At 39.9% G+C, this 288,358-nt stretch overlaps 2 protein-coding genes across 7 annotated transcripts; one reads left to right on the top strand and one right to left on the bottom strand.

Moving 5' to 3' along the window:
- Positions 1–85,388: 85,388 nt before the first annotated feature.
- Positions 85,389–182,549, bottom strand: LOC126353752 (uncharacterized aarF domain-containing protein kinase 2-like). The gene is made up of 9 exons (XM_050002806.1): positions 181,851–182,549; positions 173,211–173,440; positions 162,798–162,855; positions 149,302–149,371; positions 129,351–129,468; positions 123,157–123,381; positions 97,759–97,980; positions 96,862–96,987; positions 85,389–85,797 (listed from the first exon to the last, which is right to left on the bottom strand). The coding sequence occupies exons 1-9, from the start codon at positions 182,302–182,304 to the stop codon at positions 85,615–85,617; spliced, it is 1,686 nt and encodes a 561-aa protein (XP_049858763.1). The 5' UTR covers positions 182,305–182,549; the 3' UTR covers positions 85,389–85,614.
- Positions 182,550–192,902: 10,353 nt separating this feature from the next.
- Positions 192,903–217,404, top strand: LOC126353751 (coiled-coil domain-containing protein 115). Of its 6 annotated transcripts, XM_050002802.1 has the most exons (3): positions 192,992–193,396; positions 197,966–198,105; positions 214,001–217,404. In XM_050002802.1, exon 3 carries the CDS (start codon positions 214,007–214,009, stop codon positions 214,577–214,579), a length of 573 nt encoding a protein of 190 aa, XP_049858759.1. In that variant the 5' UTR covers positions 192,992–193,396; positions 197,966–198,105; positions 214,001–214,006; the 3' UTR covers positions 214,580–217,404. The 6 variants fall into 6 exon arrangements, with proteins under 6 accessions (XP_049858756.1, XP_049858759.1, XP_049858758.1 ...); XM_050002799.1 differs by lacking the exon at positions 197,966–198,105 and having other exon boundaries at positions 192,903–193,396; XM_050002801.1 differs by lacking the exon at positions 197,966–198,105 and having other exon boundaries at positions 192,992–193,627.
- Positions 217,405–288,358: the final 70,954 nt, after the last annotated feature.

Below are 288,358 nucleotides of genomic sequence, written 5' to 3'. Positions count from 1 at the left end.
GACTTAGAACTTCTTAAACCTAACTAACCTAAGGACATGACACACATCCATGGCCGAGGCAGGATTCCAAACTGCGACCGTAGCAGCAGCGCGGTTCCGGACTGAAGCGCCTAGAACCGCTCGGCCTCAGCGGCCGGCTTCGTCAGCACATTAAGGTTGTATGCTTCAGTGATGATTTGCCCCTAATGGGTGCAATCCGTTAGCACCACAAGATGAAAGTCCGAAAAACACTCAACATTGCCTTACACTTTTTAGCTGGTAGTGACACCCCATGTTTCCACTGCTTACTTTGCTCGTTTGTGTTGCGATCAAGGTAATACACTTAGTACTTCTAGATGCTGAGTAAGCAGGTAAAGACGTCATGTGAACTGGCTTCACCGAGTTGCAAAATTTCCCCTGTTTCTCGGTTCAACAGGCTTTTGAGTGGGTATGTGCAATCGTGGGATGCAGCAGGTCCTCTGTCACATTGCAAATGCCATGTAAAATGTCGAAAACTGATCCACGACTGATTTTCACTTAGGCCATAATGCCTCAATGTGATACGCAGTTCTTCGAGCAACAGAGCCTCTGTTTCTCTTGCACTTCCCGGTTCTTCACAAAGAGATGGTCTGACGATCCATTTTTTTGCCACTCAGATTTGTGTGACCAAACTGGAAGCGACATGTCCGAAAGAATACACACCGTGCAATCATATAACTGATTCCCCTAGCTGGGCAAAGAATCCACCTTCTTCAGTGAGGATGCACAAGTACATCCGACCTCCTGCGGGAATCTCAGAATAGCGCGCATGGAGGAAATGGACAAGGATTGCGGGCAAATGACGCTCGGTGTGAATATGAGTCAACCGTGAGGAGTGCCGAAGTAGTCCGCGCAGTGACAATGCACACTGTGTTCCAGGTGGCGCAGTGGTTAACGCACCTGCCTAGTAACCACGACACCCTGGGTTCGAATCCCGGTCCCTCACACAATTTCACTCAATTACTGCTTCCACGTAATGTCCCAATGCAACTGAGTCAGTAATCCCTTCCTTTTCCTCCCTTTCCTTACCTTTCTGCCTCCTCCACCTTCGATTTAAATATGATGCGACTATTGTCACCACCGAGGACTAAAAGTCCTTAATCTACTCTCCTGCCAACCAGTATTCACTCTTGCGGAGTTTAATTCCGTTCTGCGGTCTCGGTGCCTTCAGTTGGCTGCCCCAAGTACACAGGGCGTCACCTATGTTAAGCCCCTGCACCACCTGACGCCTCCCCCGACGCAGCATCTCCGTCAGGTAGATTGCAGGGGAGCGTGCGCTCACGTGTATCGTGTGCATTACCAGCAGCGGTAGAACAGTTAATATTGTGGCTAACCGTGAGGAATGAGCTTAATGAAAATAATTGATGGCAGGCAGTTCCGCTAGACAACGGCATTATCCGTTATGAAGACAATGGTGTGGGGACAAACACACACAGACACACACAGACACACACAAACACACACACACACACACACACACACAGAGAGAGAGAGAGAGAGAGAGAGAGAGAGAGAGAGAGAGAGAGAGAGAGAGTCACCCATTCCTCGGCTTTGCAAGGCGATCTGTAACGGCCGCCATTGTACACCGCAGCGCCCGTTACCTCACAAGAGACATCAATTGATTACCGTGTAATGCCACCCCCGGCGCTCGTTCGCGACGTTACCCATTCCACTCTCCTCTGCCCTCCCCAACCCCCTCCTGCTACTAAGTAGATGATAGACGCTAATTGTAGTCTCCAGCAGGACAAGGGGTGGGGCCCTCCAGACAGCGAGGCCCTTGGTTACGCTTTACGGGCGTAAATGGGGCGGCATCTTACAATTTTCATGCAGCACTGCTTCTGCTGCTGAAGACTCCATATCACGCACAACAGTTACTTTCAAGATAAATTTTATTGAATTCCGTGATTTCCTCTCTTAGGGGAAAGTAATATTTACTCTCTTAAACACTCTCTTAAACATCTTACCTACATGCTTTTTGAAGGACTTCTGTGCTTGAGCCAAAATTGGACGTTCTTGAACTACTACATTACGTATATCTTCGTTATCGGTAGACATAAGTGTTGTTGCTCTTCACTGGAAATCACTATAATTGTATATACAACATAAGAAAATGTGCGAATCTTTTCTCAATGTTTTGCAGTGACTGTGGAGCATTTGAGATACCAGCCAAATCGTTTTGCTTGTTTCCGCTTCTCTAAAAATCTGTGAAATACGATGTTTCCATGATATCACGTGATTAACTTCTGCTTTTCCCGTTCCTAAATTTTTATGTATTCTTCTTGCTTCGATTTGTTAACTCAGAGCAACGGACGCTGTGTGTCAAAAATGTGCTAGTGTTTTTCATGTCTACACAAAGACAACAGGTACTATAGATTTATGACGACAAATGCTCCATTTTTAGTTATAATTAAAAGGATATTGTGCAGTGGGTTATTATCTGTTTACACTCGTCATCTCATCTATTACAAAGTTAAAAATACATTTTTCTTGATTTTTGAGCACTGGTACACTGATCGTGGACTGCTGTTCTCTTTTCGATATCCTCAAGTGGTCTTGAATAATATTGCGACATGATAAATGTTCTCTGCATTTTGAATTAATCTTGCATAACGAATTTTGTCAGATATTCACACTGATATAAATACGGAGAATCGAGATCGGGCAAACCTACAGATCAAGGAACTAGAACTTCTCCTTTTATGCACCTGTCATAGCATCTATCGCCCAGTGAGTCTCGGAATAAATTTTCTGTACTCCACTCATGTACATATCACATAATTCTTCGCATTTCCGGACATGCATTCTGCAAATGGTTGGAAGACCGTTCTCAATAAATCCGATATAGAAACAGTTTGTCAGATGTGTTGGAGAATACAGCGAAATAAAATACAGACACTTTTAATTGTTGTCGATAGATCTGAAGTCTTACCTACACCGTATCGCGAGGATTTGTGTGAACCTCACCACGTATGTAGTAAAAATTTAAGAAACATTTTCTGATTTGCGGATGAACTAAGGAACCAAACAATCAAAATGTCCAGCAAACAATGGACAACAATTAATTGAGGGCTGATAAACAAGTGAAAAACTCCAAACATGCTATATACGAAAAAGATTCAGAAGCTCTTCCTTATTTATGACAAGTTCTGTCTGTGTGGTAAATCAAATGGTTCAAATGGCTCTGGGCACTATGGAACTTAACGTCTGAGGTCATCAGTCCCCTAACTAACCTTAGGACATCACACACATCCATGCCCGAGGCAGGATTCGAACCTGCGACCGATGCGGTCGCGCGGTTCCAGACGGTAGCGCCAAGAACCGTTCGGCCACACCGGCCGGCTGTCTGTGTGGTATTATGAGATGTCCACATCTATGAAGATTTAATGTCGATAAATGGATCTTCTTTGATTGCCTGTAGACACGCAGAGGATGAAATTATGTGGGGGAAATGAACAGAAAATTCAGTATGTGAAAGGAAATGGTAATCTACGAATCATAGGAGACTGTGATGCGGCAGTAGCGGAAAGAATAGAAAACATACTTATTAGAGTAGGGACTTGGTAGTAGGAATGAAAGAGGAGAAACACGAATTGAGTTATGCAGTAAATTTCAACTGAGGAAGCGCACTTGAAATAATCCTAGAGATATGGGAAAATTCCAGTTGGACTACATCACGGCCAGACGGAGATTCCAAAATCAGAAACTGGATTGTAAGGCCTACACAGAAGCAGATACAGACTTAGATTACAATTTAGTAGTGATGAATAGGACGCTGAAGTTTAAAGAGTGGGCAGGAAGAATCAGGACACAAAGAAGTGAGATAAAGAAGAATGAAGGGAAGACCAGATACGATGAAGTTATCTAAGGCTATACATACAGCAATAAGGAATAGTTCGATAGGCAGTTCAATTGAAGAGAAGTGGACCCGTCTAAAAAGGCAACAATACACGTTGGGAAGGCACATATACAGGTCCAAGGGACGCAACTGCGAAGAAATCTTTGGTAACAGAAGAAATACTTCAGTTCATGGACGAAAGTAAGAAACATATAAATGTTCAAGTAAATTCGGTAATACAGAAATATAAGTCAGTTGGGTATGCAATAAACAGGGAGTGCAGGGAAGACAAGGCGAAATGGCTGCAGGAAAGATGTGAAGCAATTGCAGAAGAAATAGTCGTCGGAAGAACTGATTCAGAATAAAAAAAAGGCAAAACACCCTTTGGTGAAATTAAAAGGAAGGGCTTCATCATTAAGAGTGCAATGAGACTTCCACTGTTCAGCGCAAGGGAGAGAGGGGATAGTTGGAATGAATACACTTACGGCTCCTACGGCGGAAAGGACTTATCTGTTGACGTGATAGACGAACAAATAGGAGTCGATATGGACGACATAGGGGATCCAGTATTAGAGTCAGAGTTTAATAGGGCTTTGGAAGACATGCATCCAAATACGACAGAAGACGTATATAACATTCTTTCGGAATTCCTGACATGATTGGAGACCTATAAGTGCGAAAACTATAGCACAATCTACCTGGTGATCAAATAGTCAGTATAAATTTGAAAACTGAATAAACCACGGAATAATGTAGATAGAGAGGTACAAACTGACACACATGCTTGGAATGACATGGGGCTTTATTAAAATATATACAAAAGTTCAAATAAATTCCGACAGATGGCGCTTCATCTGATCAGAATAGCAATAATTAGCGTAACAGAATCACCGGTTTAGTTATCCCTGATCCGGTTAGGCGTTTATATTTTCGTACAGACCTACTTCCAGAACAGAACTTAAGCGGCTGCTAGACGGGGACTGTACAACTGGCCTTTACTAGTGTAGCGATCTGGCCAAAAATTTTCTGACAAAATTTCATTTTCTTGGATACACCGAGAAGATAGTACGTAATCTTTCTTACCTGTTATTCTTGTTAGTCGTTTATTTCCACTCTGGTAGTTTGACTCTATGGATTTCGCTAGTAATTATAACAGCGCTAATCATTCGCAAACCCAATCAACAACATAATCAGACAGCGATTGGCGTTCACTCGTTCGGCTTTACTCCGCTGAGCTTGTATAGCCCGGTCCCCTTTTGCCTGCAGGAAAGTTTAGTTCTAGATGCCACGAGGATTCCCCTGGCAGACATCACGTACACTATGCACGCATTAAAAAATCAACCTATGATTCATTCAGAAATCAACGTACAGAGTGTGTTCAGAAACCAACAGGGATGCGTTTCAAAATCATATGAGTAATCACCGAGCGAGGTGGCGCAGTGGTTAGCACACTGGACTCGCATTCGGGAGGACAACGGTTCAATCCCGTCTCCGGCCATCCTGATTTAGGTTTTCCGTGAGTTCCCTAAATCGCTTCAGGCAAATGCCGGGATGGTTCCTTTGAAAGGGCACGGCCGATTTCCTTCCCAATCCTTCCCTTAATTGAGCTTGCGCTCCGTCTCTAATGACCTCGTTGTCGACGGGACGTTAAACACTAACCACCACCACCACCATATGAGTAATCGATAGTCCAACGTGGGCTGGATGCTGGGCGCTTTGTGAAACAAGGTTTTTCATAGCCAACAGCCACATTTCTGTAGCCAGAAGGGGGAGAAGGTACAAGTGTACATAAGCCACTCAACTGCGCATGCGCATAAGCTCGCTCGTAACTGCTAAAACGCATGTAATGTAAACAGTTGTGACGTCACGCTCATCGGAAGCAATTTGTCGTTATGAAAGCCTTTGACACATTTTGCTGTTGGCAAACAGCTTGTATGAGCACTGTGTTTTGTTGTTGTATATGGCACATTTCCTTTGCAATTTATGTTTTATTTTCGTATTTTTTTCTAGTTCTCGTTTTATTGTTGTAGTATTATTCTGCAGTAGCAGGATAGAGTAATAATATCCTTTGTTAGAGTATCGATTCTTACCAGACACAATTACAAAAATTTTACTCAAAAGTAAAACAACGTAAATTCCTGGAATTATAAAAAAATTCCCGGGTTTTCCCCGGTTTTCTCCCGGATGAATAAATTCCCGTATTTTTCCCGCATCTCCCGGTTGTCCCGGGTCGTATACACCCTGTGTGACACTTGACAAAGATCACAGAAGTGGAAAAGAATTAATTTTAGCGTAGTTGTGTCTTACACTGTATTACATTACTAGAAATTTGTACATTTACGAGTGCAGCCACATGGTGACGACAACAAACAGCAGTTGACTTTTTTAGCTTTTTTCATGTTCTGTGAAATATTATTTAAAATAAAGTTCGTCCTCAGGAACTACATATCACTAATTCGTTTATGACGTTTCATAAGCAAACATTGTTTTTTAACTATTTATAGGGATTACGTTGAATACTCGTTTCCATATCCCATAGCGAATGCTAAATAGCTTGCAATGAAATTTCCAGGTACAGCTGGTATGGGTGATACACTCCATAAACAGTTGGTTGTAGTAAGGAATGAAAACATAGTTGACAATATTTTTAACCTGACTTCATTTTACGCATCTGCATTGGGTGTTAGGCATGTTGTTGATGTGTGTGGGTGGGAGGGTGGGGAGGGGGGGGGAGCGGGGTGATGCAAATGTGTTTTTCTTATAAGTGCTCAGAATAGTTTTAGTACAGCCAAGATGGAGCTACAGTGAATTTGGCTATTTCATTTTAATGACGGCTAAAATGCTATCCTCTGATTTGAGGAGAGGCAAGGTGTTTCAAAAAGCAACAGGGCTAGTTCTGACATATTGGATTTTGGGTTGGGGCTTCTTTTTGGTATTACGCTGTGAATGGTTTCATATTTCCCATTAGCAAAGTTGGGCTAGTTCCGCGGCCTTGTATTTTTATTGCCTGTAATGCTCAAAATAATCATTAGGTCTGATAAGATATCTTACATCATGCAGAGAAGAAATTTAATTCCCTCTGTCGAATCATAAATTTATGCCTTCAGAAAATAACACAAAATACTGACGAAAATGTCCTGTAATTTAAGTTTACAATGATGTGAAAAAAGACACGGGACACCTCCGAATATTGTGTTGGATCTCTTTTCGTTCACTGTAGTGTAGCAGCTCGATGTGGCATGGATTCAACAACGCATTGGAAGTGGCCTGCACAAACACTGAGCCATGCTGGTTCTATAGCCATCCATAATTGCGTAAGTTTGCCAGTGCAGGATTTTGTTCACAAACTGACCTCTCGATTATTTCCCATTAATGTTCGATGGTATTCTTGTCAGGCGATTAGGGTGGCCAAATCGTTCGCTTGAAAAATTCCTTTGTTGTTTGGGAACATGAAAGTCAATAAATGGCTGCAAATGGTCTCTCAGTAGCCATTTCCAGTCAGTGATTGATTCAATTCGACCCACACTATTACGGATCCATCACCAGCTTGCACAGTGCTTTGTTGACAGCTAGGGTCCATGGCTTTGTGAGGTCTGCGCCATACTCGAATTCTACCGTCAGCTCTTACGAACTGAAATTGAAATTGGTTGGACCAGTCCACGGTTTAGCAGTCATCTAGGTTCCAACTGATTTGCTCACGAGTCCAGGAAAGGTTGGCAGGCGATGTTGTGCTGTTAGCAAAGGCCCTCACATTGGTCGTCCATTGCCATTGCCCATTAATGCCACATTTCGCCGCACTATCCTAAAAGATACGTTCGTCGTACGTCCCACATTGACTTCTGCAGTTATCTGACGCAGTATTGTCTGTTGGCACTCACGCAAACGCCACTGTCCTAGGTCGTTAAATGAAGAAGTCGGCCACTGCAGTGCCCCTGGTGGGAAGTAACGCCTGAAATTTTATTTTCTTGGCACGCTCTTGTCATTGTGGATCTCGGAATATTGAATTCCATAACGATTTCCAAAATGGGATGTCAGCTAAGTTCCACTTAGAAAGTTGCTAATTTCCGTTATGCAGCCATAATCATGTCGGAAACAGTTTCACATGGATAATCTGAGTACATATGACAGCTCCGCCAATGTGCTGCCCTTTTATAACTTGAGTATACGATACTACTGCCATATCGCTATCCCATGACTTTTGTCACCTCAGTGTATATCAAAAAAGACAAAAAAGCACTGTTTCAGCACCTGTTGCATCAAATGGAAACAGGCCAAGGTATTTCAATACTATGTGCAGTCATTGTGAATGGAGAAACAACGACATATCGCGAGTTTATGAGATTACTGATGAGTCACTGAGAAAAACATTATGCAAATCTTTAGAGGTGCTACCTTTAATGGAGCATGTTCACTATTTACATCATTCTTAAGGAAAATTCAAGTTCATTGTCCATGAAGCACAAGCTTGAACTGAACAAAGATGTGGAATGTTTATCCAATTCAGGATAACTTTACGAATTTGGGAAACCAAAAGTGGCCTAAATCTTGATGGTTGATGGAGGAAATTGGAAATTTGTGGTAAATACAGTGGGACCAAACTGCTGAGGTCATCAGTCCCTAATCTTACATACTACTTAATAAACTAACTTATGCTAAGGACAACACACACACACACACACACACACACACACACACACACACACACACATGCCCGAGGAAGGACTAGAACCTCGGATGGGGGAGGGGGGGGGGGAGGGCGGGAGTTGCGCAATGCGCAAACTGTGAACTTTGACAAGGTGCCTCACACCATGCAGCTACACAGTGCTGCAGTTGATCAAGAATTTGAACCATGCAGCAGGAGGTGGGCAGACAGACAGAGGCGAAGGAGGAGATAGAGATAGGGGTAGAGGAAGGTTGACAGACTGAGGAGGGGGAGCTAGACTGAGAGGTTGTGGCATAGGAGATTGGCAGATACAGTGGGAAAGAGGAGCTGATCAGAGACAGGGAGAGAAAGTTATACACAGAGAAAGAGCAAAGGAATGGACAGAGTGGGGATGAGGAGAAGGTGGACAGGTAGAGAGGGGTTATGAGAAGATGGACAAAGAAGGTAACAGGTGAAGATGGGGAGGAAGGGATGGACAGAGAGAGGGGGCAGGAGGAGGAGATGGAGTGGGGTAGGACGAGAATGGTAGAGATAGGAAAGAAGAGAAGATGGACAGAGGGAAGGCTGGGGAGGAGGTGGACAGAGAGAAGGGTGGAGAAGATGGGCAGAGGCAGGGAGGAGGAGGAGGAGCAGGAAGAGGAGATAGATGGAGGTAGAGGGAGGGGGAGGTTGACAGGGAATGAAGGTGGAGGAGACACAGGGAGTAGATGGAAATGAGGAGGTGGATAAGGAGAGGAGAGTGGGACATTGACAGAGACTGGGAGGAAGAGAAAAAGATGAAAAGAGATAGAGGGAGAAAAAAGTTGATGGAGAGAGAAATAAGAAGGGGTAGAGGGAGGAGGAGAAGATGGAAAGGAGGTGGTGGATAAGCAGGGGAGAGTATGGACAGAGGCCAGAAGGAGGAGAAAGAGATGAACAGAGATAGAGGGAGGAGGAGGTCAATGGACAGATGGTGGAGGAGGAGGAGGAGATAGAAAGAGAGTATCACGACGAGACAGTCGTAGAGCGTATCAGGATGAGACAGTCATAGAGAGGAAGAGATGTGAGAGTCATAGACAAAGGAAGGATGAGAGATAGAGATAGAATTGGACACAGGGGGTAAGGAAGAAGATATAAATAAAGATGATTTAGGGGGAGTGGAGGAGAAGGATCGACCTGTAGAACACGTATTAAAATGGGCCATAGATACATATACTGTACCGACAAAACACCCAAATAATATATACTGCATCAATTACGTTCTTGCATGTGGAATGGTTCCGGATAGCTTTCAGTTGTGAAAAGCTACTAATAACTGGAGAAGATGGTGTATCTGATGGCTTATCTGGCAGTACTCAATGGCTACCCAATTTTTGCACTTCAGTGTCTTGCATTGCAGAGCTCATAGAAGTAGTCTACCCACATACTTAGAAGAATTTTCACACCATTCACTGGTTGCCAGTGAAGACCATTCTTTTGCCCAGCGATAGGGATGTCAACGAAATGAACAGTAAATTACTAGCCATGTTACTAAATGCAGTAACTGAGAACAAGTCTGTTGATACTGTAGTTGATGCCAATAAGGCTGTGCCGTTCCCAGTGGAGTTCTTAATTTGCTTAATCTTCACAGTCTGCTCCGGAATTGCATTTCAATCAAAATGTGGGTAATAATTACTTTACTTTGAAACCTTGATGCATCGAAACTTTACAACTGAACAAATCTAACTGTTACGAAGATATTGAGCAATATGATGGAGACTACCATCTTAACAGAAGACGGAGACAGTGAAACAGTGTACATCCCATGAATATCACTTACTCCAACAATCTTCTCCTTCAGCCTCCAGAAACTGCAATTTCCCATGCAACTTTCATTTTCGATTACGATAAATAAGGCACAAAAGCACTCTATTATATACTGTGCAAATGGATTTGTCATCTCCAAGTTCCTCTGTGGGCATCTATGCATCGTTTGCTTTCAAGTGGACTCACCTAAGTGTCTAGTAGCAAAATAAAAAGAATTTGTGCAACTGATTCCTGAGTTAAATAAATATTACAGTCAACTATGTATATTACATAATTCGTTTCTTAATGTCGATGATGTACCTATGGATGTGGTAATCCATTTGCACAGTTGTTTGTGTAAATAATTCATAATTTATATGCTGCAGCCTCAATTTTGAGGGGATTATATGTTATCAATATGGCACTGCAAAAAATTTTCTTGTTATTTCGCTTATAATTACAGATTGGAATAAATAAACTACATAACTCCTACACAGTAAGATGGGGAAGTAGGAGGTACACAGAGAAAGGGAAGTGGAGATATGCACTATATATGGTTTGAGGAAGTACATAGGCAACGCTGTGGGGAGAAACTAGCGAATATATCGAACAGGAAGCCTGTATGTATGCAAGTGGGTATGTTCGGCATCTCCTCTGAATCCAGTGGATCGATTTCAACCAACTTTGCATCACATACTGCTTGTTGTATGAGAATCAGCACTATTTGGAGTGAAGATACTGGCGACAAAGTGTTTTTCAGTACCTAACAAGTAAACTGCCCTGCATGACAGAATTGTTGTGCGATGTAGTATTGACAACACCTTGCAAGGGCATGGGCACAGCTGAGCGAAAGATGAGGAGAAGGAGCTGGATAGTAAGAGATGGTGGGGAATTAGGTGGTCAGAAAAAGGACAGCAGGAGAAAACAGAGAAAAAAGGGGGGGCGATATGCAGATAGACAGATAAAGAGGGGGGATGAGGAGACAGACAGACAGACAATGAGGGCACAGGAGAGCTCAGACAGAGATGAGAGGTGGAGGAGATAGGTAGCAGGACAAGAATAGATATGAACAGAGATGTGGTGCACATACTAAGTGGACCATGAATACATATGTCATGACAGCACTATACCTTAACAGTCAACACAGAGTACATAAACTCCTCAAAGTAGGGAACGTTAAGGACAGCTTTCAGTTAAGAATAGTTATTGACTACAAATTCAAAACCATATCCACCGACAAGGCACCAACAATATTGAAACATTTCCATATGGAGATATATACAGCACAAGCAACACTGGACGTGTATCTGTAGTGATGTTGACAGCTTTGTCACACCCAACATCATGAGCCAGGTTGTGATGATCAACAGATTACTGTTATCACAAAATCTAGCTGTAAGATCCGAAACAGTATCTCCTCGAACGTCAACTGAGCTAGAACCGACCATGTTTAAGTACTCGGACTGGTAAACCCCGATCCGTCTCCCCTACATTTTCCGTGCCTGTTAGTTTTAAGATAGCAGAAACCTGGAACACACTGTAGGTTTCCTCAATTTGGCTGAATATTACACTTTCACAGGAAACTAATTGCACAAAAACTATAACATTACGGGTGATCAGCCTTTTGCGCAAATCAAACAGATTACCACTGATAAAATATTCTCCTAAACAAACTGAACAACTCGTGGCAGGCTTCTGCCTTCTGCTGGCCACAGTGGCTGAGTTTTTCTAGGCGCTTCAGTGTGGAACCGCGAGACCGTTACGGTCTCAGGTTCGAATCCTGTCTCGGGCATGGATGTGTGTGATGTCCTTAGGTTAGTTAGGTTTAAGTAGTTCTAAGTTCTAGGGGACTGATGACCTCAGGTATTAAGTCCCATACTGCTCAGAGCCATTTGAACCATTTGAACTAAGCTTCTGCCTACTAATGTAATGGCAGATAATGCACAGTGCGCGAACTTCCTCGGCACAGCACAATAATTCACACGAGATTAAATGCAGATATATAAAACATACAAACCCAGGTAAACATTTACAAACTATATAAATAAACATTGGCAGCTAAAAGCAAAAGGAAAAAAACAAAACTGTTTAACTCTTTATATCTCGTTAGTATTGGTATCTATTGTTTATAAAAATGACTGTGTCGGAAATTAATAGGTTTGTCAAATTACTACGATTATCAAAAGAAATAATTCAATGAATTTAACAACTGTTCTGAATGTTACTGAAAATAATGCTGAACAGAATTACAATATGACAGTCACATTTACTTAAAATAAATGACAACGAAGAGTTATTTTGTTCTTAAACACACAGCTTTTAAATTACTGATGTGAACGATGTAGTTCACCATTTCCCTAAGCCAGTGCTCCTTCAGACAGTTTCCACTTAGCTGATGCTGCCGGTGAGTCGTCGATGTCCACGTAGTAATCCTTGAGATTTCAATCCAGTAACTGCTGTTGTCTTGATGATCTCCTTGATCACGAGAGCCTATTGTGTGTTTAACGGTACGCTTGGTGTTGGCAGAATCAATTCCAATCCGCGTATCTCCATGCAACGACGAACATAAAATACGCTTTTTTTCCATTAACGCGTGACATAACCTGACTTCATTATATTTGTTATACATTTTAGCCACAGGTCAGATTTATGCTTTACGAACTCGTTGCGGCACTTTTCACAATTTATCCGCCCACAGTACCAAAGTAAATCGAGTTAATTGTACTGTAAATCATTATTGCACGGTTTAAACCGAATAATGCGTGCCGCGCACGATTGGCCTCCATAAAATCATGCGGCGGTCAACACATCACCACTCATAGGCGACAAGAAAAAGCGTTACCATATTTTATGTTTGATTTCAAAGTCCGTGTTACGCGCTAACCTGTTTGTGCTATCTTCAATCGAAAACCGTATCTTTATGGCCTCCACACAGCTTATCGGACTGCACATCAAAGTTTTATGTTTAACGAGTCAAAACACAGTTCCGACAACTGGGCAATGCAATACGCAAAGTCACTAGTTCTTCAATCGCGGTACATATCGAGAACATACATGTAGCACAGTTCAAAGACTGCCATTTTTCACCGGCCACGAACACAACATGTCAATCACCTCCACTCTGTTCTACTCACTCCACACTCATTGTTGATGCTTTCTCTGTCGACCTATCGATATGACTCTACACTGCCCATACATCTCGATTCACCTAACACTTTCAAAGATTCTGATTACACAGATTTACCGTTTTATGTAGAATCACAATTCCATATTACTCTTTGCATAGAAAATGAATTCAAATAACATGTTCACAAATAAAAAAGCATACAACATCACCATAACTGAAAATGGCATCACGTTCACAAAAACTACATTATGTAAACAGAAACATAATTTTACCAAGAATGAAGTTTCCAGAACTTATTCTGCAATAATATTTTCAATGTATGATGAAAATAAAGCAGGAAATAAGTAAAGTAAAATACACAAAAAAAGAAACAATCTATATCAGTCTGTAATGTTATATTCATAAGTTGCGTGATGCAATGGCGCCCTGCAGACTGCTTCAGTCCATACTCATCTGTTGGCACCATCACAATAGGATCATGTATTAGGAAATAATAAATACATAACTTTCGCTTCTATGTTCCAGCATAGCATTTATGAACCAACAAAAATGTCCTGCGTGCTTGGCAGCTGCGCAAGTTGTACGCATCACTGTACAGCTCGTGCAAGATACAGTGGCTGATGCGCAGTGACCAGTTTTTGCTGGGTGAGTTCATTCGCTCGTTCGGAAGGGGAGGCCGTTAAGCGTTTTTCCACAATGACAAAACCGTGGCACGCACCCCATAACTTTTCTCAAACGACTTAGCAGAAACTATTCTAAAAAAAATCATTTTTGCTTTAATTATTGCTTTATATGTCAGATTCATGATGAAGTGCCCATCATTTCGTTACTGACCATAGTTATTGTGATGTTTACATGAAAAGTACTGCGAGAAATTCTGAAAGGTGTGCAATTAAAAACAGATGTTCCTATGATTTTGCGTTTAGTGCATATTATACAATATGTTGTTGCGTACAAAATGTAGCTAACATGTCTAATTTTGCTTTAGACTTGGATGGACATATCTGTCACGAATCTCGAGAAAATTGACCTGATGTAGCACACTCATTTGCGGTCTCGCCGCGCCAGCGATAAAGACAGAGTGAAATATCCACAACATTCCTTATATTTCATAAACGGTTTCAGATATCGAAATGAGATTTTGGAAAATGATAGCATGCAAGGAGGAGAGAATTTTGCCATGTCGTTATTATGTAAAACCTCATTAGCTACTGTGTTATTAAACAACTACAGGCTTTTTAGGTGAAAGAACGTAATTTTTAAAGGCCATCGGTAGCTGGTGAAACGAGAAATGCTACGGTTTTTTGGAACAGCATATGTGAAGACATTACACGTTTTTACTTTTTCATAAGCCACTGGGTTTACATTTCCTCAGTTCCTCACTTAATAAACTTAATAAACCACTGTTACAGAATTCTCTCACAACTGTGTCTGCACGACATGTTAATGGGGTGAGACAGTGTAAACTCCACTGTTTTTCTTTAGTAAAAGAAGCAAATTTTGATGTAGCAGCCAGGGAAATGTGTAGGTTTTACTGAAAATTCACCACTCATGATGCTTCTCTGAAAGTTACAATTGGTTAACAAGCCAAGCGAAAATAAATCGCTGCATTTTCGGACAATTTCCTTTTAGATACTAATGAAACAGAGGTGACAGTAGATCTTTTTGAATGTTCACTACGCAAGTGTGGGTGTCGAGGGGCCACACTTAATATTTACAAAAAAACGTGATCATAGGCTTCAGTTTAGATTGGCACATCCTCTCCAGTGGGCGGCGATTTTCCTACAATGCTCTGAGTGACCAGCCCCTCTTCCACACTGCCGTTCTCCCCAGCCGAATGCGCATCTAGCGGCCACAGCGTTTTGTGAGCACTATACTGCCACACACGTCACAACATGTACAAAGCACTGGCCATCACTACATTACCAGGCATAAGCGACAGCATACACAAAGCATTGGCCATTGACATAGCTTCAAATACACCAAGGTGTTGACATTGAGAGGTGCACCCCTTCGCATCAAATAACTGGAGGAGCCAGGTATGAGCGGAAGTGGTGCCACACCTACTACACCTCTCTGAAATTACAGCTCGCCATCATGACTACAGGTGTTTGTTGTTGTTGTGGTCTTCAGTCCTGAGACTGGTTTGATGCAGCTCTCCATGCTACTATATCCTGTGCAAGGCAAGATTACAAGACATGAAACAGAGAGCATCAACCTCAAGATACTCAGAGACATCACAACAGCGTGATGCTACGACACAGCAAGCATCAACATCTGGAGACTCAGATACACTGCAGCAGCATGTAGCATAACTATATGCAATGAGATAATGAGCGAAAAGAGGGAGAGGGAGATGACAAGATTAACAGAAAGAGCAGCAAGGTGAAGATGAACGCAGAGGTGGTGAAGGAGAGATGGTCAGAGCTAGGGGGAAGTGGAGTTCGACAGAGAGAGACAGGGGAGGAGGGGGAGATGAAGGAGGCAGAGTAGTAGGCGATGGAAAACAAAGAGGGAAAGGAGGATGTGGATGGACTACAGGTGTAAGTACATGGTAACAACACATAGCTGCCTTCTGCTTACTTTTGTAACTACCCATGTCTTGCGTCTTTACAGACACTCCTCCCATCAAAATGTATAAAAGGAAACGTAAGCCAATCAGCTACGTGTGTACATGATCCAACAAACGTAAACAAGAACGCAAACAAGAGAGCACCCCTGTAATGAACGCAAGACTTGCAACTCGGCGCGCCACAGCTTCCATATGTAAAACCTCAGAGATAGGCCAACAGCTCAGCACCCGCTTACAATGTAAAAGACAGTACACTGCTGCAGCCAAACCCATAGTGCAACAGTATAAGGCATGAAACAGAGAGCATCAACCTCAAGAGACTAGGAGACATCACAACAGCGTGGTGCTACGACACAGCAATCATCAACATCTGGAGACTCAGATACACTGCAGCAGCATGTAGCATAACTATATGCAATGAGACAGTGATCAAAAAGAGGGAGAGGGAGATGACAAGATTGACAGAAAGAGCAGAAAGATGAAGATGAACGCAGAGGTGGTGAAGGAGAGATGGTCAGAGCTAGGGGGAAGTGGAGTTCGACAGAGAGAGACAGGGGAGGAGGGGGAGACGAAGGAGGCAGAGTACTAGGCGATGGAAAACAAAGAGGGAAAGGAGGATGTGGATGGACAAAGGGACAGAGAGGAAGATATTATCAGAGAGAGTGGGCAGAGGAGATGGACAAAGAGAGGGAAATGGTGGAGATGAAGTGACAGAAAGAGTGTGGAGGAGGTTGACAGATAAAGGTTGGAGGATGTGGTGGACAAACAGATAGAGGAAGGAAAATGCAGCTACAGCGGAGGAGAAGGTGGAAGTTTGTGCAATGCATGTGTCAGATGCATACACTAGAACAGTTATGGGGGAAGAAGCTTATCTACATGGATATAAAGCAGTCTGTAAGTATGTAAATATGTATAATCCAGGATCACAACCAAAAGCTCTGTGTCGCTTTCAACCAAATTTGGCACACAAATGGCAAATTTCATATGAGAATTATTCTTGTGAATCAATCACACATTCGAAAACTGCTGCACCACAGGGACATGAACACTGTCCAATGAAACAACCATTTCACAAATGAAGATAAACAAAAAGATAAATTTCCTAGACAGCCGAGTGAGATGGCTCTGTGGGTAGCGCACTGGACTCATATTAGGAAGGACGACGGTTCAAACCCATGTCCAAATTTAGGTTTTCCGTGATTTCCCGAAATCGCCCCTTGATTGTTACATTGAAAGAGCATGGCTGATTTCGTTCCCAATCCTTGACACGATCCGAGCTTGTGCTGCATCTCTAATGACTTCGATGTCAACGGAACGTAAACCCAATCTTCGTTCCCTTCTTTCTTCCTACACGTCCCAGTATAAGACAAAACTCACTAAGTCTTAATACACAGAAAGTTCAAAGCAACCAGCACAAATCATCCACAACAGATTCAACCTCTCCACAATTCAGAAATTGACTGGTTTCAGAGTCGCATTTTATAAAGACAGATGCTAGCAACAGTTGATAATATTCAAACAAATTGCTGGTTCAAGTCTCTAAGAACCAAAGGAAGTAGACAAACTGTAATATCAAACAAAAATACAGCTGAACTATTCACATGCTGTGCGCATACAGTAGAAGAAGAATGGGTAGCTCTGAAGGATGACGTAGTGAAGGCAGCAGAGGATCAAGTAGGTAAAAAGACGAGAGCTAGTAGTAATCCTTGGGTAACAGAAGAAATATTGAATTTAAGTGATGAAAGAAGAAAATACAAAAATGCAGTAAATGAAGCAGGCAAAAAGGAATACAAACGTCTCAAAAATGAGATCGACAGGAAGTGCAAAATGGCTAAGCAGGGATGGCTAGAGGACAAAAGCAACGATGTAGAGGCCTATCTCACTAGGGGTAAATTAGATACAGCCTACAGGAAAATTAAAGAGACCTTTGGAGAAAAGAGAGCCACTTGTATGAATATCAAGAGCTCAGATGGAAACCCAGTTCTATGCAAAGAAGGGAAAGCACAAAGGTGGAAGGAGTATATAGAGGGTCTATACAAGGGCGATATACTTCAGGACAATATTATGGCAATGGAAGAGGATGTAGATGAAGATGAAATGGGAGATACGATACTGCGTGAAGAATTTGACAGAGCACTGGAAGACCTGAGTCGAAACAAGGCCCCGGGAGTAGACAACATTCCATTAGAACTACTGACGGCCTTGGGAGAGCCAGTCCTGACAAAACTCTACCATCTGGTGAGCTATATGTATGAAACAGGCGAAATACCCTCAGACTTCAAGAAGAATATAATAATTCCAATCCCAAAGAAAGCAGGTGTTGACAGATGTGAAAATTACCGAACAGTCAGTTTAATAAGCCACAGCTGCAAAATATTAAGACGAATTCTTTACAGACGAATGGAAAAACTAGTAGAAGCCGACCACGGGGAAGATCAGTTTGGATTCCGTAGAAATGTTGGAACACGTGAGGCAATACTGACCCAACGAATTATCTTGGAAAATAGATTAAGGAAAGGCAAACCTACATTCTAGCATTTATGGACTTAGAGAAAGCTTTTGACAATGTTGACTGGAATACTTTCTTTCAAATTCTAAAGGTGGCAGGGGTAAAATACAGGGAGCGAAAGGCTATTTACAATTTGTACAGAAACCAGATGGCAATTATAAGAGTCGAGGGGCATGAAAGGGAAGCAGTGGTTGGGAAAGGAGTGAGACAGGATTGTAGCCTGTCCCCAATGTTATTCAATCTATATATTGAGCAAGCAGTGAAGGAAACAAAAGAAAAATTCGGAGTAGGTATTGAAATCCATGGAGAAGAAATAAAAACGTTGAGGTTCGCCGATGACATTGTAATTCTGTCAGAGACAGCAAAGGACTTGGAAGAGTACGTGAACGGAATGGATAGGGTCTTGAAAAGAAGGTATAAGATGAACATCAACAAAATCTAAACGAGGATAATGGAATGTAGTCGAATTAAGTCGGGTGATGCTGAGGGAATTAGATTAGGAAATGAGACACTTAATGTAGTAAAGGAGTTTTGCTATTTAGGGAGCAAAATAACTGATGATGGACGAAGTAGAGAGGATATAAAATGTAGACTGGTAATGGCAAGGAAAGCGTTTCTGAAGAAGAGAAATTTGTTAACATCGAGTATAGATTTAAGTGTCAGGAAGTCTTTTCTGAAAGTATATGAATGGAGTGTAGCCATGTATGGAAGTGAAACATGAACGATAAATAGTTTAGACAAGAAGAGAATAGAAGCTTTCGAAATGTGGTGCTACAGAAGAATGCTGAAGATTAGATGGGTAGATCGGGAAAGTCGGGACAAGTCTGGACGGAAGGGGAGGGGACAGGTGAGAATGCACCGCGCGAATTACGCAAATATCTGGAATCGCGGCGTGTGCTGGGCAGGTGAGAAAGCTTCCGTCGGTCCATCAGGACACTGCCACATCCCGCGCAGTCCCCGCATGCCCTGCGGCGGATAACAAGAACAAGGTGCGTCTCCCGCGAGTGTCGGAGGCCGCACGCACCAAACGAATGACAGGCGGTGCACATAACTAATGAGGAGGTATTGTATAGAATTGGGGAGAAGAGGAGCTTGTGGCATAACTTGACAAGAAGAATGGACCGGTTGGTACGACATGTTCTGAGCCATCAAGGGATCACAAATTTAGGATTGGAGGGCAGCGTGGAGGGTAAAAATCGTAGAGGGAGACCAAGAGATGAATACACTAAGCAGATGCAGAAGGATGTAGGTTGTAGTAAGTACTGGGAGATGAAGAATCTTGCACAGAGCTGCATCAAACCAGTCTCAGGACTGAAGACAACAACAACAACAACAACAGCGCATACACACACAAGGATACGAAAACACCACATAACGGTAACAATCACATAACAGAAAACAACAGTGCGATAGAAGATGACACCTAAAATGCTGGAAAACATGGTACACACTGACATTCAATAACAAAGTAACACAGTGGAAAATCGTGAAAAATCAAGGAAAGAAAGAATCTATCAGTTAACAATCAAGACCGGTTTACAAATCGGTGTATATGGGAGACACGTACTGACAAGTGGAGTAGTATGTTACAAGAAGTTGTAAACGGATGATCACAAAAGGTTAATCATTTGGCAAGTAGACGGAATGCGGTGATTTGAGCCACCACGCAGAGGGAAATATATTACGACCTAACTACTCAAGAAAGAGAACAACATAACACTTGCTGAATTACCTAAAACTCTGTAGGATCTATACAATCTGTATTCAAGAGAAGTATAGAAATCGAGTGTAATGACTTGGAACTTGAGGTCAGCAGTTTTTAATTTGAGCCGCTGTGTGACGCACATATTCTGTTTTCACAATGTTTCGAAATTTCTGTACACTGGGCACTTTACAATACTCTGAATTCTCGTTACTGTTTTAAGTCATCTGCGGGCGGACATGACAAATGCGTGGCAGAAGCACAAAACAACGCGTATCCGTAACTGCTGAGACGTTAATGGAAGATAGGTAGTGAATGCTCAGAAGACAGGACTCTTCTGAAAGCTGCTGTATCATTGTATAACACCTGAGTTTGCTTAGTGATGGCAATGATGAAAGACAGTAGCATTAATTGAGGCATCGCCAAAAGTAACTTTTAATGTCGGATCTAATATACTTTTCATTTTTGCTACATTTTCTAATTACAGTTCACTTCAAAGTCTTGTGTCAAGAGAAATGATGAATTATTTGATTACCAGCGAATAGCTGAAGTAAAAACAGACGACCAGATTTGTTGAAACACTAGTTGAACACCCTGAAAACATAGTTATATCGCAAGAAAATAGCCTCAACGTAACTAAGTGTGTAACAGTTTCAAAAGATTCACGAACTGTAGTTGTTGCCCCACAAAATGTAATTGTTGCTCTAATAAAATCATCACAAAGTTATTCGAGGAGAGTCAAGGGTCAATAGCAATTTGTGATACTAACCACTGGCTTTTACCACTGACGTAAAGATAATGGCTACTGTGACGTCATTTCTTTACATCTACGACTACATCTACATCTACATGGATACTCTGCAAATCATATTTAAGTGCCTGGCAGAGGGTTCATCGAACCACCTTCACAGTTCTCTATTATTCCAATCTCCTATAGCGCTCCGAAAGAATGAACAAATATATCTTTCCGTGCGAGCTCTGATTTCCCTTATTTTGTCGTGGTGATCGTTCCGCCATATGTAGGTCGGTGTCAACAAAATATTTTCGCATTCGGAGGAGAAAGTTGGAGATTCGTGAGAAGGTTCCGCCGCAACGAAAAACGCATTTCTTTTAATGATTTCCAGCCCAAATCCTGCATCATTTCTGTGACATTCTCTCCCATATTTCGCGATATTACAAAATGTGATACCTTTCTTTGAACTTTTTCGATGTATTCCGTCAGTCCTGCCTGGTAAGGATCCCACACCGCGCAGCAGTATTCTAAAATAGGACGGACAAGCGTAGTGTAGGCAGTCTCCTTAGTAGGTCTGTTACATTTTCTAAGTGTCCTGCCGATAAAACGCAGCCTCTGGTTAGCCTTCCCCACAACATTTTCTATGTGTTATGTCCAATTTAAGTTGTTCGTAATGGTAGTACCTAGGTATTTAGTTGAATTTACGGCTTTCTGATTAGACTGATTTATCGTGTAACCGAAGTTTAACGACTTCCTCCTAGCAATCTTGCGGATGACCTCACACTTTTCGTTATTTAGGGTCAACTGTCACTTTCCGCACCATTCAGATATTTTTTCTAAATCGTTTTGCAGTTTGTTTTGATCTTCTGATGACTTTCTTAGTCGATAAACGACAGTGTCATCTGCAAACAACCGAAGACGGCTGCTCACATTGTCTCCCAAATCGTTTATATATATAAGGAACAGCGAAGGACCTATAACAGTACCTTGGGGAATGCCACAAATCACTTCTGTTTTACTCGATGACTTTCCGTCAATTACTACGAATTGTGACTTCTCTGAGAGGAACTCGCAAATCCAGTCACATAACTGAGACGATATTCCATAAGCACACAATTTTACTATGAGCCGCTTGTGTGGTACAGTGTCAAAAGCATTCCGGAAATCCAGGAATACGGAATCGATCTGAAATCCCTTATCAATAGCACTCAGCACTTGATGTGAATAAAGACCTAGTTGTATTTCACAGGAACGATATTTTCTAAACCCATGTTGACTGTGTGCCAACAGAACGTTACCTTCGAAGTAATTCATAATGTTCGAACACAATATATGTTCTAAAATCTTGCTGCATATCGACGTTAACGATATGAGCCTGTAATTTAGTGGATTACTCCTACTATCTTTCTTGAATATTGGTGTGACCTGTGCAACTTTCCAGTCTTTGGGTAAGGAACCTTCGTCTAGCGAACGGTTGTATATGATTGTTAAGTATGGAGCTAATGCATCAGCATACTCCGAAAGGAACCTACTTGGTATACAGTCTGGATCAGAAGACTTGCTTTTATTAAGTGATTTGAATTACTTCACTACTCCGAGGATATTTACTTCTATGTTACCCATGTCGGCAGCTTTCTCGATTCGAATTCTGGAATATTTACTTCGCTTCTTTCGTGAAGGCATCTCGGAAGGCTTTGTTTAGTAAATCTGCTTTGGCAGAACTGTCTTCGATAGCATCTCCATTTTTATCGCTCAGAGAAGGCATTGATTGTTTCTTGCCACTAACATACTTAACGTACAAACAGAATCTCTTTGGATTTTCTGCCAGGTTTCGTTGTGGAAACTGTTATAGGCGTCTCGCGTTGAACTCCGCGCTAAATGTCGAGCTTCAGTAAAGGATCGCCAACCTTGGGGATTTTGCGTCTCTCGCGCTGAACACCGCGCTAAACGTGGAGCTTCAGTAAAGGATCGCCAATCTTGGGGACTTTGCGTCTGTTTAAATCTGGCATGTTTGTTTCGTTGTTTCTGCAACAGTGTTCTAACCCGTTTTGTGTACCAACGAGGATCAGCTCCGTCGTTTGTTACTTTATTTGGTATAAACCTCTCAATTGCTGCCGATACTATTTCTTTGAATTCAAGCCACATCTGGTCTACACTTATATTATTAATTTGGAATGAGTAGAGATTGTCTCTTAGGAAGGCGTCAAGTGAATTTGTACCTGATTTTTTGAATAGGTATAGTTTTCGCTTATTTTTCGAGGATTTGGTTCAAATGGTTCAAATGGCTCTGAGCACTATGGGACTCAACATCTGTGGTCATAAGTCCCCTAGAACTTAGAACTACTTAAACCTAACTAACCTAAGGACATCACACATACCCATGCCCGAGGCAGGATTCGAGGATTTGGGGATTACAATATTCAATCTCGCTACGACAACCCTGTGTTCACTAATCCTTATATAGGTTTTGATGCTGGTTATTAACTCAGGATTATGTGTTGCTAAGAGGTCAAGTGTGTTTTCACCACCGTTTACTATTAGCGTGGGCTCGTGAACTAACTGCTCGAAATAATTTTCAGAGAATGCATTTAGCACAATTTCGGATGATATTTTATGCGTACCTCCAGAATTAATCACGTATTTTCGCCAACATATGATCGTTTTCAGTTATATTTCTTTATAGCGATATTTATTGTCATATTCTTGTTGGTTGCGGGAGACATTATAGTTTTAATCTCCGCTGTGTATGAGACATATACTGTTTGCTCTGTAGCCGGCCGGAGTGGCCGTGCGGTTCTAGGAGCTACAGTCTGGAACCCAGCGGCCGCTACGGTCGCAGGTTCGAATCCTGCCTCGGGCATGGATGTGTGTGATGTCCTTAGGTTAGTTAGGTTTAATTAGTTCGAAGTTCTAGGCGACTGATGACCTGAGAAGTTAAGTCACATAGTGCTCAGAGCCATTTGAAGCCATTTTGTTTGCTCTGTTTCGGAGCGAACAATAAAAAATTTTTCTTTATGATAGCATTTTTTTACTGCGGTCCCACTACAGCTACATTGGCCTTTTCTTTTACAATACACAGTTCGTTCTCATTCCGATAAACAGTTAAAGTTCTTTTGATAACTGTTTCGATTTACTACAGATACACAAACATATGTATAACTGTGTTTCAGTCACACTCGGGCTGTATAGCTGAAGCTTAATTTTCGATTCTAGCGTTGATTTCCTGACATAGATATTTTACTTTTAATTTTTATGTGTATCTAGAGCTGTAGTGTCGTTTTTGCGTTATTCAGTTCTTTTTATCCCCCACATACAGTCATAGCTCTTCTTTTGTTGATCATTTCGATTTACCACTGGTAAGTGTAGAAGCTAACTGAAACGAATACACAATGAGACGAACGGCAATGACACTTTCTTCAATCCATGATGGTCCCCTGGACAGGACCTGGTTATTAACCCATTCAATACGAGGAGCACGATGGCACGCTCCTTCATTCCCTAACCAGTGATCGAGGGCATACCGGCGCGCTCCTCGTGTTGAGTGGGTTATTAGTGTGTGTGATCACCATGGAGGGCAATCCATGCAACTGCGATGTGCTCCCATACTAGCGCCCGAGTAGGTGAGAAGTTCTTGTGGTAGGGCTTTCCATACAAATGCTGTTGGCAACTGCTGGGTGGTTGATGATTTAAGTGAACGTGTTGCAATAAATACTTCTCCCCAACACATCCCACATATAGTTAATGGTATTTAAGTGAGAAGAACAGGCAGACAGTCCATTCACAGAATATCCTCTCGTTCCATAAGCTGATCCACATGCGAAGTTCAATGCGGTCGCGCATTGTCATCCATAAAAATGAAATAATGACTGAATGCACCCCTGATAAGACGCATGCGGGTCAGAAGTACCGTTTCAGAATAACGTTGACCGGGGAATGGATTGTGTTCAAAGATTTGGAGGTCAGTACACCTACGCAAAGTTATGCCTCGCCTCACCACAATATCTGGAACGCCAAAACGATCACGTTCAACAATGTTCCTGGGTGCATTCCGTGTTCTCACCTCTTGCCGTATGAGGCTCTGTCCAACACTGTAGAACATGATCCTTTTGGTTGCCCAGATGTAATGGTGTGGCACAATGTTGCTTGGGTGTGCTGACCTCCAAACCTTTGAACGCGGTACACTCATAGGTCAACATTGTTGTGAGTCTGTACTCTTTCCCCATATGTGACATTTCAGGGGGGCATTCGATCATAACTTCATATTTATGTGTGACACTGCGCGACCACATCGAGCAGCGCAGGGACGGAAGCTCTTGGAACGAGAGGATATTCGGCGAATGGGCTGGCCTTCCTCCCCCTACCCACCACCCCAAAATTAAATCCCCTACTGGACATCTAGGATGCGGTTGAGAGATGTGCTGCAGCACACAGTTGTCAACCGTGATGGTGGAGAAATAGTATGCCCTACCACATGAATTCCTGCCAATCTTGTGGTCAGCATGGAACCTCAGGGTAGGGCATGCATTGCCGTCTGTTGTGATCACATGCATGTTAAAAACAATGTCCTGCCTTTTATAATGTGCAAATGTTCAAATGTGTGTGAATTCCGAAGGTCATCGCTCCCTAGACTTACTCCCTGTTAAACTATCTTAAACTAACTTGTGCTAGGAGCAACACACCCACACCCATGCCCGTGGCAGGACCCGAACCTCCGGCGAGAGGGACAGCGCAGTCCGTGACATGCCACCTCTAAACACACGGCCACTGCCCGCGGTTTCTAATATGCAGGGGACAATAATAAATCGCGGTGGCTTCAGTAGAAGTATTGTGTTTAAACAAAAGTATCGCTTTTGTTCGACTCACTGCGTATTTGTTTCAGTTATCTTCTGTACTATAATGTAGCAGTTCTTTCTACGTGCGAACCAGGATTCATCGACATTGTTACCTGGCAGTGTCACATCATGCAAAAGCTACTTTAGTCCTTACGTTTTTCACACGAGCGTAGCTTCAATTTATATATAACTTTTTTAGTCCGTATTGTGAGGTGGTACTCACTATGTAGAACCGTTTTTACGATGCTCAGTTCAGCTTTTCCCGGCAAACAGATAAAGTTCTTCTTGTGCAAACATTTTCGATTTACTACTGAAAAGAACATATATTGTAAACTGTGTGTTGCAGCCTCCACTTGAGCTATATAGCGCAAGAGTGCTCGTCGATACCAGCGTTGATTTCTTTACGATACGGTTTTAGCTTGTATCGTGTATCGAGGCCGCCATTACAGCTCTAGAACTGTTTTTACAATAGTTTATTCGTTCTCTTTCCGATAAGAGTCCTTCTTGTGATAATAATCTCGATTTACTAATGACAAGCACTTATATTTGGAACTGTCTATAAGAGTATTCACTTCGCTTATATAGCTATAGTATATTTTCCTACATTATTTACGATTCATATAGGACACATTTTAACTCATACTCTGTGTCGTAATGTCCATGACAACTGCAGAACTTGTTTTACGATACTTTACTTGTTTTCTTTCCAAAAACGTTTTTCTTACTATATGTGATTCTACATAACAGTTATAATTCGAACTATTTTTTCCGTTGTAGTGAATTCCCGTTATAGAAATTACCTGTGTTGTTTACGTTCCAAATTATCGCCAGTCATATGACGCTATGGTCGCCATGCTGTTTACGTCGTTTGGAACACGTTCACTACGTTACGGGTCAAAGCTGGCATCTTACTGCAATTTCCTCTTTATCCCTACAACCATATTAGACAGTATCACTTCTCAAATAAAACATTAAAAAAAGGAACTTAACAAAGAAGCACTTATGTATGTGTTTAACAATGTTGTTGCTGTTGTTGTGGTCTTCAGCCCGCCTGAAGATTGGTTTGCTGCAGATCTCTATGCTACTCTATCCTATGCAAGCCTCTTCATCTCTGAGTAACTGCTACAGCACATATTCTTCTGAATCTGCTTCCTGTATTCATCTCTTGGTCTCAATCTACGATTATTACCCTCTACTCTTTCCTCTAGTACTAAATTGGTGATCTCTTGATATCTCAGGAAGTGTCCTATCAACTGATCTCTTCTTCTAGTTAGGTTGTACAAAAAATTTCTTTGCTCCACAGTTCTATTCAGTTCCTCACCATTAGTTACGTGGTCTACCCATCTTGTCTTCAGCATTCCTCTGTAGCATTTCAAAAGCTTCATTTCTCTTCTTGTCTAAACTGTTTATCGTCCACGTTTCACTTCCGTACATGGCTACACTCCACACATATACTCTCAGAAAAGATTTCCTGATACTTAAATCTATTCTCAATATTAACAAATATCTCTTCTTCAACAATGTTTTTATTGCCATTGCCAGTCTACATTTTATATCCACTCTACTTCGGTCTTCATCACATATTTTGCTGCTCAAATATCAAAACTCATCTACTACTTTAAATGCCTCATTTCTTAATCTAATTCTCACAGCATCACCTGCTTTAATTCTACTACATTCCATTACCCTCGCTTTGCTTTGATTGATTTTCATTTGACAATCTTCTTCCAAGACGCTATCCATCCCGTTCAGCTGCTCTTCCAAGTCCTTTGCTATCTTACAATGTCATTTGCAAACCTCAAAGTTTTTATTTCTTTTCTTTAGTTTCCCTTACTGCTTACAGTGTACAGATTTAATAATATCGGGGACAGGTTACAACCCTGTCTCCCTCTCTTATCAAATACTGCTTCCCTTTCAGACCCCTCGACTCTTATGAGTGCCATCCTGTTTCTGTACAAGCTGTAAATAGCCTTTCATTCCCTGTATTTTACCCGTACTACCCTATGAACTTCAAAGAGCCCAGTCAACGTTATCGAGAGCATTCGCTCAGTCTACAAATGCTATAAAAGTAGGCTTGTATTTCCTTAACCTATCTTCTATGAGAAGTAGTAGTATTGAGTTGCATGTTTGCACATTTTTCTGAAACCCAAACTGATCTTCCCATAGTCAGTTTCTACCAGTTTTTCCATTCTTCTGTGGAGAATTCATGTTAGTATTTTGCAACCATCACTTATTAAACGGATAATTAGGTAATGTTCACACTTGTCAGTACCTGTTTTCTTTAGAATTGGAATTATTATAGCCTTCTTGAAGTCTGAGGCACTTCTCCTGTCTCATACATCCTGCTCACCAGGTGCAAGAGTTTTGTCTTCGCTGAATCTCCCATGGCAATCAGTAGTTCTAACGGAATTCTGTCTACTCTCAGCGCCTTGTTTCGACTTAGGGCTATCAGTGCTCTGTCAAATTCTTCACACAGTGTCATGTCTCCCATTTCATCTCTATCTACGTCCTATTCCACTTCTATAATATTGACCTCAAGTACATCTCCCATATACAGAACGCCTATGTACACCTTTCAGCATTCCCTTCTGTTCTTAGGAGTTTTCCATCTCAGCTCCTGATATTCATGCAGATGGTTCGATTTTCTCCAAAGGTCTCTTTAATTTTCCTGTAAGCAGTGTCTATCTTTCCCCTAGCGAACTATGCTTATAAATTCTTACATTTGTCCTCTAGGCATCTCTTCTTAGCCGTTCTGTACGTCTTGTTAATCTCATTTTTTAGACTTTTGTATTCCGTTTCGTCTGCTTCATTTACTGCATTTCTACATTTTCTCCTTTCATCACCGAAATTCAATATCTCTTGTGTTACCCAGGGATTTCTACTCGCTTTCATATTCTTACCTACTTGATCCACTGCTGCCTTCAATATTTCATCTCTCAAAGCTATCCATTCTACGTCTGCTGTATTCCTTTCCCTAGTCTTGTCAAATGGCTCTGAGCACTATGGGACTTAACTTCTGAGGTCATCAGTCCCCTAGAACTCAGAACTACTTAAACCTAACTAACCTAATGACATCACACATCCATGCCTGAGGCAGGATTGGAACCTGCGACCGTAGCGGTCGCGCGGTTCCAGACTGTAGCGCCTAGAACCGCTCGGCCACCACTGCCGGCTCCTGGTATTGTCAATCATTCCCTAATGCTCTCTCTGAAACTCCTTAAATACCCACATTTTTGCAATTTATTCAGTTTTAACCTACAGTTTATAACTAATAAATTGTGGTCAGAGTACACACTTGTGCCTGGAAACGTCTTACAATTTAAAATATGGTTCTGAAATCTATGTCTTGCTATTATATAATCAGTCTGAAACCTTCCATTGTCTCCAGGTCTCTTCCACTTATACAGCCTTCCTTCATGATTCTTAAGCCAAGTGTTAGCAATGATTATATTATGGTCTGTGCAAAATTCACCAGGCGGCTTTCTCTTTCATTCCTTTCCACCGGCCCATATTCACCTACTAATTTTACTTCTCTTCCTTTTCCTATTATCGAATTCCAGTCCCCCCATGAGTATTAAATTTTCGTCTCCCTTAAGGGAACACCCCTTGAACAGGCTCCGTTTTTAGCATTATCTTCACCCTCGTAGTGCAACTGATCTATAAATGAGAGATAGCTCAAAATTCTTACACACAATTAGGGTCATTAGTCAAAGCATTTTCCAAAAAATCATTGAGATATTTATTATATTTTGCTACTGACAGCAATATTTATAATAGTATAAAAAATAGAACACTATTTCACTGTGATACCATTTTCTTTCGAACCACTGACTGTACAGCTTGGAAAAAAAGTCAGAGTACAGAAACATTCACATAAGTGTTTCATGCCTCCAATTTCCTTCCCTGATGCTGATCCGTCAAAAAGACAGTTGATTTATTTTACTACAACAAAAATATTTTAAAATGTATCTCAAATATCACCGACATCATCATCATGTTATAAATTTTTCAGGAAATAATAGACGAGGAGATAGAGGAGGTCATTCTAAACATCTGTACCAATTTTTGTGAGTTTAACTTCAGTCGTTTAGGAGAAAAGTGTGCCTGAATGATGCAAATTAAAGTTTTCGGTCAATCGCAAAAGAAGATTTACAGATTTATTAACTTACCACTATGCTCGTTTAGAACATTCCCTTATCCTCCATACTCTTTATCTTCATTCTTTTCTTTATCCTTCACTCCTTGGTAGCAGCTTCTGCAGCTGTCTCTGCCTCGGTTCCCTGCCGCCTATCAATAGCAGTTAGAGCTGACGCCATATTCCTTCGTATCTGGATGTTCAATTTCTTCATAACATTGATCCTTGAAATTGCACCATCATTGAATGTTACCAATGCATCCATTACACTAATGTACAGCACTATCAGCCCAACAAACACAACTTTGGGTATTCTCTCCCATATACAGCTGCTGAAGCTTTCATTTGCATTCTGAGAGAGAGACCATGCATACACGTAAATTTTTATTTGGCAGATCCCTACATATAGGCCTAATTGCCTCAATTACAGCAAGTAGTAAGGATTGCTTGTAGGTATATTGTATGCCTGTAGAATTACTCAATCAGTACTTGCACCACGAATCTTCCCCTTTTGGACACAAACCATGCTGTGAGGTTTCATCTGTTGACGCTCTGTGAAAGCATGTTGCCAAAACCGATCGTCTCATGTTTTGTAAATCTCCACATTTCTACTTATTGCTGGTCCATAATATTGAGCCAAAAAATCAATTTCACTTTTTGTAAGACGACACCTCTATATTTTCCAAATGACAGTTTTTTTCCACTGAAGTCTTTACATAATTTTCTCGGCCGAGCTCCCATTCCTTTCTGTACATGCCCAACACATTCAAGCTTTTCTATCAGTGAGTGCTCATATAGTCAGTCATTAACAACAGTAGCGTGTCATTTACACTCTCCATTCCCAAGGTAGCCTACATACTTCACACCACGACTGGCCTCTGATCTTCTAAAAATATTTAGAATCTCCTTTCGTTTCCATGTTTCCACTTGGGCCATCAAAGTTCTTTTCACAAAATTGATTGCCAATAAATTTACTTGAACAACCATGGCAGTGCTCTGTTAGACATTCGTAATCTAGTATCTTACCAGTTTCAATAAATGTGACAGTTACAGCCCCATTCAGAGAAGTATGACCTCTCTTCTGCCAAGATCCATCAAATGCAACTACAATGTCTGTATTCTCAGACAAGGCTACTGCTTCTTCTGCTGCTCTATTCATTGAATGTTCACTTACATCACATAAAGCATTGTGTATTAATTTATTGTATCTGTCAAACCTCTGTGGAGGTGGAGGCAAATCCATCACTGCACAAAAAGTCTGAGCAGTTCTCCTTCCCCTTCCAATACATTACATTGCATAAGAAGGCTGAATATTTACACTGTAATGTCGACTATCAGTTACTGGCGATGTCATAGCATCACTGTGCATTTTACGCGAGTTACAGGCAACCATTAACCGACTTGAAAGACCCTTCCTTGCTGAAACGTCCTCAAGAACTTCAATACAATCTTCACAATTACAGTACTTACATTTCACAGCACTCTTCAAAAGTCTTGACAGCATATTTAGGTTCACAGTAACATTTCCTTCGTTATTGCTGCTCACAGTACTACTAGGCCTGTTCCTATTACATTCAGAAAGCGAAACATTACGTCTAGAAGCACTGCCTGTAGACACAATTTTGCAGGCGACTTTTGAAGCAGCTGATGTGTATTGTGTTTGGGACTGGTTTGGGGCTAAATTTCTTTACTCTCAGCATTTACAGCATAGGAAACACACACACACACACACACACACACACACACACACACACACACACAGAACAACACAGAATAACTACAAAACCACACACGTATGAAATTCCGAAATCATGTATTCTCAAATCTTAGTTTACATTCGAACAATAGCCTTCTAGACATGCTTGTACTTTGGTTCTGGGAGTCAGTGCCTTCTAGAAGACAGCTGTGTTAACGGTCCGTAGCTAACGATGGAGAAAACGGAAGAACAAAATAACGCATCATGTATTCTGACCCACTTCAAACTGACAGATGGGCTTGGCCCCTGTGCAACATTACGTTCAACCTCAATTTTAGAATGAACGGAAAATGATAATGCCGATAAACTATACATTTTTTAAATCAGCATGAAATGCTCTTTTCTATAGACCATAAAAAAACTTTCAAATTTTTGGTCATTTTCACAAGCACGTTCCCTTAAAAATTTGAATAATTTCTTCTATCTCATCATACATTTCCTCTATCTTCGTTAATTGTGGAGCTAGTTGGCATACAAATTTATACAAATTTATACTAGTATGGCGGGCATGGTCTTCATGTCTAAATATAATAATGCATTCACTGTGCTCTTCATAGTAGCTTCAAGTAGTTCAAATGGCTCTTAGTACTATGGGACTTAACATCTGAAGTCGTCAGTCCCCAAGACTTAGAACTACTTAAACCTAACTAGCCTAAGGACATCACACACAGCCATGCCCGATGCAGGATTCGATCCTGCGACGGTAGCAGCAGCGCGGTTCTGGACTGAAGTGCCTAGAACCACTAGTCCACAATGGCCAGCTCATAGTAGCTTATTTGTGTTCCTATTTTCTTATTCATTTTTAAGCCTACTCCTGCATTATCCCTTTTTAATTTATATTTATAACCCTACATTCACCTAACCTGAAGTCCTGTTTCTACTGCCACTGAATCCCATTATATCTAACTTTTACACATCTATTTCCCTTTTTGAATTTTCTAACTGACCTGACCGATTAAGGGATCTGTCATTTCACACTCCAATCCATAAAATGACACTTTTGTTTCTCCTGATAACGAAATCCTCCTGTGTAGTCCCTATCCGGAGATCTGAATGGAGGATTATTTTACTTTCACAATATTTTACCCAAGAGCATGCCATCATCATTTAACCTTACAGCAGAATTGCATGCCCTTGGGAAAAATCATGGCTGTAGTTTCCCCTTGCTTTCAGCTATTCGCAGTACCAGCACAGCGAGACCATTTTGGTTGATGTTACAAAATCAGATTAGTCACTTATCCAGACTTTTACCCCTGGAACTACTGCAAAGACTGCTGCCCTCTACGGAAACCACATGTTTGTCTGGCCTCTCAACAGTTACCCCTCCACTGTGACTACACCTATGCTGCGGCTATCTGTTCAGTGAGCCACACAAGCCTCACTACCAACGTCAAAATCCATGTTTAATAGTGACTTATTCATACATCAAAACGAATATTGGTTGTCGTAACAAAAATAAGAAATTATATGCAAATTGAAGGTGGAGGGGGAGAAAGGAAAGGAAAAATGTGAAAATCAAGTTCGACTCCTCGGCACTTAGTTCCAGAACTCAGTGGGAAAACAATCGCTACTCGAAAATGGATCCTCAGAATGGATGTGAAACCTTCTCTGTCACTTTATAAGTAGAGGAAATAACTAGTAAGTTAAAAAAGAACTTAGCTGACAATTCTGAAGTCCCTAGATTTCATGAATCATTCATTCTAGTATCTACCATTGCACTTTTCCGACTGTGGTTGCTTTTATGTTTCACCTGGCACGCTATGTTGTTATGTTTACAATTATTCTAGGCAGCCAGGAAAGAATCAGGATTGAAGTGTCTGACAAACTCCAATTACTTATTATCTTCGGTCTTTGCAGGCTACCATCTCAGTGGAACATAAAGATAAAAAAGTGTATAAGAATTTTGCACGTTCAACTGTGATGCAGGCCTCTGTAATCCAGATGCAGGGCCCTGAAGAAGCAGAAGCGAATGCGCTACATAAAACGTGAGGACAGACTCATAGCAGCTGCGTTTATATGACAGTCTATAAAGAAAAAGGGTTATGCAAAGTAGCAGCAGCTCAATTTGTCTGCCTGCAATAAAATGAAACTGTGTATAACGAATCAGGACTAGAACTCGGACCCTCAACTTTCGCGGGCAATTGTTATGAAATAGATGGTAAAGATCTACCGTGAAAGAGCGAGTAAAGGAGTAGCATAGTAAGTCAGGCTGTCGTGAAACACAGCTGGAGACAATGATAAGAGCGTTTCTCGACTATTGGCTTTTCTCAAGGTTCGAGGAGATAAAATGAATAGTGCTCTCCGCAATGGGATGTCATAATAAAAAGCATGTATTAAGCAGGGCCTACGCCGTTTTCATTTTTTTATAAACATTGTCGTACACAGTGCTTCCTGTCAAAGGCATTACTGTTTCTTTACCTGATGGTAAATGGTCAGGCAATCTGCAGTCAGGAATATCCCAAAAATATTACACTTACTTATTGCTTCTTAATAACAGTGAATGAGAAGTCCTAATGACAATTTAGATTTTAAATTTTAATGTGATGTTCATGTCGCGTAAAATATGGTGGAACAAGCCTGTGCGATACAAAAGTATCTGAAAAATATCATCTGCAATGAGGAAACATTTCTTATGATATGTCAGCCAAGAGAGGGTGCTGTTGTATCATATGGTAGATAATCAAGACATTGTAATGTGGGATTGGTAATTTTGGCTTCTAAGAACCAAGTGGCTATACACTTTTACGTTATGAAGAGTCCTTACTGAAACTACCTAAACTCTCTTCAGTAGCAGAATGTAAGTAAAGCCGATGTCTCACGCATATGCTGTAAAACACAGAAAAAGATTTCCACATGAATATTTACGTAAGTCGTTAATATTTTACGACTTTTGAAGATTTTCTGTATCTTGATATCGATAAAAGACGCTCCCACAAACTTTGACTAGATATGCAGTGTGGTATGTCTTCTACCAACATATGTTTACTAGTTGTTAACCCACAAGAACTCGCACCTTTAAAAGTTACGCCATTGCTCGTGTGTCAAGCATTTTGCTTACACTCAACAAACAGTCTGAAATGTACCTAAAATGTGTAAATTAGTATGTTTTTTGTTATTTTTATAATAAAACACTCCTATTTTAGTACTTAATACATTTATTTGCGCTACACAAAAATGAGTTTATCTATATTGTTGGTAATAATCTTAGAACAATTACAATTGCCAGTCTTCTGAGGCACTTGTACAAAAATTGAAAAACCAAAGGAAACAAGTTTTTTTATTATTTAAATTTCGTGACTTAATTTTCGTCATATATCTGAGCTTTGCACATGGCACATAATATTGCAGCATATTCACTACACAAAAATTTTTGACAATGGATACAAGCCTTTTTTGTCTTTCGATTTTTGCGTCTTGGACAGGCTTGACATATACCACTGTGTTTTTCAGTTTCATTGGTAAATTGTTTTATAGATTGCTGTAGAGGATGAGATAGGTTTTGCATTGTACTTTTACGCACAATTTGTGGCCGTGTTAGCTCTAGAGCCAGCGTATTCAAATACTATCTCCTAGTAATAATCACATTTGTATTCTCTTTATATATTAAATGATTGTTTATGCCAATAGTATTTAAAATCGAAAAAAAAAAACATTTTCAGTGGCCACCTACATGCTACTCGAGCCACAGAATATTCTTCTTTCAGTTGATCTATCACATCGACACCTCCTTTTGTCCGGTTATAATAGATAATGATTTTGGGTTTTGCGTGCTCCCCAGTTGTTGGACCAATCTGATCATTGTCATGAGCTGTACTTATCATAAGCACAGCTTTTTTCTTTCTTTTTCTTTGGTATATAGGAAACCAGAACCTTGTTCTCCTGAAGATCAAAGATATTGCTTGGTCTTGGCCTTATTTTAGTGTCTAGCAACAAAGGAGGGATTTCTCTATTATTCTTCCTGAGAGTACCAACTAAAGTTCTTCGTTTGATCATCAATTCGACAGCCAGTGGAATCGAGGTGAAATAATTATAAGTCTTTATATTTCTGCCAGTATATAATATATCTTGTGATAAACAATCAACGACAGCAGATGCAGTGTTATCGAATTTGTATGGGCCATTTGGTTGGTCGCCTGGGTAAATTTCTACTTACTTGTGTAAAAAGAATTTGAGTCACATAAAGCATACACCTTGATTTCATACTTGGACAGTTTATTTGCTATGTACATTCGGAATTCACAGCGGCCCCGAAATGCTTCTAACATTTCATCAATTGTTACATTTTCTCCTGCATGATAATTCGATCGTCACTTTGCGACAAGCGAATTAAATATTTCACGAATTGGGGGGACATTGTCATACTTATAGCTCTCTGAGCACGTTTGAACATCGACAAACCTTACAGTTTTAATAAGAAAAGGAAATCTAGTGCTGCTCATAACGGCTCATAAAATATCAGGAGCTGGTCGTCTTCGTCCCATATTTCCTGCACATTCCAATGACGCACTTTTTTTTATACCAGCCATGTATAAAATGTCAATAAACGCTTTCAGTTCTATAAGATCAGCCTCTTTACAATTCCTCCCTCTTCAAAATCCAGACTTGATCTTTCTAATATGATTATTCGTATACGTTACTATGTCAGTCACCTCATCTACAACTGATGACAGTTCCGTTTCGGTACAGTGGTCACCGTGTTCACTGTCTAGGTCACTTTCGTTTTATTGGCTGTAACAGACGCTACTGCAACATCTTCTAGTTCGTCTTCTTCCAGCGACACCAAAATTCTTTATTCTAGTCAATCCATCTATAAAAATGCAAAATAATATTTGTTTACTCATTACATGGCTACTTAGCTATCGTGAATAATGAAAAGCACAATAAGCCAAGAACAATGCACATAAAATGACATTTCAAGAAATATGAATAACAAAATATATACTTATATCGACACTCTCTCAATGAGGAAAATGCCGCACATCGATGATCGGACGAACCAAATGATATCTACGAGCGACACCTGTGTACTGGTGCAATGACAACAGTTTGTGCGGGTGGGGGATGTACAAAGCCCAGTAACTGAGCGAATACGAACGCTGAAGGCATTGTTGACAAAATGCCCATTGTTATAAAAATTTTGTGAGCAAAATGCTCATAGCACGAGTGTTCACCGGTTAAGAAATTTTACGGAATGGTTTATTTAGAGAAATATGGCCTCCATGGGCTCGTTACCTGTTGTTTGATATTGATATTCTCAAATCGGGTAATGCCACTGACGATTTTCACACAAAAAAGCAGGCAATAAAGCAGTGATGTAATATATACGGAAGCAGATAACCTGAACAATGCAACATTTCTCAAGCAATACGAGTCTCTTTTTCTTTTATGGCCTTGTTGAACATCAAGTCTGTACTAATATATTTTGAAGTGATCGAAATGAATTCGCCCATCATTTTAACCACTACTGACTTCACTAAGACGAATCATGGGCTGGCTATTACAAACACTATGACGTCACAGTATTGCAAAAGATTCCACCCTAAATTATAGATTAATTGCTCACATTCTGTGAACGTTTTGCCTGTCTTGTATTGAGCGAGGCCTGTCTAAAAGTATCCAACCTCTGGCCAGAAAAAATATTTCAAATACTTGTTGGGGTTGGGAGCCTGATCCCCTTCAAGTAGGCCCCTTGTGGTTGCATCCACTTAGCCCACCAATCCTTCCACTGCCGGAAACATCTCTGGAAGTCTTCTTTTGGAATGGTATTCAGCTCCGTCGTCGTGTTCCGCATTATCTCTTCTCTACTCTCAAAATAGGATCCTTTCAGTGGCGTCTTCAATTTTGGAAATAACCAGAAGTCGCAAGGAGCCATGTCTGCAGAGTAGGGAGGTTGGCAAACGGCTGTAATTCCATGTTTGGCCAAGAAAGTGGGATGAATGCGTAGGGGTGTTGTCGTGATGCAGTTGCCAGTTTTTCGCCGTCCACATGTGTGGTCTTTGGCGCCGAACTGCGTCACAGAGTCGCCAGAGTACATCTTGATAGTTCTCCTTTATCACTGTTTGTCCTTCTGGTGCGTATTCGTGATGCACAATTCTATGGACATCAAAGACGACAGTCAGCATCACCTTGATTTTGCTTTGCTCCAGCCGCACTTTCTTCGGCCTTGAAGACTCGGGATGCTTCCATTGCGACGACTGTCTTTTTGTTTCTGGGTCGTACCTGTACACCCATGATGTCATGTGCAATGGTAAAATAGAGGTCTTTTTGTTCCAGCGACAACTTGGGCACGAATTTCGCTGCCACCTGGTGCATGTTCAAATCATCAAACAAAATTGCATGCGCAGAATCTTTACTGACTCCAACCTCTTGGGCAATCTCCCACACAGTCAAACGACGAGTTTGCACCCTCTCAACAACAGCTGCACTCCAAGCAGTTAGCGGCCTGCCAGAATGCTGGTCAATCTCCGCTGATGTGCGGCCATTTTTGAATCGGTTGAACCACTCCTATTTTTTGTTTCACCCATCACATGTTCTACAAACACATGCTGGATATTACGAATTGTTTCACTTTGAGAACCACCAAGATTTTGACAGTCGTCTTGAGGGAATCGATAATCCAACGAACACATTGTGCAGCATCTCACTCAGCGACTGACAGGCAGCGACTGTCGCTCTGGAAGGCGGGAACAAAATTCACGCATGCGCATAAAGGTCTCTTCCTTTACTGTGCACGTTGGCGCCGCGCTATCGTCTCTATTTTGCGCGGGAAAATTAAAGGTCGAATACCTTTTAGACAGACCTCGTATTTCGCAGAGCCATGCACATGTGCATATCGTCAAAATACATACAGTATATACCTACACCCATGCATACCTTAACACAATAAGAAACAATACCTGACAGTTCAATAAATACTACCAGTACAGGTTTGAAGCCAACCCCAAAGGGTGAACATATAACTTCATTGTTAACAGCGAGTGCCGCATACGAATGGGCCGTTTTCCTTGTAAGCCAACATACACTGAGATGACAAAAGTCATGTGACATCTCCTAATACTGTGTCAAACTTCCTTTTGCCCAGAGTAGTACAGCAATTCGACATGCCATGGATTCAGCAAGTCGTCGGAAATGATGAGCCATGCAGACTCTATAACCATTCACAACTGCAAAGGTGTTGGCGGTGAAGGATTTGGTTCACGAACTGACCTGTCGATTATGTCCCATATGTTGTGTCTAGGAATCCAGCATACTCGGTTTCCTAGACAAACAACTCATATTAATGAGTTTTTTTTACAACAAGACAAGTACAAATACTTAACTTTGATATGAGAATTCTTGCAGTCCTTTGTACATGATCAGCCACAAGCGCAATTATGCAGATGTGCTGCAAGTAAAGGACGATATACAAAATAATCAGTCTTCTTCAGAATAGACAAACACAATTAACACTTCTCGCCCTAGCGACCGCTGCTAACAAACGTCTGTCAACTAAACTACAGTGACTGCTGATCTCTGACTATGCTACGTAGAGATTGCTAATGCAGAGGCTACGATGTGTCAGCTAACGAAGTGGCAAGTGTTGAAGCTGCTATCAAAGTGGGCTGCCACCAGTCGGGAGCGGTGCTCATGTCGTCTTCACCTAGGGGCCGCTGCTATGGCGTTGTCGTCCTAGAGGGAGGTTGGTCAGTGTCAGTTCTCTTCTCTGTTGTTTCCCACTGGCGTACGTGAGCTGACTTTATACCATAACGTTCCTACCCCCCCCCCCCCCCCAAAAAAAAGACGGACCATCTTCATATATGGAGAATAACAACATTGGGGGGGGGGGGGAGGGGGGAAGCAGGAGCGTGGACGCTCTGATGGGAGGGAAGCTGTGGCCACTGGGATGTCAGACTTCCGGTCGTTCCACGCCATCTGGCCTTCGCTCTGGTGGAGTCGTCTCCTGGAAACACCCAGAAACCTACATGTCCACTTCCGAAGGTTCATACCTCTCCATGGGGTCGTCCTGCAGTGTCGTGATGACAACTCCTGATGGCTGCTGTGGCCGCGCTGTCCTTGGGATCCGTGAATCTGACGGAAGAGATATAGGAAGATCTCTGTGCACAAGACAGTGGCGAATTTGATTGCGATGTCGACGCTGCAATTCGTCTGGGCCTGAAAAGTGATGCATACTGGGGTGATCAAAAAGTCAGTATAAATTTGAAAAATGAATAAGTCACGGAATAATGTAGATAGAGAGATACAAATTGACACACATGTTTGGAATGACATGGGGTTTTATTAGAACCAAAAAATCAAAAATGTTCAAAAAATGTCCGACAGATGGCGCTTCATCTGATCAGAATAGCAATAATTAGCATAACAAAGTAAGACAAAGCAAAGATGATGTTCTTTACAGGAAATGCTCAATATGTCCACCATCATTCCTCAACAATAGCTGTAGTCGAGGAATAATGTTGTGAACAGCACTGTAAAGCATGTCCGGAATTATGGTGAGGCACTGGCGTCGGATGTCGTCTTTCAGCATCCCTAGAGATGTCGGTCGATCACGATACACTTGCGACTTCAGGTAACGCCGAAGCCAATAATCGCACGGACTGAGGTCTGAGGACCTGGAAGGCCAAGCATGACGAAAGTGGCGGCTGAGCACACGATCATCACCAAACGACCCGCGCAAGAGATCTTTCACGCGTCTAGCAACACTTTTTTTGGTTCTAATAAAGCCCCATGTCATTCCAAGCATATGTGTCAATTTTTACCTCTCTATCTACATTATTCCGTGGTTTACTAAGTTTTCTAATTTATACTGACGAAGCAATAATTGCGACCTTCCTTCAGTGCCGGATGCTGAGGAGGGTGGAGCAGCGCCCGATGGCGGCGGTCGTAAAGCAATGGTCCATCTCGTGGATGCGAACGATAGGAGGCGTGAAACACTTGCAATGCTTGATCCCTGGTGTGAGCTGTGCTAAGTTTAGCCGTCTGTTGCTTTATGATTCTGACAAAACGTTCCGCTTCGCCGTTTGACTGTGGCTGCTGTATGCCATTGGGTTCAGAGAATGTTTCAAATTCATTTGACGTGAACTGAGTGCCGCTGTCCGGCACTATGACTTCAGGCAAACCTTCGAGGCAAAAAATAGAGAAGAACGCCTGAATGATGCTACGTTGACATTGTCGAGTTCACTGGCACAGGAAAAGGAAACTTGCTATAAGGGTCTGCCACAACCAACCAGCGAATGTTCCAAAAAGGACCCGCATAGTCTATGTGCACACGTTGCCATGGTGATTGCGACTTAGGTCAAGCAGAGAATTTTTGTGGCGGAGCTGACTGATTTTCCACACATGCGTCACACTGTAACGCCATCTGTTTTATTTGGGTGACAATACCCTGCCAAGTGCAGTGTCGACGCGCTGATTGTTTCGTACGAACAATTACCCAGTGTCCTTGGTGAAGTAAACACAACACTTATTTTTGCAAAGCTTTTGGGATGAAATTACTTGACTGTCCACTGTAATTCTGATCAAGAATCACACCTTGCTGTATAGCGAGGCTAAGCCGATGTGCAAAGTATTGACACTCCATAGATTTCTTTATGCTATGGAATGAGCAAGGCCAAGATGTGCGCAAACATTTTAGCAAAATGTTCAAATTTGAATCAGCTTCTGTGGCCTGTGCAACTTTCCTATATTCCAGAGGAAAGGATTGAAGCAATTCAAAATCGTGAACATCAAAGTGACAACAAGATGCGGCATAAGCGTCAAAGTCTGTATCAGGCTAATCGGAAAAAGTGAAAGTACCTCCGTATCACCATGTTGAGCTGTCGTACGATACACAATCTCGTACTGGTACTGAGACAACAACAAAGCTCATCTTTGCAATTTTTGTGCAGTTCATACAGAAAGCGGCGTCATCGAATGAAACAAAGGCTGAAATGGCATGTGATCCGTTACTAAGCAGAATTTTCTGCCATACAAATAGTGGTGCAATTTGGTGGAACCATACACTATAGCCATTATCTGTTTCTTTATTTGTGAATAATTACACTGAGTTTTGGACAACAGTTTTGATGCGAAAGCAATAGGCCTGTCTTTATCACTAAATCTGTGCGAAAGCACTACACCGATTACGTAAGACGAAGTGTTAACTTGCAGCACAACTGGTTTTTTAGGATCAAAGTTAACCAAGCATCGATCACTGAGCAATGCATCTTTAAGTTTTTGAAGACTTCTTGCCTTCCACCTGTCCAAACAAAAGGGACGTTCGTGCGACGCAGCTATGCAATGGAGCTGCGATTTGTGCAGCATTCGGTACGTACCGAACATAATAGTTCATTTTTCCTAGGACTAACTTCAATTCTGTGGCTTTGCGAGGAACTGGCTGATCACGTATGGCTAACAAATGTGACTGCAGAGGTATGTACACCTTGACTGTTTGTGACATGACCATGATACTGCAACACAGGTTTAAAAATATCACACTTGTCCAGTCTACACTTTAGTCCTGCATCAGATAACACACAAGACAAAGCATGCAAATTTGCAATGTGTTCTTTAGGTGTACGACCTGCTACGACAATATCGTCTAAGTAGTTTGACCAGTTTAGTACTTGAACAGTCAGCTATTTTAAATACCGTTGGAAAATGGCGGGTGCGGAAGCACTGCCAAAAGGCAAACCCAAATATTTAAACAACTCTAAATGAGTATTCACAGCACACAAGGTTTGAGATTCTTCATCTAGTGGTATTTGAAGACATGTGTCGCGTAAATTAAATTTTGAAAAATACCGACCAACGCCTAATCTGTCCATGAGATCATCTGGGCGTGGCAAAGTAGAAGTATCGGTCACAGTTTGTGGATTGACGGTAGACTTAAAGTCAACACAGAGGCGAATGCGACCTGAAGATTTGGGGAGAAAAAACAGTGGACTTGCCCGTCGACTAGCTTTTACTGGCGCAATAGCACCGCTGTCTTGCAAGTCTCCAAGTTCAGCAGCCACATTGTCCCATAATGGAATGGAAACAGTTGTGGCCTGCTAAAATTTCAGCTTTCTTAGTAATATGTGCAACAAAATTCTTAGCCTTGCCTAAACCTTCAGGAAAGAGTTCAAGGAATTTTTTCAGCAGTCTTTGGCACTGAATGCAGTCTCTGACAACACATTGCCCTGAATTTGAAAGCTAAACAAATCAATCGAATCAAGACCAAACATGTTCTCACAATCGCGTGACTGTAGCACAGTCAAAGTCACAGGTCGCATATGCGAGTGATACATTCTTGGCAAAGTACATTTTCCGAGAACAGGAATGTCTTGTCCATTATAAGCCATCAGGTGCGTGTTAATTTTAGCACGCCTAACACTTCATATGTGTTACGATTCAGCAATGCAATAGAGGCACCCGTGTACAGCTGAAATTTCACAGTATTTCCACTAAGATGCAAATGAACCAAAAGGTTGTTGGACTGGCGTAGCACTGAAGAAACCGTTTGCGTTCTATTTTTGCTAATGCCTGCAGCAGGCTTTGAATACACTGCATTGATTACATGAGCCTTGCGACTTGATTTTTGTGAGTGGGCACAATTCTTAAGTTTGTTCCGTTGCAAACATACGGATTGTACGTGACTGTTCTTGACACAAGCATAAGATTGTGTTTGACTGAACGTGGAGTCTTGGCCTTTGTGCCGTGAATAGCACCGAGGGCATGACTTAATTCTATTCACTGTTGTAGCCGTCTGATTAGAGAACTTTTTACACAGCTTGACACGCGCATGCTTTTGCTGTCTACTGGGCCGGTCGTGAGCATAGGACGACTCAACCCGACAAATTGGTGGCTGCTCACATTTATTGGCATCTGCAGCACCTGAATCATACTGATGTAGAATTTTCACTACGTCATGAAATGATAGATTTGACTGTTTCAAAATCTGTTCCCTAAGTTTGACATTAGTTACAATGTACACGATCGCATCACGCAACATAACATCTGCATATAAAGCACCACAAGCACATCTGAATTTGCATTTCCTCATCATACCCTGCAAATCTGTTACCCACTCACTATATGTTTGTCCTGACCTTTCCTTGCAACTAAAGAATTGGTACCTAGATACCACCACATTCACTTGTTGGTCATAATAGTTAGAGAACCTACAACCTAATCATAAGGAAGTTCATTCGGAATGGCGTTAGGAAACAATTTCTGAAGGACTGCACCTTCTACCGCTGGCAAAAAGTAATGGAGTTTCACAGTGCCTGATATTTTGTGAGCAATGATGTGGGCTTCGTACTGTTGCAACCACTCGATCCATTCCTCTTCTTTTTCGTTGAACTGGCGAGAAGGCGGCATGGCACATGGGGCTACAGTTGTTGCATGATGGGCGGGTGGTCACACTACGTTTGTTGTTTGGTTAGGCAGTAACTGCTGTACCGTGTTTATAAGGGTTGCAGTCTGCTGCGTCTGAAACTGAAACATCTGTGTTAGCTGCGTCGCATCTATCACTTACAGCTGAGGTGCCGGGGTAAGGAGGTGGGAGAAGTTGGTTGCTCATTTTGGAATAGGCAAATGCAATAAACAGACAATGCAAGCAACATAAATAAGCACACAAGCAAAGAAAATTTCTGCAACGCCCACCTGTAAACGCCAAATAAAATAAAAAAAACACCGTAAGAGACACAGTTAAAACATGGAGACACACCCCTGCAAAGAAAAGACCAGGTAGAATTTAGGCGCCAACAAAACACCAAAGTCCATGACAAAACAAAACAGACACGATCTGCAGCAGCTGGTGACTCTACGTTCGAAACATTAACAGGTTGTTACTATGTTATTTTTCCTATACCATCGGCACCGTGTTATTCGTACATCTCGCTGCCATGTTGTTGTCTCTAGGAATCCTGCATACTCGGTTAGCTAGACAGACAAACCACTCATATTAATAAGTTTATTACAACTAGACAAGTACAAATACCTCGATCTGAAAATTCTTGCAGTCCTTTATAAATGATCATCCACAAGTGCAATTACACAGATGTGTCGCATGCAAAGGGCGACATACAAAACAATCAGTCTTCTTCAGAATAGACAAACGCAAGTAACACTTAAGGTTCTAGTGACCGCTACTAACAAACGTTTGTCAACTAAACTGCAGTGACTGCTAATTTCTATGGCTCTGAGCACTATGGGACTTAACATCTGTGTTTATCAGTCCCCTAGAACTTTGAACTAACCTAAGGACATTACACACACATCCATGCCGGAGGCAGGATTCGAACCTGCGACCGTAGCAGTCGCGCGGTTCCGGACTGAAGCGCCTAGAACCGCTGGGCCACCGCAGCCGGCTGCTAATTTCTAACTGTGATCTGTGATACGTAGAGATTGCTAATGCAGGGGCTACGACGCGTCAGCTAACGATGTGGCTAACGTTGAAGCTGCTATGGAAGTGAGCTGCCACCATTCAGGCGCGATGCTAATGTCGCCCTCGCCTATGGGCCACTGTTGTCGTGTTGTCGTCCTGGAGGGAGGTCAGTCAGCGTGCGATTGGCTTACCTCTTCCCACAACCTTCTCTTCTCTATACAATTATAAATTATAGAGCACAGCAATCAGTCGTCCTTTTTTGCAGGTTTTATACGGCGAATCCAGATTTCGGCTAGTGCCTAGCCATCATCAATGCACTATTTTATAGTCCCTGTATCTCGGGCGTTTTTTGGATACTACTGTATAATCAAGGTAGGCTGTATGAAGAACCCATAGTGCTCTATAATTTATAAATCAGATAACAGTAGCTCCTTGCACCCACGTTCCTAAAGGAAGATAACCTGTTCTCTTTTAGGACGGCTTTACAGTTCTCTACCATTTGGGACGAGTCCAAGAAGTCACAGACTAGTTTTTCACAGAATTTAATTCAGAAACAGGGGATGACAGTCAGTTCTGGGGATGATGTGAAATTTTTGAGCTTCATTGAAACTCTGGACAAGTCTGGTCTTCTCAACTTTCTCTACCTGTTGCTGCAATGATTCAAATATGATCTTACAACCAGGTAACAAGCATTGTTTTTCCAATGGGTGCCACAATTTGCAGTTGGTTATACTCTGTTCCCTCAGTGGCTACCAGAGTAGCCTCTTCAACATGTTGAATGATAAAACAGCCATAGACAGTGAGTGCACCTGATGTTCCTTCCCATCCCTTGATGCCATTTCCATAAGAGGTACGATTATTCTCTTCACATCTCAGCTGCCGACTATTAATAGACCCCTACCCCTTTGTTTTTGTCTCCTCTTGAAACTGGACACAGTACGTTTCCCAACATATGAAGTGAATCACTGACTCAGTTCAGGTTTCAGCAGAAGTCGGCATCTTAATCTTAGTGGTTAGAGGGATGGATTTAAGAACCTGAGTAGTCCCTTGTCCCTGCCTCCCTCGTACAGGGCACAGGGCACCTAGCCCTACCACAGACACTCCACTTGTAATCAAGTAGAGAAGTAATGATAGATTCTATGCTTCCTGAGGAAGAGACAGATTCTATATATAGCAATATAGCACTTGAGGTGCCTTCAGTATATCTTAATTTCTCAGAATAAACACACTGGCTACAGCTTCCAATCTTTTGGCAAGACACAGGGTGATTTTCAGCTACTTACAAATGTCAACTAACTCATCCTGTGTTCAAGAACAGCATTCACAGTGGTGTTGCATCGCATTGCATAGCCTCTCATGCTGTGTTCAAGAACAGCATTCACAGTGGCGTTGCATTGTTGCTGGTGCAATGTTTCACAGAACAGTAAATAAATAGTTGTAATATAAGCGTTCTTATTTTCTTTCGCTTTCTGGAACTGATAAGGTAGACGTATTACTAATTCCCTTTAAGCACTAAAGCAACATTTACAAAAAATTAGATCTATAAAAGGGTAAAAACACAGGATAAGAGTTACTGAGACAAGTTACATATAAAACAAATGATTATAATTTAAGAAAAAATGGATTATTTATTCAAGAGAGAGAATTTCACAAATTGGGCAAGTCAGTAACACGTTGATCCACCTCTTGCTCTTATGCAAGCAGTTATTTGACTTGGCATTTCTTGATACAGTAGTTGGCTGTCCTTTTGATGGATACCATGCCAAATTCTGCCCAGTCGTCACAACAAAGTACTGCTGTTCTGTAAGGATGCTGCAGATGCCAACCGAAGGTATCCTGCTATGAAATGAAATGTCATCCCAGACCATCACTCCTGGTTCGGGATGTATGGCAAGTAATTGTCAGGTTGGTAGACCACTCCTGTCTGGGTCGTCTTCAGATGCAACTTCTGTGATCATCATGGCTTGGTTCAAGCATGACTCATCACTGAAGGTAATTCTACCCCAGTGAATGAGAGTCCATGCTAAATGTGCCCAACACTGGTGCAAACACTTTTGTCTGTGTACAGAGGTTAAGGATAGTCGGCATAGGGAGTGATGGGAGCGTAGTCCCCATTCTTTGAGCCACATATTAGTGGTACTTGTGGTCAATGCAGCACCAGTTGCATGCTGTAGCGATAAAATGATGAATCCAAGGCTGTGATGGGCTCTCTGATGATTGCTCTGTCCTCACATTCTGTCGTCCCTCCAGGATGCCCGCTTCGTTCTTGACACTGTGTTTGGGCATGGTTCACCCACACCTACCAACATCGTTGAACAGTGGCATTGCTCCTATTTCCATGTCAAGCAATTTGCTGACTACTCCATCTGAATACTTTGAGCACAACTGATGTCATATCTCAAATACTGGCATCTATGTATATTGTTCACATGCCTGTCTGCCAGGTACAGCTGCTGTCCAACTGAGTACATGCAATGAAAAAAGTTCACAAAGACTTTATGCCCTGGTATCGACATGTCCACTGTTTACTATCCTTGCCAGCTGTGCAGTAAAGTTGCACATTCATCCATCAGCTGCCAAAGTTTACAATTTTGCATTTTCTGTCAAAGTCTGTGTGAATATAATTATCTGACCAGTTTGCATAAGTCGTTTGTGGTTCCATCTTTTTTCGTATATGTTATGCACAACATTCATAAACTCTTAAAATTTTTAAAAATATACGGTTATTCACGTTGATGTACAATGAAATTCAGGGTAAATGATTGGCAAAACTGTTCTTTTCAGGGATTGGACTTTTAATTTACTTCAACCTGTTTTGAAATATCATAGACAGAGGATTAGTAATTGTCAGTTACAGTTCTTCCAGCTTTAAAATTTTTGAAGAGATCTATATTTCATATTCAGTAAAAATTTAAAATATCATAACAAACTTCTGAATATTTTTATCAAGTTGGTAAATTATAAACATGAATCTCGTTCTTGTCACTCTCACACAATTTTATTGAATGCAAAATGTCATATAAAAACTACAATATAACTGAAATTAGTTTCTGCCTTCTGAAATTAATTATTGTTTTCGTTTAAAATCAACTTGACAATATATGTGCCCTAGAAGACTACTCAGTGTTATGAGTTATAAATACAATTTGATCAGTTTTACTTGGCTGAGTCAGTTCCTTTTCTTGTTGCATATATGTCTTCCTTTTGAAAAGCTACACTCACAGGGCACAGACCAACTTGTGAACAGTGAAAGTGAAGAACTGTAAAACACAAATGTTCAACTGTTGGCTACATCTTTTTAATTAGTCAGTGTTGAACCTCATCCAACAAAGAAATAAAGCAGGTGAATGTCACAAACACATTCTGAAGTTCTTCTTCACATTCAATGAGGACAGCAATATTGTCAGTTAATCTTATCACTGATATCCTTTCAGCATGAATTTGAATCTCACTCTTCAACAATTTTTTTATTTCCACCATTGTTTCTTCAGTATGTAGATTGAACAGTAGGGGAAAAGACTACATCCCTGTCTTACACTCCTTTTATTCTGAGCACTTCATTCTTGGTCTTCCAGTCTCATTGTTCCTTCTTGGTTCTTGACAATATGAATATTAAATATTACTTGTCTTTCCCTATAGCTTACCCCTAGTTTTCTCAGAATTTTCAACATCTTATATCATTTAACATTGTTAAACTCTTTTTTCAGGTTGACAGATCCTATGAATGTCCTGATTTTTCTTCAGTCTTGCTTCCATTCCCAACCACAAAGTCAAAACTGTGTCTCTGGTGCCTTTACCATTCCTAAAGTCAGACTGATCATCATCTAACAGATCTTCAATTTTTTTCATTCTTCTGTATATTGTTCTTGTCAGCAACTTGGATTCATGAGCTGTTAAGGTGATTGTGTGATAATTCTCACACTTGTCAGGTCTTGCTATCTCCTGAATAGGGGTGATGTTTTTCTGAAATTCTGATGGCACATCTCCAGTCTCATACATTCTACACACCAACATGTATAGTTCAAAAAAAAGGTTCAAATGGCTCTGAGCACTATGGGACTCAACTGCTGTGGTCATTAGTCCCCTAGAACTTAGAACTACTTAAACCTAACTAACCTAAGGACATCACACACATCCATGCCCGAGGCAGGATTCGAACCTGCGACCGTAGCAGTCGCACGGTTCCAGACTGCGCGCCTAGAACCGCAAGACCACTGCGGCCGGCATGTATAGTTATTTTGACACCTATTCCTCCACTGGATTTAGACATTCTGGTGGAATGTTATCTGTCCCTTCTACATTATTTGATCTTAAGTTGCCAAAAGCTCTTTTAAATTCTGATTCCAATACTGGATCCCCTCTCTCTTCTCTATCGTCTCCTGTTTCATCTTCTATCACGCCATCAGACAAGTCCTCCCACTCACACAGGCCTTCAGTGTACTCTTTCCACCTATCTGCATTTAAAAGTGGAATTTTCATTGCACTCTTAATGTTACAGCCTTTGCTTTTAATTGCACCAAAGGCTGTTTTAACTTTTCTATATGCTGAGTCACTCCTTCCAATAATTACGTCTTTTTTCAATTTCTTCACATTTTTCATTCATTCATTTGTAACTTATAATTTGAGCAAAGCATATTCATAATTTTTCAAATGTTGTATATATAATGCTACAGTTTTATTTAAGATGATTGGCTTTATAACATCAGCAAATTTATTTAAGCAATCGGTTAGAGGTAAGGGCAAAAAAATCAGGGTCTGGTCAGGAAACAAATGACAGTGACATAATGGATACAGGCTGAGACTCACTTTGACTTTCTCGAAGGAAAACTTCATCTGAAGTGGACGCAGGCATTGGCGAGGACAATTCACAACAGTTTCTCAAATGGCTGCAGAGTAATCATAGTTGATTGTTACCTTGACTGGCTACCTGACCCACACTATTCTAGAGGTACCGTTGGATGCTTGGATTTTAGTTACCTGTTCAGGTTTGATAAGGCGCTAAAAGAATAGGAAGTTATCTCCTGGCAGTAGTGCCTTGTTACATTTTTCCTTATCCAGTTCGGTAAAATGAGACTGTATATCACTTGAAGGTCTTCTAGGTGAAAGCAGTGTGATTAACTTATATCCTCAAGCACTAAAAAATAAGTTGTATGGTAAAATTAAAATACTTACTGCTATGATGCACTTTTTAGACAGTAAAATCTCAAAATGAGAACAAATGTATGCACAGTGTATTCTGTACATCTGCATTTGCTTTTATACTCTGCAAGCTACTATATGGTGCACGACAGAGGGCACCTTGCACCACTACCAGTTACATCTTTTCACATTTCATTCGTAAGTAGAGTGAGAGGAAAACTACCACACTCATGCCTTGGCACAAGCCCTAGTTTTTCTTAACTTCGTGGTTCTTGCACAAAATGTATGATGGTGGCAATAGGACAGATCGACAGTCAGCTTCAAATTGCAGTTCTCTAAATTTTATCAATAATGTTCTGTGAAAAGAAGTCATCTTTACTCCTGGAACACCCGCTTGAGTTCACAAAGGATTTGCATAATACTTGCGTGTTGATTAGACCTACAAGTAACAAATCTATTTTATTCTAGGAAGAAGGTGAAGTATAGCCAGACGTCAATACAGTGAAAAAGCTTGTTAAATGTGGAAGGCATCCTGTACTCAGCCACATTAAGGAAAATTTCACTATTCTAGCACTCCTACTAAATGAAAACTAGGGATTCCTAATTTGGAGTTTAGACATAAGAATACCTGTTCTCCAGTATTTTAAGAAATCAGGAATTGCTTAGAAGTGATTCAGAGACAACACACCAGGTTTGTAATAACGACATCTTGGGTTGCCGGGTGTTCTGCCGGATGTCAGCGTCGTACTTGCACGATATTTCAGTCACATAGCTCATAACCTTCATCTGGTGCGACCTGAGACTGCTCCTGGAGTGGACCTGGTCCAGCATTTATGCCTATGGCCTCCACCCTCCACCAACGGCTGCAGGCGCTTCCTCTGTGGTCCGCGCCCATTCCCTGCGACCTGTTGGAGCGTTGCCACTCCGTTTTTTGACCTCTGCGGCTCTGGATGTTCCCTCTGCGGTCCGCGCCCACCAGTCCCACTTCTGGGTGTTCCATCTTCGGTCTGGTGCGCCTGGCAGTCCGATAAGGGCTCGTTTCCCATCTCCATGTCTGTGGTTCTTCTGTTTGTGTAGTGTTGCAGCTGCTGGCCCCGTTGCTCCCAGGCTCTGCTTAGCTGGTACCCTGTGTCATGGTTCATAAGATCGTCAGCCATTTTTATTTCTATCGATTCTCTTATAACACTGTCCCAAAATCTGGGTGTTTGTGCTAGAATCTTGGTATCCTCATACTCCATGGCATGATCTAGTTCTAGACAGTGTTCAGCTATGGCTGACTTAGTCACCTGTCTTAATCTAGTGTGCCTCTGATGTTCTTTGCACCTGATCTCCACAGTTCTTGTCGTCTGCCCAACGTAGGACATGCCACATTGACAATGTATCTTGTAAATCCTAGGTTTTCGTAACCCCAGGTCGTCTTTGACACTCCCCAGCTGTCCCCCCCCCCCCCCCCATCTTGTTGGATGGACAGAAAACACACTTGATATTGTGTTTACGGAGGATCCTACTGATTCTGGCAGAAATAGAGCCAGGATAGGGCAGATATGCCACCTTCTTTGCTTCATCTTGGTTTTCTTCAGGAACCTTTAGTACAGTGGATGGTTGGAGTGCCCTCTCAATTTGTCTGTCTGTGTATCCATTCTTGGAGAAAACTGTTTTGAGACATTCTATCTCTGTAGGTAGATTCTCATGGTCTGACAGGGCACGTGCTCTGTGGACCAAAGTCTTCAGAACCCCATTCTTCTGTGCAGGGTGGCGAGAGCTGCTGGCCTGCAGATATTAGTCAGTGTGTGTTGGTTTTCGGTACACACTGTGGCCAATTGATCTGTCTGCTTTCCTGTGGACTAGTACATCCAGAAATGGCAGCTGGCCATTCTTCTCCAGTTCCATGGTGAACTTGATATTAGGGTGGCATGAGTTAAGATGTTCAAGAAACTCATTGAGCCTGTCCATCCCATGTGGCCAGATCACGAAGGTGTCATCCACATATCTAAAGAAGCATGTGGGTTTAAATGTGGCTGTCTCCCATGCCCTCTCCTCAAAACTCTCCATAAACATGTTGGCAACCACAGGGGACAGTGGGCTGCCCACTGCTACACCTTCAGTTTGCTCATAATATTGGTTTCTGTACAGGAAATACGTGGATGTCAGTGTATGACTGAACAGGTCCAACAGAGCACCGTCAAATTTCTCTGCAATCAGTTCTAGTGAGTCCTTCAGTGGGACCCTGGTGAACAGCGATACCACATCAAAACTAACCATGATGTCCAAATCTGTGATGTGCAGTTGCTTGAGGCGTTGCAGGAAATCTTCTGAGTTGCGGATGTGGTGAATACATTTCCCCACATATCGAGACAAGAGACCTTTCAAGTACTTGGCTGTTGTGTACGTAGGTGCCCCAATATTACTGACAATTGGATGTAGGGGCACGCCCTCCTTGTGTATTTTAGGCAGACCATACAGTCTAGGTGACACTGGCGCTTTTTTCCCGTAGTTGTCTGATGATCTTATCAGGCATCCCTGATTCCTTCACGAGAACACTAGTCTTCTTGGCCACCTTGTCCATGGGGTCACACTCCAGAATTCTGTATGCACGGTCCTCCAGAAGTTGGCGTACTTTCTCATCATAATCCACCTGCTGTACGATGACAGTGGAGTTCCCTTTGTCTGCTGGCAGTCCCACAATGCCGTTGTCTTCCCAGAGTTTCTTGAGTGGAAGCCTCTCCTCGGTTGTGATGTTCGATTTCGGCGGCCTGGCCCTGGTGAGGGCCCTGCAGGTCTCTCGGCGGACTTCCTCTGCCACATTAGGTGGAAGTGTGGCTGCAACTTGCTCTACTGGACTGACGAAACCTGAAATGGGTATGTTTCTAGGGGTCATAGCAAAGTTCAGACCCTTGCTGAGTACCTTTAAGGTTGTATCATCAAACTTCATGCCACTCAGATTCGTCACAGTGCGTGTCTCTTCCATCTGCTGTGCTTTCTTACTCATGCGGTCAAACTTTGCAGATTGGCAAGATGAGGCATTCGTTCTAGCACACTCCGCTAAAGACCAGGAGGCACGGTCTACCCAATCCCAATCTCCTCTGGTTAAGGAGGCTGCCATGTACAGATGAATGTGTAACAGCTCCCTGGCCACAACATCTAACCTGTGGCGCATATCTCGAATCCTCTCCCTCACCAGTGCCATGCTGGCTCTGCGTTTTATCTTGTTCGCCGCTCTGGAGTTGATGTGATGTTTAATTGGCAAATACTGGTACCACTTCTCCATCTCGACATCTCAGCAAAAAACTGAGAGAACTCAGCATCTTCCCTTTCTTCTGCCGAAGCTTGTCCAGCTTCTTGATATTCTGATACATCTCCTCCCCGTAGAGACTTTTGATGTAACTCTTCAGGCTTTCCCGGCGATCTAATGACATCTTGGGTTGTCGGGTGTTCTGCCGGATATCAGCGTCGTACTTGCAGGTCGCACCTAATGAAGGTTACGAGCTAAGTGACCGAAATATCGTGCAAGTACGACGCTGATATCCGGCAGAACACCCGACAACCCAAGATGTCATTAGATCGCCGGGAAAGCCTGAAGAGTTACAGGTTTGTACGAACTTAATGTGAAATTTACAGAGAATATTCAGAGGTCAAGAGCAACAATGTTATGGGGAACATTACAATAATGGGCTGAAGGAAAACTAGAAGAGTAATGGTGACAGCAGCAGCTGATGATCATGTTGTTACAAAGCCAAACATACGTATTGTGGATGTTCTGAGGCCGCGGGTAGTACCATGCGCCTGGTGCAGCATACAACAGGATTTTGATTGGATGGTTTGATGCGCCTCTGTTTCATGTCTTGTTTTGTATCATCATTATTCCTTACTTCAGGGATAATGGGGGTTCTGAAATGCTAAGGGGGCAATTTGTCAAGTCATATTACATTAGATGTCATTTCAGTGTGTGAGAAGAATGACATACTTCTTCCTCCAAACCTCAACACATTTCTGTCAGCCCCTTCATGATGCCTATTTCATATTACCGAAAAGAGCATGAAGACTCATTGGAAAGCTGAAATCAAGGTGCTCTTCCAAAAACAGGGTTTCAATGACTGTTGAGGATGGATTTTAGCATATAAACTCTACTACTTCACAAAATGTCAATTCTGGTTTTGCATATTGTGCAACTGCTTCTTTCAGCCGTCCACAAGTTCTACGTACATTTGTGTGCGTACTTTGTGTAACACAGAAGATATCTTTAAAGGGACATTTGTAGGACTGGCGTGGAAATATAGCAAAAACGTAGACATAAGTTCAGAATATAAATAAATAATTACATAAGATATTAATTAGTAAAAGTGATTGTAACGATTGTGGCGTGCAACTGATGAAACATTCGAATAATTATGCAGTTCAGTTGTCCTGCCAAGAAGACGGCAGCTTTTCTGTTCTGAAAGCCGTCCTGATCGGACGCGTATCTGCCATCGATGCAGATAATTATTTGGCACACCGCCATTATTATATATACACACTAGGCGTACTTAGTTGCACACATCAACAGAATTAGTGTAAGAGTCTGTGTTATTCAATTTAGTGTAATATTTTGTGAATACAGTCATATTACTCAATCTCGTGTTTCATTTATTTTGGAAGCTATTGTTCCAACTAAACGGCGTCTTGGCTAGAATAAAGGTTCCATGTTACAAATTATATCAAATTCCAGTACGAACCAAAGCTTTTCAATTATTTAATGTACGAAGTCTGATAAAGAATCACACACGGTCAAACTTACAATGAACGTACCGTACACAAGCAGCCATTGTCAAGCGCGTAAAGTTTGTATAAACTGATCACATAATATTATTAATAATTATTATTATTCATCTGTCGTCTGATATTCACAAACCAGACGGGAAAAGCCACAGCCAGAAAAATCAAACTGACGACTTCGTGTTTGGACCTTTTATCGTATTTGCTACATTGTTTTTCTTTGTTGCAAGGATAATGGGATCATATCTGACGAGCCATTGCCATCGAATATTTGTAAAGACCAAACAAAAAGATGAACCATTGAAATTTATGGTGAAACCTGGAGTCTACACTGCATACTTGGATCCAAGGTTAGACATTACATTTTTACATTAGTATGCTAGTCCAAACACTTTCAGTAATTGTAGGTTGCTTCCCAACTTTGTGAAAATTTTCCGTAACCGTAGCAGTCATTTTTGCGCAAGATCGCATATTCTAAATTATTTTTATCATACAATTTCTTAACAACAATTCAGTCATACCATTCCACAAAACGGCCGAATTGTGTCAAGTGCAACGCAAAATGGCAAACAGCCGTGAATGTTAATTTTTCACAATTAATGGTAATTCTTGCTCAGTATGCCAACATTGTTGCTATACGAAATTAATTTCATGAATTCATTCTCAAACAAGTTTAACGATTTTTCTTGGAATATACATTACGTGTAGCATGATGGTAGCGTGTAAACAATTAGCAAAAATGAAACACGACAGACAACAGATGCAAATCGAATCCAATTTGGACATTGGACAGAACACTGACAATGACTCCAGAGGTGAGTACAGTATTAATGATCAATCAGCAGTTAACATGCCCAATGAAGGAAATTTCGTAAATAGATCGACCACTAGTGAAATAGCTAAATCCAGCTCAATTCTTGTCCGTGACGTCATGTCAAACGACGTGGCGGAGGCAGAGCAATTTCAGTTGACAAATATTGCCAGCATGTTTGACACTGTTATCAAGTAAATGACTGAAAAAAAATCGTATGACATCAATACATAATCAAATTACTAAAAACAAGCAAGACACCGAAGTGCGTATGTTGTCAATACATAATCGGATAACTAAAAACAAAAAAAGACATTGACGAAAACATGACAGTTCATTTAATCGCTACATGCGAAGCTGTTACCACTCAAATGAAATCTTATCCGTCAATTCATGACTCAATAAAAACACGCATTGCTGTAATTGAAGGCAAAGTTAACACTATGGATAAAAAACTTGCAGACAAACTGCAATTACACACTGACAACCATTTTGCCAGCATAAATAAAGAATTCCATGACTGGGTTGATCAGAAAAATAAATATTTCGACCAATGTATAAAGGAAAAATTACCGACGGTTGTGCACGACACCGTAGACGAATTTGTTAAAAATAACAAACATGTCATAGCTGAAGCAGCTCAATCCAACGCAGCTCGACAGAAACAACTAAACGATAACGTACGACTGGAGTGTATTAATACTAATGATCAAAGTGCTCGCTTTGGTTATGAAAACAAATATAGGCAAGACACGTATTCTCCGTACACAGCACACACCTCGCAGCAACTGTACACACCTGTACACATGACACCCAACTACAATAGGCATTATTGAACTACCTATCAGACAAAACGAAGCAGTTAGTGGTTTGTGGTGATTTTAATGTAGATTTCTTAAAAGATGCAGACAGAAAAAATGAGCTAAAAACTTTGTTTGGTTGTTTCAATCTAGTATCTGTTGTAAATTTTCCAACTCTTGTGCAGCAGGATTGTAGGTCACTGATCAATTACATTTTCATACACAGTGCTCATGCAGAAACAATTGATGTGTACCCAGTTGTCAATGGGCTATCTGATATGATGCGCATTTAATGGAAATAGCACCTTACAGGCTTCGGGCAGGTTCATACACGGCAGGGATGCTTATTGATGCGAACAGGGTACAGAGTTTTTAGAGCTGCCTAGAAGAGTTGGAATGGGGTGAAGTATACACAGAAAATGATGCCGGTGCCAAATTCAATTTGTTCCACCGTAAATTTGTCTCAATATTTGAGAGTTACTTTCTTGAAACGTTATACAAAAAATCCATTGCAAAGTCACGTAAGCCATGGATTACTAAGGGACTTAAGATATCGTGTAAGAGGAAGAGGGAAATATATGGACAGGCCAGGATAAGTCCGGATCTGACGTTACTTGCTTACCACAAAAGATACTGTAATATTTTAAGGAAAGTCATTATGAAGTAGAGAAACTTATGTGTTCTGACCGAAATTAATAATTCGGATAATAAGATTAAAAATATACAGAATATTGTCAATGGGAGACAGGGCAGCATACCATAGCAATAAAGCTAAATGATGACGTCCTGAGTGATGATTCACAAGTTGCAAGTAATTTTAACAATCAATTTTTTGAATGTAACAGCAAAAATAGGGTTAAAGGGTTCAGTTGAAGAAGCAACAAAATACGTTGAAAATACCATTCCTGAGGACTTTAGGCCTTTAGAAATAGCACCAACATCCTCCACTGAAATTAAGGGAATTATAAATATATTGAAAAACAAGAGCTCATGTGGTGTTGATGAAGTCTCTAACAGAATTTTTAAGTGTTGTTATAATTTAATAAGTGGAGTCCTTAGTGATATATGGAATGCTTTGCGGGCACAGGGAATTTTTCCAGACAGATTGAAATACACAATTGTCAAATCTCTTCATAAGAAAGGGGACAAGAGTGACTTAAATTATTATAAACCAATCTCATTGCTCACTTCATTTTCTAAAATATTCGAAAAAGTTATGTATTCAAGAGTAGTCTCGCATTTAAGTGAAAATAATTTACTCAGCATGTCACAGTTCGGATTCCAGAAGAGTTACTCGACTGAGAATGTTATCTACATATTTACCCATCAAATAGTACAAGCCCTAAATAAGAAATTATCGCCAACTGGTGTTTTGTGATCTTTCCAAGGCATTGACTGCAAGGATCATGTCACACTCTTAGAAAAGCTCATGTTTTATGGAATTGAAAGCTGTACACACAGCTGGTTTGAATCATACTTAACTAACAGAAAGCAAAAAGTGGTGCTGAATAAGACAAATAATGAAACTTCCTGGCAGATTAAAACTGTGTGTCGGACCGAGACTCGAACTCGGGACCTTTGCCTTTCGCGGTCAAGTGCTCTACCAAATGAGCTATCCAAGCACGACTCACGCTCCGTCCTCACAGCTGTACTTCTCCCAGTACCTCGTCTCCTACCTTCCAAACTTTACAGAAGCTCTCCTGTCAAGCTTCCAGAACTAGCACTCCTGAAAGAAAGGATATTGTGGAGACATGCAGTATGCAGTATGCAGCAGACCTCAGTAGCGGTGGCTAGAACAGTTGCAAAGTCGAAGAGGAAGAAGAAGGTTCTGCTGTTAGGTAGTTCTCATGGCAGAGGTGTAGGCCGAGTTGCAGGAAGTGCTGGGGAGTGAGTACCAGGTCACTAGCATTGTGAAGCCTAATGCAGGATTCGCTCAGGTGACTGTTAACATTGGGGGGTTATGTAGGGATTTTACTAAAGAGGATCAGGTAGTGATAATGGGTGGGGCTGGTAATAGTATTGATAGGGATGGGGAGTATGACATAGATGGTGGCCTGGAAAAGGTAGCCACTCAGACTGGCAACACGAATGTGCATTTCGTGGAACTGTTTCAGCGTCACGATCGGCCTTATCTTAATACAGCCGTCAGGCGTAATAACAGGAGACTTGGGGGTGCGCTGATGACAGAAAGCATGGGTCACATTTCAGTGGTGTCGGTGGAGTCTATCAGCAGGACGGGTTTCACTAGACATGGCCTGCATGTCAACAGGTATGGGAAGGGGAGGTTAGCAAAGCTTATAGGTGACAGCATAGGTGGCGTTGGTAGGATCACTCATGGCAAAATTTCTGCAGTAGTGGGAGTTAGAGCTGCACCTTTTTTAGATTGAAGTCAGCTGATAAGTATTCCTGCTTAAGGGAAGTCTCTTTAACAAAGGAACCACTTTTGACAAAGCTTAAGTATCCGAGTAATGAGGGAATTATTATATTTCATCAAAATATACAAGGTATTAGAGATAACGTTAGTGAATTGCTTATAGATGTTGACTCCGAAATTATTGGTGTATCTGAACACTTCTTAAATAAGGAGATAATTCAGAGTCTTCCTTTACCAGGATACTGGTTGGCTGGCAGCTTTTCGAGGAGCTCTTTGGGGTGTGGAGGAGTAGCCATATATGTGAAAAACGGCATCGCATTTGAGTCAATTGGTGTTTCAAAGTACTGCACTGAAAAGGTGTTTGAATGTTGTGCAGGTGTGGTTAAATTTAATGGAGCTAAACTTCTAACTGTGGTTATTTATAGATCCCCAAACTCCGATTTCACAACATTTTTGCTAAAGCTAGAAGAGGTTCTTGGTTCACTTTATAGGAAATACAAAAAGTTAGTTATATGTGGTGACTTCAATATTAATTGTATAAGTGATTGTGCAAGGAAGAGGATGCTGGTAGACCTCCTTAATTCAAATAATCTTATGCAAACCGTATTCTTTCCAACGAGAGTGCAAGGGAACAGTAGAACAACCATAGACAACATTTTTGTTCATTCCTCATTACTAGAAGGGCATTCTGTTAGCAAAAAGGTGAATGGCCTTTCAGATCATGATGCACAAATTTTAACTCTAAAAGATTTTTGCGCTGCAACACGTGTTATATATACTGATCAGCTGTTTAGGAAAGCTGATCCAGTTGCTGTAGAGACCTTTCTAAACCTTATCAAGGAACAAGAGTGGCAAGATGTTTATAGCGCAGATACAGTAGACAATAAATATAATGCTTTTCTTAAGACTTTCCTCGTGCTCTTTGAAAGTTGCTTTCCGTTAGAACGTTTAAAACAGGGTACTAGCACAAACAGGCAGCCTGGGTGGCTGACTAGAGGGATAAGAATATCTTGTAGAACGAAGTGGCAATTATAACAAAATGTTAGAAATAGTCAGAATCTAAATGCAGCAGCCCATTACAAACAGAATTGTAAGGTGCTTAAAACTGTTATTAGGAAGGCAAAAAGTACATGGTATGTAGATAGAATAGTTAAGTCCCAGGAAAAAATTAAAACCATATGGTCAGTCGTAAAGGAAGTGGCTGGTCTGCAGAGACAGGTCGAGGATATAGAATCAATGCGTAATGGGAATGTCTGTGTTACTGATAAGTCGCATATATGTACAGTATTTAATAATCACATTCTGAACTAAAACCTAGTCCCAACAGGGAATCATATAGCGCTCTTAGAAAAAAGTGTTCCGAGACTGTTACCTGAAATGCTCCTCCATGATACTGACAAGAGGGAGATTGAGTTAATAATTAAATCACTAAAGACCAAGAACTCTCATGGATATGACGGGGTATCTAGCAGAATACTGAAGTATTGTTCTATGTATGTTAGCCCAGTACTTAGCCATATCTGTAACTTTTCCTTTAGGAGTGGTCAGTTTCCTGACCGATTAAAGTACTCAGTAGTGAAGCCACTTTATAAAAAGGGAGACAGGGATAATATTGATAATCATAGACCTATTTCTATGCCATCAGTGTTTGCTAAAGTTATCGAGAAGGTTGTATATACAAGGTTACTGGAGCATTTAAATTCACATAATTTGCTGTCAAATGTTCAGTTTGGTTTTAGAAATGGTTTAACAACTGAAAATGCTATATTCTCTTTTCTCTGTGAGGTTTTGGATGGATTAAATAAAAGGTTGCGAACGCTAGGTGTTTTCTTTGATTTAACGAAGGCTTTTGACTGTGTTGATCACAAAATATTACTGCAGAAGTTGGACCATTATGGAGTAAGGGGTGTAGCTTACAATTGGTTACTTTAAGAACAGAAAGCAGAAGGTAATTCTCCGCAATATTGAGAGTGGTAGTGATGTTCAGTCCCAATGGGGCACTGTTAAGTGGGGCGTTCCCCAAGGATCGGTGCTGGGGCCACTGCTGTTTCTTATTTATATAAATGATATGCCTTCTAGTATTACAGGTGATTCAAAAATATTTGTTTGCTGATGACACCAGTTTGGTAGTGAAGGATCTTGTGTGTAATATTGAAACAGTATCAAATAATGTAGTTCATGAAATAAGTTCGTGACTTCTGGAAAATAATTTGATGCTAAATCACAGTAAGACTCAGTTTTTACAGTTTCTAACTCACAATTCAACAAGAACCGATATTTTGATCGGACAGAATGGGCATATTATAAGGGAGACAGAACAGTTCAAGTTCCTAGGCGTTCGGATAGATAGTAAGCTGTTGTGAAAAGCCCATGTCCAGGATCTTGTTCAGAAACTAAATGATGCTTTATTTACCATTAGAACAGTATCTGAAATAAGTGGCACTTCAACACAAAAAGTAGTCTACTTCGCATATTTTCATACGCGTATGTCATATGGTGTTATTTTTTGGAGTAATTCTTCTGATTCAAAAAGGGTATTTTTGGCTCAAAAACGGGCTGTTCGAGCTATTCAATAGTATGGGAATTCTGACATTGCCCTCACAGTATATATTTTCTTTAATGTCGTTTGTTGTTAGCAATATTAGCCTATTCCCAAGAGTTAGCAGCTTTCACTCAGTTAATACTAGGCAGAAATCCAATCTGCATGTGGAATGCACTTGTGCAGAAAGAAGTGCAGTATTCTGCTGCTTCCAATTTCAATAAGCTACCACAAGAACTCAAAAATCTTAGCAGTAGCCCAAACTCTTTTAAGTCTAAACTGAAGAGTTTCCTCATGGCTCACTCCTTCTATTCTGTTGAGGAGCTCCTGGAAGAGCTAAAAAATTAAGCAAATTCCAGTGTTACATTGTTGGTTTTCTTTATTTAAACTTACAACTTGTCACCTGAATATGTTTTTATATATTTCATTTTATCTGTTTCTAATATCGTGTTATAATTTCATGTATTGACTCGTTCCATGACCATGGAGACTTCTCCTTAATTTGGTCCCACAGAACAATAAATAAATAAATAAAATAAATAAACATGACTTAGCCACACCCTTGGGGATGTTTCCAGAATGGTGTTTCATTCTGAACACACATAATGTTGGGAGGGTGGTACATTCTAGTGAATGGGGAGTCATCACAAAGCAAGTCTCACAAGGTTCAATTTTGGGTCCTCTGCTGTTCCTTATTCATGTGAATGACCTCTCACTTAAGTTTCAGCAAGCAGAACTAGTACTTTTTGCAGATGATCTGAGTGTTATAATAAATCCCATTCTAGAAAAAGCAACTGAAGATATTGTTAAGGATGTCTTTCAAAGAATTATTAAGTGGTTCTCAGAAAATGGACTCTCCCTTAATTTAGAAAAAAAATACCTCACTACATCCAGTTCTGTACACCAAATAGAGTCATACCGACAGTTGATGTAGCATATGAACAGGGCTCAGTTAACATAGTAGATTTCTCCAAATTTTTGGGTGTTCACATTGAAGACAACTTGAACTGGAAGAAGCACATTACTGAGCTTCATAAACAATTTAGATTAGTTTCTTTCGCTCTTCATATAGTCGCTAGTCTTGATAATAAATAGATCAGCCTCCTAACGTACTTTGCATATTTCCACTCAATAATGTCTTATGGAATGGTTCTCAGGGGCAACTCACCACTTGGACATAAAGTATTGGTTGTACAAAAGAGAGCAGTGAGAATAATTAGTGGTGTTCACCCAAGGATATTATGTAGGCACCTATTTAACTAGTTAGCTATTTTAACTGTCCCATCAGAGTACATATATTCACTAATGAAATTCGTTATACATAATTCATCTCAATTTGCGAAGAACAGTGAGGTTTATATGTACAACACTAGAGGGGAAAATGACCTTTCCTATCCGTTATTGAAGCTGTCACTTGCTCAAAAAGGAGTAGGGGCCTACATTATTCAGCAACAAAAAATCTTTGATCATTTGCCCAACAACCTAAAGTGTCTGGCAGGTAGCAGATCAAGTTTTGGAGTCATGTGTGTTTATGTATCTTGTAATCTGACTTGTTCCCCATCATATCATAGTGAAAATGATCTATGGAACATGACATAACTAAACGAAACTAGACTAAATCGCGACATTTATGGGCAGTTCATTCCTTTCCATTCACCAGTCAATCACTACAATAATTACAGTGAAAGCATTTGGCATTACAATGCCAAATAAAAAGAAAGTCTGATTAAACATCGGCAATTTCAATCATTCATCCCTGAAAAAAGGACTGTACAGTCTGTAATTTTACTGAAGGGATTTAGAAATGCATTTCCAAGAGCATGGAGTGACCGAAAGAGAATTTCATACGTTGTGGGATACATCCAATGTGACGCAGCTGTCTGGGCATATAATGAAGCCGACAGATGTGTGGCATATGAGGAATTTGAAAGGGCTTTCTTGGCGAAATTTTGGTCGCAGTCGGTACAAGAACGTCTAAGGAAACAGATTATGGAACCAGAGCCTTTCAATACTAAACATGGCAATTTGCGCCGCGTTTTTGCGAAATATTTGAATATGGGCCACTTTCTTTATGAACCCGTAGCTACGCGCTTTATACTCCGCCACTAAGAGCGAGATTGCCTTTTAACCTTAAAGAGAAGTTACTGCAAATTCCAGACAATGATTCAGTATATTTTTTTCTGTCTGTGCATTATTCTGTTGATATGTTACATGAGGATCAACGTTCCGCGCGGCAAAACAGCTCCCACAATGTGTACGTCAGTAGCAATCAAAATGCGCAGGTTAGCCAACTTAATCCTGGCGCGCCGGCCGCTGTCGGCCAGGTTACGTCCGCAAACCAATACAAGTACCAACATCAGCACACTCACCCCATTATGAACAATAATCACAACGATTCATACACAACGAGCAACAACCCACACAAGAGGCGCCGCAACAATAGTAATGGAAATAACAGAAACGGAAACAACTGGAACACAAACAAACAATTATCAACCTGTAAACAGCCTGCAGATTATTTGGCAGATCACCGTTATTATATATATTGAGACGCAATCTCAATAGTACTCATAGTTGCACACAGCAACAAAATTAATGAAAGTGTCTGTTATTCAATTGAGCATAATATTTTATGAACACAGTGATATTATTCAGTTTTGTGTTTCATTTATGTTGCAAGCTATTGTTCCAACTAAATGGCGTCTTGTCAAGGCTAAATGTTCTATTTCACAAATTATATCAAGGTCCAGTACGAACCAATGCTTTGGATTTATTCAGTGTACGAAGTCCAATAAAGAATCACGCATGGTCAAACTTACAATGAACGGACCTTACACAAGCAGCCATTGTCAAGAGCGCAAAGTTTGTATAAACTTATCACTTATTATTATTAATAATTATTATTATTTATGAGTTGTCTGATATTCACAAACCAGACAGGAAAAGCCATGACGAGAAAAAATCAAATATCCAATACAGTAATTGTAAATATTTTTCACATTGGAGTGCTCTTTAGTTTCCATTTTAAAATTCCGCTTGTTAAATCCAGTTTTAGCTCTAATCATGATTTTCAGTTTTATTAACTTTTACAGCGATCTAGTTTGCCTCAGTAGTGGGGTAAAATGATCAGAGAATTATATAAATTACAGCTGATCTCGTTTGACCAAAACGAAGTGATAAAGGAGATCACTATTTCCAAATTGTTTATGGTTACAATTTTGACGCCATAATTTTAATTTTAGATTATAGATCGTGCATGTAGAACACTAAGCCTTTCCAAGTGTTTTCTCTATGGTGTATTATTAAAAGTTGAAAAAAAGTTAAATGGTGATGCACTTTTCCCCATTTTATGGTACGGTACTGAGCCAATATCAACATAAGTTTCACCCCATCCATATCAGTGACTACATGATGATAATTTCATGCAGTCAGTCATGTTTTGTAGATTTATAGTAACGTATGTGAGAAATAAATATCTTGCGTAATGTAACTTCACCAACTGAGTGCAGAAACAAAATCAAATGTGGACAGAAAGGATCGAACTCAGTGACCTAGAATCACTGAAATTACCAGAGCAAGGCAACTAGCACTCATAGTTCTGATAAATGAGGACAAATGCACTCGTACAATTAGAGCCACATCATAAATATAGGCTCAACCCATTAAGTAAAAAGGCTTCCAGAGGTCAAACAAATTCTCTCATGTTGCCATTCTATCCACATCAACAGAATCAGAGAGAAAGATGGTCTATTGAGTTTTTGGTGAAACCACACATGCTGATTGATGATGGCCATCCTGGAAATTGCCTGCTGATGTAGCCAATCTGATGCATACCACAGCTGCCTACTGGGTCATCGCGGATGAGAAAATTGGTGAGCAGCCAGCTCTCTTTCACGAATGGGTAATTGCGGAGGATCTTAAGCTACCCTCTCTGCATGATCTTGTGACATGCATCCTTGCAGCCTCCTGGCTGACTCCTGTGTATATGCTGCAGTCTTGGTCAGCAGTCTCCACCTGAGGACACGACAAACTGTCTTCAAGGACACAGAGGTGGTAGCTGTACTAGGTCGTCACATGCAGGCAATGCCATCCTCACCCCACCACCACTGATGCCAGCACAACTCGTGGCCAGGGCACTGACCTGCAGCAGCCACATCATGACTCACTGACAAACTGTCGGCACTTCATGACACAAGTGCTCATGCAGCCAACTGCAGACTGTGGCTCTGAAGACAGTTATACATTTGCAGACATTGCTGTACCACTGACACCACCAGGCATGCACTTGACCATTCACCCTCACTCTACACTCAACACCCTGATCATAATGTGGCCTCAGCACTCGGACACTGCACACTGCTGCCAAGGAGTGACGGGTTCACCAACAATTCTTGAAGATGAACACGTAAATGTTTATCAAAGAGAAGTAATTCCCGCACAATGATTATCTTGCAGGTTTTGCTTCAACACCAATGCAGACTATGAAAGACACCAGGGCCATGGGCAGGAAGTGGTGATGATGTTTGACTGCATGGACACTCTCCTCCTATAATGAGAATAGACTTGTTGTCAATGAAGAATTCTGAAAATGGTTCTAGACAGCACCAATATGACACCAAATAACTTTCATGAACAGTCAGACAGAAATGCCCCACTGTTCCAACTCCCTGCATTCAGCTGTGTATCGGTGTCAGTGAAAATCATGCTGAGCATACAATGTGACCGTAAATTGCTTATATTATTTTAAATATGTGTTTACTTAGCATTTTTATTTTTCTATTGCTGTTTCTCTTGTGCTACAAGAGCCCTGAAATGAGTCCACAAATAATATACCATACAACAGTATATTGCTGGAATAATACCCATTTGGAAGGTTTCAAGTCAGTGTGATTACTTAACAGATTAATAAACTGTCAATGATTATCGTGTGTGTGTGTGCGCGCACAACAGTGAGGTTATTAGTGCCCTTTCTAAAAGTCTTAGATGAATAAGAGCAAGGCATGTAAAACTAGAAATACATAATAACGGTTATCCTTTAAAATCATATTCACTTTCATTCACATTCACCTATCCAGTCATACACAACCATGTCAGATTTATCACGCTAACTGATTCTTCCTTCGCTTCTTGGTAGAACAACATAATAATAAACGAAAAGTACTATATTGTGTATGTTCTACAGGATTGATTTACTCAACTTACAAGGGTCATCATCAGACATTAACTGACTATTGTGTTCAAAGAAGCTACAATGTTTGTAAATAATATTGGAAAAGATGTTTCACATCTAGACTGATGTACAAACACCCAGTAAGTGTTATCTTCAATAGTGTGGAGGTAATGCATAATAAAAGGTAAAAAGTTGAACAAAAAATAAATATAAATGAAGTAAACCAAGGAAAACATTATCACTAAACTCCTAAATCAGTGCCTATGTAAAAGTTTACTTTAAATTAGCAATCCCAGTGAAACAAAGTTAGTACTTGACAAGACTATTTAAGTGCTATTACATATGGAAAGTGATACAGAAACCAAGTAAAAGAACGAGTTAAGAATTCTGATGACATAACAGAGGAAATCACAATAAAATAAAAATAAATCAGTAAATACTGTAAAATGGAAGAATAGGAAGGAACAGACTGTGTGGGAGCTAATGGACAACTTGGAGGATCACATGTATTGGGAAGTATTAATCTGTGTTTGGTAATTTGAAATTTATTCATGACTATGTACCAATTATTAATCTGTGTTTGGTAATTTGAAATTTATTCATGACTATGTACCAGATGTTTGTTGATTTCCAAAGCTTCCAATAGGTTGAGTTTTTGGCCTTTGTTTGCTAAGTGAAAGACTGGCTTTTGGGTCTGGCTCTTACTCTGTACATGCTCAGCAAATGTGAAATCATAAAATCTATAAAAAGGGTAGAAAACCGGATGCACAAAATTACTGGCCAATTACACTAACATTGATCTGTTGTAGAATCATGGAACATATTTGTGTTCAGACACAATGATATTTCTAGACTCTGAGAAGCTCTTTTGCAGAAAGCAACATGGTTTTGGTCATGCCAGACACAGCTGGTCCACTTTGTGCATGATATAGAATGGGCTCTAGATACCGGTTCCCAGGTTGATGCCATATTTCTTGACTTTCAAAAGGCTTTCGACTCAGTTCTGCACTGTCACTTGCTCCAAAAAGGATGTGCTTACGGTCTATCCGATAACATATGCAACTGGATAGAAAGTTTTGTAACAGACAGGGAGCAGTATGTTGTCCTGAAAGGGGTGACTTCAACAGCAGCAAGCATTACTTCAGGTGTGCTCCAGGGCAGCATAATAGATCTGCTGCTACTTTTTATGATTTACATAAACGATCTGATTGATGGTATTGAGAGCATATTAAAGTTGTGAACAAATCAATGAGGATTTGAAGAAAATTAATGTATGGTGTAATGACTGGCAGTTATCTCTCAATATTTGTAAGTGTAACCTACTGCATATAAAAAGGTGAAAATCCCCATTAATGTACAAGTACAAAATAAATGCCATGTCTTTGGAAGCTGTAACATCCGCCAAGTATCTGGGTGTGACTATTCGAAATGATCTCAAATGGAATGATCAGATTACACATGTAACGGGTAAGGCAAACTGTAGATTGCGGTTTATTGATAGAATCCTGAAGTGATGCAGTCCTTCAAGAAAGGAAACAGCTTACAATATGTTAATTCATCCAGTCTTAGAGCATTGTTCGTCTGTATGGGATCCTTACCAGTTGGGTCTGATTCAAGAAATTGAGAAGGTCCAAAGAAGAGTGGCAAGATTTGTGACTGGTACATTTTAGCCATCACGAGAGTGTTACAGATCTCATAGAAAGTTTGAAGTGGGACACACTTGCAGATAGACATCGCGCTAAACGGAAGGGGCTGGTCGCTAAATTCTGAAATCCGATCATCACCGAGGATGTGGAGCATATATTCTTACCATCAACTTTCAAATCGCGCAATGATCATCATTCAAAGGTAAGGGAAATTAGAGCTTGTACTGAGGCGTTCAGACAGTCGTTTTTCCCTCATGCGATCCGTTGAGCGGAAGGGGGGGGGGGAATATGACTTTGGCGTGAATTGTGCCCTCCTCCAAACACCGCTTGGTGGCTAGTGGAGTATGTATGTAGATGTAAAACAGCTATGTTCGTGTTCAGTCAGCCTAGTTGCTATGTCTCTGCCTGACTGATCAGCATAAAACTTATCACAATCAGGACACACAATTTTGTACATCCCACTGTTGGCTAGAATTGGGTCTTATCTTTGTAATTGAAAATATACTGTGCTGTGGTGGCTTTCACACAGTAGAAAACCCTCTAGTTATAGCATGTTAGTGTTTTTTTCACACTGTGTGGTATCTGTTCTCGGTATAGTATCGTACACCACATCCTCCAACAGCAGAAGGAGCAGTAGAGGGAGGGAGGGGGGGGGTATAATTTTCAATTGTTTTCTGTGCATGATTGGTCAATCAGAACACATTGTAGCCATTGGTTGAGGCAGGAAATCTTCTTTTGTCTAATTCTGCTTTTTACTGTGTCTTTAGTTTTAGTTTTTCTATAAAATTTGAAACAATGTATATGTGTACTTATGTCAGTGGTTATATGTATGTAGCTTATGGATTTGTTGCCAATCTCCATTGTGAGCTGAATATTTTTATGTTGACCATTAAGTTATGGAAAAAGTGTTGATCGGTCGTCTAGTACCAGTCCACATGTAGAGCACACCATCTACGTACCTGGACTAGTATTTAATATTTGCACTCAAAGGTTCCTTATTCAAAAACAAGTTGTTCACTATAGCCCTTGGATATTTCAGCCAAAAGGGGGACCCTATAGCAAGTGGCCAGTCTCAAGTCATTCAAATCCACAGCATTGACATTAGAACATACATCAACTCTGTCAGAAAATCAACACATTCCCATACTGATATGTTGGAAAACAAACTGCAGATGTCAGTGATACTAATTTAGTATTGTGTGAGACAGATAGATCTTTTATCTTATTTTATAAGGTCCACTGATTTTGAAATACTATGCATTGATTTGAATTTAGTTTTGTTTTAATTAAAGTTTCCCATTTACTAGCCAATTCGTATGATGGAGGAGTGAATAATGGTACAACTGGATGGATGTGTACGCCTTGCTCATGTAATTTAGGAAGCCCATACAGCTGTAACATTTCCTCATAGCCTGCTCTCTGAAGGAGAACACCATACTTCTCCTGGGTGGCTAAAAATAAAATAAGTAGTAACATCATGGTCCCAACAGGAGAAGTGATATTTGACAATCCCTATGTAACATTGTACATTAGCAGGGTAGTCAGCCACCACACTTTCTCCACCTGTAACCTACCTGACTTTACCTGCAGTGCAGCAACCTGTGTCTTTCATCAATGTGTGAATTCTACATCTCTACAATATAAGAAGGATAATGTGGGGAAGTGAAGGTTTGCCACTATTAAACAAAATAACAAAGTTATGGGAAAAATTACATGTATTCTTGAAGTGGGTTGACCTCTGTAAAACCTTCTTACAACGTTTTTAAAAGCCCCATCACTTCGAAGCTATGTGACTCAGGATCCACTATGATGGTGGCCATGTAGTTATGCCCTTCTATGTGATGCTTATGCCATTGATGCAACCATCCATACAGTTCGAAGTTGTAATAAATCATGTCACAATTAGACTAATCCCAACTGCACGCTCATGAGCAATATGCTCTTACCACCATGCATGTCTTCCGTTATAACATCACAGGTTAGGCTAGACTTCAAATTTTGCTGGTGACTGCAGGTGTTTTCAATGTATAGGCTCGCAGAAAAGTTTTTTCCTACATCAGAACCGGAAAATCTTTCTTTCGATGGCTTACTGGTGGCCCTTAACAAACACCGCACACAGCGTAAACAACAGCAAAGCAGTGCTCAAATGAGGCTTAGCTGTCCATGTTGCACTATAGCTCTAATGTGTAGCTCTTGTTCTTCATATGAGACTACTATTTATCATTGTAAGAAGCAAGGACACATGCAATTGGTCTGCTAGCAGCTTGAAAAAGACCATCACTCTGCCTTGGAATTGTGATCGCATACTTCCCAGTCTGTACACAGTGTGTCACACAAACTACTAGTGCATGTGACTCAGGACACTTTGCTTCTGTACAGTGCTGGGACAATAAATGGTTTGAGCATGTTAACATTGCTGGGCACAATGTACGATTGCAATTAGATACTGGTTCTTCCTTTTCCTTGTTAAATTGTAGCACATATGACTTGCTAGACAGACCATATTTGCAAAAGTTGATTGATACACTCACAGCTTACAATGGTTATAACATTCCAGTACTTAGTGTTTGCAGTCTTCCTGCCTCTTATTAGGGGGACACCCAAGACAGTGACATTTACCATTCCCCATTCACATGATAGTGCAAACATTTGCAGAATTGATTATTTTGATTCGTTTGGACTTTGCATTCGGAACAATGTGCTTTCTGTTAGTTATTTTGCACCTAATGATAGTGCGAACTAACTCTGTGCAGGCTTCCAATCATTGTTTTCTTACAGACTAGAAAAAATGATGTGCGCCCACCCTTTGGAATGCTCACCCTGTTCCGCATGCGCTTCACAAATAAGTTGCAGAAGAACTTCAAGCATTGCAAGACAATTGCAATGGTTGCTGCCAGCCAATGGGCATCACCCACTGTAATTTTAAAGAAACCTTCTGGCTGACACTGTTTGTGTGCTGATATCAGAAGAACTGATGGACAAGCTGGAGCTGGATGCTTCTTTTCAAAGAACGTCTTGTGTGATGCTTATTTGCAGTTCCCACTTGATCAGCAGTCGCAGCAAGTACTTGTTATCAGCACTCATCTTGACTTGTTTAAGTTTTTGCGTTTGCCGTTTGGCAACAGTACCCTCTTTTCTATCCATCTTGACAATATTGTAATGTCTGGTTGCATGCTGATGAACATTTGCAAACCTTTAGAGCCCTCATCCAGGTGTTGTCTGGCGCAGGGCTCAAGTGTAATATGGACAAATGTATATTCTTTCAGTCTGAACTAAAGTACCTTAGTCGTGTCATCAATTCACAGGATGTTCATCCCCTCCAACAATCACACTTGCAAGTCCCCTTGCATTAGCCCCATCAAAAGTACATTCCTTTTGTTTGGTGGAAGGATTGTCTGGACACCTTTCAAATGTTGAAAGATGTTTTGTTTCACGATCATTGTATTACACATTCTGACGTGATAAAGCATGTTGTTTAGCTGTTGATGCCTCTTTCCCATCCCTTCACTGTCTATCACAACCTCCCTACGCCCCATCATCATTATGGTACTCGAAGGCCCTATGTAGGTTTGGGAGAGGGGGGGGGGGGGGAGGGAGGAAAGAATGTAGTGTCATCATAAGACACCACTCGTGTGCTGGCTGCCAAAAGCCCGCTAGTGTGAATGTCAGTTACCTGCAGACCATGACGGCTAATGCCAGCACGTGCAATATACGTGAATCAGGTACTATACTTCCTCTCTCTGGGAAGACTACACAACACCAGTGTCCTCTCCAGTGCTGGCATAAAGGATGCCGATGACAATGTTCGAGGACCAGTTTGTAAACGCAGATCGTCATCCCAGGTTGTCAGCTCACCTCCAAGGGACAACAGCTGCCAACATCATATATTGAAGCATCAAAGAAACTGTTAAAGGCATGCTTATTCACATAAAGAGAGATAAGAGAGATGTAAACAGGGAGAATACGCCGCTGTGGTCGGCAACGTCTCTATAAGACAACAAGTGTCTGGTGCAGTTGTTTGATTGGTTACTGCTGCTACAATGGCAGGTTATCAAAATTTAAGTGAATCTGAACCTGGTTTTTAGTCGGCGCATGAGTGATGTGATGCAGAATCTCTGAGGTAGCGATGAAGCGGGAATTTTCCCATACAACCATTTCAAGAGTGTACCGTAAGTATCAGGAATCTGGTAAAACATCAAATCTTTGACATTGCTGTGGTCAGAAAAAGATTCTGCAAGAATGGAACCAACAACGACCAAAGAGAATCATTCAATGTGACAGAAGTACAACCCTTCCGCAAATTGCTGCAGATTTCAATACTAGGCCATCAACAAGTGTCAGCGTGCGAACCATTCGATGAAACATCATCGATACAGGCTTTCAGAGCCAAAGGCCCACTCATGTACCCTTGATGACTGAACGACACAAAGCTTTACACCTCGCCTGGGTCCATGAACACCAACATTCGACTGATGATGACTGGAAACATGTTGCCTGGTCAGACAAGTCTTGATCCAAATTGTATTGAGTGGATGGATGTACAAGACTATGGAGACAACCTCATGAATCCATGGACCTTGCATGTCAGAAGGGGCTGTTCAAGCTGGTGGAGGCTCTGAAATGAAGTGGGGCGTGTGCAGTTGGTGTCTAGATACGACTCTGACAGGTGACATGTACTTAAGCATCCTGTCTGATCACCTGCATCCATTCATGTTCATTGTGCATTCCAGCAGACTTGGGCACTTCCAGCAGGACAATGTGACACCTCACAAATCTAGAATTGTTAGGGTGGTTCCAGGAACACTCTTCTGAGTTCAAACACTTCCGCTGGCCACCAAACTCCCCAGACATGAACTTATTGAGCACATCTGGGATCCCTTGCAACATATTATTCAGAAGAGATCTCCATCCCCTCCTCATACTCTTAGGGATTTGTGGACAGCCCTGCAGGATTCATGGTGTCAGTTCCCTCCAGCACTACTTCAGACATTAGTCGAGTCCATGCACATTGTGTTGTGGCACTTCAGTGTGCTCGTGGGGACCCCACATCATATTAGGCAGGTGTAACAGTTTTTTGGCTCTTCAGTGTAGTGAGTTTGGTCTGTGAGAACCTGCACAGCTGGAAAGATAGTTTACTACTGAGTTGGCAAAAGACTTAATTCAGAGGTTGGAAATGCTTGTTATGTTCTACTGACTCCTTCTCAAAGATTATTCAGTTATAGCACTATCTATTGACATTCTGCAGTGTGCTACCCTGGTGTATCTCCGCTTCCTAGTCTATGAGTTCCTGTAGTGATAACCCGAGATACAACACAAATTTTCTTCAAAAGGGACAATAGATGTTTTGTTGTTACACAACATATGACAATAACAACAACTGTTTCATCACTAAAAATAGACAGTTCATCATCTTAAATATGATTTTCTTTCAATTTGTAACATGTAGTTGAGTTTGCCATGAGAAATGACTCTCCATCAAGAATATAAACTTGAAAATATCTTCAAAATGATGTTTGAGGTACAGTTCACACTATTGTCAATTAGATACACATTTCTTTGTATATACACACAGGCTGTGGAGCTGTCTACACAACTGTCCACATATAATGACTGAATGATGCAATGTTTCCCTTCTTCTGCAGTGCTGATTAACTACATAAAACTCGTATAGCACATAAAAAATACTGCAGAAATATTCTTTGCTTATCAAACAACTTCTTGGAGGCATTTTCACATCACTGCTTATAGAACTGAGAGAAAGTCATGCTAACTTTTTAAAATTATTTCCACACAAATTTGCTTTATCAATTCGCAGTACGCTGTGTTCTTCTTGTTCCAGAGTTTAAAGTGATTTTCCTTCCCTTAAATTATTTTTGATTATCCATACCCTGGTGAAGGAATTCCAACAAATTCTGAATTTTTGGTGAACATGCTTCAAAACTCTACATATATTACTGTTCATTTCACATCACTGCAAACACCTAAAATACAGACTGAAGTGCCTCGAGAATTTCGGGGTAAATTCTAGAGACCCTCGTATTTCCACCATCTCAAACATGCGTTATTTTAGAGATGAGTGTGGTAAAGTAGAACTGTGTCTACTGCACCACAATTATGTGTGTGCAGGATGGATGTGGATCAGACAGATGATCGGTGCGGGCAGGTAGTTGCCGAGCCAAGTTACATGTCCAGCACAAGGAGTAACTGAGACAGTGCGATGTCATACATTATTGTGTGAACATTTGAATGCTGTTAAAAAAAAGAGAACAGAATTATTCATTCATTCTCTTACTTTCGAAAGGTATGGACAGTTGTTTTGTTAAACTGGAGATAATTTTGAAACTTTATTTATTGAAAAGGCAGTTGTTTTCTACGTTAAGAAAATGTACGGGAACTTACTAAATGTCAATATTCATGTGTCAAAGGATCGAGAGAATCTCAGTGTGTATAGTTGGTTTGTCCACTTGAAGTGTACAATAGCTGTTGCGTAATTGATAGATTAACTGCTAAAGTAAATTGTCACGTTAAAACCGCCAGAATGTGGTGAGCAAATTGAGCAGGACACGAAAAGGAGGAATTTTTGAAGAAGATTGAGATGAGAGTTGCCACAGTAACATATAATAACAAGACGAAAAGATTGGTCTGCAAGATTCAATTATGATGATTTGGTTGTGGGGAGGAATCAATCCTCCCAAACACAGTAACCTGCTGACACCGACGCATTAACCAGCTGACACAGTCGTAGTAACCCGCCATCGTTACTGATTGCTATTTGAGTTGCTGACTTCGTGCCTGCCGACGCTGTGACCAACATTTGACGCTGCTGGTGCCTGTGTGGTTCACCAGTGCCGTTTCTACACCTCACCAATGCAGCCTATAAACCTATGCCGTGTCAGCTCAAGATAACTATGTGAATGTAAACTGGGGTGGTCATTATTCACAGAGGTGATTTTTTTTAACAGTCACAAGATCAAAAAAATTAGGACTACGGAGAAGGAACAACCACCTGCAGAAACTATAGAAGCAGCCATGGCGATGACAGTGACTAAGGTCATGCCAGACTGGACTGAAGTAGCTAATTTAATTAAAGGACTAAGTCTTTAGTTAAATACCAAATTAGATGCTCAGAATCTTCATTAAGTGAAAAAATAGATGGGCAAAGTGTAGCCGCCACTGCTCAAATTGACTTTTTGAGAAATGAAATAAGTACTACTTTAAGTGAAAAGTTAGAAGCACAGAGTGTAACTTCAATTCCTCAAATTTCCACTTTAAGGAACGAATTAAGTGATCAAAATGTTCCTTTAAATCAAAAACTAGAAGCACAGAGTGAAGCTTTTGAAAAACTAGAAGCACAGGGTGAGGCTTTAAATTCTAATTTTGAAGTGTTAAATGATTAAGTGTTAAATGATAAAGTGTAAAATTTACTAATACATTTAAAAAGTGAATTAAGTAATTCTTTCACTCTACAAATGAATCCAATGTTTACGGACTTTAACAAAAAGCATGATGATCAATTTGAAAAGTTGACCCAGAAATTAGAATTTGATATTGAGGACAAGTGTACCAATATAGAGCCTGAATTTAATGAGAAGTTAGGGTAATTTCAAAGTGTGTGTAATGTCACAATCGATGCAGTGGAACAGAGATTACATACCTTAAAAGATACTATTGAAAGACAAGACACACTGATCCCTATTGTCCAATCGCAAATTGCAGAGGTCAACACTTGTATAGACGCTGTAGAGAGAAATTTTAATGTAAAGCTAACAACCTCAGGCACCATAAATATAAGCAGTCTGGAGGAACAGGTAGAGGAATTAATCATCTGGAAAGTTGCCGAAAGGGTAAACACAGACAACGCTCCACCACATTTAGCGTTGGAACTTGATGATATTAAAAAAGGCATAGGCGATGTGTGGAAGCAATTTTAAATTATTCAGATAGAGAAGGGGGTAGCTTCACAGAATGTAGTGTTGACTAGTAAACTGGTAATTTTTTGTTGAGGGGAGACTTTCAAATGTCATATAGTTTAGTACTTGGGCAAACTCATCTAGGTGTTGCGGACAAGCAGGGTTGATATCAAGGTCATACTGCTTTGTGTGGAGGTAGTAGTAAGTGATCTTGTCAATATACACAGTCTTACTTGTTTTACGGGCGCTGTGATTCCCTGTTGTATATTCACCATGATAAATTGGGTTGTTATATCAAGTCAAGGCTGAAGCATTGGGGTAATATATCATAATATGTGAACTGACAGCATGCTCCGCTCTAGTCTTGATGTAAAGGTGGGCTGACAGTATGCTCCGCTCTAGTCATCAAGGATCTTGAGTCCGATCATGGTTAGGTTTTATTTTTGCCTAAAGTAGTCTTTGAACGCAATCTCTTCACCAGTTTTCCACATGTACCTGTGTGCAGAGGTATTCATGGATGGCAACAGAAAAAAAAATTATACCCGCTGGATCGTCGTCCTCGTTTATTCCAGGACCGCCATTGCTTGTCTTCGTGACTGGTCCTGGGGTCTCGTTTAAAAATAGTGTTGATAGCAGCCGACGCAGTCTCCACGGATTGTTGGGCCATGTTTTTGCCTAACCAGCCCATCTCTCCCACCATTCATGTGTAGTTAGGTCATATTTTTGCCTAGCCAATCAACATATAGTTAGGTCTGATTCGGACCTAAAGTATTGGAGGATATGATATAACATGAATATTTCTATATTTGCAATTATATGCTACCTAGTTATTTTACTTACTACTGAATATTTTATATCCTTTGTCAAAAATGATGTGAATGATACGATACAGGGTAAAAGGAATATTAAGATATTTGTGATAGTATGATACATAGTTTCTGCTTGTCCACAGCTCGTGGTGTCGTGGTAGCATTCTCGCTTCCCGAGCACGGGATCCCGGGTTCAATTCCCGGCGGGGTCAGGGATTTTCACCTGCCTCGAGATGACTGGGTGTTGTTGTGTCGTCTTCATCATCATCGTTCATCCCCATTACAGTCGGAGGAAGGCAATGGCAAACCACCTCCACTAGGGCCTTGCCTAGTACGGCTGTGCGGGTTTCCCGCATCGTTCCCCTATGCTCTGTTAAGGAGTATGGGACTTGATCATCATCATAATCAGGTTCTGCTTAGAATATGATACAAGGTTTCTACTTATGATGAATGATACATAGTTTTCTACTTATTATGTAATGATTTATACCTTTTGTGAAATGTGAGGAAAGGTTTATATAAATTTTGAAAGGGGTGGGTAGTGTAGGTACAAATGTGACTAACACACACACACACACACACACACACACACACACACACACACACACCTTTCAGACGACCCTCGCAGACAATTGTGACTGATTCTTCACCATTGCCGTTCCATAGGAGCTGCTAAGATCTTTCTTCAGGGACTTCAGAGGTGAAGATGAGAATGTCTGTTCTGCAGGAGATGTTTAACATCACACCTTCACCAGCTTCTCACTCAAGTACCGGCAAAGTGGGGATCCTGTGGAATGGGAGTGGGAAGGGTTTTCTGTCTTTCGGGCTACCTTCTTTCTCTTCTTCGATCTTAGGAGTACCATTCTATCTTTTCCTCTGTCCACATGCACACACTTCTATTGCTGAAGTCCTTCTCAATTCCCGTGGGTTTCTATAACGTTCAACTTATTTTCCATAAGCTGGCCAAAGAATCAGACTACAAGACTACCCATATGCATACACACAATGAAACACAAAGACACAAACAGGAAGAGTACAGTTTAAGATAATGTGGAAATCGTTGTGTTGGAGGGAGAAAAGTGTGCACATAGTGATAAGTATGCACACCTGGTTATGTGATGTGACTGTTCCACATCACGTAAAGATATGTACAGGGATAGAGTATTTATGGTTGTTTTGTTGTTGTTGTGGTCTTCAGTCCTGAGACTGGTTTGATGCAGCTCTCCATGCTACTATATCCTGTGCAAGGTTCTTCATCTCCCAGTACCTACTGCAACCTACATCCTTCTGAATCTGATTAGTGTACTCTCTTGTATCCCTCTATGATTTTTACCCTCCAGTACTAAATTGGTGATCCCCTGATGCCTCAGAACATGTCCTACCAACCGATTCCTCCTCCTAGTCAACTTGTGCCACAAACTCCTCTTCTCCCCAATTCTATTCAATACCTCCTCATTAGTTATGTTATCTACCCATCTAATCATCAGCATTCTTCTGTAGCACCACATTTCAAAAGTTTCTATTCTCTTCTTGTCTAAACTATTTATCATCCATGTTTCACTTCCAAACATGGCTACACTCTATACAAATACTTTCAGAAATGACTTCCTGACACTTAAATCAATACTCGATGTTAGCCAATTTCTCTTCTTCAGAAACGCTTTCCTTGCCATTGCCAGTCTACATTTTATATCCTCTCTACTTCAACCATCATCAGTTATTTTGCTCCCCAAATAGCAAAACTCCTTTACTACTTTAAGTGTCTCATTTCCTAATCTAATTCCCTCAGCATCGCCTGATTTAATTCGACTTATTTATGGTTATGATCACGGTATTACATTAGTACATGTATATGAGAGGAGAAGGAACATATTGTGGTTCGTTATGCTACATCGTATACTTAAGTGGACAGAATTGGTTTCAGTCTAACGACTATTCTGACAAACTGTAGGATAATGAGACATCTACATCTATGTGATTATTCTAATATTCACAATAAAGTGCCTGGAAGAGGGTTCAATGAACCACCTTCAAGCTGTCTCTCTACCATTCCACTCTCGTACGGCATGCATGAAAAACAAGCATTTAAATTTTTCTGTGCACGCCCTGATTTCTCTAATTCTATCATGATGATCATTTCTCCCTAAGTAGGTGGGTGCCAACAGAATTTTTCGCAATTGGAGGAGAAAACTGGTGACTGAAATTTCATGAAAAGATCCCATTGCAACGAAAATCGCCTTTGTTTTAATGATTGCCACTCCAATGTGACACTATCTCCCCTACTTTTTGATAATACAAAACGAGCTGCCCTTCTTTGTACTTTTTCGATGTCATCCGTCAGTCCCACCTGAAGCGGACCCTACACCGCACAGCAGTACTCCAGAATAGGGCGGACAAGCGTGATGTAAGTAGTCTATTTAGTAGACCTGTTGCACCTGTGTTCTGCCAGTGAAACACTGTCTTTGGTTTGCTCTACCCGCAATATTATCTATATGATCGTTGACATTTAGGTTATTTGTAATTGTAATCCCTAAGTATTTAATTGAATTTACCGCCTTCAGATTTGTGTGACTTATCGCGTGATAGAAATTTATCTGAGTTCTTTGAGTACTCATGTAAATAACTTTTCCTTATTCAGGGTCAATTGCCACTTTTCGCACCATACGATATCTTATCTAAATCATTTTGCAAGTCATTTTGATCATCTGATGACTTTACAAGACGGTAAATGACAGCGTCTTCTGCAAACAATCTAAGACGGCTACTCAGATTATCTCCTACGTCGTTAATATAGATCAGGAACAATAGAGGGCCTATAATATTTCCTTGGGGAACGCCGGATATTACGTCTGACTTTCCATCTATTACTATGAACTGTGACCTTTCTGACAAGAAATAACAGATCGAAACACAACCGAGGCGATACTCAGTAGGCACACAGTTTGGTTAGAAGACACTTGTGAGGAATGGTGTCGAAAGCCTTCTGGAAATTTAAAAATATGGAATCAATTTGACATCCCCAGTCGATAGCACTTATTACTTCATGAGTATAATGACCTAGTTGTGTTTCACAAGAACAGTATTTTCTGAAACCGTGCTGACTGTGTGTCAATAAATCGTTTTCTTCGAGCTACTTCATAACGTTCGAATACAGTATATGTTCCAAAACCCTACAGCAAACTGACGTTAGTGATATAGGCCTGTAATTCAGCGGATTACTCCTACTTCCCTTTTTGGGTATTGGTGTCACTTGAGCAATTTTCCAGTCTTTAGGACTCTGCTTTAGGGGCACTGTCATCAGTAACTTCACCATTGTTACCACACAGTGAACGTATTGATTGCATCTTGCCACTGGTGTGCTTTATGTATGACCAGAATCTCTTTGGGTTTTCTGACAGATTTCGATACAGAATTTCATTGTGGAAATTATTAAAAGCATCTCCCATTGAAGTACTCGCCACATTTCGAACTTCTGTAAAACTTTGCCAATCTTTGGGATTTTGCGCTCTATTAAATTTGGCATGTTTTTTTCGTTGCTTCTTCAACAAAAATCTGACTCGTTTTGTGTACCATGGGGGACCAGTACCATCACTTATTAATTTATGTGGTATATATCTCTCAATTTCTGTTGATACTATCTCTTTGAAAACATTCCACAACTTTTCTACACTTACATGATCAGATTGGAAGGAGTGAAGACTGTCTCTTAAAAAGGCATTAAGAGCAATTTTATTAGTTTTTTTTAAAAAAACAGATATACTTTGCGTTTCTTTTTGTTGGTTGTAGGTGTTACGGTATTCAGCCTAGCAGTAACTGCCTTGTGGTCACTAATCCCCGTATTCGTCACAATACTCACTGTTTCTTCAGGATAATTTGTTGCTAAAAGATCAAGTATGCTTTCGTAACCATTTACGCTTTTAGTGGGCTCATGAACTAATTGTTCAAAATAATTTTCTGAGAAAGCATTTAGTACAATTTCGCATGACGTTTTATGCCTGCCGCTGGTTTTAAACATATAATTTTTTCAGCATATCAAGGGTAGATTAAAGTCACCACCAACTATAATTGTATGAGTGGGATACGTATTTGAAATGAGACTCAATTTTTCTTTGAACTGTTCACCAACTATATCGTCTGAGTTGGAGGGTCGGTAAAACGATCAAATTAATAGTTTCGTCCGATTGTCAGGTATAACCTCTGCCCATACTATTTCACACGAACTATCTACTTCAATTTCACTACAAGGCAAACTACCTCTGATAGCAATAAATACTCCACCACCAAGTGTATTTAATCTATCCTTTCCGAACTCTGTTAGACCGTTAGAAAAAATTTCAGCTGAACTTATTTCTGGCTTTAGCCAGCTCTCTGCACCTACAACTATTTGAGCTTCAGTGCTTTCTATTAGGGCTTGGAGCTAAGGTTCTTTCCCAACACAGCTATGACAATTTACAATTACAATAACAATCGTTTCTACAACTACCTTATTGTGTTTTACTGCCCACTTTTAGATGGACGTCCCTTCTGTAGTTCCCCCAAGACCCTCTAACCTAAAAAACCACACAGCCCTCACTACCCGTGTAGCCGCTTCCTGTGTGTAGTGGACTCCTGACCTATTAAGCGGAACCTGGAAACCCACCACCCGATGGCGCAGGTCAAGGAATCTGCAGCCTCCACAGTCACAGAACCGTCTGAGCCTCTGATTCAGACCATCCACTCGGCTCTGCACCAAAGGACCACAGTTGGTTCTATCGACGATGCTGCAGATGGTGAGCTCTGCCTTAATCTCGGAAGCAAGACTGGCCATCTTTACCATTTCCACTAGCCACCCGAAATCAGCCAGAGTCTGCTCTGATCCAAATCGACACACGTCATTGGTACTGACATGAGCCACTACCTGCAGTTGGCTGCACCCTGTACTCTTCATGGCATCTGGAAGCAGCCTTTCCACATCTGAGGGTATAAGTAGGAGAGAGAAAGAGAGAGAGAGTGCAAGGAGTGAAGTAGGATGTTAATTTCTCTGAGAGGTATTCGAATTCTAGGGTACATAAAGATGTATGCTAGGATAATGGACTAGGAAAGAGAAGGAGGGTGCACCCAGCATTGATTGGATGGAAAAGGGCTGGTAGGCAGACTCAAGAAAGGCTGACCTATACTGTGCGGGCAGGGGCACCAAGAAGAGGATTGACCTGTACCATAGTATATTAGGAATTGGTTTAAAGGAGCATACCTACCAAACCGGAAGGAAGAAGTGCTTTAATAGTATCAACCCATATGTGAGGTATAGGTACTGCGTCTAAAGGAAAAGGGCAGTATTGTGACAAAAGTCTCACCTTTTGTAGAGATTATTCTGGTAAGTTTGAATTCTCGTTTACACTCACATTGTTATTTTTGTGTGAAGTTACACATGTTGAAAATAACAACGTTATTTTCTCAGAGTTCCTCCAGATTGTAAAAGGTATTGAATAAATCCATACTTAGAGAAAGAAGTACGCGACGTAAGGGCAAATAACAGCATACACTTGGGTAATGCACACTTGGAATTTACGATTGGAAAGAGAACAGAAAGATTCTTGTCCTTACGGAGTTTACATTGATCAAAAGATCCATGATTACAATGGTATTAACATGGAAAAGGAAAGAGAACTATATATGAAGTAACGTAACCGATGGCTAGAAAGATGTTATATAAATTCATGGAACCGTAAAGTAATATTATATGGATACAATATTGATGTAAATAATAAACATGTATAAAATAGCATGTATTCTACCTAACGGGAGGGAATGTACTGCCTCAAGAATTTTGGGGTAAATTCTAGAGACCCTCGTATTTCCACCGTCTCGAAAACGCTATTTTAGAGATGAGTGTGGTAAAGTGGAACTGTGTCTACTGCACCACAATTATGTGTGTGCAGCACATACCTGTATCAGATGGATGATCAGCGCGGGTAGGTAGTCGCCGAGGGCGCCTAAGAAGTTACACATCCAGCACAAGGAGTAACCGAGACGGTGCGATGTCATACATTATTGTGTGAACATTTGAATGTTGTTAAAAGAAGAGAAGAGACAATTACTTATTCATTCATTCTCTTACTTTTGTAAGGTCCGGACAGTTGTCTTGCTTAACTAGGAGAGATTTGTAGACTGTATTAATGGAAAAATGAATGTGGTAGTTTCTGACAGTCCGGAAGGTGTCGAGCTTACGAAAAATGTTTTAGTTGTATAAAACCTGTTATGTGTGATGAAAATACAGTGAGATTAAGTTCAAAGTATTCTCGAGTGTATGGAGTTATTTTAAAAGTATAAAAAATTCCTTCAAAGTAGCATTTTATCTTCCAAGAAGAAGTTTTGCAGGACATCGCAGCCGGCTATCCTGAAAAGAAGACCAGTGAAGCAACTCCAAGTAAGTTCCATAGCCAAGGGGGAGTGTGAGTCTTGCATACCGGTACCACACTTCCACCCTTAATCCCCGGAAACCGCCACAAGAAAATTCAAAATTAATTCACTACCTTTGAATTCCTTAATCTCATTTAATTATATTTTTAAGTTTCTGTCTTTGCAATCTGGCTTCAGTGTCCTTATTACAACAATTATTACTGAACACTCCCATTACAAATATCATTAACTACTCAACATTAAGTTCTTCCGACATTCACTCTGGAGTGACAGATACAGTAAAAGGAAATATAATTGAAAGTCCTTGGCAAAATAGATACAGAAATCATAGAGGAAGCACAATATTTGTGAGAATATGAGAATAGTGAACATTTTATAATAATACTGGTTGCAAACTGTGAAGCCAAAGGATGGAACAGCAGGGTGTATACGCGGACAAGGAGAAAAAATTCCCGGATTTTTCCTGGATAAAAATACATTTTCTCCCGGTGAAAATAATCTTTTGCCATGTTAAGTGACAGTATACTTTCCCTCGGAACTGTAAAACTTATCCTTTGATAGGATATGGTTTTATACAGCAGCGTAAAATTTCCCGGCACTTTAGAAAATGATACTCGGGGAAAAAATACGTTTTGGAAAGATCTTTGATGTGTAGCAACATGTACGCTGCATATTTTCATTTTATGAAAGTATAAATTCGAATTCCACCAACAGGATAAGTTAATGGTTTGAATTAATATACATAGTGTTGCTACAAGAAAAGCAAAGCTTTCGCATATAATAAGATTAAAAAGCTACAAGAGAAGCTAAGTTTCCACTTATAATGTTGATCTGATTAGCGCAAGTTACACTTTAAGATACATCACACAAATACGCCAGCAAAATTTTTAATACCAACATAAATCTCTGATCTTCTGCGCTCGAAATTCTTCTAAATGGCTCATCATCAAAGAGTTGATTTTTGAAAGAGACCAAACACACTGTGATTTAAGTTCATCTTGCGTAAAAGGAAATTTACTTTGAAAATAACACTTTCTGAACAACAATTCGCAATATTTTCCCGTGATCTGTTAGAAATAGATTCATTTCAGTAGTCGTCAGAGAGCGTCAGATAAGAGACGTCACCGCGCTTGCGCATCTACGGTGATGTAGGAAGCCCATATGTTCATACATGTAAAACATTAAAAGATCTTACATTATATCATAAAAGAAACAAGACATTAGAAGATACTCCAAGACCGTCAGAATTTCGTGAACCATACTAAAATGCATAGTTTGCCTTACAGTTCACATTCGTATGTCCAGATTCTCAATGATGTATGCCTCAACCAGATATGAAGCTTTTCAGTGTGGTTTTCAGGACGTAAATTTTCTTGGAGTACCAGTACTGTATTATCTCATGTCTGGTTCTTTATTATGGCATAATGATACAGCTAGAAGATGAAAACATGCACTTGAAATGCAGCGAACAGTTGAAACTAGTCAATAGTGTGGAATAAATTGACTGCCTCAGCAGTTGTGACGTCACACTCATCGAAGGCAGTTTGTTGTTATGAAGCATTGCATAGTCATCCGAAAGCCTTTGACACATTTTGCTGTTGGCAGATGCTTGTACAAGCACTGTGTTATTTTATATGGCACATTTCCTTTGCAATTTAAGTTTTATTTTCACTTTTTTCTCTCGTTCATGTTTTAGTGCTGCAATATTACTCTGCAGTAGCAGGATGCAGTAATATCCTTTGTTAGAGTATCGGTTCTTACCACTCAAAATTACAAAAATTTAATGGAAAACTCAAACAACGAAAAATTCCCGGTTTTCTCCCGGATGAAAAAATTCCCTGTTTTTCCCCAGATCTCCCGGTTGTCCCACGTCGTATACACCCTGGAATAGTCAAAGACTACATCAAAATATTGTGGGCTGTTTCTGGCTAAAATTACTGTGGAAAAATTTGTTACCACAGTAATTGTAGCCATAAACAGCCCACAACATTTTACTATTGCTGGCTCTAGCGCTACGGTTGAATTTTCTTTTTTCATAAATAAACACATTCTGTTTTGTATAAAATTTCTTTACTACTGACTGCACAAATAATTTTTTGTGTACAGCAAAAATATTGTTTTATAGTCCATCATTTCATTCCAGCAACAAATGCATTTGTGTCTTGTGAACTATTAACATGAACAAAAACTGGGCACCTTTGAGTCATGGAATCAAAGTAAGTATCTCTTTGTATCAATCACACTCTGAAATGAATTACAAATCTCATGTTTGGCTCACAATGCTCCAATTAAGAAAGGCTTAGCTTTTTTCACTATATCAGTAGTTGGATCTAGTGATCTTCCAAGTCCTTCTAAAACCATAATTGCAAGGATAACTGATGAAAAACTCCCATCTAGTTTAACTTTATGATTAATCATTGTAGTAAACAAGGCCGTCATAAGTGAAGACACCTGAATCTGTAACATACAGAATCAGAATATCATATCAGACAAATTAATTATGTATCAATAAAAAAGAACTCATTCACTTAATAATCAACTACATAATAAAATTTCAAGAAATGCAGCAGTGTGGCCATGCTATTGTTATTCTGAATTATATTTCTCTCATTTCCGCTGAAACATACATTACATCAAAGTTTTCAAGGCTTTTTTTCTCATTATAATTACGAAAGCTTACTACATAATTCTGACAGTTATAATGACAACTGCATTGATGACAGGAAACAGCAATAATGGCACTTTGTAACAAAGCATATTTCATTGCCTTTGCTGAGGAACTGTCATGATTTGTCCCAGTCCATTTCACAAAATGCATGTGACTGTGCATCACATCTACATATTCCTACAAACTAATTCAAGATTCTGTAACACATCCAAATGGCAACCAGTTTAAAAGAACTGAGAACATGAAAAAGTTGGTTGCACTGGCCAACAAAAGCTCTATTTCTAGCTTTACAATCTTCTTTCAATTAACTCACTGCTAATTTCACAATTTTGATATCACTGCATTGAGTGACTAATTATAATTTTATGATGTTTTATGACATTTCCACAACTGCTGCAGCTTCCAAAATATTCAGAACCTCTACAACACAAACACTAACCCAAAATTGGGTCAAGTCTAGACCATCCATTTTGCGCAAAAAAAAAAAATCTGCAGAAGCACAAAGGCCTACAATAATGAAGGTTTAATCATACTAACTCTATTGTCATTGTGAAAAGTCGTAAATGAACACTGTAGATCTGTGAAGTCAATGCAGTCACAAAAATTGATCTTTTTCAGAGTGTCCCCCCCCCCCCCCTCCCCAAAATGGGCGCTCAAGTGCTTTACACATCAAGAGACTACTATTCAGATGGTTGACTTGTGTGCAGAGTGAACATGAGAATTTTTTAGCTTAGGTGCATTGTCATCCAATACTGGTAATGATACATGTAGCAGACCCCAATATATTTGTGTAGGCCTCAAAGAAATGGCCCCAACAGATGCAATAATTCAAAGCCAAGCAATAACTGCTGCAGCACATGCAACACAATCCCTGTTGAAGCAGTTTGTTAAACTGTGGAGCTCATTTAATATGCCACAGATCACTGCTTATGCTACTTTACAGAAAGGTCAAGCTTCCAACCTCCACATTCCCTGATGATGCGTGGACGTACAACACCTCTCCACCTACTCATCATCATATCATCATTCACCATCCTTCATTGATGCTCACAGCAGCAGCTTGTAAACAGTCAACTTGCTTTGCAATTTTTGAGATGCTTGTTCCCTGACACTGGGCCGTTACTGTCTGCCCTTTGTCAAAGAAACTTTTGGCAGTGGCTTACCTCACTGCTACAAACATCCCCCACTCATCTCTCTGTTCCACTTATCATATCACATGCCTGTAATGCCATCAGATAACATTCAATCTCATGATGTGCCATGCTCATAATGTTTTGGCTCATCAGTGTATAACAACAATGGATAGACCTAACATCTCTGAAGATTCCCGTAATGAAACTGGTATCAGTGTAAAAGACAAATCAAAGGGCTACAGGCTGGTACATGTTGAATGAATTTATTTGGGTGTCAAGACAAAAATGCTTGAAGTCTTGACTGACTGCAGTAGTATCATCTTATCAAAATACCTTCACAAAACTCAAAGAAATTTGTCAGGATAAAGAGTGTCAGCAGCTGTTTTTGTGCCCACACACTTGTGAATAGCACAGTAACTGAAAACAGGTGTAGCAAACACAAAACAAAAATTCTGAAGTCAGTTTTCAAATACTCCTTTATTAGGGAAGATACAGAAGTCCCAAGTGGCACTGATAAACATTAAAAATACTATAATTAAAACAAGCAGAAGATATGCTGAACAAATGCTCAAAGATACAGCATCAAGGATTAAATTTCAAGGCAAAATATCTGAACTGTTCAAAATCAAAGCAGGACTTCAAGAAGGAGACAGACTGTCCCTAATTCTCTTTAATTTGGTTTTAGATAAAATAGTAAAAACATGGGAAAATGCACTAGAAAACAGACACATAAATTGTATAAATATGGAACAAGGAAAGAACAAATTGTAAGTGGATGATACAGCACTGATAACTGAAAACCGAACAGATGCAACTGTTATGCTTGATATACTACATGAGACTACCGAAAAGACTGGGTATGGAAAAACAAGTATATAAAACACAAACAAGAAAGAGTTGATAAATTTAAATACCTCAACGAATGATACAAGCCAACGGACTGGATAACACACAAATAAAGAAAGCATAAAGAAGATATGATGTGCATTCGCATTAACACAAAACTACTACAATAAGAAATCAAAATCCTTCCCAGTAAAGATTAGACATTATATTTCAGTGTTAGGACACAAGCAACATATGGATAAGAGTGCTTAATACTGAATAAGAAAGGCGAACTAAGAGGGCTGGAAAATACTACAAAAAATTCTAGATCCGGAGAAAAACAATGAAAATATATGGATTAAAAGGAGAAATGAATATTTATATAAAAATACAGAAAAAAAATCACAGATACAGTGAGGAAGAGGTGGCTAAAATTGTATGGACATTTAAAGAGAATGGAAGAAACACGGATTACAAAGACAAATTTTAATTACATTATTAAACTAAATAAAAGTGTAGGATCTATAGAAGCAGTGAAAACAGAAGCAATCAAAATAGGTGTTACAGAACAAATAATAAGCAACAGGAATTGCCTCGGGATACTGATAGAAAATGCAACCTATGAAGAAGATAAGACAAAACCTCAACCAAAGAGAGTGGACACTATGTCCCAATGGGACACTTGTTGGATTATATACATAATTTGCAGCTAACTTAACCCTCACTTCAACCATAATATATCATAGATCCCTCGAACAAAAATACTGTTTTCAGTGATTGGAAAGAGGGGCTAGCAAAATAATTCACAAAACTACAATCCAACCTCACTGCTGTCCATTTGATGCAAAATCATTGAACATATTCTGAACCCAAACATAATTAGGTATACTGGACAGAATGACTTCCTCCACATCATCTAGCTTGGAGGTCAATTAGATTGATCAGGCAGACCCAGACTTGAAAAGCATATCCTAGATTTCACATCAACAATTAATCATGAAAGTAAGATTTGGGTTGTCAAACACAATTTGTGACTGGGAAGATTTATTACTAGGGAGGGTGCAGCATGTTATCGTGGATTGAATCAGCAACAGAAGTAGAAGTAACTTAAAGTGTGCCCCAGGGAAGTAAACCCAGTCAAGCCCTGGCAAAAGTTTCCAAGGGGTGGAAAGATTGGCACTATTTTAAATCTTAAGGAATGTACACCTATGTACTTAATAAAATCCAGAAAACCAGTATCCTATGACTATATAAATGAGACATAATTTGAATCAGTCAACTGATACAAACTACCTGTTGTGTAATAATTTGTAGGAGTGTGAAAGGGAATAATCTTATAGGCTTGGCCATTGGTAAGACAGGTAGCAGATTTTCATTCAGTGGCAGAATGCTGGGAAAACACCGACAGTATATGAAGGAGACAGCTTCCAAATCACTTGAGTTGCCCATCTTTGAATACTGCTGAAGTGTGGGCAATCTGCACCAAATAGGACTAACAGGGCATATTGAATGTATACAAAGGAGGACAGCATCAAAGGTCACAGTACTGTTTGACTCATGAAAGACCAATACGAAAAATGTTGGAAAATCTGGACTGGCATTCTCCTGAGGATAGATGCCAGTTATCCAGTGAAACCCTACTTGTAAAGTTTTAAGAATCAATATTAAAAGAAGAATCTAGAAATATTGTTCAGCTCCTTATGTTCCACTCCTGTAGAGATTGTGAAGACAACATTAGACTACTTACAGCATGAGCACAGCAGTCATTCTTGTTACACTCAATACACAAATGTCATGGGAACAGCCCTAAGACGTGGTACCATGCAGAGTACCTACTACTGCACAGTTTGCAGAAAATATATGTGTATGTAGAGGTAGGATCACGCAGATACATGTTTATTGGTTACTATATCAAAATAATCTATTACCTTGCAGAATAGCCAGTGTACCTGCTGTTTTTCCAATGTTTCTTGTTGCTAGAGTTTACTGTATTATTTCCAAATTACCTGATTGTACATCACTGTTGCATGCACAACAAAACAAGCACATGAAAAACCTCACAAAGTCTTTTAAAAAACATTCAGTCTCCTTGAACTTGATTTTTCAGATTGTTTGTGGTGCAACTGATTAATCGTAAGCTTCTTGATATTCAGCTCAGTTGCTGTTTCACAACGATGGATATTCTTTGATGTAATAATATTCATCTACAGTTGACTGACATTAGGCACACAGAAACACACGGCAGTAAATTGTATTTATATCAGTTTTAAGCTGAAATTGTTATTTCCATTTTTTGCACAATACTTTGATGATCAAACCAGTTATCGTCTTCTGGTACTAAGTTGTGCTGTTATGTGCACTCGCTGCTTGGACTTCATCCAGACCGTAAATTATTGTTGGTTCTGCCTATACCCAAGTTCAACTCCTGATGCCCACTACCCTCTTTCATGCTCTTTTGTTTTGACAAACATTCCATGCGAATCTGCATGTCTCACATGGGGCAGACTATTAGAACTACAGCCCATCAGTGACACACCTAACCAAAACAATGAATCAAATCAGCTGCAATTGAATATAATCACAACCTGAAGTGAGAAATGTCCTGCCCACTATCCTTCCTTCCCACCCCTCCTACCATGGTATTCCGCTGTCCACCGAACATACAACCAACAAGCTGTCTGGACGCATGAACGGCCACCGACAAACTATGGCCAAAAACAAGTGGACCACCCTGTAGCTGAAGACGCTGCCAAACATGATATCCCTCATCCCAATGACTGCTTCACAGCCTGTGCCATACGGATCCTTCCCACCAACACCAGCTTTTCTGAATTGCACAGGTGGGAACTTTCCCTGCAATACATCCTACATTCCCGTAATCCTCCTAGCCTCAACCTTCGTTAGTCACTGTCCTCACCCATCCAGCCCCGTCCCTGTTCCCATTCCAGCACTACACGGTCGTCATTTCACCGCCACACCCAGTCTTTTAATTTCTTTTTATTTCTCTCCTTTCCGCTCCTTAGCCCCTCCCCCCTCTGCACCTTCTCTCCTGCCCTACGTCTAAATTGCAACATTTCACTGTCTGCCACTCCCACAATACTATCCCTCCCCCTCCCCGCCCCAGCCTCCTCCTTACCCCCACCCAGTCACCACTCCCATCATGCACTGGTGCTGCTGCGATTTCAGTTCTCTGAGACTGCAGACGTTTGTGCAAGTTGCATTTGCATGAATGTGTGTGCTTGTGTCTATGTGTGTGTCCTGCTGACAAAGGCCTTAATGACCGAAAGCTATAATTGTGTGAATCATTTTGTTTTACCTATCGCGACTCAGCATCTCCGCTATATGGTGAGTGGCAACTTTCCTTCTCTGGTATTATTATAAGTATGTATTTCTGTGTATATTTCTTTAGTTAGTTTGTTGAGTATTGATTCCTTTATTTATTTGAACATGACAATGGTTCATTCTCCATATCCATTCTCCATATTGTGTATTATGTTGAGCTAAGAGAGTGTTTCAATTGAAGATGAGCTGTCTGTTAGAGTCTATCAAAGAACTGTGTTTTTATTTTTATTTAACACCAACACCACTTTCATTAAGCAATGTGATTTTTTTTGTACTGCAAAAAATGTAATGAATCCATTATTACTCTTTAATTCTACGAAATATTGAGAGAAATTTGTACATGTCACACCTGTAACATAATTATGTCACACCCATGACAATAGAAATTACGTTATTACCCTGAAAGTAATGTAAGTTTCTTACTGATATTTTCATGGCTAATGCAGTAAGTTTTCAATATTATACAGTTATTAATGTGTTAACATATGATCATTCAATTCACAGATTTTTCCCTGTAATGGTCAATGTACTACTTTGCACTTCTGAATTTTGTCACACCCGTGACACATGATTTTTGGTTAATAATATGGGTTTCTACCAATTATAAAAAGAAAATCATATTCAGACTTAGTAATGTAATCAATTTCCTTTTAAATAATATATACTGAAAGGGGGAATCTTTAATATGGGACATTTTAAAATTATTATACACAAGGGACAAGGAAAAAAAAGTCCCGGATATCCCATTTAAAAAATATGCTTTTTCCCGGGCGAAAATACACTTTTTCCGTGCTAAGTGACAGTACGTTTCCCGAAGATTTTCCCTTGGAACTGTAAAACTTATCAATCATTTGAATGGTTAACGTTTTATACAATCGCGTAGAACTTCCCGGGAAAAAAAAGAAAAAAGAAAAGACGGGGCAGAGAAGTTTTGGAAAGACCTCTGATTTGCAACAACATATACGCTGCATATTTTCGTATTACAAAAGTATAAATTCGAATTGCACCAAACACAATGCGTTAGTTTCCGGAGCGTTGAAACCGAGGTTGATATGTCCTTTTGTAAGCGAGTCATATCTCAAGCCACAAGATCTCGCACTAGCCGATGACAGCAGCTATTCAGAGCATAGGACACGTGATTTAGTCAGCCAATAATAACATCACTTGTTACATAGCGCGAACACACAAGAGGAAAAGTTAACAGTTTACATTAATGTACACAGTACCGTATATGTACAAGAAAAGCTAAGCATTCACATATAATATTAGTCTTTAAGATTAACACACTACAACAGAAAGCTAAACTTTCACATGTAATATTGATTTTTTTTTGCTTGTGTTAAACTTTAAGATACATCACACAAACGTGCCAGTAAACTTAAAATGACATAAATGTCTCGTGGCTCGAAATTTTTTTAAGTGGCTGGTCCTCAAAATGTTCAGTTTTGAACGCTCTGTGATTTAGATATCCATCCCACTTTCTCACACGTAACATAATTCATCTTTGTTATGGCATAGTGCCATATGTGCTAGATGATGAAAATGGGCAGTTGAAATGCAGAAAACATTTGAAACTAGCCAGTAGTGTGGAATTGTTTCAAATAAACTGACTGCCTTGGCGGAAAAAATTAATAAAAGCCAAATTTCCAAAATAACATCATTTTTCCCCAAGGCGATTAATGCTTGACTGTCAGAAAGGTGGAAATAAAATAAAATCTAAAACTAATAACATATTTTAGCCTTCTGTAATTATTTGAATAAAATTTTAATTCACTTGATGGCTTCCGGTCAAGAAATCCATTTTGTTTTCATTTGATGTGAGAGCAGTAAATGAAGAGGAAACAGAAAAATCACTAAATGTCAATGTGGGTCACATGGAGACTACCCTCCTCCCCACTGCAACTCAAGACTGCTCTGGGCATCAGCCCCAGGTCTACAATATTTCCAAATCGAGGCAGTACCCCCCCCCCCCCCCCCTTGAGTGTTTCTAATAGAACATCAAAAATTTTCAAAAAATCGACTTTCCAAAAATGTTCATTTTGTAGGGCACATCTTTCTGAGGAATCTGGTAAATAAAAAATATATATTTGAGGAAATGCAAGACATGTTATTTAGTATTAAAGTGCCACGCCTCTTCATGCAGCTTCTTCTATCGCACATCACTGTATTTTGCTCTGTGGAATTCAAACGTGTACATTTTGTAATGGATGCCATCAAACTACATTCAGGGCAGTGGAAGTTAAAATGCGTGTGGCACCTCTCCTGCTCTGTCAGCCGGTTTGACATCCTGTCCCTCTTTTTTTTTTTTTTTTTAAAAAAAAAAAAAAAAAAAAAGCCTGCAATTAATACATTCTTTATTTCCTATTTTCTAATAACTTTCTGTTTTGTGTGATATAAAATTAAATATAGGATACATAAAACCAGTGACGACAAAAGACAAGCAAGACAGTACACATTTCTACAATCCTTATGTCCTAGCATTTCTTTTTCTCTAATCTTGCTGCAGATTTACATGGCATGCTTTCCTTTCTGTCTAAGAATCCATAACCTCATCAAAGATCGTCAAACATTTTTCTAGATGAAAAATCGAAATGTTGTTGCCTAATACTGAAAAAGCTGTTAATACAAATAGTACCCAAGACCGGTGTGCTTTCTCGATCTATTTTCTCACTGTCTGTTAGACAAAATGAAAGAGGCCTTTCTAATAGAGCAGCAATTATGACACTCATCAAATACACGAGTATGTTGGGCACAAAAGGTCAGTTTCATAACATGACAGAATACAATTCATGGAGTACCAATATCAAATGCCTATTAGGCACACTACAAGCAAAAAGCTTTATGTCAGGAAATGGTTTCACATTTCATTCACATGCTCCAGTTTCTCATGCATGAGGTCTAACAAACAATCTTCTCACCACTAATTCTGTAACTATTCATGCTAGTGTCAAAACTTATTTTCCAGTTAACATCACTAACCCTGTCACAATCACCAGTTTAGTTATCCCGTGTTTATTCTCTACATAAGCTTTATTATGTGTTCGTACAATGTGTTTTCCATGCTACTCCCAGAACAGAACTTACTCCCAGAACAGAACTTAAGTGGCTGCCAGCCAGGGACTGTACAACTGGCCCTTACTAGTGTAGTGAGCAGGCCAAATTTTTTTTTAAAATTTCGTTTCCTTGGATACACCTAGAAGATAATACATTATCTTTCTTACGTGTTATTCCTGTTAGTCATTTATTTCCACTCTCGTAGTCTCAATCGATGGATTTTGCTAGTAATTATAACAACGCTAATCATTCACTAACCCAGTCAACCACATAAAGAAATAGCATTTGGCATTCACCCGTTCAGTTCCATTCCGCTCAGCTTGTTTACCCCGCCCCCTTTTGCTGCAGGAAAGTTTATTTCTAGATGCTATGGGGGTTGCTGTAGCAGACCTTATGTACACAACACACGCATTCAAAATTCCACTTACCATGCATTCAGAGATCAACTTAGAATGTGTTCAAAAAACAACAGGAATGAGTTTCAAAATCATATGAATAATTGATAGACCAACGTGCGCTGAAAAAAAAAATGACGCTTTGTGAAACAAGGTTCTCTTCCTCAAGAATATGAATTTCGTGCCCCTCTGAAATTGCTGCCCGGAGCAGATACACCAGTTTGCAACCCCCTCCATTCCAGATATGGGCCTGTTGCGCATACACAAACCGGGCAGCTCGAGCGAGATAAGGTACTACTCATACATGACTCAACTGCGCATGTGCACAAGCCCTCTCGCAACTGCTTAAACGAATGTTAACAGTTGTGACGTCACGCTCATCAGAGGCAATTTTTTGTTATGAAGCATTGCATTGTCTTCCTAAAGCCTTGGACATATTTGCTGTTGGGAGACACTTATATGAGCACTTTTGTATATGGCACATTTCCTTTGCAACTTAAGTTTTATTTTAGTTTTTTTTTCTCTCCTTCATGTTTTATACATCCTTTGTTAGAGTATCAGTTCTTACCAGTCAAAATTACAAAAATTTAACTGAAAACTGAAACAATGAAAACTTCCTGGTATACTAAAAAATTCCCAGGTTTTTCCTGATTTTCTAATGGATGAAAAAGTTCCCAGGTTTTTCCCCGGTCATATACACCCTGAGGTTACATAATACGTTGTTGCATATGAAATTTAGCTAACATACTTAATTTTTCTTAATTGGATGGAGGTCTGTAGCTGTCACCAGTCTCGAGAAAATTGATCTGACATAGCACACTCATTTGTGACCGTGCCATGCCAGCGATAAAGCCAGAGTGAAACATCCATAACGTTCCTCATAAACGGTTTCCGATACCGAAATGTTTTGGCAAATGATAGCACCAAGAGGAAAGTATTCTCTCATACTGTTGTTATGTAAAAATTACGTACTATGTTATTCCAATAATTAGAAACTTTTCTGGTGAAAGAATGTAATTTTTAAGGGCCACTGATAGCTGGTGAAATGAGAAATACTATTGATTTTGAAACAACATGTGTGATGACATTACACTTTTTTTATACTGAGGATGTGCTTTTTCATAACAAAAGACTTTACGTTTCCTCAGTTTCTCACTTAATAAACTGCTGTGAGAGAGATAAATATAACAACATAATAAGGGTGAGGAGATAAAGTAATAATTGATCCACAGCACCTATCAAACTTTGTGAATGAGGATTTTTAAAGTATTGCAGAGCAAATGCAACAAAAATTCCCAAAAACAATTGTAGCACCTGTAAATTATTACAATGATATATAAAAGTTGCTACTCACCATATAGCGCAGATGCTCACACACACACACACACACACACACACACACACACACACACACACACACACACACACACACGGTATCTGTCACCGTTGACTTATATCAATGCCTGTATGCAGCTAAGGGTATTCATTTCATTGTAATTTCATTACAATGATGTTACTATCAACGAAAGAAAATGAGATTAGTAAAAAAGTGTGTTGTAAAAAAGTGTGTTGCATCAGTGCGTACAGAACATACAAGCTCCCCTACTAAACACAATAAATGAGTCGTTCACATTAGAGAACTTCAAAGAGTATTTAAAACAAGGAAGAGTTGAGCCTCTGCTAACAAAAGAAAATGTAGAAGCATAGAAAACTACAGGCCCATTTCCCTACATTCAACATTCTCAAAAAAGAATGGATTCAATTAGAAAAGAAAGATTAATGAATTACTCGACTAAAGACAACCTTTTAAGTGAATTACAGTTTGGTTCGAAGTGGCAGAAGTGCAGAATCAGAGCAGGTGATTTCATTTTATGTATGTAGACATATAAGATTTAATAAAATAATTTTTATTTACTTACTAAAAGATGCCTACAGCTTACATTTTACGTTTGCATGTTCATGTATTTTGTTTTTGACAGATAATGAAAGCAAAGTACTGTATATTCTATACTATTAATACTCTCAATGTCGACTTTAAACTCTGGGACTTACTATACCTACAAACATTATTAAAATTAAAACTAGTTTCATCAAAAGCCATTACCTTCGCCAAAGTAACTGTTTTACTTAGTGCCTCCTTCACTATGTTATCCATTGACTGCTTAAAACCTTCTGTGTCGGTGCACCCGTGCTTCGAATGGTTAAGGAAGAGTTCCGCTACTTTTCTTCCCTTTGAATTAAAACAATTTCATCACAAAGAGAACAAAAATATAGAAAATATTAACAAGCTCCCGCATAACAAAATATATCGCAAGAAAAAGATTATATACAAGACATAAACGATACAAAAAGGAAGAACAATAATAGGAGTACTCAAATTCTTATGAACTATATTTGCAGAAAACCTTTTCAGCAATGTGAAACAAGTTAGCGATCTTCTTCTTTCTTTTTTATTTTAGGCACTTCTTAGTCTCTCCAATATGTTTTCTAGGATTTTATTTTTATTCTCCTACATTTTTACTTATGAATTATGAATCAGGCCTAACTCTGTGGCCCCAAATATTGCACTTTCTTGTACCACAATGTGTACTGGAAATATTTTTGCTACAAATTATAAACAAATGCCAAATTTTGTTCTTGCAAGATGCTTATTAAATGTTGTTGTAACCTTAATTAAAACTCAAGTGTAAAATTAATATCAACACAATCTCAGCATCAGCCACCAAGACACGAACAACAAATGGAGCATGTTTGATAAATAAATAAAATTATTAAAACAATTGATATGAAAATTCTGCATATTATATAAATTAAGTAAACAAATTAAAGTAGAAAGTGGTATTAATACCACTGATATTCCATAAACAAACAATTTACAGTGAGAGAGATAAATAAAACCATAGTTTAGAAAATAGTATACCTAGAATTTCAACAGCTAATAGATACAGAAATTCTGAGATTGTAAAAATCAACTGAAAAAATTTGTTAACACCATACTTACATCACCATTCACTACAGCTGTAAAGACATCTCTCAGAGCTTTTTTACCCAGTTCATCTAATGAAGCAACAATTCCACAGTCTAAAATCACAAGTCTAAAAGAAGTAGAAGGGGTTCTCTTGATTAATGAAACAACAGCGTTAGTTTCCTTGGATGATGCCACACTCTGAACCAACATATTTCCAGGATGCAGATCACCATGGGCAAAATTATCATCAAATACCTGGATGAGAAAGAATAACTTATGATTTGAAGTATAATATTTTTCAAATATCAAGCATAACAACTTTCTTTAGATAACTCAAATTTCATAGATTTCTTAGATTCTATCTTGATACTCAACTAATCTCAAGTGAAACTGAATAAAGAACTAAACCAAAACAGATATTTATGCCAATGATGCTAATAACACAGCCCAGTTGCATACTTTTCATGGTCAGTAAGTCTACACACATTTTCATGTTCCTGTAACTTTACAGATACTTGGCAATGTGAAAAGAAAATGATATCTAAATTGAACAAGTGAATCCTAATCAGGCTGAATATGGTAGCTGGCATAGCCAATAATATATATGGTAATTTAGAAGTGAAAGAAACAAATGAAGTTTTTAATAACTGTGTATTACAAACAACTGAATGAATGCAAAAGAAGAGGCACAGTGAAGCCTACAAATGTTTTGTGAAAATCATGAAACAAAATAAAACTATGTCCAATGTAAAGAGAATATTATCAGTCAGTCAGTCTCTCTCTCTCTCTCTCTCTCTCTCTCTCTCTCTCTCTCTCTCTCTCTCGCGCTTCTTTTCCACTCTTCAAAAAACTTGATAATGTAAGATTTTTCCATCATATTCTGATAGTGACCAAAAAGGAAGAAAGTTTTACACTTTGTGACACATAACAATATGAGCTGAATAAGAGATTGTTTCCAAAATAGAGTAAAAGAAAGATGGATGTGGTTGTAACAGAACAAAGTATCTGTTTACAATGAGATAATAGGTAGGTGTTAAATGGTTGCATAAGTCACTTAAACATCTCTGGTCTAAATACAGCCAGAAATGCCAATTCTGCATACATTCTTCCAGGCCATTTACCAGGTAAAACTAAATACACCACTTGTGGATGAAAGATCCTGAAGGGCAGAGTCAGCTACCAAATTGGTCCTTCACACACAATGACACTTTTTGTTAGTGAAGTGTGATAGTTGTGTGTTTAAATGTAGGTGCTACAATAAGTGTGTGTAGTGTGCTGTCACGTTTTTGTAATAATGATGATGATGATGATGATGATGATGATATAAGAAAGGAGAGGGTGGAACCTAGTGCTGGAAAATAGCCTACTTCTCTCAAATAGCATCACTGGGGCCATCAAGCTTAACATCCCCACCCCACAGATAGATCACCATCAACAGTGTCTCATGACCTCACCTCATGAGGCACAGCAGAGAGGTTTGGAATTTAATCCATGGCATTGTTTATACAGCTATACACTATTCACACAAGTAGACAACAGTCTGGTGTTAATAAACATTATGATATGGACCAAGTAACGTTGGAAAATCTGTTTTAAAACTGTGTGAGCAAAATGCAATTTGTGTGTGCACAAAATTTGGAAATTTGCTTTAACAAAATGTAAGTAGAGTCAAAATGGTGAAATTTGTAGATACAGTGCAGCACAGGAGGCACTCATATTTCATGGGACTGCACCACCAATAGTGACAAGATGCAACTAAACAAGGGCACATTCAATGTTGCAGATGACAAATTCGCACCAATGGCTCTGTAGTGGCAACTTCTGCCACCACATGTATAAGGATGACCAAATGAAATGGGAAGAGGTAGAAAAAAACAGTATTAAGACTCCGAGCTTTCCAAGTGATTTATTGTTTCCAACTACAGTGCTCCCATCTCTCTATATCTGTGTCACCGGGTCCCGCAATGCTGAGGGCACCACTTTGGAGTCTGTGAAACGGCTTGGCGCAGAATGGCTCCTTCAGCGACCCATGCACGCACTGCTGTGTGTCAGCCTTGTACGCCAGTGGAGTTGCATTGTCGTCGGGATGCCGGCAGACAACTCAGCGGTCTGCGTCCCTGCCAACTCAGCACCACTTGGTGTGAGCCGCAGGCGGCCAGCTGGTTGCTTCTTGCCAGCGTGGCTGAGATCACAGCGAGAACAAGTGCCCGCGATCCGGCATCCGAATCTGTGGCCCTCACCTCGGAATGCCTCCGGCATGTGTTGGAAGCCAGGACGACTGCCTGTGGTAGTGAGCCGTGGTTTGGCCTGCCACTGACTGGCTATGGATCTTGCATCAGCCTCAGAGGGTCGACCCAGTGACCCACCATGGACTGGAATGCTGGCGCCCCACTGGCTGCTTGCATCTAGCTGGTGATGTGACATGCCCCGCCAGCCAGGAGAGCTGCCACACTTGAATGAATCTCGTTAGAAACCCGCACCTATTTATATGCAGCTGTGCACCTCTGTTTTGCCATACACGCCGTTTCATATCAAGTACTCATAACACGCTATGTTGGCTAGTGGGCCCCTTCTGTCTGTGATTTGTGACATACAAAACTGCCACATATACTCTTTCAGCAATTTGATGGCTCTGTGGCCTCTATTCTACTTCGCAACTGTTGGTATGCATAACTCACTGCAATCCGGCCTGCACCTGGCTGTAACTCGTGATCAGAATATTGCACAAAACTAACTTTCCCTATCCTAAATGGTGGTGCCGCTACAGCTCTAACAGCATTGTCTGTATCACTTTGAATCCAATAGCAATGCTAAAACACCACTGCAACAAATGCCAAAGCAAAGGAAATTAATGGGAGTGCAAACAATAACTATATTCTAGAATGAATTTTCACTTTGCAGCAGATTAAAAGTTCAGGACTGGGACTGAATATAGGAGAGACGTACTGGTGACAGTAAGGTTCTGACAGCAGATTGTAAGTTGTGAGTGGATAGCTCAGTTGGTAGAGTGAAAGGTAAAGGTCCATGTTCAACTTCTGGTCTGGCACACAGTTTTAATCTGCCAGAAAGTACCCTGTTTATTTTTGAAAACCAGAGCAGGTCACAGGAAAATAGAACGAGAGTGAAGGTGCTTAGTACAGACACAGCATAAACATAACAAACAATATGGTGTTCAAATAGTGGAAGTTTATTGTAGGTAGCATCCAAGCACAAATAAGGCTATACAAATATGGTGTTAATACAATGGAAGTTTATCATAGGCAGCATCCAAGCTCAAATAAGGCTATAATACTATCAGGTAGCGGCTTTCTTTGAAGAAGTCTGGATGCTATGTGAATCTATGCACAAGTAAATATAAAGAGTCTGGGCAGTTTGAGAGGCAGGAAGACACTCATCTCCACCCTACGAGAACTGGACCTAGAAGATAATATCACCAGACTAGTCCAGCTCACTCCTCAAACATGGCTTCCAAAGTCAAATTTTGAATTAAACTCTGAGTTTCATCATTCAAACAAGAGTTAGACAATGTGATGGTCTGTTGTGAATGCTCTTCAATTGTGTACTGGAGAAGATTATCAGGGAATAGAATTGCACACTACCATCAGGCACTGGAATGAAGATTGCATACAAGAACAATAACCTCACTTTACACTGCCTAGCCTTTGCAGATGACCTTGTCTTATTAGCCAACAATATAGATGACCTCACCAGCTGCAGAGCCTTTAAAGCATAGCAGCCAAGACCTGTTTGAAGGTCAGTATGCAAAAAATTGAGTTCGCGATAAACATAAAGGGAGTCCCATCCCCAGTTCCATTAAAAGCCACCAACATTCATGACATCCCTACAGTCAAATATGTAGAAGAGTTGATTTCAGCAAATGGCAGGGAGATCTTGGCAGTACACACTAGATGTGCCAAGTTGGACAGAGTCTACCACTCTTGCAAGAGCATTTACATCTCCAAGTACCTTCCCAAGAACCCTAGGCTCGAACGTTAAAACTCAGTAGTAAGGCCCTCCATATTATATGCCTCTGACTGCCTCTTAATGAACTGGAAGTGTCCACTCAGGAAATTAGATTTCAAGGAATGCAAAACCCTAAGAAGCATGCTAGGACCAATAAGAAAAGAGGATGACACCTGAAAAACCAGACAACCAACAGTGAGCTGTACCATCCCCAAGAAGTCAGTTACATCTATGGTGAAAAGGTGACTGGCCTTCTACAGACATTAGACCCGCAGAATCACTGTTGAACAGCATCTTCACCACAAGAGGTAGAGGGAAAGCCTCCAAGAACAAAGGGATAACCAGTGAAATCAGACCTTGAAATTTCACTAAAAACCATACAGGACCAGGCCAAATTCAAGGGGTATTCCCAATGTTCCTTAACCACAAAAAGAGCACCCGGACCAGCAGAGCAAAATGGACAGAGGAGAGAAAGCTTGCTCACAGCCAGAAAATTAATGCTTTCTGGGCTAAGAAGGAAGAGAAGACCCACGTGCAAAGTCAAAAGGAGCACCATGGTCCTAAGTAGGCCCGAAGAAGAAGAAGAAGAAGAAGAAGAAGAAGAAATAGTTCAGGCAATGAACTACAATCACAAGTCACAATTACGTAATTTGTGAATCAATGGGAGTTTTGGAATTAAGCGTTTAATTAACTGATGTGGCAAAATACACATCATCCCCCCAACCTCTAACTCAGATTATCCAATACCACAGGGACCTCACACATGCTGATCAGCTTGCAATGCACAGAAAGAAGAATCACCTGTTATTAAGAGCATTGTCTTTTGTGGTGTGAAAGAACTACAAACGGTAATTAGGGACCCAGAATTACAGTCTCTATTTCTGTTGAAATTAGCACCTTTTTGATAAAATTAGTATCTATTTTTAGTGAAATTTGCAACTAATTCCCCGTTTGCACAAATTAGAACTATAAATTTACAAAGTTGTCATGCAGCTTGCCTAGAGACAAAGCCTTAGTGTGTTAAAATTGACTGTTAAAAAAAGTGGTGTTGGAGAGCTTCTTGACAGGAAAGTTTGCTTTTGCAGAACTTCAACAGATTTTTTAATGGTCTCTTCTTGTTTTCCTTTTCGGCTCTATTTCAACTTCTGACAATTAATTGTTTATGTTGAGAGTCAGCAGCATTTTTCTACACAAGAATAGACTGCTTCTCTGATTTAAGTTGTTTTTCTATATTATTTTTCTTTTCCCACCCAAATTTATAATTACAAAATTGGCAGCCATTGATTTTGACCTTTTGTGGTAATTCACAGTTATGCAAACCATACTTGACAATGCTACAGGCAGAACTGACCAACTACTTTGCACAGAAGCAGAACTGAAAATAACTCGATTTGCACATTAGGGGAGACTTTACACATTATCAAAATATGTTGACAGATTTTGTTTTCCGGTGCTACAATACTGAGTGAGGACACTACAAAACTGGTGGTTGGTCACAAGCATAAACAAACTAGAACTGTGATAATCAGAGGAGATGGTCATGTGGATCACCAATCAATTTTAATTGCAAGCATCATAATCCAACTCCATGGTGGACCAGAATTAATCTTTTCACTCATTTAAAAGTAAGAAAGGAAAACAATTAGCATCGCAACAGAAAACACTCGGTAATGGATGGTTGTGAGCTCAACAAGCCAACTATGGGAGCCAAATATGATATAATGAGATAAGTTATGCTGGAATGGGCATTCTTGAAAATACAGGGTGATTCAAAAAGAATACCACAACTTTAAAAATGTGTATTTAATGAAAGAAACATAATATAACCTTCTGTTATACATCATTACAAAGAGTATTTCAAAAGGTTTTTTTTCACTCAAAAACAAGTTCAGAGATGTTCAATACGGCCCCCTCCAGACACTCGAGCAATATCAACCCCATACTCCAACTCGTTACACACTCTCTGTAGCGTATCAGGCGTAACAGTTTGGATAGCTGCTGTTATTTCTCGTTTCAAATCATCAATGGTGGCTGGGAGAGGTGGCCGAAACACCATATCCTTAACATACCCCCATAAGAAAAAATCGCAGGGGGTAAGATCAGGGCTTCTTGGAGGCCAGTGATGAAGTGCTCTGTCATGGGCTTATCAGCTGCAGACAGTGCTTGAACCAATTTCAGACGATAAGGTTTCATAACTAACCTTTTTCGTAGGACTCTCAATACAGTTGATTGTGGAATTTGCAGCTCTCTGCTAGATCTGCGAGTCGATTTTCCTGGGCTGCGAACAAATGCTTGCTGGATGCGTGCTACATTTTCATCACTCGTTCTCGGCCGCCCAGAACTTTTCCCTTTGCACAAACACCCATTCTCTGTAAACTGTTTATACCAACGTTTAATACACCACCTATGATGAGGTTTAACACCATACTTCGTTTGAAATGCACGCTGAACAACTATCGTCGATTCACTTCTGCCGTACTCAGTAACACAAAAAGCTTTCTGTTGAGCGGTCGTCATATTAGCATCAACTGATGCTGATGCCTAGTCAACAGCGCCTCAAGCGAACAAATGTACAACTAAATGAAACTTTATAGCTCCCTTAATTTGCCGACAGATAGTGCTTAGCTCTGCCTTTTGTCGTTGCAGAGTTTTAAATTCCTAAAGTTGTGGTATTCTTTTTGAATCACCCTGTATTTTAGAGGTGTCTCAGCAATAATGGCTACAGCACAGATCTTGCACAGGTTGGCAGTGTCATAAATGGTGAAGTTCAGGACCAACCTCTACCGGTATCTGATGTCACCTAAAACTGCCACATTAAAGTGTCCAACTTTTGAACTTTAGCTAGCAACGAACCACATGTCTTTCTTTTTTTCTAAGAAGCTACGGTCCATGGCTGAGTCCTACAATGCATTATACAGTGCGTACAGAAACCATTCAATCACCCACAGTTGATGTGGCACTGATACATCTCTGCATTCATGCACTTTCTGTTTTCCAAACACATTCTTATGCATATTATCTTTCCAAATTGGGCTTCCCAAGATGATATGCGATACCAGTAACCAAAAATTAATTTAGTTTTCAATATTTGTATGCGGAAAATAAAACTATTTCAAATATCTCTTATGAAATAGTTCGTCTGGATACAGTTCACTATGAAATAGCATTTATTATGCACTTTTTTGTTTTCATATTTTGAGGCAGAATTCACATCTATGTTCACATTTACAGCAAAATGTGAACTTTTCAGGTTCCCCCTGATAACAAAACAGAGATGTTGGCGAACTTGTAACTTGAAGTGAAACTAAATCAACAGTGAGGATCGTGGCTAAAGTAACTGACAGGCAGAAATAGCCAGTGAACTGAAGACCCGTGAAAAGGCCAGGAACACTGTGAAAGTGACAAACATGGATTCTTGAAAGACAGCGAAATTAATGTAATAGTTGTCTGTGTGCCCAAAAGACCATCTATAATGCCAAATGAAGTATGACAAAATAAGTTAGGTTGAAATGAGTGTTCTAGTGGTCCTCTTGAAAATATTTTAGAGGTATGGCTCGGTGTCTCAGTGGTAAAGTGCCAGGCTATGGAACTAAAGATCTCAGTTTTGATCCCCACTTAGTCCTAAAATTTTAATCTTTTACTTATCATTTCTCTCACCTATGGCAATGTTAGTTAATGTGAAAAACACTGAGTTTTACTAAGGTTCAGGGCCCGCAATCAATTGAAGATCCCCTTGTAACTGTCTGGGTAAGTCAGTTCAAAGTACTGACAAAAGCAACAGCATACACAACCTCCAATAAGTTAATGCCTAGTAAAGTACTACGGTGTTCAGACCCAACTTTGGGTTGAAAACAGTTTAAGTTTACTACATTAACAAAACAGGAAGAGGCACAGAAACAGTGATGTACTTATAGGAACAGAATGAAAAAATCAGAGGAGCTGAAAAAGGATATCCCTCAGGAACTAGAATAATCATCGCACAATAGCGAAGTTCAGCTTTTCTTGTGAGCACAGTAAAGTAACCTCTGAAACAATGGAGAAGCATAATCATTATCATTATCACCACTTAACAGCCTCAGTTCCTGGGTGCAGTGTAAAAGCCTGCTCCCTATCTTGATATGCTCTTCTCAACATTGTTTGCTACATCTTTCATGGCTATATCATCTCCAAAACTTCCAAGGTACGCAAATTTTGCCACATTTTCCATCTTGATGTGGAAGAAAGTATTAACAATAAACAGAAGGTAAGCATAGCAAAATTTTGTGGATAGAGTTCCTGAATTTTTTGACCAGACCTCATATACAGTGCTGTGTCAGGAAACATATTGGATTTAGCAGCTGTAGATGTGTTCGAATTTCTACCATGGACAAAAGGGATGATGTCTTGGTTTGTTAAGTTTTACCCACTAAGATGTAGCACAGGAATGGTTGTTGCAGGTACAGCACATAAAGCCTATATTAAGCAGCCAGGGACATCCAAAAAAGTATTGTTTACTAACAGACTGCAATGTGTGTCTTTGCCAGGAAAAAGAATGCTTAAGGAAAAAGTTTAACTTAATCATAGCTAACATTTGGTTCAAGAATCATAAAAGAAGGTTGTACACATGGAAGAATCCTGGAGATACTAGAAGTTATGAGATAGATTATATAATGGTAAGACAGAGATTTAGGAACCAGGTTTTAAATTGTAAGACATTTCAGGGGCAGATGTGGACTCTGACCACAATCTATTGGTTATGAACTGTAGATTAAAATTGAAGAAACTGCAAAAAGGTGTGAATTTAAGGAGATGGGACCTGGATATACTGACTAAATCAGAGGTTGTACAGAGTTTCAGGGAGAGCATAAGGGAACAATTGACAGGAATGGGGGAAAGAAATACAGTAGAAGAAGAATAGGTAGCTCTGAGGGGTGAAATAGTGAATGCAGCAGAGGATCAAGTAGGTAAAAAGACGAGGGCTAGTATAAGTCCTTGGGTAACAGAAGAAATATTAAATTTAATTCATGAAAGGAGAAAATATAAAAATGCAGTAAATGAAGCAGGCAAAAAGGAATACAAACGTCTCAAAAATGAGAACGACAGGAAGTGCAAAATGGCTAAGCAGAGATGGCTGGAGGACAAATCAGAGGTGCATATCACTAGGGGTAAGTTAGATACTGCCTACAGGAAAATTAAAGTTGGAGAAAAGAGAGCCACTTGTATGAATATCAAGTTCTAAGCAAAGAAGGGAAAGCAGAAAGGTGGAAGGAGTATGTAGAGGGTCTATACAAGGGTGATGTATTTGAGGACAATATTATGGAAATGGAAGTAGATGTAGATGAAGATGAAATATGAGATACGATACTGCGTGAAGAATTTGACAGAGCACTGAAAGACCTGAGTCGAAACAAGGCCCCGGGAGTAGACAACATTCCATTGGAACTACTGACGGCCTTGGGAGAGCTAGTCCTGACAAAACTCTACCATCTGGTGAGCAAGATGTATGAGACAGGCGAAATACCCTCAGACTTCAAGAAGAATATAATAATTCCAATTCCAAAGAAAGCAGGTGTTGACAGATGTGAAAATTACAGAACTATCAGTTTCGTAAGTCAAGCTGCAAAATACTAACGCAAATTCTTTACAGATGAATGGAAAAACTGGTAGAAGCCAACCTCGGGGAAGATCAGTTTAGATTCCGCAGAAATGTTGGAACACGTGAGGCAATACTGACCTTCCGACTTATCTTAGAAGAAAGATTAAGGAAAGGCAAACCTATGTTTCTAGCATTTGTAGACTTAGAGAAAGCTTTTGACAATGTTGACTGGAATACTCTCTTTCAAATTCTAAAGGTAGCAGGGGTAAAATACAGGGAGCAAAAGGCTATTTACAATTTGTACAGAAACCAGATGGCAGTTATAAGAGTCGAGGGGCATGAAAGGGAAGCAGTGGTTGGGAATGGAGTGAGACAGGGTTGTAGCCTCTTCCCGATGGTATTCAATCTGTATATTGAGCAAGCAGTAAAGGAAACAAAAGAAAAATTTGGTGTAGGTATTAAAATCCATGGAGAAGAAATAAAAAATTTGAGGTTCGCCAATGACATTGTAATTGTGTCAGAGACAGAAAAGGACTTGGAAGAGCAGTTGAACGGAATGGACAGTGTCTTGCAAGGAGGATATAAGATGAACATCAACAAAAGCAACGAGGATAATGGACTGTAGTCGAATTAAGTCGGGTGATGCTGAGGGAATTAGATTAGGAATTGACACATTTAATGTAGTAAAGGAGTTATGCTATTTGGGGAGCAAAATAACTAATGATGGTCGAAGTAGAGAGGATATAAAATGTAGACTGGCAATGGCAAGGAAAGCGTTTCTGAAGAAGAGAAATTTGTTAACATAGAGTATAGATTTAAGTGTCAGGAAGTCGTTACTTAAAGTCTACGTATGGAGTGTAGCCATGTATGGAAGTAAAACATGGACGATAAATAGTTTGGACAAGAAGAGAATAGAAGCTTTCAAAATGTGGTGCTACAGAAGAATGCTGAAGATTACATGGGTAGATCACATAACTTGAATAGAATTTGGGAGGAGTTTGTGGCACAACTTGACAAGAAGAAGGGACCAGTTGTTAGGACATGTTCTGAGGCTTCAAGGGATCACAAATTTATCATTTGAGGGCAGCGTGGAGGGTAAAAATCATAGAGGGAGACCAAGAGATGAATACACTAAGCAGATTCAGAAGGATGTAGGTTGCAGTAAGTACTGGGAGATGAAGTAGTTTGTACAAGATAGAGTAGCATGGAGAGCTGCATCAAACCAGTCTAAGGACTGAAGATCACAACAACAACAAGGAAATAGGGATTTGAGTTACCCATGTACCAAAGCACCATCATGCTGATAACCCATTAAATTGAGTAATGCATCTCTGCAGACCACTAACATTGTGAAAATATCTTCACCTGAAATGATGCATACTAGTAAATCAAGAAGCTTAACATCAAAATTGTTGATTTCCTTCCACACCAGGGAACATTTAAGAAGCTCAAGAACTTGTGCTGAAATGCATGGAACGAAAAGAAGAGAAAATAATGAAAAGAACAGCCTAAAAGCTAATGCATTGCAGTTTTAAACATATGACCTTGTATTAGCAAAATGTCACAATCAGTCCCAAAATTGAACACAGAGATCAGATTTATTAAATGATGTATCACCATAGAGAGTGATGTGGATAGTTCACATGAGGGTCCTGGAAACTGCTGGTACAAAAAACCATGTTGAAGCAAACACTGAAGGACTGAACAACACTAATGCCCAGTAATTGCTGAAAAATCCTTACAACCCCACAGTATATCAAAAAATGTACCTAAGAAAGATTTATCAGCATAGTGACAGTGTTTCTAGTTTAAATAGTAGCTCCAGCAGAACACTGTTAAACATCCATAAGAAATTATTAGTGATCAATAGGCATCATATACACAAGTTGCTTACAGAACTAAAACTAAACAAGTCAGTTGACATATGCCAAAACTGTTAGTGGCAGAAGACATACAGTGTGCAAGGAAATGCTTCCCAGAGGCAGAAAGTATGAAGATCAGCTGTGTACATACAGAGCATTACTAATCTGTTTGTCTGCAGGGAAACGTTGGCAACCACAAATGAATGACATTTTATGATGTAAAAAACAAGATAAAGAAAATATAGATTGCTACTCACCGTAAAGAGGATATGTTGAGTTGCGGACAGGGACAAGAAAAGACAGTTACACATAGATTTCGGCCACAGCCTTCTTCTGTAAAAGAAACACACACACACACACACACACACACACACACACACACACACACACACACACACACACACACAACACACACACACACACACACACACACATTCATTCACACAAGCAAGCACACCTCACATACACAGAGCCACCATCTCCAGCAGCTCATACCAGAATGCGTGCATTCACACGTTTTTGGTAAACAGAAGACACCACATTAGAAGTCTGCCACTCATGGTCTAGTGGACAGCATCACTGCGTCTAGATCATAGGGTTGTGGGTTTCATTCCTGGCTGGGTCAGAAATTTTCTTCACTCATGGACTGGGTGTCTGTGTTGTCCTAATTACTTCATCTCATCTTCTTCACAAAAATGCCCAAGTCACTGAAGTGGCAAGACTTGCACCAGGCCACCAAACGACCTCACATGAGGTCTCCCAGTCAATAATGTGACCACTTAATTCACCACATTAGAAACAAAGTGTTTTGGAATTGCCATTGCTGTGTGTCGGCCCCACCAGATGAGCCTGTGCCTGAATGGTATTAACCAATTGTTAAGATCAAATGGGGGCACTCAAAATTGACAATGTTCCCGATGCAAATGACATCTGTCAAACTGATTATATTTGCACAACTGATCCATAGCTCCAAATTCTTTAAAGAACTTAACTTCCACATATAAAACAGCTTCAAACATCTCATTACTTTACAAATGAGTTAATGTGTTAAATATTTGACATTAAACATGTAAAACCTTGAAAACTGAAGATTCAAATCCTTAATAACATTGCTTTAATTAATTTCAGATTATTCATCCATGGACTAATGGAAAGGTCAAAATCAAATATGGTAAATCAAAAAAGTGATAACCCCCATACACAGGCTGGTCTGCAACAATGTGAAAAGCTTATAAGGATGTTGCACAGGGGGTTGTGGTGAGAAATAATCATTAAGAAAAAATTCAATATGTTACATTGTTTCAAGTTATGCAGCATTGAGTTTAGCTTATCAGGTCGTCATGCACGTGCATGCTAAAATGCAGTAGACATCTGTGAGTTACTACTTACTCAAATGTTCATTACCAGTTAAAATATGCCTTTTTCAGGACTGATAAATTTAAGCTATGTGAGCAACAGGTATGTTTGTTCGGTTTAAAGAAATCAAATGAAGAACAAGTTTGGCAGCACTGTCTCCGACAGGCTGCTTGAATTTGGGCATACAATGACTTGATTGGCTAACCTCAATGCAAAATAACTCTGAAATGACACAAAATATAAAATTGTTTTCTTAGCAAATGTCTTCCACGAGTAGTGTGTGTGTTGGGGCGGGACACTACGAACATAGTGTGTGGATATACAAGGTGAGAATGTGAGCCTCGTAGGAGGTGTGCACGAGATAGTCCCTGCAGTCACACTATCGTCAGATGGATAGAGCGTCTGCCATGTAAGCATGTCCGAAAAGAACAGACACCATATCCATATAAATATTTAATACATGACTTTCTGTGTTAAACCTTTTGCAATAAGATATAACTTCCTGTGAGTTGAGGATACACAACATGCAACTGGAACTGGATAACTGTTGTAGCTGCTTAAGAATACATATGGCAGACTGCCATTCATGGTGAGTTCTGCACTTCCAGGATTAATCCTGACATGCTGAGCACTCAAAGTGCTCTTTACTACAGCAATCACTGGTTCAGCTCTTCAACTGAAGCTTTCTTTTTGTGAATTTTCTTTCACACCCAAAACTAGATTATCATGTTTTTCGTTTTGTCCTCCAACAAATGATAATATTTTTGTCCTACCAATTGTGTGTTGGCTACAGATAAGCGGGTAACACATTTTGAGCCAGTAAAATATTCTGATACTACCATCATAACAGTTTCTACAGAGCTCCACCAGCAATGCATTCAATCCATAGCAATCCCCTTCCTTCGTCTCCTAAATTCAATGACCAATCTTCCTCTTACGGGCAGCAGCATTGTGAAACTATAAACCAGAGAGTCTTGGGAAATTGTAGGCTTAGTTATTTGAATAGGCATGGCACTCTGTCAGTTTTGATTGTGAAATCTGTGGTTATTCTAATTAGTTGTATCAGGTGGAGCTTATGGAAGACAGGTATTCCATACCGATGCATTAATATGTTTGAATAAATGCAATTAGTAATAATGGATGAGCCCTTGTGATGAGCACTTAGGCTGTATTGCTGGAGTGCTTATTCTTCTTTAGAAATTGTTGGGATTAAACACTGGCACAAAGTGAAACATGCATGAAAGAAATACAAGTTGACGACAATACAAAAACTGACCCACAAAAAGTACTCTGCAGATTCATGGTAACAGGCAATTCTGCCCAAAATGCATACCTTGTTAACCAATCACATACACTACCTGATCAAAAGTACCCAGACAACCCTAAATAATGCAACGGCAGAATGGATTGATCAGGGAATCTCAGTGACTTTGAACATGGACTACACCTGAGTAACAAATAAATCTGGGACAAAGCAACTCTTCTAAAGTTGCTGTTGGTGATATGACTATGAATGGAAATGATAAGGTACAACACCAGCTAAACCAAGACTATGCAGAGTTTGTGCCAGTACCTAATGGTTACTGCTAGTGTGGATGCTCTTCCCAAACAGCATCTCATCCAAGCAAATCAGTTGCATCTTTACTTGTGGTTACTTGTACTTTAGGTACTTGGGCTAAGCATGGGTCTGTTTAAAAAGAACGGCTCGATGTACTCATAGGGTTGAGAGCTGTGAATGTCTGCGCTTTCATGAATTGCAGCTAACTAGCTGCAATTAATAACCTATGGCTGTGTGATCCTGCAGTCAAATACTTTATGCATTGGCTAGGACTGAGATTTGGATAATTGAATAACAAGGGTTATATTCTAATGTCTATAATTGTTGTAGATGACAGAGAATTATACTGAATAGTGTTTATTAAAGAAAGAACATCTCATATAATTCAGTTAAGATACAGACAGTAAATATTCTTATCAAATGCAGTAAAGTTACGTTAAGAGCATTAAGAGAATGGTAGCAAAATCCCTAAACTATATAGTTATCAAAGACTCGCAAAAACTAAGTCCAAGCAAGTCTGCCTTCTTCCAGCACTCGACAGAGAGTGTCCAGAAAATTTCCCTTGAGAGCTTTACTTCGAAAATCCCCCCAACTCCAGCAGTGTTCTGCCACTGTCCTTCTGCCACTGTCCAACTCTCATTGGCTGAAGGCTATTCCCACCAAAAAATACATCGTCCTTAAGCTCTACAGAAATAATCTAATTTAAGTTGACCACTCTCCCACTCTAAACTAATATATTACAACAACATTCAAATAAAAGAAGTTTTACAAATATTCTGTTACACTCAGATAATTTACAATAAATGTGAGTAATAGTCTGCACATAAATAAATAGGTCAGTATTCTTCCAAAAGTATGCTCACGTTAAATGACAAAGAATTGCCCTTATATTTTGTGAAAGTGATTGGCAAAGTAGTAAACTGTTCATTAAATAACTACGCAAGTATAGCAATATGTTAGGTACTGATATTGAGTTCATTTGTTGTGTGATTATGGAGAATGTGATGTTCTGACTCATTTGCATAATGAAAAAGATATAAAAGATGGTCAATAAATAAAATAGAAACAGATACATAGCTTTCAGGGATGATAGCTATAGTACAATACTGTCACCTGAGATGTCATTTGTTGTAATTACATGAAGTGAAGTGATTAAAAGTTGTTAATTCAGATGTTTACTGATTGAAAATATTAACTTCTTTAGTTTTAAAGATATTGAAATACTGTTGTGTTATTGGATGCTCCTCATTTTTCTGAGACAGCAAATTTATTCAAATTTTCATTAATATTTGATGTGAGTTATTGTCAAATCTCAAAGGACTGTAACATAGCCATCTTCAAGATTCTCTGACACACTGCCATTTCTTGGAGCATCTCCTGCATAAAGCCCATACGAGGAACAGCCATTCAAATTCCCAGCTTCAGGATTTTCCTCATTTGTGGCAACTCTGCTGGTCTTTGTAGCTGGATATGCTCGTACCAGTCACCTAGCCGTAACATCCACGGAATGCCCCGAGACCTGAGCTTGCTAGCGTTCAGCTTCATCTTAGCTTGTACCAGTTCTAGGCAGCCGATTAGCTCACCTAAATATGAGTAATGTTACAAGTACATGTACTTACAGACAGGAACCTTTGTGCATTGTAGAGGGTGGCTGTAAAAATATCATGGTGAGTCAGTGTAAGGAATCACTCACAATTTCTACAGTCCTACCAGCAGTCCATGTAGCATAATAATTGTCTGTAGGGAGTCAAAAAGAATGGGGTACAATGATCGAGCAGCTACTTCTGTAGTCAATACAAAGGGATGTTTGAGCTGTTGTAAAGAGTGATGCCACCGGAGAATGGATGACTTTAAACAAGTGATTTGGAGTGATGAACAACCTATAACTTGTTGCAATCCAACAAATGGATTTATGTTTGGCAAATGCCTGGAGGAAGTTACCTGCCATAATGAGTAGTTTCAACAGTGAAGTATGCAACAGGTGGTGTTACGCTATGGAGTTTTTTCTGTGGTTAGCATATGGACTTATAATTGTGCTTAAAAACATACTAAATACAAAAGGATATGAACACATTTTACAGTGTTGAGTGCTATGTACAGTAGAGGAACAGTCTGGAGACAATTACAGTATCAGCAAGATGATGCACCCTGTCATAAAGCAGCATCTGTGAGGCAATGGTTTCTAGATATTAATATTCCTGAAATGGGTGGCTTGTTCACGGTCCTGATCTGAATCCAATGGAGCACGTTCAAGATGTCTTAGAATGTTGGTGGTGGTCCAAACCTATTGGTGTAAAATACCTGGGCATTTTTAAGTTGGAGCAAATACCCAAAATTCAAAAATGCCCCAGCATTTATGCATTTTATAGTTTAATTGATAAGCATTGCTTACAATTAAATTTTAAGCTGATATTTTCTATTGGAAAAGCTGTGCTTCAACACAGCTTCTTCAGTAATTGGGTGACCAAGTTGAAAAAAACTGCTAGAGTTTTAGGGGAGAGTTACTAGTGGAATAAATTGGACTATAAACATAACTTTTTAGATATATTTTTCGCACATGGAATGTTTCCCTCTATTATAATTTTACATCTTTAATTAGATCAATTGTTTGGGTAGTACACAATAAAAAAAAAGAAAATGACAATCAAGTTTAAAAGTAATTTTTGAAATAAAGTATAGTTTATATTTAGTAGCTAGCCTTTAGCTAGTATTTTTACTTGTACTATACGACTGGGTGGGGGGGGGGACCACATTGCTGTTCCCAATTACTTTACCTAATTCAAGCACTTTTTCCAAATTCTGAGTGAACTTGAAACACTTTTTGATATGCTTTTCCGTTTTGTTGGAATGTGACTATTTGTATTCCTTAAAACAATATTTACAATATACTCCTTTCCCTTTTAAATTTGAAAAGTTCAAAACAGGTCCTTTTTCTTAACCATCTTGCAGCTGTTCAGTAGCCTACTATCCATAATATTTACTTAGAATAACTGGAATTAGAGTAAAGACAGTTATCCATAATGATCTTAGTGATGTGTCACATAATGATTCCAATTCCACAACTCCAAGCATCGTGTATTCTCTTGGAATCGACTCGTATCAGAATTGAATGATTCCAGTGTCTTGGGCATCAATTATTTGTTATTAAATCTTTCTTATGTTAGTGTTCCCATTTCACCTTCACAGTCATGTGAAAGTACATAAAGAAAGTAGCACAATAGAAAACTATAGTGTCTCAAATGACGCTACATCTAACAATAAACTTCTTTTTCCACGGAAACTGTATAACATTTAAGAATGCATTTATCATCAAGAAATACACTCCAGCTGTTTGATACATTCAGTAATAATTTTACTATCAATGACCATTCTTCATTAATATTCAGAGATTTGACAGGGATTATAAAGTGTGTTACATTACAAAGTGACAACCTAAGGACAATGGTTTTTGTACCACCTTACCACTAAACAGCTTTTCAACACTGTGTGTGTGTGTGTGTGTGTGTGTGTGTGTGTGTGTGTGTGTGGGTGGGTGGGTGGGTGGGTGGGTGGGTGGGTGGGTGGGCGCGCGCGTGTGCGCTTGCGCTTGCACTTGTGAATACAACAGAGAGAGGCTGAGAGTGAAGAGGAGAACTGGTAAAAATAAAAAGGACATTATAAATGATAAGCAGCTGTCAGAGCAACACCCATCTTTCCTTCAAATGGCATGCTTTAAAAAAAAAAAAAAAGAGGGAGCAGGGGCTTCTCTCCTTTCCTTTCGTTCTCAGTAATAGATGCATATAAAGAAAGACACTTCTCTCTTCTTTCCTTTGTTCTTACTGATAGATACAATTGTAAACATTTACTAACTTTTAATATCAGGAATATCTTCCCATTCCCCTATTTTAGTTGGTACATTATACATTATAGCAGTAAAAACTTTAAAAAAGTAAAACTTTAAAAAAGTACTTTCTTCATAAATGCCCAGAGTTTGGGCATTTAAAACTACTTTCCAATTCCTGGGCAGATGCTCATTCACAAATGTCCTGCCCATTGGGACTTTGCCCAGCCCACATCACTATCTGGACTCCAGCATCCAACATAACTAATTGTCTGCTTTCAGCTCCTGATGCCATTCCTCCATTGATATTCAGAAACCTCACTGAAACTGTCTCAAACTGGACACACCCCATATTAATATCCACTAATAGATGTCCACATACTTTAGATCAGATGGTATATTTTATATCAGTTCAAGATGCTAAAATGCTTCAAACTGTTAGCACAAATGTGACTATACACGCCAACAGTAGCTCTACAACAAGGTCCAGGAGCTGACCCAAGAAGAGAGAATGAAACTCAACATGAGAGTCAATCTGCGGTGTGGGGAAGAAGGAGAGAGGCAAGGGGGGGGGGGGGGGGGGGGGAAGAGACTTCAAATGCTGTGTAGGGGTGAGCAGAGAGATAAAACAAATGCGTCTAGCGTGAATGACTGACACTAGAACACGAAAACAGAGCATGGCATGAGGCGAAGCCCAGAAATGAGGAAACTAAAATCAACGAACTGATGGGCCAGGACTATCGCCACTGACAGGTAAACACCTGAGCCAATGGCTCTGTCATATGATGCTTTGCGAGCACCCTCCATGACTGTGTTGTCTACTTTTCCACTGCGATAGACACATTAGTTCATCTGCATCCAACTTTATGTCCATTGGTGGGGATACTAAATTCCTCCCCCAAGGAAAGGCCGTTTGGGGCTGAAAAATGCCTGGCCTCGGCCACGACCAGATGCAAAACCCGAGAGTGCATGAGATTCCTCAGCAGAAGACCAACCACCACAAGAGACAATACTGATGCAGATAGCTCTGCCAGAGGGGCAGAAGATTATGATGGATGGGGGAGGAAGGAACCGAGCCAAATTTCAGGGTTGCACATTGGCTAGCTCAGTTGGCACGCCAGCTTGCAATGAGAGGTAGGACAGTGGAAGGCATGCGGTGGGAGAGGCACTCAGCCACAGTGGTGCATACTGCCACAATTGTCCCCCAACGGACCAACACCGTTGCAAAAATCCCCATTGCCTGGTCAGCTTGGAGCGGAGGCTGCAGGAGTCCCACAGGTCAGGCAACAGGAGTCCCACAGGTCACAGGCACAGCTCATTAGAATGACAAGTCAACTCCTCCCAACAAACTTCCATCACAAACATATGCAAATCTTTTGTGGCCCATCACTACATCTGGCAGCCCGCCTTGCTGTCAGCTGGAAGACCAGGCTCACATGGCAGCCCAGTAAGGAAATCAAGGTGGGCTGCAACAGTCTAGGACATGTGACTCAAGGCGCAACAAATCCAAAAGACCCCACAGCAGGCACCCACGCAAATGAACACTTTGCTAGACTGCACACATTAACCAATGTCAGCCAGTGCATGGCAACAAAACTAGATAGTGCATCATCACAGGACAAGGCAGAGACATACTTCTTCACATGAAAACATGAGGACTGCAGCAGTCAACACCGTGGAGAACAATTTGGCAAAATGTAGAAAATGTGACGAAGCAACCACCAACAACTATATGCTACTCAAAAAGTTCCCCCCAAAGTTAATGTGCACCCTGTCCCTAGGGTGCACAGGAACTAGTCACGGGGAAAACTGACACATCAGAGCAGTCTGATTCTGTGCACAGATCCACAGGCATGGACAAGGTGTTCACTATCATGGTTGATTGTCAGCCAGCAGACAAGACGCCACACAAAAGCCTTCATACTAGATGTACCCCTCAGTCCAATGAGTGCGGCAACTGGAATGCGCAAGGATACAATGCTGAAGGGATGATCACTCAACAGCCTGGCTCCTCCATGGCAAGCACGAGGACTCCATGGACAACTTTGAGTTGATCCCACAGAAAAAAAAAGTGTACTCAGGCCATTCCGTTTGGACTGCTCACAGGATTTTCCTGTGTCAGTGACCATGACCTCCCCCGTGCCATCAAAGGAAAATCCTGTGATGTCTGCTGCAAGGCATTGTACAAAGAAAAAACTAGATCCTCAGCCTCCTATTGATTGAAATTTGGGTAGATACTGTCCGATAACTGCAACAGCACATCTGCATTTGCATGATGGGTGCTGGACCGGTAATGAATGTCATAACTATAATTACTGAGAAAAAGAGCATACCTCTACAACCAGTGCACAGTCCAATATGGTAGCTTAGAGCAAGTACCAAATAAGGAAACCAGGAACTTGAGGTCAGTGGTAAGTGCCCTGTAGGGTGATTTTTCCAAACCGTGTGCAAACTCTAGGAATAGATCAGTGATAGGATATAGAACAAAAAAGGTCTAATGAACTTATGTCCAGGAAAGCATGTTTTCCTTGCTAGAGACCATTTATTGAATCATATTTTGTTACAGAGACTGCAGTCTAATACGCACTGTACAGTGTGACCACAGTTACAGTATGCATGGTTTCCTCCTAGAAGGTCGTACGGTTCCTCATAGGTCATGCTCTAGCACCCTCTCCTGCCATAGTTATTTGTAATGTTGTGTCCGATTCACTTCCCTTGCCAACTCACCTTTTAGTGGATGTGACACAGCATTGTACACAATGGTTCTGTGTTCAAATCAAGAGCTTGCTGACATGGTGTTTACTTACAGAAAAGCCAATGGCAACAGGTGGCCTACTGTAAGGTTTTATCAGGAGACCTATCCCTGCTGACAACAACCACAGCACTTAATGTTTGCAACAGAGTTTCACCATTATTCTGAAACAGGGTTGTTTCAGGAAGAAGGAAATCATGAAGGACATACTCAAAATATTTAGACACCAGACTTGAAGGAAAATGTGATTAACACTGTGGAAGGTGACCGCCGTGTCAGTACCAGGCAGTTGGCCCACCAGTACAGAGTAACACAGACGGCCGTGTGGAACATTCTCCATGACAATTGTCACTAGTCTTATCACATACAGCATGTGCAGGGCTTACTAGTGACAGGCTTTCCACGTCAGAAGTAGTTTTGTCATTGGTTTTTTCACCAGGCAACCACGATTCTGGGATTTGTCAATCATCCTATTTACAGATGAGGCCACCTTTACACAGAGTGGTATCTTCAACTTTCATAACAGCTGTGACAGCAAATCATCAGCATCAGTGCAACCAGAATGTGTGGGCCAGGATAATTGGCAACAATACTTTGGGACCAGTCTTCTTTCCATGTCACTTAACAGGCCAGAACCATGGGCATTTCTTGCAGGTGACTTTGGCTCCCCTGCTGGAAGAAGTACCATTGATGATTCAAAGGGTTATGTGGCTGCTACATGATGGTGCTCCAGCACACTTTGACTTTAACATTTAGACACATCTCAGTCATGTCTTCTCTGGTTGATGGGTCAGACGAGGGGGTCCAGTTGCGTGGCCTGCTTGTTCACTGGATCTCGATCCATGCAGTTTCTGGTTATAGAGACATCTTAAAAGTATCATGTATGCAAAGCTCATTCCAGATGTGGAGACACTGGTGCAGTTTATTGATGTCGTCTTTGACACTGTTCAGATGCAGCCCATCCGATATGAACATGTGAGACAGAAAATGCTGTGGCGCCTAAGTGTATGCGTTAAGGCACATGGCAACCATTTTCAACACTTACTGTAACTGTGGCTACATGGTAAAATGCGTATTAGACCACAGTCTCTAACAACGTATGATTGAATAAATGGTCTCTAGTATGGAAACTATGCATTTCCAGACATCAATTCGTTAGACCTTTTTTGTTTCATATCCTCTCATTGATCAATATCTAGACTCCTTTCCCACCTGCGAGTAGTCATGTTGAGCCTTGGAAAGCATGTTGAAACCTAACTGCTTTGTGCCTTCTGCATACCAATGGGATAGAACTGCACCAATATCATATGGAGTGCATTGGCAAACAGGGAGCAGACAACAAACACTGCAGACCACATGTGCCTGATGGCTTTTTGATGAAGCCATTTAAGAAGATGACAAATGTGCACAGCCTGGGGAATAAACTTAGCATAATAGGAAATCTTGCCCACAAAGGACTGGAGCTGCTTCAGGTTCTTGGGTGCTGCCTGGTTGACTATGGCTTTAACATGAGTCAGGGATAAGACCATCTTCGCTAAGCAAGTCCCAAAAAATAAACCTTAAAGGAGAGAAAACTGCATTTGTCCAGTTTGCAACAAAAGTCATTCTCCATCCTGCAGATATAAAAAATGTCCCTCTCATGTAGAACCTGCTACCCAGATGCCACAGCGTTAGTTAACGCAAAGAGCAAAACACTGAATTGAATGCTCCAAATACCGTTAATAGATTAAACCGGTAAAGCTCGAATGTGACATTGAGCACCAATAAATTCTAAGAAGCTGCATCCAGTGACAAGTGCAGGCATGCACTGTGCAAGTCGATACAGGATAAATACTGGCCCCTGGACAATTTTGCCAACACTTCTGCCCATGGAATCAGATACAAATCCACTACATGTCTGTTTAAACCACTGTGCAGCTGCACAGTGCTGCCTAGTTTCTGAGCTACCACTAAAAGTTTGTGGTGGGGTGGGGGGTGTTGACTTGATGAAATAGGAGAAATGACACTGGGGTCCTGCCAGTGCTACAATCTGGCCTTGCCCTTATCACATGCACAGTGAAGGGAATGAGGCAGGAGATGACAAAATTTAGGTATCGTCAATGGCAGGAGGGAGGTACGTGCCTCAGAATTTTCTGCCCGATCCAAAGAATTTTCAAACAGCTGGTTGAACAAGATAGTAAGAAGTCCAATCATGAAAGAGGACTGATTGAGACACTAAATGTACTTTGTTAACTACCTGGAAGCCAAATAACAAAAATGCGTCCAACCAAAACTATTTTCACCAATGGTGAATTTACCACTAACAACATAAGTTACTACTCCACAATATTATAATGTGCAGAGATTGAGAATTGTCCCCTCAAAGGAATGCACTGATTACTGTAGGACACAATCTGACATAGTGGCTTTTGCCATGCAGTGCAGCCCAAGAACCTAAGATAATTACGCTGGCCATCACTCCCATGTCTACCTAAAACTTAATTGCTTAGAGCCTCTACCAACATAAGCAGAGTACAATGGGACATGCTTAGGGGTGTCAGAGACAACTTCCAAGGACAGGAAGAACATTGGTCCTTCGATGACTGGACCACAGTTTACCAGCTGTCACAAAACACTGCCAAATGGCCTATTTTTCAGCATACTCCAAACGTGGTCTTCTCGTGTTGGCTGTCCCATCAAACATGCACAGAATGACATTCACGTCCCAAACGGGAATCATGATGCTTCGACTAATAAGTAATGGTCAACCACAACACGGGCTGCGCTCATCACTGCACTCGGAACTGTCAATAGTGTTAACACACAGGGTCTCATTGGAAAGCGAGGCCACCTAGATCATTCCACGGGGTACCAGGGGCCATTTACCATGCACACCTAACTTCGCAACCTGCCACTCATTAGCATGTATGTCCCTTCCTGCTCCAGTAAGTTCATGTGATTCCACATAGTAACTTCAGCTAAAGACGAGTTGGACACAGTCAATGCCATAGTTTGGACCTTCCGGTCAGGTGTTAACCAGACTGTTTCTCTTCCTGCAGTTGTGAGTTCATATGAGTCCACAATCTAAGCAACTTCAGCTAAAAATGGACTGGACAAGATCAGTGCTGTAGTTTGGACCTCCAGGTCAGGTGTTAGCCAGATTGTAACCCTAATTAGCAAGTCTAAATATGATAAAGCACATTGTATACACTAAAAGCAATATTGTCACAAAGACCTTGCACGTTGATAATACATGCTCCGTATGACTGCCCAGGGCGCTTGTGCTGTTGGTTAAACTGTAACTGTGCTGCCACCAGTTGATTTTTATGACCAAAACACTGAGTGAACAAGTAATAAAAAAAGCATCAAAGGTAGGTTTCTCAGAGTGAATAGAGGGCATGAAATTCTGCACAATCCTGCACTGCTGCACAATAACAACCAGATCAACGATATGCCTTGCCTGGCAGTGCAGAAAGAAATGGTGTAGGTAAATCTCCCTCTTTTACACAAGCTTGTCACAGCTAGTGAATCGTGCTAGAGGTGAGAAAGCTTCTCTGCCAGTGCCTGGCCTGCTATCAGGGTAGCACGAGTAGGGAGCAATTCCACATTCCATGTGAGTAGTTCTTGCAACTGCTCATGCTGTAACTTTTGATGCTGCTCCTGGAGGTGCAACATATGCATACGAGCATTCTCTGATGCCACTTTATATCTGCACATGGCATTGCAACATTACAAACCATCACTGTCAGCACAAATGTAACTATATAAGTTGATAGTGGCTTGACAACAACACCCAGGTGCTGAACCCAGAAGAGGGAATGAAACTTGACATGTGGGTCAATCTACATGGTAGCAGAGTGTCCAAACAGTATGTACAGATGAGCAGCAAGATAAACACAAATGCAACCACAATGAATAACTGACAATAGCACACAAAAACAGTGCACAGCAAGATGCCCAAGTGGGAAGGAGCTGAAATCAACCATAATCTGCCAGGCCGGACCCATCACCAGACAGGTGAACACCTGAATCAGTGGCTCTGCCCATGCCATGCTTTACATGCACCCTATGTGACAGCATTCTATGCTATTTGCTGCAATATCCACACCAGCTCATCTGCTTCCACACTCAGTGTCTATCAACAGGGATACTAAAGTGTATACGTATTTGGAGGAGGGGGGGAGGGGGGTGTAGGATTCTAGTAGGAGTCAAGAAATGTAAATTTTAGATGTAATAAATTGTAGAATTCATAGAATTCATTTGCTTTCCTAATATTTCACAGAGTCAGTCTGTCATTTGTGTGTACCTACAATATAAAAGTAACATACTGGAAATAGAAGCAGCCATAGAAATGTTAGCAGCGTGGAGCAGCTTTGTACAATGGGAGCAAAGTCAAGGACGTGCTATAGAAAGGAGTGTAGTGGAAATGGTAGAATTTCCATTTTGAAACACAAATAATATTAATGTTGGCACTTTATGGCCAACATTTTGTAAGATACAGTATTCTTTTACACAGTTCATGAAAAACATTTACTGACACTGAATTAAAAATAATCAGTTTCTTACCATTTTCAGAATCGTGTTTATCCCAATCTCAGCCAGCAAAGTTTTTATTCCATTTGTATTATCACCTGTAACATAATTCAGTAATGGCTCTCCTTGTTCAAATGTCTCAACTAGAATGTCAGGCTGAGTAAGATTCCATATGGGCAAAGGAAATTTCACTGTTGGCGTAGATGCAAAATTTTTTGCAAATCTTTCCAAATTGTGGGCCTCAACAGTCATATCAACCTAGAAATAACACGACAAATTTATATACTTATGTAGTGATTAATGAAACCTCAATTGAAGAAGAAAGAAGATGAGGAGAAGAAAGAAGATGAGGAGAAGAAGAAGAGGAACTAAAACTCTATGATATCTACCACAGCAACATAGTATACACAAAATATTAAATGAAACATAGAAAATACATTATAGCAATAAATTGCTCTGAATAACTTAACTTTCTTTCAAACAAATTTTGTTGAATAAACTGCTATATGTAAAACTTTTGCCAATGTACATTATGTGTCACAAATTCAGAAACAGAAGAAAAATATTATGCTGAGTTGAAAGTGTACACCTCAGCAGTCATATGACACCTGTTGCTGGATAAAGGAATCCTCCAGATATATCTATGTAGTACAGGGTGAACCAGAACTCCAGTAAAAAACTGTCAGCGGTTGTTCAGGGATACCTTCTAAGTATTTTGGTATGATGGACCCAAGGTCTCCAGCAGCTCATTATAGAGCAAAAATGTAATGATTTTTTCAGTTTGTTTGCCCAGTTACATCCATTTTTGAGAAAATACCTCCATACCACTTAAAAAGCCTGTAATATGCAATCACCAAAACATACAATACAACAAACAGGATTTGGTTTCTCACTCACTATGTACAGCTTATGTGGTTGGCGTCATTGTGAAGACAGCTCAAGTTTATTTCTTTGTGACACACTTCCCATTGCATCCAATGAAACCATACACAAGATGTGTGTTTGCCAACTCTTCAGCTGTAGCTGATGTAGTACTGTGTGTGCGCGGCACACCAGGTGATGGCGATCAGTGACCAAGCTGTCCCAGGCAGCCACGTTAGGTACTTGGGGGGAGCACCATGTGGATGTTGGTGTGCACTACACTTGCTGTAGCGGCCTGACTTACATCTGCTGTAGGTGGTAAATGTAGTAACCAGTGGATTACTACACTCCTCTTTCCTTGCATATTTAAAGGCCATACAAACATAGAATTTCTTCTAAGGAACAGGAGTTGTCAAGGAAAAATTTTTTCAATTTATTTTTAAAGTTTACTGTGCTGTCTGTTAGACATTTTACATCACGGGCCTTTAAATATGTCTGCTTGTGTCTGTGTATGTGCGGATGGATGTGTGTGTGTGTGTGTGTGTGTGTGTGTGTGTGTGTGTGTGTGTGTGCGCGAGTGTACACCTGTCCTTTTTTTCCCACTAAGGGAAGTCTTTCCGCTCCGGGGATTGGAATGACTCGTTACCCTCTCCCTTAAAACCCACATCCTTTCGTCTTTCCCTCTCCTTCCTGAAGAAGCAACCATCGGTTGCGAAAGCTAGTAATTCTGTGTGTGTGTTTGTGTGTTTTGTTCATTGTGCCTGTCTGCCGGTGCTTTCCCGCTTGGTAAGTCTTGGAATCTTTGTTTTTAAAATATATATATCCTTCACACAAAAGGTGTGTATTTAACATCTGTATTTAACATCTGTATTTAACATCTGAGAATTAATGATATTCATCGATATATTGCATAGTTGTTAATCAGAAGGGAACTTCCGAAAGACTGGATACGAACCTGCATTTAATAATCCAAGAGCTCCATTACTTATTCGGAAGGTTAAACTTAATCAAAGCCAAATATCCGCTTGATCTGAGGTTTCCCGACTGATTATACAATGCTCCCAAAATTACGAGGCATTTTATTTGTACAGATTAGCAGACTGCCGCAAAGCACGACCCTGCAGAGAAGAAGAATCATCGCCTGATTTCATTCTAACAGGTAAATTTCTGAATCATTTTGAGTGACTGAGCTATGACTGTGTTTCCTATCATGAATGATTGATTGCTCGAACGAATTGAGAACTACATAGATAGGAGGAAAAATTACAACCTTTTACACATTACAAACATACGAACATAGAATTTCTTCTAAGGAACAGGAGTTGTCAAGGAAAAATTTTTTCAATTTATTTTTAAAGTTTACTGTGCTGTCTGTTAGACATTTTACATCATGGGGTAAGTGGTCAAAAATTTTTGTTGTAGCATTGTGCACCCATTTGTGTGCTAAAGACAACTTTAATGTTGAGTAATGAATGTCATTTTTTCTTCTAATATTGTAATTAAGTACCTCATTGTTCTACTGAACTGTAGTGAATTATTTACAACAGATTTTCATGAGGGAAAAAATAAAATGTGAAGCAGTAGTCAGAATGTCCAACCCCTTAAACAGATGCCTACAAGATGATCGTGGGTGAGCACCACATATTATTCTTACAGCACATTTTTGGGCAATGAAGACCTTCTTTCTTAAAGATGAGTTACCCCACAACATTATTTCATATGACATTACTGAATGAAAATAAGCAAAATATTTCAACTTACTGATTTCTCTCTCCCCAAAATTTGCTATGATTTGAAGTGCAAAAGTGGTTAAACTAAGTTGTTCTAGGAGTTATAAAATGTGTTGTTTTTTTTCCAATTTAAATTCTCATCAATCTGGACCCATAAGGATTTTGAAGTTTCCACCCTATGTATTATTTCATCACCATGCATTCCCCTAGAGGTGCAGAACTGAATGTGATGTATCTTTGTGAAATTCAGGGTGAGACCATTCGCAGAAAACAAGCCAATGGCACTTTTGAGAAAATAGTTCACCTTCCTTCCATTTCTGTATGTATACTGGGAGTGATTACAACACTTGTGTCACCTGCAAAAAGAACTAATTCTGCTTGTTTTACATTAGACAGTGGATCATTTACATATATGAGGAACAATGGTGGACATACGATTGAGCCTTGGGGAACACCATATGTGATTTCTTCCCGGTCAGAATTATGTCCCTGGATTCTGTTGGTTGAATTACTACTAAGAACAACTTTCTGCATTCTTTTGGTTAGATATGACATGATCCAATGCCTGGCTATACCATCAATCCCATAAAACTTCGATTTATCTACAAGTATATTATGATTCACACAATTGAATGCCTTGAATAGGTCACAGAAAATACATACCGGTGCTATTTTGTTATTTAATACTTGTAATATCTGGTGTGTGAACATGTTAATGGCATTATCAGTAGAGCAACCCTTCTGAAACCCAAACTGTGATTTGCTGAGGATATTATTGCCAAATAGAGATACTATTCTAGAATGCATCAGCTTCTCAAAAATTTTGGAAAACAATGTCATCAGTGAAAAAGGTTGGTAGTTACTGACGTCAACAACAGAGTTAAGGCAATATGGAATACAGTGAAGCAAGAGGCAGGACACATAAAGAAGAGATACTGCAAGCTGTGATGAATAACCAGAATTTTGTGAGAAATACGTTCTGTTTGAATCCCAACACTCAGAAAAGGTTTTATACAGAGAGATTTCTGCTATAAAAGCAATAAAATCTCCCTTATTTTATCCTGTAAAAAAGTATTAACAAACTGCACCCCTCTTGTGAATTCTTAACATGGATTATACTTTAGAATATGGAAAATTTTATCAGTATCACATCTTAATACAGTATATTCACAACAGCTGGACACACAATCTCGTAAGGGTGGCAAACTATAATGCACTCATTACCAAGCTGTTTACCAACAAATAAGTGTTGGATAAGTTGTTTCAGGTTATAATACGACCCACACACAAAAATAAATAAACAGAAAGACCATGCGGGAAGAAGTGTCATGACAGTTCCACTTGGGCAGCTGTGGTGAGTGCATGGCAGCTGTTGAGTGCTGTTGTCACAGGCTGAGAAAATCAGAAGTCCAACAGAGTGCATGCCGAGCAAAGTTGTCATGTTGCTGGCCTAGCAAAGTTGTCATGTTGCTGTTTTAACAGTGATAAGCAAAATTGTCATGTCACCACAACAGGCAAGGGCAGATGTGGTGGAAAATCAGGGATGGCTAAATCGGCATGGACCCCTCTGAGGTCCTGCCCATAGAATGAACCAAGCAACCAACCGACAGGTGAACAACCCAAAAATACTTGGCCGAAGAACTGGGCATCTCCTTTGAGGAAAACTTCCATGACTTGTCTTATTCCTGCTACACCCACACAGAAGATAAACCGCAGCAGACAAATGAACCTCTGGTCATTGTGCAAAACACGTGAGACTCTTTCAGACTTGTTGCCCTCAATGAAGATGCCCAGTTCTTCTGCTCACCTATTGTAGCATCAGTCGGCCACTTGGTGCATTCCGTGGCCAGCACCTCAGACAGGTCATGTCAATTTAGCCATCTACAGTCTACACTGGACACAACAGTAAAGATTCAATGGAGTCTACAAGCAAGCATGATGGTATAGCAACACAGGAGTTCAACATTTCATGTCTGGACTACAGCACTTCGATGGATGTGTGAATGGCATTGTATGTCTGGAAGACTCTCAAGACCCACCTCGACAACTACAGTGCACCAAAAAAGCTAGGAAAGAAGACGCAAGAGAAGAAGATACAACAATCAAGGCTCTCCTTAGGGACTGAGCTGAGTGAGTGATAAAGAAAAGGGCTGTTCCTCACAAGGTTTGGAGATGTAGCTGTGAAGCAACTCAACCAGGCCAATAAGAAGAGATCGCTGCTGTTCATCTTCGCTGTAAATAACTGAGAACCATCATCAGGACAAAGAAGCAGATGCAATCTTTGGCTAAATAAGCTGCTGAGCTTCCACGTACAGATGGAGTCTCTTCCTTCAGAACTTGACATGAAGCTAAAGTTCCTGAAGTGTCAACAAGAGAGAGAAATGGCAAAATATTGCCACAAGCAGGAAGTACATGTAGTGTGTGCTGTCAATCAAGTTAGTTGCGCCTGCACTCTGAACAAAGAAGACCAATCACAATGTGACCACCATGGCAGTCAGCATGTCACAAGTTGGCACAGCTGCAAGGCCTTCTCAGACTGTGGCAATGCTAGTGAAACAAATCAACAGGAGAAGACTGTCCAGGTGAACTCAGAAAACATTGATAAAGCCATGAAGTAACGAAAGAGGAGAAAGGGATGCAGCAAGGCCATTGCCTCGCATTCAGAGCAGGTCAGAGTCAAGCCAATAGCAGCCTCACCTCCTGCGCTACCAGCAGGGCTCCTCCCCACCAGTGAGAGTGGTACGGGCGAAGGCCACCTGTGTGGTGCAGAGTGGACACAGTTTGCACTGGCGTGCCTTGAGGAGGAAGACACCATAGTGGCAAAAAACAGTCCAACAGCCAGTCATGTGACACATGACTGGTGCACCTCCGTTATCATCCTGCAGTAAACTGAGAGGCTATACAGGGTGATGCTCCCCGCCGAGATGGAGGCTGCCTGCCTCAAGCTGAGAGGACTACCATTAGCAGCCACAACTGGAGTCTTGAGCAGTGTAAACACTGCGCACGTGAACGTCATGACAGCCACCAACAATGAGGACCCCCCCCCCCCCCCAACCCCCACACCGCACCCCCTCCCCCCCCCCCCCAAAAAAAAAAAATCACTAGGGAATGCAGACGAACAAAGTGGGTGACCAAAATGCATGCCTAGAGACGTCTAGCAAACGACTGAGCCATAAATAAGTGCATCATAAGATACAACAAAGAGTTAGCAAGAAGTAGATACAAAAAAACAAAGAAAAGCCCAGCTTTGTCCAGGTTTTTAGGAGCTCTCTCGGTGCTTAAGGTGAATGCCAGAACTGTCCCCAACACCCTCCATTTTCTCAGCTAGCAGAAAGAAATCCACCCCAAATCCTAGTACATATAAACGATTGGTAGACATGTAAATTGAAAACAAAATTAAATAAAAGACACAAAATGTATAAGAAATTAGCTGAAAACTGCAGAATTGCACTGGAACAGACCACCTTCCTCCATACAAGGAAGGAGAGGAAAAAGCTAAATATAATCTCTGAAGATCATGCTTTGATGAGTATATTTAATTTACATGTCTGCAAAGTCTAATGCAGCACAAATAGAATTAATTCTTAAGTTCAGTTCCAAATAACATTATTTCAAAGATAGTCATAAGTGTCATACCTGTGCACTCATAAGATGTGTGAAATCATTCATACACTCCTCGAGACTGAGCCACTTTAAGCTCGGAAATAACCATGTAATAGAAATGGCTGCAGCTCTTAAAATAGTTAAATCTCTCCTGAAACAAATGCATGCAAAGGATGCAAATAGCATTATTTCAAAGTAAAATGTGAAATGAACTGAAATGAAACTTTTAGTCTGCTGTGTCTGTTCCTGCCATTCTTGTTCTACATGCTTTACAGCTGTCCTTCATGATGGAATTCACAAAATCTGTGAATGAATTGGTTTGTTTCATAATGAACAGCTATCTGATTAAGAAAAATTGTTCTTCTTCCACAAAGACAAGCTGATAGTGTGTCTTATTTTTGGGACATTTCTTTAAATAGTGATTTGGACACTTACACAGCTGAGGGTAAGTCTAAAAGCCATCACTTTAAAATTTATAATAATGTCTGTTAATAGTAAACATGGAGTGTTGTAGTTCTACTAAGTCTGGCAGACACAGCGACTGTAGAAGCATCATTTGTCAGTTCTGTTTTATTAAAAAGTATCAATTGCTCCTTGACACTGTCTTGCAACAAGCAGAACCATTATATTCAAATCTTTGTAGACATTCACTGTATTGACCAATGTTACAAAGTACATTATGGAGATGATAGGATTATGTATTTTTATATTGATATTTTTAGCACTTGATTGGAACTCCTCATAGATGAGTGTGATGATTAGAGTTGGTACCTTCTAGACTCACAGTTTCTTTTTTCTTTCCTTTTCTGAAGTGAACAAAAACAAGAGGAGCAAATGTGAGGTGGTAAGAGCACCAACAGATACACACTAAGAAGATATCTGCTTCAACATTGATGTATTAGAAACAAAGCACAGACCTGGATATAAAAAGATGGGGAAGGGAATCAGTCATACCCCTTTTAAATGAACTGTGAAGGTATTCTGTGTAAGTGACTAAATGAAATCATGGTAAACCTGAATCTGAATAGCAAGAGGGGGATTTGAATGACGCTACTACTGAATGCAAGTCTGAATGTTAATCACTGTGCCACCTAACTCAGTGATTGGTATGTGACCTTAAAGTCATGCCATGAGTGATCCACAAATAACAGAACAAGACACATACTGTAAATTGAGATAGTAAGACAGTAATACTCAAATGACCACACATAAGTAATACTGATCTTGCATGTATCATGCACAGTCAACAAATTGCACAGAAGGGGCTGAAGTGGGTGCCCAGCAGTTAACCATTATTCAGGCAGCAAAATCACTAACATGATACTATAATATAAACATTAAACAGATATGAGGACAGACAATCACTCACCAACAGCTGATTGATGGACAGAACAGAGAAACACATAGCAGCATTTACACCACTCCTTTTCCAGCTACTGCTCTTTTTCTCCTTTAAAGGCTCCCCCTCCCCCCCCCCCCCTCCCCCCCCCCCCCCCCCCCCCCACACACACAAAACAAAACTATTATTAGACTACTGCAGTGCCCATTTATGATCAATAATTATAATCATGTAATTGCTATGTCATATTTTACAAATCCCACTGATAAGACTAATAATCATCTGTAAGGTGAGAGAAATATCTGACACTACATTATAACTGCTGTTATCAGCACACAATTTTGAGGCACCAGTACTGCATTCTGGAAACTTTTTTAAAGCATTCTCCAGGACTGCTCTTCCAAAAGGAAATAGTTGTCAATTGATTTTATTGTGATTCTGCCCGTGTACAACAGGTATCCACTAACAAGCACATTTTTCACAGGAAAGAGGGTGAAATCTTTCAACATCTGCACTTCAAGTATAAGGTCTTTTTTTTCTCCTGTTACTGTAGCCACTGTTGCTGTAGCCACTGTTACTGTAGCCACTGCTTCCACATTCTTCCTTGATTACTTCTCCCAACGGAGTTAATTCTTTACATCTGGAGAGGTAATCTTTCTACACTCATTCTTTCAAGATGTTCATTCTAGTTTCTCCTATTTTCTTGTACTTTACTGAAGACATTAAATATATTCAGTTCTTCCCTAAGTTACAAAATTTGAAATATGTCAGTCACTTCTTGTGCATGCTGTTACTGTATTTGGAAATCTCACTTCTGCTGCTTGTGTGCAACTTACTTTATTTATAAGTCATGTTTCACTTCTGCAAACACTCATTGGGACTGACACTGTCTTACAAAATTTCTGTGATGTTTCTTTTGTTTTATTTTTAACACATTTGTTTATTGTTCCACACATTTTCCATACTTTGCTGTGCTTTCTAAAAGCAAGATAATTGAAGAGTCCAACAAGGGTAAGACTACACAACAGGCCATAACTTACTAATAAAGTTCCATTATATTCTTATGGCAAAAACTTAGTTCCTTTACTAAGATTATCGCTATTAACCTGACTCATTTTGAAAACTACAATAGCATTCACAAATATAACACCAGGGACAAAAATAATCACTCTTCATGACCAATCACCATAAATTTTGCAGCTATAAGAATATTTGAGAACCTCTGCAGTATGTTAAAATTGCTGAAAGATAACAAAAATAACTTGAAGGCTAATGAAACTATGAAATGGACTGCTGATTTCATTACTCAGTGGATATGTGCTCAAAAGCCCTGTGATGTAATAAAGCCTAACATAAGTTATGAACTTTCTGATACCATGGGGTATTGTTTTTTTTACATTTGTGAGTAAAGAAGCTCATATAAAACTGTGTTTTCCAAAATTCCATAGTCACATATTGCCATTGATATTTTGTGTAATTAGGATAATTTTGAAGCTTTAACAAGAAAACATTTAAATTTTTCTTCACTAAATTTTGTTGAATATGTGAATGTAAGATGCAAATAATTAAGTTCTTTGCATATAGATGTAACTTTTGTCCTCTCTCAACTTAGTGGGAAAGGTGTAAGAAGGCATTTAGGTTTTCATTATTGTAAGAAACAGATGAGTTATGTTGTAGATATCATAATGAGTTTATCATCATGAGTTTTGTATACAATTAAAATCTGGAAGTTGATGGATGTAAATTACCTCAATCAATCAAGTGAGATGTTTCAGAATATAGGAATTAAAACTATGAAAACTTTCTCATTTCATAGTTAGTGCCCCAACAGATATTTACAATCCTGGAAAGTTTTTATTTCTTTATACAGAAAATATCTGAGGCTATCATACCCCTGAAAGGAAGACAATGAGGTGAGCAACAGAATTAGCTAAATAAAAAAGTATTACATTCATTAATTTGGGCAAACCTACCAATATTAGTAACAAATAATGAACATTCAGCAAGTGGATACACCATGAGACAGTTATTCTTTATTGAAACGGCATGTTCCAACATGTATACAACTTGTGTTCTATCCAAGACAGATTTCTCCTATCCCATCTGATGGACTGACACATTAAAGCACAAGGCCACTTCAGCATGTGTCCATGGCCACAGTTCTTGATTTCTGAAATGTCACAATATTTGTACATGCCAGAGTAAATTTATGTCTGAATCTCACTTGCCACAAAAGATGCAGTTAACTAATACAATGGGCTTCACAGTTGTCCAGAAACCACATTAAACACTATGATGCCCTATTGATAGGGTGAAGTAGGTTTAGATTAGATAAGGAAAGAGGCAGATGTCATGAGAAATGCAAACTCTATTATGCTTACATATAAAATTTAGCTTTTGTGTCATTATCAAAAGATAAGAAATAAGAAAAAATATATATTAAGTGTTTGCAATATTTGTTTGGTCCTACACAGTTCTGTGTTGCACGTTTCTTTTCTTCTGATCCACATTTTTTCAAGGTAATAGAAAACGAATATGAATGACCACATTAATTTTGAATATACATATGTTTTTCTTTGTTATGACAATATTACAGTGAGAATCATACAGAAATGCATAAAATGGATAAGACACGAACATCCAGTGTTTGTGTTTGTTGACCAGCAAGTTATTTCCTCTGTAAAAATATGGTTCAGATTGTTGTTATTCTGTGTGATTACAACATTCAAATAGCATTTTCGGTCAATATTCTCAGAAAATATCTGTTATTTTCAAGTAACTAAAGCTTAAAAATCATTAAACTTCAGGATTTGGCCACATAAACAAAAATGCTCAGTTATTGGCTGAAGATCTGATGAACATCACACGCTAGACATAATGCGAAGTTATATGTGCAATATAGGAGCTTCAGTCAAACGTACTAGCCTTTTCTGTACAATTTCTGCAAACAGTTTTGCTATTTAGTGATGTAAAATGCATTTAAAACTTTTAAGTAACAACAGAAAGTAATTTTGTGAACACTGATAGTGGAACCCTTCAGACCGGTGATGCATTTATGCTCCATCCAATAAGAGTGGCATCACATGTAAGGACAGACATTCTTTTTCCTGATCTCTGCAACAACATCGAACTTGCTCAAAACTAAGGAACTGTAGAACATTTTGTAAATGGGTCCATATCTTGTATGCAGATTGTCGACTATCAGTTATGAATTATGATCCAAAGCACAACAAAATACTTGGCAAATCTTATTGCTGATTTTCTTGTGTACAAGACAACCCAGCAGAGATAAGGGTGTTGTGAGCTATGGTGCAATGGATAACACATCTGACTACAAAGCAGAAAATTTTAGGTACAAATCCTGGCAGGGTTGAAAAAAAAAAGTAAAACAAAAGACAAAAACAGCACTGATAAGAAATCAGTGAGGCAGTTGTTTTGATGGTAGAATGTATTATATATAGCTTTACATTAAATTTAGTCAGAGAAATGGATAAATGAGCACATAGGTATGTAATTTGCGACACACATTTCACTTTGGAAAGCACTGTTAGTGGCAAATGTATTATCTCATGCCTACAGTACAAGGTGTAGGATGAGGTATTGTTTGCAGAGAGATATAAATCTCTTACACCCTACATGTAACACAAATGTAAGGACTATGATGTTTGTGAGCAGAAATTAATGTCAGAGTCTGCAGCAGGCTTAATTCACCTTTGCATAAGATGACGAAAATTTAAACAATAAGATTCCTAGTTGGCCGTTATAAAGATAGAAAAGGATTGTTTCCAATAAAGTAAAAAGTGTGCGCTCACATTAACTAGGAATCCTCTTGGAAGGTGACATTTGAATGGCGACTGCAAATGTAAGTGCATGTAAATGGCAAGGAAAACTCAACAATACCTGGTTTCTGATCAGTGTGGTGAAGTTTTGTAATTACAATCATTACCACTGCAAGAGGACTGTTGAGTTACAAATGAGTTAAAATATTCCTTTGGGCCCGATTTGAGCCACCATTCTATGGATAGCTACTTATAAACCATTACAAACAACTGACCAACAAAGCTACGAAAGCATTAATGTAAATTTGGTTATAACGACATCCAATTCTTCTAATTTTCACTGTCCTTACTTGCAACAGTGGGAAAGTATGTCTCAGAGGTAAATTAATGTTAAGTTCAAAGTGCAAGACATTTTTAAATAATTTGTGCACTGACATGGTGGCATTTTACCAGTACAGTTCAACTACATTTTACCCATATTTTCGTTTTTTTGGAACACTAAAAAACAACTTCTCAAGTGTTTTTGTAGATGTATTTGTGCAATTTAGTACTACACACTGTTTGTTACCTATTTTCCAAAATGGAAATTCCAAAACAAGGTATCACTGTTAATGTGATTTACAACAGTAAAAGCAGCAAGCTAGCCAGTAATGTCACAAGCATCATCAAATGACTCAAAAGGAGTGTTTAGTGGGTTTTCAATGTAGTTTCATTTCACTTTGATTTTCTCCAAAAATACTGAAATTCAAGAGGATAGAAAGTATGTTATGAGCATAAAATAACACTATTAAGCATTTAAGACAATTTCCACAAAACAGTCAAATGCCCTACTGTGTCTAAACTGGCCTGACTTTAAACGTAAATTATGTTTTTAACAAAACTCTGTGGTCCAAGTTTTCATTTTCTACAATCGTATGTGTTAGTGTTAAGCTCCAGTATACTATCATCAGATTCTCATTAGCAGTATTAACAAAATACAACTTTTAGATCAATTAGATACAGCTGTGAAAGTTGACAGTCAATACTCAACATTTGTAGTTATGGTGGTAACGTAACAAGAGAGGGCTTTAGCTTGTCACTCATTTCAATTTCTTTATTATATGTGGACACTAGGCTCAGTGTTAATAAAAATAATAACCACTGCGTCCAACGACTGAACGATATATATCTGTTTTGGTACAATCAGAAACGTTTTTTTTTTTCCCCCAATTATTTCAGTTATGTACCTATAAAGGATTCAGTCATGAATTACATCATAGCTAGCTCATATTTGTCTTATATTTACATTAATATTTTAGTTCCTACATCAACCACAGAAGTTAAAACTGGTAGACACAACAAGCAGAATGGAACCTCACTCTTGGGAAAACCCTCAGCTATGTGCCCGTGCCTAACAGTTTTCTCTGGCCTGGCACCTAACAAAACTGGTGCCGGTCCAAAATTGTGAGGCTCTTGCGATTCATAGCAGAAGGTGTAAAGGAGAAGCTCTCCTGTCTGTTTTGCTAACGAATAATTGGTATTTGTACAGATGCCAGGAACTGTGCCAGTACACATGTATTAATTAACTGGCTCTTTCATGGCAAGTGGGATCAACACATATATTCACTCTGGTGCAAGGCATGTATTGAGACATTTCAGTAACAGAGAACTTTAGCCATGCACTCTTGCTGGAGTGGCCACTTGCTTTGATGTGCCACTACCTGTTAAACTGGGTAGGAGATATCTGCCTTGAATAGAATCCAAGTCATTCGATTTGATTATACCAGCCAGCCCAAGTGGGGTTTTATATGTGTCCTCATCTTCATTCACATCAACTTTGGGCTGGTTAGTGACTTTTGTTTTAGTTAAATGTTTAATGATTATGAACAACAGAAAAAACTTATCTGGATCTTAGTACAACTATGATAATGACTGTTAAACATGACTTGGTTCGAATATAGACATAGAATTTGGTTAATAACAGTAAAGGATTGTGATCACTGGCTTTGTCTGATCCTCCTCTGAATATATCATTACTGGTAGCTTAGCAACCCATTAAAATTTTACACCTGAATGGAAAGACAACCTCCATGCCAACCAGCATGTTGTTGTTCTGGTCTTCAGTCCTGAGACTGGTTTGATGCAGCTCTCCCTGCTACTATATCCTGTGCAAGGTTCTTCATCTCCCAGTACCTACTGCAACCTACATCCTTCTGAATCTGATTAGTGTACTCTCTTGTATCCCTCTATGATTTTTACCCTCCAGTACTAAATTGGTGATCCCTTGCTGTCTCAGAACATGTCTTACCCACCGATCCCTTCTTCTAGTCAAGTTGTGCCACAAACTCCTCTTCTCCCCAATTCTATTCAATATCTCCTCATTAGTTAAGTGATCTACCCATCTAATCTTCAGCATTCTTCTGTAGCACCACATTTCAAAAGCTTCTATTCTCTTATTGTCTAAACTATTTATTGTCCATCTTTCACTTCCATACATGGCTACACTCCATACATATACTTTCAGAAACGACTTCCTGACACTTAAATCAATACTCGATGTTAACAAATTTCTCTTCTTCAGAAACACTTTCCTTGCCATTGCCATTCTACATTTTATATCCTCTCTACTTCGGCCATCATCAGTGATTTTGCTCCGCAAATAGCAAAATTCATCTGCTACTTTAAGTGTCTCATGTCCTAATCTAATTCCTTCAGCATCACCCGATTTAATTGAATGACATTCAATTATCCTCGTCTTGCTTTTGTTGATGTTTATCTTATATCCTCCTTTCAAGACACTGTCTATTCCATTCAACTGCTCTTCCAAGTCCTTTGCTGTCTCTGACAGAATTACAATGTCATTGGCGAATCTCAAAGTTATTATTTCTTCTCCATGGATTAATACCTACTCCGAACTTTTCTTTTGTTTCCTTTACTGCTTGCTCAATATACAGATTGAATAGCATCGTGGAGAGGCTACAACCCTGTCTCACTCCCTTCCCAACCACTGCTAACCCTTTCATGTCCCATGACTCTTATAACTGCTATCTGGTTTCTGTACGAATTGTAAATAGCCTTTCGCTCCCTGTATTTTACCCCTGCCACCTTCAGAGTTTGAAAGAGAGTATTCCAGTCAACATTGTCAAAAGCTTTCTCTAAGTCTACAAATGCTAGAAACGTAGGTTTGCCTTTCCTTAATCTTTCTTCTAAGATAAGTCGTAGGGTCAGTATTGCCTTCAAACATTTCAACGGAATCCAAAGTGATCTTCCCCGAGATTGGCTTCTACCAGTTTTTTCCATTCGTCTGTAAAGAATTGGCGTTAGTATTTTGCAGATCCCAAAAATACTGATCATCTGAAACTCAATCTCACATAACATACTAAAAGCTTTGCGTCAAGGCAGTTGGTAGATGCAGTATTTCTTGCAAACAGCATACGACTCAGTACCACACCTATGCTTATTGTCAAAAGTTCGATTACATAGGGGAATCAAGTGAAATTTGTACTAGATTGAGGACTTTTTGGTAGGGAGTATGCAGCATGTTATCTTGGATGGAGAGTCATCATCAGATGCAGCATTAACTTTGGTTGTGTCCCAGGGACGTGTCTTGGGTCTCTTGTTGTTCATCTTCAATATTAATGAGATCTTGCGGACAATATTAATAGTAACCTCAGACTGTTTGCAGATGATGCAGTTATCTATAATGAAATGCTGTCTGAAAGAGGCTTCACAAATATCTTGATAAGATTTGACAGTGGTGCAAAGATGGGCAACTTGCTTTTAATGTTCAGTAATATAAAATTGTGCACTCCACAAAACAAAAAATTGTAATATCCTATAACTATAATATCAGTGATTCATAGTTGAAATGACTCAAATCATACAAATACCTGGGTGTAAAACTTTGTAGGGATAGGCTAACCTTTGGGTACAGCAGGTGGTAAACTTCGGTTTATTGATAGAATATTGGGGAAGTGCAATCAGTCTATGTTGTGACAGTGCCACGACATTTAACAGTGCTGTCACGACAATATGCGCAAATGGTGATAGAGGCGCTCCGCAAGTCGACTGAGCACGGGAGCGCCACCTAGCTATGAACGGCGCCGGCCGCATGTCACGGCACGGCAGTCAAATAAGAGATACTGAGTTGTTTTCATGTAACCAGCTATTGTTTCTAAGTGAGTGTGTTTGAATATCCACGCAATTATTGGTGATTAAAGGTTATAACACTTTTTGGCGACGAGGATGGGATATTTTCACTGTTTTGTGGATTTGTGTGTTTGTGACAGGGCAGGCATGGAACAGCTTATGCAAGCACTCATTGAACAACAAACACGGCTGACGGCTGCTATTCAGGCGTTGTCGACGTCGCTTACTCATCATCTGTCTTCCTCTTCTCCGCTTCCATTCCCTCCTTACGACGAGACCGCTGAAGACAGGGAGGATTATGAGAAGCGTTTGTGGCAACACTTCTTGGCTTTCGGCGTTGTCGACACTCCTATGTGTAAGTCGTTATTTCTATCTTGGATTTCCCCACGTATCTATCAGCTGCTATCTCAGTTAGCCCCTCTGCGGGAACCTGCCTCTCTGTCCTTCCAAGAAATGTGTGACTTATTGTCTAACTGTTACCGAAAAAACACCCACGTCGTAGCCGCCCGTGTGGCGTTCTACTGGTGTCGTAAACAGCCCCATCAATCTTACCGGGCTTGGGCGGCGGAACTACAATGTCTGAGTGGGAAATGTCAGTTTGTCACTGACACTCATCATGAGTCTTATGCTGATTCAATGGTTAGGGATGCTATTCTACGGCTTGCTCCTGATAAAGAAGTGTGGCAACGTGCCCTACAACTGCCAAACCCGGCGTTGTCAGAAGTTCTAAGCATCGCTCAATCCTTTGAAGTGCCTCACGCTGCTGGCGCGCAAATAGATGTGTGGTGTGATGTAGGCGCTGTACAGTCAACTTTCGACACGGACAATTTGCCTGTTTCACAGGAGAACAAAGATGTGGTGGCGGTTCACTCGCGTAAACAACGTCGCGTTGGGCCGCAATGTTCGCAGCGAAAACAGCAACCACAGAAGCAGGTTCGTTCCACACTTCCTTCTTGTCCACGTTGTTTCGTACAGCAAGACAGGGCCGCGTGTCCAAAACGTTGGGTCACGTGTAATTCATGTAGGAAAAAAGGCCACATTGCTTCTGTGTGTCAGTCCCCTAAAGTTGCTGTCAACGAGGATGAGGCATCGGACATGGATGTTAACTGTGTGCTTTCTCAAACAAATAAGTTGTTTGTTACTGTTCGTGTTCTGGATAAAGACATTCGCACGCAAGTGGGCACTGGCTCTGCAGTAACTCTCATTAATTCTCGCACTTATTTGGAGTTGGGCTCCTCTCCCTAGTCTCCAGTTACGCGAAATCTGAGAACTTTTAATAAACAGAAAATTCCTATCATTGGCCAGTTTGATGTTTCCACTGCCTACAAGTCTGCTGTTAGGGCCCTCACGTTTTATGTGGTGGATCATGCGGGCATTGAAAACCTGTTCGGTTATGATGCTTTCCAGTTGTTCAGGTTCTCCATTGATGATGGTGTGCACCTCATATCTGAGGATATTCCGTATCAGCAGCTGGATGGATTGTGTTCTAAATTTTCGTCCGTGTTCTCTGCTGGTATGGATCGTGCCAAGGATTTTGAAGCCCACATTACTCTTAAACCTAAAGCTCACCCTAAGTTTTTCCGGGCACGCCCTATTCCGGTGGCGTTGCGTGCACCTGTCAAGGCTGAGATAGACAGGTTAACAGCTTCAGGGATTCTCCTTCCTGTTACCTCCAACGAATGGGCATCGCCAATCGTGGTGGTTTCTAAACCAAACAAGAGTCTGCGATTGTGTGGTGATTTTAAAGCCACTGTCAACGCTCAGAGCCCTCATTGACACTTATCCTTTTCCCTGTCCTGAGGAGTTATTTACCAAGCTCGCTGGGGGCCAGTTCTTTTCCAAACTTGACTTATCGGAGGCATACCATCAGTTGCCATTGGATGCTTCTTCCAAGGAATTTCTCGTCATCACCACTCCTTGTGGGTTGTATCAGTACCAGCAGCGGTTACCATTTGGCGTTGCTAGCGCGCCGGCCATTTTTCAGCAGTTTTTGGAACAGCTCACGGCTTCCGTTCCCGGCGGCATAAACTGGATGACATTGTCGTCATGGGGGCCTCCACTGAGGAGCACCTTCGTAATTTGCGTTCACTGTCTCAGATTTTGCATTCGGCTGGGTTGAGGTGCAATCTGGACAAGTCACAGTTCTTCCAACCCTCCATTGTGTATCTTGGTTTCCACTTGTCCCGTGAGGGTATATGTCCTCTACGTCAGCACGTTGCGGCCATTTATGCTCTACCCCGGCCGTCTACAGTCAAAGAACTTCAGGCGTTTCTAGGCACCATTGCTTATTATCACAAATTCATTCCATCCGCAGCAGCAGTAGCTCATCCTCTGCATCAGCTGTTCCGCAAAAATGTCCCTTTCTGTTGATCCGACGAGTGTGCTCAGGCTATTGTCCACCTGAAGGCTCATTTGCAGTCGGCGTCTTGCCACATTCTGTCCGGGTCAGCACTTGGTTCTGGCAACTGATGTGTCACAGTATGGCCTAGGGGCTGTTCTCGCCCATCGGTATGAGGATGGGTCAGAACGACCCATCGCCTATGCTTCCAAGACCCTCAACGATGCGCAATGGCGTTACTCTCAAATAGATGAGGAAGAACGTTGTGTGGTCGAGGGTTTTCCACTTACAGGTTCGCAGGTCGCATTGGCTACTGCGCAGGACCCGGTCCTGCGTCAGGTGATCGGTTTTCTTCAACGGGGTTGGCCGGACAGGACCAAGGGCCGGGCATCGGATCCCCTTCGCAACTAGCATGCCTTACACCTTTGTCTGTCTCTCCGTGATGGTGTTGTTCTTCTGGCCACAGAAGTAGTCAGTGTGCTCAACAACTGGCTGCACCTCGTACAATGCCCTCTCCATGGCCTGATCCGGCGCAGCCATGGGAACGGGTGCACGCTGACTTTGCCGGCCCCTTCCTCGGTACTTATTGGCTACTATTGATTGACACCTTCTCGAAGTTTCCGTTTGTTGTTCGATGTCCGTCGCCCACCAGTGTGGTGACGACACTGACTTTGTCCAAAATCTTTGCACTAGGAGGTCTTCCATCCATGATCGTCACAGACAATGGCCCTCAGTTCTCTTCACAGGCCTTCCGTGATTTTTATACTGGACAAGGGATTTATCATGTTACAGCACCACCCTTACATCCGCAATCGACTGGGGAGGTCGAGCGCCTCGTCCGCACTTTCAAAAGCCAGATGAAAAAATTCCTTAGTGATTTTTCCACAAATGACGCTCTGCTGCAATTTCTGAGTTCTTATCGCTTCACGCCTCTGGGTGATCGCAGCCCTGCTGACCTCTTGTATGGCCACCAACCGCGCACTCTACTGCACCTTCTTCACCCTGTCAGGCCTTGTGCTGTCCCCCCTAGTGTGGGAAAATACTCGGTGGGCGCTGACGTGTGGGCACGAGGGTATGGATCTCACCCTAAATGGATTCCAGGGCTGGTCAGATTCTTGAAGACAGACCTAAACCATCCTGAGAAAGTCTACTAATAAAGTTTCAAGAACTGGTTTTAAGTGATGATTCCATGAATATACACCAACTGCCTACATTTGCTCATGTAGGGATCATGAGGACAAGATTAGCATAATTACAGCACACACAGAATTCCATGAAATGTAACCATCATCTCATTCCAAAGTGTCAGAAATGTCCAACTAACACATCCACACTGCAGCATGTCAAATTTTATTACTGTCTTTGTTCACCGAATCTATGACACCAATGATGTAGAAAAGAATGTATCAGCCATGAAGAGTTTAAAAAACCAAGAGAAAAATAAAACTACAAAGTAGTTGGTTGGCTATTACTATAGTTGATCTGTCTCGAGCTGAATGCAATATTTAACAAAATAATGTCAAATATGCACAACATCCTATACTGGATTAGATATATGGATGACATCTTCTGTGCCTGATAGAAAAACCAAACAAAAAAATTGACCAGTTATACACAGACACATATTTTGTTCATGATAAGATACATTTTATAATAGAGAAAGAGCAAAATAGACAGTTAAATTCCTTGGACATCACGATAAAGATTCAAAACATCCAACACACATTTGACATATACCAAAAACCAACAACAGACACAATTATACATAAGACACCAGAACACCCCAGTTCTCAAAAGCAGGCACACTTAGATACATAGTCCACAGACTAAACACAGTACCATTAGACACAATCACAAAAAAGAAATGACTACAGTAATACAAATAGCCACAAACAATGGATACAAATAGATCTTAGTAACAAAGCTGAACAAGAAAATCAAGAAACAGAGAAGAACAAACACCCAGCTTTTACCAACACAAGGAAAAAATTACACACAAACCAATACATAAAATACAAGAATAGAAACAATACAAAGTGTGGAAGAGGCAGAAAGCAAAAAGATGGTATACGATGACATACAGCCACAAATACACACAGAGAATATCCAATATTTTCAAAAAACAAGGCCTAAGAATAGCCCACTAAACCAACAACTCAATTCAGAAATGCCTCCCAAAAACGATTGGAAAAACTGATCTATATCAGAAATATAACAACTGAAATGCATTACATCTGATGGAAGGTACATAAATCAAACAAGGAGAACATTTGACACCAGATATAAAGAACATGTAACAGCATGGAAGTATAGGACAAATCATTCAACTTCTGCAGGACACTTACACCAACACCAACAAAGTAACAGCCAGAGACACAGACTAAGAAATCATAAGGCTAAACAACAACAAAAAACACTTCCTCATCTTACAAGAAAACTTCCACATCCAAAAAACCATAACAGAACAGAAACAACTCATAAATGATCAGGCCAAATTAGCACACCACACACTCTTTAAACTGATTGACCACTCAATATAACATTAAATGTACACATAACATTAAATGTACACTACCATCTCCTCCCCAATTCTGCCCTATAATCACCGTCCAGGCCAATCCCGGCTCCACACCCCTCATCCCCTCTAAAAGAAGAGAAATTTCACTAAAACACACACGCACACGCACACACACACACACACACACGCACACACATGCGCGCGCGCGCACACACACACACACACACACACACACACACACACACACACACACAGAGAGAGAGAGAGAGAGAGAGAGAGAGAGAGAGAGAGAGAGAGAGAGAGAGAGAGAGAGAAGAAAAGGAAACAAACAGACATAAACACTGTTGCAGTGCGGAACGAGAAACAGTTTAAGAAAGTGAAGCATAAATAATGCAGTGTAAGAAATACTGCATAATCGCAAAAACTGTCGAGTGCAAATGGGAAACGAAGGCTTTTGACACTAGTCACAGCTATCAAGGAGGGAAGGAACAGAATATGTAAAGAAACACTATAGGTAACTTGCACACCAACTTTAGAAACAAAACTCTGTTTTTAACCTAAAACAATCAAAAATGTTCAAACGCATCCATTTTTAAGAATATCCATAGAAGATGCTTCATAAATAAAAGCAAAACGCATCTGGTGTAATGCTTTATAATTAAACAGCAGTCAGCTCAAGACAGATAACTTATAGTAACACATTTTAACAGCTGCTGCGGAAAATGACCACGCAAACAAACATAGTTGGGAGTCTGTTTATGAAATCCACATAGTGTTTACTTAAAAAAGCATGTATCACAAAGAAAGCTGTTGTTACTGGCTTTGATATTTGATGGTGACTATTTTCCTGACAAGTGTTATGGTGGAAGTAAGACCTATCCGTTAAACTGGTTTTCCTTAAAATCTGATTTTATTTGAATCTCAGCGTTAGTCCAGCTGGCATGCCACTATCTGATTTTTGTAAGATAACCTGGGGCATATTTGAGTTAACAATATGTTGATAGCACTGTGGCTCCTTGCTTGTTGTGTTGTGTAACAAGCAGTAAAGCACTGCAGTTCAGTATAACTAAATGGCAAGATGTCCCGCGAATCCTGCACCCAACTGAACAAGCATTAGTTAATATTTTTAAAGTCAAGTTTGCGTACACTGAGGTGACAAGTCATGGGATACCTCCTAATATTGTGTCAGACCTCCTTGGAGATCAGTGTTAAATGCCCTAGTGACAATGAGGTCATTAGAGATGGAACACAAGTTCAGATTGTGTCAAGGATGGGGTACAAAATTGGTCCTGTCCTTTCAAAGGAACCATCCTGGCATTTGCCTTAAGCGATTTTGAGATAAATCATGGAATAGCTAAATCAGGATGGCCGGACTTGGGTTTGAACTGTCATCCTCCCAAATGCAAGTCCAGTGTGCTAACCACTGTGCCACCTCACTCAGTTGGACCTCCTATTGTCCAGCATAATGCAGCAACTCAGTGTGGCATGGACTCAACAATTTGTTGTACTGTACGTCCCCTGAAGAAATATTGATCCATGCTGCCACTGGAGCCATCCATAGCTGGAAAAGTTTTGCATGTGAATGATTTCTTACATGAACTGACCTTTCAAATATGTCCCATAAATGTTCAGGGGGATTCATGTCAGGCCATGTGGGTGGTCATATCATTTGCTCAGACAGTCCAGAATGTTCTTCAAACCAATTATGAACAACTGTGGACCGGTGACAAGGCACATTGTCACCCATAAAAATTCCATCATTGTCACCCATAAAATTTCCATCATTGTTTGAGAACATGAAGTACATGAAGTACATGAAGTACATGAACGGCTGCAAATGGTCTCCAAGTAGCAGAACATAATCATTTCCAGTCCATGATCAGTTCAGTTGGACCAGAGGACCCTATCCACTTCATGTGAAGCCACCACCGGCTTGCACAGTGCCCTGTTGACAACTTGAGTCTGTGGTTTCGTGGAGTCTCCACAACACTGAAACCCAACCATCAGCTCACATCTATGGTTTTGTGGGGTCTGCACAACACTCAAACCCTACCACATCAGCTCTTAACAACTGAAATCAGGACTCATTTGACCAGGTCATAATTTTCCAGTTATCTACGGTCCTATGAATATGGTCATGAGCCCAGGAGAGCCACTCCTCATGATATCATGTTGTTAGCAAAGGCACTTGCATTGGTTGTCTGCTGCCGTAGCCTGTTAACGCCAAATTCTGTCGGCCATTAAATGAAGGCCATCAGTAGCTGTGTCACCCTGTTGAGAGGCAGTGACTGAAATTTGGTATTCTCGGGCACAATCTTGACACCTGGAATACTGAATTCCCTAATGATTCCTGAAATGGGATGTCCCATGCTAGCTCCAACTAATTCACGTCATGGATCCATAATCACACCAGAAACCTTTTCACATGAATCACCTGAGTACCAACGGCAGCACTGCCAATGCACTGACCTTTTATACCTTGTGTATGCAATACTACTGCCATTAGTATAGGTGCATATTGGTTTCCCATGACTTTAGTCACCTCATGTAAAAAGTCGAAGAGAAGTAATGATTCACCTGAAGATGAACTGTACACATAATGTCATGGTTACAAATCTCTGGATCCCGTTTCTGCTATTCCATCATAATAGAAACACTCACACAAACCAAGACCTAGGTGGTCACTTTGATCATAACATCATTGACTGTTGGTGAATACATAGTTTTAGAGTGTCGCAGATGGAGGAGGAGGGTCTACAGATTGAGAAACAAGGTAGGGGTAGCAAAGTTCTGGAAGGAAAAAAAGTCTAGAGAGCAGGGTCTCAATGACATTGGTAAAACTTTTAATAATATTGGAAACAAATGACACAATACTGAGACAGAAGAGAATTGGAATGGGAAATGAAAACAAAGGATAATTTATGCACTGGGAAGTGGGCATATATGAGGATGAATTTGATTTCAGTCTTTCTCGGTGTATTCCACTTATGAATTCTTCTCGGGTTATCAGCCGAGTGGTGGCATCACCTTATTGCAACATTTCAATGAGTTTCGTACCCATCATCTTCTGGTGAGGATGAAGACTTGTGGAAGAATGACCGAGGGGTTTACTGAATGAAAGGCAGCCTGAGGCACAACTTCCCAGAGTTACATTTCTGAGGAGGAGGAGGAAAGTGTGGTGGTTGTGGTGGTGGTGGTGGTGGTGGTGGTGGGGAGTGAGTGAACTCAAATGGCAATAATATTGTAGCAGCTTCTGCACTCATAACTATTGCAGTGTGTAGCAAGGTAGGCAGTTGGACACTTTGCAAATTGGCATAGTTTGATGATATCCATTCATGTACATAGACAGCTGGTTATTTACCATGCGAAGATAGTGTTGAACAGTGCTTGTATCAAGACTTGTACATGACTGGAGTGCTTTCACACGTGGCCCTGTCTTCAATCACATAAGAAGCATCCGTGAGAGCAGTAGGATGTACTGGCTGAATATACAGAAAAAGTCTTGTACCTGAGTCATCCAGAGGGCAAACCCAAGCACTGTTGGATTAGGAGATGAAATTTCATGGAAAGGGATAGGATAATGCACAGGTTGAGTGAGAGATGGAATATAACTTTGAGAGGAGGCTTGGGGTCAGCCCAGGAATTTGAGCTCAGTATTATTAATTTCATATCACTAGGAGAGGTAACCAAAAACATAATGAAGATCACAGGATTTCTAAAGATCTGAGTATAGGTGACAATTTAGAATTGGCATTTGGGCTACAAGAAAAAATTGATGCTGAGATTTGTTTATGGCTAATCAGGGAGAATGTTGTCTGGCTCTAAAGAAATTTGTAAAGTTATCAGCATGTTGAGATAGACTGGGAGGGAGGGATGTTTTGATATGGAGAAGATAACTGTTGTCAAAATAGAGATAATGTTGGTCATTAACGTGTGTGTGTGTGTGGTTGTGTGTGTGTGTGTGTGTGTGTGTGTGTGGGTGGGTGGGTGGGGGGGGGGGGGGGGGGGGGGATGGTGCACGTGCTACCGAGTGGAAAAGGGGAGTGTTTGTGAGTGTTGAAAAGAGGGAAGCTCAAAATCCAATGAAATTACCTGTTCCTTACACATGCCTATGCATCACCCATCATTAACCTGCTGGTGACCAGTTTCTTGTCATAATTTTTTTGTTTTGTTTTTGTTCAAGTGTTTTGATTATTGCAAATACAGAGTCTGCCAGAAAAATGTATACACATCTTAAGGAACAAAAAGTATTACTTATGCGTTTATTTTACATTTAATAATTGATCACACATGTTGTGCAGCTTTCAGTTTAGCACATGATTACTTTTATTTGTTCAACATTGCCATACACATAACAGAACAATGAGCGTTCATTGCAACTACGTCAATGTTACACTGGAGATCGCTGCACATGTCACTGTAATCTCCTGTCGAAGTTCCTCCAACATGTGTGGCTTACACTGATAGATGTTATCTTTCACAGTTCAGCACAAGTGAAAGTCCATAGATGTTCGATCTGGCGACCATGGAGGGAACTCAATGGGCCCTCTCCATCCAATCCAATGCCCAAGCTCATACGGCTAGGTGGTAGTGTAGTGGCACTCCATTCTGTTGGCAGACGACCACTTCTTCAGCTCCATAAAGCACATGTGTACCTGGCAAAATTAATGTGCGTATCATTTCCAGGTACACTTCTCCAGGAACAGTAGCATCCAAGAAAGAGGGTCCTACTAAGCCTTTAGATGATACTCCACACCACACATGAACCCCTGGTAGATTGACCGCTTTATCCACATAAACATGTGGATTTTCTGGTGTCCAGTACACACTGTTATGCCGATTCATGGGCCCATTAAGTTCAAATTGTGCCTTGTCACTCCACAATACCAAATTGTTCGTCATCAATTACCATTTGCTGATACCATTCACAAAATTGCATTCGCCGATCAGGATTGTCGTCATTAATCACATGCACTAATAATGGAATGTAAATTTTCCACTTTGCAGCTTTCAGAATTCTTTGTACACTTGTACTGCTAACCCCCACTGCACGTGCGCATTTTGGAGCAGACTTCTTTGGAGAATTAACAAACGTTACCAATACAAGAGCCAATGATGCAGGACCTGCAGCTGTACGCTGTTTTCCTGATCTTTCTTTGTGAATATCACAAATCAGTCCATGCAATTCAAACTTGTCAATAATGTGTTTAATTGTTAGGCGGGTTGATGATTCTGTTTCACTCTCCCGTCTCCACTGATGCTGCATTTCAACGGCATTATCAAACTTGAAAAACCACTTCACAATTCATTTTCGTTGCTTGAATGCCAAGCGTGCTCCAGCCATATTATTTTCTCAATACCGAGATGAAAGTACTAACATCTGTTGAGCCAAAGACCTTACTACAACACACTCATAACTCAAATCGAATGACACTATCAATATCTTGATAGAGCCTGACAAAGACTGTATACATTTTTCTGGCAGACTCTGTAGTGTAATGCGCCATCTGCAGCTAAAAAAATTGTATGTAGTTTCTGGAATAATTTCATAATTCTGGAAAACCTCCCCTCACCCCTTTTAATTATTTTTACCTGGCACTACTGTTTCTTTTCATATGTTGAAGATTGTCATGTATACTGCTTCAGACACCATTCAAAACAAAGACCAATCAAGATTGACCAAACAGAACTCATTTCCTTCCTTAGCTCTCAAAACTTCACTAAATTTTATATTAGTAATTAAAAATTGTACCATACCACAAAACTCAATAACAAGGGCAAAGACACCTCCACCTTCTTGTACATTACAAGAACAAAATGAAATTTTTATAGGAGATAAAGTTAGCACAGTGTCAATACATAATTTCAACCATCTGTTGTACCTTAAGAGCTCATTCATGTTCGGATGGACAACCTTCACAGCAACGGGTAGAAGATCATCATCAGGCATACCTAACAAATACAGCAAAATCTACACAAGTAAGTGGTGTGACTAACATCAGTTTAAAGATTTATATATACATATGATTTAAGATACATAATTCAATATGTGAAAACTCCTTACTTCAATGAATTAAGGATCAAGTTTGTACAAATGTAAATAGAGAGCAAATATATAGCTTCAAGTTCAAAAGATGGCAATGATTAACTATGTAACCCGATAACACTCTAAGCTACACACAATATCAGTTTATTTTCAACTGTGGTATTACAGCTACTAGTATTATTTAATAACATCCCTGCATGAAGAACAGTTTAGTTATTGCTCATCAGTAGTCTTCCTAACATTTGAAAATTGGGTTATTGTCATTCAAATGATTTTCTTTTTCTTTGACATTCATCCTCTTACTGAGAGGTGGTCACAGAAAACATTCACAACAACAATTACTGAAGAAAATTGCAGAACTGCTGTTACCTAATTTAATAATCATTGATATCATCCCAATAAAATCACAGGAGCAACTTCTCATACCCCAAAAAAATTCAATAAAAATATAATTTTAGTATTAAAATGTGGAAAACAAAACAACATGTATCACATACAATTTTACTGTATCTTATTAACACAATTTAATAAAATCATCTTGGCTGAAACAGAGACATGCGAACAGAATGCATTACATGACAGTGGATGAAGTAACTTGAACTCATTACTGGTAACATGAATGTGTAAAGACAGTGTCATCAACCATACTGCAGAAAGTAGTTACCAATTTAGAAACACTATGAAGTAATTAGCCAGTGAAGTTTGAACTAATTGCTGTGGCATGGAGACCAAGAAGATTTTATTGGTCACCTTAATCATCCTAAGTGAAAAGAAAATCTGAGTATATTTGATAATAAAACTTTTTCTAATGAAACTAATCACTTCCTTTCAGGACTAATACTTAATGTCCACTATTAAAACACCATGCCTTCATAACTGCTGATCATAACACTGCTTTTCTCTAGATGAATCATTCCTCTAATTTCATTCTTTGTTCAACATTTGTGTGTAACAGTAATTAATTTATAAGCAGTGCTAATATACAATCAAATACTTTATTTTTTCTCTCAAAGGTAAATATGAAAAGTGTGTCTTATCAGACACAATAATCACTCAAACAATACGGTCTTATACAAAACTTTAAACTATTATTACACACCAAAAACTTCAAGGTAAACCTGAAATACTCCAGACAAAGAAATCATTCAAACATATTCAAGGATAAACTGAAAAAAAGAGTGTATGAGGTCACATAAACAATGACTGAAAACTGATAAATGCAAGACAGCTACGAACGATAGTTAAGTGCTTTGATATGAAAGTAGGTATAGTGAACAGTGGAAATTTGATAGAAATTTCTCTTAGCAACAATAAATAAATGGAACAAGCTCATTTCCATAATGAATTGAAATGTCTTAGGAATTAAAAGCTGCATGAAAATCTGATGTCGATTATATGAACTAGAGTACTGCAAAGGGAAATGTGTAGAAATTGGAACTTACATGGGTGAATGCCCCATAGCAGCTTTCAGCCTGGTGGGCATCAAGAGCAATAGTGTAAAAATCTTTTTTTTTTTTTACAAATGCTCATCAGAAGTCTTACAAACATACTAATACATTTTTAAATATGTGGCTCAGTTTTTGGCGAGGAGAAAATTTCACTTGTGTTACAGTTGTAAAAAATGCCTTTGAGGTACATAGTGTAGAATATAAAAATTCTGCAGAAATTGAATTACTGCACCTGTATTTTATCACGATTCTCAGGAATGTCTGATGATAAAATATTGCTCACAAAGTATCATTGTTGAATGCTTTGTGATAAAATGATAGGATGCAGAAAGGAATACGACCCTCCTGCAGGAGTGTAAAAACTCATAAGTCAGCAAATGGCACTGTAGGCTGAGCTGTGCTATCTGTTATTAGAGAAAAATTACACACTAAAAACCTCTTCTTATATATAGCATAAATACATCACCAAATCACAAGGCAACCTCTTCTTACATATAGCATAAATATATCACCAAATCACAAGGCAACCAAAAACGCATATATGCATCTCAGAGTTAGAAGAAATCAAAGAATGGAAAATCCAGGATGGAACAACAACAACATCATAAAAAGCACAGACTGGTACTCACCATATAGAGGAGACACTGAGTCACAGTCATACACAACGAAAGACTGCAATATATTTTCCTCCTTCTAAAGTACAAATACACACATTCACATAAGTGCAACCCACACACACATGACCACTGACTGACTCTGATCTCTGAGGCTGGAGCAGGCAGGATTGGGGGGGCGGGAGGGGGGAGGGTGCATTTGCATGCATGTGGGCACGTGCTTTCTACTTTAGAAGGAGGCCTTTTGTCAAAAAGCTCAAATGTGTTGCAGTCTTTTTGGTGTCCTCTTTGCAACTCAAACATGTCCTCTATATGGTAAGGTAACGTCAACAATGGAAATACATCCCCCACAACCACATAAAGAAGTTAAAAATTCTGAGTCTACTATCGCATTCTTTTACTATGGAAGCTCGAATTTGGGTTTAACTGCAAGTAAACCTATACACCAATCGCAAAATGACTTAAGGTAATATTTTTCTTGTTTTATTCTGCATTAGGTCATATGGAGCAATTTAATTTTAAAATTCAACATATGAATTTCATTTTGGATCATAGTACAGATTGTCCAGTCTTGGGCGTCTTTTTTCAATCACTCAAGAAAAAAGTTTTTACAGTTTTTCTAGAGTAATGTTTTCTCAGCACAGGATAAACATAACAGAGGGCGTGGATTTCTTTTGAAAGTCTCTTTCGTAGTTGTCAGAAGCTGCGACCACTGTGACCATAAAATGGGATATGGATTTTATAAAAGTACCTTATCGACACCAGCATGGTAGCTACATCATATCAAGATGCCTCTGAGACCACCATTGTCAGTGGGTGAACTTGTAATAGTTTTAAGTGCTATTTATTTATTTCCAAGTGAGCGAGAAAAGTAGGTTTCCTGTGTACCAGAAAGTGACACACTGTCTTGAAATATCATTGTCAGTGAGGAGCGTAGCAGCTGCTTCAAAGGATAAGGATGAAAATATGTTACCCAGGTCAAGGAAAAAACATTGTGTTTGTCCAGGGCAAGAACAAATCACATTTTTTTATGTTTACACGGTATTTGTCACAAATTAAAATACCTCCATCTCAAACTGGTAGAAAATATGGTAGACTTTTCTGATATTTCTGTTCTGGCATAATCACAAGTGCCCGAACGAAGATGAAGAATGAAAGACAAGAGAATGCGGTGAAACGTCAGCCAATGGTGTGCCAAATAGGACAGCACCATGACAGGACCGCCCTCAAGCTGAAGTGAATATAAGCACCACTCCTGCCAGCCTCGGCCACTCAGATCGGCTTAGTATACGGACATTAGTGGACAGGATTTGCGGAGCAGAGTGTGCTATGATATCAGACTGTAGTGATCCATATCCATTGACTGTTTGAACGTTGTGTACAGCAAGGACTCAGATTTATATTGCATGTCATCCGTCTGCTTTATTGAAATAAAACTACTAATATTTGCTTGAATTATTGTATAGCACTTCGAGAATGCAGCATCCTTTAGGCATCCTATACGCGACGAGTGGGCAGGACCCAACAACAAAGAATCCTCCGAACCCAGTGCCCGACGGCCATGAACTTTTCGTTTATAATGTGCTGGCGCCTTAGTTCTCTCTTGTCTTTACTTTGCAAGGGTGCTTAATTGCTTTAACAGTTTCTTGTCGTTTTTGATACTCAGTGTTGTCAGGTAGGCATTGCAGAAAATGTTTATACATATTTTTGCCTTTTTGTTGCATTTGTGACTTCCAACATGACACCCCCCCCATATGCCCCAACCACTGCTCAGGCACCACAGCGGCAAGTGTTAGATGCCACACAGCTAATGTAGACGTTTCAGTTTCGGACGCAGCCAATATCTACACTGTTCAACACGGTGCAGCAGCTACTGGCCAACACTGGGCTCCTGACAGAACAAGCACCGTCACTACAGCTGCTATATCACCTTTCTGACAGTTTTTTGAGCAAGACGAGGAATGGCTCAAGTGGTTATCACAATTCGAAGCACATTTACTAGCCTACAATCTTGCAGGTACTGTGAAACTTCCCTATCTATTATCCACGGTAGAAAGTTCAGAGTCCAGATTAATTCAAAAACTCTTTCCTCACACCACTCTGAGTGAACTTGCATATGACAGTGTTATCTCTTCACTGACTGACTGTTACGACCAACAAGTGAATGTGGTAGCAGCTATGTATCAATTCTTTCATTGCAAAAAAACAGTCAGAACAAACTTATCGCATGAGAGGATAACAGATTTGTAAGTTATGACAAGGAAACGTAAATTAAATGTGCATGTGGTGCTTTATATTCAGATATTATGTTGTATCATGTCAAACTGAGAGAACATATTTTGAAACAGTATGATCCATCATTTCAGCAGGTAGTGCAAATGCTAGATCAGTATGATTCCAGTACCTTGTCAGCTCAAGTATTTGAGCAGCCAGCTATTTTCCAGGTTGCGACCCTTGCTTGCGATCGCCCCATTCTGCACCAGCAGCTTGCGCTAACCAAGCCGAGTAAACAACGTTCCATGCTGCATAGGCAGTTTGCTAAACAGGCAGCTACACAGGCTAACAGAATTAAGTCTTGTTGTAGGTGTTATTCGCAGCATAAATGCCAGACTGCCCCTCCCGACAAGCTCATTGTTATGCTTGTGGTAGGAAAGGACATGTGCAATCCGTATGTTTGCAACAGAACGAACATAAGAATTCAGCCCACTCACAAAACTCTCATTACAATGCCCATGTCATTAATGCAGTATATTTCAACTTGACTGCAACTAGCAAGCATCCGTCAGTCAAACAAACTTTCTGTTCATTTCCTTATTTGTGGGAAATGTGGGAAATTTCAGTTGGGCACAGGTGCCTCTGTCACATAGCTCAATCGTCACACATATGAACTGTTAGGCTCACAATGCCTGTCTGAAACTAGCTCGCAACTGAGGCTTATAATGGACAAGACATTACCATTCTGTACTTTGCCTGCCACGTATTGCTCGCATACAGTACTTTTACAGTACTACAATTATGCGTGTGTGAGAACATATTTGATCTTGATTCTTCTGATCTGTTTGGCTTTAACATTCAGGACAATGTGTTGTCAGTGTCTGCATTCAATGCAAAAGGCAGTGTAGCTAGCTTGCTAAAAGAATTCCTGAAACTCTTTTCTGAAGGTTTAGGCAAAGCTAACAATTTTGTTGCACATATTATGCTGAAAGACAATGCTCAGCCAAAATTTTGCTGGGCCAGAACTGTTCCCATTGCATTACAGGACAAAGTCACGGCTGAACTTAAGGAATGGCAAGATAACATAGTTATTGTGCCCATATCAGCTAGTCAATGGACAAGTCCACTGGTTTTGCTCCACAAACCTTCAGGTCACATTTACCTGTGTTTGACTTTGCACTGGACACTACTTTTCAAAAACTGGTTTGCGCGAAGCATATCTTCAAATACTGCTCGATGACGAATCTCAAAAAGTGTGTGTAGTAAATACTCATTTGGGCTTGTTTAAATATTTGCGTTTGCCTTTTGGCAGTGCTTCCACACCAGCCATTTTTCAACAATCTGCCACAAAAATTCTCTGCTTGGCCTTAGTCACAATCACCATGGCAACATGAGCACATAGACTTTGTGGGCCCTTTTTGGAATACTCATTGGTTGATTACGGTTGACTCGTACAGCAAGTTTCCTTTGGCTGTGCCAATGAACTCGACATCATGCAGCACAATTTAGGTGTTGTCATCAATCATCTGCCTAGAAGGTTTACCTGAAATAAAAGTGTCAGACAACAGCCCTCAGTTCACGTTGAATGAAATTGAAACATTCTGTGAACGCAATGGAATACAGCATCTAACTAGTGCACTGTTCGATCCACAGTCAAATGACAAAGCAGAACTTTTTGTCAGAACCTTGAAGCAGCAGATGGCCAAACATCGCTTCACACAGGGATCAAGCACTGCAACTGTTTCTCGCCTCATATCGATCACACCCATGAGATGAACCATTGCCGACGCAATTGCTTCACGGCCGTTGCCATCGGACATTGCTCCACCTGCTCCAACCTCCTCACCATCCGGCACCGAAGGAAGTCTACAAGTATCGCTTTGCACCACATGATATTGTCTTTTACTCAATTTTTAGTGACAGCAGATGGTAGGCACAAGGCAAGATCGTCCATCGGCTTGGCGCTTGTATGTATCTTCTTTCAGGTCCTCATGACTTGCACCTACAGCAGCCAGCAGAGTATGTCATCGCGACACTGTGGGATGACCCCATGGAGACGTAGGTGGAACCTCCTGTGTCTCCTCTCGTCCTACCTATGGGAGCTGGACTCACCCACACCTAAGCAGTCACCACCTTCATCTGGATCATGGCAGGCAGCAGGAGGTGGACGTGTACCCTTCTGGTCGTTTTCCAGCAGGGGACATTTCTGCCGAAGCGCAGGCCATATGGTGTGGTATGGCCGGAAGATTGATGTCTCCTGCAGCCACAGCTTCCAGCCCAACAATACGCCCACACTCCTGCCCCCCCCCCCCCCCCCCCCGCCATGGTTGCACTCCCTACACGGCAACAGTCCGATGCTTTGGGGGGAGGAATGTTCTGGCATAACCACAAATGCCGGAACAAAAATGAAGAATGCAAGACTTGAGAAGGCAGTGAAATGATGTTGGCCAACAGTGCATGGAATAGCACCTCAACATGACAGGACTGCCCTCAAGCCAAAGTGAAAATAAACGCCGCTCCTGCCACCTCACCCACTCAGATCAGCTCAGTACACGGACATTAGTGGACACATTCACAGAGTATTAGCACGGCCTAGCAGAGAGCGCTACGATATCACATTGTAGTGATCCATATGCATTGATTGTTTGAACATTGTGTGCAGCAAGGACTCGGATTTAAGCAGCATGTCGCCCACCGCTTGTGACACCTTTGTACATTAAAGTTAAGTATTATCTCTCTGCTTTATAGAAATAAAACTACTAATGTTTTTTCTTGAACTGTTGTATCGCATTCCAGGAACACAGCACCCTATACACGATGAGTGGGCAGGACCAAACAATTTCATTCTCTACTCTTTTGAAAGGCAGTTAAAAGCTTAAGACTCTGTTTCCAAATACGTAACAGAAAACCAATGCTAATGGAGTCTGTGACAGATGCTGTATCCCAAAATACCTCCTTTAGGAAAATGAGAGAGCTACAAACAAAGGGCTACAAGATCTTTTTTGCAGACGAGACCTGGTGCGGGCAGAATTGGACAATGGAGTATGCATGGCAAGAAAACAGGTTTGATTCTTCAGAAAATAGCTTTTAAAACTATAATCAATACTGAGCATACATTCAACAAATTTACGAATGCAGTGGAGGGTTACAGACACCTTGGGAGCTGGAAAATAGATCATAATTTTCCACATCAGAAATGAAGAGGATTTCTTGATGGCACAGAACTTTGTTTTTATTTGGAAGAAAGGAACCAGAGATTACCACAACAAAATGAAATTGGCCAATTATGAAGAATGGTTCAAGAAAGTCTTCAGTTTATTGCCTTAAAGGTCAGCTGTTGTTATAGATCAAGCACCATATCATATGATGGTCGATTCTTCAACTAAAAACTCAAGCATGTCGAGGCTGAGAGGTGAAATCATACCTTGGGTAGCATCAAATGATATTTCACTACCACCTGAAGTTGATGATTTTAGTAAATTGACTAAGGCAGGGCTGATACTCCCAGAAAGGCCTTATTTTCAAACACCAATAAAGAAACTGGAACAAGAAACAACTTCAACAAGAAGTAAATATTGTTTGATAGCCAGTGGCTCATACTGAGCTTAATCCATTGGAGACCATATGGCCTTATGAAAGGGATTAGTAGCAAGCACAAATACAGCTAACACTTTAGAAAATTGTAGAAGCAAGGATGCACTTAAATTTCATGCTGAGAAGCCATAACTCTGGAAAGCCAGAACTCTGGAAAAAGTGTATAAACATGACAGGAAAATTGAAGACAGCTACTGGGAGAAATATGAACTGTCTGAAAATGTCGTTCAGGTTGAGCCATTCGTAAATGTCCTTCAGGTTGAGCCAGTCATAATCAACATGAATAAGAGTAGCTGGTTCAGGGGAAACTGTGATTTGCAGAAGTAAACTACTGATAGATACAATTAATTTAAAAATGAGCAAATAATGTAAATAGCTCTTGTAAAAATTGTACAGTATGACATTTTTAATTTGGTACAAACCATTTTTTTAATGTGCCATTGGAGGTCTAAAGCCCTCATAAGAAAAGGTGATGGGAAACGGACTTTTTATACGACATAACAGAATAAAGGTCTGAAAGTAAAAATAATTTGGTGTTCCTTCCAATCTGCTACTCTTACACCCAATTGTGAAACGTATCAAGAGGGGCAGCAGCCTTTTCAGTAGTTGCAGGGGCAACAGTCTGGATGATTGACTGATCTGGCCTTGCAACATTAACCAAAACGGCCTTGCTGTGCTGGTACTGCGAACGGCTGAAAGCAAGGGGAAACTACAGCCGTAATTTTTCCCGAGGACATGCAGCTTTACTGTATGATGAAATGATGATGGCATCCTCTTGGGTAAAATATTCCGGAGGTAAAATAGTCCCCCATTCGGATCTCCGGGCGGGGACTACTCAGGAGGATGTCGTTATCAGGAGAAACAAAACTGGCGTTCTACGGATCGGAGCGTGGAATGTCAGATCCCTTAATCGGGCAGGTAGGTTAGAAAATTTAAAAAGGGAAATGGATAGGTTAAAGTTAGATATAGTGGGAATTAGTGAAGTTCGGTGGCAGGAACAACAAGACTTCTGGTCAGGTGACTACAGGGTTATAAACACAAAATCAAATAGGGGTAATGCAGGAGTAGGTTTAATAATGAATAGGAAAATAGGAATGGGGGTAAGCTACTACAAACAGCATAGTGAACGCATTATTGTGGCCAAGATAGATACGAAGCCCACACCTACTACAATAGTACAAGTTTATATGCCAACTAGCTCTGCAGATGATGAAGAAATTGAAGAAATGTACGATGAAATAAAAGAAATTATCCAGATAGTGAAGGGAGACGAAAATTTAATAGTAATGGGTGACTGGAATTCGAGTGTAGGAAAAGGGAGAGAAGGAAACATAATAGGTGAATATGGATTGGGGCTAAGAAATGAAAGAGGATGCCGCCTAGTAGAATTTTGCACAGAGCACAAATTAATCATAGCTAACACTTGGTTTAAGAATCATGAAAGGAGGTTGTATACGTGGAAGAACCCTGGAGATACTAAAAGGTATCAGATAGATTATATAATGGTAAGACAGAGATTTAGGAACCAGGTTTTAAGTTGTAAGACATTTCCAGGGGCAGATGTGGACTCTGACCACAATCTATTGGTTATGACCTGTAGATTAAAACTGAAGAAACTGCAAAAATGTGAGAAATTAAGGAGATGGGACCTGGATAAACTGAAAGAACCAGAGGTTGTACAGAGTTTCAGAGAGAGCATAAGGGAACAATTGACAGGAATAGGGGAAAGAAATACAGTAGAAGAAGAATGGGTAGCTCTGAGGGATGTAGTAGTGAAGGCAGCAGAGGATAAAGTAGGTAAAAAGACGAGGGCTGCTAGAAATCCTTGGGTAACAGAAGAAATATTGAATTTAATTGATGAAAGGAGAAAATATAAAAATGCAGTAAATGAAGCAGGCAAAAAGGAATACAAACGTCTCAAAAATGAGATCGACAGGAAGTGCAAAATGGCTAAACAGGGATGGCTAGAGGACAAATGTAAGGATGTAGAAGCTTATCTCACTAGGGGTAAGATAGATACTGGCTACAGGAAAATTAAAGAGACCTTTGGAGAGAAGAGAACCACGTGTATGAATATCAAGAGCTCAGATGGCAGCCCAGTTCTAAGCAAAGAAGGGAAGGCAGAAAGGTGGAAGGAGTATATAGAAGGTTTATACAAGGGCGATGTACTTGAGGACAATATTATGGAAATAGAAGAGGATGTAGATGAAGACGAAATGGGAGATACGATACTGCGTGAAGAGTTTGACAGAGCACTGAAAGACCTGAGTCGAAACAAGGCCCCCGGAGTAGACAAAATTTCATTAGAACTACTGACGGCCTTGGGAGAGCCAGTCATGACAAAACTCTACCAGCTGGTGAGCAAGATGTATGAGACAGGCGAAATACCCTCAGACTTCAAGAAGAATATAATAATTCCAATCCCAAAGAAAGCAGGTGCTGACAGATGTGAAAATTACCGAACTATCAGTTTAATAAGCCACGGCTGCAAAATACTAACGCGAATTCTTTACAGACGAATGGAAAAACTGGTAGATGCAGACCTCGGGGAGGATCAGTTTGGATTCCGTCGAAATGTTGGAACACGTGAGGCAATACTGACCTTACGACTTATCTTAGAAGAAAGATTAAGAAAAGGCAAACCTACGTTTCTAGCATTTGTAGACTTAGAGAAAGCTTTTGACAATGTTGACTGGAATACTCTTTTTCAAATTCTAAAGGTGGCAGGGGTAAAATACAGGGAGCGAAAGGCTATTTATAATTTGTACAGAAACCAGATGGCAGTAATAAGAGTCGAGGGGCATGAAAGGAAAGCAGTGGTTGGGAAAGGAGTGAGACAGGGTTGTAGCCTCTCCCCGATGTTATTCAATCTGTATATTGAGCAAGCAGTAAAGGAAACAAAAGAAAAATTTGGAGTAGGTATTAAAACTCATGGAGACGAAGTAAAAACTTTGAGGTTCGCCGATGACATTGTAATTCTGTCAGAGACGGCAAAGGACTTGGAAGAGCAGTTGAACGGAATGGACAGTGTCTTGAAAGGAGGATATAAGATGAACATTAACAAAAGCAAAACGAGGATAATGGAATGTAGTCAAATTAAATCGGGTGATGCTGAGGGAATTAGATTAGGAAATGAGACACTTAAAGTAGTAAAGGAGTTTTGCTATTTAGGAAGTAAAATAACTGATGATGGCCGAAGTAGAGAGGATATAAAATGTAGACTGGCAATGGCAAGGAAAGCGTTTCTGAAGAAGAGAAATATGTTAACATCGAATATAGATTTATGTATCAGGAAGTCGTTTCTGAAAGTATTTGTTTGGAGTGTAGCCATGTATGGAAGTGAAACATGGACGATAAATAGTTTGGACAAGAAGAGAATAGAAGCTTTCGAAATGTGGTGCTACAGAAGAATACTGAAGTTAAGGTGGATAGATCACGTAACTAATGAGGAGGTATTGAATAGGATTGGGGAGAAGAGAAGTTTGTGGCACAACTTGACTAGAAGAAGGGATCGGTTGGTAGGACATGTTTTGAGGCATCAAGGGATCACAAATTTAGCATTGGAGGGCAGCGTGGAGGGTAAAAATCGTAGAGGGAGACCGAGAGATGAGTACACTAAGCAGATTCAGAAGGATGTAGGTTGCAGTAGGTACTGGGAGATGAAGCAGCTTGCACAGGATAGAGTAGCATGGAGAGCTGCATCAAACCAGTCTCAGGACTGAAGACAACAACAACAATCACATGATTTCATTTCCAAACCCATTGCTAATCGCACAGTTCACCACGCACACAACCACTCTTCAATATTATTCTTTATGAAATCCATATTACACTGTATCGTCAAAGAGGTTGCAGTTTCTTACAACCACAAAAAGAGGCATACCCACACTTTCTGTTATATGTTTATCCTGGTCTGTGAAAAAGTTACTTTAGAAAAATCATACAAATTTCTTTTGGATGACTGAAAAATTCTGTAACTTGAGATTTCAACTATTAATGTATATGCCTATAATCCATTAAAGTTTCAGTAACATTGGACAAATACACTTCAAGTTACATAGTTTTAAAGTGAACAGTTCCCAGAGAAGATGCCAGAAACTGTACAATCCTTGCCACAATCTAAAGTAAAATTCATATATCGAACTTTAAATCAAATTGCTCCACACAGCCTAATGCAGAATAAAACATGAAAAATATTGGTATAACTCAATTTATGTCCAGTTGGTTCACTTGTAATTAAAGCATAAATTTGAGTCTCCATAGTAAAATGTCCAATAGTAAAACTAAAAAGTACCACTCTATTTTACATAAAACCAAAAACAATATTTTCATCATCCAGGATCTTTATAACACTGAACATGTATTAAACAGACTTAGTTCAGGTTGGCGATTATGACAGTGAAGAAGCTATGTTAGTAGAGTTTGAATATACCAACGTGTCACTTATTCATGATAAAAAGTTATTACCTTCTTTCAGAATTGAGTGATGTCATTGGAACCACAATAAATATTTGCTTTTAAAAGCAATACATTTGTGCCTCAGTTCATTAAAAACCTTAGCAGTACTTCACAAGGTCAGCTACTCAGAGCTGAAACACAACGGAAGGCCGCATGATGAGCAAGTTCAAAATCAAAAAGGCCAGGAGCACAAAGTGTGCTGAATATCTGGATTCCTATTACACAAATATGATAAATCCATGAAGGCCACAAACAAATTTTAGCTTCTCTCACATTACAGAAGCTGGTCCCCACTGAGCCATGCATAATTATTATCCTACAGGAATATCTGAGGCTGTCTACAGAATCCAACAATGGATCCAGGATTCATCATCTCATACAATGCTCAAGCTCTGACTAAAGCCATAAAGGTTTACAGGTAGGTTAAAAATTCAGTTGAAAACTGTGAGGAAAGCTAGAACATTGCTGACAGTAATGAAGACAACAAATAGAAATGCTAGTACATGTTGAATAACCAACTCTGAAGATAAGAAAAGATTAAGGAAGTGAGGATGATAAGAGGAGATAAGAAAAATATATGGTGTCAGATTTCAAGAACCAGGGAAATTTCAGTGACCTACCAACTGGTACAACTGAAGTGATAATTCAAAAGATGCAGACCAGTAGAACATTGTATTACTGGGAAAGCATAGCAGCATTTACCACCTATGATGAAATGTAACTTTGGAAAAATTAAACCCAATGACCACACATTCATTTGACATTATCTCCGCCCACTTAAGAGGCTAGTATTCCACTACTCTGCCATCTCTGTTGGTTCAAAGTGATAATGAATTAAATAAAATAATAAGCTTATCCAGAATAAAAAAACAATGTTATAAAAAGGATAGATTGCTACTTAATGTGAAGAATAGATGCAGGTATGAAGGAAATGACACCAAGACAGTAAACCTTTTTTCCCTTATCAGACTACAACTAATGTATTACAAAATTTAACCTATTACCTCCATCCTGCATCTGGCTGCTGTGAATGAGATTTTGCCTTATGTAAGCTTTGTACACCTGAAATCAAAATACAGGAACAGTTATCAAAATCAATGATAATTATCAAAGGAAAAATGTTGGTTTATATGCCACTTAAATATCTGCTACTAAGTACCCCCCCCCCCCCCCCCTCACACACACACACACACACACACACACACACACACACACACACACCTGGGCAATTCTCTTAGGGGTTGTTCGCAGATGATGCTGTAATTTACCGTCCGGTAAAGTGTGAGGTGATCCACATGAGTTCCAAAAGAAATCCATTGGAATTCGATTACACGATAAATAGTACAATTCTCAAGGCTGTCAATTCAACTAAGTACCTGGGTATAAAAATTACGAACAACTTCAGTTGGAAAGACCACATAGATAATACTGTGGGGAAGGCAAGCCAAAGGTTGGGTTTCATTGACAGGACACTTAGAAGACGCAGCAAGTCCACTAAATAGACAGCTTACACTACACTCATTCGTCCTCTGTTAGAATATTGTTGTGTGGTGTGGGATCCTTACCAGGTGGGATTGACGGAGGACATTGAAAGGGTGCAAAGAAGGGCAGCTCGTTTTGTATTATCAAGTAATAGGGGAGAGAGTGTGACAGATATGATACGAGAGTTGGGATGGAAGTCATTAAAGCAAAGACGTTTTTCGTCGCGGCGAGATCTATTTACGAAATTTCAGTCACCAACTTTCTCTTCCGAATGCGAAAATATTTTGTTGAGCCCAATCTACATAGGTAGGAATGATCATCAAAATAAAATAAGAGAAATCAGAGCTCGAACAGAAAGGTTTAGTTGTTCATTTTTGCCGCGCGCTGTTCGGGAGTGGAATGGTAGGGAGATAGTATGATTGTGGTTCAATGAACCCTCTGCCAATCACTTAAATGTGAATTGCAGAGTAATCATGTAGATATAGATGTAGAATTATGCAGGGCACATTCAGAATTTTTTTTTATTTTTTATTCTTTTTTAGAAAAGGTTGTATTAGAACAAAATACAGAATATTTTTCAATACATTTGTTGACTATTTTTCCACATAATTGCCATGCATGCAGTTCAATGCATGTGATGAACCATGGCACGAGCTTCTTTATGCCCTCCTCACAGAACTACCTCACCAGCTCCTTTCCCCACTTCAGAAACTCTTTCTACACCTGGTCGTTGGTTGAAAATTTAATTCCACTCGTGTGCCTTCAGGAAGGAGAAAAGATTACAATATGAAGACATCAAGTCAGAGGAATGTGGGGGTAGTTCAAAACATTCCAACCAGAGTCCAAGAGTACCTAAGGCTGTGTGAGGATGAGCTACAAGCACACTCCTCTTATCAACATCACCCTTCTTTTGTTTCTGAAAGCTTCTTTTGAGTTTTTTAGAGTCTCACAATATTGTTGAGGGTGCTACTGACCCAGTTTTTCTTGTGCTGCTCTCTCAGTAGTTTTGGGACCCATCTTGCTCACAGTTTCCAGTATCCCAGCATTCTTGTGAGTGTCTTGTATACGAGAGTTCAGAAGAGTGAAAACATTGCAGAAATTTCATCCACTGTTGACTGTCAGTCTTCATGAAAAGCTTCCTCAGTTTTTTGCACCATCTCATAGTCAAAATGGAAGGTCTTCCACTGCTATATTCATTATCAACATATGTTCTGCCTCCCTACACCACTTAAACACATCCATGTTGTTCATAACACCTTTGCTGTTAATCCTTTTCATTCATGAAAAAATTTCAGTCAATGTTATTCCTTCCATGAGTAGGAAGCAGATCACAGCACGTGACTTGCACCTGGGATTTCTTATTGACATCTTCCACGCAACTGGACATTACATCGTGAGTTTTCTCACTGACATGTTCCTGTGATGCTCACTCGAACAAGTGATCCCCCTCTACCACTCTGTGTTGTCAACTGTCAAAGAACAAAAAACCACAGTCCGTTATGGTCACAATACACTTACTTTATGAACATGCCTCATATATGACCATGACCTCATCTGATTAGTCTCTATCAGAACTGCTATTCTTCGTTTCTTTCTTTTTTTCCATCCTTCCTTATCTCCCTGCTTATACTATAAAATGATCTTAATGGTCATGCATTAAATGTTCTTTGGGCGCCACCAGATAACAAACTGAAATGAAGTCAGCATATAGATAAATAATCAAAATCATCACTGAGTTCAGCATGCATATTCCAACTCTCCCACTGATATTCTGCCCATGTATCTTGCAGCCACCCTTGGAGTGAGCCAAGAAGTTAACAAAAAAGTGTCAAAAGTGACTTTATATGCTACATTGTGGTGGTACTGCACATGCAAATTGGAACCACAGATACTGCTCAGCAGCAAAAACTTATATTTTGCAGATGCACCCCCCCCCCCCCCCCCCCATTGGCAGGTGCAGATAGACCCAATGGTCATTTCCAACATGATGCTGTGGAGGTAATAGACATACAAAAATTTAGATTAGATGACCATGATGATGAGCCACATTAAACTACAAAATTGACCACCAAAATTAACATGGATGCTGGGAGCATCCATGAAGAAAAAACATGTAGGGGTGATTTCTGAAGGCTTCATCAGATAATGTCCAGGTGAGGTGTTTGATGTCACTATCACTGTCCAACAGGCATGATGGCTGACCATGCACTTCATTCTAGCAGTACCACATTGTCCTGCATGTAGAAGGGCCAGGACCTTATGGTACAACACTTGCAGCATGGAGAGAGCACCTGTGACAGTATGGAGTTTGATCAACTTGTAGAAGGTACAATAATTATGTGCTGACAATAATAATATGGCCACCTCTGCAGATATAGTGCCATCTCAACCAGCTACAATGATCAGGGAATTAACAAGTCTGGCAATGGTTTATGGTCCATCACCAGGTGAAATTGCACTTCATAGAGGTACATGAGAAGCTTTCTCACCAGAAAGACTATAGAGAATAGTTTCTGCCTTGATCTGTGAGTAGTTCTGCTGGATGGAATTTACAGTTTTCAAGATAAGGGCTATGGGGTGTTCAGTCCTGCCTTCCTCTTCGTGTGGAAACACTGCCCCCAACTCCATACTGGGACCCAACAGAACTAGTATGAATTTTTTACAAAGGGTATGGAACCAAACAAGGGGCTGCTAAAAATGATTTTTTAAACTGATGAAAAGCTTGCTTGCAACCCGAACATTAGAAATTTTGCTCCCTTTTTTCTTGGTGTATTTAAGTGGGTGCAAGACCTGGGCATCATTACCAATAAACTGACAGAAGTAATTTAGCTTCCTCATGAAGGATTGCAGCCCTTTTAAAATTTTCAGTGGCAGCATTTGGTCAATTGTTTGTACATATTTGTATACTGGAAGGTTAACACATTTATTGTTAATAAAGCTGATTTCTAGAACTGGCATTTATGCAAATTGAATTTTAAGCCATTTTTCTGGAGAAATCAGAATAACAATAACTGAGTTTGAAGGTCCTTTTGTAAGTTGGCACCTGTAATAATTATGTCGTCTAAGTAATGTCACTTCTTGAAGTTTACTCAGTCAGCTGCTGAAAGTAGTGTTGGAAGATGGCAGATGCACTTGAAATGCCAAAAGGTGACTGTTGGTACTTGTACAGTAATTTGGGCAGACTCTTGCAAATATTGGCACAGGAGAAGGTGACATGAGAATTATAAGCCTGTATCTTATTTGCATATCTTAATCCCATAGTGAACCTGAAAAATTTTTCATAAACTTCCATTTTCTCTGCAACCTATTTATATTCAACATCCATGTTAATTTTTCCACTTATAAGGTCAAATTTAGCCACTAAAAGCTGTTATATGGTTATTGTACAGGTAATAGGCTGGTGAACTAAGAACCAAACAAATTTTCCTCCAATAAATGAGAACTCTGATGTGACCATATCTACTTACAAAGTTAGTTTTCACTAAACTCTGCAAACCTACCAGTAATTTCTGAGATTTACCAATCTTAGGATTCCATAGGAACAATACTGCATGCTCTGAGTCATTTGTAAAATTTTGCTTTTACTGTGTTTCAGGCATGAAGCGCACAAAGACTGAGATCGATCACTTTTATAACAAAAGAGACAAACCTAATTTTTATAAATGTAACAATATTTTTCATGTTTCACAAAACAATCTGCACAGGGCAGTACAATTGCTTAGAGTTCGAGAGGATGCTAAGTCTGATTTTTTTTACTCCGCTAACAACATTGTACATGATGAAGGCGAGCCTTGTAGGTTGATCTTTGTTCCTATTATTGTCTGACATTGGCACAGTGTCATAAGAAGTGGATCAATAATTCTTCATTTCACAGGAAAACTCAAAACTTCGCACAATGTGTAAGATGTTGTTTAACCATGGATCTGAAAGATGCAATACCTTTGAGGCTACTTCCTTGGTGAAAGTACAATATGTGACAAAGGCCCCCTATAATACAATGAGCACTGGAACATCCGCACTGATCATCCAAACATGCAAAATGACACTGCCCACTTAACCCTTTTATCTTGGTGAGTCATTCATGATAAGATTCGATTTCCTGTTTCATGTACCTGTAAAATTCAAGGTTAGAGAGAAGAACTCAAGTTTTACTGTCCTAACATGACACCACTTACTAGACTTGGTTAGAAGATAATTTATCAGGATCCTCTAGCACACACAACTAATGGAGTAGATCAAATCCATTCTGTAGGCAATAGAATAATAGTACAGAATTTCATGAATATCTAGATTTAATACAATAAGTTCTGTAAGGTGGTGATGGAGGTAACACTAACATAGTTTCTGTCTGTCTTTCATTTTCAGAAAAGGATTGAAACACAGGAATAGTCATGTAGATTATGTTACATTCTCTGATGTTATTAGTTGCTGTAGAATGTATACTTGCTGCTGTTCTTGCTGTAATCAATGCTGGTTCTACCCAGACATATGTTTGGAACTTCTCTTTGTCGTTGCTATATTGCTGGTGCAAGTTTTACTTCAATGGTCTGCACTGTTTTCGTATCAACACCATTGTATTGTGGATGCAACACAATTTATTTGCGCAACACCCGCAAACATAAGATACTAAGTTACCAGTGTGAAATAATAACCAACTGAATGGTAATGTGGAAGATGTAATTCAGTCAACCAAGTTCAACATAACCAGAGTTTTTGCTGCTGACGGAACTAGACCTAGTATTCACTACTTCTGTTTTCTTCATATGTATTATCAACTCACCTATCTCGGGACATAGTGTAAGGTTATAGTCTACTTAGTCGATATCAAAGGCTGCCTTTCACTAGTTTCATTTTTTTCATGCATGCATGTTTGTTTTTCTCCTGTTTCTTATTGACCTTTTAACTATGTTCTTCAGTTGTGATGAACATGCACATCAAAGATTTACTTTTGCTAATAGAATAAGAACCCTTAAATGTACAAGATGAGTTGCAGCTGCATATATTGACACAGTAATATTTTTCTATTTTTCATGTAGTAAGAGTATCCTTGCAGTACTGCAAAGAACCCACCAGTACAATGTCCTGACACCAGAGCTTATGCATGTAACACAGGCAGGCAACAGCTGTGATGTTTAAAAGGGGTGTCACCAAAAATTTCATCAACAGGGTGGCTTCTTCAAAACAGTAAAAAAGATGAGTCTATGAGAATTCCAGGTAAGATGAGGACGATGGTATTATTAGAAAATTCCTGATAAAATAATGGTTAGAAGGAGGGGATGGGAGGAGGAGTGGCACATGGCAATAATGTCTTTTCTTTTCTCTCAATTGAGATATATGCACTAGTCATATGCAGTAGTTTAAGTACAGTTTATAAACATCGATATGTTACATGGAATAATATTCATATAATTAACGCACTAAGGGATATTTAGTATTTCAAACTTTGTGACTTATAAAACTCAATAAAACTAAGTTTCAATTCTCTGAGATTTTATGATATTCCTATAGATTTCCCTGATTTTTCCAGGTAAAATATAATGCCCTGAGAATTCCAGGTTTTCCGGAAGAATCATCACTCTGATCAATATCTGTAATTGACAACTAATTAAGCTTTTCCCAAAACCATCTGTGTAATTTTGTTTAACATTAGACATTCCACTCCCTTTAGCCTGTAAGCTTCTGTTAGGGTAAGACACATCTGTTAAGACTATATTAATGTAAACTATATTGTGGGGTCCTGCCCACTCATCGCTTATAGGGTGCCTAAGGGATGCTGTGTTCTCAGGATGCTATACAACAATTGAAGCAAACAACATTAATAGTTTTATTTCAATAAAGCAGAGTGACAATGGTGTCACAAGCAATGGGCAACATGAAAACAACCAGTGCCCTTTGCTGTATACAAGGTCCATGAAAAATTGATACGGATCACATGTCTCTGCTATCATAGTGTTCTCCTAGTATGGTGTGAATACTGTCCAGCTGAGGCTGGCAGGAGCGGCACTTATATTATCTTCGACTAGAGGCCGCTCCTGTCATGGTGTGGTCCTTATCAGCAAGCTACTGGCTGACGTCGTCTCACCGCCTTCTTTGCTCTTGCGATCTTCGTCTTTGTGCTGGTGCTTGTCGATACACCAGAACAATATTTTTAACTGAGCTTAAGCTATATAAGACTGTATAAAATGGTACTGTAAGAGAAAAAAAGAGTCACGAATTATTTGAAAACTATTTTTTTTATAATGAGAAATTTCATTACAGTTAACAGATTGCAATTCAAAAAAATATTTTCGTTCTTACTTGGGGTACAAATTCATTCATTCTTTGAAATCATTAACCCTGTTTCAATTAGTCTCTGGTGAATTACCTCATCCTGAAGTGACAGCTTTACGTTGTAGTTTCAACTGAGATACTGACAGACAAAAGGGAAGGTTCAAAGATTCTTCCATGCAAAACATACTTTACCCAAGGCTGGTCAGTTGGAGTGTTTTATTTAATTAGTATAGGTAATTCTAAAAACAAAAACTGAGATGGCAAAACATAGCCTCGAGACAAGAAGCAAGCTCAGACTTTTTTTAACAAACTATAAATGTCTGCCCAAGAAACAATGAAATGTTTTAAGCATATCAGATGCTTTGTCTGCATGGTTATCTGGAGATTTGCTATTTTTTTTTCTTTTTTCCAAATTAACTGTCACATAATGTTGGCACATTAGCAAGTTGTTTGCCATGGCAATGAGAGTTAATGAAGATAGCTCTGTTAATCACCTCATACTATTAGGCACATTACCTTAGGACAGCAAGTCATTAAATGAATTAATTATATTGTAAACTGAATAATAATTTTTATAACACGCCAAAGATTCTGGCACCTGCAATAGCTGTGTATGAGCTGTGAATTCTGCAGTCTAGTGGAGACTGTCGTAATTTTGAAAATACCACAATATAATGTAATTCCCCAGTATAGAGTTCAGACATTCAACTGAAGCATATACAAAAATACACTGTAAGATTTTTGTTGGAACAAGTACCACTGTGTATATACGTTCTACAGGATACAGTGCATCTGCAAATATGTGGACAACAATGTGATAACACCAGGCAAGCGCTGAACAGTGTTTACAAGCAATGGAAAAGACTGGCACCCTATCTGGAATGACAGGATGACTGTGGCTGTAAAACAAGAGGTGTTGTACTGAAAATGTGAGCTGAAGCTATTCGCAGGACAAAATGAGATAACTATCATTGGCGTTTGAGGGAAATAAGTGTATCTTAGTGCATGTGTGGACTGGTAAACGTAGATATTGTATTGAGTCTTCAGATGTCAGTTGAAACTATTTAAGTAACTAAAGAGTTAACTGTGATGGTGATAGAGACATTTGTTTCAGACCACATTCAAAACTATAAAGCAGCAACTGTAGCTATATTATTCTATGAGTGGAAGTCAAATGAAAGCCAAACTCCAGCGACAACAAGGCTACAAAATGGTTCCATTCAAAAGTAATTGCCATACACGTTGATACATTTGCCCCATTGGAAGATGACACGATCAATTCCTGTTTTGTAGAATGCACCCCCTCTTGCACTTCCTTATCTGACTGACACATGTCTTTTTCTGAGTTGCCAATGATATGAAAGTCGCATGGTGAAAGATCAAGGCTCTATAAAGGATGTTGCATAATTCCCCAACCCAATCGCTGATGTGTAGCTTTCATTTGATTGGCAGTGTGGGGTTAGGCATTATCGTGCAACAGGATGATTCCATCCAACAGCATTCTAACAGGCTGAAAGCAAACTGAAGCCAACAGTGAAAACATCCAATATTTCACCCATCAAAGAAATCAAAAGCTCTACACACAAGTTCTGGTAAGGCAATGATGATCTCCTCCACTGACTGCAGGGGCCCTCTGCACATTGAGTTATTCCAGTGTGGAACCACAGTCAACGCACAGCACTATGAAGACACTTTGCAGAAACTGCGACACACCATAAAGTCAAAATACCCAGGAATGTTGTCGGACGGAATAATCCTATTGCACAATAATGCCTACCCCCACACTGCCAATCGGATGAAGGCTTCTCTTCGGTGATTTGACTGGAAAATGCTGCAATATCCTCCGTACATATGGCTCTTTCACCGTGCGATTTTCAGGAGGCCTGAAGAAAGACATGCATGGATGCCAGTTTCAGTCGGGCAAGAAAAGGCAAGAGTGGGTGTAGTTTTGATCCACAAGAAGCCAATCGAATTCTACACATCAAAAATGCATCATCTTGTCTCCTAGTGGGATAGATGTCTTAACATTTGTGGTGATTCCTTTTGAATGGAACCATTCCACAGTCCCATTGTGGTGGGTGTTTGGATTTCTATTTGACTGCCTATATTAATCAATGAAAAGTCCAGAATGGAATAATAACAATACTGTGAAGGGAAAAAAAAAAAAACAGAGTGCCGCTCACCATATAGACGGGATGTGAGGTCATAGACAGGCACGATGAAAAGACAATGGTTGGAAACAGTTATCGTGCACATAGAGAGAGAGAGAGAGAGAGAGAGAGAGAGAGAGAGAGAGAGAGAGAGAGAGAGAGAGGTGTGTGTGTGTGTGTGTGTGTGTGTGTGTGTGTGTGTGTGTGTGTGTGTGTGTGTGCGCGTGCGTGGGCGCGCGCGCGCTGCCTTTGACTTAATGTCTCCTCTATATGGTCAGAAGCAGTCCATCCTTTTCATAATATATTGTAGCCAGTATTAACTGGATTTTATAAAATCAGAGGAAGTTAAAAAGAAAGTTAAATCCAATTTTAAGGTAAATAAGAGACCAGGATTAGAGGGAACAGTAAGCAATGAATCTAAGAGAAAAAGGAGAGAGGATTTGGAGTACTGCAAGCAGCAGTTATCTGCTTTTTAAAGAAGATGTTGGAGAGAATATTACATAATAAATTAATGGCAATACAGGAGAACCTCAGAAAACTTAGAAGGCAGAGTTAAAAACTCTGTTGTGTCCAAATTGGTATGTGAAAGTGAGGCAATTAAAATGGAAAATCTACAGGTAAAGAAATAACTAGAATCTTTAGATAAGAAACTGGAAAAAGAAATAGCAGATGTTCAAACACTGTTTTTGAGGAAATTGTGTGTATATGAACTGGCTGTAGAAAACGTGTCATATTTTAGGTGTAAGGGTTAATGTAAAGAAAAAATGCACAGCATACAATTGTGCATCAGAAGACACCACCACCCTTTAAGGAGCATGATAAGGAGAGCAGAACAACAGGACATGTAAAGAATTCCATGGGACATTAGTCAATATGTGGCATGACAAGAAATGAGTTTGTTTCACTGCATCACTTAGAGGGAAATGCACTCCAGTGGGCATTACTTAATGCAGATTCGTTTTTGACAACAGCCAATCTGAGAGAGACTTAAAATGAAGATATTGCACAAGTGGGGCACAGCAAAGGCTAAGGTTATGGCTTTTTAGGACTAGGACTGTATAATGATTCACAGAGAGGACTATATATTTAGATCAACCAACTAGTGAAATGAATTTGGTGGAAGTACTTATCAATAGATTGCCTCCAGCAGTAAAGGAAAAACTAATTTTCCACATGTGGAAGAGATGTCAACAACCGTTGGATTGCTAGAGCAATTTGATTATTTAAATAAATATTGGAAATACGGTTACGTTAGATGGGAGCAGAGTTATGGAACTTAACAGAGATCAAAATCAGAACAGAATTAGGGTAACCATTGTATAGTGTAAATTGTGGTCGAGTGGTTTGAAACTGTCACAGAGATTCTAATTTTTTATGGTAAGTATTACCGAAATACGGATTATGAAAATCAAAATGTTTGGAGAAAAAAGCTAAACTGTTGGCTCTCTTAAATAGAAAAAGTAAGCATTTCAACCACAGAGAAAAAAAAAATGCATTCTATCGCTAGTACACTACCTGAGCACAACATCCTGAACCAATCGGCTCGGTATTTATCTTCAGGATCACTTGGTTCCAAGCTGGTCCATATGCTTTCTGAAGAGTTTTTTCTGTGTGATGCCAAGAGTGTGGTCTTGTCCTCCTTTGTAATTTTGACATGTGGAAACAAAATTCTTCAGAAAAAAGATCTCGCCTTGTCGATGCCCATTGCCCTAATTTCACCATCACTGGTCCAGAAATTTCAATACCTGAATCAGAAAAAAATGAAGTCACTCTAAAATGAAAATGCTTGGTTATAAATTTTATACCAAAATGTACAAGAGACAAGAGTGTACACAGGACCAGAACTGGAGAAGGGGGAAAGGAGGAGTTGTATTCATGGTAGATTGGCAGTGAACGATGAAACAATTTTGTGATTTCTTGAAGCATGGCTCTGGGCACTCCTGCTAATTGTCAGTGTCCATTACATGATCTGCCTATCCGGCTGGGCAGGATGGGACTTCAACTTGCAATTCCCCCCCAGGAGGGAGTTTAGCAGCCCTCTGCCACTCCTCACAAGGTACACCCTTGAAAATGTATACAAGTACTGAACATACTGCATATAAAATGTTATATATATTTGTACAGCAGGACAAACTTCCCAACTGCATGCAATTTAATCGAGTAAAATGATCTTACATTAGGAAAATGGTATTCCCTCAACAAGTATGACATGACTTTATAGCCTTATTAAAGCACATTTTTTATACATGCCCTAGTATTCTACCTCTTTCACAGTTACTAGACAAAATCTGGATCTGCTTTAATAAAGGTAGAAAGGAAACACTGACTGATTGCTGCGATCTATCATTCTGAAGGATTTAATAAAGTATATTAAAGCAATCATGCTCATTTTCTAGTTCTGTGTGAAATTAAGGTATTCCCTGAGAACAGCACATTCCAGAATGAAATTTTGACTTTGAAGGAGAATGTTGATTGTTTTGTAAACTCCCTGGCACATTAAAATTAGGTGCTGGATTGAGACTGAACCCAGAACCTTACATTTAACTGGCAATGCTCTTACCACATGAGCTATCCATAAGACTTATCACCCCAGTTCTATTTCTGCCAGAACCTCTCTTGTACATTCCAAATTTCAAAGCTACATTCTCCTGCAAAACTAACAGTAACAGTGCTCCTGAAAGAATGGATAGTGCAGAGAAATAGAGTAGCCACAACGTGGAAATTGCGTCTAGGAAGACAGCAAGGTTCCAATATGAAGTCCCAGTTGGGTACAGTTTTAAACTGCAAGGCAGTTTCAACTACTGTGCACGCACAAACACACACACACACACTCTATAGCGGATTCAGAAATTCGCTCTGGTAACAATTCCCTATGCTATGGCTAAGCCATTTCTCTGTAGTGTCCCTTCTTCCAGAACTGCTAGTGCAATAAGGTACGCAGGAGAACTTCCACGGAGTTTGGAAGTTAAAATTTATATGCCTGTATACAGGTGGAAGTAGACTGGGGAGAGCAGGTAATGATTGGAGCCTGGAAAGCTGTCAGAAAGAACATTGCCTGTGAAAGGCAAGGTTCCAGGTTAAGGTCCCAATCCAGCACACAATTTTAATCATCCGGTAAGGTTCCACAGCATATTAATTACAATAGTTTATTATACACATAATCAATGAAACACATGAGTAGTGAAACAATTTACACTCAACACCCATATGCACTTGTGTGTGCCTGCACTGAAAAAATGTGAAGTTCATTCAAATAATTTACCAAAATAAACTGAAATTGATGAAGGAAGCAAGATTATGGTGTAACATCCCATCAATGTCATCATAGATGGAGCGCAAGCTCAGAATGTCTCAGGGATGGGGAAGGAAATCAGCCGTGCCTTTTCAATGGAACTACCCCAGCATTTGCCTGGAGTGATTTAGGTGTAATGGAAAACTTGAATCTGAATAGATTTGAAACATCTACCTCCCATACACTCCTGAGTGCTAAACACTGTATCAGAAATTGTTGACATGAGAGAATACCATGTTGAGGTATACTCTGACACTGACCATGGATTTGAGGCAATGCAGGAACACCATTTCTTTGAAAGAGTGAAGCAGCTACCAACCAATGGGAATGTTTTATAGAAATTATTGGAACATAAAACAACTGTAGGGCTGCATACACATATTTCAAGTTGCTTCTGTGTGAGTACAAGTAAAGGTCTCTCTGTCACAGTCCAAATCTACACAAATTCTAACAGCCAATGGGACTGGATGACAAGGGAACCTACAATATTGCAGTACCTGTGTCACTCTGAATTACGATGCAATGTTCCTTTGGGCGAACAGACACTGCAGTGACTACAGTCATTATGAAATACATGAAATGTATTCACAGTTGTGAATACGAACAACCATCAGCTGCATAATGGAATGACAACAATGAAAACATGTGCCGGACTGGGATTGTAACCCGGATTTCTCTCTTGTCGCGAGCAGTCACATACCATTAGGCTATCCAAGTATTACTCACGTCCAGACACAAACTTGCATATGTCGTCAACCATTTGTTTACAGCCTGTACTCATACATCCATTATGTATATTTCCGTACAGGCAAGACTTTTTACATGAAAGTCACTTGCCGAGTGTTGGCAGATAAATACGATATTGCAGTGCCTGTGTTCTTCCGAATTACAATGCAATGTCCCCAGTCACCTTACCACTAGGCTACAGAAGCATGACTCACAGCCAGACCTAAACTTCCATATTTCATCAACCATTTGTCTACAACCTGTACTCATACATCGGTTACACATATTCTGTACAGGCAAGTCATTTTACATGAAAGTCGTTTGCATGCACAGTGTCAGCAGATAAACATGATATTGCAATGCCTGTGTTATTCCAAATTATAACGCAATGCTCCTTCAGACATCATGCATGTCTGGAGGATCAGGCACTCAAGCAGCTGCAGCCATTATGAAATACATGAAATTTATTCACAGCTGTGAATATGAACAGCCATCAGCTGTATAATGGAACTACTACAACGAAAAATTGTGCCAGATCAGGACTCAAGTCAGATTTTCCCCTCGTTGCAGTTGACAACATATGGAAGTTTGTGTGTGGCCATAAGTTGTCCTTGGATAGCCTAAGAGTAAAGTGACTGCTCGCAACAATCAGAAAATCTAGGTTAGAGGCCCAGTATGGAATAAATTTTCATTTCTGTCAGCTGATATTTGTTCATATCCACAATGGGGAATATGCTTCATGTATACAGAACTATACAAACATGTGCAATTCTCTCAGCAGAAATGCAATCTGTTTCTTGTTGTAGCATCATTTATAGATCTTGGATCAACTGAAACTAAAGATACAGCACAAAGGCTTTCACTTCTCATAGAATGATGATTTTTGTGACATATATAAACGGAAAGAATCAGTACAGAACACTGACAATATTTGTTTTGCAACTATATTACGTTTTGGGAAATAGGTTGTGGTAACAGGCTGATCTATATCATAGCTAGAGCCCTGGGCTAACAAGTCACTTATGTCAGTAGTATAAAAGGCCTCAATCTGACCAAAATCCTCTGTATACAGAATAAGTATGAATAACATTTTACCACTAAATGAATAAAGAGGCATATTCGGAAATACAGAAGCGTCCGATTACGCCCATCTGCTTTGACCCATGACGTCACAAATATGGCGGAAACGACCATAAACCACGATTCCAATATGGAGAATATAAAGTCATTACGTACACATTATGAGGATGAAAATACAGCGAAAAACAAACACACACAAGTTCCACAAAAAGCCTAATTACACTAACGGGACAAACGCGGGAAACAGGGGGTTTTTGGGTGGGGACAAACTAAATATAAACAAATTTAGACACCCACCCACATACAAAACCACGCAAAATGACAAAAAAAACCGAAATCACAAAACTTCGCAAATACCACTAAACACATTATCATCTGGAATCGGACACTTCCCTTGACCTATATAGCTCAACAGCAGCTCCTGATCCCATAAATTGGGATCGAACACTTCCCTTGACCTATACAGCTGAACATCAGTTCCCGATCCCAAAAATTAGGACCTAACACTTTCCTTGACCTACATCGCTCAAAAACATCTCCTTATACCAATACCAACATCCACAGCCACACACTGGGATAGAACACTTCCCCTGACCTGTTATCCTTACGACATCTCCACATACAGCCATCCCTGGTCCGAGACGCCGGAAGTTTAAGCAAGCCTCATTTCTTCACGACATACTGAACACCTCACGACTTCATCCAAAAATCTGAATAGTTGAAGAAATTTTATTAGAGACAACGCACTGTCCCCCATCATAGCCGACAACCGAAAACTGTCGACCCTGTCAGTCATATCCATACCTACAAAAGACATAAAAAAAGCAATTTACCGAAATTCACACACGACGCCACACTCGCAAACTAAACCAAAAACATCACCTAACACACCACCAGAGAGCACCACTGATCGCATCAAAACGACAGCTAAAAACACTACACTCTCACAAACTAAATTCTGTGCCGTAGTGACGTCACACACCACAATAGCCTTACGTCGGATCAAATCCGACATGTGGGATCGGACGCTTCGGTTGACCTGCATATTCTATACTAGATATCTGCTTTGAGCAGTGACAGAGGAAACGTGTGACAAAAAATAATCATCATGGTAATTATAACGTCAAATCACTAGCATTTTTTTTCATGTGGGCTCCACTACAGATCCGTGTGTCACTCATACCAGGTTTTTTTGCTTTCCATTCCTAGGCTTCACCCACTCACAAATGCACTGTCATCTTCCAACCTAACCCAAACCTCAGGCTATACTACACATCAATCAGTCACCACAACCAAAACTTTTGCTTTCACGTTAGTTGGCTTCACCAACCAACAACCAGACTGTGGCAATGCAAACCAAACTGTTCTAGCATAGCAGCTATTAACATTACATAAAAGATAAAAGCCAATGACAAGTGTCGAATACTACTCTGTACCCTACAAAATTAGCTAGAATCATGGGGAATAAGATGTCTATAAACTACCCCCCATGAACCATGGACCTTGCCGTTGGTGGGGAGGCTTGCGTGCCTCAGCGATGCATATAGCCATACTGTAGGTGCAACCACAAACATGTGGTTCCTGAAGAGGGGCAGCAACCTTTTCAGTAGCTCCAGGGGCAACAGTCTGGATGATTGACTGATCTGACCTTATAACACTATCCAAAATGGCCTTGCTGTGCTGGTACTGCGAACAGCTGAAAGCAAGGGGAAACCACAGCTGTAATTTTTCCTGAGTGAATGCAGCTTTACTGTATGGTTAAATAATTGATGATGGTGTCCTCTTGGGTAAAATATCCCGGAGGTAAAATAGTCTCCCATTTGGGTCTCCAGGTGGGGACTACTCAAGACAACGCCATTATCAGGAGAAAGAAAACTGGCAGTCTACGGATCAGAGCATGGAACGTCAGATCCCTTAATCGGGCAGGCAGGTTAGAAAATTTAAAAAGGGAAATAGATATATTAAAGTTAGATATAGTGGGAATTAGTGGAGTTTGGTGGCAAGAGGAACAAGACTTCTCGCCAGGTGAATACAGGGTTATAAATACAAAAACAAATAGGGGTAATGCAGGAGTAGGTTTAATAATGAATAAAAAAAAAAAAAAAGGAGTACTGGTAAACTACAACAAGCAGCATAGTGAACGCATTATTGTGGCCAAGACAGACACAAAGCCCATGCCTACCACAAGTTTATATGCCAAGTAGCTCCGCAGATGACAAAGAAATTCATGAAATGTATGAGGAGATAATATATTATTCAAATAGCGAAGGGAGACGAAAATTTAACAGTCATTGGTGATGGGAATTCGTGAGTAGGAAAAGGAAGAGAAGGAAACGTAGTAGGTGAACATGGAATGGGTGGTAAGGAATGAAAGAGGAAGCCGCCTGGTAGAATTTTGCACAGAGCATAACTTAATTATAACTAACGCTTGGTTCAAGAATCATGAAAAAAGGTTGTATACATGGAAGAGGCCTGGAGATATTGGCAGGTGACAGATAGATTATATAATGGTAAGACAGAGATTTAGGAACCAGGTTTTAAGTTGTAAGACATTTCCAGGGGCAGATATGGAATGGATATTGGTTATGAGCTGTAGATTAAAACTGAAGAAACTGCAAGAAGGTGGGAATTTAAGGAGATGGAACCTGGATAAACTTACAGAACCAGAGGTTGTAGAGAGTTTCGGGGAGAGCATAAGGGAACGATTGACAGGAATGGGGGAAAGTAAAATACAGTAACAGAAAAATGGGTAGCTTTGAGGGGAGAAATAGTGAAGGCAGAAGAGCATCAAGTAGATAAAAAGATGAGGGCTAGTAGAAATCCTTCGGTAACTGAAGATATATTGAATTTAACTGATGAAAGGAGAAAATATAAAAATGCGGTAAATGAAGGAGGCAAAATGGAATACAAATGTCTCAAAAATGAGATCAACAGGAAATGCAGAATGGCTATGCAAGGATAGCTAGAGCACAAATGTAATAATGTAGAGGCATATATATCACTAGGGCTATGATAGATACTGCCTACACGAAAATTAAAGAGACCTTTGGAGAAAAGAGAAACACTCGTATGAATATCAAGAGCTTAGATGGAAACCCAGTTCTAAGCATAGAAGGGAAAGCAGAAAGGTGGAAGGAGTATATAGAGGTTCTATACAAGGGCGATGTACTTGAAGACAATATTATGGATATGGAACAGCATGTAGATAAAAATGAAATGGGAGATATGATACTGTGCGACGAGTTTGACAGAGCAGAACCAGTTGAAACAAGGCCCCAGGAGTAGACAACATTCCATTAGAACTACTGATAACCTTGGGAGAGCTTGCCCTAACAAAACTCAACCACCTGGAGAGCAAGATATATAAGACAGGAGAAATACCCATAAACTTCAAGAAGAAGATGATAATTCCAAACCCAAAGAAAGCAAGTGTTGACAGATGTGAAAATTACTGAACTATCAGTTTAATAAGTCACAACTGGAAAATACTAATACGAATTCTTTGCAGATTAATGGAAAAAGTGGTAGAAGCCGACCTTGGGTAAGATCACTTTGGATTCCGTAGAAATGTTGGAACAAGTGAGACAATCCGGCCCTGCAACTTATCTTAGAAGATAGAGTAAGGAAAGGCAAACCTATGATTCTAGCATTGGGGCATTTAGAGAAAACTTTTGATGATGTTGTCTGGAATACTCTCTTTCAAATTCTGAAATTTGCAGGGGTCAAATGCAGGGAGCTAAAGGCTATTTACAATTTGTACAGAAACCAGATTTCAGTTGTAAGAGTTGAGGGGCATCAAAGGGAAGCAGTGGTTGGGAAAGGAGTGAGACAGGGTTGCAGCCTATCCCCAATTTTACTCAACCTGTATATTGAGCAAGCAGTAAAAGAAACAAAAGAAAAATTCAAAGTAGGAATTAAAATCCATGGAGAAGAAATAAAAACTTTGAGGTTTGCCAATGACATTGTAATTCTGTCGGACAGCAAAGGACCTGGATGAGGAATGGAATGGACAGTGTCTTGAAAGGAGGCTACAGGATGAACATAAACAAACGTAAGACAAGTCTATTGGAATGTCATTGAATTAAATCGGGTGATGCTGAAGGAATTAGATTATGAAATGAGACACTCAAAGTAGTAGATGAGTTTTGCTATTTGCGGAACAAAATAACTGATGATGTAGAGAGGATATAAAATGTAGACTGGAAATGGAAAGGAAAGCATTTCTGAAATTAAGAGAAAATTGTTAACATGGAGTATAGATTTAAATGTCAGGAAGTCCTTTCTGAAAGTATTTGTGTGGAATGTAGCCATGTATGGAAGTGAAACGTGGACGATAAATAGTTTAGACAAGATGAGAATAGAAGGTTTCAAAATGTGGTGCCACAGAAGAATGCTGAAGATTAGATGGGTAGACCACATAACTAATGAGGACGTATTGAATAAGACTGGGGAGAAGAGAAATTTGTCTCACAACTTGACTAGAAGATGGGATAGGTTGGTATGAAATGTTCTGAGGCATCAAGGGATCACCAATTTAGTATTGGAGGACAGTGTGGGAGACCAAGATGTGAATACATTAAACAGATTCAGAAGGATGTGGTTGAGTAGATACTGGGAGATGAAGCTTGCACAGGATAGAGTAGCATGGACAGCTGCATCAAACCAGTCTCTGGACTGAATACGACAATGACAACAACATCTAACAACTGCTTCCTATCACACCTAACATAGAGTTTACAAAGAAGAGAGAACATACAGATAGCAGACTTGTAGATCTACTACCTATAGTACTTCTATACACTGTGTAAATAACACAAAATTTCTATGCGTGAATAATACCACCAGCAAGTTACGCTCTCAGAGCTCGTAATCAGTGTCTCACAGTCGGTAGTTTTTACTTACAAACTAATTGTATGTACACACTGTTCTGAGCTATGAAATTCTTTTCTAAAGAACAAATCATAAAACAAGAAAACTGTTTCGCAACTAAAGAAAAGCATTGTAATTTTAATTTACTAGTAACATTAATTCAAAGCCACAGTCTATGCCATACTTACCATTAACAAATAGTTTGAACCAACATTCTCTACATCTTTCTCCCATGTATAGCAAAGGTGTTAGAAAGACGAATGGTGTGAAAATAATAAACAAATGAAACACCCTAAAAATAAGTCTAACGAAAATCCATGTTCTCGATAAGACGGTTTCTGAACTGTCGATGACAGCACCGGGCAATTGCTTGAACATCTGATTTTCCATCATTGTGGATTTCGCTAATACAACTGGAAAGGCAACTGTTGCACAAAACCTTCCTAAAGTGCAAAGTGCCCTGCTATTCTGATAAATATTCGGCTTTCTTCGATACCCAATTATACACCCGTTTCTAGACCTAATATTTTTCGAATCACTCAGGAAAATCCAACGGAAGCGCGACCCTACATCTAGCCATAGCTTTCCTGTTGTACGGTGACGCGGAAGAATTACACAGAAGGTCTGTACTAAGTTAAACATCGTACTTTTCCAACATAACCTTTACCAATGTAAACAACAACAGTCGGTCTATTGACGCTCAAGTGCTTCAGAGATTTTCGTTGAACTCATCTGTGGAGGAGACCCTGAAAGGTTTCCAGAAGCATTAAAAACGTGTACATGCCAACTGGCGCGACAGTCATTCGTCCTCTCCGGAAAAAATTTATTCCATCAGATAAACAGTCACAAAAGCGTCAATAACAGCCACTCGGTAAACTTCTCTCATTATGCTTTCGTACGTTCCCCAACATGGCTCTTCAATCGTTTCTTTCTATTTATCGTAATGGAATTTTAAGCTCTGTTGTCCCATTGCCAGAAAATAATAATGAATTAAGGAGAATCCACCTTCATGTAAAAATACATTTTTTTATTTTGTTTAATCCCCAAACTTGCTTCACTACAGTTTCATCATCTTTGTTGGGTTTTTCCTTTTACCATTACGGGATACGGGGAGCAGCTCACAATTGGTTCACCTCTTACTTTACCAACAGACAGCAAAAGGTTACTATCGACAGTGTTGAGAATGGCTGTGATGTGCGTTCTGAGTGACGGGGGTGGGAATGGGGGGTGCCCCAGGGATCACTCCTGTTCCTTATTTATATAAATTATATGTCCTCTAGTATTATGCGCAATTCTAAAATATTTCTGTTTGCTGAAGACACTAGCTAGGTAGTAAAGGATGTTGTGTGCAACATTGACTCGGTTTCAAATAGTGGAGTTCATAACATAAGTTCATGGTTCGTAGAAAATAAGGTAGCGCTAAAACATAGTAAGAATCAGTTTTTACAGTTTCTAACACACAATTCAACAAAACATGACGTTTTAATTTCACAGAATGGGAATATGATTAGTGAAATTGAAAAGCTCAAACTTCTAGGTGTTCAGATAGATAGTAAACTGCCATGGAAAGCCCATGTTCAGGATTTTGTTCAATCGAAGACTTACTGTTGCCATTCTTACAATTCGTACGGTATCTGAAGTAAGTGATCTATCATCACGAAAATCACTCTACTTTGCTATTTTCATTCTGTTATATAGTACGTTATTATATTTTGGGATAACTCTTCCCATTCTAAAAGGCTATTTTTGGCTCAGAAACGGGCAATTCAGGCAATAAGTGATGTAAGTTCACGAACCTATTGTCGATTCCTGTTCACCAGTCTGGGTATTTTGACATTGGCGCCTCAATATATATATTCTTTACTGACGTTACTTCTTAACAATTTGAGTCATTTCCAAGAGTTAGCATCTTTCACTCAGTTAACACCCGGCAAAAATCCAATCTGCATTTGGATGACACTTCCTTAATTCCCGTGCAGAAAGGTGTGCAGTTTACTGCTGCATTCATTTTCAATAAGCTACCACTGAAATTCAAAAATCTTAGCAGAATCTACGCGCTTTAATATCGAAACTGAAGAGTCACTCCTTCTATTCTGTTGAGGAGACGCTTGAAAAATCAAGCTAATTCTTATGTTATATTGTCGACTACGTTTACTTAAATTGGTGGCTTACTTTTTTGGGTTCATAAATATTTTATTTTTAATCTGTTATTATTTTTATGTTGTAACCTCAAGTACTGACACGTTTCGTGATATTGGAGATTTGTACCACAATTTGGTCCTACAGAACTAAACACGTCAATAAATAAATAAAAATGTATACATACAAATTTTATGTAAGTTATAGTATGTTAACATCAGCTTTTGTTGTATAGCTTACATATGTACTTTACCTTTTCTGCGTTATGTGTGCCGAGAGGATGCAATCAGAAGTCAGCTCCAAGTCTAAATTAATACAGTATGTCATCTGCAGTGCAGGGATGTCAGGGAACGACTGAATTCAATTTTTGTTTGACTTACTGTAACCATAGAACTACATATTTCTGGAAAATAGTTTCACACACCATTGATATAGCTCATTTATCATCATGCTGTGAAATAAATTTCACACAATAGTGTTCTATCAAAAAGTTTTGAGAAAATAATGTATTCAAGAGTAGCCTCCCATATTTGTAAAAATAAAGTACTAACAAAATGTCAGTTTGGTTTTCAGAAAGGCTTTTCAACAGAAAATGCTATATATGCTTTCACTGATCAAATATTAAATGCTCTGAATAACCGGACATCACCCATTGGTATTTTTTGTGATCTCTCAAAGGCCTTTGATTGTGTAAATCATGGAATTCTTTTAGATAAGCTAAATCATTATGGTTTGAGTGGGGCAGTGCACAAATGGTTTAATTCATACTTAACTGGAAGAATGCAGAAAGTTGAAATAAGTGGTTCGTGTAATGTTAAAACAACAGCTGATTCCTGAAACTGGGGTGCTATCAAGCACGGGGTCCCACAGGGTTCGGTCTTAGGTCCTTTACTGTTCTTGATATACATTAATGACTTACCATTCCACATTGATGAAGATGCAAAGTTAGTTCTTTTTGCTGATGATACAAGTATAGTAATAACATCCAAAAACCAAGAACTAAGTGATGTAATTGTAAATGATGTTTTTCACAAAATTATTAAGTGGTTCTCAGCAAACGGACTCTCTTTAAATTTTGATAAAACACAGTATATACAGTTCCGTACAGTAAATGGCACAACTCCAGTAATAAATATAGAATTTGAACAGAAGTCTGTAGCTAAGGTAGAATTTTCAAAAATTTTAGGTGTGTCCATTGATGAGAGGTTAAACTGGGAGCAACACATTGATGGTCTGCTGAAACGTCTGAGTTCAGCTACGTATGCTATTAGGGTTATTGCAAATTTTGGTGATAAGAATCTCAGTAAATTAGCTTACTATGCCTACTTTCATTCACTGCTTTCGTATGGCATCATATTCTGGGGTAATTCATCGTTGAGTAGAAAAGTATTCATTGCACAAAAACATGTAATCAGAATAATTGCTGGAGCCCACCCACGGTCATCCTGCAGACATCTATTTAAGGATCTAGGGATCCTCACAGTAACCTCACAGTATATATATTCCGTTATGAAATTTGTTGATAATAATCCAACCCAATTCAAAAGTAATAGCAGTGTGCATACCTATAACACCAGGAGAAAGGATGATCTTCACTATGCAGGGTTAAATCTGACTTTGGCACAGAAAGGGGTAAATTATGCTGCCACAAAAGTCTTTGGGCACCTACCAAACAGCATCAAAAGCTTGACAGATAGCCAACTAACATTTAAAAATAAATTAAAAGAATTTATAGATGACAACTCCTACTACTAATTGGCAGAATTTTTAGATATAAACTAAGTAAAAAAAAATTTAATCGTTAGTGTCATGCAATATTTTGCGTAATGTAATTTTTTGTACAGACATCTTTTATTAACCTGACACGTTCCACATCATTACGAAGTGTCGTATTCATGATCTATGGAACAAGTATTAATCTAATCTAATCTTGTTGACACAGTTACTTAATGATAACTTGGTTCTTCACAATGATAAATAAAAAAAATTGTTAGAACATAGTAAGTCTAGGAAAAGTTACATTTATTGCCTCTGTGACCTCTCAGACCCATGACTAAGGCCCACATTACACTATCGAATTTCTTCGAAAAATCTTTTATAAAAGCTAGGACCACACTCTGTTTTACAAAGAAAAAATACGACAAAAGTACTCCACTCACCATCAAAGTCTTTTATAAAATATATTTGACATATATCCTTTAAGCTGGGTTTCCACAGGCGAGGATTGCTTACATGTGCATCCCCTAGCACTAACACTATATGCGAGTTAGCGTTTCCACACACTTAATTTGGAATCTTTATTTATGTGACATTCAAGATGGCGAAAGCAAAGTTGTTTGTGCCCTGAGGCTAGTGTTACCGAAGCTTACCACGAAGCTTCAGGTGAAAACACTTCTTCCTTATTTGTATGGAAGTTGATAGGGTTGAACAGGCTTCAGCTGACGAGCATTTACCGGCAAGGACGAAGAAATAACAGACCCAAGATACTGAGCACGGGAATGGGTATCTCATAGAAATTGTTTTCAGGCATTCGATACACTACTAAGAGAGTTATTTTCCAAGGAAAAAATCTTTTCAAAAGACTAAATTCATATTTGAATTCCTTTTCAGCCAAATTCTCTACACGAAAATCTATTACATGTATGTGAAATGTCCTTCAAGTTCACACTAAATTGCAAATAACGTTGGGATACCTGGGAACTGGAGGCACTGCCATCACTGCAACACAGGTTTCAAATTCCGTAGAGCAATATTTCTAAATTTGTACGTTAATTTCTTGGATACTATCTTCAACACATCGAGGGTACATTGGAAAACACGGTTTTTGTCTCAACGGTTCTCCTATGTTATTATTTTTATAGTTAGTCAATATTCTCACAGAGCAAAGGTGACTTTTGTAACTAAATTTTGTACTATTGTGCAGAACAGTTATTACTTAGTGATTACTCGAATATAAACACTGTTGTATTTACATAGAACTTTAATCAAGGCCAAGAGTAGCTTTAAATATCTAAAGGCGCCAATAAACATTGTAATTCCACTTCACTGTAATATTTACACTTAATGACTAAAGCAACAAGTTATCATCATTATCCTGAAATACAAAAGATCTTAAAAATATAGACAGTTCTGCAGTAATATGAACCTCTGCATGTCCAGATTCTCAGTTACAAGTTTTTTATACTCCATAAGTTACTTCAAACGATTGTTTGTAACTTTATCACAAATTAGTGATTACATTTAATTAATTAATGCTAGAATGAGATTCCTATTTCACAGCTTAAAAAACATTTTGTCACTTTACAATTTATTTATTTACTTAGTTAAAGACAAAACCCATTATCCTGGCATGATGATAACTTCTCATGTACATAAGCAAACTATTCAAGAACTGAGTTGTCGAATGAACCATAGAAGAATGAGGAAATATCCTGCTAGCGGCAGTTGCTGTAGCTCATAGGCAAATGGTGAGGTAGAAGCATCATGCAAGAAAATTAAACACCTTTTAAATTCTGTAACTTGTTCTGTGGTTTGCAAGTATCAACATAGGTGGTGCAGAAAGGAAGATTAAGATCAATGATGAAAATTGTAGTTGAGGATCCATTCACATCGACCATAAATGCCTGCTTGTGTCGACTAAGGACTGTGTATGGTCAGTCATACGTGATTGAGTCTCTTTGACAGAGCATTACGTCTGACAAAAACTTGATTACATTTCCAGAACTCAGCAAAAATTATGGGGCACTGAGTATGCTGCTTTCTGAGTGCATATTTGGCGAATGTGCAAATGTAAGTTTTGAGCAAAGTCTGATGCCTCAATGAGGTTATTAGGCATTTTGCAAAGGAATTGACTGGGCCATAGAATTGATTGTCTATAAATTAGGGGCACAACTTCTATTCAACGTTGTGATCCATGACATCGTAAGGATACTTCTATTGGTAGGGAAAACGCTCATCTGAGCCATTTGCTGCTGGATGATATTGGGCAGTTCGATTGTGCTTCTGCCTCAATAGACCAGCCAGCGACTTGTATAAACATGATTAAAATTGCCTGCCTTGGTCAGTGGTGATATGGAACGGCGCACTCGAACATGCAATTCATCAATGGAAAAACGTGGTTGCAACTGTTTGAGGCAACAGATGAAGAGGTCAATGACATTAGGCAGTAGGTGCATCCTACATATTGCAGTAATGGTCCTATATCTGTGTGCATATATTCAGACCTTTGGTTGGATGGAATGAAAGTGTCAGTGGGTGCACTGTCATGACGGGTGATCTTATAACGTTGACAGGACATACACAAAAGCTTTGCAATATTTGTCCAGGCCACACACTGGTGCACAAAAGCATTGCAGTCTCTGTCCATGTTTGGCCACATAAAAACTCCACTGTTGTTGTCTGGATCCCAGGGTGGGACAAATCATGCAGTGTTGAGATTGCTTGCTGTCAAAAGTTAATTGTCACAAACCGGCCTGATTTTATGTAGAAATATCACAACAGAACAATACTTTTGAAGAGAAATCTGGATACAAAGCAGTAAACCAGATGGACGGACAAGTAAAGCTTGCAGCTCACTATCATATTGTTCTGCGAAGGCAAGTGTTTCATAGTGGACTTCACTTGTAATATCGTCTAAATGGGAGAGGACAACTGTGGTGTACCGAATTGCCATTGACATGGACAATCTGTGTCGTGAACTGCGCTCTGCATTCCAAATGTTACAGGTAACACAGTTCTGCTTTTACTGATCTATGACGAAATGCATAAATTACCATGTTGTTATCACTGATATTACTGATCAGCTTAAACTGTCGGTCTTCTAGCATATGTCAGAAGTTTTTTTAAAGAAAACATAAGCTACATGTAACTCACGGTCCTACATTGATCAACTCTGCTATGATGGAGATAATTTCTGGCTGAAGGATGCCAAAGGCTGGGAATGTTGGTCTCTTTGCTGATGGAGCACAGCACCTTCTGCAGTTGTAGATGTGTCAACCATCAAACAGAGAGGCACTTGGGGAACAGGGTGTGCTAAGAGCACAGCCTCAGCAACTGCAGGCTTGGCCTTGTTAGAAACCAAGATTTGCAACGTAGGAAATCAGCAATTGAAAGGCATGTGGCTGCCTGGCAGCATCACTTTTCGCCAATATGCATTGATTGTAACTCTTGCACTGACTGGTCCAGCCACTTGTTATGTATTACCAAATACTATAATTTGACACACCTCAAGATGGGATTTTAAAATCTCTAAAGAGGTTATGGTTTGAATAAATATTAACAGAACTGAAGTGGTTCTTTCTAAATTAATTATCATTGTTAAAGACAGTTTCTGCTTGCTAGGCCACTGTAATTTGTCAGTTAGTTTAGGTGAACCTAATAAAAAAAGTCCTTCAGTTGAATGGCCACCATTGTGTTGTTGCGTAAACAATGCATTTTCTGGTCTCTTGCGAAATGCATTAATCAGCGATTTGATATCACTGAGCAGTGTGAACTATCAGCATTTAAGCATATGACAGAATTTCCGTATGGAAACACTTGTATAGCTCATAGTTGTACATTGACCAGCTCTGCTGTGACAGAGAGAGTTTCTGGCTGAAGAATCCCAAGGAGTACCTATGCTAGGCTCTTTGTTGTTATAGGCAGCACCTACTGTAGTTGCAGACGCATCAACCATCAAACTTAGAGGCACTTGTGGAACAGGGTGTAAGAGCCAGCCTCACCGATAGCAGGTTGCACATTGTTAAAGACAGTTTCTGCTGGGTAGTCCACTGCACTTTATCAATTGGTTTAGGCAAATCTCAAAGGAAATCGTTCAGTGGAAAGGCTACATTATATGGCTGTGAGCGAAACAGGGATAAAAATTAGAAAGACCAGGAAATCTTCGCAACTCATGGACTGTCGAAGGCTGTGGGAAGGTGTTAATGACTTCCTGTGACTCATGTGATGGCCGGAAATTCCTTGGGCGTTAACAATATGACCTAAGAATTGAACTTCAGATGATCCAAAAATGCTTTCAGATGGATTGATGAATAAACGATGTGAACAGAGTCGAGTGAAGATATGCTATAAATTTTCCAGATGTTCCTATCCGGAGTTTGACATAAGCAAACCATAGTCACCATAGACATAGTAGATTTCGAGATCATGAATGACTTCGTCCATAAAGCGCTGGAAGGTTTTCACAGCGTTGCGTAATCCAAAATGCATCCTGGTGAACTCAAATAGGCCGAATGGTGTACGCGCAGCAGCATTAGATATGTCTTCTTGAGCAAAGGATATTTGATAGAAAGCACGTACAAAGTCTATTGTTGAGAAGACGTGTTAACCCTGGATACTGAATGAGAAGTCTTCGACATTGAGAACACGATACTGATAGGGAATTTTTCTGGTGTTAAGTTGCCAGTAATCACCACATGCTCGCCATCCTTTGGTTTTCCTTGGAAGTATATGGAGGGCGAGGCCCGGCTTTTACCTTACAGGCGACAGATCCCTTGGAATGGTGTAAAATAAAATTCTTTCTTCGCCACATACAGTTTCTTGGGTGGTATCGATGTGGTTGATTCGAATCGGTGGCGTGGCTAGTATATAATGTGCTGTTGAGCACAGTACAGACACTGCTTTAGGTAGCTGCTGAGTGGACTCTGAGAGCTGTTTTTTGGAGTTCTAAGAATAGAGAATCACCAGTGATCATGTGTATGGCAATGCTGTCCACATAGTGTAAATGTCCAAGTAAACGTCTAAGTGGCAGTGATGTAGATCCAGTAACAGGCCATACAGTAATAAAGGGCCTTCTCCAAGGGTAGGGTATACTACGTCTACCACAATAAATCGCCACACAAACTCAAAACGAAGGCTTAAGTTCAGTGAGCGTGTCACATACCCATATATCTTAATTGTGGAACTACTGACAGCCAAGAGGCGACAGACATCACTGTTGCAGCGAGGTGTTTGAGAAGGCAGGTACGTTGATACATCAGCACTTATGCCCAATTAAAACTGCAGTTTTTTTTTCAATGTTCTATTACAAATTACAGTGGAATAGAGAAGCAGAAACTGCATTTAACAAAGTGAATACTGTTGTCATGTAATGATTTAATCATATCTTTAGATCACTATATGTTTAATGAGAAGTTTCCCACAACTAATCATCACATTGCAGTATGATTCATATCATTTATGTAGTGTATACAATCACAGGAAAGCTTTTAGAAACCTACACAGAAGCAATTAAGAGGAGATTATGAACTACAACTGATTCACAGCAGACTTTGTTCATTTTTTTTAACACGCACTCATTTTTCCATGTAGACATACGTAAAGCAATAAATCATAATGTATATGCTTTTAAAAAATAGCAGAATAATCTGAAAACATATAAATAGCACATGTCACACATAAAATTATCATTGGACGCAAATACAGGAACAAAAAGGTTGAAAACATTGGAAGAATTATTTCTTCCTATATTACGATATTTACTCCCTGTGCTAGCATAAAACGTGGTCATTTAAGTAAAAGCACCCAGCACAGGGACGCCAGATGCCATTCTAACTTCAAATTCCAAACATTTCACAACACAATGAAACATTACAATTATTTAAGAAACAACTTGAGAAACTTATATTCTGTATTAATGAGTGAAATGAGAAAATACATGGCAACGACGTTCAATCAATGTGAACTTTGCAGAAATGACCTGAACGTACTCTGCAATATTCCAGTGGTTTTCAGCCTTTTCATCGCAATGCCTTGACCCACAAGCTTATTATTGCATTAACCTTCAGGATCCTACAAGCAAGTCATTTAGTTGAAATAGACAGTCCCCATTGAAACCATGTTGTTGTTGTTGTTGTTGTCGTGGTTTTCAGTCCAGAGACTGGTTTGATTCAGCTCTCCGTGCTACTCTATCCTGTGCAAGTTTCATCAACTCCCAGTACCTATTGCAACCTACATCCTTCTGAATCTGCTTAGTGTATTCACCTCTTGGTTTCCCTCTACGATTTTTACCCTCCACATTGCCCTCCAATACTTAATTTGTGATCTCTTGATGCCTCAGAACATGTCCTACCAACCAATCCCTTCTTCTAGTCAAGTTGTGCCACAAATTTCTCTTCTCCCCAATTCTATGCAATACCTCCTCATTAGTTATGTGATCTACCCTTCTAAACTACAACATTCTTCTGTATCACCACATGTAGAAAGCTTCTATTCTCTGCTTGTATAAATTAGTTATCGTCTGTGTTTCACTTCCATACATGGCTACACTCCATACAAATCCTTTCAGAAACGACTTCCTGACATTTAAATCTGCATTAGATGTTCACAAATTTCTCGTCTTCAGAAACGATTTCCATGTCATAGCCAGTCTATATTTTATTTAGTCTCTACTTCGACCATAACCAGTTATTTTGCTCCCCAAATAGCAACACTCATCTACTAATTTAAGTGTCTCATTTCCTAATCTAATTCCCTCAGCATCACCCGACTTAATTCGACTACATTCCGTTATCCTCGTTTGCTTTTGTTGATGTTCATCTTCTATCCTCCTTTCCTCCATGAAACCATAAATATTAATTTAACTGAAGTAGCTACCTGTGAAATGTAGCGTCTGACTGCCCAGTTTTATTGCTATAGCCATAGGCAACACAATGAACCAGTCTTAAAAATTTTATGTATCGCTTTCGGAGATCAGCACTGCAATACGAACACTTCAGAGTCGTGTGAAACAAACACGACCCTCTCTGTTATCTATTTCATAATGATTGACCCTTGACTTTGAGCTTATATTCCGATTATATCGCATGATGAACATCGATGTGTTGTACCTTTCTTGAAACGGAGAAATTTGTATTTTTTTTTAGTATATGAATATTACTTTCTAGTTAAAGTGGGAGCAACATACACTGCAATAGTTCTTTTTATCTTACTTACTATCTGGCAAATGCGACTCTTCAAATCACACACTCTGCAAAAAATGCTCGAAAAAGCACAATATCTCTTAAATATTACAACGTATGTCGGCCCCATTGCAGCTAAAATTTAAAACTCAAACTCCAAAAAAAAGTAAACATTTCCACGATGCCAGCAAGGTACAACACATCAATGTTTGTTATGCAATGTAACGAGAATATGACCTCAAAATCAGGGGGTCAATTATTGTGAAATGGACAGTAGAGAGATGGTGAGAGCAGTTCTACCTATAGTGGCAGTTGCTCTTGGGTGGTGGTAGGGGAAACTACCCGATGGTATCTTCCAACTTTTCTGACTGTCAAGCAATGTTCTGTCTGGTACAAGTTTCCAATAAGTTGGCAAAGCGACTGTTTTGAAACGCTAAATTAAATCTCTGACGGAAGCCGATACTGGTGTTTGTAAACAGTGGATGAGTGGACAGTTGATCAGTCGTGTTGCTGGAAATAATTTTCGAGCGTGTAAACGAACGTTACCATTATTTACTAATGCAGTAGCGAGCACCTGCCAAATTTCTGTTTGACAGACAAAATTAACACGCAATTTTAGTAATTCAATTTTTTTAATTGCTCAGAAAATCGGAGTGAATTTTCTTGAATTGGAACATACTGGTTTTACAGAAAAAACCGTAAGGAAATTTTCATTACCCTTACTTTAAGTATGTTATATGCCGTCTTACTGTTATAATGCAGCGAATTCAACGAATTAATAAGAACTGTGACATTTGCTGTCAACGTAATTCTTAAGTGCTATGTGTGTGTAGTACATGCTCTTCTTTCTGGTTTAACTTAAAGAGTGCAATTTTCTATCGTGCTGATGAAACAAGACCGAAGGAAAACCATTATATATAAGTAAACCTGTGAGTTGGCCGCTCATTATTATAAACTAACTTGTTAAATTTTATCCAATTCATATGCCATATGATGTCGTTCTGCGGCTAACTTTTTATTCATAACAACGGTAACCATCCAGTCAAGTTGTTCAGTTTTTGATCTCACAACTTGTATTCAGTAATCTGCTGACTGTGATGGTGCATGCAGGCTACGTGCTTACATTATGTGTGTACCTTGACACGGCTAGCTAGGTTTGGTTTCCCGTTGAATATTCCAGATTTTTATGTATATACCTAAGTGGATGGCATACGGAATGTTCCAGTTTTGCTTGTAGATTTCAATTTGAATGTACTAGAATTGATTTATTTGCAAATACTGTTACATAGGTATTACTTATTGTATACTCAACACATATTAATTGTATTAGGCCTACATGGATTACATAGACCACAAAGTGGATTGTATCCACATGTTACAATTCTGTTTTGTCACAATCACATTTATTATAGAAGATCATAATAGGGCCTATAAAGTTTTAGTGGAGATGGTGATTCATTCGGACTGATGATCTTGACTGTATTTTTTTTTTAATGAGTTTTTAGTGACTGACCAATAGCGTAGCATGATGTCTAATTTAGGTTGTAAGGTGAAACTGATTTGGCGAAAGTGACAAATGTGTCAGTCTTCCACTTTTCATACACCTTGCATTAAATAGGAACGTTTTCATCCTTGATGAAAAGCCTTATTTACACACTGTGGTCATAGTAATAACAATATTCCCATGGAGACCCTGTTAGCATGTTTTGTGGTTATGTTTTCATGTTGTTAATGATGTCAACTATTGGCCATTTCTTAAAGCTCATATCCTCCTGTGGTGATGATATCATCACTATATTGGCAGGAGTATCATGTGGTTCAGTAATCCAAAGACTTGGTTGTGAATTGATGAAGCTGTATCAAAGACACCAATTAACCCTGCATTGAAATGTGAATGTTGTATGCCTCTGGTGGATATGATACCATATGTACATTGTGTATGATGATAGGAGGAATACTTCATTTATTAAATATGACACATCTCTGTATCCAACCTTCACAAAAAACAGCTTTGTTATTAGACAATGTGGATCATGTAATTTTTAAATTTGGTGTATTTACCAACGCAGTCTTTCTGATAAGATCCAGAAGCAGTATCTTTGTGTAATTGTTGTATATACCCAGAAACATACAGGAAGTATATCTGAGTCTCCTCTGTAGGCATAATTATCCAGTTTCTTGCCAACAGAGGAATCATATCAACAGACATTTTGACAGGCCTCCAGGCACAATTTGGGAAGCTGTTCTGTCAGTTGTTGACAGTGTCACTAATGTCAGAAATTTAATATATTGTGCAGTGAAATATCCCTCTAATTTGTTAAAATTGTTGAGCAGCAGTAGTAATATTACACTTCCTGTCCACGCCAAAAACATTTGTACAATGTCTGTGGATGATTCTTCATCAAGGGTAATGTGTTGTGTCCTACCTGTCAGGAAGTTTACAATACAGGTGCAAACCTTGTTACGTATTGCATCAGAAAATAGTGACTTCAGAAGTCATCAATGTGGTACTCAATTCAAAACTTTGGGGAAATCTAGAAACACCATATTAGATTGATTTTCTCTATCTGTAACACTGGGGATTTAGAGTCTATGAGGAAAAACATGAATTACTTTTGCATGATTGATATTTTTTAATCCATACTGATTTCAGTGGAGAAAGTTATTCTGTTTTATTTATTTATTTTTTATTTTTGTTGAGATGTCTTAATATACAGGGTGCAAATGGTAACTGTTTGGAATCTACCACAGTGGTGTAGGGGAAGTTGAACCATTTTATTCAGGACACTTGTGGTCCAGCAAGCCAGGAAACAACCTCAAATGAACCTACAAAAGTCACCTAAGCTACAGAGAATCTAAGCCGTATGACATTTTGAATATACTCTCGCCCTTGTACATGACTGGCTTAGGCTGTCAGGCTTTTGTTTTTTATTTTTTTTATTTTACTAAAATTAGTAATATAAACTTTCCTGAGGGGGTAATGAAGGAAAAACACTTTCTGAATGTTATACAAAACTTAACGACACAATTGGATCCAAATTTACCCCTTACAAGAAAAGTAGTGCCATGGTAAGGAGGTCATAGAAACAAAATGATTTTAATGCTCATTTTATGCTGCTACAATTTACAAAATTTTGGTACAGTTTACACAACCATCACTTTTATAGTTTGTTTCTGCAAGAACAAGGTATATTTAATACTAGAGGACAGTGTTAGTATGAAAAATAAATGAGCTTCAAGCGACTAAGACCAACTAAGCAACTGCCTTAAGAGGCAAGAGGATATTCAAAAACTCACTCAATACATATTCAGTGTGACATTTAAAGGCCACTCTGAGATTGTTTGACAACTTGATAGACCGTGAGTTTCCCATACCCAGTCTCTCTGTTGAGGTTTGGTGATTGCCACTCACCATCTGGCAGCGACTCCTCATGGCACTACTTCAGGCATATCACTGTTTCCAGACGAATGGGTAATAAAATATGGGATTTAAAATTCAGTCATTTTGTAAAAGTTGGGAGTAATAGTAGAGGATGCAAGTAAATGGATGGGAGAGGAGAGGGAGGAGAGAGAGAGAGAGAGAGAGAGAGAGAGAGAGAGAGAGAGAGAGAGATTAAAAGAAAAAGTATAATTTAAATGAAGACTGATTGTTTTTTATTATTTTTATGAGTATGGGGTAAAAGGGCAAGGGAAGGAAAATTGCAAGAGAGGGAAGAGAGGAGGCATTAAAATTGGGTTCTTTCTGTTAAAAATCACTCTCCGAAAATTAATTTTAGAGGTTTGATACTGACACTATTTTCTGAAGAAGAAAAAATTCAAATTACAGTGCAACTCATATGTACTAGGGCCAGCTGGTTGTTATTCTCAGATTCAATTGCATATTGTAGGTAAACATTCCCCGAAGTTTTGCAGTCGTTTTCTGTAAGCGAATTCATTCATTGAAAAGATAAAAAAAAGTGCATTTTCATATTGCCACCCACTCTTTAAGTCATTATGCAACATGAAAATTGACACGAGACAATGTTCTCCTTGATGACAAAGTCCATACACATTGCAGTTAATTTTTGGCTTTAATCTACATACAAAAATGTACAAAGATTCTTCAAAATTTTATAGCTTCTGTGCCTCATTTGTGGTGGTATCCAGTTGCTGTCAGCACTTTTTGATAATTTTGTCAGGTCCACAATCTGTTTCATAGCCAGCAGGCACCCTGCAGTGCCCTCTTCCTGCCACTAAAGGAAGCAATCATAACACACGGGAAATAGGCAGTTGCAGAGTAAGTGTGGGAAATCTCACATTTCCTGAATTGATCCTCATTCTGATGCTGAGTCATTTTTTCCCGCTGCTATTGTCAAATGTTCCAAATTTTGTGCTGTTTTGTCTAGACTGGCCCAACTTTTTTTAAAACTGCTATACAGTTGATTTAATTCTTTATAGCATAAATATGTATGCAGCTGTAAGATAAATGAGTTGTACTTGATGAAAGAACATTTATGACTCTAACAGTTTTTGTATAGATCCACCAAGTGATCTGGTAGATGTTCCCAGTAGTTAAAATGATCTAAGCCTGCTCATGTCATAAAAGCAGGAAAAAATAGATTTTTCTGAATACTAAGTCATAAAGGAATTCATGGAAATAAGCAAATTGATTAACTAATCAAGAAGTGGATACACTGTGGTTCAATTTCTCTTTCCATGCATGCTGTCATTCAGTTGTGGAAGAGGAGGGTTGCATAGCACAAGGTTAATGTCACACTGTAGGTCTTTTTACTAAAGCAAGACATTTATCATGCATCTGCTCCAATTACAGGAATAAGTGCCCCTGTTTTGGTGCCATATGTAAAATTGGTCTGAGCCACATGACAGAGAGAACTCACCAGTATTTGATATTTATGGTGTATGTATTTCTGTATCTCCTAATAAGAGGATAGCATTAAATCTAAAAATGAACTTCCATGGTGTAGTGGCTAATGCTGTGACAGAAACTCAATGTCAATGCCTTTACCTGTTCCTCTCCTCAGTTAAGTTGTGTTCAACTATTTTGTCAAGAATGAACCCTGTACCAAAGCATGCAGTTCTATCTTTCCTTCAATATCTATCTAAGTTTACTAATATTAGGTATTGTCTGTATATTTATGGTATAAATTCTGAAAATCTTAATTGTGATGTGACTGAAAAATGACTCATTCAACATTTTGATGATTTATTGTGCAAAATGTTTCATGGAAAATGAAATTAACTAACTAACCAGCTCTTCCCTCACACAGCTTATGGGATTGTGGATGTTCTCCACAATCCAATAGTTTGCTTGTGTTGGCCGCAGTAAATGGAGGTAATCCATATTATCCCAAGCTCTGGTGCATGCAGTGTGGCGTAGTGGTTAAAGTCACTGGCTGTCATACTGCAGGTCAGCTGTTGAAATTTGACTATCACAAGTTTTTGTTGTTTCATAGTTATTATTTCTGGAAGGTTTTTGAAATATCTTACGTTCGTAATGTTTGTATATTCTGAAATATTCAATGTTTTTATAAATAGCTGCACTTTCCATCCAGGAAGTTATTTTCTTCCTGGCTATGTGTTGGTGTTCATGATAAACATGCTTACAGTGCTAAGTTTTCCATTTCATTGATGAATCTGCTTTCAGATTTGAACTTGAGTGTGATTATAATGTAACATTGTTTCTTGGTGACGATGAGTAATCGAAAATGTTGACACCACTGTCTCTCCAATTAAGCAAAATACTCTGGATGATATTGCTCCCCAGTATGCCACAGCCATTATCTGTCACCGTACAGAGGTACCAGCCATTTGCCTAGTGCCCAGCTTCAGGAAAATTAAGTGAGGTGACCATCTTGGATATGAGGTTGCCACAGATACAAATCCTCCATGGACAGCAGTCATGAAGATCTCCAGAAATTTGATTGATATCATCAATGGCTAAGCTGTCTGGGCACTAACCAACTCAAGGGCTTTATTTTCTTTGATGTCAGGTGCTTATCATTGTCAGCTAAAGAAGACTATGTTCTGTGATACAAAAGCTATTGTGCGGAAAGTCACAAATGGGAAATATGCCCAGCCAACAGGAACATATATTGCAAGAAAAGCTATCAATGATCAATGACATTACACTTCCCTTTGAATTTATCATTTGACAGAATGTAAGTCATAATGTTATTGTTGGATGGGATTCCTTGCAGGTGTCATAAATATATTGTGGAAGATCAGAGCTCCAGGATGAGGAAGCTATTCCAACAAGCACATGACAAAACTTACTCTGAGCAGTAGTTTGCCATTGAAGACATTGTTACCTTATCAGCATCATCATCATCATCATCATCATCAACAACAACAACAAGACAAGTTCCAGTTGTCAGTCAAGATGCTCAGTTAAACAGTGAAGCTTTTGTCATTTGTAAATTGTTACTTAGGCTCACAGAAGAACTCTACATGCCAGCGATGATCATAAGCATTGTAGTTGGTCAAGGAAAACATTGCATCCACAAGTCATCCCTAAAGATATGTGTGTATTGACAGCCAAGCCAATCCAGGAAGAGCAGTGTAGTGTCATTGGCAAGGAATTGTGTACAACTACCAGTGCAGAGAGCAGGAGAGGAAGCTACATTGAACTACCAGCAGTGTCTGACCTGACCGAGGAACAACATCGGCAGGTGATAGACATTCCATGTCAGTCTTCAAATGCTTCGGAACTGGAGTAGAGAAAGGACAATCCAAGTGGCCTGCAATAAAACACCTTATCAACACTGGGTATCTACCAGTTAGCCTGCGATCACAGACAGCCCTGCCAGCTGAACTACGGGTAATCCAGAAGAAAGAAGATGCTGCAAGATTACATCATTGAACTTTCAGAGATTCCTTTGTCATCTCCTTTGGTCCTTGTGAAGAAGGACACATGCCAATTCTCTGCATTGAATATCAACGACTAAACAGAATCATGAGGAAAAATGCCTTTCCATTGCCCGCATTGGCAACACCTTAGGCTCCTTGAAAGTGGCAAAGTATTTCTTGACTATGGTTATGCAGACAGTCTGCTGCCAAACTGATGTAGATGGTGAACAAGAACTGACTGCCTTAATAACTCCTGGCAGCCTCTGTGAGTTTAAAATTATACCGTTTGGACTGTCTAACATACCAAACACCTTCGAACTTATGATGGACGACCTGTGCTGTCAAATTAAATGAATAACTTGTCTTTGCTATCTGGATATCGTTGTCATTTTTTCACAAACATTCAAGAACATGCAAGTTGTCTGAAAACGGTGTTGAAGTGTGTTCAGACTGCAGGTCTCTGCCTGACTCCAGAAAAGTGCCTCTTCACTGCCCATGATGTAGAAAGCTAGGGACACCAAGTAAATGGTGATGGAGTTTGTCCTCATCCAGATTAGGGATGGTAATTATCGCTGAAACAACTGGTTTTTCGTTATATCAGTCCCCACTCCAGGTTTACTTTATTGTTAAACTGCTCAACATAACAATTTTTTGAGATCTGATGGTTAAACCACTCAACTGTTTTGTGAAATAACTGACTTTCAATTTTTTTTCTTCCTATTGTTTCGTATAATAAATGTACAAATCAAACATAGATAGAAAAATTTTGGCTCTCTCAGTTTCAAGATACATAGAATCAAAATATTAAATTATATAGCCAAATACAACAAAATTAGTCTGTCCATCATTTACTGCTTTTCTTGAAAAAGTGATAAGTGGATGAATACTATAAAAAATCACCAGTCTTCTCCTACTGACTCTATTTTTTTTTTTTTTTTAAACTCTGCTCAAATATCATGTTATCAGGGATCAAACCACTATTTGGACAGTAGGAATAGTCAGGGCTAAAGGGTGGAAACTGAAGTACAACAACTCTGTTTCTAATGTTTCTTTGTGTGGGAGGGCTACATGCAGATAAACGCATATTATATAAATATAGGCAGCAGATGAGCTACTGTCCATTTTTATTGTATATGATGAATGAATTGTTAAGTTTTGAATTTTTTACAGTTGCCATAATTGTGTTTCTCTCTTATTATTGTAATTAGAGAAATGACAGACAACTGCAATGCAGTAGATGTCCGGTGATGATGTCGAAAATCTACTATATAGTTCGGGTGGGGGGGGGGGGGGGGTGGTCTTGCAAACTAACTGCACGTACATGTGTATGTGTACCTTAATTCACAACACTTGGCAACAGGAACATTATTATCTCAGCATTGCTGTACCAAATCTTATGCACATGGCTGTTGCCAGTTTCTGTTGACATTGTAATTAAAATAGCACTGATTGCTTTTCCAATTTTCTGTAATAACACAATATTTCAAATCAGTGCAAACTGTACAAATAAAAAGTACTCCCTTTTCAAAAAAAGGTTATTTAAAACTGAAAAATTTTAGAACTGCTGCTGTGGATAACTTATATTTCAATTTTTACTCGGCTATTAGTAAAGAAATAAAAAAATTCCTTTTATGACCAAGACCAAACAAATACTGAAAAATACTGTTTATTTAGAATTAAAATACAGGTATCGGTTTTAACCGGTTGGTTTTTCTCATCCCTAATCCAGATAAAATAAGAGCAGTCTCAGATTTTCTGACTTCTCAGCACATATGTGATTTAAAAAGTTTTGTTGGAATGTAGTCACACTACCAGCAATCCATAAAGAATTTGTGTACCAAGGCAAGTCCCTTTCAAGAATTGATGTAAGGAGGTGTCAAATTTTCCTGGAATGAACTGCAAGAAAGAGCTTTCCTTTTCCTTAAGAAGGTAATAACATCTTCTCTAGTCCTAGCATTGTATGACTAAAAGCCTACATAGAACTTTGTGCTAGCACTAGCAATTGTGGGATAGGTGCAGTTTTAGTACAAATTTAAGAAAGTGCTGAGAAGGTGTAGCTTATGGCTATAGAGTAGTCTTCAAGACTGACATGAACTACTTTAAACCGGAAAGGGCCCCTTGCAGCTGTATGGTCTATGAACAAATTCTGACCATACTTTTTGGCAAACCATTCACCATTGTGACAGACCACTGTTCTCTATTCTGGCCGTCTAGTCTGAAGGATCCATCGGGTCAACTGGCGAGATGGGTACTGAGGTTTCAGTAATACAATGTCACAGTGGTATGTAAAAGCAGACACAAAACACAAGGATGCCCACTGGCTTTCAAGGAATCTCTTGGTGCAGCAGAGCAGTGTGGATGCAGTCTCAGTCATCAGTGCTTTAAATGACAATCCTGCTGAACTGAGGTAATATCCACAACTGTTGAAAACAATAGAAGCCTTGAAGGAGAAGAAACCACCCAAAGGAGAATTCTAATTAATAAACAAAGAATTGCATAAGAGGAGCTGTAATCCAATGGGGCAGAAATGGCTGCTCGCCATCAGGTCTCTACAGATCCATTAGACCCTATGTTAGCCATTGTAAGGTCTGCCAGTGACAGAAGCAGGTGCCACAATTACTTTTGGTGCATCTTGTACCAATCCCATGTGCAGCAGCACCAGGTCACCTAATTGGAAACTACCACTTGGGTAGAATCCCTAAGTTGACAAATAGCAAGTGGCAGATAATAGTCTCCACTGAATGACTCATGTGCTATGCTGCCACCAAAGCTACTCTGATTGCTGCAGCTCCAGAACTTGCTGAGTTCCTTGAAAAAGACATTATTTTGAAGGACAGAGTCCCCTTTATGATTATCTATGATTGTAGAAAAGTTTTACAGTCGAGGCTAGTACCAGAAGTACTCTCACATTCCAACATCACCCACAGGATGACAACTGCCTGCCATCCACAGACAAATGGGCTCACAGAATGCTGCAATAACACCAGCATACCGTACTGTTGCTCATACAGGTTTCGAGAATCTATTCTCAAGTCATCCATGAGCAACAAGGCTTTTGGGATCTGTGAAGCATGAGCTGGAATCACTTGGTGTGGAGGCAAATATAAACACAGATTGATAGTTGGAACTGACTGCTTGAGGGCATTGCAACAGATGAGGTATGTTGCAACTGCTAAATTTCTCATCTGTTCTGACTCTCTGAATGCCTTAACCCTCTACAACATTGTACCCAACAGATAAAGCAGTCCAGGATATTCTGGACACCCTCCTCCAACTGCAAAGGATAAGAAGAGGTGGGTCTTGCTTTTTGGTATCCTTACATGTGTGTATTAAGGGAACAAAACTGCAGAGCTAGCGGTCAAGAAGACGTTGCAATAATCAGATAGCTGAGTGAGCCACCCTCTATATGCTATCATGTCACTGTTGAGGTACAGAATCATGTGTAGACAGGAAGAATTGTAGCTGGAAGTGATAGGCAATATACTGTGTCTAGTAATGTGAGCAGCTCCACAATGGCACACCTTCTTCTGGCCACACAGATGGGATATGTTACTTCTGACTTGTCTTTTGCATAAGATGTAGCCCTATGATAGGTAGTTTCTTGCTCTGGCAGGAGGAACTTCCAATGTGTGGTGCTCATGGTATACAGACCGCAGTACACCCATTTTAGTTGACTGTGTTTTATATTTTAGAGAAGTCTGCATTGTGTTGTTCATCTTCTGTAAACCACCAGACAGAACATCAGCAAGAAAATCGTATGAAAACATTCTTATAACCTTAATTCAGTAACTTGTAGATCTGGAGGTGAAAATTTTATGAAATTTGTGAATTACACATTTGTTAATAGCAATACTTTTCTGTTTCAGAGACAAAAATTAAATTTTTTTGTTAAAACATAATCCGATTAATTACTGAGAGGCATTGAACATTTTGTTAATTAAGTAGACTGCTAAATCGTGTCTGTAGCAGACTGAAAATCTTGTCATGGAGGCCAAAAACAATAGTTTCAATCACCTCCACCCTGAAACCCGCAGTGTATGGGTGGAGCGTAAATTGTGTCCGTCAGTATAATCTAACATTGTGTTTTGTGAATATTATTCTATGTTTAAGCTACACCCTTTCATGGAGAGGTGTAGTTGAAATGCTGAATGATTTATAAACAGATCATTTGATTTCAACACACAAAGTGTTCAACATGTCAAAACCAGTCAAAAAACTAGAAACATCAGCCAGTTTCCAGAAAAATTACTTGTGAATTTTTGCTGAACTGTAAAGCTAGGGGCCATGCAGATAGAATGTAAGGGAATGACAAATACATATTAAGAACAGTGACTCCACAGTTGGAAATCACAAAGAACTTGAAAACACTTAAGCAACAGTTTTAGAGAATATGACTGTGAACCATACTAAAAAATTTAGGTTCCAAAGTAAATTCATAGTGCCTGGTAGTTTTCGTATGTTTATTTGTTCCATAAATGAGGAACAAACTCCTAGTAGGTGTCACAAATGATTTCTTACTTTCACAGCTCATAGTTGGGTCATTATCGGCAATCCATTTATGGTGCAATAATGTGTGCAGTCTTATTACACAAGGGAACTATATCATTATGGGAAAAATTATTGGCCGATGCATATCAACTTTCAGCACTTAGGTATTAACAAAAGAGTTTAGGCAAGAGTCACAGGTGCTGCCTTGAACTGCGACATGAGGACAAACATCTTCTCCAACTATATACTACCAACAGCTTTGTAGCTGATTACATTGTTTATTTCCTATTTGCTATCACTGAACTGAAAGGATATATCGCTCCCTTGTTCCATGTAACTCCAAAATATAACACTGAAGAGAGAGAGAGAGAGAGAGAGAGAGAGAGAGAGAGAGAGAGAGAAAACTACAACAGGATCAGTGTTAAAAACAAGAACTATATCATATCCTTTTAAAGAAGCCTCTGACTCCTACTTATTTGCGTGATAAGGTAGACCTCTATTAAAAATACCAGTTTCTCTGAATGCTAAGATTTCTCTTATTCACCAACCTGTGTGTGTGTGTGTGTGTGTGACGGGGGGGGTGGGGGATAAGAGTGAAAAATAAAGAATGTATATGTAAAAAAGAGGTATGCCAGAATTTTATTTATGCTTGGGGAGAGAGGAAAGTATACAAGGCAGGAAGTTTGAGACTGACGAATGGGTAATAAAATATGGGATTTAAAATTCAGTCATTTTGTAAAAGTTGGGAGTAATAGTAGAGGATGCAAGTAAATGGATGGGAGAGGAGAGGGAGGGAGAGAGAGAGAGAGAGAGAGAGAGAGAGAGAGAGAGAGAGAGAGAGAGAGAGAGAGATTAAAAGAAAAAGTATAATTTAAATGAAGACTGATTGTTTTTTATTATTTTTATGAGTATGGGGTAAAAAGGGCAAGGGAAGGAAAATTGCAAGAGAGGGAAGAGAGGAGGCATTAAAATTGGGTTCTTTCTGTTAAAAATCACTCTCCGAAAATTAATTTTAGAGGTTTGATACTGACACTATTTTCTGAAGAAGAAAAAATTCAAATTACAGTGCAACTCATATGTACTAGGGCCAGCTGGTTGTTATTCTCAGATTCAATTGCATATTGTAGGTAAACATTCCCCGAAGTTTTGCAGTCGTTTTCTGTAAGCGAATTCATTCATTGAAAAGATAAAAAAAAGTGCATTTTCATATTGCCACCCACTCTTTAAGTCATTATGCAACATGAAAATTGACACGAGACAATGTTCTCCTTGATGACAAAGTCCATACACATTGCAGTTAATTTTTGGCTTTAATCTACATACCAAAATGTACAAAGATTCTTCAAAATTTTATAGCTTCTGTGCCTCATTTGTGGTGGTATCCAGTTGCTGTCAGCACTTTTTGATAATTTTGTCAGGTCCACAATCTGTTTCATAGCCAGCAGGCACCCTGCAGTGCCCTCTTCCTGCCACTAAAGGAAGCAATCATAACACACGGGAAATAGGCAGTTGCAGAGTAAGTGTGGGAAATCTCACATTTCCTGAATTGATCCTCATTCTGATGCTGAGTCATTTTTTCCCGCTGCTATTGTCAAATGTTCCAAATTTTGTGCTGTTTTGTCTAGACTGGCCCAACTTTTTTTAAAACTGCTATACAGTTGATTTAATTCTTTATAGCATAAATATGTATGCAGCTGTAAGATAAATGAGTTGTACTTGATGAAAGAACATTTATGACTCTAACAGTTTTTGTATAGATCCACCAAGTGATCTGGTAGATGTTCCCAGTAGTTAAAATGATCTAAGCCTGCTCATGTCATAAAAGCAGGAAAAAATAGATTTTTCTGAATACTAAGTCATAAAGGAATTCATGGAAATAAGCAAATTGATTAACTAATCAAGAAGTGGATACACTGTGGTTCAATTTCTCTTTCCATGCATGCTGTCATTCAGTTGTGGAAGAGGAGGGTTGCATAGCACAAGGTTAATGTCACACTGTAGGTCTTTTTACTAAAGCAAGACATTTATCATGCATCTGCTCCAATTACAGGAATAAGTGCCCCTGTTTTGGTGCCATATGTAAAATTGGTCTGAGCCACATGACAGAGAGAACTCACCAGTATTTGATATTTATGGTGTATGTATTTCTGTATCTCCTAATAAGAGGATAGCATTAAATCTAAAAATGAACTTCCATGGTGTAGTGGCTAATGCTGTGACAGAAACTCAATGTCAATGCCTTTACCTGTTCCTCTCCTCAGTTAAGTTGTGTTCAACTATTTTGTCAAGAATGAACCCTGTACCAAAGCATGCAGTTCTATCTTTCCTTCAATATCTATCTAAGTTTACTAATATTAGGTATTGTCTGTATATTTATGGTATAAATTCTGAAAATCTTAATTGTGATGTGACTGAAAAATGACTCATTCAACATTTTGATGATTTATTGTGCAAAATGTTTCATGGAAAATGAAATTAAGTAACTAACCAGCTCTTCCCTCACACAGCTTATGGGATTGTGGATGTTCTCCACAATCCAATAGTTTGCTTGTGTTGGCCGCAGTAAATGGAGGTAATCCATATTATCCCAAGCTCTGGTGCATGCAGTGTGGCGTAGTGGTTAAAGTCACTGGCTGTCATACTGCAGGTCAGCTGTTGAAATTTGACTATCACAAGTTTTTGTTGTTTCATAGTTATTATTTCTGGAAGGTTTTTGAAATATCTTACGTTCGTAATGTTTGTATATTCTGAAATATTCAATGTTTTTATAAATAGCTGCACTTTCCATCCAGGAAGTTATTTTCTTCCTGGCTATGTGTTGGTGTTCATGATAAACATGCTTACAGTGCTAAGTTTTCCATTTCATTGATGAATCTGCTTTCAGATTTGAACTTGAGTGTGATTATAATGTAACATTGTTTCTTGGTGACGATGAGTAATCGAAAATGTTGACACCACTGTCTCTCCAATTAAGCAAAATACTCTGGATGATATTGCTCCCCAGTATGCCACAGCCATTATCTGTCACCGTACAGAGGTACCAGCCATTTGCCTAGTGCCCAGCTTCAGGAAAATTAAGTGAGGTGACCATCTTGGATATGAGGTTGCCACAGATACAAATCCTCCATGGACAGCAGTCATGAAGATCTCCAGAAATTTGATTGATATCATCAATGGCTAAGCTGTCTGGGCACTAACCAACTCAAGGGCTTTATTTTCTTTGATGTCAGGTGCTTATCATTGTCAGCTAAAGAAGACTATGTTCTGTGATACAAAAGCTATTGTGCGGAAAGTCACAAATGGGAAATATGCCCAGCCAACAGGAACATATATTGCAAGAAAAGCTATCAATGATCAATGACATTACACTTCCCTTTGAATTTATCATTTGACAGAATGTAAGTCATAATGTTATTGTTGGATGGGATTCCTTGCAGGTGTCATAAATATATTGTGGAAGATCAGAGCTCCAGGATGAGGAAGCTATTCCAACAAGCACATGACAAAACTTACTCTGAGCAGTAGTTTGCCATTGAAGACATTGTTACCTTATCAGCATCATCATCATCATCATCATCAACAACAACAACAACAAGACAAGCTCCAGTTGTCAGTCAAGATGCTCAGTTAAACAGTGAAGCTTTTGTCATTTGTAAATTGTTACTTAGGCTCACAGAAGAACTCTACATGCCAGCGATGATCATAAGCATTGTAGTTGGTCAAGGAAAACATTGCATCCACAAGTCATCCCTAAAGATATGTGTGTATTGACAGCCAAGCCAATCCAGGAAGAGCAGTGTAGTGTCATTGGCAAGGAATTGTGTACAACTACCAGTGCAGAGAGCAGGAGAGGAAGCTACATTGAACTACCAGCAGTGTCTGACCTGACCGAGGAACAACATCGGCAGGTGATAGACATTCCATGTCAGTCTTCAAATGCTTCGGAACTGGAGTAGAGAAAGGACAATCCAAGTGGCCTGCAATAAAACACCTTATCAACACTGGGTATCTACCAGTTAGCCTGCGATCACAGACAGCCCTGCCAGCTGAACTACGGGTAATCCAGAAGAAAGAAGATGCTGCAAGATTACATCATTGAACTTTCAGAGATTCCTTTGTCATCTCCTTTGGTCCTTGTGAAGAAGGACACATGCCAATTCTCTGCATTGAATATCAACGACTAAACAGAATCATGAGGAAAAATGCCTTTCCATTGCCCGCATTGGCAACACCTTAGGCTCCTTGAAAGTGGCAAAGTATTTCTTGACTATGGTTATGCAGACAGTCTGCTGCCAAACTGATGTAGATGGTGAACAAGAACTGACTGCCTTAATAACTCCTGGCAGCCTCTGTGAGTTTAAAATTATACCGTTTGGACTGTCTAACATACCAAACACCTTCGAACTTATGATGGACGACCTGTGCTGTCAAATTAAATGAATAACTTGTCTTTGCTATCTGGATATCGTTGTCATTTTTTCACAAACATTCAAGAACATGCAAGTTGTCTGAAAACGGTGTTGAAGTGTGTTCAGACTGCAGGTCTCTGCCTGACTCCAGAAAAGTGCCTCTTCACTGCCCATGATGTAGAAAGCTAGGGACACCAAGTAAATGGTGATGGAGTTTGTCCTCATCCAGATTAGGGATGGTAATTATCGCTGAAACAACTGGTTTTTCGTTATATCAGTCCCCACTCCAGGTTTACTTGATTGTTAAACTGCTCAACATAACAATTTTTTGAGATCTGATGGTTAAACCACTCAACTGTTTTGTGAAATAACTGACTTTCAATTTTTTTTCTTCCTATTGTTTCGTATAATAAATGTACAAATCAAACATAGATAGAAAAATTTTGGCTCTCTCAGTTTCAAGATACATAGAATCAAAATATTAAATTATATAGCCAAATACAACAAAATTAGTCTGTCCATCATTTACTGCTTTTCTTGAAAAAGTGATAAGTGGATGAATACTATAAAAAATCACCAGTCTTCTCCTACTGACTCTATTTTTTTTTTTTTAAACTCTGCTCAAATATCATGTTATCAGGGATCAAACCACTATTTGGACAGTAGGAATAGTCAGGGCTAAAGGGTGGAAACTGAAGTACAACAACTCTGTTTCTAATGTTTCTTTGTGTGGGAGGGCTACATGCAGATAAACGCATATTATATAAATATAGGCAGCAGATGAGCTACTGTCCATTTTTATTGTATATGATGAATGAATTGTTAAGTTTTGAATTTTTTACAGTTGCCATAATTGTGTTTCTCTCTTATTATTGTAATTAGAGAAATGACAGACAACTGCAATGCAGTAGATGTCCGGTGATGATGTCGAAAATCTACTATATAGTTCGGGTGGGGGGGGGGGGGGGGTGGTCTTGCAAACTAACTGCACGTACATGTGTATGTGTACCTTAATTCACAACACTTGGCAACAGGAACATTATTATCTCAGCATTGCTGTACCAAATCTTATGCACATGGCTGTTGCCAGTTTCTGTTGACATTGTAATTAAAATAGCACTGATTGCTTTTCCAATTTTCTGTAATAACACAATATTTCAAATCAGTGCAAACTGTACAAATAAAAAGTACTCCCTTTTCAAAAAAAGGTTATTTAAAACTGAAAAATTTTAGAACTGCTGCTGTGGATAACTTATATTTCAATTTTTACTCGGCTATTAGTAAAGAAATAAAAAAATTCCTTTTATGACCAAGACCAAACAAATACTGAAAAATACTGTTTATTTAGAATTAAAATACAGGTATCGGTTTTAACCGGTTGGTTTTTCTCATCCCTAATCCAGATAAAATAAGAGCAGTCTCAGATTTTCTGACTTCTCAGCACATATGTGATTTAAAAAGTTTTGTTGGAATGTAGTCACACTACCAGCAATCCATAAAGAATTTGTGTACCAAGGCAAGTCCCTTTCAAGAATTGATGTAAGGAGGTGTCAAATTTTCCTGGAATGAACTGCAAGAAAGAGCTTTCCTTTTCCTTAAGAAGGTAATAACATCTTCTCTAGTCCTAGCATTGTATGACTAAAAGCCTACATAGAACTTTGTGCTAGCACTAGCAATTGTGGGATAGGTGCAGTTTTAGTACAAATTTAAGAAAGTGCTGAGAAGGTGTAGCTTATGGCTATAGAGTAGTCTTCAAGACTGACATGAACTACTTTAAACCGGAAAAGGCCCCTTGCAGCTGTATGGTCTATGAACAAATTCTGACCATACTTTTTGGCAAACCATTCACCATTGTGACAGACCACTGTTCTCTATTCTGGCCGTCTAGTCTGAAGGATCCATCGGGTCAACTGGCGAGATGGGTACTGAGGTTTCAGTAATACAATGTCACAGTGGTATGTAAAAGCAGACACAAAACACAAGGATGCCCACTGGCTTTCAAGGAATCTCTTGGTGCAGCAGAGCAGTGTGGATGCAGTCTCAGTCATCAGTGCTTTAAATGACAATCCTGCTGAACTGAGGTAATATCCACAACTGTTGAAAACAATAGAAGCCTTGAAGGAGAAGAAACCACCCAAAGGAGAATTCTAATTAATAAACAAAGAATTGCATAAGAGGAGCTGTAATCCAATGGGGCAGAAATGGCTGCTCGCCATCAGGTCTCTACAGATCCATTAGACCCTATGTTAGCCATTGTAAGGTCTGCCAGTGACAGAAGCAGGTGCCACAATTACTTTTGGTGCATCTTGTACCAATCCCATGTGCAGCAGCACCAGGTCACCTAATTGGAAACTACCACTTGGGTAGAATCCCTAAGTTGACAAATAGCAAGTGGCAGATAATAGTCTCCACTGAATGACTCATGTGCTATGCTGCCACCAAAGCTACTCTGATTGCTGCAGCTCCAGAACTTGCTGAGTTCCTTGAAAAAGACATTATTTTGAAGGACAGAGTCCCCTTTATGATTATCTATGATTGTAGAAAAGTTTTACAGTCGAGGCTAGTACCAGAAGTACTCTCACATTCCAACATCACCCACAGGATGACAACTGCCTGCCATCCACAGACAAATGGGCTCACAGAATGCTGCAATAACACATTGACAGATATGAGTTAGATGTATGTTGATATTGAAGAGAGAGAGAGAGAGAGACGGGAATTTAGTACTGCCCTATGTAACTTTCGCATACAGCAAAGTGAAGCAAGACACTACAGACTTTACACTGCCCTTTTGCTCCACAGTTGTGAGGCTGAAACAACAGTGGATACACTGTTCCCATTTAAACCAGATGCTAGTTGGGATGATACATCATCACCAGGACCGAAGAAGCAAGGCAGCTGGCTCACATACAGACCCTAAATGCCCAGGAGAAAGACCGAGAGTACTGTAATGCCAAGCATTGGCCACTGAGAGACAGCCCTGGAGGCAGTATAGATTTTTACATCCATGCAGAAAATGGGACTCTTGGAAAAGTTACTAAAGTACTAATTTGGGCCTTGTTACTTTTTAGGGGTTACATATAAAGTCAAAAATTATAACCCTTTACTAAGAAGACAAAACCGTAGAGACAGTGTCCATGTCCTCAGTATGGAGCCCTACTACAGTCCAGAGGGGTAGATTGATGATGGGAGACTCAAGGAAACTGAAGACCCACTCAACAATCCTCAAGCTTTGTGGTGAGCAGCTAGCTCTGATGCTCATCATGGTGAAGAGGAAGGAACAAAATGGGTAGTGTGTGAGGAAGTGCCAGTGATGTCATACAGAGAATTGTTGACAAGATCTAGATCAATTTGCTTCCAATGAAAAGTTATAAAGCAGTGGATCACTCTTTCTCTAGAAGAGGGAGCAATTCCACCAGCTATGATTCCTGCAGTGTGACATAATTGTTAACTGTGCTGGCAGCCAAGCTGCGGATTGCCTGTTCTAACTTGACTACTAGCAGTTATTTGTTATTCAGTAGTTATCTTTCCTGGGAGGTTCTTGAAATATCTTATGCTTGTAACGTTGTATATTGTAGAATATTTAACATTTGTATAAATACCAGTATTTTGTAGTATTGAGTATTTATGTAAATAGATGCACTCTCTGCCTTGGAAGGTGGTTCTGTGCAACCATGCGTTGCTGTTCATAGTAAACATGCTTCCAGTACAAAGTGTTGTATTTAAGTGGCAAGCCTGCTTTCATGTTTGGTCTTGAGTATGGTTACAGTGTAACAATATTCTATAAAATCATCCTTCCCATGTTTTTCAGAAATGCTTTTGCTAGGACAACTCAAGCCCGTCCAGCTATGCAACGAAGTTGTTAGCCCCAAGAGTTGAATTTACACCATCCACCTGTGACATACAGAAAAATGGTCTTTGGCAGATACTTCAAACTGGGAATATAAATCTTATCTGATATATTCGAGCCACTCTTCCTCCCTTTCTGCCTTTTGGAAATCAAATTCCTCTTCAGCCATTGAGATAATTTGCTGGGTTTCACCCGTACCCAGTGACGGCATTGCCTGTTACGTACTACTATCCAGAGCCAGATTGACTCAGGATTTTTAATGTTGTTGTCACACCTGATCCCCCTCCCCCCTCCCTACTACCCCATCTATTGTAAAACGAGGTCCCGGGACCAGCAGTTGTAGTATCTGTTTCTTGTTTTGAAGTAATTGTAGTTATAGCTTCTAACATTATGTAAGAAGTACTGAAATTTGTATATGCATTGGAATCTTTGAACCATATGTTGATATTTTCAGGTATTTCATCCTATTGAATAAATAATAAGATCCACCCTTTTTGATAGAAAACTCACTTTGAAAGTGATGCAGACCTGATTATTAGAAAATCTTATTGGAGGAATTTGTAAATGACATAAATCATTGTGCTCAGTGTTCTGAGATAAGCACAGAACACAAACACCTTAAAAAGAAATGATGCACATTACAATTGTAGTAAGCCTGTCATTACCTTTTTGAACCTCTGTCCGTTTCTGGTTTAGCCATCAGTTTCCAGCTGGCATTAAAACTTCTTGTTGATTCATACTTTGACACTGAGGAAAAGAGTCTGTTTAGATTTTAACTTTAACTGAATTGTTTCTCACAATATTCCTCTTCATCACAGAAAGCAGGCTTTCTTGTCTGGTATTTATGATGTTGCTGGCATTTACGTGCGTAAGGCCATGGTCCAAGGCATAATTGTCTGCCTAATGTTTCATCTTCCAATGCAGGAGACATTTATCAGAAGCTCCAATAACTCAGAAAGCAGTTACAGACTCAAACAAGCTCAGCAACCTGAACTGTTTAGCTTTTAGCCGTTTGGCTTGCTGAACCTTCTTGAGTCAGTAACTGATTTCTCATGTTTCCAGCACAGGAAGATGAAATGTTAGGCAGACAGTTATGTCGTGAACCATGACCTTATGACCATAAAACAAATATTCCTCTTGTCTGAGATGGAAGTCTTATCACTCCATAAATGAATTATACAGTCATGAAATACATTAGAGGAAGGTAAGTGGGGAACTTCAATGGTGATTTATATTCAAATGTGTGCCTGATAACACAGTGATGAGTGTATGATTTGCCTTTGTCTGTCAGCTAAGACTGACTGCCAGTTAAAGTAACAGCCTGGAAGACTCCAATCAGCCAAATATAAATTTTTATTCTGCCAACAGAAATTCTATCTAGATAAAATAATTCTCATACTTTCTATTTTGTCTGTCCCCAGAAACAGCTGATTCTCTAATAGGACATCAAAGGAAGCATAATTGATGACCGTAGTCTCTGGCTGCTGAGGCAAGACTCAGTAATAATTTCTGAAAGTAAAATATAGGTTGAAATCTAACAATGTAGCACAAAAAAGCCAAAACAGAGAAAGAACTTTGGTTATCTCATTGTTGACACACAAAAGACTGAAAGGAAAATTTAGTTTCTATACTTGGGAATTATTCTTTTGCAGCATTATAATAAGTTATTACTCATTTTTTGCTATATAGCCTTTCATTTCTTTTCACAGGTCAAAATGGACATTGAAGAAACTTGTAAGAAACTGGATTTGCTTTGCATAGAGGAACTGGAAATAATGGAAGAATATATTCGTTGCAAGGTTGAATTAGAAAAGCTAATGAAAGCTGGTTTCCTGAATATCGCCAAAGCTCGTTATATAATGGGAAAAACTTCTGTTTCATCATTGCAACTGCCTTCAGAAGATGCTTCAGATGTCACTGCACTATGTAAGGTCATTTTAGACAAGAAAAGTTCAACTGAAGATAGAGAGTTTCAGCTCATATTAGATTTCAAAGAACAAGGCAAACAAGTGGATGATGTGACTCCTGCTCCCCGGAAGAGAAACATTACTGATGAGAAAAAACTAATGGAGGAGAAACCTGATTCCAAATTTAAGACTCAAGATTCTGATCCTCTTAGGTGGTTTGGTGTTTTAGTGCCACAGAATTTACGGCAAGCACAAACTAACTTTCAGTCTGCCCTACCATTGGTTATTGAATGTGCCAACCTTCAACTGAAGTTGTTAGATTCCTATGACAAACACAAAAAAGCTCTAAGGAGGAAAAAGGATATTTCTACAACAAGATAATGTATTTTTTGGCACTATAGTGAATTATGTACATCTTGTGAAATGAGCTGCCAACTTATGTATGCATTCCACATAATCTTTGTGTTACTAATAAATAAGTGCATGAAGCATTATTGAACAAATTATATGTGGAGGTGGTGGTGGTGGTGGTGGTGGTGGTGGTGGTGGTGGTGGTGGTAAAGGAGTAAACAACGACCTGTATATTTTCTACCTCGATAATTTTGTTGTTGTAATTGTTTCATTTTTATATTGCTTTAAAGTTAAAAAATGCAAACAATGTAAGTAAATATACATAAATATGTTGGAGCGAACTTGCAATACCAAAGTCAAATTTGAATACAAAACTATGGCTAAGAATAAGAACAACATCCATCTGTCAGTTATTGAAACTGAAATGAATAGACCAGGGCTGTTTCAAAGATCTTGAACATTGAGCTGTTTGAGCAAGGTTTTTGTCTTGATGGGCTATCAGAGAGGAGCACCATTCAGATTGGCAGAACCAAAATGGGACAAGATGTGCGATGTAAGTTGAAAGCAATAGACATGTTATTCAGCCTAATTACAGTTTGACATATAAAATGGTGTGGTCTTTTGCAATTTCCAGTCTGGGTTATACATGAAATTAATGATATTTAAAATAATGTTACTTTATCCACTATAATGAGTTATATACATTATATCATTGTATTTACCAAAACTTTATTCACAATGAGAGTGAAGAATCAGTTCATTAGGTTTTTGCTTTGAAAAATGCTGAGCTTATATTGACAAGGAACTGGTTTGAAATCCATGTCTGTGTATCCTGATAAGGTTTACATGTTTTCCTTAAAACAAAAGAGCTGAAAGTTGGATAATTTCTTAAAGAAGCCATCCCCACCCCATCCTCCTCTAACTCTGTCAGAATGACCTAATGTTGCATTTCATGTCTTATAACCACCAGTGCCTAAGTGTTAAATTACTTATGTGATGTACATTTGTATGTATGTTACTGCTGCACAAACTGTTTCTTCAATGTGTAAAAATGCCGAATAATTTTGGAGAATTTTACAGATGAAAACTAATCTTGGGTATTTTCTATGGTTACCATTAGTGATGTGAATAAATATATCATATACTGAATGAGACATTTTGGGTGTACCATAGTCGCAAATATTTTGACAAACAGGTTCATTGTTTAGCAAGTTAATGTTAAGAATGTGATGCTTAAGCTAAAAGCACTTACCAGGTGTGCAAGAAATATAATTTTATTTACATCATAGTGAGTGTTGCATAAAAAATTTAATTTATTTGTAGCCTACATAAAAACAGCAGTCTTAACAATGTGCTGTGATCTTTAACATGTTACTTAGAAAAGTAAGACATTGTATTTATGAGGAGTTACAGTTTCTGTTTGTTTTTTGTTTTTGAAACAGTGTCAAAAATGGTTCAAATGGCTCTGAACACTATGTGACTTGACATCTGAGGCCATCAGTCCCCTAGAACTTAGAACTACTTAAACCTAACTAAGCTAAGGACATCACACACATCCATGCCCAAGGCAGGATTCGAACCTGCGACTGTAGCGGTTGCGCAGTTCCAGACTGAAGCACCTAGAACTGCTCGGCCCCACTGTCCGGCAACAATATCATGTCACATTTTTTTGTTTCTCTGGCTGTGAATTCTAGGCCCACTGTGAATCATGTGACTATAGATAGACTTATGGTGATTCCTATCACAAAGTATATACCAATTTTGATACTGCATTTTGTTTCCCCATATTTGTGTAACAATATTAGCAACTGGAGAAAACACTCAATAAAAAAATATTCTTTACCATTACTAGCTTATGTTCACAGTTACACAGTATTGATCACTACCTTACAAATGTTGTAACATGGTTAAAACAATTGCTGCAGAGAATATGATTTTATATGTATAGGAGCACAAAAAGTGAAACCAGTAACTATTGTTATAGGATCAAGTACTTATTTATATTTCAGGAATTTAATTAGATTTTTGTTTATTCAGTAAACCATAATTGTGGTCTCTCTGATATATGACATATGCCAGTTTACAAATACAATATAACCAACTTTCCCAGTAAAACAGCATGACAACTTACTAACTGTTCAAAGGCTAACTCAGTTTCTCAGCATTTGGATTGAATGTAATGATTACAGAAGAAAAAAGAAAAAGTAATGTAAAAAAACCATAATTGTAAATGTTGTCATGAAGACCGTATTATGAAAAGAGTGTAACATATGTAGATCACGCACAAAAATTCAAATATAAGGCTTGGCCTATAATGATTGTTTCTAAATGAACAAAAACTATTTCACTCTATTACAGCAGATACACTTAACTTTTTAAAAGTAGTGGCTTTTTAGGTACCACTGATGAATTGAAATGTTTATATTTTAATTATCATTATGTTGATGTTAGCATGTGGCAGAATTTGTCTATATCACTTTCAAACCAGTTAATAGAATTATTTTTGTTTTCAGTGAAAGTGTGATTCTTTTCATTCCTTTCATTCACAACAATATTTTGGTGGTTTGCATATAGTTTAAGATATTCTGTAGGAAGTATTTACAATCTAATTGTGTCAACAATACTTAAAATTACGCATTGTCAGAAAATATAGTTTTGGTGAAATTCTCATGTAATGTGATTTAAGTGTCCTCTTGCTGGAACCAGAATTTTTCTTGTTGTTTGTTTGCTTGGAACCAAAATATTGGATTTGAAGAGATGATTGAGAATTCAAATGATAAGTACATGCCTGTATGCAGTTTAGATGCTTCTGTGTATCCTGTCTTGTTTTAATAAGAAAGTGCCATTTACTTTGACTTCAGCCATGTTCTGATTGATGCTCTTCATGGAGATTTTCTTTCTACCAGTACTAAATGTTTTATGTATAATTTGACCACTAAGATGAAAGTGAGACTCATCATCTATCCACAGGAAAAATAAAAAAGGTTTTTTTTTTTTCAAATTCTACATATATATTCAGTTGCTGTTTATAGTCAGTTTGTTTTCTGCTTCGTAAACTATATTTTATAAGAAGTGTAACCCGAAATCATATTTTAAGGTTCTATCCATATGAAAGAATCAAATTACGTCAGTTGTTGGAGACAGTTATCTAATAGAATCCAGAAGGTCAACATGGATCCAATTTTTTTTGTGCGTGGCTGCTTCAAGAGAGAGACTAACAATGCGGTAAGGATTTATTAATTATGTTCCTGGACACTGAGCAGACTTATTATATTGTGAAAAGAAGTAGATCGGATTGAAATTTAAGGCAAAGAAGTGTGAAATGGTGGTGATGGCCAGGAATAAGGTATCTCTCTCTCTCTCTCTCTCTCTCTCTCTCTCTCTCTCTCTCTCTCTCTCTCTCTGTGTGTGTGTGTGTGTCCTGTGTGTGTGTGTGTGTGTGTGTGTGTGTGTGTATGTGTGTGTCTGGTTTTGAGTGAGGGGCAAGTAACGTCATAACGTCAAAAGGCAAACAACTTTTGTACTGACAAGGGCCACCTTTGACCTCAAACACTCTGAGCTGCATGAAACCAGGCCTGGAATAACACTCAATCATAAAAAAATTAAAAATAAAAAGCAGTGATCTGTGTCTTTCCCATGGAAAACATGGTATTCTACCACAAGTGACATATTAATAGAGAGAAACAAAGTAACAAGGTATCAGTACCATTGGAGGGAAATTATACATAACTCAATGACATCAGTTTATCATTACATTTTCCATCAACAGTGCCAAAAACCATCTGCTTAAAGTAATTATAATAGTGCAAAACACATATCGTACCCACCTGATAATGGTTATGTTAGTTCTCATACTACAGTTACGGGATTTCGATGAAGCAGTTAAAACAAAATGGAAGAGGACAATGTGCACACCTGACTGAAGCCACAGTTTTACATTCAAAATCATTTTCACATTCAGACAGTTTAATATCAGAAATCACACTATTTACATTTGTAAATGATGATATGGGTATGTCAATGTCATAACGTGACTTTCCCTAAGCATATTGCAACATAGGTGTATACTTTGGTGCAAAAAATTACTTGTAAATCATAGAATGAAGTTTGGTTATGAAATAACGATCTAGAAGAGTGCACTCAGTGATAGCCTCTTTCTACTTGTTACGTATTCATCAAGGACTCAAACTGGAAAATGTTTCATGTGTTCTTTAGTCATTTTTCCACTTTTGCCTGGCTCCACCTGGCTCCAAATGAATGTGTGGGCTGAAGTATTTGGGCAGAAACTGCCATGTGCCTCTCGAAAACAGATTTACAACTTGTTTACTGGTCTGCTTGTCATTGATAAAGCTACATCAATTGTGTATCTGTGGGTAGAGGTATGGACAGACTGTAACGCACTAGCTGTCGTTTTCTCTCCTCTGTGAGACAATGTTGATGATGAAGACATTTCATACTGGAACTGACTTCAGTCACTGTTCCAAACATTTCCTTTCTCCAAATCCTGTTCTTTCATAAACATGTTCACATCCTCCACAATCTGTTGTACCCTCAACATGTACTATTATTGTCTTCTTCATCCTTGTGTGTCACAAATGTAGTAATATGCCTGGATGAAATGCCATATTAAGCCTTATGAGTGTTCCTAAAAGAAATTAAAGCTCTCAAATTGTCCAAGCCAACTGTTTTAGATGCTTCTTGTGTCCACATTTGCAGATACCAATAATGAACTGCAGGTCTTTAAGACGTTGCTCTACTGTATTGCAATATTACATGTTCTTCTATAGTTTGTAATTGTGGCAGTCTGTTCCCTTTGAAATGAGCTCATACTTCCTTTCGCTAAACACATAATTTAGAATTAACGTGCAATTTGATTTACTTTTAATATGCTTCATCAGTCCGCTATAGGAATGATGCCACAATTGTAATAGTCTTCATAAATTTTCACCAGTATGATGTCATCAGTATCGTCTAATACACTGGGCTTTGACTGATTTGGTGGAGATAGTTCACACTCACTTTGACTGAACTGTTGCTATTGCTGTGGAGATTAATGTCATCTGCTGCTTGAACAGCCAACTTCTTCGTGTCCTTCAAAATCAGTATATCTGTCCAGCATAATGTCATGTATTTTTGTGTCATACCTATTTTATTTTTTGAATTATTACATTATGTAATAATATCCTTGACCCCAATTTCATTTCCATATTCAGCATGCTGCAATTTCGTTCCTAATATTTGGACTACATTTGTAGGATTAATTCTCTTCATATCACTGTACACAGCAACACTCCAAAAAACACAATACAGTACAATACAACTCGAGTGCTTGTTATTACAGCTACAACATGTCATCGTCTGATAGCACTAGCAGACAAGTGCGGAGTTTTGCATCGAAATCACAGAGACAACAGTTGATTTTATGGCTGAGTGTTAGTCTAAGTAATGTTTCATGTGGTTCTGAGTGTTTGAGGCCGAAGGTCTCCCTTGTGAACGGTATTAGTTTTTTGAGTCTTAGTTGGCAAAAAATGACACCTTTGAAAGAGTGTATCCACGTTTAATAATTATGCACACTAAAAGGTCTTGTGTAGTAAGAATTAATGGTTTACAGGATTTATTACTATGCCATTAAATCAAATTTACTTATATTACTCACTAAGAAGACATTATATCAAGTTTCAGTGAATTGTGTTGGTACGATTATGAGCGATGATGGAGTGGGGTAGAGAAGCCTGAATCTGCTTGGTTTTGCTGTAAGTTTGTAGAAGAAGTAGCAAGGAGGCAGAAAGCTAACAATTGAATCTCATGTGACGATCATTTACAGTATGGCATTTGTATAATAATTAAGTTTAGTTAGTACATACCTCAAGAGGAATTGCTACGAAGAGAGTTCAAGACAGTTCATCAATACTGTCTTCTTCTTCTTCTTCTTATTTTTTTCTTAAGGCTTAAGGAATGATTGTAAATATTTATTACAAAACATATTCCAACTTACTCAGTTTTACTGCTACAATATAGCAGAACATCTAGTTTATAGGAATTTATCAACATTATTTTCTTTTTCTTTTTTCCTTCTCCTTTTGGTGTTGTTTTGGCCTGCTATGGACCACGAAGATTTTTCTCTCTTGCCTGATTGTATTTTCCTCTTTTGCCAGTAGATTTTCATTTTGGTTGACTGTTTTTCTTTTCTCTGTTTTGACCATTTGCGGGCAGGACGTGGAACTGGCGTCGTATGTGAAATACTTTTTCTCTGAAAACTTCACGATCCTGAATGTCATCAAATGAAATTTCAGCTTCCTGTAAATCCTTTTTAATTTGACTTGCCCATTTTGAATATACAAACTAGGTAGACAAAGTTGTAATGTTGATGCATTTAGTCTAGTGACAGTGAACAGACTGAGTCAGACCAAAAATTCAAAGACAGTACAAGGATGACAGAGGAAAGCTCTGTGATGAGGCTTATGACAATCAGAAGCAAGGGCAATCACATGAGTGTGTGTCTGCCACAAGTAAGTGAAAATATAGAAGAAGGAGGAGGTAATGCATTCAACTCAAAACAAGAAATCCTGCATGAAGTTACTCTCAATAAAAATGAAAGCAGATCTTTGCATTCAAAGGTTTTGTTGTTGTGGTCTTCAGTCCAGAGACTGGTTTGATGCAGCTCTCCATGCTACTCTATCCTGTGCAAGCTTCTTCATCTTCCAGTACTTACTTCAATCTACATCTTTCTGAATCTGCTTAGTGTATTCCGATTTTTACCCTCCACACTGCCCTCCAATACTAAATTTGTGATCCCTTGATGCCTCAGAACATGTCCTACCAGCTGGTCCCATCTCCTTGTCAAGTTGTGCCACAAACTCCTCCCCAATTCTGTTCAATACCTCCTCATTAGTTATGTGATCTACCCATCTAATCTTCAGCATTCTTCTGTAGCACCACATTTCGAAGGCTTCTATTCTCTTCTTGTCTAAACTATTTATCGTCTATGTTTCACTTCCATACATGGCTACACTACATACAAACACTTTCAGAAACGACTTCCTGACACAAAAATCTATACTCGATGTAAACAAATTTCTCTTCTTCAGAAACGCTTTCCTTGCCATTGCCAGTCTACATTTTATATCCTCTCTGCTTCAACCATCATCAGTTATTTTGGTCCCCAAATAGCAAAACTCATTTACTACTTTAAGCGTCCCATTTCCTAATCTAATTCCCGCAGCATCACCCGATTTAATTCGACTACATTCCATTATCCTCATTTTGTTTTTGTTGATGTTTGTCTTATATCCTCTTTTCAAGACACTGTCGATTCCGTTCAGCTGCTCTTGCAGCTGCTTTGCTGTCTCTGACAAAATTACAATGTCATCGGCAAACCTCAAAGTTTTTATTTCTTCTCCATGGATTTTAATTCCTACTCTGAATTTTTCTTTTGTTTCCTTCACTGCTTGCTCAATATACAGATTGAATAACATCGGGGATAGGCTACAACCCTGTCTCACTCCCTTCCCAACCACTGCTTCCCTTTCATGTCCCTCGACTCTTATAACTGCCATCTGGTTTCTGTGCAAATTGTAAATAGCCTTTCGCTCCCTGTATTTGACCCCTGCCACCTTCAGAATTTGAAAGAGAGTATTCCAGTCAACATTGTCAAAAGCTTTCTCTAAGTCTACAAATGCTAGAAACGTAGGTTTGCCTTTCCTTAATCTATTTTCTAAGATAAGTCGTAGGGTCAGTATTGCCTCACGTGTTCCAACATTTCTACAGAATCCAAACTGATCTTCCTCGAGGTCAGCTTCTACCACTTTTTCCATTGGTCTATAAAGAATTCGTGTTAGTATTTTGCAGCCGTGGCTTATTAAACTGATAGTTCTGTAATTTTCACTTTTGTCAACACCTGCTTTCTTTGGGATTGGAATTATTATATACTTATTGAAGTCTGAGGGTATTTCGCCTATCTCATACACCTTGCTCACTAGATCATAAAGTTTTGTGAGGCCTGTCTCCCCCAATGCTGTCAGTATTTCTAATGGAATGTTGTCTATTCTTGGGGCCTTGTTTCAACTTAGGTCTTTCAGTGCTCTGTCAATCTCTTCACGCAGTATCATATCTCCTATTTCATCTTCATCTACATTCTCTTCCATTTCTATAATATTGTCCTCAAGAACATTGCCCTTGTGTAGACCCTCTATATACTCCTTCCACCTTTCTGCTTTCCCTTCTTTGCTTAGAACTGGGTTTCCATCTGAACTCTTGATATTCATGCAAGTGCTTCTCTTTTCTCCAAAGGTCTCTAATTTTCCTGTAGTCAGGATCTATCTTACCCCTAGTGATACGCGCCTCTACATCCTTACATTTGTTGACTAGCCATCCCTGCTTAGCCATTTTGCACTTCCTGTCAATCTCATTTTTGAGACGTTTGTATTCCTTTTTGCCTGCTTCATTTACTGCATTTTTATATTTTCTCCTTTCATCAGTTAAATTCAATATTTCTTCTGTTACCCAAGGATTTCTGGTAGCCCTTGTCTTTTTACCTACTTGGTTCTCTACTGCCATCACTCAAAGATACCCATTCTTATTTCTGCTGCATTTCTTTCCCCCATTCTTGTCAATTGTTCCCCAATACTTACCCTGAAACTCTCTACAACCTCTGGTTCTTCAGTTTATCCAGGTCCCATCTCCTCAAATGACCACCTTTTTGCAGTTTCTTCAGTTTCAATCTACAGTTCATAACAAATAGATTGTGGTCAGAGTCCACATCTGCCCCTGGAAATGTCTTACAATTTAAAACCTGATTCCAAAATCTCTGTCTTACCATTATATAAACTATCTGAGACCTTCCAGTATCTTCAGTATTGTGGGAGTGGCGGACAGTGAATTATTGCAGTGTAGACGAAGGGTAGGAGAGAAGGTGCGGAGGGGATAAGTAGCAGAAAGGAGAGAAATAAAAATAAAAGAAATTAAAAGACTGGATGTGGGGGTGAAATGGCGGCTGTGTAGTGCTGGAATGGGAACAGGGAGGGGGCTGGATGGGTGAGGACAGTGACTAATGATGGTTGAGGCCAGGAGGGTTACAGGAACGTAGGATGTATTGCAGGGAAACTTCCCACCTGTGCAATTCAGAAAAGCTGGTGTTGGTGGGAAGGATCCATAGGCATAGGCTGTGAAGCAGTCATTGAGATGAGGGGTATCATGTTTGGCAGCGTGTTCAGCTACAGGATGGTCCACTTGTTTTTTGGCCACAGTATGTTGGTGGCTGTTCATGCGGACAGATGACTTGTTGGTTGTCATGCCTACATAGAATGCAGCACAGTGGTTGCAGCTTAGTTTGTAGATCACATGACTGGTTTGACAGGTAGCTCTGCCTTTGATGTGATAGGTAATGTTAGTGACCGGACTGGAGTGGATGGTGGTAGGAGGATGTATGGGACAGGTCTTGCATCTAGGTCTATTACAAGGGTATGAGCCATGATGTAAGGGATTTGGAGCAGGGGTTGTGCAAGGATGGACGAGTATATTGTGAAGGTTCGGTGGATGGCACAATACGACGGTAGGAGGGGTGGGAAGGGTAGTGGGTAGGACATTTCTCATCCAAGTAAAGTATTCTATTAATTAAAGGATGTGTGAAGTTGTATATAATTGCATAGAGTTGAACATACATCCTTTTTAGTTCATTTATGAAGATGCATGAAATTTTTAATGAACAATTCCTGAACTCTAATTTCTGCAAAAAGTAGTATTCAGAAATCAGTGACAAGTGACAATGTCTATAATTGTAAGTGCAACTGTAAGCCTTCAGTATGAGCTCTGGAAGTGAATGCAAACATTTTGCAAGAGATTAAAAGCTAGTGTGAAAGAAACTGTATGGTTGGTTCTGCAACAGCCGTGTGTTGAATGTCCATTGTTTTCAAAATATATTACTCTTAAGTTGTATAAAATAGGTAATATTTTTCTTGACTGAATTTGTGTATTACTGACATGGGGCTGCTTGTATCTTGGGTCTGTATTTAATGTATAAAGCTCACTGTTCAGATTGCTATGCTAATTGGTGACAGTCCAGATAGAATTCAACTACTGGGGATGGACATTGAGGCAGGGAAAGGGTGATATGTGAAGTAAAAATATGGAATACTTGAAGCAATTTCATCCAAACTTTTTGCACCTGTAAATTACAATGTTGTTGATGTGGTGAGTCTGAAGACTGTTTAATTGTGCTCTTCATGCTAACCTATCCTGTCCAAGCCCCTTCATATCTGCATAACTACCGCAACTTACACCCATTTGAACCTGTGTGCAAGAGTCAAAACTTGGCCTGCCTCTACAATTCCACCCCCCCCCCCCCCCCCCAAACACACACACACACTTCCTTCCATTACCAAATTGATAATTCCTCAATGAAGGGCAGCCATAGTGTGTAAATTTTTGTGCCGGCCAGGTGTGCGGGCCATGGCTCTAACTGTCTCAGCTTTGCCCGTTCATTCCTGGAAATATGCTTTACAGCATGACATTTCATTTAGTATTGTGGTGTGCCATTTTTTTGATTGGTACACCTCTCAACAGTTCAGAAGAATCATTTTGTTAGCACTGTTTATCCTTTGCCATTTGTTTGTTGTATGAAGGATTGACACAGGTCCAGTGCATGTTTGCAAAAAAAGAGGCAGTCTAGAGATTTGTCATCACAAGCCTTTAAAAATTAATGGAAATGATGGAAGAGAGGTATGGGAATTCTGAGTACATGTTATGCATTTGCATAAGCGATGGGTACTGCAAATTTACTATGAAATGATATTGCAGTACCATGCTGAAGCAATTTAAAGATTTAGTTGACAACAAAAGAGCCAAGAATTACAATGCTCGACAGACAGGATTTGTTATTCAGTAAATCAAGAAGCGCTTTATGCTAAATTTGCAGGCAAGCAGCATGTGAAGATATTGATGGATGTATAGTAAAAATTCTGATGTCGAACACATTATTCCAGTCAGCTGCAACAGTTTTTCTTGGAATTGGACAAAGAGTGTGGAGACTTTATGTATTACTACAGATATTGTTGGTTAAGTTGAGGGGCATGTGTGGAACAGTTTTTTTGATTAAAAACATGGTATTGTTGAATCTATGCAGGAACAAAAATTAGAACATCCAAAATGGGTTGCAGACCTCGCATTTTAAGTGGATTTGCTGCACACTGCCTGCAGCATGACACTGCAAGTTGAGAAACAACTTCCTTCTGTTTTGATTGTGGTGCATTTGAAAAGGAAATCACATTATAGAAGGGACACGTTTTGACAAACATAGTCCAGTTCCCTAAGCTCACTACCATTGAAGAAAATGTGAGGTTTGAAGAACTCAATGGTGACTTGAAAGAATTACAAGGATAGTTTTCTAAATATTTTGAGGATCCTGTTAATCTTTCATTTGTTTTTGAACTGTTTACAAGACCGTTTGTCATTTCAGGTCAAAGTACCCCATGCATCTGCAGATGCAGCTGATTGACCTGCAAGGTAATTCCCATTTTAATGACAAATCCTTGCATTTTAAAACTGCCTGATGTGTCTGAATTGTTTTTCTCAGGTAAAGTTTCATATCTGCATAATGAGGTTAAAAAATGCTGCAATATCTCTGTTAATATATTTGTGTGAAATACCTTTTTTGGATTATGAAACTAAATAAGTCACAGTTATGTGGCAACTTGTCTGCAAAAATCTGTGAAATTGTCTGTGTTCATCTGTATGCTGACAGTTTGTGCCAGATAAAATTTTGCTTATGTGACATCTTCAGCATGCTCGAAATAATTGAGTAATGCTGGAAATTTGTTTTGTTTGTGATCTATGCCGTCAATAAATGTGAAAAGTAAAACCAAGTCATATGCAGTGTGTGACAGCACTGTCATTTAAATGTGGTGCATTCACAGTTTACCCCTCTTGCCTCCTCCTGCTCAAACAGCATGGTGTGGCAGTGGGTAAAACCAAGTCATATGCAGTGTGTGACAGCACTGTCATTTAAATGTGGTGCATTCACAGTTTACCCCTCTTGCCTCCTCCTGCTAAAACAGCATGGTGTGGCAGTGGGGGAAATGTGCTGGGAGGCTGCGTGCTATGACACTCATGCCAAGGGAGGGCCCAAGAGCTGAAATCTTGACCACACCTGCATTAATGCCTCAGGATGTGTTCTGTCAACTGAGTCACCCCCCTTTTATTTTGATAAGTTTCACAATAAATTCCATTTTTCCTCAGTGTTGTAACCGAGACCGTTCCGGTCGCAGGGTTGCCGTGAAGAAAAGCATGGCAGGACTCAGGAAGCGGCCCACGAACAACAACACAAACAGGAAAGAACAGACATGAATAACGAAGGACAACCGAGCAAGATCTAAAGAAGAACAACACGCACGAAGCAGCGGAGTCACAAGAAAACCTCACAAATTAACCACTTCCAATCCTACATGGAACAGAGTAATGTAAACACCCTCTCTGTAGGCGAAATGTCGATAGATGCACGCAAAGATCAGACTGACTGGCTGAGCTAGAGGCAGGCACTTAAATACATGATCGGGGATCTCACTATTGGCCGCTGGGACCATGTGTTCCACAGTGGCGCCCTCACATTATACGTAGGCCAGGAGGCGCGTGCTGTCGCGGCTTACGGCACATTGGTGCAGAGACCTCTAGTGGTCTTCGACGTCCATGCAGTCTGGTGCGGATTCAAAACCCACAGGCCACAGTACCAGACTCAGTTTGATTCAGTATCTCATTACTTATTTATTGTTAAAACTACTTACCTTATCTTTTAGCATTCTCCTACAGCAATACATTTCAAAAGCTTCTAACTTCTTCCTGTTTGAATTGCCTATTGTCCTTGTTTCATTTCCACACAGGCCCTCACTCCACAAAAAAAAAAAAAAAAAAGAAAAGCTTCCTGACATTTGTTGAGGAAAAGAAAGTTTGGTGTGGGGCCTGGAAACCAATAACACTCCTTAGTGTGGTGTTGGAGATAGGGTAGATAACAGGGTAACATGTCTGCTTAACTCTGGAATGAATCAAGTAATTCCAACCAAAATTAGTACACATAAGCTTACCATCTAGGAAAAAATACTATGGGTAGGGGGACTCATAGCATCTCTCTCTTAGTTGTCCCTCAGGGGGCTCAGCATTCATTTTCTGGGTACGGACTTGGCGAACCCGGGGTCCTCGAGCTGTGGACTGGTGTGCGCCGCCAGTCTGCTGATACCGTAAGCTCTGGGCATGCTTCAGCGACCACCGTTTGGCGCAACGGTGGAACGTTGTGTGTCTTAGGGACCGGGGATCTTGGCTTGGTTGCCTGGATCGCGAGGATGGTACATACCTCTATAAAAAACCCTTCAATCTTTGCTGCGCACCGATAAGATGCATGGCTGTTGAGGTGGAACAGTCGCTAGCGGGCAACCTCTGGGGAACCTGCCGCACCTCAGTTGTACAAGGCTTATCCAGGCATGTGGGGCTCTGTCTGGATGGACGTAAGTTTCCCTAGCTGCTCGTGGGACGACCATGAATACCACGAATTCTTCCTCTTTTCCTCATTCTAATTTTTCGCTGGCCAGTGGGATGGGTGGACCGCTGGTAGGCACTACCGCCCAATCCAACAAGAGGGCTAGGTTAGCCAGTCCTCCTGACTCCGGCGTCAGTTAACGTACAGCAGTTCAGAGTAACAGAGCACATACTGAAAACCAGAATGTGTTTTTAATTATAAAAAGGAAAGAGGGTTCCTTTGAAAAGGTTTCGCTCAGGAGGGAATTGTTGACGTTCAGAACATCATGAAAAGGGTGGATGGGAACCTGGTGAAATCAGACTCCTTCATTGTTACTTTCAATACCCCCAAACTCCCGGAACACGTGCAGGCAGGTTTTCTTCAACTAAACGTCCGGTCTTATGTCCCAAACCCAATGCGCTGTTTTAAGTGCCAGCGTTTTGGGCATACAACTCTAGGGTGTAAGGGAGAAGCGATGTGTGGCAACTGTAGTAAGGCTGCCCATGACGGAATTGACTGTTCGTCACCTGTCAGATGTATAAACTGTTCTGAAAGCCACCCTGTTTGGAGTAGGGACTGTAGAATCTTCCTAGAGGAACGTAAAATACAAGAAATAAAAACAACTAAGTGTATCCCCTACAGTGAAGATCTTTAAGCCCATGCAGCCCCCCACATTCGTTACGTCCTTTGCTTCCATTGTTCAGAAGCCGCCTCTGAAGGTCGATGCATCTACACAGACGGAGGTTGTTAGTGTTGGCACGAACACGTGCACATGTCAGTGCACTTGCAAGGCAGCAACTGTATCAGAGCCTGTAACCCCTCCTAGAACAGCAGAGAAAGGTACAGTAGCTAACATTGAAGAGCCCCAGGCATCTCCGATTGCTGAGGCTGTTCCAAAGCCCAGCATGGTGATAAACACCCCAGCTCCTGTTCCAGCAAAGCCCTCTAAACAAAGGAAAGCACATGTGAAGCAGCACCAACAGATTAAATCGGCTGGTAAACCCTCAGATCATGTTAATGTGGTCTCGCTAGACTCTTCATCAGACTCTTCCCCAGAGCTGATGGAGTCTGAGAATATGGGGCAATCATCTCGACCCAAGACTGAGCCTCCACCCGCTGCAGTCTCCCCACCTCGGCAGAAAGAGAGGCAGAAAATACAACCACCGTGATGGCTCCCATACTACAATGGAACCTGCAAGGGTTCAGGACACATGTGGAGGAACTACGTCTATTGATTCAGTATAGACCTATGTGTGTATGTCTGCAAGAGACAAATTTCAGTGAAACATACACACCTGAGCTACGTGGTTATGTCCTCCACAAAAAGGATGACCTGAGTGGACAGAGAGCTCGAGGACGAGTAGGTATCTTCGTCAACACTGACTACCACTCCTCGCCTCTCTCCCTCACGACGGATTTACAGGCAGTCGCAATATTAGTCCATGTGCGTTATATGCTAACAGTATGTTCGCTTTACCTGCCCCCACATGATGTGCTTGACGAAGAGGCTCTCAGTGATCTTCTTACACAGCTCCCCCACCCCTTCATCCTCTGTGGTTATTTTAATGCACACAATATGCTTTGGGGCTCTGTGGGTACTTGCCCCAGGGGTAGAGCAGTTGAGAGGCTTCTTCTGTCTACCAGTGCCCATTTGCTAAATACAGGTCAAAGCATGCATTCTTGCATTGCAACTGGGTCATTCTCTGCCATTGATCTATTGCTTTGCTCTCCAGCCATCGGCCACAATGCTGCATGGGAAGTAGTTGATGACTTACATGGCAGCGATCACTTCCCCATCCGGATTCACCTGCCACATACAGTGGTACCCGACAGGAAACCGCCTCGATGGGTGCTCGGTAGAGCCAACTGGGCACTGTATAGTCAACTCTCCCAGATTGAGCATCGGGTCAGTGTCCAGGAATGGGTGGATCATATTACTGAAGTGATCCACCGCACCAGTGAAGCGTCCATCCCACAGTCCACGGGACAACCGAAGCGGCAGCCTGTCCCTTGGTGGAGCTACGAATGCTGCTGTGCAATCAGGGCTAGGCGGGCAGCTCTGCGTAGGTTCAAATGCCGGCCAACTGTAGAGAACCTTGCAGCTTTTCGGGTGGCGAGGGCAAAGTGTCGTCGGATTATACGAGAGAGCAAGAAGAGGTCGTGGCAGCAATTCCTTAACACCATTAATCGTTCTACGCGAAGTTCCATTGTATGGGAGACCAACAGGAGGATTTCTGGGAGAGGTGGGAGGTGCCCTAAGGCTGCTATAATGTGGAATGGTACTCTCAAAACGACCCCAAAAGATATTGCCCAGTCTATGGCGGCTCATTTTGCAGCTATTACTGCAACCACCAGTCAGAATCCAGCTTTCCAGCTCCACAGAGTGGCTGCTGAGAGGAGCAGTTTTGACTTCCGCTCACCCAATACAGAAGAGTACAACTGCCCATTTTCCATGTGGGAACTGGATTCTGCATTGTGTGGGGCTCGTGATACATCCCCTGGTCAGGATAGAATCCACTATAGCATGCTGCGGCACCTCACAGGGAGAAATAAAGGAATCCTCCTCTGACTTTTTAATCTAGTTTGGATGTCCGGTCACTTCCCTGACTCGTGGCGTGAAGCAATTTTAATTCCTCTTTTAAAACCTGGGAAAGACCGCACGTGCCCAGGTAGTTACCGTAGTGTTGCCCTCACTAGCTGCGTGGGAAAGACCTTGGAGCGGGATAGTCAACCGCCGCCTTGTCTGGATGTTAGAATCCAGACAACTCCTTAGTCGCTTTCAGTGTGAGTTCAGGAGGTATCGCTCCACCTCTGATAACCTTTCCCCCCTGGAGGCGGCCATACAACAGGCTTTCCTGCGCCAGCATCACCTGTTGGGAATATTTTTTGACATTGAAAAGGCATATGACACTACTTGGAGGCATCTTATCATCAGGCAGCTCCACGAATGGGGTTTTCGTGGATGTCTTCCCAATTTTATTCGGTCCTTCCTGTCACCACGTTATTTTCGGTACCGAGTCAGAGACATACTGTCTAGTCGCTCTGAACAAGAGAACGGTGTCCCTCAAGGTAGTGTTTTAAGTGTAATGGTCTTTGCTATTGCTATTAATAGTATTACGTCTATTGTGAAAAGTCCTGTGCAGTGTTCCTTGTTTGTGGACAATTTCTCTGTATTTTGCTCCTCTTCAAGCCGTGCAACGATGACTCGTCAGTTGCAACTCACTCTCCGACGTTTGGATGACTGGGCACAGAAGAGTGGTTTTCAGTTTTCAACTGATAAGTCGGTGTGTGTTCTTTTTAACCGTTCTCGTTCCATTTTTGACTTGCCTGAGTTGAGGATGAGGGACACCGTTCTGAATTTTAAAGACACAGTGAAGTTTCTGGGCCTCACTTTTGATTCTAAGCTTACGTGGCTGCCACACATTAAGGAACTGAAAAAACGGTCTCTTAAGGCGCTGTCTATTTTAAAATGTCTTAGTCACCTCACACGGGGAGCAGACAGGACTTGTCTGCTCTGGTTTTACAGAGCCTTCGTGTGGTCCTGGCTTGATTATGGATGCACGGTGTATGGGTCTGCAAGACCCTCTTATTTGAAGCTGTTGGATGTGGTGCACCATGAGGGGATTTGTCTGGCCACTGGGGTGTTCAGAACGAGCCCCATACCGAGCCTGTGTGCAGAGGCAGGTGAACCGCCACTTCACCTCCAGCGGCGTCTACTAATGGTGCGCCAGGCCTATAAAACATTATCCACACCATACACGCCTGCATACGACACTGTTGTTCGGCCTCCACTGGAAGGGCTTTTTCGCAACCAGCAACGAGCAACAAGGCCCTATGGGATTCGTGCAAAGGATTGAATTTTAGAGATGGGTGGGGCCGGTTTTAATGTTTCAGGTCGAGGTTGGAGCAGATACCCACCTTGGCTCCTCCAGAGGCCCAGACTGATTTTAGATTTGGCAAATTTTAAGAAAGACAGTACATCAGATTTTACTTTCAAATCTTTATTTTTTACCATTTTAGATAGGCATCATGATTTTACAGTAGTATACACTGATGGATCCCAACAGGGGGATTTTCTTGACTGCTCAGTAGTGTTCCCCGAACGTGTCATCAGGATTCGCCTTCCCCAGGAATACACTGTTTTTTCCGCAGAACTTCACGTGATCCTGAAGGCATTGGAGCAGATACGGTGTACTCAGGGCAAAAACTTTCTAATTTGCTCTGACTCAATGAGTGCATTACAGTCACTGCAGAACCTGTACCCAGCGGGGAAGTTGGAACAGCTGATTTACGACCAACTGTACATCCTCCAACGACAGGGCAAGCAAGTGTCCTTTTGCTGGGTGCCAGGGCATGTGGGCATACGGGGAAATGAACAAGCTGATAGAGCTGCCAAGGACGCCTGCAGATTACCGGAGGTGACACAATGTTCTATTCCTTTGCAAGGTATTGTTTCTGTGCTGCAGCGGAAGTGTATGCAATTGTGGGAGGAGGAATGGCTGGCGGTGAGGGAAAATAAGCAGCGATTGCTGAAACCCACCATCCAGCCGTGGTGTTCCTCCTGCCGGTCACCTAGGCGTGACGAAGTGGCCCTTACATGTCTTCGCATAGGACACTGTCCTCTTACGCATGCCTTCTTACTACGGCGAGAGGAATCCCCTCTGTGTGATGCCTGTGGCGTACGAATCACTGTACGCCACATTTTAGTTGAGTGTGATTTATATCGTTCTATCAGGGCAGAAGTTAATATTAGTGGGGATCTGCCCTCGATTCTAGCCGATGACGAGGCGAGTGTCAAGGAAGTTTTAAGGTACTGTGATGTTTCTGGGCTTCAGCCAAAAATTTTAGGTTGGAATTTTTAGTGTGTTGCCGAGTGGCTTACCACTCCTTTTTATACTTGTAATAGGCCAGTTCCAAACATGTGCTACGTGCTTCATTTTAACAATTTCACATACGTTCTCTTGCAGTTATCCTCTTTATGTGCTGCATTCCACTTTGCAACTGTTGACGTGCAAACTGCCTATGTAGCCTTTCACTTTTAATTTTAGTCCTATTTTAGCACTTGCTGCATTTTAGTGACACTCGTCCGTTGTTGTTTCCATTCGGGCGCTAAAGACTACACTGTTGAGCGCCCATATCCACCATATCCATCCATCCATCCATCTCTTCGTTGGAAAATTGTGACATGTCAGCATAAATCTGTAATGGTTGGAGCAATTTCAGCCGAAGTTTGTACATATTTCACTGGATAAAAATGATGCTGGGTACACTTAAGGGAGGGTGCAAAGACCATGGTATATAAAAGTAATAAAAAGACTTATAATGTACAAGGTATTACCTGAACTTATCACCTCCTGCGTAATAAAAATGGAAGACATTGTATTTTAACTTATCAAGGTATAAGTTTTGTTTAGAACTGGATATAGTGCAATGGACTACTTGCAAATTCTATGTAAATAAAGTGTCATCTATATAGTTCTTCAGTTATGTATGAATACCATGATTACTAATCTAATTTTTAATCTACTTTATTTCTGTTCACTTCTCCTTTTGCTCCAAAATGATAGTATACATGGTGTCTTATGTCCACAATGGGAGGAACAAAGTTAGCAATACATCTGCTAATTCAGGTGTTGAGTGACTGATGGGCATACAAATGAGATGGAGAACAATACTCAGAATAAAAGGAAGTCAACCAATCATCTTTAACAGATAGATGTGTAGCCCCACAGACAGTTGTATTGCAACACAGTATTAACTAGCTTTGGAACTCTGTTTGTGGTGTCTAATCCAGGTACAAACATAATATATCATATGTACAGGAATATGTAAAATTGTTATTTATACAAAACCTCATTTAGACTTACTTATAGATGCCATAACATGGTATATGCACAGGAGCTTATAAAATGTCATTTAACAATATTTATTAACAGTTCCCAATACACACTGCTAATTGAACAATGTCACTTGCTTCTTCCCCCACCCCTTTTTTTTCCAGAACTTGTTTTGTTGGTCTGGCCAACTTAATAAAACTTGAATGTTCTGTTCAAAGTTTTATCACTGTGATCTCTACATTATTCTCCCACCAGTAATGAAGTTGTGAATTAATCCATGGCGGTGAAGACAATTTTGTACAAAAGATCAACACAACATTAAAACAAAACAAATATAAAGCATATTAGAATTTAAAAAAAAGATACAAAATCATCAAGTCCAAATAATGCAAATGCCGCAAAAATGCAGCATAATTACAAGAAACTATTAACAGCGCCTGATGTGTTAGTTCATTGATTCTCCAAAGAGATAACTTGCTCCAAGAATGAAGGTGGGAACCTTGTAATGCTTCTTGACTTCAGTACTTTGAAATTTGGTGGCGGTTCCTCTGGGAACTGTTGTGGTTGGATGTCCAAAAAGTTTTGAAAATTCTTTCCCGATTTTCTTTTTTCCTGCAAGGATAGGCTGGTTTAAATCTGTCCACTGACACCCTTATGTGTTTGCATTCCCTTTCGATGCTGAAATATTTTTCATGCCTTGCTATGACAGGGAAATGACAATCATATGTAGATTCTGCTGGTTTTCTAACGTTGTCATACCCCAGGAAGACATGGAAACATGCCTGCAGGTGTCTTGAGAAAAGTACTGATCTTGATGGCCTATAAATAGGTCAGCTAGGTTTCAGATGTAACATTTGCTTTTGCAAATCAGATGCAAATGAAACAGGGTCACTTTTCATAGGTGGCTTTTCAATAAATTCACTAGTAAGTCTTATAATCTTTCCACACACCATCTGCACATTGGAGTGGTTTGATGTGTCTCGTACTGCAGTGTACAACAGCAGTAGAATAATACATAAAGTTTCTACACAGTTAGAAGTATTATGGGCCATGTTTGCAGACTTCAAAGTTTATGTAGTCACTCAATCTTGCCATTGCATCGAGGCTGATACAGCATTGTGTGTTGAATTTTCATTCCATATGTTGTTGTTGTGGTCTTCAGCCCAGAGACTGGTTTGATGCAGCTCTCCATGCTGCTCTATCCTGTGCAAGCTTCTTCCTCTCCCAGTACGTACTGAAACCTTCATCCTTCTGAATCTGCTTAGTGTATTCACCTCTTGGTCTCCCTCTACAATTTTTACCCTTCATGCTGCCCTCCAATACTAAATTGGTGATCCCTTGATGCCTCAGAACATGTCCTACCAACTAATCCCTTCTTCTAGTCAAGTTGTGCCAAAAATTTCTCTTCTCTCCAATTATATTCAGTACATCTACATGGATACACTGCAAATCACATTTAAGTGCCTGGCAGAGGGTTCATCGAACCACCTTCACAATTTTCTGTTATTCCAATCTTGTATAGCGTGCGGAAAGAATGAACACCTATATCTTTCCGTACGAGCTCTGAAATCTCTTTTTTATCATGGTGATCATTCCTCCCTATGTAGGTCAGTGCCAACAAAATATTTTCGCATTCGGAGGAGAAAGTTGGTGATTGGAATTTCTTGAGAAGATCCCATCACAACGAAAAACGCCTTTCATTTAACGATTTCCTGCCCAAATCCTGTATCATTTCTGTGACACTCTCTCCCATATTTTGCGATAATACAAATCGTGCTGCCTTTCTTTGAACTTTTTCGATGTACTCCGTCAGTCCTATCCGGTAAGGATCCCACACCATGCAGCAGTATTGTAAAAGAGGACAAGCTTAGTGTAAGCAGTCTCCTTAGTAAGTCTGTTACATTTTCTAAGCGTCCTGCCAATAAAACACCCTTCACTATCTGATTTATTTATTTTATCTCATCATACATTTCATCAATCTCTCCATCATCTGCAGAGCTAGTTGGCACGTAAACTTGTACTACTGTGGCAAGTGTGGGCTTTGTGTCCATCTTTGTTACAATAATGCATTCACTATGCTGTTTGTAGTAGCTCACTCATGTTCCTATTTTTTTATTCATTATTAAACCTACTCCTCCAGTACCCCTATTTGATTTTTTGTTTTTGACCTTGTATTCACCTGACCAGAAGTCATGTTCCTCCTGCTGCCGAAATTCACTAATTCCCACTATATCTAATTTTAACCTACCCATTTCCCTTTTTAAATTTTCTAACTTGCCTGCCCGATTAAGGGATCTGACATTGCACGCTCCGATACGTAGAACGCCAGTTTTATTTCTCCAGAGAACAACATCCTCCTGAGTAGTCCCTGCCTGGAGATCTGAATGGGGGACTATTTTACCTCTGGAATATTTTACCTAAGACGACACCTTCATTATTTAACCATGCTGTAAAGCAGCGTGCCCTCAGGAAAAATTACAGCTGTAGTTTCCCCTTGATTTCAGCTGTTTGCAGTACCCGCACAATAAGGCCATTTTAGTTAATGCTACAAGGTCAGATCAGTCAATCATCCAGGCCGTTACCCCTGCAACTACGGAAAAGGCTGCTGCCCCTCTTCAGAAACCACACGTTTGTCTGGCTTCTCAAAAGCCCTCTGTTGTGGTTGCACCTGTGGTACGGCTATCTGTATCGCTGAGGCATGCATGCCTCCCCACCATGGTTCATGAGGGGGTCATTCCACATACTTTGCCCAAATTATAAAATAATTGCAACCTAAACTGTATTCCCTGTTGTTGATTACCTGTGATGGAATGCTGAATCTTAAAATCCAGATCTTTGGTACTTTTTCAGCTGTGACATCTTTGAATTATATGACTTCCTTCCATGATGTGAAATGATCAATACAAGTCAAGCAGTAAGTCATGCCTTTAGGAGGAAGCAAAGGTCTGATGAGGTCACTGTGTACACAGTGAAATAAATGTTCATCACGCTCTTCAGATTTTTCGAACCATGATTTTATGTGGTGAGTCATCTCAAATTTCTGGCAGGTAATACAGAATTGAGTCCATTTTGGCACATCTCTTTTTATGTTTGGCGTAAACCATGAAAATGGAGAAACATTTGATAACAAAATGCTTGAGGAATGGAATGTCTGATATGTACAGTTGAAGTATCACACCAAAGTGGTTTTTTTTCTGATGGAAGGGGATATGAATTCAAGAAGTTTAGGGGGTTACTGCAATGTTTGATGTTACAGCTGGCTCTTGGTGATTTCATCACAGTGCATTATCCAAACAACTCTGGATAGGGCATCCACAACAATACTGTCGTGACCTCTGACATGACAAATATTGATCAAAAATTGTGAAATGTGCTGCAGCTATCTCATCTGTTGAGGAGATACCTTTTTTTTTTTCTTTCTCAAATGGGAGTGGTTTATAATCAGTGAAGGTTATGGAGTCCCTTTCTTTCAGTAAATGGTTAAAACTTTTTACAGAAAGGTAAATTCCCAACAGTTCTTGGTCATAGGTAGTGTAAACCTAATGCAGTTGACTCAGTTTCTGTAAAAAGAATGCAAATGGTTTCCAATTTCCACTTTCCAGTTGTTGTGGTACTGAACCAATGGCAACATCTGATGCATCTATGTTAGCTTTAGGTGTAAGTTTGGTTAGGAAAAGCCAATAATGCAACATTTGTGATATCCTGTTTACATTTTTTGAACATTTTCCCCGGTTCCTCAATCTACTACATTTGTCTGTTATCCTTCCTTTCTGCTTCCTTAACAATTAAGTGGACGTGCCTATGTATAAAGTGCACCATCCACAAATAACTTTGTCTTGTGCCATTCCATTCTTGTTTTTCAGTTGTGAGCCCATACCTATCTATTCATTATTGCTTCAGCTAGCACAGTGATAAGCTGTGCTGCCGTATGTCGAAGTGAACAACAGTAACCTACAATCATAGGCAGTTACCTATGAGGTAATTAACAATTGAATAAGCAATTGGCTGGAATTTGATGCGAACACACTGTTTAGTGCTTCAAGTGAGTTATTACTGTTGGGTAACACTTGTACACGGCAACAAAGTGATTTAATGAAAGTTTATTGTATTATTGATTAATTAAATAGTGATTTAACCCATATAATGTGAGTTTAGTTTATCATTGTTCACTTAAATAAGATAAAACTGTGATTTTGCTCATATATTTTTAACTTGGTAACATAAAGACAGCTATTATTTACATGTGTACGAAGTATGTTGTTTACCTGCTCATGTTATAAAAAATAGTGCACCCATTCAAAGGTTAAGATAAACATCCAATATAGCCTGAGTTTGTGCCGCAAATGCTGAACTGTGCCTTTGCTCAATAATACCAAATTGGTTTTTCACCTTCAAAATGTGGAATTTTTATGCTAATCTTATTTGCTCCCAGTTGATCCTCTTGCATGTTTCTGCCTGTCACCATATCTTGTTATTATCATGTTGATGGTCACCAATTATAACTGTCATAATATGGTATATTTTACCAGAGCTCAAAAATATGTTGCTTAGCAATATTTATGAACAATTTCCTATATACATTGGCTAATCACACAGTATGACTTGCTTTTTTCTTTTTTTCTTTTCAGACATATTTTGTTGTTTGTTGGTCTTGCCAACTTCATAAAGTTTAAATGTTCTTTTCCAATTTTCATCATTGTGAGCTCAGGAAGTTTAACAACAACTGTTGAGAATAAGTTAATGTTCTAACGGAAATAGAGTGTTTACTAGTAGGAAATAAAACAGTCAGCCAGGTTGATGACATTATTAAGGAAAAGGTGTGTGAAACATTGCAAATTAACAGTAGTAGAAATGAGTTACTAATGATTGAAAGGGAAATGTAAGATTGACGAACAGTGCAGGGATATATATTGAAGAGTGATACCAGTGTGAATAGGTTTGTTGAACTGAAAGTTGGTGATGTGAATGTTGGTGTCGAGATGAATGGTGAGCCAGAATGTGCAGAAGTAATGAGTGACAATCTTCACAAATTAGATGACAGTGTGAATGATGGCACAGAGGAAGAAGCCGAAATTTTTATGGTTAGCAGTAAAGTAAGTAATTTGCAACTAATGGAGTTTTGATTTTGTAATTATGCTAGTGAAATAATGTGCAAACCAGATCTTGGTATAGCAGATCGTTAATGTAAAAGGAGGTGCCTGCGATGATGTTGAAGCAGAATGTGTACTGTTAATGAACTATCTTTTGGCTAAAGTGGATGACTGTGTGAATGATTGTCTGGATGAAGGACATTGTGAGACAGTAACTTGTTGAGCGAATGTAAATGAGTTACAAATAGATTTAATCTGATGTGAGCAGGGTGAAATGGCACATGTGCAGATAATGAATGACAGTGTTTCGGATAACGGTGAAAAGATAGATAAAAATAGCTTTGTTTCTGCTAGAAGTAAAAGTGTAATTGAACTATCAGTAGCTGGCCGGTGTGGCCGAGCAGTTCTAGGTGCTTCAGTCTGGAACCGTGCAACCGCTACGGTCGCAGGTTCGAATCCTGCCTCAGGCATGGATGTGTGTGATGTCCTTAGGTCGGTTAGGTTTAAGTAGTTCTAAGTTCTAGGGGACTGATGACCTCAGATGTTAAGTCCCATAGTGCTTAACTATCAGTAACTGAGACATGGACGATCTTGCCAGCAGGGACATCACTAGTAGACAGTAACAAAATAGAAGCTCATGCTAGTAAACTACCAAGTACTGTCAAATTAAGAATGAAACAGTGAAGCAGTCAGGTGATATTCAGATCAGAATTGGACAAAATACTGTGGACAGTGTAGGTAATCATCAAGTAGAAGGTGAAGTCTGCGACAAAGTTGTTATTGGTGTTGATCTGGGGGCAGTACAAATGATTTTTGATAGATTTAATTGGCACATAAGTTCATAGTGTTTTTTCATAAGTCTAATAAACACAACAGATACACATATTAGAGATTCTAGTCATCAATAGTATATTCTTCTTCAATATTTACAATACTCTGTCAACACTGGTGTAACTTTTCAATTCCCTGATGAAGAAATAATGTGGTTTTGAGGTGAAGAACTTGTTGAGCCACGTTCATAGAGCATTCTTACCCAGAAAGGAAGTTCCTTGAAAGTTGTTTGACAGAGAGCAGAATAGATGGAAATCTGAGAGTGCAAGATCAAGTGAAAAAGATGAGTGCGGAATGACTGCAGAACCCAACTCCTGTATAATGTTTTTTGTCAGTCTAGCAGAATGCGGACAGGCATTATCATGCACTAGCATCACTTCATTCACTCTTCCTTGTCATTGTGCATGGATTGTGTCTGCAAGATGACTCAGTTGTTGACAATAAATTTCAGCAGTGATAGTTACACCTCAGAGAAGAGAGATGTAGTACGCCACATTGTTGCAGTTCCACCAGGTGCATAACATCAACTATTGTGGGTGCATGCAGGTTTTTGTATGAGAAGCTGCTTTTCTATATGTTAGCATAAAGGCACCATTTCTTGTCACCTGTGCAGGCTGGGGCAAGAACTTATTGCATTTGATGCCACATTGGGCGACTTGCGCATTGGAGATGGGGATGAAATGATGATGAGGACAACACAACACCCAGTCCCTGAGCAGAGAAAATCTCCTGCCCCAGTTGGGAATTGAACCTGGGCACCTTGGTGTGGCATTCCACTGTGCTGAACACTCAGCTAATGGGGGCGAACCTTGTCACCTGTAACAGTACAGGATAGAAATTGTCAGTGTTGTTCATGAGCCAGTTGACAATGAGCAAGCAGAAATGCTCATATTGCCACTAACTGGTTTTTGTGATTTTGGCTTAGAGCATGCAGCACCCTTAAAACTGATTTTTTAACCTTCCCTATTGCAAGTAAAGGTTACATGATGGAACAATCACATTTTACAGCTCTCGAGTACACTGATGTTGTTCATCATGGATTTTCATCAAACCCCAAACGTCTTCCTGAATGTGGAGAGTCACTAATGTCAAAATGATTCATGCTTGGTCCACTGGCATTATCCCCATATGTAGTGCAAATGTTTCTAACTCCCTCCACTGCTGTCACCCCTCTTTTGAACTCAAACTGAAGAATAGATCAGAAATGTTCCAATTTTTCCACTTGGCACTCCATTTGCTTGTGTCAACAGCTCCACTCAGTATCTCTAGATGACAACATGACAGTACATTAACTCAAATAACAACAGTGAACTACAAATAAAAAAATGACAATCGAGAAATAAACCATTTGAGACTTTCCAAACATAGTAACTGCTTCTTTGGTTCACAGGCACTGTCAGATAATGTTGTGGAAGCTGCACAATATTTTGATGAGACAGCTACTCATCATCTTCAGGTGCTTACTGAAGTTTTGCTATAATGGCTCACCAATATGTATGCTAACTCACTAGAAAAGGCAGGCACCATTGGTTGAGGCTATAACGTCATTGTAGATATATCATAAAGCACAGTGACATCCAGTACTCCGTTCCAGAGAAATGGGCTCCAGTCTTCTCATTCATGACGTGGGAAAAGCACGGTCACAAATAGCGGCACAGTACTCACGTGGACATAGTGTTGGCACCCAGCTCAAGTGTGTGGACTTTGATTCTCTGTTTGTGTTGACTTGGATTCATTCATCTGTGGCCAATGATGCCTTAGTGCTGCCAGAGCTGGTTTCCATGCCTTGCTGAGTTGAAATCCCTTGTCTCTATTGATCAGATCATTACTTATACAAATTTTGGCTGCTTCTTTAATATTGAGTCCCACCAGTATGTGGAAGCAGATAAAGGGTCTTTGCTGCTTTGTAGTTCACACTGTGTCCTGGGTCAAGACAGTATTCAACCACAGCCGTATTTTTTGGCTGACTCAGTCTGGTGGGATGTCTATGTTCAGCACACTTTTCCTTAACAGTGTTATTTGCATGGACAATGTATGATTACCCACACTGTTTCCTTATTCCTAGGTTGCCTTTGACAGAAACTAGCATAGTTTGCACACATGCTGGAGGGTAGAAGACAAATTTTATTTTACATTTTTTGAACAGCCTGCCGATCTTAAAGGCTACGCCACCAACATACAGTAGAAAAACCATCCTCATGGAGTTCTCTGTTTCTTCTGGCTGTTTTTGAGCTTTAGTGTGTTCAGTTTTAAATGAATTATGGGTCTGTTTATCAGTGTTCCCATTTTGTACAAACACAGAGCAAAGATTGCTAAGCTCTGCTGATAAGCTCCCTGCATCTGAGATAATTCTAACTTTATAAAGGAGAATCTGTAACATGCCAATGCTTTGAGATGGGTGATGGCGGCTTGTAGCTCATAGATATAGATCAGTTTGACTTGGTTTATGAAATGGGAGGTCTCCATTTTTCTCCACTTCCATGGTGAAGCAAATGACGTGATGGAAGGAGTTACGGTGTTCGAGAAATGCAGGAAGCATTGCTGCTCTTTGTGGCCAAACACAAAAGTGTCGTCCACATATCTCCAGAAACATTTAGGTTTCAAGACTGCTGACTGAACTGCCTTTTTCTCAAAGTCTTCCATAAAAAGATTAGCTACTATTGGAGACAAAGGGCTATCCATTGCAACACCGTTAGCCCTCTCAAAATATTGTTCATTAAGTAAAAAGTAAGCTGAGGTAAGCAAGAGTTTGAAAAGATGTAAGATGTCTTCCTCCAAGACAATTACTATAAGTTGTAATGAATGCTCCAAAGGTACTCATGTGGACAAAGAGACCACATTGAAACTTACTAATACGCCAGCTGGTTCAAGACACAAAGTCTTCAGTCATTTTATAAAATGTTCTGAGTTTCGAATGTGATGTTCATATTTTCCTATGAGAACTTAGAAGGGAAGACAGGTGTTCTGCCAGGTAACATGTTGGGTCTCTTACATTGCTCATGATGGGGTGAAGAGGAACCCTTTCCTTGTGGATCATAGGCAGCCCATAAAGTCATGATGAAAGTGATGCTTCTACTCTTAAGCTCTTTTTAAGATGATCAGGAAACTGGCTGGATTTGAGGAGCACAGATGTCTTCTGTTGTAATGCATCAGTTGGACCCTTCAGGAGATGGCAATATGCTGAGTGCTGCAGTAAATCCAGAAAATAAGCTTCAGAGTACAAGTGCCAGTTCCACCATGACTTTATGGGCTGCCCCGATAGCTGAGTGGTCAGTGCGGCAGTCTGTCATGCCAGGGGGCCAGGTTCGATTCCCAGCTGGGTCGGAGATTTTCTGTGCTCAGGGACTGGGTGTTGTGTTGTCCTCATTATCATTTCATCATCATCAGTGGAAGGCAACTAGAAACCACCGCTGGAATCAGTTCCCTAAATGCTCATGCGGTGGACCTCTCTGACGAGGTTTCCCCCATGACCAAACCTGCCGTAAGGCAGACCATAAAGTTTAAGTTAAGTTTAAGATCCATGAGGAAAGGGTTCCTCTTTGCCCCATTGTGAGCAATATAGTAGTCCCAACATATTACCTGCCAAAACATTGACTTCTCTTCTAAGCCCACTGGCCAGGGAATGTGAACATCATATTTGAAACTCAGAGGTTTTATAGAAATGACAGAAGACTTTGCATCTCAAACAGGTTTACTTATTAGTGAGTTTCAATGTGGTCTCCTTGTTTACACAAATACCTTTGGTGGATTCATTACAACTTACAGGAACTAAGTTGGAGGAGGACATTTTATATCTTTTCAAAAATGTGCTTACCTTGAGTTACTTTTTATTTAATGAACAATATTTTGAGGAGACTGTTGGTGTTGTCTCCCACAGTAGCTAATCTTTTTATAGAAGACCTTGAGAAAAAAGCACTTCAGTCAGCAGAGTTGAAACCTAAATGTTTCTGGAGACATGTGGACAACACTTCCTGCATTTCTGGAACACCTTAACTCTCTCCGTCCCAGCATTTGCTTCACAATGGTAGTGGAGAAAAATGGAGACCTCTCATTTCTTGATGTCATGGTCTGCAGAAAAGAAGATGGTTCCTTGGGCCACAGAGTGTTTCACATACTGACTCAAACTGACCTGTATGTATGAGCTACAAGCTGCCAACACACGTCTCAATGCAGTGTCCTGTTATGGACGCTCCTTCATACGGCTAAAATTATCTCAGATGCAGGGAGCTTATCAGCAGAGCTTAGCCATCTTCACTCTGTGTTTGTACAAAACAGGTACTCTGGTAAACAGACCCATGATGCATTTAAACCTGAATGCACTGAAGGTCAAGAACAGCCAGAAGAAACACCCACAAGGATGGTTTTTCTACTGTATGTTGGTGGTGTGTCCTTTAAGATTGACAGGCTGTTCAAAAAACATCAAATAAAATTTCTCTTCTCCCCTCTAGTGCAAGAGAAAACTATGCTGGGTTCTGCCAAAGACAACCTAGAAATAAGGAGATCAAATGTGCATATAATATCCCATCCCAGTTGGGAAATCACACATTGTCCAGATGTGTCACACTGTTAAGGATAGATGTGCTGAACGTAGATGTCATACCAGACTGGGTGAGCGAGAAAAGTCTGCTGTGGTTGAATACTGTATTAACACAGGACACAGCATGAACTACAGAGAGGCAAAGACCCTTTCATCTGCTTCCACGTACTGGGACTCCATCATCAAAGAAGCAGTTGCAGTTCATATAAGTAATGATCTGATCAGTAGAGACACAGGATTTCAACTCGGCAAGGAATGGAAACCAGCTTTGGCAGCACTAAGGCATCATCAGTGCAGACTAAAGAAATCAAAGTCAACAAAGACGGAGAATCAAAGTCAACACACTTAAACTGGTCGCCAACACTATGCCTGCATATACTGTGCCACTATTTGTGGCAGAACTTTTCCCACATCATGAATGAGAAGACGGGAGTCCATTTCTCTGGCAGAGGACACTGGATGTTGCCGTACTCTATTATACATCTACAATGACATTACAGCCTCAACCCTTGACGCCTCCACTTTTCTAGTGAGTCAGCATATATATTGGCAAGCCATTGCAGAGCAACATGTTAGTAAGCACCTGAAGATGATGAGCACCTGTCTCATTGAATACTGTGCAGCTTCCACAATGTTATCTGATGTGATGCCCGTGAACCAATGAAGCTGATAAATAAACCCATTGCAACTGGAATACAAACACGCAAAACAGAAACTATCTTAATGATCAAATGGTAGTGCAGACAGACATTGATATACACTCATGCGCAGCAAAAAAAAAAAAAAAAAAAAAAAAAAAAAAAAAAAACACCAGAAGTCCTTCAACGACTAGACATAGTACATTCGAATTCACAGGACAATGTACATTAGCATGTTTTGCAGTCTGCAGAAATGATTAGCAATTGAACCTCATTGGCCTGCGGGCTCAAGGTCAAAATCAGTATCATGGCATAACACTGTCTACCAGTAAAATGGGCCTGCAGCTCTTGTTGTCACTGCAAATCGAAAATAATAAAACAATGTGACTTGAGCAGATGTGCTGGATGCCTTGCAGATGTATGTGCAAACCATACTATCAAATAAGTGAGTTTGAAAGATGGCACATTATTGGCGTGAGTGAATGTGATGCATCCATCTAAGAAATTGCTGCTCATGTGGGATGAAGTGTTTTGCCAGTGCAATAGGTGTATGCAGAATAGTTCACAAAAGGCCATAGAACATGATGAGATGGGTCAGGTCGCACCGCCCAGACCACATCTTGGGAAGATCAACACCTTATCTGAATGGCATTGCAGGACAGATCTGCAGCCTCCTCGCCTCTGGTGCAATAGTGGAATGGTATAACACATCATACACTATCAAGGGTGACAGTCTGTCACCATTTATTATGCAATGGGTTATGTCTGCATCGTCCAATCCTCCGCCTACGTTTGATGAATGTGCGGAAACATGCTAGACGGAATTGTTGTGTGGTACAACATCACTGGGGATGGGAATGGCATCAGATAGTGTTTTCAGTTGAATCCAGGTTCTCTTTGTTCAAAAATGACGGCTGCATTTTGCTTTGCAACAGACAAGGGGTGCGGCATCACAGTGACTGCATTTGCACAAGACATACAGTGCCAGCTCATGGCCCTGTGGCGTGGTGTGCTATTGGGTCCAAAAACAAACCACAGTCAGTGCATGTCCAGGTGCTGTGACCAGTGTGACCTATATGAATGACATCTTGTGACCTGTAGCCATAGCCTTTCTGCACAACATCCCAGATGCCATATTTCAGGAAGACAATGCATGACCACATGTTGCTGCATGTGTCTTCTTGGTGTCACAGGACATCAGCCTTCTGCCCTGGCCTGCCACATCGACAGACCTGTCACCAATAAAAAAGTGTAGGATATGGTGAAATGATGGGTGCACTGCTGTGATCCAACCCCCGTAGATGAACTTCGGAACCAGGTGAATGCAACATGGATGGCTATACCACAGGATGCCATTCATGCCTTATATGTGCATTGATGCCTTCACACATGGAAGAAGTCGTCATGCCCCATGGCCGACCTGGTGCCTATCAGGCAACAAGACATATCCTCAACCAAGGTGACTGAAATGCTAATCATTTATGCAGAACATACTAATGTACATGTCCTGAGAATATGAATATCCTATCTCTAACCATTCAAGGTGTTCTGTTTTTTTTCTGATCATGAGGGTAAATACTGATGCATATGATGGTACTAGTATTGAACTGCTCTCTAGTATGGTGAAAAAGCATACTGTTGGTGTAGGTGTTAATGCGTTTGAAAGTGCTGAGACTGAATGTGGTGATGTAGTGAATGTAAATGATGATGTTAATGAGGAAGAAGAGCTCCCTTTTTAACAGAGATAAATAAATATGTGGGTGAAGTGTGTAACTCTTCCTTCAATGCAAAATTAAATAAGATCAGTAATCTGGTTACTGAAAGCATTCAGAAAAAAGAGATTAGTGAATTATGCAATAATAGATTTATTTTTAGAGCTCGTGTAGATGGGCTACTTGATGAGATAATGTGGGAAAATGGGCAGCAGTGTGTAACCTGATTGGTAGAAGGAAAAATATAGTGAAATTTATAAGTTATGTAAAAGAAAGGTGGGAATAAATGAAAATTTAACTGTATTTTTGGGTAACTTATGCAATGATTCTAATATTAGTTGCTGTAATTAATGATTAAAGGAAAATATGGAACTTCTGTCATGAGTAATGAAGTCACTGAAAGACCATTAATGAATGTAAATGATAGTAATGTTGTGAGGAGGTGTGATATTGTAAGAAAGAAAACTGCTGTTAAAACAGAGAACACTTTTATTGAGTTACCAATTGCAGCTATGTCCAAGTTATCAGTATTTAGTGATGATGTAAATAGCGTGATGGGGATATAAAGAGTTTTTGGACTCAATAGTAAAGTGAATGATTGGAAAAAAGTAGTGTTTAATACAAATGTACAAACTGTAATTTTTAGTGTATTAATAATGTTATTTGTCTTTATGTTGGATGAGTGCCAAAGGTTCAGTACTTTTGTATTTGTTGGGGATAAGATGTACAGCAAATTTATTTGTTTTGCGTTGCTCTGGCAAAGATTGTGAAATATCAGGTTGGAACTGCAGTGCATGTTGCAAATAAGAGATGCTGTAGTAGTGGGCCAAATTCATAGTGACTCAGTAAATTGGTAGGGGGTTCATTGCTCTATAATGAAGACACTGTTTGGTGTATAGTGCTTTCCCAAGCTGGATGATTCTTTTCTTCCTTCATAGAATCACTCTAATCACTGACTATCCTATTCCTAGGTTGTAAGAAAAAAAGACATTTATCTCCCACTATCTACAACTGTAAACATAAATTTAATATTTCAGTAATCAGAGTTTGTGTATGCTTTTGAATTAGAAGTTTTGTACATTAGTGGATGCTGCCAAAAGTTAAGGGAATGCTCTACCAGGTTTACTACAGTTAATAAAGAAGTGTCTTGTGTCCTGTTTTAGTCTTGATAATGGTGTAAACTTCATGCTAATAACAATTTATTTCAACTATGAATGAAACTTACAATAGAGGTAAGCCAGAGAATAAGAAAACACTAAATGTCAGAAAATACTGTGAATCTATAAGTATGAAATTCAATGGAAAATTTTGTAGCAGCAAGAGGAAAAGATCTCTGGCGTCAATAGGTCGTATCAACCATGATTAATACCATCTTTGGACTCTTATTGCTCTGCCAAGCCTCCATGTTAGTTTTTAGTTTTTGTGTATCTCAACCTGTGTACACGTTTATGACTAACTACGAAATATATCTCTATGTGGATTTTAATGGGGATAGTTATTGCATTCGACTGATAATTGTACCCCGTTCCCATACTGGTGACCCTGAAGCTTCTATGTCTTCTGCAACTTCCGCACTGGGTGTTGTAAATGAACAGGTTATGTGCATGACGCCATGGCTATCTCACCCAATGCTTTGTTCGAAGATTTGGAAGCCCAAATATGACAACCAGGCCACTCCAATCCTTTGCCAATGGCTGTCTCTCCACTAATCGACAGTGATTTGCAATCTCCAACCAAGTTAACCTCAAACATTGTTGTTCTACAATGGTTGAGTGCTACACCGTTAACTCAGACAATGGACTCAGGTTTCATGTAGCCAGACTGTGCTTGCCAACATATGAAATGTGAAGTGGATAATTTTCAGAACTGGGTAACTACGGATCGATCTTGAAATGTTCAAAGTGATCTAAATTCATACACGTACTTTGATTCTCAATGGGCCGCAATGTCAGTTACAGTCATGCCGTGTGCAACGCCGACATTTGTGCAAAATGTACATGCTATCAACCGCTATCAACCTATTCTGGTTTTGCCTCACTCGCAAACTAATGATGGACATTTTCATGCACCAAATTCCTCTTGCTCACCTGCCAGACCTAGACCTGTTGTTCAGTTTTTTGACCACGTGGGCTCGAGCACATCTTATGGCGCTTCGCCTTCCAAGAACATTTTACTGCAACAATGTGATCTTCAGCAAGTTTCACTGGTAATTTATAGTCTGACCACATGGAGTGTGTTCCCGATGTACACAGAAAGCTCACACTTTTGTTGCATGAAGTACCAACCCACTCCCCATACCCCCACACATGTACAGGGGGCCCCGATTCTGACCATTCAACCACTTGCCTCTCTCACAGTTCCACCTGTGTTTGCCATGCTGGCCTTCTGCATCATTTCCAAGGTGGACAATTTCAAATCTATACCTTTAACCTCCAGTCCAGTTTATGAGACCGTGACATGTGTTGTGCAACCGCTCATTGCCACGGCACTGACTGTGCCAGCTGCATCATGTTTTCGCGACACATCAAGGACAATGCAACCCACCATTGCTTTGGATGTGCTTGCCAATAACTCACATACACCTATGATGCCGGGCTGCAGTATCGCCCCTCCTACCACGGACCAGCAGGCCTTCCAAGATACACAAAGCCACCTTCGTCCCTCCCCTCTGGCTGTCTGCTGAATCTGCACCTTTTATATGAGGACAATCCTGTATCATGGTTTGCGCTTGTGGAGCATCTGTTCGAGTTACATCATGTGTCAGATGACAACTCTAAATTCCTATGTCTTGTCATGCACCTCCATGATCACTCGGACTTAATTTGTGATCTACTCCTCTGGCCACTGCCTCCACCAAAGTACGAGTTCGCAAAGAGAACAATGTTGGACTGACGTGCCTGCTCACCACAAGAATTAATCATGAAGATCTTCTACGAGGAGCACCTGGGGGACCGAACTCCATTACAACTCTGTCGCCACCTTCGATTACTTGTGAGTGAACATACGATGCTTGACATTACTCTGTTGGCGGTATGGTGCGCCAAGTTACCCACCAACCTACAGATTCACCTGCTACCGCAACCCCGTCGAGTCAATCGGCTCTCATCTTCACATCGCAGACCAGCTGTATGCGCTGCTATGACAACACCAACCAGCACACCTTTCACCACTGGTTGGCACAACTGCTCCTGTTTACCGGCCGTCTGTGGGCAGAGGCAGAGCTCGCTCCACCTCCACGCCGTCTACACCACCTGGCAGTATCCACTCGTTCTCTCCTCTGTCCGAGCACTCAAGAATTTCCCATGCACCATACATACCAGTATACATCCTGGAACAAATCAGTGAGGACAAACCTCCTTCACTGCTGCAGTCATCACCACCACCACAACCGTCTCATCCATATTGTTGGTATCACAAGATTTTCAGCGATGATGCCAAGAAGTATCGATTACCTTGCCAGCACCCAAATGCCGACTGCAGGATATAGAAGATGCTGAGTCACATGGGGAACCTCACAGGTATCCTCTCACATTGCACTCCGTCCATGCGGCCGAGCGGTCGTTTATACATGATCGGCATTTCGTCACGGCCCGTTTTCCTAGTTGATACAGGTGCTGACGTGTCTATTATACTCACATCATTGGCTCCTCCTGCCATTTCACCAACAAGGTCACTTCTACGAGCTGTCAACACATCAGCGTTACAAACCTCAGGCTCTTTCAAAGTTACGGTGCACTTATCTCCTTCTCTTGAGTTTTCTGTGGACTTTCTACATTGCAGACATTGATGAACCAATTCTTGGTATGGATTTTTTGTCACATTACAAACTCTCTCTGAATGTGGTTCAGGTCTGAGTGCTACATCATCTCACTAGCACTCAGATACTGTGCTCCCGCACTTATGTTCCACATTCTGTTTCTCTTACGACATGTGAGTTAGTACGCGAGTGCTCCACCCTCGTGGGCTACATTGTGACCTGCGTAACTAACCTACTGTCAGAATACAGCTCAGTAGCACAGCTCTGCTGGGGAAATGACAAGCTGAAACAACCAATAGCATACACTTACAACAAGCTCGTTGAGGCTCGTACCTCGCTGCTGAAACTGCAGTCCACAGTGCCGCCACCTAATCGTGTTTCTCCAGCAAACACCAGCTTGGACACTCAGCAGGTTAGTTCAAAAACATTAATTTCGTGTGATGATTTGCATCCGGTAGACACAGCACCCCTGACGCACTTGCCACGTTCAGTGCCATGTGTTTCAAACAGTGCTTCTAATGACAGTCGTGCATGTGATACTGCCTCTAATGCAGTTGTGTGCACGATACAACCATGCCCATCATGCAGGCAGCCGCCCTACATGTTGATAAACATTCCCCCTCTCTCTCACGCACCATCCACGTGACTCGGTGGCCACTGCTGTTCCTCGCTCCACCTCCACGCCGTCTACACCACCTGGCAGTATCCACTCGTTCTCTCCTCTGTCCGAGCACTCAAGAATTTCCCATGCACCATACATACCAGTATACATCCTGGAACAAATCAGTGAGGACAAACCTCCTTCACTGCTGCAGTCATCACCACCACCACAACCGTCTCATCCATATTGTTGGTATCACAAGATTTTCAGCGATGATGCCAAGAAGTATCGATTACCTTGCCAGCACCCAAATGCCGACTGCAGGATATAGAAGATGCTGAGTCACATGGGGAACCTCACAGGTATCCTCTCACATTGCACTCCGTCCATGCGGCCGAGCGGTCGTTTATACATGATCGGCATTTCGTCACGGCCCGTTTTCCTAGTTGATACAGGTGCTGACATGTCTATTATACTCACATCATTGGCTCCTCCTGCCATTTCACCAACAAGGTCACTTCTACGAGCTGTCAACACATCAGCGTTACAAACCTCAGGCTCTTTCAAAGTTACGGTGCACTTATCTCCTTCTCTTGAGTTTTCTGTGGACTTTCTACATTGCAGACATTGATGAACCAATTCTTGGTATGGATTTTTTGTCACATTACAAACTCTCTCTGAATGTGGTTCAGGTCTGAGTGCTACATCATCTCACTAGCACTCAGATACTGTGCTCCCGCACTTATGTTCCACATTCTGTTTCTCTTACGACATGTGAGTTAGTACGCGAGTGCTCCACCCTCGTGGGCTACATTGTGACCTGCGTAACTAACCTACTGTCAGAATACAGCTCAGTAGCACAGCTCTGCTGGGGAAATGACAAGCTGAAACAACCAATAGCATACACTTACAACAAGCTCGTTGAGGCTCGTACCTCGCTGCTGAAACTGCAGTCCACAGTGCCGCCACCTAATCGTGTTTCTCCAGCAAACACCAGCTTGGACACTCAGCAGGTTAGTTCAAAAACATTAATTTCGTGTGATGATTTGCATCCGGTAGACACAGCACCCCTGACGCACTTGCCACGTTCAGTGCCATGTGTTTCAAACAGTGCTTCTAATGACAGTCGTGCATGTGATACTGCCTCTAATGCAGTTGTGTGCACGATACAACCATGCCCATCATGCAGGCAGCCGCCCTACATGTTGATAAACATTCCCCCTCTCTCTCACGCACCATCCACGTGACTCGGTGGCCACTGCTGTTCCCCGCATGATGCCAACGCCTCTCTCATCTGTGACGGTTACCCAAGGCAAGGCTGTCACAGATGGTCATTGCGTATCCCAACCCGCTCCGTGCTGCGCGAGCTGCCGAGCTCTCCATACAAGTGCACACCGCAATCACATAATAGGCATGTGACATTTGTGATGCCATTTCCCACCGCACTAACTGTTTCGCCTTGTTGCACCCCACTCATCCAAGAACTTAACGTTGCTCAGTCTCATGTGCAGTTCTCAGTTACTTCCGTCACTGACGGAATGACACACAAGAGAGTTACCACTGCTGGCCCTCTTATTAGGCACAAGGTTAGACACCTCAACCCCATGAAGTTGCGCGCAGCCCAGCAGTAATTTAATGAACTTTTGGAGGTAGGTATCCTGCAACCGTCGGACAGCAACTGGTCTTCAACGATTCACCTCGTCGCCAAACATGACAGTTCTTTCTGAATGCGCGGCAACTGCAGACGCTTAAATGCTCTTACCGTCATGGACAATTACCCAGTGCTGAACATAAATGATTTCACACATACCATATGGGCGCCACTATCTGCAGTGTTATTGACTGTAAACGTGCCTTTCACCAGATTCCCGTAGCACTGGAAGACATTGCAAAGGCTGCTATTATCACGCCGCTCAGTTTGTTCCAATACAACTTCATGCCATTCGGCGTGAAAAAAAACGTCACAAACATGGCAATGTTTCATCGACTCAATCTTACAACAGTTCGAGTTTTACTTTGCATTTCTGGATGACATACTCATTTTCAGCAACTCTTCTGAGGAACATGAAAATAATTTATCCAATATCCTCCAGACCTTGAACTCCAATGGCGTAGAGGTCAACAAAGACAAATTCCAATTGCGCCAGTCTTGTGTCACATTTTTGGGTTACACCATCTCCATAGATGGAATAGAGCCTCCCAGACCTCGCATGCAGATTATCACCTCACTACTGCCTCTGGCTACTTACAAAGAACTCTGACTTTTCTTGGGTACAATAAATTACAACGGTCGGTATCTGCCTTCTGCCGCCACCGTGCTGGCCCCCCTGACAGGCTCGCTGTTGGGCAAACAGACTTCAGGCCTTAAACTATTTCACTGGACTGAACCTATGCTACAGGCCTTCAAGGCTCTGAAAACTTCCTTAGCTCACACCATGACACTCACCCATCCCGACCCATCGGCTGAGTTGTTCATCACTACAGATGCCAGCAACATCGCGGTGGGAGCAGTACTACAGCAACGCAAAAGTGAATGGTTTCTCCCCTTCATTTCTTCTCTAAAAAACTGTCTGCAACTCAGAAGAAATATTCCGCTTTTGATAGGGAACTACTGGTAGTTTATGAAGCCGTCAAACACTTTCGCTCCAACGTCGACGGCCATTCTTTCTTCATCCTTACTGATCACAAACCACTAGTGGATGCTTTCTGCAACCCTCCCAAGGACCCACCCCCTTGGTGTTTCCGCCACTTTGATTTAGTCTCTCAATTCACAACAGACGTTCGCTACATCAAAGGCATAGAAAACATCCCCACTGATTTTTTTCTCACGGATCAATATTGTCTCATGCATCATTGACTTATCCAACCTGGCCACTCTCCAGGCCCTGACGAGGAATCTCAAGCTCTCCTCACAGATCCTCAAACATCTCTTGTGTTTACCAAAGCCAAGTTCCCCAGCCACATTGCGCTGGCAAGCCTTCAATGCCTTGCATAATCTCACTCACTCTGGCATCCATGCCACCACATGGCTCGTATCTGAGCGTTTCATTTCGAAAAATTTTAAAGGGGCTGTCAGACCTGGGCATGCAGCTGCATCATCTGTCAGTGCAACAAAATCGGCTGCCACACCTCCCCTCCAAGGCACGTTTGACATTCTGCAAGGAAAATTTTGTCATGTACATATCAACCTTATTGGTCCACGACCACCGTCGGAGGGCCACAGATATATTCTCTCCACAATCGACCGCATGTCTCACTGGGTGGAAACTGTTCCTTTACCCAACATCATCGCTGAAACCATGGCCAAGGGTTTCGTCTCCTCATGGATTGCCAGGTTCGGTTGCCCGACCACCATCACCACTGACCAAGGTCAGCAGTTTGAGTCTGCCCTGTTCACCATTTTATGTAATATCTGCGGCCATTAAAAAAATTCATACAACACCCTACCACTCACAAAGCAACAGGTTAGTTGAACGGTTGCAGCACACCCTCAAAACTGCCCTCAGGTGCAATGACTGCCTCTGGTCCGAGGTGCTTCCATGGGTGTTACTTGGTCTCTGTTCGACCTTTAAACCAGACTTAAGGGAACCATCTCTGAATTCATTTTCGGGAGGACCCAGTCCCACCAGGTGAACTTATCCCGCCTCAAGCACCCGAGGATTTTTACCCCTCCCCATATTTCGTTAGTCACATGCGCACTCACTTCAAACATGCACGGCTACATGCGCCTATCAGCCATTCCCCGCTGGACACTTACATGCCAACCACACTCAACACTTGCCCTCACATTATGCTCAGGGATGATTCCATTAGATAACCCCTGCAGTCACCCTACCTCAGCCCCTTTAAAGTGCTCTGGCGGGGTGAGACAACGTTCAACATTATGGTTAAAGATTGTCCTCAAACTGTTTCATTGCACAGGCTCAAACCTGCTTTCGTGGACTCTTGACGCCCCTCTGCCATTTCACTCAGACCCTCCTGACAATTTTTCTGCCACAGAGATTGAAAATACTTTGTCTCATCCCATAGCGCTGTTTTCTCCAACCCATGATTCGTCGCCGCCATTCGCAGGTTTTCCAGGCACATTGCCATCCAACCCATGTGCAGGTCTCACCACCACTTCACTGACTGCAGAGACTCGTTCTCTCACATTCAACCTGTGCTGCAACGTGCCACCACACTGCATGGATGACATGTCAATGATCACCTTCGATGACTGTGTGCTCGTGCTCCTAACAGACACCGTCGCCTTGTGCACCAACAGACAGTTAAATGTCAGTGTAGTGAATAGCCTGTCCTTCCCCCTTGAGTGCGACTCGTCAGGAATTCACGTGTTCATCTCCTCGGACAGCTCAATCTGCATTCGGGGCAGGCACACCTGCACCGTGCCACAGACCATTCCACACACCTGTGCTCGGACCAGCTGATGCAGCGACCGCCCCCGGTGGATGACTGACTACGAGGTGGACCTGCCACCAAACATTCCACCTCCGCACTCCGCCTCGACCAAGATGGAAATCCTGTTTGTGTGCTTGCCACCTCACATGACTACCACTGAAGCTGACACCAACATGACCTCCACTCAAGCCTCAGAAGTGGTATTCCGTACTGGGGGGGAGGGGGGCTTTGTGGCGACAATAGAGGGTATCGACCACAATTAACACCATCTTTGGACTCTTATTGCTTTGCCGAGCCTCCATGTTAATTTTGTAGTTCTGTTCTGTATCTCAAGCTGTCTATGAAATATATCTCTCTGTGGAATTTAATGGGGATATTTATTGCATTTGACTGATAATTGTATCCATTCCCATAGATCTTTAGAGTGTGTGTGATTCAATTCCAAGTTGTTCTTCTAATATTTTTTTATTACAATAAGTACTTCATATTTAAAAATGTATCTACTGAGTAGAAGGAATTGTTATTCAGAAATTCTTTAATTTGTTTTTAAGTGTTGATTGGCTATCTGTCAGACTTTTGATACTATCTGGTAAATGACCAAAGACTTTTGTGGCAGCATAAGTCACCCCTTTCTGTGCCAAAACCAGATTTAATGCAAAATAGTGAAGATTATCCTTTCTTCTAGTTCTGTAGCTATGCACTTTGCTATTGTTTTTGAACTGGTATGGGTTATTAATAACAAATTTCGTAAGTAAATATATGCATTTTCTTAAATAAATGTCTGCAGTGTGTTTGTGGGTGGGCTCCAGCTATTATTCTGATTATGTGCTTTTGTGCAATGAATACTTTTTCTCTTAATGATGAATTACTCCAAAATATGATGCCATATGAAAGCAGTGACTGAAAATTGGTATAGTAAGCTAATTTACACATATCTTTATATCCAAAATTCTGAATAACTGTATGTAGCCGAACTCAAATGTTTCAGCAGATCATCAATGCATTTCTTCCAATTAAATTTCTCATCAATACACATACCCAAAAATTTTGAATATTCTGCATTAACAACAGACTTGTGTTCAAAGTCTATGTTTATCAAGGGTGTTATGCCATTTACTGCAGAGGACTGTATATATTGTATTATCTCAAAATTTAGTGAGAATCAATTTGCAGAAAACCATTTAATAATGTTCTGAAAGACATTATTTACAAGTTCCTCAACTAATTCTTATTGGTTAGGTGTGAGTGCTATAGTTTTAGCATCAGTAAAAAGAATTAGCTTAGCATATTCGTAAATATAGAGAGCAAAGTCAGTAATATATATTAACCCAGGACTGAACTCTGTGGGACATCATTCTTGATACGTCCCCAGTTAGAGGACTCTGTTGATTTTTGCAGACTCTCTGTACTGTTAATTTCAAGCTTTTGATTTGTTCCAGTTAAAAATGAATTAAACATTTGTGCACTGTTTCACTCGTATCATAATACTTAAGTTTATCTAGATGAATTTCATGATTTACACAGTCAAAAATCTAGGAGAGATCACAAAAAAATCCCAATGGGTGATATTCAGTTAGTCAGAACATTTAATATTTGATCAGTGAAGGCATATTCAGCATTTCTGTTGAAGAGTCGTTCTGAAAACCAAACTGACATTTTATTAGTACTTCATTTTTATAAAAGTGTGAAGCTACCCTTGAATGTACTCCTTCTTCGAGAATTTTGGATCAAGCTGCCAGAAGTGAGATTGGGCAGTAGTTGTTAGCATCAGACCTATCCTCCTTTTTATGCAGTGGTTTCATGGTAGCATATTTCAGTCTATCTGGAAAAATGCCCTGTGTCAGTGGGGTACAACATGTGCGGCTGAGAATCCTATTTGTCTGTTGGGAACAAGCCTTCCATACTCTGCTGGAAATGCCATCAATTCCATGTGAGCTTTTACTTTTGAATGAATTTATTATTTTCCTTATTTCAGTGGGAGAGGGGGTTGAATTTAAGTTTTATCAAATTGCATAGGTATTGCCTCTTCCTTATACAGCCTTGCATTTTCTAATGAACAGCTGGATCCTATTTTCTCAACAACACATAATCTAAAGACGTTGTGGTAATAAAGATATAGGGATAAAATGTGAGGTGTTCAACGGGCTAAAATCAGCTTCATTGTAAAAGGAAAATGAGGATAAAAAGAAGGAAGATGAACAGCTTGACCAACTGCACTCACCAATCAGCGCACACATGTGATAATCCCGAGATCATCAGATTTACAAGCATGAAGAACAAAGTAAAAGCGTGAAACCTTCAAAAAATTTTCTATTTCTTAGCAGGAGTTGGTAATTGAGGATATTGTCTTTAACATGTTGTAGATGCTTAAAGATCTGCATTTCTTCCAAAACATCCAGTTTTGAGCCCTTAACCTCGGCATGAAGTAACTCAATATTAACTGGAGAGCTCGGCGCATGAGCCATTTGCACAAGGTGTTCCGCATAAGTAGAGCCCTAAGTACCGTCACCACTTCTTGTAGGAATATGCTCTTTACACCTGAGACCCAGAGCTTTCCCCGTTTGCCCGATATAAAATTTTGGACAATCCCCGCATGTAATTTGATATACTCCTGTTTGGGTAAGTTTATTGCTCTTACTCTGCAAGGAGTGAATTAAATTCCTATGTAAACTATTATTAGTAGAATAGGTGACTCTGAAATTATGGGCTCTGAGTAAATGCCCCAATTTGTAACTTCATTGCCTATGTAAGGGATAGATATCATTGCCACCTGTTTGTCATCTAATGCATCCTTAGGGTGGAAGACGTAATATTATTTTTATTTATTTTCTTGTCTTCAGTCTAACTGTCACAAGCTTTCCCTACAATTTACAATTGTAAAATCATTAATTGAATGCACTATTTTGGAGGACTGTTTTGCATTACCATTTGGAGCTATTTCATGTGCTCTAACTAGCTGTGCATTGTGATCAAAAAGATTATTCTTGAAAGGAAAATTTTTTATTTGATTAAATCTGTCTGGGTCTATAAAAACATTTTCTGTACTGCCTGAGTAGGAAAATCAATAACTGATATCATACCGAAAGAACCAAGTAATGCTTCAAGGTCACTCTTTCTATCAGACTCTTTCAGAAAATCTGCATTGAAATCCTCACAAGTAATAATTTGCTTACCTCTATCTGAAATCTAGCACAACAAATAATCCATGTCATTCAGAAACAGCTGAAAATTTCCCAATGGGAACCTATACACAGCTACAATTATAAAAGTACCATTATTTATTTCAAGCTCACAGGCATGTGCTTCTGTAAGTTACTCTACACAAAAAAATTAGTTTCTAATTTTTCAAACTATGATAAACTTTAATGTGTGTGGCAACGCATCCTCTCTCCATAGGGTCTGTAGTTACATGTGCTGGAAGCTTATGTCTACCTACATTTACCTTTTTTATATCTGTGACTATATGATGTTCAGACAAGCATAGTACATCTAGTCCACCCTCAGTTTCTAAAGCTTCTAAGCAAACAAGAAACTCATCTACTTTGTTTTTAATCCTCTTATATTTTGATGAAGTATTCCAACATTATCTTTCACTGCAGTTTAATGACAATCTTGTGGTATACTAACATTATGTTTCACTGTACTTTCATGAAAATCTTGTGATGTTTTAACATCTGTAGTACCCGCTTGTCCAAGCTTCTCATTATCCTTAATTTCATTCAACGTTGAATCATTGGACACTGATATTACCTAAAAAAGAGGTATTCCTTGTCACTGTTTACAGATATTACTATCATCTCAGGCAAGTTACCCTTCCCTTTCCTACTGATATGCAGGTCATGCCTTTTGACATCCCATTTATCAATAATATCAACAGGCACCAAACCCAGGCCTGACAAAATAGCTGCCCGAAGCAGCTGATCTAACTCCATTTAACCTTCCTGACAGAGCTGTTCAGTTGGGGCTAATCTTACTGCATGAAAGCAGGAACCAAGCCGATACTTGTATGGTTAATTGGAGATGCTATTTTTACCAGGTCACATGCAATATTGTAGCCCTAGTCCCTATCAATACTGTTTCTTAATTCACCCACTATCACAACATGATCTTTGTAAAATTCTTGCACAGTGATCCTACATCCTCTAGCACTCGGATAACACAGCACTAGGCTTGAAAAAGCTAGTGACCTGGTACCTGTCTCCCAATTTTTCCTTCAAATCTGGCCTACACCTCTTCAGTGGCTACTACTTAACAACACAACTTTCCTCCTGCTTTTTTTAGTTGGTTTCCTGGTGAAAATCATTGAGTATTAATTACACTTACTTCTACTTGAGCCTCTTCCTTAGTTAACTGAGGTAGCAAGGCAAATCTATTGTTTATGACAATGATGAAACTGCCAGATACTCTTCTTTTTCTGTGGCCCCTGTTCCTTGCTACAACCCCCATCTGTCTTCAGCCTTCTCCCCCTTAAACCTCACCAGTTCCTCCCAAGCAATATCCAGTTCAGCATTAAGGGCTCTAATGTTCTCTTTGTATTCAGATGTTTTCCTATCCCTTGAACGGCCATTAAGGCCTTTGTCAGCAGTAGACACACATACACACACGCATGCACACACTCACACAAATGCAACTTGCACACACGTCTGCAGTCTCAGAGAACTGAAACCACACTGTGGCAGTAGACACTGCTGACAAAGGCCTTAATGTCCGAAAGCTATAATTGTGTGAATCTTTTTGTTGTGCCTATCGTGACTCAGCATCTCCGCTATATGGCGAGTAGCACCTTTCCTTCTCTGGTATTGTTACATTCCATCCTGGATTTTCTATTGTTTGATTTTTGTCACAATAGTTACATAGAACCTCAGAAGTAGCTTTTTTTATGGCAGCTCAAACACTTCTCACTCATGTTTGTTTGTAATCTTTTTACAAAATTTATCTAGACAGTAACAGTAATATTCCATTAACCACATATCACAAGAGCCACTAAAGTTAGGTGGAACCCTGTTATAAATGTATACTATTAATATAGTAATGTAATGCTCTTAAAAGAACATTAAAACTCAAAACTTGTGTACTCAAAAAATTAGGCCTAACATCAAGTATGCATGTATGGACTAAATGCATTTTGTAAAGAAAGGAAAGATAAAACTTAAAACCTTTAATTCTGCAAGTAGGTATGGCTCTACTAAACATTTGTGTAATGCAACCAACCTAAATTCTACACTTAGTACACAAAAACATCTATCAATTGAAAATCCATGATGGAATGTAACAATATTATGTAAAGAATAGTTGCTACTCATTATATAGCAGAGATGTTGAGTTGCAGATAAGCACAACAATAAGACTGTCACACAATAAGCTTTCAGCTAACAAGTCCTTCGTCAAAAATAGACAACACACATGCATGCGCACGAGCGCGCCTACACACACACACACACACACACACACACACACACACACACACTCTCTCTAGGCCCTAATTAACTTCCTTATGGTATAATATTAACTTAATTGACAGTTATTATAGAATGCTCAATATTGAAAGATATGCGATCTGTGCCAGGGCCACATTATATGAAGTTGAGAAAATTATTGATTCAGTTTGAAATGCAATTAAGTTTAGTTGTATGTAGAAAAATTCACCTTTATAGTAAGTATGTGTTGTGTCATATGCCCTTAAGGCTAAGATAAAGAATATTACAGTAAAAATAGATAATATTGCTTTCAGTAAAGAGTATTAAAAACAAAATATGTCATGAAAAATCCATTCAATCTTGATGAAAGTGAGGTGTTTGTTTTCAATTTAGTAAGGCTTGAAGTAAATAACTTTTGTCTGTTATGCAATAGAAAGTATTGTCTTGCCGATAATACGGTTTGTTGCTGTAGAGTGTCATTCAGTAAAGTCATTTTTTGTGAATAAGCAAAACATGGATTTTGATGTTTACTTAATGACATAATGAAGTATGTGAAGCAGTGATGTATTATGTAATGGAGAAGCATAGGATAATGACTGTACGAAATGTAAAGATGTATAGAAATCAATGAAAGTTGCTGACTTAAAAATGCTTGTAACATGTGTATACAGATCACCTGGTGGTAACTTTGCCGTCTTCCTTAGAAACTTTACATTTGTAATACATTTACATTAATAGAAAAAACCACATTACAATAACTCAAAAAACAATTATATTTTTATGAAAATGTAAAATGTACACTATGTGATCAAAAGTATCTGGGCACCTGGTTGAAAATGACTAACAAGTTCGTGGCATCCTCCATAGGTAATGCTGGAATTCAATATGGTATTGGCCCACTCTTAGCCTTGATGACAGCTTCCACTCTTGCAGGCATATGTTCAATCAGGTGCTGGAAGGTTTCATGGGGAATGGCAGCCCATTCTTCATGGAGTGCCACACTGAGGAAAGGTGTCAATGTTGGTTGGTGGGGCCCTCATTACTTAATTCAAGATTTTAAATAATTGAGAGTCATAAAACATTTATTGCAAGATTGATGTCATACTCGTAAATAGGGTATTTCAGGTGACATATAATAATAATGTTCCAAATACTTTTGTGAATTATTAACCTGAAACTTTTTTCATGAACCAAACAATAGTAAAGTCCTAGAGTCTGTGCCAAATAATAGGGTCTAACCTAACAGAATTTCAAAGCATTATATAGTTTCAGAATTTGCATCATGTTCTTACAACCTGTCTTTAAATAGCCACCCCTACCCCAGAACTGACAGTCTGCAGTGGGAGATCAAACATGTAATGTTATAATGTTGGAAATGTAGGGAAAGACACAGTGCTACTTACTGTAAAGAAGACAGGTCGCATTGCACACAGGCATAGTTAAAAGAAGCTGACATACAGCTCTTGGCCACAGTCTTCATCTATAAATGGCACAACATTCACACACACACACACACACACACACACACACACACACACACACACACAGGAAGCACACCTCACACATACACATGACTGCCAAATCCAGCATTCCAGCCTGAGATACTGGAGTTTGCGGTCATGTGTGCATGAGATGTTCCTGTGTGTGTGTGTGTGTGTGTGTGTGTGTGTGTGTGTGTGTGTGTGTGTGTGTGTGTTATTGTTGATGTTCCCACCTGGAGTTTCCATTATTTGATATTATAATTTCGGTTTGAATAAGAAAGAACACATCCTACCAGTACATTGAGTGTGTGTGTGTGTGTGTGTGTATTATTGTTGATGTTCCCACCTGGAGTTTCCATTATTTGATATTATAATTTCGGTTTGAATAAGAAAGAACACATCCTACCAGTACATTGATAACATCTCTGTTTCCGAATGTGTTGCTCGATAAACATCACCATGTCTCTTTGTATGGGATTCTGCATAGTGCTATCATTATGTTCACATTTCTGTTTCAGCCAAAGTGAAATACTGCATCCCAATGTAATGCTTACAACAGGTATATCTACCAAGGGTATGAAACTGTGCAACTGGCTTTTGTATCTAAAGAATCTGGGTGGGGCAGTGGGTATCACAACTGACAATGATAAAGCTCTACAGTGTTACATAGACTGGTAATGATATTTCAAATCCTTTTGTGTGCACAGAGACAGACATATTTCTGTCATCATTTATTCTGCCACTGTGAACTTTAACCAAATCTGTGATGTTGCTTAGTATTCAGATGATTCTCTTTCATTATAAAGGAGGAGATGCGCTTCTGTTTACCTGTATTAACTGAATTGTGAAACTGGAACTGACCACCAACTATAATACAGTGCAAATATATTGGAACAAACCACCTTTAAAACTCATTTTTTTAAAAAGTTTATATCACTTGACTCTCTCTTACCTCGTATTAGTTCTCAGTATAGTGCTTCAGTTCAAGGAGCTATGGAACTTTAAGATTCTTCAAAACTAAGTGCAGCAAAACAATGGATAAGAGGAGTGTTCCAGGTGGGAGGGATGATTGGGGAAGGTTGGCTGGTGGCTAGGAGGGAGAGCCAGCAGGTGCATGGGATAGGAATGTGTCATTTATGAGCTCATCTTGACCACAAGCAGGGAGAGCTGTGAGCAGAGCATAATGACATGGAGTAGTGGATGTGAAGAGGACGTAGAGCAGACGGAGAGTGTGATTGTGAAGAAGATGGTCAAATGCAAAATTAGTCATGGGGCAGGGGTGAAAATGGGTGTGCGCCAGGGATTAATGGAGATTAAGACCAGGCAGATTAAGGTATCAAAGGACATGTTGCAAGATTGTCTCAGGGGTCAATATATACATTAACTAAAGTTAACTGACTCTTAGAAACTTAGTCTTCACACTTTATTAACTAGCAGTAGTCTGCTTAATGTTATTTCTGTCTATACCAGCAAGATGTATCCTAGTAAATTAAAATACTACTGTGAAAAATGTTGCTGGTTCTTTAGTTGTATTAAATAGCTAGTTTCTATTATTTTTTATTATACTGATATATTTCAAAGAGACCAGTGACCTACTCTTGTTAAAACAGAGATTTTTTACAATATTCTACAGCTTGTCATGCAGTTTTATGATGAACATTGTTACGTGCCAGTAGCTAAAAGGGATTTTTGGTCTTTGAATTTAGACAATGAGACAATTGTAGGCATATTCAATACAAGCACAGTCATCATTGTAATTCCACACCACACATTATGGAATATGCACACAAAAATAATATAGTAAATGTTTACCTCAAATGTAATTTATAAGTTAATGTGCATGGATCAATATAAATAAATTATTTTGTAATGCAAAGGTATGTATTTATAGTATATTAGACCAGCCATCCAGGGGAGTGCTATCTGGTGGAACTGCTTTCCTTATGCCATCAGGGCTGCATTGCAATCAGTTTGCACTTGCACTTATAACACTGACATGATACTGGGAATCTACACTTGTTGGGTAGGTGATGCTATGTTCACATAGTAATAATTTGCTTGTACTCAGTGTATTGTTACATTTTAATGTCACTGCTCTGTTCTGCATGTATGATGAATTTTATTTTTAGACCCATAAAAATGACAGAATGCTGAAATATGTAAGTTTTCATAATTTTAATACAGAAAGCATTATTATATCCACTGTTAATTGTACTAGGTCTGGGTCTCACATACTTCAGAGGCATTGTAGGATCACAATAGTACTTCACTCTGGACTCTAGACAAGACAAATCAGAGTTTAGTGGGAATGGATTACCATTGTCAGCAACAAAATCCATTTTGTAAGCCATCTTTGTCAAGGATAAATTGCTTTTTTAATTTCCCATGAACAAATAAAAAACTTACCTTTTTCTGTGTCTCTAACTTATATGATTGAGCCACTTCATTTATCGATAAATTGTTAGTTACAGGTATTTGTATGAAATCCTCTCCAGGCAAGAGGTGCTATATTTGTATATTTAATAATGAATAACAGGGTATTTGACTCATTTCTCTTTTTGTTTTGTTTATGAAATGATTATCTTCAGTTTTCAGAACTCACCTAATTACAATTTGTACATTGATAAGAAATGTCTAGTTATAAAAATTTGCTTGGTTTTATTCGGACATCCCGCACAGGAAATACATTCCTGCTACCAGATTATACATAACTTTTGAACACTAAAGTAGTTGATAGCAAATGGGAAGTGGTTTGTGAAACGAAAGTATCCAACAATGAAGATGATGAATTCTGTGTAACTCTACTGATACATTTAGATTTACTTTTGCTTCTTTAAATAAATACAGTTTTCAGAACTCACCTAACTACAATTTGTACATTGATAAGAAATGTCTAGTTATAAAAATTTGCTTGGTTTTATTCAGACATCCCGCACAGGAAATACATTCCTGCTACCAGATTATACATAACTTTTGAACACTAAAGTAGTTGATAGCAAATGGGAAGTGGTTTGTGAAACGAAAGTATCCAACAATGAAGATGATGAATTCTGTGTAACTCTACTGATACATTTAGATTTACTTTTGCTTCTTTAAATAAATACAGAAGGTGCTGACAAACAGGAAGCATGAAAAGAATGGAAAACTTGAACTTTTATTCAGTGTTGCTATTCCTACACCAAATACATGTGATGTGTTTCACTTCTTTATTAATTCATCTGTTCTATAGATAACATGATCGAAAAGCCTTTCAAGATTGGGAAATGAGCTGAGCTCTATGCAGCTGCAAGAAGTGGCTGTCAGAAACTAATTCTGTGGATTCTTATTAACAGTTGACTTCTATTAATGTGTTATTTTCTTTACATTTTAAGTAGGTTAGGAATGAACATAACAAAATTAGTAGGAAAGCTGCTATCTCAGAAAGAAAACTCTTGGTACCCCGGTTATTGCCTAGTAGTTGCTTGATGATTAACATTGGAATAAAGTTATTTCCATGCAGGAAGAACAGAGGATGTGACTTTTATTTGTCATGCTGCTAACAGATTTTTTCAATCCTTGGTTCTACATAATTAGGCAATGTGAAGGAAAAATGACTAACGAGATATGTTTATAATTTTCCTTGGGATTTCCAGGAATTCTCATTTCCTTAATATATGTCTGTTGGGGCTATATTAAAGAGTTTTTTCACATGAAATGAGAACACCACTGTGGGTACTAAGCAAAGGGGCACGTACAATATGAAAGTTATTGTTGTATCTTGTATTGTCTTAGTGTAAGCCACAGTCAATCTTAAACTGATTTTATTCTCAACTACAAATTTCCTTTCTTTGCCGCATGAATACTTTCTTTATCTTAGCTGCATCACACCAGAAGATAATTACAGAAAACAACATGGAGTGAAAGTGTTCCAAATAAGCCAATGCTGCAGTGATGCATTCACATACTTCCAAAAAACTATGCATGCAGGAAGCAACCACATTCAATCCTATTAAGGAAAAGTGGCTGAAATCCAAGGGTTAAGTCATCATTGTCATTTTGTGTCCATTGTGCATAACAAGCCGTATGCTGACAAGACAGTGATAAAGCCTATCATTCATTTAGCTCCAGATGGAGAAGTGTGAGAGCATACCCTCCAGTGTGAAAATCCATCCCTTTCTGAGTTTTTAGCTATCCACAGTTGTTGGAGGTGTTGCGAGCTGGTGTGACATATCAGCAATACATCTCTCTCCTCCACACCAAGCTTCAGATAGTTCACAGGGGAAAGACATGTTCATGGCAGTCCTTACATGATCACAGTGTCCAAGATGGCCAGTCTCACTCCCAGCAGCAAGCACACCTTAAAAATAAACAGCCTAGTAAACAGCAAGGAACATGTTCCATACTCCTGCCCTGCCCTTGTTGTTTCATTAACCATGAGAGCCCAGACTGACCAAAACGCTGGGCTAATTATCATAATTGCAACAAAAAAGGTCACATTGCTTCTGTTTGTAATGCAAAAATTCAACATAATGATACTGATGTGGATATGGATGTAAACATTGTATCAACTATTTCTGTTGTGCTGAACAAGCTCTTCATTAACTTCATGACTTTTCACGGAGTTCTGCACATGCAAATGGATGCAGGAGTTGTGGTAACTTTGTTAAGCTCACAAACATATATGGACTTGGGCTCCCTTCTGCTTCTCCATGTGTCATGAAAGTTAGTAACTTACTATAAACAGAGTATTCCTGCTCTCAGCCAGTTCTCTGCTCCAGTGACCTAAAAGCCAATAGACGAGTCACTTACATTTTTTGTTGTAGATAATGCACATACAGAGAATCACTTTGGATTAGATGCTTTTAAGTTCTTTGGATTTACCATTTCAGATGAAATGAATTTAGTGTAAGAGTTCAAGATGGCGCCTATGAAAAAGGATAGTGTGATGCTCTCGTCAAAAACAGAAAAGTTGAACAGTTCGTTGTGTAAAGAATGCAATAAAAGGGTGATGAAATGAATCTTATTTAGTACGTGGAATTACTGGTTACATGTAAGGTGCGCCAAAATAAACTTAAAATACATCAGTGATAATCATTTATGGACATGTCTCGACTGTTTACATTTCGAAACATCCAAACTTGAAAAAGCAGTGAAAACAAAAAGTGAAATTATTGATATATTACAAGGTAATATTGAGGTTTTGGAAAGTGAAGTCTTGACTCTTAAGCAAGAAAACAATGAATTATTATGAGAAAAAGAAAACAGTGTGTCCCAAAACTGTGAAACAAAAACAAAACAACATTGTGACAATTCGTGTGCATATTACTAGCAGTGGACCGATAAACATCAAAACGGTGACTCCAGATAAAAACAAAACAATAAATAACATAAGTAAAGTAATACTGTTGGCGGACAGCCATGGTCGTGAACTAGCAGAAATTTTTGACCAAACAACACAGCTAAAATCAAAAGGTATTACTAAACCAAATGCCCCATTTTCTGAAGTAGGGAAGCTAGTACAATCTGCCAGTTGTACCAGTCTTAATCAAAATGATGTTGTTGTATTATTAGGAGGGTCAAACGATGTATATAAATATGAAACCAAAAAGGCCATAGAAGTTGAAAAGATGCTTAAGCCACCTTACTCACACAAACGTGATAGTATGCAATATTTCAGGTAGATATGACTTATGGCACCAAAATGGTCCTACATGAACAAAGAAATTGCAGAGAGCAAATAAACGTATGTTAGGATTATGCAAGTATTTCAGAACATGGTGACTATAGAAATTAGCAATATTCGTCAGAGATTTCATACTGTGCATGGCCTACATTTTAACTTTTTGGGGAAACAGGTGGTAGCCAGACAAATAACCAATATTGTGTCAGCAAGGCAGAAAAAAATCCTATGATAAAAAGCTGATAATTCATTGGCATTACCCTCTCAATTCAAGTTCACAGAAAGGTTCAATGGACTCTAAATCAAATCTACAAAGTCATTCTTCATTGGAGGAAACAAAAGAAATGGAAAACAATACAAAAAGTATTAAACAACACAATGCCACTGAAGAAGTGAATCTAACATCAAATACTTCTCTGCAGGAGAAAAAGAAGACAGCAAAATCACCATCTAATGATGAGTGACAGAAGAGGAATAAGACAGCAGTTCCAGTGCTGAGAGGGAAGATTACAGCCTCACCAGAAGTGAAGTGCTCAGATTCAAGAGAGACAACAATGGTTCAGCTACAGAAGTGGAATACAGTAACTCCAGCTCACTTAAGTGAATTTTTTCTGATGGGTGCCATAAAAAGGACAAAATGTTAGTACAGGAAGAGTAAATACCTCAGTCAATACATTAATAATTACACATCAAAACATTCAATCAATCAATCAAAAACAAACTCTTAAACTTACATGTAGTGATAGAAAGCAGTGGTTAAGACCTACTGTTCTCTGTGTAACTGAACAATGGCTAAAAACAATTAAATAACTTGTATAAACTTAGACAATTATAAGTTAGTATCATACTTTTGCAGAAAGAATTTAAAAAATGGTGGTAGCTGCATATTTGTTAGAGATTGCATCTCCTGCCCTGTAACTGCAATTCCATTGGAAAGGTATGCAACTGAAAAACATTTTGAGTGTAGTGGTATAAGAATTGATCTGCAAAATGTAACCTATGTAATAATGTCTTTATACAGAGCTCCCAGTGGTGATTTCAATGTGTTCATAAGAAACCTTGATAGGCTGCTATCACAATTTTGGAAGAACAAGTTAATTTTATGTGGAGACTTGAATCAAAAGATGAAACAGAACTAGTGAGCTTACTTATAATGTATGGTTTACGTAACACAATTCAAAACTATATGAGAATAGGTATGAACACTCAAAGTGCCATTGATTACATAATTACAAAAATTCAGTCTGGCAGATATAATTACCTTATAGAAGACATGAATTTAGCAGATCACAACTCACAGACAGTAATAATAAAAGAAGTAGGGAAATTAGATTCACTCAGCTTTATCCCTTACAGAGATATGAGATGTTCTAACATAACAGACCTAAAGATAAAACTACAAAGTGAAAAGTGGTCATAAATGTACTTATCTAATAGTGTTAATGATAAATATAACAGTTTCCTAGATATCTATTTAAAAATCATTGAAGAGTGTTTGCCAACCAAAACTAAACCAATAAAGAAAAAAAGCGAAGAAATCTGCCATGGCTAACAAAAGGTCTACCAGTATCCTGTGAAAAGTTGAAACTTCTTCATGCAATTTGGAAAACTTCAGATTGGCCTATTCATTTTGTTGGATATTATAGAGCCTATTTACAACTAAAGTTTAATAACTGCAAAAAACTGTATAACAGAAATGTTATTACACAAGCTCCCAACAAAGTAAGAAGCACTTGGAAGACAATAAACAAAGAAACTAGGAAGTCATCAGGAAATAGCAATGAAAGCTTAAGCCTAAAAATCAATAATGTTGTAACAGAAGATCCAACAATCATTAGCAACACTTTCAACCAATGTTTTACCAGCATCTGCCATCTTGCACAGGGTAACAATAGTGATTATCTGCAAGCCCAAAAACTAGTTGAGAGTAAACAAAAGTCACCCAGTAACTCATGTTACCTGTATCCGGCAATTGAACAAGAGATAAGAAAAATATAGAGAAACTAAAAAATAAAGCATCTTCAGACATAAATGGCCTCTCAAATAAAATTTTGATGCTAATTACTAGGGAAATTGCTAAACCCCTCTGTCACTTAGTCAACTCATGTCTCGAAAAAGAAATCTTCCCAGATAGAATGAAGATTTCCAGAGTACTTCCACTATTAAAAAAAGGTGATCACATGTTCCCAGGTAATTATAGACCAGTTAGCCTCCTTCCCATTTTGTCAAAGGTCCTAGAGAGAATAATATTTGTCAGGTTAATGGCATTTTTTGATAAAACTCTATCATAAATAGTAGACAGTTTGGGTTCCAGAAGAAACAATCAACAGTGTCAGTTGCATTTGAACTTATTACTATAATCTCTGCAGGCCTAGATCAAGGCCAAATCATGGTTGGTGTTGTTTGTGATTTATCTAAAGCTTTTGATCTTGTCAATGACTACATATTAATAATGAAACTACATCACTATGGAATTAGTGAAACTGCTCTGGATATCATAAAGTCATTTGTGCAGAACAGAAAACAAGCAGTGCAAGTGCCACACAAAGAAGGGAAACAGCTATCAGAACTACAAGATATAAAACATGGGGTGCCACAGGGTAGTGTTCTAGGACACCACTTTTCTTTATATACGTAAATGATTTACCTTGTAACATAGTCAGTGAATTGATATTCTTTGCAGAAGACGCAACAAACACAACAGTGAAACCAAGCTAACAGGAGGCCATAAGTAAAAGTAATCAAACAGTTGAAATGATAACCCAATAACCCACTAGCTTGAAGTGAATATGTTAATTCTTAATTATGAGAAAACTAATGCAGTCCTATTTAGGAACAACAAAAGAAAAACAAGTGAACTAACAAATTTGCAAGAGCTAGATGTAAGAGTAGTTGAAAGTGCTAAATTTCTAGGGATCACCATGGAAAGTTGTTTAAGATGGAAAGACCATATTTCCAATATAAGCAATAAACTTAGCAGTGCTGTTTTTGCTCTGAGACAAATTAAGACACTAATAACTGAAGATGATGTGTGCATGATGTATTTTTCATATTTCAATGCTATAATGAGCTATAGTATAGAAATCTGAGGCCACTCCACTGACGCAATTAAAATATTCAAATTAAAAGGGAGAGCAATTAGAATAATAGGAAACAAAAGAACAAGAGATAGTTGCAAGCCTCTTTTCAAAAAATATAAGATTCTAACCTTCTACAGCTAGTATCTATATAAAATTCTGCTCCATGCTTGGGATCATAAAGATAAATTCAACAAAAATGAAGACGTACACCACCACCACCACACTAAAAACACCAAGAAATTAAGAATTGCGTAGCATAACACATCACAATATGAGAGAAGCAGTGGTTACCTGGCAGTAAAGTTGTACAACTCTTTACCACCACACATCACTAGTGCCAAATCAAAGTATAAGTTTAAATAGTGAATCGAACAACTGCTATTAGAAACCCCTTTATATTCAATAAGAGAATTTCTTTTAAACAAAAATAACGGAGGCAACCAGGCATAGTACACTAAAAGAAAAATGTGCAGAGGTATAGAGAAAAAGCAAAATGTGTTAACTTCTTAACAGCATTGTTTTATCTAAAGATTTTGTTTTCTTACATTATTATATCTGTTAATTTTTTTTTATACAAATGTGAACAAAACGGGATCTAGAATATGTATGTGCTATGTGACTGTATTATACCATATATTAAAAATGATGGACCCATAGCATAGAATTATTACAATGAAATGATCTGTAATTTAGGTACATAGATTATGTATGCCTCATAAAATCCGTTCAGTTTACAGTATCTAGAATTTTGTAACTATGATGTTAATTTACAAAAATGTTGTGGCTAAAATTTATTAGTTATCTTAGCAAAACTATAGTTAGAATCAGTAAAAGTAATGTATTTTATTGGAAAACTGACAAAGCAAATATATACTTGGAATTACTCCATAGATGTACATCATGTTGTTGTTGTTGTGGTCTTCAGTCCTGAGACTGGTTTGATGCAGCTCTCCATGCTACTCTATCCTGTGCAAGTTTCTTCATCTCCCAGTACCCACTGCAACCCACATCCTTCTGAATCTGCTTAGTGTAGTCATCTCTTGGTCTCCCTCTACGATTTTTACTCTCCACGCTGCCCTTCAATACTAAATTGGTGAACCCTTGATGCCTCAGAACATGTCCTACCAACCGATCCCTTCTTCTGGTCAAGTTGTGCCACAAACTTCTCTTCTCCCCAATCCTATTCAATACTTCCTCATTTGTTATGTGATCTACCCATCTAATCTTCAGCATTCTTCTGTACCACTGCATTTCGAAAGCTTCTATTCTCTTCTTGTCCAAACTATTTATCGTCCATGTTTCACTTCCATACATGGCTACACTCCATACAAATACTTTCAGAAATGACTTCCTGACACTTAGATCTATGCTCAATGTTAACAAATTTCTCTTCTTCAGAAAAGCTTTCCTTACCATTGCCAGTCTACATTTTATATCCTCTCTACTTCCACCATCATCAGTTATTATGCTCCCCAAATAGCAAAACTCCTTTACTACTTTAAGTGTCTCATTTCCTAATCTAATTCCCTCAGCATCACCCGGCTTAATTCGACTACATTCCATTATCCTCATTTTGCTTTTGTTGATGTTCATCTTAAACCCTCCTTTCAAGACACTATCCATTCCGTTCAACTGCTCTTCCAAGTCCTTTGCTGTCTCTGACACAATTACAATGTCATCGGCAAACCTCAAAGTTTTTATTTCTTCTCCATGGATTTTAATAGCTACTCCAAATTTTTCTTTTGTTTCCTTTACTGCTTGCTCAATATACAGGTTGAAAAACATCGGGGAGAGGCTAAAACCCTGTCTCACTCCCTTCTCAACCACTGCTTCCCTTTCATGCCCCTCGACTCTTATAACTGCCATCTGGTTTCTGTACAAATTGTAAATAGCCTTTTGCTCCCTGTATTTTACCCCTGCTACCTTTAGAATTTGAAAGAGAGTATTCCAGTCAACATTGTCAAAAGCTTTCTCTAATTCTACAAATGCTAAAAAACATAGGTTTGCCCTTCCTTAATCTAGCTTATAACATAAGTCGTAGGGTCAGTATTGCCTCACATGTTCCAACATTTCTACGGAATCCAAACTGATCTTCCCCGAGGTCGGCTTCTACTAGTTTTTCCATTCATCTGTAAAGAATTCATGTTAGTATTTTGCAACTGTGACATATTAAACTGATAGTTTGGTGATTTTCACATCTGTCAACATGTGCTTTCTTTGGGATTGGAATTATTATATTCTTCTTGAAGTCTGAGGGTATTTCGCCTGTCTCATACATCTTGCTCACCAGATGGTAGAGTTTTGTCAGAACTGGCTCTCCCAAGGCCGTCAGTAGTTCCAATGGAATGTTGTCTACTCCAGGGGCCTTGTTTCAACTCAGGTCTTTCAGTGCTCTGTCAATCTCTTCACGCAGTATCATATCTCCTATTTCATCTTCATCTACATTCTCTTCCATTTCTATAATATTGTCCTCAAGAACATTGCCCTTGTGTAGACCCTCTATATACTCCTTCCACCTTTCTGCTTTCCCTTCTTTGCTTAGAACTGGGTTTCCATCTGAACTCTTGATATTCATGCAAGTGCTTCTCTTTTCTCCAAAGGTCTCTAATTTTCCTGTAGTCAGGATCTATCTTACCCCTAGTGATACGCGCCTCTACATCCTTACATTTGTCGACTAGCCATCCCTGCTTAGCCATTTTGCACTTCCTGTCAATCTCATTTTTGAGACGTTTGTATTCCTTTTTGCCTGCTTCATTTACTGCATTTTTATATTTTCTCCTTTCATCAGTTAATTCAATATTTCTTCTGTTACCCAAGGATTTCTGGTAGCCCTTGTCTTTTTACCTACTTGATCCTCTGCTGCCTTCACTACTTCATCCCTCAAAGCTACCCATTCTTCTTCTACTGTATTTCTTTCCCCCATTCCTGTCAATTGCTCCCTTATGCTCTCCCTGAAACTCTGTACAACCTCTGGTTCTTTTAGTTTATCCATGTCCCATCTCCTTAAATTCCCACCTTTTTGCAGTTTCTTCAGTTTTAATCTACAGGTCATAACCAATAGATTGTGGTCAGAGTCCACATCTGCCCCTGGAAATGTCTTACAATTTAAAACCTGGTTCCTAAATCTCTGTCTTAGCATTATATAATCTATCTGATACCTTTTAGTAGCTCCAGTCTTCTTCCATGTGTACAGCCTTCTTTTATGATTCTTGAAACAAGTGTTACCTATGATTAAGTTGTGCTCTGTACAAAATTCTACTAGGCAGCTTCCTCTTTCATTTCTTTGCCCCAGTCCATATTCACCTACTACGTTTCCTTCTCTCCCATTTCCTACTACCAAATTCCAGTCACCCATGACTATTAAATTTTCATCTCCCTTCACTATCTGAATAATTTCTTTTATTTGATCATACATTTCTTCATCATCTGCAGAGCTAGTTGGCATATAAACTTGTTTTACTGTAGTAGGTGTGGGTTTCGTATCTATCTTGGCCACAATAATGCGTTCACTATGCTGTTTGTAGTAGCTTACCCGCATTCCTATTTTCCTATTCATTATTAAAGCTACTCCTGTATTACCCCTATTTGATTTTGTGTTTATAACCCTGTAGTCACCTAACGAGAAGTCTTGTTCCTCCTGCCACTGAACTTCACTATTTCCCACTATATCTAACTTTAACCTATCAATTTCTCTTTTTAAATTTTCTAACCTACCTGCCCGATTAAGAGATTTGATGTTCCACGCTCAGATCCGTAGAACGCCAGTTTTCTTTCTCCTGATAACAACATCCTCTTGAGTAGTCCCCGACCGGAGATCCGAATGGGGAAATGTTTTACCTCCGGAATATTTTACCCAAGAGGACGCCATCATCATTTAATCATACAGTAAAGCTGTATGCCCTCGGGAAAAATTACGGCCGTAGTTTCCCCTTTCTTCCAGCCGTTCGCAGTACCAGCACAGCAAGGCCGTTTTGGTTATTGTTACAAGGCGAGATCAGTCAATCATCCAGACTGTTGCCCTGCAACTACTGAAAAGGCTGCTGCCCCTCTTCAGGAACCACACGTTTGTCTGGCCTCTCAACAGATACGCCTCCGTTGTGGTTGCACCTACGGTACGGCTATCTGTATCGCTGAGGCACGCAAGCCTCCCCACCAACGGCAAGGTCCATGGTTCATAGGGGGAGGAGATGTACATCATAAGCTGCTAAGTAAATAAATAAAGTGTCTGAACAAGTGCTGTATACACACTTAGATGCATTCTGTTTTGAGTTTTCCTCTTAGTTCTGTCCTGTTGTTGTTTTTTTTTTTTTTTTTTTCCTGACGGATTCCAATGGTACACAGGAAACATGTCAAAAATGAATTAATTGCTAATTGAATCCAGCATTGTTCAGTCTGTTTGCATCAAGTGAATGTCGTACTCCTGTAGTTTAGTAAACCAAGTCAGGCTGGTTACACCTCTGCAGTGATAATAAAATTTCTGTGAATGCACACTCTATAATGGATGCATACACAATACTGCACCCAAATGAACTCTTTGCAAAGTTATCAGGTGGTCAATATTATTCAAAAATTGACTTGTGAGAGGCCTATTTACAAGTCTCTTTAGATGTTCAGTTACAACATGTCAGTAATGTAGGAAACAATAGATTTCTACTTACCATAAAGAAGACACATAATAGTGTTGTTAACCTTTCCACCAAATCTTTCAGCTCCACTGAAGTTTCAGACCTATTCAAAGGCCACACCTTTAGCCCTAAACCAAAATTAACCATGCTGGACCTGTCAAAGACATGCTCTTCTTCTCCTGAACCCTACAATGGAAACATTTCTTTGCCCTCAATCCCTCCAACAAAAACTACCCACATTCCAACACTGAACCAGTTCATACAACCATCCAACCATGATCTCAACCCCCCCCCCCCCCTCCCTCCCACCTATCCACATACTGGTCACCTTCCAGGAATTCCATTCCTCCAGCTTTGCCTCACCATCCTTCCCCATGTCCCTTCCTCAGAACACCAACCTTTCAGTAGAAGAAAGAACATCCATATACAACCTCAAAACAAATTCTGACCTAATCATCCAACCTGCAGACAAAGCTTCCACTGCCATTGTGATGAATTGCAGTGACTACCTGGCAGGAGGCCTCCTCCAATTGTCTGACTCCTCCACCTATAAACTTTGCCAGAGTGATACTATCCCACACCAAGATCAATACCAACAAAAACTCCAATCCCTGCTTAAGGCCTTAGGCCCTTCCCAGAACACCTCCCCTCAATCTATTTCCCTCCTCACTCCTATGACACCCCACACACACACCTTCTACAGGGTGTTTCAAAAATGACCGGTATATTTGAAACGGCAATAAAAACTAAACAAGCAGCGATAGAAATACACCGTTTGTTGCAATATGCTTGAGACAACAGTATATTTTCAGGCGGACATACTTTCGAAATTACAGTAGTTACAATTTTCAACAACAGATGGCGCTGCAAGTGATGTGAAAGATATAGAAGACAATGCAGTCTGTGGGTGTGCCATTCTGTATGTTGTCTTTTTGCTGTAAGCGTGTGCTGTTCACAATGTGCAAGTGTGCTGTGGACAACATGATTTATTCCTTAGAACAGAGGATTTTTCTGGTGTTGGAATTCCACCGCCTAGAACACAGTGTTGTTGCAACAAGACGAAGTTTTCAACAGAGGTTTAATGTAACCAAAGAACCGAAAAGCGATACAATAAAGGATCTGTTTGAAAAATTTCAATGGACTGGGAACGTGACAGATGAGCGTGCTGGAAAGGTAGGGCGACCGCGTACGGCAACCACAGAGGGCAATGCGCAGCTAGTGCAGCAGGTGATCCAACAGCGGCCTCGGGTTTCCGTTCGCCGTGTTGCAGCTGCGATCCAAATGACGCCAGCGTCCACGTATCGTCTCATGTGCCAGAGTTTACACCTCTGTCCATACAAAATTCAAATGCGGCAACCCCTCAGCGCCGCTACCATTGCTGCACGAGAGACATTCGCTAACGATATAGTGCACAGGATTGATGACGGCGATATGCATGTGGGCAGCATTTGGTTTACTGACGAAGCTTATTTTTACCTGGACGGCTTCGTCAATAAACAGAACTGGTGCATATGGGGAACTGAAAAGCCCCATGTTGCAGTTCCATTGTCCCTGCATCCTCAAAAAGTACTGGTCTGTGCCGCCATTTCTTCCAAAGGAATCATTGGCCCATTTTTCAGATCCGAAACGATTACTGCATCATGCTATCTGGACATTCTTCATGAATTTGTGGTGGTACAAACTGCCTTAGACGACACTGCGAACACCTCGTGGTTTATGCAAGATGGTGCCCGGCCACATCGCACGGTCGACGTCTTTAATTTCCTGAATGAATATTTCGATGATCATGTGATTGCTTTGGGCTATCGAAAACATACAGGAGGCGGCTTGGATTGGTCTCCCTATTTGCCAGACATGAACCCCTGTGACTTCTTTCTGTGGGGACCCTTGAAAGACCAGGTGTAACGCCAGAATCCAGAAACAATTGAACAGCTGAAGCAGTACATCTCATCTGCATGTGAAGCCATTCCGCCAGACACACTGTCAAAAGTTTCGAGTAATTTCATTCAGAGACTACGCCATATTATTGCTACGCATGGTGGATATGTGGAAAATATCGTACTATAGAGTTTCCCAGACCGCTGCGCCATCTGTTGTTCACAATTGTAACTACTGAAATTTCGAAAGTTTGTCTGCCTGAAAATGTACTGTTGTCCCAAGCATATTGCAACAAACGGTGTATTTCTATTGCTGCTCGTTTAGTTTGTATTGCCATTTCAAATATACCGGTCATTTTTGAAACACCCTGTACATGCTTTCCAAAATCCACTAACCCAACAATCCTGGATGCCCCATTGTGGCTGGTTATTGTACCACCACTGAAAGAATTTCGACACTCATTGACCCACACCTCCAACAAATTGCCTGTAATCTAGCCTCCCATGTCAAAGACACAAACCATTTCCTTTACTGACTCTCCACAATCCCCATTCCTTTACCTCGTGGATCTCTACTCGTCACTGCTGATCTCACTTCCCTATACACCAACATCTCTCAAGCTCATGGTCTTACCACTATTGAACACTACATTTCCCAATGTCTTTCAGACTACAAACCCACTACCTGATTCCTCAAACACCTTACTAAATTTATCCTAACCCATGACTACTTTTCATTTGAAGGGAAGGTTTATAAACAAATGTGCATTCACAGCCATGGGCACCCGCATGGCACCCTCCTATGCAACCTTTTTATGGGCCATCTAGGTGAGACTTTCCTAGCCTCCCAAAACAACAAATCCCTAGTCTGTTTCAGGTTCATTGATAATATCTTCATGATCGGGACCCAGGGCCAAGACTCCCTATCTTCATTCTTTCACATCCTTAACACCTTCTGTACTATCCACTTCATTTGGCCCTCCTCAACCCAGCGTGCCATTTCCTAGATGTTGACCTCATCCTCTCTGATGGCTCCATTTGCACCACTGTCCTCATTAAAACCATAAATCACCAACAGTACCTCCATTTTGACAGCTGCCATCCCTTTCACACCAATAATCCCTCCCATATAGCCTGTCTACCTGGGGATGGTGTATCTGCAGTGACAAAACTCCCTTTGTCACTGTGCTGAGGGTCTCTTGAAGGCCTTCACAGACACCAGACCTAATCCACAAAGAGATCTCTTGTGGCATTTCCCCTCACAACCCAATCCTCTCACCACTCCCAAAAACCAGCCGCAAAGGAGTGTTCCCTATGTCACCCAGTACCACCTCGGACTGGAACAACTAAACCACATCCTCTGTGAGGGCTTTGTTTACCTATCATTGTGTCCTGAAATGGGGGACATCCTACTGGAGATACTTCCAACGCCTCCGAAAGTTGTGTTCTGTCACCTGCCCAATCTCCACAACATTCCAGTCCTTCCTTGTGCCACTCCCAATCCCAACCCCTTGCCAGAAGGATCATATTCTTGTGGAAGAGCCAGGTTCATCAGGGGCTAGGCCACCTGTGATAATCATCAGGGGCCAGGCCACCTGTGATAACAGCCATGTCATTTACCAGAAAGTTTTGATCATTGTATATGCTGTGAAGAAATTACATATTTTTCACTGTGGTACCAAGAGCTTTTTATATCGATATGACTACCAACCAGCTGTCCACCAGGACGAATGGCCACTGCCAAACTGTGGCCAAGAGCAAAGTAGAACACCCTGTGGCACAACATGCAGCTGAACATAACACACTTGATTTCAATGGCTGCTTCACCACCTCAGCCCTGTGGATCCTTCCCTCCACCACCAGTTTTTCTGAAGTGCACAGATGGGAGCTATTCTTACAACACATTCTCTGTTCCCGTATTATTGTGCCCTCAACCTACATTAATGTACTGTCTCTACACCATCCACCCAACAGTTTCCACCCCCTATGCCCTATCATCTCCTCCCCATTCTCATCTCCTGCACTGTTTATTTGCAGCCCTGTGCCAATGCATCTATCCGTCTTTCCCCACTCCTCTCATTTTTTATCCCTTTTTTCCCAACCTGCGTGCCCGACAACCTCCTGACACTGTACCTGTTGGAGCCAGTCCCTGCACACTCCCCAAGACAGCATTTGTCTCCCTCCCCACCCATACACTACTATTCCTTCCCCTCCCCCTTCTCCTTCCCCACCCCATCCACATCACTGTTTGCATCCTACGTGAAATTGCATTCTGGCCTGAGATGCTGGAGTTGGGGATCGTGTGCTTCTTAATGTTGTGGGCGCGCATGAATTCTTTATGGTAAGTGGCAATCTATCTTTTCCTACATTTCCATGTAAAAGTTTCCATTTTTGACAGTTGCAATGTATGGTAGTTGTCAATATCCCTTTTGGTGTGCCCTTTGTAGTCACCAGCATTCCCGTTATTTTTCAACATTTTTTGGAACAACTTACGGTGTGTGTGCCGGACTGTGCAAACTATTTGGATGACATTGTAGTTTCCAGTGCCTCCATCGAGGAAATTTACACAAATCTCTGTGCTCTTTTTTTCTTTTCTCCAAGTGATTGGGTTGAAGTTTAATTCAGAAACATGGTATTTTTCTCAACCTTCTATTATTTGTCTTGGGCTTGAAGTTTCTCGTAAGATTCTCCAACCCCTGCGTCAACATGTTTCTGCTGTTGTGTTGCTTCCACGCCCTATGTCAGTCAAAGCACTTCAGCTTTGTCTAAGCGAAGAGGCCTACTACCACAAATTTTTGTCTGGGGCAGCAACAATTGTGCAGCCATTACATGTGTTTCAGAACAAAAGGGCTCAGTTTTGATGATCACCAGGTTGTGAAAGCACATTTTTCACCCTTAAGACCATGTTGCAGTTTGTGCCCTGCTTAGTGACATACAAACCAGGGCTCCACTTGGTCATCATATCAGATGCTTTGCAGTATGGGTTGGGGGTGGTACTGGCTCATAGATATCCTGATGGCTCCAAGTGGTCTATTGCTTATGCCTAAAAAAATGCTGACTCCTACTCAAACTAGGTACCCTCAAATAGAAAAGGAAGTTTTCATCATTGTATATGCTGTGAATAAATTCCATATTTTTCTCTATGGTATCAAATTCCTCCGGGTCACTGATCACAAACCACTGGTTTCCTCATTCAGAGCTTCTGCATCATTACCAGATAGAGTGCCAAATCACTTTCGACATTGAGCATTTTTCTTTCACATTACAACTATGAGATTCATTTCTACCCTACATAGCAACACACAAATGCTGATGCTTTATTCCACCCGAGGCCGGTCTAGACCCAGGGACTGATCAGGCGGAATTTCTTTGTTTGCACAATGATGTTACCACACAGTAGACAACCAATGGTTTCGCCATAACTAGCACACAGATCCAGAAGGCTGTAGCTTTGGATCCCATTTTGCAGAACTTCATAACATTCGTACAGCATGGTTGGTCGTATTCACCAACTTCTTGTGTGTCTAACCCCCTTGTAATTACCCTTGTAATTATGAAAAATTTCTATGGAGTTAAATGGATCTGTAATGAATTTTTGTTTTGTTTTCTGTGGTTTTGTAGATTGGTGTTATTACATAGCATATATAATCCTGTCAGGAAATAATGCCCCCCAATCACTGACAGGTTCTGAAGATAACTTAAGGGTTGTCCTATAAACTCAGCACAAGACTCCAGCACTACTAGAAAAACCATATAAATAGCAGACTTTACAATTTTTAGTGAGCCAATGAATTTTATTAAGCTCCTTAGGGAATTTGTTTTTGACAATGATCTCTGTTGGTGCTGCACGCAGTGTGCCAAAGTAAATCCATTGCATCTGTATTTGGTTGTTTATTAGTTGCTGTAACATTGTTGCCATTGTAGGGAAGTAATCATGGAATGTTTTGGCCAAAGATTTCAATGTGTGATTGTTTTTGATGTACCTATTTTCTGGGAACATAGTTTCATTCACAGAAAGAAAGGGAGATTAAATAAATAATAGCCTAAATAGGAAAAATGTCCAATTCATTCAGTTAATTTACACTGCTATTTTTGTTCCTTTCTTATTTGATTACTGTACAACCTTACTTTCTATTGTACACTCCTGGAAATGGAAAAAAGAACACATTGACAACGGTGTGTCAGACGCACCATACTTGCTCCGGACACTGCGAGAGGGCTGTACAAGCAATGATCACACGCACGGCACAGCGGACACACCAGGAACCGTGGTGTTGGCCGTCGAATGGAGCTAGCTGCACAGCATTTGTGCACCGCTGCCGTCAGTGTCAGCCAGTTTGCCATGGCATACAGAGCTCCATCGCAGTCTTTAACACTGGTAGCATGCCGCGACAGCGTGGACGTGAACCGTATGTGCAGTTGACGGACTTTGAGCGAGGGCGTATAGTGGCATGCGGGAGGCCAGGTGGACGTACCGCCGAATTGCTCAACACGTGGGGCGTGAGGTCTCTACAGTACATCGATGTTGTCGCCAGTGGTCGGCGGAAGGTGCACGTGCCCGTAGGCCTGGGACCGGACCGCAGCGACGCACGGATGCACGCCAAGACCGTAGGATCCTACGCAGTGCCGTAGGGGACCGCACCGCCACTTCCCAGCAAATTAGGGACACTGCTCCTGGGGTATCGGCGAGGACCATTCGCAACCGTCTCCATGAAGCTGGGCTACGGTCCCGCACACCGTTAGGCCGTCTTCCGCTCACGCCCCAACATCGTGCAGCCCGCCTCCAGTGGTGTCGCGACAGGCGTGAATGGAGGGACGAATGGAGACGTGTCGTCTTCAGCGATGAGAGTCGCTTCTGCCTTGGTGCCAATGATGGTCGTATACGTGTTTGGCGCCGTTTAGGTGAGCGCCACAATCAGGACTGCATAAGACTGAGGCACACAGGGCCAACACCCGGCATCATGGTGTGGGGAGCGATCTCCTACACTGGCCGTACACCTCTGGTGATCGTCGAGGGGACACTGAATAGTGCACGGTACATCCAAACCGTCATCGAACCCATCGTTCTACCATTCCTAGACCGGCAAGGGAACTTGCTGTTCCAACAGGACAATGCACGTCCGCATGTATCCCGTGCCACCCAACGTGCTCTAGAAGGTGTAAGTCAACTACCCTGGCCAGCAAAATCTCCGGATCTGTCCCCCATTGAGCATGTTTGGGACTGGATGAAGCGTCGTCTCACGCGGTCTGCATGTCCAGCACGAATGCTGGTCCAACTGAGGCCCCAGGTGGAAATGGCATGGCAAGCTGTTCCACAGGACTACATCCAGCATCTCTACGATCGTCTCCATGGGAGAATAGCAGCCTGCATTGCTGCGAAAGGTGGATATACACTGTACTAGTGCCGACATTGTGCATGCTCTGTTGCCTGTGTCTATGTGCCTGTGGTTCTGTCAGTGTGATCATGTGATGTATCTGACCCCAGGAATGTGTCAATAAAGTTTCCCCTTCCTGGGACAATGAATTCACGGTGTTCTTATTTCAATTTCCAGGGGTGTATAATGTGTACATGTATAGGTGCCTTTGTTGTTAAGTTTGTGTTAGATTAGTGATGAGAGAGGTCCTCTTTGTTAAATTTAAACCAATGTGTTGGTCAATAATCTGTAAATGGCCTCTGTGGGTTTTCTAGCTATACCGACTGACCGTGCATAGAAAACTCCAACTGATTACAACTGGGTTCTTCTATAATAGCTTGTATAATTACACTAGATACAGGAAAAACATTACAGACAATATCACATCAACCACCTAAACCAGAGTCAAAAGCACACACTGTTCAAAGAACACCAAGTCCAAAGACCATTTACTTTCTACTTGGCAGGTGGTCACCACAGAGCCCCCATCCCCTCTGGAGTGCAGAGCACTGGGGTGAGGGGTACATGGGTGTCTTCCTGTGTGGTGGTCTTTTGGGATGCTTGCCGGTTGATAGAGGCATGTGCAAAGAGTCCATGCTGTCTGTGCAGGATGGACTAGCAACAGTATAGTCCCCGCCATCCAGTGGAGAGCTTAGAGTGCTTGACCTGCACACATGAACTGGACTGGCACAGAAGATGTCAACACAGAAATATTGACAGAGACAGAGATGCAAATCTTGAACGTCCCATCGGTGCTGAAAGTTGCAGCTATGCCAGCCATATCCAACCCATTTGTGATAGGGACTGTGCGCAGAATGGTGATACATTATGTAGCTGTGGACTTATGCAAAGCATCCTCTATGTTGAGGATGAATATGGATCTCTCATGCAGCTGTAAGGAAAGCTCATCATGTGGAAATCCACAGGCATTGATTGTCATGCAAATTTTGTCGACAGTGAATGTAGAGGGTGCTAGGGGGGTTGGGGGGAAAATATTGTAGTTCAGAGGAAGCACTGGGACACACTGTGGGGGCATTGGGTGCCAACAATTGTGGTACTGTAACATCATACACAACATCTACATCTACATCCATACTCCGCAAGCCACCTGACGGTGTGTGGCGGAGGGTACTCTGAGTACCTCTATCAGTTCTCCCTTCTATTCCAGTCTCTTATTGTTCGTGGAAATAAGGATTGTCAGTATGCTTCTGTGTGGGCTCTAATCTCTCTGATTTTATCCTCATGGTCTCTTCGCGAGATATACATTGGAGGGAGCAATATACTGCTTGACTCTTCAGTGAAGGTATGTTCTCGAAACTTTAACAAAAGCCCGTATCGAGCTACTGAGCGTCGCTCCTGCAGAGTCTTCCACTGGAGTTTATCTATCATCTCCGTTACGCTTTCGCGATTACTAAATGATCCTGTAACAAAGCGCGCTGCTCTCCGTTGGATCTTCTCTATCCCTTCTATCAATCCTCTCTGGTACGGATCCCACACTGTTGAGCAGTATTCAAGCAGTGGGTGAACAAGTGTACTGTAACCTACTTCCTTTGTTGCCGGATTTCATTTCCTTAGGATTCTTCCAATGAATCTCAGTCTGGCATCTGCTTTACCGACAATCAACTTTATATGATCATTCCATTTTAAATCACTCCTAATGCGTACTCCCAGATAATTTATGGAATTAACTGCTTCCAGTTGCTGACGTGCTATTTTGTAGCTAAATGATAAGGGATCTACCTTTTTATGTATTTGCAGCACATTACACTTGTCTACATTGATATTCAATTGCCATTCCCTGCACCATGCGTCAATTCGCTGCAGATCCTCCTGCATCTCAGTACAATTTTTAATCCACCAGGTCATTTATGTATATTGTGAACAGCAACGGTCCTATGACACTCCCCTGCTGCACACCTGAAATCACTCTTACTTCGGAAGACTTCTCTCCATTGAGAATGACATGCTGTGTTCTGTTATCTAGGAACTCCTCAATCCAATAACACAATTGGTCTGATAGTCCATATGCTCTTATTTTGTTCATTAAACGACTGAGGGGAACTGTATCGAATGCCTTGCGGAAGTCAAGAAACATGGCATCTACCTGTGAACCCGTGTCTATGGCCCTCTGAGTGTCGTGGACGAATAGCGCGAGCTGGGTTTCACACGACCATCCTTTTCGAAACCCATGCTGATTCCTACAGAGTAGATTTCTAGTCTCCAGAAAATTCATTATACTCGAACATAATACGTGTTCCAAAATTCTACAACTGATCGACGTTAGAGATATAGGTCTATAGTTCTGCACATCTGTTCGACGTCCCTTCTTGAAAACAGGAATGACCTATGCCCTTTTCCAATCCTTTGGAACGCTTCGCTCTTCTAGAGACCTACGGTACACTGCTGCAAGAAGGGGGGCAAGTTCCTTCATGTACTCTGTGTAAAATCGAACTGGTATCCCATCAGGTCCAATGGCCTTTCCTCTTTTGAGCGATTTTAATTGTTTCTCTATCCCTCTGTCGTCTATTTCGATATCTATCATTTTGTCATCTGTGCGACAATCTAGAGAAGGAACTACAGTGCACTCTTCCTCTGTGAAACAGCTTTGGAAGAAGACATTGTGTATTTCGGCCTTTAGTCTGTCATCCTCTGTTTCAGTACCATTTTGGTCACAGAGTGTCTGGACATTTTGTTTTGATCCACCTACCGCTTTGACATAAGACCAAAATTTCTTAGGGTTTTCTGCCAAGTCAGTACATAGAACTTTACTTTCGAATTCATTGAACCCCTTTCGCATAGCCCTCCTCACACTACATTTCGCTTCGCGTAATTTTTGTTTGTCTGCAAGGCTTTGGCTATGTTTATGTTTGCTGTGAAGTTCCCTTTGCTTCCGCAGCAGTTTTCTAACTCGGTTGTTGTACCACGGTGGCTCTTTTCCATCTCTTACGATCTTGCTGGGCACATACTCATCTAACGCATATTGTACGATGGTTTTGAACTTTGTCCACTGATTCTCAACACTATCTGTACTCGAGGCAAAACTTTTGTGTTGAGCCATCAAGTATTCTGAAATCTGCTTTTTGTCACTTTTGCTAAACAGAAAAATCTTCCTATCTTTTTCAATATTTCTATTTACGGCTGAAATGTGGTTGGGCCTGAGATTGTGGATCACCACATGCAGTGCCTGAGTGAAGTGAGGGTAGAATATCATCACACGCAACAACTGAGCTGCCCAAAGGTGTTGGCTTGGTGCACATTTGATCAGGTTGGGACACAGAGGAGCGGTTGGTATGTATGAGATTGGAGCCATTGCATGACAGAGAAGCACTTGACTTGAGAGGTTGTGGTATAGATTCCTCGATCATCCAGGCTGGTTTCACATGTTGAAGAGAAACTATCTGTGAACAGTCATTGAGGATGAGAATGTCCTTAGTATTGACTGTGCAAGCCAATACTCAGTGTGGACCAGAGTAAGCCAGCTGTAATGCAGTATGACTGTGTCATTCTTGACATAATAAACTTGCAAGGGTCCAGAGCCAAATGCAGAAAAATCCAAGGAAGGGAGTGTGGTCATTGAGGGGGCATGTGGAGTGTGGCTATGTGCGACCAGACACGCTCTACTAGACTGGGGAGGCCAGATAGTTTGATGGTTGCTTTGTCATTGGCGAACTCTGTAGGGAGAAAAAGGGCCTCAGCATACCGCAAGTGAAGCCTGGAGGTCTGTCTTATAACCCAGGGAAGGGCATAGGACCACTCACCACTGTGGCACATGAGTGTTGCTTTCAGACTCCTGTGCCAATGCATGACCAGTCCATTGCTCTCTGGATGGTAAGCCATAATGCAGAATCTATCTACCCCACAGAGCATACATAGTTTGTCAAATAGCAGGGATTCAAAATGCCTACAATCGTCAGTGGTGGTGGATGTAGGGCAGCCAAATCAAGCTATCCAGGAGGATACAGATGGTCTTGCTATGGAATCCGCTGTAATGTCCTGCAGGGGTATCACCTCCACCCAATGTGTAACATGGTTGATGACAGACAGGATGTACCTGAAACCATCAGACATAGATAATGGTACTATGAGATCCAGCTGCACATGTCGGAAGTGGCCTTTCAGCATGTCAAATTTATGTAAAGGGGGTTGTGTGGGCCTGCCGACTTTGCTGCGCTTGCAATGTGTACAATCATGAGTCCAAGTACAACAATCCCTCTTCATGCCAGGCCACACAAAGCATTCTCTGACAAAGCACGTAGTAGCAACAGGATGTGAAAGATTATGTAATGTATTGAATACTTGGCAATGCAGCGTATACAGAACAATAGGCTGGGCAGTGACCATGAACATATCATCCCATAGTGGCTTGACCGAGTCTGATAGGTTACAGGAAATAATCTGGAGAGAAGTAGCGGGGTTTATGAGAGGTTGTGCATTTCAGTATCATTGTTCTGGGGAACAAAATTGCATTGATACATGACAGGTAGTCAGCCATCACATTTTCTGAACTTTGGATGTAACGGATGTCTGTTGGGTACTGGCTAATAAAGTCTATCCCTGAAAACCTATGTGGAGGAAGCATCTGCAAGGGGGTGACGATCTGTGAAAATTGTTATGTTATTTCATTCAATGTCTGTGCAGAAATCTTTTACAGCTTCTTACACTGCAAGCATTCTCTGTCAAATGCTGACCCTTTACATTGAGCTGTAGATAGTTTTTTGGGAAAAAATAACTGAAGTGGCTGTGTCGAGTCACTGACATGCTGTTGGAAGACTGCACCAATTGCAAAATTGCTCACGTCTACTGTAATAGAGGTGTGGGCATCTGGCAAAGGGTGGACGAGAGTGACAGCATGTGCTAATGCTGATTTAACATCTTCAAAAGCTCTCACCATATTGTGAGACTACTATACCTGGTGATTGCCAGAGGTTTGTTTACTGGCCAATGCATCAGTCAGAGGGACTTAAATGGCTGCCACCATCAGTAGTTTACAACAGTAGAAACTGATGGTGTTCTCTGTCAGAGGAGGAAAAAATGAGTATATCATTGAGGTATGCATAAAAATATGAACAGTTAAACAGAAGTGAGTCTAAAAATGTTGCCAAGTTAGGGCCACGTTTTTGAGACCATAATGCATGCAGCAAAATTCATAGAAGCCAAAGAGTGTGATCAATGCTGTCTTTGGTATGTCACTTTTTCCATGGATATATGTAAATATGCCTTGCAGCAGTCCAAGACACTGAAGATGTGTGCTTCACTTAGCACTTGTGCGAAGTCTTGTATATGAGGTACAGGGTAATTCTCTAATACAGTCCACACATTGAGGCAACAATAGTCACCACAGAGATGCGCTGAGCTGT

This window comes from Schistocerca gregaria, chromosome 3, assembly GCF_023897955.1.
Source record: "Schistocerca gregaria isolate iqSchGreg1 chromosome 3, iqSchGreg1.2, whole genome shotgun sequence".
Taxonomy (NCBI): Eukaryota; Metazoa; Arthropoda; class Insecta; order Orthoptera; family Acrididae; genus Schistocerca; species Schistocerca gregaria.
The sequence above is the reverse complement of the archived record's forward strand: the minus strand, read 5'-3'. Positions and strand labels throughout refer to the sequence as shown.

Coding starts and splice junctions, on each gene's coding strand:
- LOC126353752 (XM_050002806.1), bottom strand. CDS start 182,304: ATGTTTAACTTAGTACAGACCTTCTGTGTAATTCTTCCGCGTCACCGT. Junction 129,469..149,301: donor AACATGAATGAGCTCTTAAG/GTACAACAGATG, acceptor CATTTGTTTCAG/GAGAGATTTAACTATTTTAA. Junction 85,798..96,861: donor AAACAGTTACTTTGGCGAAG/GTAATGGCTTTT, acceptor TGTATGTTACAG/ATTCAGGTGTCTTCACTTAT.
- LOC126353751 (XM_050002799.1), top strand. CDS start 214,007: ATGGACATTGAAGAAACTTGTAAGAAACTGGATTTGCTTTGCATAGAG.